This window comes from Dendrobates tinctorius, unplaced genomic scaffold (assembly GCF_039654945.1).
Source record: "Dendrobates tinctorius isolate UK_male_01 unplaced genomic scaffold, ASM3965494v1 ptg000422l, whole genome shotgun sequence".
NCBI classification, from domain to species: Eukaryota; Metazoa; Chordata; class Amphibia; order Anura; family Dendrobatidae; genus Dendrobates; species Dendrobates tinctorius.
The window spans coordinates 367,335-575,461 of record NW_027362086.1 but is presented as its reverse complement, the minus strand read 5'-3'; the positions used below and the strand labels follow the sequence as shown (position 1 = coordinate 575,461).

General features: G+C 44.7%; 4 protein-coding genes across 8 annotated transcripts; 2 read left to right on the top strand and 2 right to left on the bottom strand.

Moving 5' to 3' along the window:
• The first annotated feature begins 31,190 nt into the window (after nt 1-31,190).
• On the top strand, nt 31,191-96,089 carry ZNF593OS (ZNF593 opposite strand). 2 transcript variants are annotated; one of them, XM_073564025.1, is made up of 4 exons: nt 31,191-31,309; nt 42,124-42,211; nt 95,056-95,165; nt 95,310-96,089. In XM_073564025.1, the coding sequence occupies exons 3-4, from the start codon at nt 95,115-95,117 to the stop codon at nt 95,454-95,456; spliced, it is 198 nt and encodes a 65-aa protein (XP_073420126.1). In that variant the 5' UTR covers nt 31,191-31,309; nt 42,124-42,211; nt 95,056-95,114; the 3' UTR covers nt 95,457-96,089. The 2 variants fall into 2 exon arrangements, with proteins under 2 accessions (XP_073420126.1, XP_073420128.1); XM_073564027.1 differs by lacking the exons at nt 31,191-31,309; nt 42,124-42,211 and adding an exon at nt 94,635-94,735.
• A 437-nt stretch (nt 96,090-96,526) lies between these two features.
• Nucleotides 96,527-121,740, bottom strand: ZNF593 (zinc finger protein 593). Of its 3 annotated transcripts, none has more exons than XM_073564022.1 (4): nt 121,584-121,740; nt 106,593-106,798; nt 97,081-97,143; nt 96,527-96,915 (listed from the first exon to the last, which is right to left on the bottom strand). In XM_073564022.1, exons 2-4 carry the CDS (start codon nt 106,790-106,792, stop codon nt 96,795-96,797), a joined length of 384 nt encoding a protein of 127 aa, XP_073420123.1. In that variant the 5' UTR covers nt 106,793-106,798; nt 121,584-121,740; the 3' UTR covers nt 96,527-96,794. The 3 variants fall into 3 exon arrangements, with proteins under 3 accessions (XP_073420123.1, XP_073420125.1, XP_073420124.1); XM_073564024.1 differs by having other exon boundaries at nt 121,701-121,724; XM_073564023.1 differs by lacking the exon at nt 121,584-121,740 and adding an exon at nt 121,490-121,575.
• A 14,655-nt stretch (nt 121,741-136,395) lies between these two features.
• CUNH1orf232 (chromosome unknown C1orf232 homolog) lies at nt 136,396-184,484 on the top strand. 2 transcript variants are annotated; one of them, XM_073564008.1, is made up of 5 exons: nt 136,396-136,590; nt 159,466-159,560; nt 161,408-161,488; nt 183,687-183,790; nt 183,879-184,484. In XM_073564008.1, the coding sequence occupies exons 2-5, from the start codon at nt 159,477-159,479 to the stop codon at nt 184,105-184,107; spliced, it is 498 nt and encodes a 165-aa protein (XP_073420109.1). In that variant the 5' UTR covers nt 136,396-136,590; nt 159,466-159,476; the 3' UTR covers nt 184,108-184,484. The 2 variants fall into 2 exon arrangements, with proteins under 2 accessions (XP_073420109.1, XP_073420110.1); XM_073564009.1 differs by lacking the exon at nt 136,396-136,590 and having other exon boundaries at nt 159,058-159,560.
• A 141-nt stretch (nt 184,485-184,625) lies between these two features.
• On the bottom strand, nt 184,626-200,880 carry FAM110D (family with sequence similarity 110 member D). The gene is made up of 2 exons (XM_073564006.1): nt 200,679-200,880; nt 184,626-187,020 (listed from the first exon to the last, which is right to left on the bottom strand). Exon 2 carries the CDS (start codon nt 186,955-186,957, stop codon nt 185,824-185,826), a length of 1,134 nt encoding a protein of 377 aa, XP_073420107.1. The 5' UTR covers nt 186,958-187,020; nt 200,679-200,880; the 3' UTR covers nt 184,626-185,823.
• Between the last annotated feature and the right edge of the window lie 7,247 nt (nt 200,881-208,127).

Sequence of the window (208,127 nt, the reverse complement as noted above, 5' to 3'; positions counted from 1 at the left end):
GAACAGTCCTGATTTTGACACTCCCACCCGATATCCAGGCCGGGATTGCAGTTTTCCCGCACTGCGAATCAGCCACCACGCCCACCTGTCATTTCAGAAGGGGCTGTGTACCGATCGCCATACAATTCCCTCTATGCACAGCACACTCCAGAACAGAAGCCCTCCCCGGCTCATGTGACCAGTCACATGACTCTGACCTCATCTTATGTAACACCAGAGATAGCAGTAATAACTCTTGGAGAACAGATAATGTAGTAGATGTCACCTGCAGTCCTATGTAACACCACAGATAGTCTTACTCTGAAACGCTATGGCTATGTTCACATGCATTTTTTTCAGTAGCCAAAACCTGTTCAATTGGCAGTAAAAATGTTGCGTTCAAAACACCTGTTTTTCAGCTTGTTATCTGGTGTTCTTTACACTTTTTTCAGCTTTTTTTAAAGTGCGGATGTTTGCTTTGTCTACAGTATGTTTAAGGCCACGTTCACACGTTGAGTATTCGGTCAGTATTTCACATCAGTATGTGCAAGTCAAAACCAGGAGGGTGAGAAATCCATAAGTGGTGACGTGTTTCTGTTATACTTTTCCTCTGATTGTTCCACTGCTGTTTCTGCATTACAAATCCTGATGTGAAATACTGACCAAATACTATACATGTGAACGAGACTTAATAGTTTAATTCACCAAAACCATTTCAAAAATTGCAGCAAAAAATACCGATGCAATATCTGCAGCTTTCTTTTTTATTCTTTCATTGCTTTCTAAAGGTGAAAACACACTGAAAGAAGTGACACGTTGTAGATTTAAAAAGTGCTACAGTTCTGAAACTCAGTCTGAAAAAAATCAAGCGCATGCAGGAGATTTCGGAAATCTCATATGTTTTGCTGGCACTTTAAAAAGCCGCTCTTGGCCACGTTCATAGGGAGAATTTCTGCAGCTTTTTCTTCTGCAAATAAGAAGCTTACAGCATTTTACAGCACAAGCAAAGACTGAGATTTTCAGAGATCTCCTGCACACCCTTTTATTTTCTCCTGACTGAATTTCACAACTGCAGCGTTCTTTAAATCTGCAGCGTCACTTCTTTCAGCAATTTTTTGCACCCGTAGAAAGCAATGAAAAAGTTTTAGAAAATCTCACCCCTACCATGTACTGGACGCAGTGATTTCGCACGGTTCAGTGACCACATGTGGAATCACCTGCGTTCAAAAGATGGCAGCAGTTTAGATGGAGCATAAGTCCGCTACGTTCAAAGTGCTGCCATTTCCGGATCGTCTGCACATACCCTAAAAAATGGGCATTTTGAAAGCAGTGTTTTTACTGCCAAGAGAGCCAGCTTTAACATAGTAACATAGTTTTGAAGGCTGAAGGAAGACCTTATGTCCATCTAGTTCAGCCTATTTTTAGTGCAGCTGTTCTGCATTATTGATCCTGGGGAAGGCAAAAAACCCACAGAGTAGAAGCCAATTTTCTCCATAGGGAAAAAAATTCCTACCTATAATATTCTGTTATTCGTAACCTTCTATACTGTTACTCACAAGAAAAGCATTCATTCCTTTCTTAAATTCATTCAGTGAGTTGGCCATCTCCACTTCCTCAGGAAGAGAATTCCAGAGCCTCACTGCTCTTACCATGAAGAACCCTCTTCTATGCTGGTGCAGAAATTGTCTTTCCTCCAAACGAAGAGAATGCCCCCTTGTTCTTGTCACAGTCCTTGGTACAAACAGTTCATTGGAGAGATCTCTGTATTGCCTCTGATATACTTGTACATATATATTAAGTCTCCCCTAAGTCTTCTCTTTTATAGAGTAATTAGACCTAATTTTGATAACCTTTCTGGGTATTGTAGTAAACCAACTCCATTTATCATTTTAGTAGCCCGCCTTTGAACCCTTTCAAGTTCAGTAATGTCTTTCTTGAGCACCAGCGTCCAAAATTGCACACAATACTCCAAGTGTGGTCTGACGAGTGATTTGTACAGAGGGAGAATTATATTTTCATCTCGTGTCCCCAGACCTCTTCTAATGCATCCCATGACCCTATTTGCTTTGGTGGCAGCTGCCTGACACTGGGCACTCAAATTTAGCTTCTTATTGACTAAGATGCCTAAGTTTTCCATGTCTGATTTCCCCTGCAGTTTCCCATTTAGTAAGTAATTGTAGCATCTGTTTCTCCTTCCCATGTGCATAACCTTACACTTATCTGTGTTAAACCTCATTTGCCATTTTTCAGCCCAATTCTCCAATTTACTCAAATCTGTCTGTAGTTGCAAACTGTCCTCCTTTGTGTTAACTACCTTACATAGTTTTGCATCATCTGCAAATACTGATATTTTACTGTGTAAGCCATCCACTAGATCATTAATAATTTTTTGGCTGCAAAAAAAAAAGGCACCAAAAACGCTGATTCCTATGCAAACCTGTACTAGTACTATATATATGTATGGTTTACCCTTGTTATTTCACATGGGAAGTCATTTATTTCTATATCATAAATCCCCTGATTCAGCAGACAATATCCTTGTCATGTCATCCAGACAGTAGTGACAGGAGGTCGCCCTGTCACATTACAAGCAGTGATAAGTGACTGTGGTCAGAGCTGATGCTGATCGCTGCTGTATGTGGCTGTGAATCCTGATCCTACAGCAATCAGCACAGAGCTCTGGGACCACAGTGAGTAAATCACTGCACTTTGACCTGATATTGCTGCTCTTACCAGGTTCTGTGGCTTCACTTAGGCATATCCATTCTCAGGTCAGTGCTAGGAGCAGCCATGACACAGGAGGAGACATACGGCCCTTTTACATTTAGCGATGCACCAGCGATCCGACCAGCGATCCCACCCGGTCAGGATCGCTGGTGCATCGATAAATGATCGCTAGTGAGCTTTCATACAGAAAGACCTCACAGCGATTCAGCAGCGACGCAGCGCACGATACTTACCATTCATACACAGAGATCCTGACGTCCTCCCGCCCGCCTCCACGCGTCGCTCGTCGTCACAGCAGGAAGCCCAGCAGGAAGCAGACGACGAGAAATGGAGCCGCCCAATCTTGCGCGATCAGCGATGGACAGCGGGGGAGCCTGTCGCTGGTAAGTATCACACATAGCGATATCGCTAGCAATATCGCTATAACGTCACAAAACCAGTGACGTTTTAGCGATATTGCTAGCGATATCGCTTAGTGTAAAACCCCCTATAGAGCTGCAGTCATCTGCTGTGCTGTAATCGGACCCTCCCCCTCACTCTCAACTTTTAACCTAACTGCAGGGAGAGACAGGGGGGCTCAAGGGGCTTTGCGAGAGACACTCCAAGACTTCAGAGCAATGCACAGCGTTATTCACTGCTGTACACCCTCTGGGCACTTCATAAATGGACTGCAGATGCAGGGGGCCCCCTTTGTAGGTGGGGGCCCCAGGCATCTGCCTGGTCTGCCTGGTCCAAACGCCGGCCCTGTGTGGCTGGCATGGTTATGGGGCCACTGTGCGGTTGGCACAGTTATGAGGGCGCAGTTATGGGAACACGGTAACTGGCTCAGATGTGGGAGCACTAAGTGGCTGGCACAAATATTGAGGCACTGAGTGGCTGGCACAGATATGTGGACACTGTGCGACTGACAGATGTGGGGGCACTGTGTGGCTGGCACAGTTATGAGGGCGCAGTTATGGGAACACGGTAACTGGCTCAGATGTGGGAGCACTAAGTGGCTGGCACAAATATTGAGGCACTGAGTGGCTGGCACAGATATGTGGACACTGTGCGACTGACAGATGTGGGGGCACTGTGTGGCTGGCACAAGTATGGAGACACTGACTGACGGTAATGGGGCATTATGTGGCTGGCATGGTTATGGGGGCACTGTGCGGCTGGCACAGCTATGGGGACACTGTGCGACTGACAGATGTGGGGGCACTGTGTGGTTGGCACAAGTATGGGGACACTGACTGACGGTAATGGGGCATTATGTGGCTGGCATGGTTATGGGGGCACTGTGCGACTGACAGATGTGGGGGCACTGTGTGGCTGGCACAAGTATGGGGACACTGACTGACGGTTATGGGGCATTGTGTGGCTGGCGCAGTTATGGGGACACTGTGTGCGTGGCATAGATATGGAAGCAATGTGGCTAGAACAGGTATGGGGGCACCGTGTGGCTGTCATGATTATGGGGCACTGTGTGGTTGGAACAGTTATGGGACACTGTGTGGTTGGCATGGTTATGGGGCCCTGTGTGGTTGCAACCGTTATGGGGGAAAGTGTGGCTGGCATAGATATGGGGCACTGCATGGCTGGCATGGATATGGGGGCACTGCATGGCTGGCCATGGTTATGGGGCACTGTGTGGCTGGCACAGATATGGAGGAACTGTTTGGTTTGCATGGTTATGGGTCACTGTGTGACTTGAATGGTTATGAGGGCACTGTGTGGATGGCATGGTTATGGGACACTGTATGGCTGGCACAGATATGGGGGCACTGTTATGAATGGGTCACCGCGGAGGAGGGCAGGAACAGGCTAAGCCACCAGGAAACCAGAGAGGTTGGTAACTCAGCGGATTGCAGACCCCTGATTCTAACAACACAACTAGCAGTTGCCGTGGAGAGTTCCTACGTTGCCCTAGATGCCTCGGCACAGCCGGAGGGCTAACTAGGCCTAAAGCCAGAAAGGTGAAATCTAAACTGCCCCAGAGCAGATCCCCAAAGGAATAGACAGCCCCCAAACATACCGTATATTGTCGGTGAGAAAAGATGAGACACAAACATAGACAGAAAATAGACTGAGCAAATGATGGGGCCCAAACTGTCTAGATAGGACAGGACAAAAAAGATACTGTCTGCAATCAAGCAAAAACCCTAACAACACATCTGATATACAAAAAACCTGAGGCCACATGACCTCACCCCCGCTAGATCAGCACTCTGGTGTGAACTGGAAGCAAAGCAAGAGATACTAATATAACAGGGGACTGAACAAACTGGCACAAGCTGTAACATATGGATCGGGGCCCAGCGCTGCCCCCAGCAGGGAGTACGCTGAACCCTCGCAACCAAGCAGAAAGCAAAAAAAAGCACCACCAGATTAGATGCAAAGGATTAGCAAAAGAATCACTTAACTGAACCATGTAGATCAGGCAGGAGACTGAAGAGCTCAAAATGCACAAGGAGGAAATTACCAGCAACCACTAAGGGAAGCCTGCTCACTTATATGCTCCACGCCAGTAATTCCAGATTCCCAATCATCATTGTCAGGTGGCAAACTTCCATCAGACTGGCCAGCTCCACTACTCCCAGTAACCACCAGAGGGAGCTCCAGCTCAGAAGTCCGAGCAAGGGAATTCACAACAGTACCCTCCTCTTGACGAGGGGTCAACGAACCCTCATCCACGCCACCAGGCCGATCAGGATGGGCCCGGTGAAAAGCACAAATCAATCTCTTGGCATGAACGTCAGAAGTAGAAACCCAAGAATTATCCTCCTGACCAAAACCTTTCCACTTGACCAAGTACTGAAGTCTCCGTCTAGCCAGACGAGAATCCAATATCTTCTCTACCTCATACTCCAAATTACCCTTAACCAGTAAAGGGTCAGGGGGCACCGCCATGGGAACTACTGGCTCCACAAACCTTTTCAACAAAGATTTATGAAAAACGTTATGGATCTAAAACGTAACTGGAAGAGTCAAACGGAAAGAAACGGGGTTAAGGACTTCCAAAATCTTATAAGGGCCAATAAACCTTGGCTTGAATTTTGGAGATGCAACCTTCATGGGAATATTTTTTGAGGACAACCAAACCATATCACCCACTTTAAACCGGGGACCAATGGTCCTATGCCGGTTGGAAAACCATTGGGCCTTTTCCTGAGAGTGGAACAACGTATCCACTACTTGGTCCCAAATCTGCTGCATTCTCTCTACTACAGAATCCACACTTGGGCAGGCAGAAGCTTCCACCTGCCCCGAAGAAAATCGAGGATGAAACCCAAAGTTACAGAAGAAAGGAGACATCAAAGTGGCAGAAGTAGCCCTATTGCTTAGCGCGAATTTGGCCAAGGGCAAGAATGAGACCCAATCATCCTGATCAGCAGATGTTAAACATCTCAAATAGCACTCCAAAGTCTGGTTTGTTCTCTCAGTCTGCCCACTGGTCTGAGGATGAAATGCAGAGGAGAAAGACAACTGAATTCCCAGTTTGGAACGGAAAGCTCTCCAAAATCTGGAAACAAACTGGACTCCTCTGTCCGACACAATGTTCTCAGGAATCCCATGCAAACGAACCACTTGTTGTAAAAACAAGGGTACCAACTCAGAAGAAGATGGCAACGTTGGGAGTGGTACAAGATGGACCATCTTAGAAAATCTATCACAGATCACCCAAATAACAGTCATTCTCTGAGAGACAGGGAGATCAGAAATAAAATCCATTGAGATATGGGTCCATGGCCTTCTGGGTACTGGCAGGGGCATCAACAAACCACTAGCATGAGAACAGGGCTTGAACCGAGAACAAGTCCCACAGGACTGCACAAAATTCCTGACATCATGAGATAAGGCAGGCCACCAAAAAGACCGAGTCACAAAATCTCTGGAACCAAACATACCTGGATGACCAGTCAACGCGGAGCAATGAATTTCAGACATTACTCTTCTCCTCCACTGGTCAGGGATATACAATTTCCCCATAGGGCATCGTTCAGGTTTATCCTCCTGAAATTTCTCCAGGGCACATCTCAAATCGGGAGAGATGGCGGAAAGAACTACACCCTCATTTAGAATGGTAGTAGGCTCGGTCACATCAAGAGAATCCGAAAAGAAACTCCTAGAAAGGGCGTCCGCCTTAACATTCTTATTGCCCGGAAGAAAGGAGACCACAAAATTAAAACGCGGGAAAAAAAGGCCCACCTAGCCTGTCTATGAATCAAGCGCTTGGCTGATTCAAGATAAATCAAATTCTTGTGATCGGTGAGGACCACAACTTGATGTCTAGCTCCCTCCAACCAATGTTTCCACTCCTCAAATGCCCACTTCATGGCCAACAATTCCCGATTCCCCACGTCATAGTTACGGTCAGATGGAGAAAATTTTCGAGAAAAGGCACAGGGATTCATCTTAGAGGTTACTGGATCTCTTTGAGACAAAATGGCTCCTGCACCAATCTCAGAAGCATCTGTCTCCAACTGAAATGGGAGTGAAACATCAGGTTATGGTAGAACCGGAGCAGAAGTGAATCTCTGCTTAAGCTCCTGAAATGCCGAGACTGCCTCTGGAGACCAATTCACCACATCAGTGCCCTTTTTGGTCAAATCCGTCAGAGGTTTAACAATACTAGAAAAATTACTTATAAATTTACGGTAGAAATTAGTAAAACCCAAAAACTTCTGAAGAGCCTTCAGAGAAGTGGGCTGAACCAATCATAAATGGCCTGTACCTTGGCCGGGTCCATTTCAATAGCAGACGGGGACAAAATAAATCCCAAAAACGAAATCCTCTGTATACCAAAAAAGACATTTCAATCCCTTAACATGCAGAGTATTTTCCCTCAAAATCCGGAGCACAGTCCGGACATGTTCCACATGAGAATCCCCAATCACTGGAAAAAATCAAAATATCATCCAGATAAATGATCAAAAACTTATTCACAAGGTCCCGGAAAATATCGTTCATAAAAGATTGGAAGACGGAAGGGGCATTAGTGAGCCCAAAAGGCATCACCAGGTACTCAAAATGTCCCTCCGGAGTATTAAACGCCTTCTTCCATTCATCCCCGTGCTTGATGTGAATAAGATTATACGCCCCCCTGAGGTCAAGTTTGGTAAACCAACAAGCACTTTTAACTCTGGAAAATAAATCAGAAATCAGGGGTAACAGGTACTGATATTTAACAGTGATTTTGTTAAGGGAACGATAGTTAATACATGGCCTTAATGAGCCATCTTTTTGGCCACAAAAAAAAAACAGCACCCAAAAGTGAAGAGGATGGTCTGATATGGCTCTTCGCCAATGATTCCTTGATATAAGATCGCATAGCATCATGTTCAGGTACTGATAAGATGAAAAGCCGACCCTTGGGAAATTTACAACCAGGCATTAACTCAATTGCGCAGTCATAACTCCTGTGAGGAGGCAAAGACGCGGACTTAGGCCGGAGTCACACTGGCGAGGAATACGGGCGAGTGAGAGGCGCTAAAAGCACACATTAGACATGGACAAATGATTTTCTATGGGGTCACTCGCACCAGGCGTATATTTCTCATCCGTATCCTACGCTCCGTGCCAATCGCAGCATGCTGCGATTGTCAGCGTACTACGCCCGTAGTACGCCAATGCAAGTCAATGGGTGCGCAAAAAATACGGATTACACACGGAACACACGTATAACCTGCGAGCAATACGCAGGTCTTTTGGCTGGTGACAGGAAATGGGCCAATCCATCATCAGGAAGCCTAGACATGCAAATGAGCTCAAAAACCGCTAGAGACATCCAGGAAGTACGCCTCCACGGAGTACAGCAGCAGCATGGCGTCCACATACATTAATGTTGAGATGCTAATTGTGCTGGTGCAGGAGCGTCCCGAAATATGGGACCCACGCGATGCAAATTATGCGAACCGGACAAGAAAGGAGGCGTCATGGAGGTGCATCTGTCGCCAGATGTACCATGACTTTGGTGACAGACCACGTGATGAGCAGCATAAAATTCGTAAGTGCAACCATAAAAACATCATTAACCTTAGCGCGCGCTAAAAAATGAATCTACAATCAGCACCCCCCTTCCTGTGCATGTACTTTTATTAGCCTCATGAGGCCGTTACATTTGGATGTGACACGTGGCTTCACACAGCCATAATTAGGGGTTAGGCCACAAGCTCCTCATCCTCCTAGCCAATAAAATTAGTTTAAGTGTAGCTAATGAGACCCTGTGTATCGGCCCAATTACATATGCCACCATGGGTAGACCGCACACCCCAGAAGGCCCCATGCCTAGACTACTGTTAGAAAATGTGACCTCTCAAATATGTGATTTTGACAATCTTTCCTGTCACATTGCAGTGGAAGATGTGATGAAACGCTGGCGAAGCATCCGGGACCAGTTCCGCCGGGAACGCCAGCAGCGGTCCAGGAGTGGGGATGCTGGACATGTGAAAAGAAAATATATATACTATGACCGGCTGAACTTCCTGGCCCCAATTCTGGATCTGAGACCGTAAGTACATACCTCACACCACATTACACAAATACATTACACAAATACTTTACAGGGACAAAAATATTGATGTATTTTTGCCTCTGTTCTATTTCATAACAGAACTCAATCCAACCTTACGGATCGAGGAACGGCCTCAGAGGCAGAGCCCATTATAGATCCTGTAGGGGATGAGGTGGCTGGCCCATCTTCTCCCCCTACAAGAAGGATAGCTGAAGATAAGGCATCACAAGACCACACAATGGCTGGCCTACACACAACACCACCAGGACGGTCTGCTGCTGCCACCTCACCCATCCTGGAAGAGCCGGGCAACTTGAGCAGCAGCCCAACTGCCCAGATCAGGTCCTCCCCACAGGCTGCTCTAGCATCACGGCGAACAAGAAGAAGGTGCCAGGTCACTATTCAAGAGAGCAGGACCAATGTGGACACAGGGGTGCTCATTTATTTGTCGAGAGTAACTACACATGATGGGGACGAGGCCTATGCACGTAGCTTCACCCTTTATCTCCGTGCCCTTACCCGTGAGGTCCGGCTCCGTATTAGGGGATGTATTCAGATCCTGCTTGATGCAAGCACCCCCCCAATACCCCATATGAGGTTTTTGAATTTCTGGAGAGGTGGCAGCTCTCACCACGAAATTTAATGCGCATGAGACCATCCACACAGATGCTTGCTCAAGCAGGGTCTGAACAGCCCCTAATACGTGGGCCAACACCTCAACCCCTTCCTCCCCCTACCCAACCTTCTATTCCGCAGCCCCAAATGTCTTCCTCAAGCCAACCCCACCAATATGGCCACTTGTACCCACCCAGTGTTGGAGGCTGGTCCCAACTTGGTTGGGGACGATCTGGCTATCTTGGTGGGTATGAACCACGGGCCTACCAGAGCCAACAAGAAGCCCCTCACCATCATCATTACTCTGGCCAGTATCCCCAACAGTCCCAGGAGGCTGGACAATTCCAGCATCATGGGCAACAGTATGGCCCCACACAGGGCGATGTTGGCCACAATGTCCAGCAGCACCCACAGGCTGTTCTTCCACGTTCCCCTTCTCCAACCTATGAGGATTTATGATTCTGATGGGTGGAGATGTCCAGTGAGATGTAACTGGTGCTCCTAATATAAATGAAAAAACAGGTGTTCTCCTTCACCAACATTTAGAACATAATTTAACATTCACATTTTTAAACAATGTTTTCCAAACATATGAAACAATCCATCATGACAGGCAACGCTACCTCACGCCTTTCAGGCAGATATTACATGTGTGTCGAAAAGAGAATATTTAAATGCGCTATACTGTAAAATGAAAGGATGAAAATACACTACTCACTTGCTAACGCCTAGGAAAGGCGTGCTCGCCTTAGTTAAGTAGTCACCTTTTTTGTTAGCAATCTCTAGAAAAAAAAAAAAACGGCGACCAGCATTCAGAATATCACGCTCTCTCTATGTCTTAACAAGTGAGTTTTGTATTTTCATCCTTTCCAGTATAGCATGCTTAAATATTGTCTGTTCTACAGACAGGTAATATCTGTGTGAAAGCTGTGAGGTAGCCTTGCCTGTCATGGTGGAATCTTTCTATGATTGGATAACATTATGAGGAAATGTGAGTGTTATCTTGTTGCCTTTATTTTGGTGATGGAGCTCACCTTTTGTTGGCAAATCTAGTTTAATCTAGTCATGCAGCAATGTTGTTATTGCCTAATGTTTGTTGCTGTTTTGTTATGTAATGTTAATTTTACAACAAGTTAAAGAAGGCACAAAGGGTCATTTTGGCCATTGCCAAATTTGTCTAATGGCAATATTATGTTTGCCTTTAAGCAAAACAAAAAAAAAAAAGGCAAAACTAAAAATTTGTCTACTCTAGTTAACACGTCTGTGTGATTTTTCACAATCCCTCACAACATACTAACAGACACCAACCAATGCAATGAAACACTCATAGAATCATAAAGGCTTGAGTAATATATATTTAGACACACTTAAAGAAACAAATTATAACATAGACACAGCATGCTCTTGTCAAGAAGTTGCCCCCTCAGGTGAGATAAATTAGTGAAAATATCACGCACTTTTAGGCCAGACAGCGGTCTACGTTGAGGGTTCATAGGTGGTCTCACCCTGCGCACATTGTCCGGCCTACGCACAACACCATCAGAGGAGGAACAATCATGTATCCTGGTGAAGTTATGCAGAACAACACAGGCTTTCACAACTTCATTCACATTTTTCTCACTCAACTGAATGGCAGACTGGAGTACCCGCCATTTGGCACAAAGAATCCCAAAGGAACACTCCACCAGTCGCCTAGCACGTGATAGGCGCAAGTTAAAAATTCTGCGCCTGTGGTCAAGGTTGCGCCGGGGATATGGCCTCATGACATTGCGCGATAACTGAAAGGCCTCATCTGCCACAAGGACATAAGGGACTGATTGTTCGGGGGAGCCTGGTAGCTGGCGTGGTGGTGGTAGATCCAACTGGTTGGTGCGTAGCCGGCGAGACATTATGGAAGTATTGAAGTCTCTAGAGTCTCCCGTCCTTCCATAGGCCCCAATGTCAACAATTATAAACTTGTATTGACGGTCTACCAGAGCCAACAATACAACAGAAAAGTATTGTTTATAATTGAAGAATTGGGAGCCTGAGTTCGGCGGCTTACGCACCCTGATATGTTTGCCATCCAGGGCCCCAATACAATTAGGAAACTGGCAGTCCTCCTCAAAGTCCCTTGATATCCTTAACCAGTCTTCCATCCTGGGCTCGGGCATGACCACTTGATGGAGTCTTGTCCAGATTTGTGCACATGTAGACCTCACTATGCCTGAAATGGTTGACTTTCCAATGAGAAACTCATGGTGGAGGGCGGCATAAGACAGGCTAGTGGACAGGAAGCTGTAGAACAACAGAAATAGTAAAGTTTAGAATGGCTAAAGTAAAAAAATATCAGTTACATGCCGACCAAACTTGGTAGGAAATGAGAGAGAAGAACACACACATATTTGGTGGCACAATGACTAAGTGATATGCAGGACATATTAGATGTAACATTCTGCTGTGTCAGGTGAAACATATTTGGAGTAAGATGAGGACATTAAACTTTGTCCAAGAAGGCCAAAAAACATAATTTAGCACACACATTAGGAACATAGAGAATGTGGTTGTGTACTACATACCGTATTGTGAGTAGAAGTCGCTCCTCCGCAGATATGGCTTTGCGCATCCTTGTGTCCTGAAAGGTTATCCCAGGGCGCACTGTCTCCAAGAGTCGATCAAATGTGGAATTGCTCATGCGACAGTACTGGTAAAATTTATCCGGATGCTCCCGCAGAGAAGAATAGAGGCGGTGAAAATGACCTCTTGTGAGTCGTTGCCTCAAAAGTGGATGGACCTACATGCGTCTCCTCCTCCACGGATCCACTGTCACAGGATATGGTTGCCCAAAGCGCCGTGACAAAAGCCAGGTAAAGAGAACCTGCTCTGTTGTATTGAATCGCAGACCCTCTGCCATGCTGCACAAAGAACACCAACACACCTCGTGAAAGCAAAGTGACAAATGTACAGAATGTAGGCATCCACCTGTTTCTGAGTGTCTAAATAGGGTGCAGGCTAATGATTTAAATTGTTTGCAGGCCTCAAAACCGTTAAATGTCCATTTTGCAAGGCTGCGAGAAAATCTCGCCATACGGATTGCATACGGATGCCACACGGATTACATACGGATGCAGACATGCGCAAAATACGCGACCTCACCTTGCTTACGGATGACCTACAGAGCACTATTTAGTGGTCATTCATCCGTATTACGCAAGTAAACTACGGACCGTATTTTGCGCAGGTTAGTGTGACTCCGGCCTTACTCTCACTAAATACATCAGAAAAATCAGCCAAATAGTCAGGAATATCATGAGACTGGGGAGAGGTGGAGAAAACAGGAGTGTCACTAAGAGCATGCTGACAACCCCAACTCATCACAGACACAGATTTCCAATCCAAAACAGGATTATGGGTTTGCAACCAAGGAAAACCCAGTACAATAATATCATGTAAATTGTGCAACACCAAAAATTTACAATTCTCTTGATGGTCCGAGGTGACCCACATTATCACCTGGGTCCAAAACTGGGGTTTATTCTCCGCCAAAGGGGTAGCATCAATCCCCCTCAAGGGAATAGGGGTCCCCAGGGGCACCATGGGGAAACCATAACGTTTGGCAAAGTCAAGATCCATCAGATTCAAAGATGCTCCTGAATCAACAAAGGCCTTAGCAGAAAATGTAGACAAGGAGCAGATAAAGGTAACCGCCAACAGGAACTTAGGCTGTACACTGCCCTCAGCAAATGAGTGAGCAAAACGTTTTTCTCATTTATGGCAGACAGAAATAACATGAGAGGCATCCCCACAAAAGAAGCATAACTTATTACGCCATCTAAACTCTTGACGTTGCGCCCTAGACAAAACCCTATCACATTGCATGGGTTCAGAAGTTTGTTCACAAGGCAGCACCGCCTCTTGCGTACTTTTACGTTCACGTAAACGTCGATCAATTTGAATTGCTAATGACATGGAGTCATTAAGACTAGAGGGGACAGGAAATCCCACCATAACATCTTTTACGGTTTCGGCCAGACCTTTCTGAAAGAGAGTTGCTAGGGCATCATCATTCCATTTAGTAAGGACCGCACATTTTCGGAACTTCTGGCAATATAACTCCGTAGCATCCTGACCCTGGTTCGATGCCAATAAGGTTTTCTCAGCTTGATCAATAGCATTAGGTTCATCATACAACATCCCCAGGGCCTGAAAAAACGCATCTAAATTAGCCAGAATAGAATCTCCAGGTGTCGGAGAAAAAGCCCAATCCTGGGAGTAGGGATCTTTGGTTCTACAGCAGATGATTGAGCGAGACAGGCAGAAATTCCCCGCACTTCAGCAGCGAGCTGCTCAACACGATCGGACAATTGTTTAGTCTCCATTAAGGAAAAAATCCTCCTACGGCCCCAGAGAAAAAGAGGAAAAAATATATAAAAAATGCTGACACTTTTTTTATTTGAATGCAGTTCCAAGGCTTTACTCCCAGTTCTGGTGCGCACATGTGGCGCCCCCAGGAGTATGGTCGCCACAGTGGCTTTGTCTTCCTCCAGGGGAGGGTAATGCCAGGCTTGGAGGCAATGATGGGTCTCTCTCGCAGTCAATCTATACATGCAACACAGTTCCACTCCAGGCCAGCAGGGGGAACTCTGAACCGGGATTAAGGGGAGGAGTGCTCTCTGAGGGCCAAGAGGAAGGAGTTGTTAGTTAGTCTGCGGAGGGTGAAGTGTGCAGACGTGGAGAGAGAAGCTGGAGATTGAGCTAGGAAAGGAGAGCTCCCTCACAGTGAGCACATGAACTGGAGCCTGGTCTCCACGGTTGTACGGATACTAACGGTCCTACAACAGATACCAGAGGAGTAGGAGGCTGTAAATGCCCTATTCCCATCTAAGACTTGAGGGCACAATAGCAGCTTGGATAGAGAGCCGGGACTCAGGAGAAAGGAGCCCCCGAGATAGGCTACAGCTGTTTGCCGTGCAAGTGAGGTTCTCGAGAACATCTGACAGGAGGAACTTCAGTGTAATTCAGTACTAGGAGTACTTCATCCAACCAAGCGCTAGGAAGGAGACTGCACAGCCCATCTGCTGAGAGAGAATCCCTGAATTGCTTTCAGTCTAGCCTGCTCCGTTACCATCTGTAATCACGACCCTGGACTGCAGTTATCAAGTAAAGGTGCAGAAATTGCACCCCGCTGTGTTTTGTCTGCTTCCTACCCTTACGGCACTGCTACATCCCCGTGCAAACCACCTCTACACTGCCCTGGGACTATAGCTTCACCTGTGGGGAGCTTTTACATCCTTGCTGCACCCTACCATCAGTCCCAGCGGATCTGCATGCAGCGTCGGCTAGACACCTCCCTTGCCGAGCACCACAGGTGGCGTCATGAACTATTCCATTCCACTAACTACATTCCCCCATTACTTTGGCGCCCAGGGCCACGGACCAGGTCACCGCTGCTGTAACACATTCCCCTGACACCGGCCCGGTACCGAGTACCCCACAGCCCTGTGAGGGCGACCCACACACATGCCCGCTTAATGCTATGTCCTCCAGGTGAGGAATCCAGCCAACTTCCAGGCAGATAGAGAACACCTTTCCAGAACTCCCCGTCACTACATGCCTTCTCTGGCTGTCTCCTTGTGCTGATTTCTGCTCCTCTTCCTTCCCAGCACCTTCACAAACAGTGTCCCAAGCCAGCAGACTTGGATCATGGCGGGAATAACCTCTAGGTCCCTGGATTCTATGTGTCTGCCTTTTCAGCGATGTATTTGTGGATTTGGCTGCTGTACTTGCAATGCTCGGAGCCTCTGGTTTATCTAGCTGAGTCCATTGTCCACTCCACTAGTTTTAGGGCCAGTCCCTAAATTGCGACCTGAATTTCCCCCACCTGATGTGCGTCAGCGTGGAACGAGCCCCATGGACAGTATGGTCGCTTTACCGTGCCTCCAGGAATCCCTTTCCCACTTCATGGAGCTTCCTTCAGTCCTTCAGTCTGTACTAGCAGCCCCCAGACCAGGGGTCTGCTATGCAATTCTATCTCTTCCCTCCTTCCCCTATGGGAAGGGTGCCTATGCACGTCTTTCCCCTTTTTCCCCTATGGGAAGACTGAACTTGACTTCCCTTCTATTCTCCCGCTCTAACCCTCTAACTCTGCCCACCTTCTAACACCCTTTCCTAGCCAGCAGGGACGTAGAAACACCTACTGCTATGGTGTGTGGTCGATTCAGGTGTTGTGTCAGAGCTAGGTCAGGTGTCTCCGGCGCAAAGAGTATATACCGTACAGTTGCTAAGGTGGGGCCCTGACATGGGATACTCACCACACACAGGGATATGAACACACACACAAAATGCGCCACACACTACCACGTGCTTCACCACATATACCACCCTCAGCACACATTTCACCACACATACACCAACCTCGCCACATAAAAGTCGAAACACAAAAGTCGCCACTCAAAACTCGCCACGCTGTCCCACAGCTGTTTGAAAGATGAAAAATGAGCTGTAATTGGTTGCTATCAGCAACAGTTTTCTTTGTAGACAGTTGTGGTAACTGAGGCCTATTATTCTTATCATTTCTATGGTGTTATCGTCCTGTAAAGCTGGAAATAACACCATTTATTACCGTGCCAACACAGACCACCCTCTGACACAGACTGCAGGGGGAGCCCAGTATCACACAGGATAGGATTAGATACACGGCTCAGCAGTCAGTATCACACAGGATAGGATTAGATATACAGCTCAGCAGTCAGTATCACACAGGATAGGATTAGATACACAGCTCCGCAGTCAGTATCACATAGGATAGGAATAGATACACGGCTCAGCAGACAGTATCACACAGGATAGGATTAGATATGCAGCTCAGTACACATTATCACACAGAATAGTATTAGATACACGGCTCAGCAGACAGTATCACACAGAATAGGATTGGATACAAGGCTCAGCAGTCAGTATCACACAGGATAGGATTAGATGCACGGTTTCCATGTGCAATATAATCATTATAATTTGTTATAACTAACCACAGTTGGTTACTATGCCCAGGCAGCGCTGGGCTCTTCAGATAGTATGTATATATATATATGAGGCATGAGCCTCAGTTTTGTGTTCCGAGCCTTTCCCTTCACGCTCGCATGGCGCACACGCCTGAACCCCAGTCACATAGGCATTTCTGCGCAAGTGCCGCAACCCCAGCGTCTCAAACCTCGTTTTGACTGCTTTACTACGCACGGTCGCACTCCCTCCCCCTCATATCCGGCGCATAGCTTCATATGGTATTTAAAGCACACAGCCACCAATGATTAGACATGGCAACACAGAAGGCGTAGGACATGCATGTGCACTACTGCTTTTTGGCTTTGCCGGCAGTTGGGCAAAGCATACTGCGCACACGCAAGATACCATTTCAATGCGCACGCGCAAAATCTGTGCGCGATCTCTGATATTCACGGCAAAGAATGCATACAGCAAGCCGAAGAGGGCTGGAGTGAGGGAACAGAGGCAATGCCCATCGGACTGAACCAAACAGATTACCATACAGCACGGGAGCAATATTAAAGGTTTTTATGGGTGATACATGGGAAGTCAGGGGGTTTCAGAAGTAGTTGTGGAATGCATAGCTGACACCGAATTAACTGATGTTTTTAACTGGTAGGTAAAAAAAGTGGTGACAGGTTCCCTTTAAACATAATAAGCGATAATAAAGTTTTCCTCCACCTGTTCCTAAATCCTTTATAAATCCCCCTTCCTCCCTTTCCAATTCCCCACACCCCTCATTGTCCTCCTCCCCTCGCATCCCATTATTGTCCTCTCCCCCACCCCATCATTGCCTTCTCCCCCAGCACCCCCATCATTGCCCTCTCCACCACATCTATCATTGCCTTCTCCCCCACCACCCCTTCATTGCCCATTCCATCACCTCCATCATTTCCACCTCCCCTATCACCCCCATCATTGCCCTTTCCACCATCATTGTCCTTTCAACTACCACCATCATTGCCTTTTCCCACCACCCCCATCATTGCCCATTCCACAACCTCCGTCATTTCCTCCTCCCCATCACCCCATTACACTGTGTTCCAAATTATTATGCAAATTATATTTTTCTATGATTTTCCTAAATAGTCGGTACAAATGACAGTCAGTCTAATAAAAGTCATCACCTGTTAGAGTATACTTCAAATTTTATTGAAGAAACCTCCCAATGATAACAGTATAATCTCCAAAATGAATAAAAACTCAAATTGCACTGTTCCAAATTATTAGGCACAGTAGAATTTCTAAACATTTGATATGTTTTAAAGAACTGAAAATGCTCATTTGTGGAATTTGCAGCATTAGGAGGTCACATTCACTGAACAAAAAAGCTACTTAACTCCAAAACATCCTAACAGGCCAAGTTATATGTTAACATAGGAACCCTTCTTTGATATCACCTTCACAATTCTTGCATCCATTGAACTTGGAAGTTTTTGGAGAGTTTCTGCTTGTATTTCTTTGCATGAAGTCAGAATAGCCTCCCAGAGCTGCTGTTTTGATGTGAACTGCCTCCCACCCTCATAGATCTTTTGCTTGATGATACTCCAAAGGTTCTCTATAGGGTTGAGGTCAGGGGAAGATGGTGGCCACACCATGAGTTTATCTCCTTTTATGCCTATAGCAGTCAATGACTCAGAGGTATTCTTTGCAGCATGAGATGGTGCATTGTCATGCATTAAAATGATTTTGCTCCTGAAGGCATGTTTCTGCTTCTTATACCATGGAAGACAGCTGTCAGTCAGAAACTCGATATACTTTGCAGAGGTCATTTTCACACCTTCAGGAACCTTAAAGAGCCCTACCAGCTATTTCCCCATGATTCCGGCCCAAAACATGACTCTTCCACCTCCTTGCTGATGTCGCAGCCTTGTTGGGACATAGTGGCCATCCACCAACCATCCACTACTCCATCCATCTGGACCATCCAGGGTTGCTCGACCCTCATCAGTAAACAAGACTGTATGAAAATTAGTCTTCATGTATGTCTGGGCCCACTGCTACCATTTCTGCTTGTGAACACTGTTTAGGGGTGGCTGAATAGTAGGTTTATGCACCACAGCAAGCCTTTGAAAGATCCTACACCTTGAGGTTCGAGGGACTCCAGAGGCACCAGCAGCTTTAAATATCTGTTTGCTGGTTTGAAATGGCGTTTTAGCAGCCGCTCTCTTAATCCGATGAACTTGCCTGGCAGAAACCTTCCTCATTCTGCTTTTATCAGCACAAACATGTCTGTGCTCAGAATCAACCACAAATCTCTTAACAGTACGATGATCACGTTTAAAGTTTTGGGAAATATCTAATGTTTTCATCTCTTGACCAAGGCATTGCACTATTTGATGCTTTTCAGCAGCAGAGAGATCCTTTTTCTTTCCTAAATTCCTTGAAACCTGTGCCCTGCTTCATAATGTGGAACATCATTCTTAAGTAGTTTTCCTTTAATTGGGCTCACCTGGTAAACTAATTATAACAGGCATTTGAGATTGATTTCAGTGATCCAAAGAGCCCTGATACACAATACCATCTATGAGTTTATTTGAAAAACAAAAAATTACATCTTTATGACACTTAAATCCAATTTGCATAATAATTTGGAACACAGTGTATTACCCTTTACACCATGACCATCATCAACCTTTCCACCACCCCATCATTGCCCATTCCACCACCTCCATCATTGCTGTGTCCCCCACCACCCCATCATTGCCCATTCCACCACTTCCATCATTTCCTCCTTCCCACCACCCCATTGTTGCCTCCACACACACACACACACTCACTCACCTCACCGCACGCTCTCCCGCAGCATCACCTTCGCCTGCAGCTTCCTCTCTCTGACACAGCCGTCAGCCGCGGTGCTGGATGACATCATCCAACCGCGCCGCTCACTGCTGTGCCAGAGACAGGAAGCGCGGCCAGGCAGGGAGCAGGACGGATCGCTGCAGCTCCGCTGTGATTTTCTCTTGTAGGCAGCGGAGCAGCAGGGATCTCTCCCTGCCCGCCGCACATGAGGGCAAGCTGGCCAGGGGCCCCCCAGAGCCTCGGGCCGGATTAACAGGCCAGATTGCCCTCATTATTAGCCACCTTGCAGGGACCCCCTGAAGCCTCTGGGCCCCTGTGCAGCCGCATCATCTGCAAATGCGGTGTGTCCGCCCATGTGTTCTTTTCCCAATCCTTATCCTACCTTCTCTCTTATCTTCCTCTAATCATCCTGTGGCACCTCTTGCTAATTGACATTTTCTTGTTTTCTTTTAGCACCCTATTCAATTTGATCCCTATGCACCCCATACACCAATGTTTCATTTTTTTTTTTCTTCGTTTTTTGATCAATCACTGTATCATATGTTGTTCTCATACATTTTTTTCTCATTTCTATAATTTCACAATCTTATTTTTCGCTACTGCACCTATTAGTATTTCCTATATCTCTTTCAATTTTTTGTGTGGACCCCTAAATGGGCGGTCCACATGTCTCTTGGCACCCATTTCAGCCTCCAGTGTTCACTCTGTGGCCATTTAACAGACAAAACCCAAGAAAAAAACAAAATGAGCATATACCCTGTAGAAAATAAATAAGTACCGTATTTTTCGGATTATAAGACATACTTTTTTCCCCAAAATTTGGGGGGAAAATGGGGGTCTTATAATGCGGATATACCGTACCGGTTCCATTGCTGCAGGCTGCAGGCTGGGATAAGGGGTGTCCAGCGGTGGTGCGGGTGCCTGGCAGTGCTACAGGGGTGTCCAACGCTGCGCGGGTGTCCGGTGCTATTACAGGTGTCTCCGGTGCTCCAGGGGGCTCTGTCGACATTTTGGGAAAGGCCAGAGCCCCAGCAGTTCCATGGTTTCCTGTGCGGTGGACTCCGGAAAAATGGCCTCCGGGGTGACACATATGCAGATGGAGATCTCGGCACCAAGATCTCGGGAGGCTCTGGCCTGACTTTTTACAAAATGTCGGCAGAGCCCCCGCAGCAGTGGAGACACGCAGCGCAGCACCGTTGGACTCCCCTGCAGTGCCAGACAGCGAACACAGCACCGGACACCCGCAGCAGCACTGGAGACACCCGCAGCAGCACTGGGCAGCACCGCCGGACACCCCCGCAGCACCGGACACCCCCGCAGCTCTGGACACCCGCAGCAGCGCACCGGACATCGGAACACCCTCTCATCGCAGCCTGCAGCATCACCCACTCCTTTCTCCTCCAGCAGAAACCCTGGGATCCTACTTCACCGCAACCACCACCCCCGGTAAACAATAAGATGCATGGATTATAAGAAGCATCATTTTATTAAAAAAAAAATCCTATTTTTCTCTTCAAAATTTGAGGTGCGTCTTATAATCCGGAGCGCAGAGGCGTAGCTAGGGTTTTGGTTCAGCGGGGGCGAAACTTCTGAGTGGGCCCCTAAACAGAGAACCTCAGCAGATGACCGTGCTGTTGCCAAAAATAATAATACTAATCTTTATTTTTATATAGCGCTAACATATTCCGCAGCGCTTTACAGTTTGCACACATTATCATCACTGTCCCTGATGGGGCTCACAATCTAAATTCCCTATTAGTATGTCTTTGGAATGAGGGAGGAAACCCACGCAAACACGGGGAGAACATACAAACTCCTTGCAGATGCTATCCACTGAGCCACCGTGCTGCCCATATATAATCTTTATATATATATATATATTCCATTATTGCGGCGTCAGCGCGACCCCCCAGTGCGAGCCGGAATAATGCAAGAGAGAGCATCACATGACGCTCCCTCTCCCATCATTACCCTCTTCCTCTGACACACAGCGGATGCGTGATGACGTCACTTTATCGCATCCCCCGCTGTGTGCCGATCTGACTGCAGTACAGCTCCTGACATTAGAGCAGAGACGCCGCTGAAATCAGTGTGGGAGCGAGAAGAGGCGAGTATAGTTTTTTTTTAATTTATATAGTGAGTCCTGGCTGCATGGTTATGATACCTCATATGGGGGGGCAGCAGCATGATACCCGTATGAGGGGGCATCATGATATACCCCGCATGAGGAGGGGACAGCATGATACCCTGTATGATGGGGGCAGCATTATACCCCGTATGAGGGGGGTAGTATGATACCCTGTATGAGGGGGGGCAGCATTATACCCTGTATGAGGGGGGGCAGCATGATACCCCGTATGATGGGGGCAGCATTATACCCCGTATGAGGGGGGTAGTATGATACCCTGTATGAGGGGGGGCAGCATTATACCCTGTATGAGGGGGGGCAGCATGATACCCCGTATGATGGGGGCAGCATTATACCCCGTATGAGGGGGGTAGTATGATACCCTGTATGAGGGGGGGCAGCATTATACCCTGTATGGGGGGGGCAGCATGATACCCCGTATGATGGGGGCAGCATTATACCCCGTATGAGGGGGGTAGTATGATACCCTGTATGAGGGGGGGCAGCATTATACCCTGTATGAGGGGGGGCAGCATGATACCCCGTATGATGGGGGCAGCATTATACCCCGTATGAGGGGGGTAGTATGATACCCTGTATGAGGGGGGGCAGCATTATACCCTGTATGGGGGGGGCAGCATGATACCCCGTATGATGGGGGCAGCATTATACCCCATATGAGGGGGGTAGTATGATACCCTGTATGAGGGGGGGCAGCATTATACCCTGTATGAGGGGGGGCAGCATGATACCCCGTATGATGGGGGCAGCATGATACCCCGTATGATGGGGAGTAGTATGATACCCCTCATGAGGGGGGGCAGCATGATACCCCGTATAAGGGAGGGCAGCATGATACCCCATGAGGGGGGCAGCATGATACCCTATGAGGAGGGCTGCATTATATTCTGAAGGGGCTACATTATATTCTTTGGGGGGCTGTATTATACCATATGAAGGGGGCTACATTATAGAGAAAGAAAGAATAGAGATAGAGAAAAAACAGAGAGAAAGAAAGAACAGAGAGAGAGAAATAGAGGAAAGAAAGAACAGAGAGAGAGAGAAAGAAAGAACAGAGAGTGAGAAAGGGGGAGCATGATACCCCATATAAGGGAGGGCAGCATGATACCCCATGAAGGGGGCAGCATGATACCCTATGAGGAGGGCTGCATTATATTCTGAAGGGGCTACATTATATTCTTTGGGGGGCTGTATTATACCATATGAAGGGGGCTACATTATAGAGAAAGAAAGAACAGAGAGAGAGAAAAAACAGAGAGAAAGAAAGAACAGAGAGAGAAAGAGAGGAAAGAAAGAACACAGAGAAAGAAAGAACAGAACGTGAGAAAGAAATAACAGAGAGAAAGAAAGAAAGATTAGAGAGAGAAAGTGTCATGCCCGCTATGTCTGCTAGATCACTGAAGCAGTTTGCACGCGCACCTCATGTCTGCTATGCTGCAAGATCCCCGGAGCAGTGTGCACACGCGCCTCATGACTGCTGTGCTGCTTGACTCTTGGAGCAGTGTGTAGGCGCACGCATACCTCATGGCTGCACGCCATTGCTGTGTGCTCGCCCGTCTCTGCTGTGCCTGCTGTGGTTGTCTCTGTGGTCCTGCCCCTGATCCTGTGACCTTTCCTATGTTCCAGCACTGTCTGACCCAGCTAACCTCTCAGTGTTTCTGGAGCCCCTGATCATGTGACCTTCTCTATGGTCCAGCCCAGTCTGATCTAGCAATGCTCTCTATGATCCTGGAGGATCTGAACCAGAAGTCCTTCCCTGGTCCTAACCCGGAAGTGCAGGTGCTATGGTGCTATATCAGACTGCCCCTTCCTATGGTCGGGCCTGAGTATTGTGTTGCTTCCCTGCATGGCTGCTTGGTTTGCTCGGTCGCTCTCTGTATTCTGCGCCCCTGCACTCTGCCCTGTTGTGCGTCTCTGCACACGCTCTGTGCTTGTATTCTGCCTCTTGTCTCGTGCCATGTCTTATGTTGTCTTTTGTGCCATGTTTTGTCTGTGCTATTCTTTGACTTGTAGTACTTCCTCTGTTCTCTGCCTTTGCCTGTTTTCGCCATGTCTCGTCCTTGCTATGCTTTGCCTTGTAGTACTTCCTATGTTCTCTGCCTTGCCTGTTTCGCTGTGTCTGGCCTTTTGCTATTCTGAGCCTTGTAGTACTTCCACGTTCTCTGTCTCTGTCTGGTTTTCCTTACTCTGTCTTATGGTGCTCTGTTGTGCCTCCTGGCACAGGCACCATTCCTCCTCTCTTACCTATGGTGCTCTGTTGTGCCTCCTGGCACACACACCATTCCTCTGCTCTCTGACCTGGGGTGCTCTGTTGTGCCTCCTGGCACACACACCATTCCTCCTCTCTTACCTATGGTGCTCTGTTGTGCTTCCTGGCACACGCACCATTCCTCTGATCTATGGTGCTTCTTAAGCACATTTCCAGGCTAGTCTCAAGGTTCTTCCTTGACACGGCTCTGGGCTTCGGCCTAGGCTCCGCTGCTAGCCCTGTTCTCTGCCTGGTGCTCTGTTGTGCCTCCTGGCACACGCACCATCTTTGCTCTCTGATCTATGGTGCTCTCTTGCACATTTCCAGGCTAGTCTCAAGGCTCTGCCTTGACCCGGCTCTGGGCTTCGGCCTACGATCCGCTGCTAGCTCTATGTCTCTGTACCCAGTTCTGGGCTCTAGCATACGCTCCGCTTCTCTTCTCTTGTACCCGGCTCTGTGCTACTGCCTATGTTCCGTTCCTTGCTCTGTACCTTGCCTCGCCTTGCCTTGTTTCTTCGCATGCCCTTTGCACGCGCCTGGCCTTCCTAGCCTCCTGTCTATGCCTCAGCCATGCCCGCCCTAGCCGTGCCCACCTGCTTGTGCCTCAGCTGTGCTCGTTGGCCAGTGACAGCTGTGTCGCCTGTTATGCCTCAGCCGGGTTCGCCTCAGTCTTGCCCGTCTGTCTGTGCCTCAGCCCAACCAGCTAGCCAGTGCCCCAGCCGTGCTCTCTGTGCTTCCTTGCACCCACGCTGTCTCTGCCCTGTGCTTTGCACGTGCAGTCCCTAGCCTGCTCCTTGGCATACCTCCCCGTGCTTCTGTAAAAGTATGCGCAGGTCTTGCCATGTACCCTGTCGTGCCCTAGCCTGAACCCTGGCGTGTCTCCTCGCATGCGCAGGCCCCTGACTTGAACCTGACCCTGGCCTGCCTCTTTGCACGTGCAGGACTATGCCTTGTACCCTGACCCTGGCGTGTCCCTCGACACACGCAGAACCTTGCCTTGGATCTTGAACCCTGGCGTGTCCCTACACACGCACCATGTCTCGTACTTTGAACCCTGGCGTGTCCCCTACACACGCACCGTGTCTCGTACTTTGAACCCTGGCGTGTCCCCTACACACGCACCTTGCCTTGCACCTTGCCCTGGACCCTGGTGTGCCCCTAGCACGCACACTGCCTGGAACTTTGCCTTGGACCTTGGCGTGTTCCCTAACACGCACCATGTCTGGAGATCTGTCGTGCCTCCTTGCCTGAACCTGATTTGCCTGCCGGATGCCTGGAACCTGCCGATCGCTGCCAGAGATCGTAAGCCTGACGACTGCGGCCAGATGTTCGGAGCTGATGTCCGCAGCCTGATGCCCTGATCATGACGATCGTTGCCAGCTGTCTGGAGTCCGATGTCATTGAGCCCTTGCCTGTACCCAGGCGTGCCACCTGGCACGTACCATGCCATGGATCTTAGCGTGCCCTCGCACGCACCTTGCTGTGTTTTCCCTGTTATCACGTCTTGCACCTGATGTAACCCTGAGTTTGCTTTAATGAAGATACCTTGAATTCACGTCTTGTCTTGTTTCCTGCATGTCCTTTGTCGTCAGAAACTCGTGTCTTCCTTGAGCCGGCCATCTGGTTCCAGCAGTCGTGGTGGCTCACCCCCTTGGTCTTGCCTCTGACACTCCCTGTATAGGGGGGTGGTTCCTCACAAGGTTAGCTACCCTAGGTGGGTGGGTGCCACGACCCAGAGGGTCCACTCTAAAGAAAACGACTCAGCATAAGCTGACTCCGTCATAGAAAGAAAGATTAGAGAGAAAGAAAGAGGGGAAAGAAAGAAAGAACAGAGTGAAAGAAAGAAAGAAAGAAAGAAAGAAGAGAGAGAGAAAGAAAGAACAGAGCGAGAGAAAGAAAAAAAGATTAGAGAGAGGAAGAAAGAACAGAGCGAGAGAAAGAAAAAAAGATTAGAGAGAGGAAGAAAGAACAGAGATAGAGAGAGAAAGAAAAAAAGAAAGAAAGGACAGAGAGAGAAGGAAAGAACAGAGAGAAACAGGGAGAGAAAGAAAGATTCTATAAAGATACTATAGCAGCCCGGCTCCCACTGTAGTGCCCACCTGAGCCTCCCGGAGCAGGACATATCATGATCCGCTCACATGGCCGACATCCCCGAGTCCAAGGCGATCCCGCTGTCTGCGCTGTCGGAGGAGACGGTGATGGATCTGAAGCATTCCTTGAAGTGCCTCCATGGTTCCGTCACAATCTCCTCCCGAAATTACCTCATTTCCGGTGAGCTTCCAGCATGTCACTTCCGGTGGAACATCACGTGTGAATTTTAAAGTGCTCCTCGGGGCTTTGACGTGTACTTCTGTGTCCGCGGGAAAAGTAAGCTCCCAACCGGGGCAGACTCTCTCAAAATCGAGCCGGTTGGGAGGTATGAATGCTCCCCACCATGCACCTTGTACACGCATAGCTCCGCACACTTCATACACACGGTTCCGCTTTCTATGCCTCGTACACACATGACTCTGCTCCGAACACCTCTAACACACATGGCTCCACTCAGTACACACATGGCTTCACTCCGTAGACCTCGTACACATGCGGCTCTGCTCCGTACACCTTGTACACACGCAGCCACGCTCTGTACACCGTGTACACACATGGCTCCACTCCGTAAACCTTCTACACATACGGCTTTGCTCCATATAACTCGTACACACACAGTTCCGCTCTTTACACCTCGTACACACGCGGCTCCGCTCTGTACACCTGCAACTCCACTCTGTACACCTCATACACCTCGTATACACTCAGCTCCGGTCCGTACACCTCGTACACACGCGGCTCCGCTCCGTACACCTTGTACACACATGGCTCCGCTCTGTAAACCTCGTACACATGCGGCTCTGCTCCGTACACCTCGTACACGCGCGGCTCGTACACCTCCTACACACGCAGCTCCGCTGCGTACACCTCGTACACACACGGCTCCACTCCGTACACCTCGTACACACACGGCTCCGTACACCTCGTACACACGCGGCTCGTGCACACGCGGCTCCGCTCCATACACTTCGTACACACGCGGCTCCGTTCCGTACATCTCGTACACACGCAGCTTCACTCCGTACACACACGGCTCAGCTCCATCCACCTCGTACACACGCGGCTCCACTCCGTACACCTCGTACCCACACGACTCCGCTTTGTACACCTCGTACACACATGACTCTGCTACATGCATCCTGTAAACCCCTCCTTACTCCACACATAAACTTCTTCTCATCCAGCGCACCATGTCAACCAGCACACTAGCACAGCAGTCCTGCATAGTGCATACAGTCAGTGAGGCCCCTGATCATGTGACCTCGATTCCTCCCCTCCTGTGACCTCATCACAGGTCCTGTGGCCGAGAAGAGAACATAGCGGCAGAAAGCAGGGAGATGATCGATTCTCCTTGCTCTGCCGCAGATACAGTTTACAGTAGCGTAGATCCGGGTGGGCCCCCTCAGAGCGCAGGGCCCGGGGCCACCGCCCCCTCTGCCCCCCCTGGTAGCTACGCTACTGCCGGAGTGTCTTATAATCCGAAAAATATGGCAAGTAGTAATAGATAATGTACATAAAAGTACTCAGTTAACAGTATTTTGATCAAAAGAGCGCAAAAGCCATCCCACCACTACAAGGTGAACCCAATCAAGACAGTCCTAACTCTAATATTAAAATATCACCTTGTGTCAGCCGACATCAATATAGATGGAGGCAGAGCAGGATACAAGCCCGACTGTTCAGACACCTTCCTATGGGAAGATATATAGATGAAATGCATAGCTCAAAAAGGGGGAGTCATTCCCCTATTTGGATATATAACAAGAAACTACAGCAAAACCAAAGAAATGAGCTGGAACATGAAACTCAAGAAAAAATCAAAATGAGCATATACCGTGTAGTAAGTAGACTGTAATAGTATATGTACTCTAAGTTACATAGGGTACTTAGTGAACACTATTTTGACCAAAAAAGCGTGAAAGTCATCCCACCGCAACAAGGTGTACCCAATCGAGACAGTCCTATCTATAATATTAAAATCTCACCTTGTGTCAACTGACCTCAATATTATAGATGGGGCAGAGCATAACAAAGGCCCCACTGTTCAGACACCTGCCCATGGGAAGCTATATACAGTAGTTGAAAAGTATAGCTCAAAAAGGGGGAGTCATGCCCCTGTTTGTATACAGTACAAGAAACTACAAAAAAAACAAACAAAAATGAGACAGGCGTTGGTACACATGCAGTGTGTAAGAGCACGTTTACATTGTGGCCATTTAACCAACAAAACCCAAGAAAAAAACAAATTAGTATATGTAACAAGGTGGCACAGGGTGGGGGTGATAGTTGTGGGCGAGTCTATTTAGCAGTGAACACCCCGACACCTTACACATGGAGAGATGGGTACTCACTGTGTCTGCTGGAACTTTTGTCCCATGAAGCACCACAGGAGTCACAGTTCTTTTCCCACAGTTGAACTTTTCTAAACAGCAAGGCTTCCATCACATCAGCAGCACAGTTCACACAGGGCAACGTTTCCTGTACTTTCCCTGCCTTACGTGCAGACTCTATACTTTCTGCACTTTCCTTTCCTCTGCCATCCGGGCAGTCCCACTGGACAGTTCGTGTCCCATCTGTACCTACAGCATCACCAGCTCCCTGTCAGCCCCTTGTCCTTCCTGGGGATGATTCTGTCGAGCTGCTGCCTGACTGCACTATTCTTCAGCCTGGGGTCCCTTACTGCCGTGTGCAGCTTTAGTCCCATGGCCTGTAACTGTTTTCTGAACTGCATACATCCTGCCCTTGGGCATGCTGCCCCGGAGTCTGACACAAATCAGGAACTACCTGTCTTATACCTCCCTGCTCTGTGCTGCTCTGCTCTAACTCCTCCTCTCTAAATAACCCCTTGCTGCCTGTGCCTAAACTAACACTATTATCTATCCTATTCTCTATCTCTAATGTGCCCCCCTCTATTCTAACCCTGCTATTACTCTATGCTAACTTCTATCCCTAATCCTAAACATATACACAGTACATGGCAGATACAAAACATCACAGTACATAAACATTACACTACACATTAATAACAATGAGGTGCTGCAGATAACCATGTGAACAGTGTTCAAGGGAGAGGAGGCACATGGGGGTCCCTGCCACCTCCTTATACATATACCATGCAGAAGGTAGATTATATCAGTACATGTACTATAAGGTACATAGGGTAATTAGTTAGCACTATTTTGATCAAAAAGGTGTAAAAGTCATCCCACCGCAACAAGGTGTACTCAATCGGGACGGTCCTCCCTCTAAAACCTCACCTTGTGTCAGCTGACCTTAACCCCTTTATGACAGCTGACGTACTATATCGTCCATGTGACCAGGCACAATTTGACCATGGACGGTATAGTACGTCATAGCGAGAGGCCGTGCCCACAGCTGACACCCGTCACTAAGTGCCAGGAGCTCCCGGCACTTTAACCCCCGAAATGCAGCGTTCCGGGAGCAGGCTGACAGCCCTTTTGCCTTTGGATCTAAATTGCTGCCATGGTAACACGATGTCGTCATGGCGATATCCAGGTTACCAGAGCTGAGAAACTTCCTGTCATGCACAGTGCATGTCAAGATGTCTCCTCAGGTCAGTGTACAGTAAGTGCAGTGCTGACAGCTTCTATATCATGCAGATGCTGCGTCATGTGCATGCTATAGAAGCGATCAGCCTGCAAAAAATTGATTATCCTATAATGTAAAACTTAGAGTAAAGCAACAAAATAAATAATTGTAAAAATATTTAAAAATAAATAAATAATAATAATAATAATATAAATAAATATTTATTCTATCACTAAATAAATATTTGAATAAAAAAAATCTAAACAACAAAATACACATATTTGGTATCGCCGTGTCCGTAGTGACTTGTCCTATAAAACTGTCCCACTAGTTAACCCCTTTAGTGAAAACCATAAAAACAAGCCAAAAAACAATGTTTTATCTACATACTGACTAACAAAAAGTGAAATAACAAGCGATCAAAAAGACGGATATAAATAAACATGGTACCGCTGAAAACATCATCTTGCCCTGCAAAAAAGAGCCACCATAGAGTGTAATCAGCAAAAAAATAAAAACGTTATAGCTCTCAGAATAAAGTGATGCAAAAACAATTATTTTTTTCTATAAAATAGTTTTTATTGTATAAAAGCACCAAAACATAAAAAAAGATATAAATGAGGTATCACTGTGATTGTACTGACCCGAAGAATAAAACTGCCTTATCGATTTTACCACACACAGAATGATATAAACGCCCCCCCCCCAAAGAAATTTATGAATTGCTGGTTTTTGCTCATGACTCTATGGGCCAAAATATGGAAAAGTTATAGCTCTCAAAATATGGTGATGCAAAAACTATTTTTTGCAATAAAAAGTGTCTTTTAGCATGTGACAGCTGCCAAACATAAAAAGCCACTATAAGGCCTGTAACGATAATGTAAAATATGATGTAAGATTTCCCTGATGATCACAATTTCTGGAACAGTCAAGACTCTTCTATTCACACACTGAATTCTGCTATGTCCAGCTGTGAGGGTCTGACCCCCCTTCCTTTCCTTTGCCTGCCACAGCTGCGGACCTGAAGGATTCCTCCTGAACGGTGTGAAATAACTAGATCAAGTTTGGTTTGGTTTGGATCACAGTGATCAAAATATAAAAAAAAGTAACTCAAACCCCCCTTTATCACTCCCTCAGCTAGGGACAGGGCCGCCATCAGGGGATGACAGGCATTACACCTGTATGGGGACCGGTGATTAGAGGGGCCCGCCCGGGCACGGCGGCGGCGCCTGAGCAAGCTGGGCGCTACAGCCTGGTCCGCGCTCGCCGCTCGGGTCTCGGCCGAGCCCCCCTACAATTTTTTCAGCGGTTTGGGGCCCCCCGTCCTCACCATCAGCCTGCTCTGCCTGTGGTGTTTCATTCACTCACTGTGACAGACAGCAGGGAAGGTCCGGCCAGCGCTTGGCTCCTCCTCCTCCTCTTCTCTCCCCCACCCCCAGTGCTCCATGATCCACTCCAGCACCGCCCCCGGCTCACGTCACATGCTGCTCTTCACTTCCTCATTCCTGAGCAAGCAGAAGAGCAGTGTGCACATGACGTCGGCGTGGGACTGGGAGGCGAGCAGCTGCAGCAGAGCAGAAGACAACGGTCCCTGGGCGACAGTCTGATGGTGCGGTGGACGGTGAGCGAGCAGGTAAGTGAATATTCTTTTCATGTCTGTCTGTGTCGGGGGCCCTGGCTGTGCTGATCATGAGGAGTCTGGGGGCCCAGAGCCGGTTGTTGTGATCATGGGGGGGAGTCTGGGGGCCCCGGCAAGGCCGGACAGTTGCTGTCTGATCATGAGGGACATTGGGGTCCTGTGGGGGACCCAGGTGGCTGATGGTGGGGGACCCAGGGGCCCGGGCGGCTGATGGTGGGGCGTGGGGGACCCAGGGGCCCAGGTGGCTGATGGTGGGGGACCCAGGGGCCCATGTGGCTGATGGTGGGGGACCCAGGGGCCCGGGTGGCTGATGGTGGGGGACCGGTGGCCCGCCTGGCTGTTCATGGGGGACCCGGGGGCCTGCCCGGCTGTTCGTGGGGGACCCTGGGGCCCACCCGGCTGTTCGTGGGGGACCCGGAGGCCCGCCCGGCTGTTTGTGGGGATCCTGTGGGGTCCTGGGGAGCCAGGGGGTCCTGTGGGGATCCTGTGGAGTCCTGGGGAGTCAGGGGGTCCTGTGGGGATCCTGTGGGGTCCTGGGGAGCCAGGGGGTCCTATGGGGATCCTGTGGGGTCCTGGGGAGCCAGGGGGTCCTGTGGGGACCCAGGGGCCCGGCTGTTCATGGGGGGGTAGCCAGGAGGCCCGACTGATGATGGAGTGAGCCAGGGGGCTGATGGGGTGAGCCAGGGCCCAGGGGGACAAATCTCCAGTGTCCATGATTAGTAGGCACATTGTTGACTGTCTCCACCTGCAGCTCAGCCCGTAGTCCTATCCTTTTCGGCAGCACAGACTGTGTGGCACATGCACAGTACCAGCATGTTGACTGTCTACACCTGCAGCTCAGCCTGTAGTCCTATGCTTTTAGTCAGCACACACTGTGCTGAGACCAGTACCAACATCATGTTGACTGTCTCCACCTGCAGCTCAGCCTGTAGTCCTATCCTTTCAGTCAGTATAGACTGTGCTGACTAGTACCAGCATGTTGACTGTCTCCACCTGCAGCTCAGCCCATAGTCCTATCCTTTTAGTTATCACAGACTGTGCTGACCAGTACCAGCATGTTGACTGTCTCCACCTACAGCTCAGCCCGTAGTCCTATATGGGGTATCAGCCTGCTCAGGACAAATTGCACAACTACTGTTAGGGTCCAATTTCTTATGTTACACTTGGAAAAAACAAACTTTGGGTGTGAAAAGATCATTTTTGTGAAAATAAAATTAGATTTTTGATTTTTATGACTCTACATTATAAACTGTCAAGCACTTATGGGTTCAAAGTGCTCACCACACATCTAGATAAGTTCCTTAAGGGGTCTACTTTACCATATCGTTTACTGATCGTGGGAACATACCCTAAAGAGTTTTTGAATTATAACTGTATAAAAGTTAACACCAAGTTTCATACCTATAATGATCATCACACTAGATACAAAGAACATATATATGTATATATATATATATATATATATATATATATATATATATATAGTCAGGCACACAGCCCCCCGAGGAAGCCTCTGGGGAAACACGTCGGGGTTTTGCCAGTGCCGCTCGACCTGTCCACATGGGTAAGAGACATTGTTCCTGTGCATTTTTTCTGTAAATTCCTTCGGGCATGATGCAGATTGCAGGGTGTATAGGTGTTTATTTAGTTTTGTTACCTGAGAGGTGCTATTAGCATAGTAAGGGAATATTGTCCCACTTGCCTCCACACTTGAGGATGTTTACTTTGATCTCTGTATGAGATAAGAGCAAATTTATGCACAGGCACAGGCATCATTATTAATAACCTATTATACTTATACCCTGCACTAGACGTTATTTAATGGTTTACATCTTGTGCACATTGTGTCGAGTGGTTTGTTGTTTCCACCTTATAAATACTCATTGGATTTGTGATTACATGTATTTTATCTAATAAAATTGATTGTATATTTTTGCACAAAAACAATGGTTTTGTGTGATTTCTCGTTAGAGTCAATACTAGAGTTGAGTGACTTTTGGTTTTTTAGGGTCGAGTTTCGTTTCGTGAAACCCGACTTTTCCAAAAGTCGGGTCGAGCAAGATCGGCCGATTATAGGGAAAAGTCGGGGTCGTCCCGAAACACGAAACCCAATGTAAGTCAATGGGGAATAAAAGTCGGCAGTGAGAGGAGGACAGGAAACACACCTACAGTGCCCATTTGAATGCCAAAAGCATCAATTCTTCTTACTTAAGCTTGTCAACCTTAATTAACTTCATAATACAAGTTACGCACTGAAAAATGGGGGTTATTTGGCTAAAGTTGTGGGGGGGTAGGGCTGGCTCCAGGTTTTCATGTGCCCTGGGCGAAAGAGCGCCCCTTTAACACATACCACAACTCATCATGCTCCGATACGGCAGAGAAATAGCGGTATAGTACAATGAAAAATACTTCACTTTTTACATCTCATGACGAGGCCCATCTATTTCTCCATACAGAATCATTGGTCCCATATAATGTTTGAAACAGTATATGATGAGCTCCACATAATGCTACAGTATATGTTGGTCCCCATGGATGAAGCTCCACTGTCTTATGGGCCCAAATAATGCTCCAAACATAATGGGCCCCATTTCTAATGCTCTAGTGTATAATGGGCCCTGTAAATGCTGCTCCAGTGTCTGATGTCCACCTTTGGAATGTTCCAGTGTATGGTGGGCCCCATCTATCATTCTCCAGAGTATAGTGCTCCCCAAAAATTGCTGTCCCAACATTGAAAACAATCAAATAAGTCTCCTCGCTAGGGAATCCCTGTACTAGTCTGGACTCCTCGTCGTCCCCATCTTCCATCTCACTGCACAGTATTTCAACCTTGCAAGTGCTGTGATTCTGAGCAAGCAGGGGGGGCCCACTCGTTGGCGACGGCACTGGCACAGGGCCCCTGATAGTACGCTGGTGTGTCTGATGGCGGGTGGGCCGAACCTGCACTTTCATCTGCAGCTTCCTCTTTGTCACCGTGTAAGATGGAACTGTATATGCTAAGGGTAACCTGAGTTTCATCAGGGTCAGATTCAGGCCGTGTAGCGTGCGAGGGGAATGTAGTGGTCTGGGTCAATGTACCAGCAGATTCATCGAGCAGTGGCTGGGCATCAGTGCACTTGTGTCGCCCCCAGGAGTACGGTCGCCACAGTGGCATTACCTTCCTCCTAGGGAGTGTGATGTCATGCTTGGGAGCAACGAAGGATCTCTCTAGCAGGTTAACTGATTGGGCGGCGTTATTCCCACGAGTCATGACCCTCCAAACAGCGTTCATGAAGGCAAAGTGTTTGTTTTACGTGAGCAGTATGGTTGCAAAGCTGAACCTTAAAGGAATGTCCAGAAGGGCACCACCAGGAGTGGAGCCTACGGTTAAATTTGACTCCACCTGGGAAACCTCAACCATGCCAGCTACAGAAAAGATGCACACATTGCAAGCTTAATTCCGTTAACGAACGAGACTCCGTCATGCCCCGCGGTCCGAGTCCGGCTTACTAGAGGGACACGTGAGGCTCTGGCACATGAGATTGGCCAATAACTGGTGTGTCATGCCCTTACATGTCCGTGGCTGCATGTGCGCTACACTGAAAAGGCCAGCGTTTGTCGCTTACAGGTGCAGATAACCCGCTGAACAACGTTAGTGATGGGGATCACTGATTACAATTATTACCCGCGAACGATGATTTCCCAGTAAGTGCAGGTCAACCGCAGTTCCGGAATTAGGCCTAACCGTCATTCCTGAAAAAATGAAAAACTTACGTGTGCAAACCACAGGTGCTGTAGCTTGCTTAACAGCTCGCCACCCGTTCTCACGCCCAGTATGGATTACACGTGATTGCACAAAGGTGAGAAAGGGTACCGTATCCCCGGATAACATGTATGGATAGCGTACACATTCAAAATATATGTCAATACATCAGGAGGCAGGCTCAGACGGTGTTAGGCCCAGTATGGCTTGCATGTGATTGCACAAAGGTGAGAAAGGGTACCGTATCCCCGGATAACATGTATGGATAGCGTACACATTCAAAATATATGTCTATACATCAGGAGGCAGGCTCAGACGGTGTTAGGCCCATTATGGCTTGCACGTGATTGCACAAAGGTGAGAAAGGGTACCGTATCCCCGGATAACATGTATGGATAGCGTACACATTCAAAATATATGTCTATACATCAGGAGGCAGGCTCAGACGGTGTTAGGCCCAGTATGGATTGCACGTGATTGCACAAAGGTGAGAAAGGGTACCGTATCCCCGGATAACATGTATGGATAGCGTACACATTCAAAATATATGTCTATACATCAGGAGGCAGGCTCAGATGGTGTCAGGCACAGTATGGATTTGACGGCCCAGACTACACAGCGGAGGAGCTGGGAGTGGTAAAGATTGCAAATGCTGGGGCCCTGCCCAAGCAAGGGGGGCCCACTCGTGGGCGTCGGTACTGGCACTGGGCCCCTCATAGTACGGCGGTGTGTCTGACGGCGGGTGTGCACCACCACCGTCAGAGACACTTGATTGCACTATGAGGGACCCTGTGCCAGTGCCCGCGTCCAAGAGTCGGCCTACCCACCTGTCCAGGGCAACGGCACTCGCACGGTGTCGTGCGCTAGGTGGTGACCCCGGCCATGGGGGGGGAGGCAGCACAGTTAGGGAGTTTTAGAAAGTGGCATATGTTGATGTTGGACATTCGGCTGATGCAAAAGGCGAAATAGGTCAAGTCCCAGGAAGAGGTGGACCAAAGCAAGCCATTTTTCTGTCACCCTATGTGTCATCAGGGGAAGGTGGGACAAAATCCTTGGAAACCCATGCATGGTTCATTTTAATGAAGGTTAGATCACCCACATTTTGGGTTGACAGACGGGTCCTTTTTTCTGTCAGGATTGATCCAGCTGCACTGAAGACTCTTTCCGATAGCACACTTGCAGCTGGGCAAGCGAGCTCCTGTAAGGCATATTGTGCCAATTCAGGCCAGGTGTCCAGTTTAGCGGCCCAATAGTCAAAGGGGAATGACCTGTGTGGGAGAACATCGATATGGGAGGAAAAGTAGTTTGTAACCATAGTTGACAACTGCTGTCTCCTGTCACTTTCCATCGATGCAGTATTACCAGTTGTGTGAGCGGTACTTGAAAAATCAGTCCACAACATTGTCATGAAACCCCTGTCTCCAACGCCACTTCTGCTGTGTGCACCATGAACACCTCTGCCAAGCTGCCCCTGGCCCGTACGGCTCGTGTGAGAACCATCACCGCTGCTGTGTGCTGGGAATGCCTCAAGCAACCGATTTACCAGAGTTGCTTGTTTATTAGCCAATATTAGGTCAAGGTTCTCCTGTGGCATGATGTTTTGTAATTTGCCTTTATAGCGTGGATCCAGGATGCTGGCCAACCAGTAGTCGTCATCGTTCATCATTTTGGCAATGCGGGGGTCCCTTTTTAGGATCTGCATGGCATAATCTGACATGTGGGCCAATGTTCCCGGTGTCAATGATGCACTGCGAGTGCTGGTTGGAGGAGCACTTTCAGGCAAATCCACATCCCTCCAGTCACGCACAAACCCTGTACCAGACCTTGCCACGCCAACATTTTCACTTGCCCCACGAGATGCATCCTCCCCTACATAATCATCCCCATCATCATCCTCCTCCTCCTCTTCTTCCTCCACCTCGTCCAGGAGAGGTCCCTGAGCAGACAATGGCTGAATGTCATCAAGGATTCCCTCCTCCTCTTCCTCCTCATCAACATTGGCTGCAGACGCCTGCTCCTTAAGGTGCGTCAAAGTTTGCATGAGCAGACGCATAAGTGGGATGCTCATGCTTAGGATGGCGTCGTCTGCGCTTACCAGCCGTGTGCATTCCTCAAAACACTGAAGGACTTTACAGAGGTCTTTCAGCTTCGACCACTGCACACCTGTCAACTCCATGTCTGCTCTCAAAGTGCCTGGCCGTGTATCCTCCCACAAATGCATTATGGCCTGCCTCTGCTCGCACAGCCGCTCCACCATGTGCAGGGTGGAGTTCCACCTTGTTGCAATGTCGATAATGAGGCGGTGGTTGGGAAGGTGGAGCAATCGCTGCAGCTTCTGCATACGAACGGAGTGTACAGGCGACCGGCGGATGTGCGCGCACAGTCTTCGCACCTTCTGGAGCAGGGCTGTTAACTCCGGATAATTTTTGAGGATGCACTGCACCACCAGGTTCAAGGTGTGAGCCAAGCAAGGTATGTGGCTGAGTTTTGAAAGGGCTATGGCTGCCACAAAATTACGGCCGTTATCACTAACTACCTTGCCTGCCTCAAGATGTACACTGCCCAGCCATGACTCAGTTTGTCGCTTCAAGTACTCAGCCAGCACCTCGGCGGTGTGTCTGTCGCCCAAACACATCATCTGCAACACAGCCTGCTGACGCTTTCCACTAGCTGCTCGATAGGGGGACACCTCGTGTGCAACAGTGGCAGCTGCAGATGGAGTGCTCGTACGACTGCGCTCTGTGGACGAGCTTTCGCTTCTGGAGGAGGAGGAGGAGGAGGAGGGTCGAACGCCTACAGCCAACTGTTTCCTATACCGTGGGCTAGGCAGCACTGTCCCACCACCGCTGTCCCCTGTGGACCCTGCATCCACCACATTAACCCAGTGCGCAGTGATGGACACGTAACGGCCCTGGCCATGCCGACTGGACCATGCATCAGTTGTGAGGTGCACCTTTCCACTCACTGACTGCTTGAGTGCATGGACAATGCGGTCTTTTACATGATGGTGGAGGGCTGGGATGGCTTTGCGAGAGAATAAGTGGCGACTGGGTAGGTCATAGCGTGGTACTGCATAGGCCATGAGTTCGCGGAAAGCTGCGCTTTCCACCAACCGATAGGGCATCATCTCAAACGAGATTAGTTTGGCAATGTGGGCGTTCAAACCCAGTGTACGCGGATGAGAGACTGAGTACTTTCTTGACCTACTCATAGTGTCTGGGAGGGTGAGCTGGACTTGAGAGCTGCATATGGTGGAAGCAGCGGTGGACAGGGCGGACTGAGAGAGGGTTGATGATTGTACTGGAGTTGGTGTTCTTTCTGATGGCCTAGATTCAGTATTTCGTTGATATAACAGTGGGATTCCCTGACTGCTGTGGCCTTGCAACGACACCTCAACATTTGCTGATGTGCTAACCGGTGGGCTTACAGTGGGGGAAACAATGTAGCGTTGCTGAATACCTTCTTTGTGATCAGTTGCACATGTGGCACTTGAGGTTTGGTGTTGTGTCCACGCTTGCAAGTGCATGGTGGTTAAATGTCTAAGCATGCAACTGGTATTCAAATTTTTCAGATTTTTCCCTCGGCTAAAGGTCTTTGCGCACTTCTTACAGATAACCTTGGCCTGATCATGAGGATTTTGTTCAAAAAAGTGCCACACTGCACTCTTCCTACTTTGGCAGACATTTTGCGGTCTAGCACGCTGTGATCTTTTGACTCTCAGGACAAGCTGTCCAGCAACTCTTTTGATTTTTGGAACCTGTCTTTGGAGTGCTCCGGGCCTGCCAGATAACAGCTGTTCCGATGTCGATGTCTGCTGTGGATGCTCCTCATCTGAGCTATTGGAAGCAGCACCCTCTTCCCCCAATGGATGCCAATCTGGGTCAACAACTGGGTCATCCATCACCTCCTCTTCAATGTCATGTGCACCTTCCTCTGTGTCACCATGTATGGTGGTATAGTGTGCGGGAAGGGGCACCTGAGTCTCATCAGGGTCAGAATCTGGCTCTGTACACTGCGAGGACAATGTAGTGCTCTGAGTGAATGTACCAGCAGAATCATCTATCAGCGGCTGTGCATCAGTGCACTCCATGTCAGATTCATCTTGGCCTGGGTAATTCACCATTTCACTTGATAATCCAGGCATGGTATGTGAAAACAGCTCCATGGAGTAATCAGTAGTATGGCCTGCGTCATCCTTCAATCTTGGTTGGGGTGAAGGACACAAGCAAAGGTGTGGTTCATGAACATGAGCCTCCAATGACGACTCAGTGCTTTTACTTTTTACAACTTCAGAAGAGGAGGCGATAGAGCTGGAGGCTGAGTCAGCAATGTAAGACAAAACTTTTTCCTGATGCTCTGGATTTAAAAGCGGTTTGCCAACTCCTAGAAAACTAAGCCTTCGAAGCCTTATGGAGCCAGACGATGACGCAGGCTCAACACCTCCTGCATTCGGTCCTATTTTGCTCTTGCCACTACCATCAGATCCACCATTAACACCATCATTACCAGCTGCCAACCCCCGCCCAATTCCACGGCCTCTTCCACCAGCCTTCCTCATTTTTTGTAGAAATGTAGACAAAATCCAACAAACTATATAGTAATGTAAAACAAGGTACAAGGTGTCTATAGGACAGGGGAGATTTTGAATTTCTGCACACACTTGTGGACACTGGACACTTATGGATTGTGTGAGGCCCACTGAATATCACAGCGCTATGTCACAGGCTTGATGGCACAGGTGTGAAAAAAGTGACTACAGGATAAGGGAGATTTTGAATTTCTGCACACACTAGTGGACACTGGACACTTTTGGATTGTGTGAGGCCCACTGAATATCAGAGCGCTATGTCACAGGCTCGATGGCACAGGTGTGAAAAAAGTGACTACAGGATAAGGGAGATTTTGAATTTCTGCACACACTAGTGGACACTGGACACTTTTGGATTGTGTGAGGCCCACTGAATATCAGAGCGCTATGTCACAGGCTCGATGCCACAGGTGTGAAAAAAGTGACTACAGGATAAGGGAGATTTTGAATTTCTGCACACACTAGTGGACACTGGACACTTTTGGATTGTGTGAGGCCCACTGAATATCAGAGCGCTATGTCACAGGCTCGATGGCACAGGTGTGAAAAAAGTGACTACTGGATAAGGGAGATTTTGAATTTCTGCACACACTAGTGGACACTGGACACTTTTGGATTGTGTGAGGCCCACTGAATATCAGAGCGCTATGTCACAGGCTCGATGGCACAGGTGTGAAAAAAGTGACTACAGGATCACAGAGATTTTGAATTTCTGCACACACTAGTGGACACTGGACACTTTTGGATTGTGTGAGGCCCACTGAATATCAGAGCGCTATGTCACAGGCTCGATGGCACAGGTGTGAAAAAAGTGACTACAGGATCACAGAGATTTTGAATTTCTGCACACACTAGTGGACACTGGACACTTTTGGATTGTGTGAGGCCCACTGAATATCAGAGCGCTATGTCACAGGCTCGATGGCACAGGTGTGAAAAAAGTGACTACAGGATAAGGGAGATTTTGAATTTCTGCACACACTAGTGGACACTGGACACTTTTGGATTGTTTGAGGCCCACTGAATATCAGAGCGCTATGTCACAGGCTCGATGGCACAGGTGTGAAAAAAGTGACTACAGGATCACAGAGATTTTGAATTTCTGCACACACTAGTGGACACTGGACACTTTTGGATTGTGTGAGGCCCACTGAATATCAGAGCGCTATGTCACAGGCAGAAATTGGCTAGTGTATCACAAACTACAAGGTGTATGTAGAACTGGGCAGAATAGGAATCTCCCTAGAGTGTAGGTCTGTAAGAACGGAACAAGTCCTCCACTTATCCTTCCACAGTGACACACAGATAGCTTCACTGTGGCCGTGATAACAGCCGTTACACGGTACTGAGAGGAGCGTGCACGTACACGGCTGTCCGGTGTACGTAAAATTGTCAAGCTCCGTATTTTTTAAGTATACGGACTGACATACGCTGTCTCTCTATAGTTTTGAATGTGATCAAACAGCAAATATATTTAACTGTTTGAAAGCTAGACAAAACTAGTAGGTGCAGGTCTGTAAGAACGGAACATGTCCTCGACTTATTCTCACAGAGTGACACACAGATAGCTTCACTGTGGCTGTGATAACAGCTGTTATACGGTACTGTGTGAGGAGCGTACACCACTGTATGGTGTGAAAAAATGCACGCTCAGTACCTCAGCAGGACAAAAAAAAAATTGGGATTGCTTTTAAAAAAGAAGTTTGCAGAGCAGTGGGTAAACAGCAATGCATCTGTCAGGAAGCCTTAGAAGGCAGCCTAACAACCAACACCGCTGATCCACCACAATATAGCCTCCCCTTGCACTGCACACACAGTGACTGGTGTGTTGTACAGGCAAAATCGCTAGCAGCAGAAGCAGTTTTTTTTTCTTCTTCCCTGCCTAACGCTCTCCCTACAGAATCAGCAGCAGCAACCTCTCCCTATGCTAAGATCGTCAGAAGTAAGATGGCGGTCGGCGTGCACGCCCTTTTATAACCCCTGTGACGCCCACCAAAGCAAGCCAATCACTTGCATGCCCTTCTGAAAGATGGTGGTGACCCCTGCCTATGTCATCATGTTGCCCACAGTGTCCGTGGATCCTGATTGGCTGAAAAAGAGCGCAAAACAAACTTTTGAAACGCGACTTTGGCGCGTAAGTCGCCGACCTCGTGGCCGACCTCATCCTAGGGTCGGGTTTCGTTTCATGAAACCCGACTTTGCCAAAAGTCGTCGACTTTTGAAATTTTTCGCCCCGTTTCGCTCAACTCTAGTCCTGTATAAAAGTTAGTAAACTAAAAGGGGTGAACAGCCCTTTACTCTTGACTCCTATTTTATTTTTTATTTTTTTACATAATCACTTACAGTTACGTTTTGAGGTGTATTTACGTTCTATAATTTATCGGTTTTTAATAATTACCAATAAAGATTTTTTTTTGTAGTGTATAATCAGTGATTATATATACAATAATATACACTTTCCATTCATTTGGTGGGCAGGCTGAGGCGGCAGCGGTGAGCAGGCTGAGACGACCATTAGATTCTTCTTGACTGGGTGATGGGCTCGGCGGCAACAACGGCTGTGTGAGTAAGTGACAAGTCCATGTATTCGTTTGTCCACCATTTCAGTATGTGATTGTACTTACCGTACATATACATTGCTATTGGGGAGTCGAAGGTGGGGGGGGAAGGAATCATTGTATAATGATTCCTTCCCCCTCCCCCTTCAACTCCCCAGTAGCAATGTATATATAAGCTACTGGATGATCCTGACCTGCTGGAAAACCAAATGCCCAATGATAACATAAGGCAGCAGTGCTCAGGATAATCCAGTAGCTTAGAAGTGAAAGGTCGGAGGGATTTTGGAAGGTTTGCATGGTGGAGGAGGAGCTAGGGTGGAGGTGGAACTGGGGTGGAGCCTGGGCGGAGTCTCAAGAGGGGCCCCATATATTTTGCCAGTATGGGGCCCCAAAATTCCTAGTGGCAGCCCTGGTTAGGGAAAAATAATAAAATAAAAAATGTATTTATTTTCCTATTAGGGTTAGAGTTGGGCTAAATTTAGGGTTAGGGTTGGGGCTAAAGTTAGGGTTAGGGCTAAAGTAAGGGTTAGGGTTGGGGCTAAAGTTAAGGTTAGGATTGGGGCTAAAGTTAGGGCTAAAGTTAGCATTAGGGTTGGGGCTAAAGTTAGGGTTAGTGTTGGGGCTAAAGTTAGGCTTAGGGTTGGGGCTAGAGTTAGGGTTATGGTTTGGATTACCGTTACGGTTGGGATTAGGTTTAGGATTGGGATTAGGGTTAGGGCTGTGTTAGGGTTATGTTTGTGGTTAGGGTTATGGTTAGGGTTGGGATTAGGGTTAGGGGTGTGTTGGGGTTAGGGTTGGAGTTAGAATTGAGGGATTTCCACTGTTTAGGCACATCAGGGGCTCTCCAAACTTGACATGGCATCCAATCTCAATTCCAGGGAATTCTGCGTTGAAAAAGTCAAACGGTGCTCCTTCCTTTCCGAGCTCTGCTATGCACACAAACAGTGATTTATCCCCACATATGTGGCATCGGCATACTCAGGACAAATTGAACAACAACTTTTGGGATCCAATTTCTCCTGTTACCTTTGTGAAAATAAAATATTACGGGCGAAAAATCATTTTTGTGAAAAAAATATGACTTTTTATTTTTATGGCTCTACGTTATAAACTTCTGTGAGGCTCTTGGGGATTTAAAGTGCTCACCACACATCAAGTTAAGTATCTTAGTGGGTTTAGTTTCCAAAATGTGATCATGTGTGCGGGTTTCCATTGTTTAGGCACATCAGGGGCTCTCCAAATGCAACATGGCGTCCGATCTCAATTCCAGCCAATTTTGCATTGAAAATTCAAACGGCGCTCCTTCCCTTCCGAGCTCTGCCATGCGCACAACCAGTGGTTTACCTGCATATATAGGGTATCAGCGTACTCAGCACAAATTATAAAACAAGTTTTGGGGTCCAATTTCTCCTGTTACCCTTGGGAAAATAACAAAAATTGGATCTGAAGTAAATGTTATGTGAAAACAAGTTAAATGTTCATTTTTTTTAAACATTCCAAAAATTCCTGTGAATCACCAGAAGGGTTAATAAACTTCTTGAATGTAGTTTTGAGCACCTTCAGGGGTGCAGTTTTTAGAATGTTGTCACTTTTGGGTATTTTCTATCATATAGACCCCTCAAAGTGACTTCAAATGTGATGTGGTCCCTAAAGAAATGTTGCAAAAATGAGAAATCGCTGTTTAACTTTTATATCTTCCTAACAAAAAAAATTTGGGTACCAAAATTTTGCTGATGTAAAGTAAACAAGTGGGATATATCATTATTAATATAATATATTCATAGTTAATATATTATTATTAACTATTTTATGTGACATATCTTTGTGATTTAAAGGCATGAAAAGTCAAAGTTGGAAAATTGCAAAATTTTCAAAATTTTCACCAAATTTCTTTTTTTTTCACAAATAAACGAAAGTCATATCAAAGAAATGTTACCACTAACATGAAGTACAATGTCACGAGAAAGCAATGTCAGAATCACCAGGATCTATGAAAGCGTTCCAGAGTTAATATCCCATAAAGGGACAGTGGTCAGAATTGTAAAAATTGGCCTGGTCATTAACATGCAAACCACCCTTGGGTGTAAAGGGGTAAATATAGATGGGGCAGAGCAGGACTGAGGCCTGACTGTTCTGCCACTTGCCCATTAGAACAAACAAGACAAAATATCTAGCTCATAAAGGGGAAACCACAACCCTGTTCATTCAAAGTACAAGAAGCTACAGCAAAAAAAAAAAAAGAACTTTAGAGTAATGTGATGAGTGCTCAGTCAGGAAAGGAGGCAGTGTTTTTTAACAGACATATTATTGGACTGCAAAGGGCCTACATTCTGTTCTTGCACAGGAGCCCTCTTGTGCCTGTTTCTGCCCCTGTCTACCTTCTTTTTGCCATCAGTAATTTGGGAAACTGCTCTATTACCAAGTGCCACTGTATTCTATATACTGTATGTCTAAGTGCCTAATGCAAAAGGTATGTAGAAGTTGAAGGTGGTTGTGGGACAATTAACAGCAGTGACGAACCCTGTGGTTTCTTGAAAGATAGCTCCAAGATTGAGACAGTAATTCCTCTTTCTGAATTAAGTTTGTGTTCAAGGGTTCAACTTGCACAGTAAACTGCAAGTCAAAGTTCACCTCTGTAAAGTTACATTTGCACTGCAGGCATACTGCTGTTATATAGTGGAGTCATACCTCCCAACCATCCCGGTTCTAGTGGAACAGGCCCAATTTTGACCCCCCCACCCCCACCCACTGTCCCGCCCAGGAGTCTATTTTTCCCGCACTGCGCTAAGATAAGCCGCATGCCCCCATGCACCCCTCCTCGCCCTCCTGGAGAGACCTACCGCAGCCCTCACAGCCAGCAATGATGTTGCTGGGCTGCTCTGTGCGGTCCTGTGAGGTCACAGGAGGGACGGAGTCAGGGGTCACATGATCAGGGGCATCAGTGTATGCAGGACTCCGCTGTGCTGGTTGTTATGGTGCTGGATGAGGGGAAGTTTATTTGTTGGGTTAGGAGGGGTTTACAGGGTGGATGTAGCAGAGCTGTGTGTGTACAAGGTGTATGGAACAGAGCGTGTGTGTACAAGGTGTACGGAGCAGAGCCGTGTGTGTACAAGGTGTAAGGAGTGGAGCCATGTGTGTAAGGGATGTGCGGAGCGGAGTCGCGTGTGTATGGGGTGTACGGAGCGGAGTCGTGCGTATGAGGTGTACAGAGCAGAGCCACATGTGTACGAGGTGTACGGAGTGGAGCCGCATGTCTACAAGGTGTACGGAGCAGAGATGTATACGAAGTGTACGGAGCGGAGATGTGTACGAGGTGTACGGAGCGGAGCTGTGTGTGTACGAGGTGTACGGAGTGGAGCCGTGTGTGTGAGGGGTGTGCGGAGCGGAGCCATGTGTGTACGGGGCGTACGAAACGGAGCCCTGTGTGTACAAAGTGTACTCAGCTGAGCCGTGTGTTTACGGAGCGGAGCAGAGCCGTGTGTGTACGGAGTGGAGCCGCGTGTGTATGGAGCGGAGCCACTTGTGTATGAGGTGTACGGAGCGGAACTGCGTGTGTATGAGGTGTATGGAGCAAAGCCGCATGTGTACAAGGTTTACGGAGTTGAGCCATGTGTGTACAAGGTGTAGAGCATGGCTGGGTGTTTAGAAGGTTACGGAGCAGAGCCACATATGTACGAGGTTTACGGAGTGGAGCCATGTGTGCGCGAGGTGTACGGAGTGGAGTCGTGTATGTAAGGGGCGTACAAAATGGAGCCCTGTGTGTAAAAAGTGTACGTTGCTGAGTCATGTGTACGGAGCGGAGCAGAGCCGTGTGTGTACAGGTGTACGGAGTGTAGTCGCGTGTGTATGAGGTATGCGGAGCGGAACCGCATGTGTATGAGGTGTATGGAGCAAAGCCGCAAGTGTACAAGAGTAGCGTGGCTGCATGTGTACGAGGTTTACGGAGTGGAGCCGTGTGTGTGCGAGGTGTAAGGAGCAGAGTCATTTGTGTACGAGGCACACAAAGCGGAACCGTGTGTGTATGAGGTGTGTGGAGTCATGCGTGTACAAGGTGTATGGTGGGGAGCATTCATACCTCCCAACCGACCCAGATCCAGCGGGAAAGTCCCGATTTTGAGAGAGAGTCTGCCCGCTGTCCCGGCCGGTAGCTTACTTTTCCCGCAGACACAGGAGTATACGGCGGAGCCCGAGGAGCACTTTAAAATTCACACGTGACGATCCACCAGAAGTGGTGTGCTAGAAGCTGACCGGAAATGAGGTAATTTCAGGAGGAGATTGTGATGGAACCATGGAGGCACTTCAGGGAATGCTTCAGATCCATCACCGTGTCCTCCTCCGACAGCACGGACAGCGGGATCGCCTTGGAATCTGGGATGCCGACCATGTGAGCGGATCATGATATGTCCTGCATTGGGAGGCTCAGGTGGAGATTACAATGTGAGCCGGGCTGCTCTAGTATCTTTATAGAATCTTTCTTTCTCTCTATGTTTCTTTCTCTCTCTGTTCTTTCTTTCTTTCTCTCTCTAATCTTTTTTTTTCTTTCTCTCTCTCCTTTCACTCTGTTCTTTCTTTCTCTGTTTCTTTCTCTCGCTCTGTTCTTCCTTTCTCTCTCTCTGTTCTTTCTCTCTCTGTTCTCTTTCTTTCCCCTCTTTCTTTCTGTTCTTTCTTTCTCTCTCTTTATCTGTCCTTTCTTTCCTCTCTTTCTTTCTCTCTCTTTATCTGTCCTTTCTTTCCTCTCTTTCTCTCTGCTCTTTCTCTCTCTGTGTTCTTTCTTTCTCTCTCTGTTATTTCTTTCTTTCCCATCTTTCTCTCTCCCTCTCTGTTCTTTCTTTCCCCTCTTTCTTTTTTTCTCTCTCTGATCTTTTTTCTGTCCACACTTTCTTTCTCTCTGTTCTTTTTCTCTCTGTTCTTTCTTTATTTCCTCTCTTTCTTTCTCTCTCCCTCCCTGTTCTTTCTTTCCCCTTTCTTTTTTTCTCTCTCTGTTCTTTTTTCTGTCCACTCTTTCTTTCTCGCTGTTCTTTCTTTATTTCCCCTCTTTCTTTCTCTCTCTGTTCTTTCTTTCCCCTCTTTCTTTCTCTCTGTTCTTTCTTTCCCCTTTCTTTCCTTCTCTCTGTTTTTTTCTCTCTCTCTCTGTTCTTCCTTTCTTTCTCTCTGTTCTTTCTCTCTCTGTTCTCTTTATTTCCCCTCTTTCTTTCTTTCTCTGTTCTTTCTTTCTCTCTCTGTTCTTTCTTTCTCTTCTTTCTTTCTCTCTGTTCTTTCTTTCCCCTCTTTGTTTTTCTCTCCCTCTCTGTTCTTTCTTTCTTTACCCTCTTTCTTTTTTCTCTCTCTGTTCTTTTTTTCTCTCTCTGTTCTTTTTTCTGTCCCCTCTTTCTCTGTTCTTTCTTTTTTTGTCTCTCTGTTTCTTTTTTTCATTCTCTCTATCGCTCAGTTCTTTCCCCTCTTTCTTTCTTTTTTCTCTCTCTGTTCTTTCTTACCCCTTTCTTTCTCTCTGTTCTTTCTTTCCCCTCTTTCTTTCTCTCTCCCTCTGTACTTTTTTCTGTCCCTCTCTCTTTCTCTCTCTCTGTTCTGTTCTCCTTCTCTGGCTGTTATTTCTTCCCCTTCTTTCTTTCTTTCCCCTCTTTCTTTCTCTCTGTTCTTTCTTTCTCTTGCTCTCTCCTTTCTTCCTCTCTGTTTTCATTTTTATCTCTCTCTGTTCTTTCTTTCTTTTCCTCAGTACCAGCCACTGTGCCCTCAGTACCAGTCAGTGTGATCAGCAGTGCTAAATGGGTGTGGTTGGGATGTGGACGTGTGACTAGTTGTAAAATGGGTGTGGCCAGGGGCGTTGCCCAAAATTTGCCGCTGCCCACACAGCAGCCTTCGTCTCTCTTTCCCTTCTTCCAAAGTTGGGAGGTATGGTGGAGTCCTTAGAGACATGACCTCTTGTAAGAAAGGACCGAGACTGTATTGGCACCTCTGTGGCTTAGGACCACACTCCTGTTGTGCAGAATATTGTTCACCATGCACTCTCACAGGTCTGTTTTTTTTTGTTTCAGTGAAAGGTAGGTGTACAAGCCACAAGGATCCATGGGATCACAAAACACCATTTGTCTATTGATGATTCAGGAATCTATAAAAAATCTTTTATCCAGTACTTTCCACTTATTGCCGTTTACTTCCTTGTATGCTGTCTACCCATATGACCACTGCAGCCAGTCACTAGCTTTAGCAGTTTCATGCAGACCACTTTAAGGCTAGTTTCACATTAGAGTATGGAGGAGCTGCGGAGGGATGCAGACTTCCTCCATGAAGCTCCGCCCACTGCTGCACCTCCTCTGGTCAGCTCCGCCTCCTTTCGCATGTGGCCTGCGTACCCTATCTTTAGCATTAGGTACGCAGGCCATGCCGATGTATGTGGATGCCTCCGCATACATCGTTTTGACGGTGCGGCGACCGCACCAAAATGCAACACATTGCGTTTGGCTGACCGGAGGAGGCATGGCAGTGGGCGGAGCTTCACGGAGGAAGTCCGTATCCCTCCGTTGCTCCTCCATACGCTAGTTTGAAACTAGCCTAACACCACCTCTTTGGTTCTTGACCACTTCAGAGACCGATGGGGAAGTGGCAACCTTAGAAAGACAGGAAATTTATCAGGTAGGTATTGGTTATTTCATTGTCTTATGCCATTTACTGCCATTGGCCAATTATTTGCCCCTCCTCCTTTTGTTTTTTTTCATTTTGATAATTATTTAGGTTCAGGCAAAACAAGTCATTTTTTTAAACTTGCATACCATACATTTTCCTTGCGTGAAAGCACCATGAATTTACAAAAACTAGGTAGTCCTCAACTTATGCCATACATGCCAGACCAGAAGTCATGATGACCTTGTGACAACACCTGTCCTCCTCACAGTATAGTGATAGGGCTATATATACACTTATATATGCACACATACTCCTCCCCTCACATACCAAGTTATATAAGAAGGATATGAAAAGAGCTGTCAAACCTTCTGACATGAACACATTATGCACAGTGACAAGTAACTTTGCAGAACTACTCAACCCCGAAGCCACAGAACTTCATTTACACCTAGCTTTTAATTGCTTCAGTGCTCTTTTTGTCCTTCAAGCGTCTGGTTGTGACTCTTCCTCTGGATCAGTGTGGTGAGTGTGTGCACCATTCACTCCCATTGTTACCATGCTAAATCAAGACTTCATGCACAATTTTTCAGGTTAATATAGTTGCATGCTGTACATTATGTGTCGTTGTTCTAACCTCTGTATCTAACTAATATATATCTGTCTCCATAATGTGCTATCAGTAACTTTATTATCGTGAAAAGCTGCTGTAAAGGTCTTGCCATCTGTTTGGATACTCCTATGGACCTCATCTTACAAAACTTTGCAGCCGAATATAGGTGCTGCAGAAGTTTAGGCTGGGAAGAAAATGGATTTTTACAGGTTTTTCTAGATTTTTATTAATTTCTAAGGAATTATTTAGGGTATTGCTTAAGAGTGGATTCACATGCAATCTTATTGCTAATAGTATGACAATATAAACTATTTGCCGCACTTTGTTCCAGTTTTTTTCTGCAAAATTCAATATTTACTAGGGTCATTTAGAGTTTTTTCCCCCATACATGATATGAAATTTACCAAAACATTTTCATCAGTTTTTGGTCTGCAAAATGTTTCAATAGTTTTGTCTTTTGCAAATTTACTCTGCTCTTTTAAAAAGTGGATATGGTTATGTGGCACCCCAGAGTCTGGTTGCCACAGTGACATTGCCTCCTTCTAAGGGGTGATGTCATGCCTGGAGGCAGGGGGGGTCCCCATGCCAGGTAACACAATGTACATGTCAGTTCCTCCTACAGGCCAGAAAGGTGAGCTTCCTTATAAATTCTGGCCAGCAGGTGGGGTTAGTGAGTCAGAAAGAAGGCAGCTGAGAGAGTAAACAGGGGAGTTGTCATGGAAACAGGAGCCAATTGGAGCTCGTGATAGGAAAGTGAGAGAGGAGAGTTAGCAGTTTGTCTATGGAGAGGGAAGGGACAGGAGCAGACAAGAGCTCTGGGGAATAAAAACTGCGTATAGCTGACCCCAGAGTGGAGCGCTGATAAAAAGGGATGCCAGAGTCCTTGGCTGGGCAGGTGCTGTACGCCCTGACAGCCGAATCTGGAGGGCAGGGGACTGCAAGCTCCCTGGCCACACTGAACACCTGAAGGCACAGCAGCAGACCAAGAGCCCGGGGCTGACAGTGAAAAGGACAGTGCCTGTGTTATAGGCTCACTCTGTCTGCCATACAGGTTAGAAACCACCACGCAGGAGAGGGCCGCAGGTTAGCTACAAGCAGCAGGGACCCAAAAAGAGAGCACAGAAGGAAGGTCCCCAACCCCATCTGGCAGGGTGGATCCCCTGGATGCCTCCAGGCAAGCCAGACTAAATTCGTCATCAGTAGTTGGTATCCCAGATTGCATCTACTTTCAAGTAAAAGGTAAAGAAAACTGCACCTCTCTGTGTCCTACACTTATTCTCTGCACCCTAATGTTCACCACCATCTGAACAATCAAATAGATTTTCCCTGGGGCCCCGCTCTACCCATGGGGTGCTGAACTATCTTTGTTGCGTCACCATCAGCCCCAGTGGACCAAAACTGCAGCGTCGGCCACCCATTGCCGAACACCACGGGTGGCGTCACGATTAAACACCACATAACTATTCTCTATTTTATGACGCAGCCAGGGTCACGGAAATGGATCACAGCCCTGTGACCTCCCACATAGAACTGTCCGGTCTGATTCCGGGTACCCCACGGCCCTGGCGGGCGCGTCACTTTGGCGTCACGAACAGAATTCGGAGCCCGGCAGAGCCGGGTATTGTGTGCCAGAGACTTTATTAAATTGTCAGAGACTTTAATGAGCTTTCAAATCACCGCGATAACTGCGTCACACAGTGCGAGCAAGCAGAGAGGGGCTTGCTGTCTGGGCGGAGCCAGAAAAAGAACACAAAATGAAGCCCTGCCCACGCTCTGACGTTATCAGGCGAAGTGAAGCTGGAGCTGCGATCAATTGTGAATGAAAAGCAGGAAGTCTCAACTTGGAAACCAGGATGACCTCAATCCAGCCCGTCGGAGAGCAGCTGCTGACAACGGTAGAGGTAAACGGAGCTTGGCTGACGTTCACTGAGGGGGGAAGAAAATGCCCAACTGGGGTGGAGATTCAGCGGCGGTCGCAGCCGCAGCCTCCTTAATGCCGCTATCAATGCATTATATACCAGGAACATCCTGGTTACCACAGTACTCAGAGGAGTCCCACACCCTGAGCGATTTTAAGGAAAGACTATGTAGTTTGTTCAAAGTGTACCCCTTGTCTGAAAGTCAAAAAGTCAGTATCCTCATTGGCCAGTTAACTGGTGCGGCCCAGAGGGAAGTAAAGTCCTGGCCGGACACTAATAAAGGAACTGTCAAAGAAATCTTGACCAGACTCAAGGACACTTTTGACATGCGCACTGCAGCAGAGATAAAAATGAAATTCTTTGGGTGCAAACAAAGGGTGCAGGACAGTATACGGGACTATGCCCTTAACCTTCAGGAGGCGCTACGGGCCGTAAAGCAGGTTGACCCTGACAGCGTGCAAGAAGACAGATTGCTAACGGAGCAGTTTATAGAGGGACTCCTGTCTAACAATCAAAGAACACAGCTGCGCATAATGTCCCTATGAAATCCTGACCTGGACTTTGCACACTTTAAGGATAGGGCCATCTGGGTGCTGCGTGAACCAAATCCTAGCAGCACAGAGCCCTCTAGGCGACTAGCAATTACATAACAGCAGGAGTCAGCATCCATTCCCCAGATCCCTATTGAGACCGACATGTCGACCTAAAATGATGACTCTGCTGCAGACCTACGTCTCCAGGTCAAGGAACTGACCAAAAGTGTGGCTGCACTCACGAAAACTGTGCAGTCCATACAAGTGACTCCAAAGAAGAAGATCCAGCTGGCCTCCAGTCCAGATGAGATCCCGTGGCAACAACAGGGGAGAATACCACCGACCAGAGGGAGAGATAGCGATCGCTACGACGAGGATGGACAGCCCATCTGTCGCCACTGCAATAAGGCGGGACACATAGCAAGATTCTGTTATTTAAACAAGCAACCCCTGGGGCAAAGGGCCAACCCACAGGAGTAAGACGTCCAGGCCCACCAAGTTGGCTAGACAAGTGCTTAGGAGGTCGGCCAGTCCTGTCCGTCGTGATTGATGGCTTCCCGATGACCGCTTTAATGGACACCGACTCCCAGGTGACAACGATGCCATATGTCCTCTTTAAGCGGTACTGGGCTGATTCAGACATTACTGTACTCACAGCCCAGATAAAGACCTTGCCATCCTTGCCAGCAATGGTCAGCCCTTCCCTCAGATGGGATAAAGAGGTGACCATCAAGATGGGCAGAGCAGAATTGCAATCGCAAGGTTTGATTATAGTTGATATTGACAAACAAGAATGCCATCCTTTGATCACTTTAGGCATTAATGTAATTGAAAATTGTCTTGGAGAAATTATTGTTTTGTTACAACAGGAAGCCGAGACCGCCACCTCCAGTCAGCAGTGGGTCCAGCAAAAGGAGATCAGAGCCCTGATGCAGAGACAACAGGTAGAGCTGTCTGGTGGAGAAGTCGACAGTGTCAGAGTAAGTGATCCTTTCCCCATTGCAGTACCTCCCAGAAGTGAAATGTTAATTTGGTGTCGGGCAGCAATAGGCCTCAGGGGTCAAGATTACCAAGCCCTGGTAGAACCCATGTACTCTGATAGTAGGCCCACTATCCTGACAGCCAGAGGGGTAGTTGATGTCCGCAAGGGGAGAGTACCAATACACGTCTTGAATTGTGGGGAGAGAGAGGTCCATTTACCCTGGTGTGCCACCCTTGCTAAGCTATTCACTGTCAGTAACAATGCAATAGAGGCAGCAGAGCCCTTGCTTCCATCCGACCAGGTGGAGGACACTGGCTCTGAGGGGCAGCTGGAGGATTTGTGTCAGCAGCTACACGTAGGTACTGACTCCACCCCTTCGCACCAAAAGCATGGGGCTTACCGTGTGGCTCGAGAATTTGAACGGGTCTTCAGCAAACATCCTCTAGACTTTAGGCACGCAAAAGGGGTCCAACACCATATCCCCACCGGAGATCATCCGCCCATTAAAGAAAGGTACCGGCCTGTACCTCCAGCCCACTATCAATGTGCCAAGAGCATGTTACAGGAGATGAAGGAGGCTGGGGTAATCAAAGATTGTTGTAGCCCCTGGGAAGCTCCATTAGTCCTCGTTAAAAATAAAGATGGTACTATGAGAATGTATGTAGACTACAGGTGGATTAACAGAATTACATATAAGGACGCTTACCCATTACCTAGAATTGAGGAATCCTTAGCTGAACTGAGAACCGCTAACTATTTCTCTACTTTAGATCTCACCAGTGGGTATTGGCAGGTTCCCGTGACAGAGGCAGACTAAGAGAAGACAGTGTTTATGGCACCAATGGGCCTCTGCAAGTTTAACTACATGCCGTTCGGGCTCAGCAATGCGCCGGGAACATTTCAGCGGTTAATGGAATGCTGCCTTGGACATAAACACTTTGAAACCGTTCTGCTGTACCTGGATGACATCATCGTCTTCTCCAAAACCTACGAAGACCACTTGGAGCACCTAGCCGAGGTATTCAAAGCCCTTTCCAACCTTGGCTTGAAAGTATAGCTGTCCAAATGTCACCTTTTGAAGCCCAAGGACAGTACCTAGGCCATATGGTAAGCGCGGAAGGTGTGGCACCAGACCCTGACAAAGTCACTGTTATCCGGGACTGGCAAGGACCCAGCACCATTCATGAAGTAAGGCAGTTTCTTTGGGTTGGTAGGCTACTACCGGAGATTCATCAAAGACTTCACCAAAATAGCTGCACCCCTGCAAGATCTTCTAGTGGGCCAATCCAAGAACACCACTTAGCTTTACTCTGTTGCACTTGCTCCTGGCAACAGAGTCCACTACCAGAATGCAGCTCTCCTCCTGAATCACTGCCACCAAGCTCTGTCAGAGCTACAAGGAAATCCCCTATGACTCCTTCCACACCAGGGCTAAGACAGTGCTGCAAGGATGGTTGAAATGAACACTATCACCAACACTGATTGCAACACCTGTGACTCTTTTATAGCAGAGCCATAGCAATCACACCTGCATTATAATCATGTGCACTTAACTAAAGAAACCAGAGTGCAATGACGCTCACCACCACCGGGGGCAAACTTAGAACAAACGACACCACAGTGCAATAATCCTAACGGCCACCGGGGGCAAAAAACAAACTTAAGCACAATGAAAAAAAAAGGTTACCTTTGCTTTTTATCAGTCCTGACCAAGCATGGATCATAACAGGTATGTGTAATAACTGCATAAAAATCTTTATAAATTGCAGGGGATGTAGACTGTGACTGGGCTAGCGGTTGAAAGGGGCCACATCGGGACCTGCGCTATTTTCAACTGAACGTGCACCCTTGGACACACATCCACTTGTAAACCATTGTGGAACAGAGAGCCATTGGCTTCCTGCCTCAGAGTTACTGTACAGCTACAGGCCTATCAGGTACCCACAATTGCAGAGCACTCTGGCGTGTCAATGTTGCATGGGCTTGCAATCTGACACTAGTGTGACTTCATTGCACTGGCATGCGACGTACCGCCGGCATGCTTTAGCAACTATGGGCCTTTAAGAGCAAGGCGAGGAGCCAGCCGGGAGAAGAAGGAAGAGTACTGTGCCTGTCTGGGTGCCAGGACAAGTGAGAAATTAGTTTTTTTTCTAATGAGTCACATACGGGGTGCAATAGTACTATATGGTGGCTAGAATTGAAGGTTATTAATTTATTGGGCCCACTGGAGGATATTATTAACATAAGGGGGCCAGAAGTAGAGTATATCGTTATATGAGGGCCAGAACTCAAGAACATTATTTACTACATGGGCACCAGAATTGGAGGACATTAACTTATGGGCGCCAGACTTGGAGAAAACTATAAATTTAAACCTAGACCAGAAATGAAGAACATTATTTGTATATGGGGCCAGAGTTGGAGGACATTATTACTATATAGGGGACATAATTGAGGAACATTATTATATCGGGGGCTTCGTAGAGGTACATTACTAATATATGGGGGCACATAGGGGACATTATAACAATATTGATTGCACACATAGGGGGACTTTCATACTGTATAGTAGTCATATAAGGAGATCTTATTAATATATGGGGCCACAAAGTAAAATATTACTACAACATCGGTGCCACAAAGATTGATATTACACCTTTATGGAGACATAACAGGTGAACAATACTTGTATGGTAGCCATGGTGAAGTAAATTTTGCTATATTTGGGCAAAGGGGAAATAACCATTAGTACTGCATGGTTGACACATAGGGAAACATCACTACTTTAATGTATTTTATTTCTATGAATACTGTGGGACAAAAGGGAAGCACTCTTACAATAGAATTAGTGGAAAAGGTGATCTAGAGCGATCAGTCATAGATCTGTGTTAAATTTTGCAGAGACGAGTCCTGACTGGAAAAGTAGTGTGACGGATAAAGAAAAGCAGAAATGAATTAATTCAAATGGAAAAGTCACTGGTGAGTTTCTGGAGTTACCTTTACTGTATATACTGATACATTTCACTATACAGTCATTGCATGGGGGTAATAGTAGTGGAATGGTATTATTTGGTCACTATGTGGTTGTAATATGTGGACTGGTCATGGTTTTTCGGTATTTATCCCTTGTATGTGATATTGTTGCTAATGTTGATCTTGGTATAGTGGGTTTTCTCAGTAATATGTTAGTGGTTATATTCAGATACTATGTTGGAATAATATATGGCCATGCAGGGCTGCCATCAGGGCATTACTGCCCTGACTGGCATATGGGGCCTGATCAGCAGATGGAACCCGCATTGGGCCCTGTCTCTTCTGCTCCGAGTCCCAGCAGCAGGATTGTACCGATGCAGGGAACCGCCTGGAGGGATCACCACCGCAGGAGCGCGGCCAGGTAAGGAGAACGTTTTTAAAAAATTATTTTTATTGAAAGTAGCAAGCCACAATATGTTTCACAGGCAGGATGGACCATGTGTCTTCATCCTGCCTGGGGCAGAATGGAGATATGGGGCAGAATGGAAACATGGGGGCAGAATGGGAGACACGAGGGCAGAATGGAGACAAGCGGCATAATAGAGACATGGGACAGAATGGAGACACGGGGGCAGGATGGGAGACACGGGGGAAGAATGGAGACACAGGGGCAGGATGGGAGACATGGGACAGGATGGGAGACATGGGGTCAGAATGGGAGGCAGGATGGAGACTCGGGGCAGGATGGAGACAAAGGGGGCAGGATGGAGACATGGTGCGGGATTGATACAGATGGGACAAGAATATGGGGCAGGATGGAAACAGATGGTGCAGGATCAAGGGGCAGGATGGAGACAGATGGGGCAGGATCATGGGGCAGGATGGAGAGACATGGTGCAGGATCATGGGGCAGGATGGAGACACATGGCACAGGATCATGGGGCAGGATGGAGACACATGACACAGGACCATGGGGCAGGATGGAGACAGATGTGCAGGATCATGGGGCAGGATGGATACGATGGAGACAGACTGGGCAGGATCATGGGACAGATGTGGCAGGATCATAGGACAGATGGGACAGGATGGGGAGATCATATGGGACAGGATGGGACATCACATGGGGCGGAATGGATACTCATGAGGGCAGGATGGGAGAACATATGGCTGCAGCCAGGAATGAGACAAGGGGGCCAGGATGGAATATATTAGCTGAAGAGCCTGGCGCTGCCCGGGCATAGTAACTAACTGTGGTTAGTTATAACAAATTATAATTATCCTCCATCCCATAGTCCCCTGCCCATATACCCATCACACATCCTCCATCCCATAGTCGAGTGCCCATACACCCATCATACATATCCTCCATACCATAGTCGAGTGCCCATATACCCATCACACATCCTCCATTCCATAGTCCCATGCCCATATACCCATCATACATATTCGCCATCCCATAGTCGAGTGCCCATATACCCATCATACATATCCTCCATCCCATAGTCCAGTGCCCATATACCCATCACACATCCTCCATCCCATAGTCCCGTGCCCATATACCGGTCATACATAGCGTCCATCCCATAGTCCCGTGCCCATATACCCGTCATACATATCCTCCATCCCATAGTCCAGTGCCCATATACCTGTCATACATATCCTCCATCCCATAGTCCAGTGCCCATATACCCATCACACATCCTCCATCCCATAGTCCCGTGCCCATATACCTGTCATACATATCCACCATCCCATAGTCCAGTGCCCATATACCCATCACACATCCTCCATTCCATAGTCAACCATTATGACATCATAATGAGGGGCGGGGCTTGCAACCTATGATGACATCAGCATCGCCATGGCAACCATTATGACATCATAATGAGGGGCGGGGCTTGACGCGCACACACTTTTTCCCCAGTATGTAGATATGGGCAAATTTGTTTGGTGAATTGGAACGCACAGGGTTAAAATTTCGCCTCACAACATAGCTTAGGATGCTCTCAGGGTCCAGACGTGTGACTGTGCCAAATTTTGCGGCTATAGCTGCGACGGTGCGGATGCCTATCCCGGACATACATACATACATACATACACACTTTGAGCTTTATATATTAGCTATATGGGATATTATTACTGCAGTGATGTATTTATTTTATTTTTTGAGGATACTGTTTTAAATGGGGGAGGTGGTCCTGTTACTGTGCAGAGCGTCACTGTCACCTTTATTTTTTCATCTGGTGTAGTTCAGAATTCAGGAAAAAATAAGTAATATGTTCTGCAAGCAGTGCTCTAGATAACTGTGTTATTTCCTGCAGAGACGAGACCTGGCTGGAAGAATTGATGGCGGTCTGTGCTGGATGAAGATGAAAATCAAAGATGAAGGACTTAACCTAGAGACGTCACTGGTGAGTCACTGTGTTACCTGTACACTGAAACTATACACTGTATACTATATACAGCGGCAGCGGTCCTGTGCAAAATGTCACCGGTGATCTCCATCCCATACACTGTATACAGCGTTCGTGTGTACAATGTCACTGGTGATCCCTGTATTACTTTTACACTACACACTATATACAGAGCTCCTGTGTATAATGTCACCGGTGATCACTGTATTACCTGTACACAGACACTGCATACTAAGTGTTAGGAACGGCGGAACGCACTAAATAAAAATAAATAATAAAGTGAGTTCCCCGTACGGGGTCCACCGTGCACTAGGTGTTACACCGCTGCTAGGTAATGACAGACGAGCAATATGGCAGTATAATGCGCATGGGTTCAACTTCACCTGAAGTGAGCAGAGCAGGCTCTGTTCACACACAGAGGCGCCACAACAAAAACATACAAAAACGCTGAGCCTGTTAGTGTCACAGGCCTCAAGTAAATGCACACACGATATCAGGTCACAGGAGCAGGACCGAAGACAGAGGAGCTGCGTCCGTCTAGACCTACCGTGTGTGCGGTGTCGCTACTGCGAGCGCCAAGAAGGGCTGCAACTGCAGCGCGGTGTAGGACACTGCCGCTGGACAACACAGCTACAAGCAGGCGCAATGTCGGACGCTAGCGCAGAGGTGTGTGCACAGTGGCCTAAGGCTTGCCACTGACTGGCGCTGACTGCTGAACTAATTCCCTATCCACATGCGTAATATCAGAGGGAAGGGGTCTCATAATAAGTCAGTCACCAGAACCATACATCCGTCACCATTCACACATAGCAAGTATAGTCTATACTAGCACTTGGCGGAAGGGCCAGGCGCGCTTTTTACAGCAGCCGGGACCTTACGGAAGCTTCCAGATCTCCGAGATGGACCAATGAGATCTGGAGCAGGACCTGAGCACATGATTCCCGATCTCCAATGGGAAACCGTCTCATGAGCATGCTCAGTAGGAGGACAGACGGACTGCGGTAGATAAAGAGCAAGAGACCACAGAATGTAAGGGTCTGGATTCCTGCAGAGCAGACACAGGAACCTGACTCCTAACACTAAGGACAGATCTCCTGTGTATAATGGCACTTATGGTGATATTAGTATTGTTTTATTATTACTTATCAGTATTGTAGTATTCAGTAACTATGTGGTGGTAATATGTTGTGCAGCCAGGGTGTGGTGGCAATTGTTCCTTGTATGTGGTATTATTGGTCACCATGTGATGGTAATATGTGGTCTGGTCATGGTGTGTTGATATTTGTCCCTTATATGTGATATTATTCCATCACTGTGTTGGTAATATTTGGTCTGGACATAGTGTGGTGGCATTTGTTCCTTGTATGTGGTATTATATGTTACTATGTGGTGGTAATATGGTGTCTGGTCTTGGTACGGTGGTATTTGTCCCCTGTATGTGATATTATTGGTAATTTTAAAAATTGAAAAATAAATAAAAATATAACTAAATTGTATTGGATAATTTAACAAATGTTTAATAGGTTAGAGTAGAGTAGGGCCCGGCCAAAAGAGTCTACCTTGTTGTGGTGCGGCGTAAAAAATCTTTTGGCCAAAACAAAAGCTGCTGGCTATATGTGTGATCTGGTGATGGGAACTGTTAATGTGTGATTGGTGAGAAGCGAGAGCAGTGGGACTGTGGACAGTTCGAGGGGTGGAAGCAGGGCTAGGGTGGCACCTAGGCGGAGTCTCAAGGGGGTCCTGAAAATGTTGCCAGTATGGGGCCCCGAAATTCCTAGTAATTGTTTCTTATATATGGCATTATTGGTTTTGGCATAGTGGACTTTGTTCAGTAATAATATGGGGATAATATTTAATTTATTTAATTTAATTTATTTAATAACGATTATTTAGATTTATTACTTAGAAAATACTTATTGCCATGCTTCTCTGTTGGATTTTTAAATGGTATTTGGATTATTATTTTTTATTTTTTTATCAGAGTGGCTAACACAGACTTTATCAATGCTACTGGGACCCACACATCTGAGCAACAGAGACATACTAGTGGGGGAATAGGATGTAGGCTCAGGGGGCAGAATCAAATTTTGTCCTGAGGCCCATAGGACTCTAGTTACACTACTGCTTGAAAGGTGTACCCTCCACCGAGAAAAACAAATATCAACAAATTCACAATCCATAAACTTCCCAAAGGACATATTGGTGATACAAATGAATGCATACCACCTGCCCTTCTTCTGGAAGATCTAGAAAATCATTACAATATCACATTGAATCCCCCTAGTATATTTTAACAATCAAAATAAAATCTCCTTGGAATAAATTAAATATATTGGACAGACTATATTGCACATACTTTTTAAGTATATACATGGTTAAGCACAGCACAATCATTCAAAGTGCTATCTTGAAAATCTATATGACCAACTACTAGTGCCCCAGGACTGTAGCTACATGAATGTGATATGTGCCATATGTATGTGTAGAAAAGTTTCATATTAGCACTTCACGTTTCCTAGTGCCCTCATTGTTCTCCATTCCTGCGGTCTGCTTATCAGACAGGAACCCTGTGAAAGGAGATGGAAATTTTGCCCTCGTTTTACCCCTTGAAGAACAAATGTATTGTTATTTTGTGTAATGTGAATCGTGCTATGCTTTAATGGTATTAATGATGTGTGATTTTTGACAGTAGAGAAGGTAAAAGTTAATGGTTGGGACTAGCCCAAAGTTGGAGGGGATACTCCGAAGGGACAAGAGTCAAATCCTGTCAGAACAAGGAGAAGAGACAGAGGCAGAGATCCTAGCGGAGAGTAAGGGGGAAGTGACCAAGAGAACAGAATGACCAATCGGAGATGGGTCCTGGGTCTGGACACCTAGAAGTACGGCCCAGAGTTCATAACTCACAGAGGTAATGGGCCTAAATGGGACAGAGTATCTAAGACAAAGAGAGTGCCCCTGGTGGGAGATCCTGAGCGACAGAGGAACTAAGTACTGGCAATATAGTTTCCTAGAGGGGAAAGAAGACATAGAATCACGGGTTGAGAATAGGATCCTTGCTAACTGGGCAGTAGTACTTAGCTAGGTTGTGGTGAAGTAGAAATGAATGTTGAAGATAGAGGATAAGTGAGTTAAGAGGATGGAATTAGACCTGTGTTTGGAAAATGCTTCATATTGTAAGGGAAACCTTCATCAAGTTGTCTGCCCACTATCTCCTGTATATAATTCACCCCAATTTATCATTGAGTAAAAAGTTTATTTTTGACTGGTGGTCTCCCTTATTGAATTGTCAAACACCTGGTCCTGGCCAACCAACGACATCAGCAACATAAAGTCTGCAAGGGCGTAGTGCCCCCACAGCACAAGTCTACACTCTCAACCAGGGACCCCACCTTCATGTAACGTGCCGGGGCACAAGACATGAGTGCCCCGTCCACAGCTATTGCCCGGCTCCACGTTACGTTATTGATTTAGGGGTTGTTAGAAAATACACAACATTATTTTGCATTAAATGTTTAGTGCTTTGATATGTATGACTTTTTATTATTAATAAGCTGTAGTTTATCTCTATTGATAAATCACATTCCAGAGTTACTTGGTTTTTTATCTTTAGAAATCAGCTTACCAACATGTTGCCTCATGGCCTGTGAATATCTTGAGGGGGATTCCTAAACATAACTCAAGTTCTACCGGTTTTACTATTTGTGTGCTGCGATAAGAAGCTATACCTTTCTTCCTGTTACCAAACTGTATGCCTTTTAGATATTATACGGAAAATTCTCTCGAGACAAGATCATTTTCTCTAGCGGTGTTAGCAGACAGGTCTGTACAACACTTGAGGCTATGTGCCCACGTAGCGATTTTTAAGCGTTTTTGCCGTGATTTTCGGCACGAAAACGCAGCGAAAACGTTTAAAAATCGTGTACAGAACGCCCCCCATGCATTCCTATGGCATTCCGCACATGCTGTGCTAATGCTGCGCTTTTTTCCGCGGCGGAATCGCATCGCGGAAAAAAATCGCAGCATGCTCATTCTTTTGTGCGGAATCGCAAAGAATTGCCGCGATTCCGCACCCATAGGAATGCATGAGAATCGCTTACTTCCCGCATGTGGCTATGCCCACCATGCAGGAAGTTAAGCGTCTCATGTGCGGTTGGTACCCACGGTGTGGAGGAGAGGAGACTGTCCTCCAGGCCCTGGGTACCATACCCCTGTGAAAAAAAGAATAAAAAATAAAAAATCGGGGTATATTTACCTTCCGGCGTCCCGCGCTGCATTCCCAGCCTAAGCGTTCCCAGTAATGCCTTGCGGCACGGTCCAGTGATGACGTAGTCTCGCGAGATCGCGATAGTAACGCGAGACTACGTCATCACAGGTCTCGCAAGGCATCGCTGGGAACGCTGAGGCCCGGGATGGCAGCGCGGGACGCCGGAAGGTAAATATACCCCGATTTTTTTATTTTTTTTTAGCATTTTAACATTCTATCTTTTACTATTGATGCCGCATAGGCGGCCTCAATAGTAAAAACCTGGTCACACTTGTCAAACACTATGTTTGACGAGTGTGACCAACCTGTCAATCACTTTCCAAGCGATGCTTCAAATCGCTTGGAAAGTGCTTGAATATCACACGCGAAAATCGCGGCAAAATCGCGGTGAAATCGCGTGATTTCTGGGAAGGAGTGCGGTTTTTAGTGAGCGTTTTAAAACGCTATGTGGGCCCACAGCCTGAATCTGATTTATACATTAAGTCAATATCTAGCAGTACTGTATATGAAATACTATTATAGGCAGCCTGTCAGTAGCTTTTTGGTATGTAATCAGAGTAGCAAGATATAGGAGCAGAGAACCTGATTCCAGCGATGTATCACTTAATTTGCTAGATGCAGCATTTGTGATAGAATTACAGTTTTCTCTGCTGCAGATCTAGCAGAGCTCAGAAAGTTGAGCCCTGTGCAAGAAACCCCACCCACACCACTGATTGGCAGTTTTCTGTGTACAATGTATAGAAAGCTGGGGGGGATTGGTTGGACAAGAGAAAAATAGTCTTGAAGAGATAATCTTCTGCTGAAAAAAAAGATTTTATTGACACAGCAAAACACAGCCTAGTAAGTGACACATTACTGGAATTAGCGTATCTGCCCCTACATCATGCTGCTGTCAGATTACATAGGAAAAACCTGCTGGGAGATCCACTCTTTTACCCCCAAGGGTGGTTTGCACGTTAATGACCGGGCCAATTTTTACAATTCTGACCACTGTCCCTTTATGAAGTAATAACTCTGGAACGCTTCCATGGATCTCGGTGATTCTGACAACGTTTTCTCGTGACATATTGTACTTCATGTTCGTGGTAAAAATTTCTTTGATATAACTTGTGTTTATTTGTGAAAAGAACGGAAATTTGGCAAAAATTTTGAACATTTTGCAATTTTCCAACTTTGAATTTTCATGCCCTTAAATCACAGAGATATGGCACACAAAAACTTAATAAGTAACATTACCCACATGTCTACTTTACATCAGCATAATTTTGGAACCAAAATTTTTTTTGTTAGGAAGTTATAAGGGTTAAAAGTTGACCAGCGATTTCTCATTTTTATAACACCATTTTATTTTTAAGGACCACATCACATTTGAAGTCACTTTGAGGGGTCTATATCAAAGAAAATACCCAAAAGTGACAATTCTAAAAATTGTACCCCTCAAGGTGCTCAAAACCACATTCAAGAAGTTTATTTACCCTTCAGGTGCTTCAAAGGAATTTTTTGAATGTTTAACCCCTTAAGCCCCAAGGGTGGTTTGCACGTTAATGACCGGGCCATTTTTTACAATTCTGACCACTGTCCCTTTCTGAGGTCATAACTCTGGAACGCTTCAACGGATCTAGGCGATTCTGAGAATGTTTCTTGTGACATATTGTACTTCATGTTAGTGGTAAAATTTCATTCATATAACTTGCGTTTAATTGCGAAAAAAATGGAAATATGGAAAAAATTTTGAAAATATTGCAATTTTCAAACTTTGAATTTTTATGCCCTTAAAATAGAGAAATATGTGACACAAAGTAATTACTAAATAACATTTCCCACATGTCTACTTTACATCAACACAATTTTGGAAACAATTTTTTTTTTTATTAGGAAGTTATAAGGGTTAAAAGTTGACCAGAAATTTCTCATTTTTACAACAAAATTTATAAAACCATTTTCTTTTTAGGGACCACCTCACATTCAAAGTCACTCTGAGGGGTCTATATGGCAGAAAATACCCAAAAGTGACACCATTCTAAAAACTGCACCCCTCAAGCTACTCAAAACTATATTCAAGAAAATTATTAACCCTTCAGGTGTTTCACACTGATACCCCATATGTGGGGAGGAACCACAGTTTCGGCACATGGCAGGGCTCAGAAGGGAAGGAGCGCCGTTTGACTTTTTCAACCTAAAATTGGCTGAAATTGAGATCGGACGCCATGTTCCATTTGCAGAGCCTATGATGTGCCTAAACAGTGGAAACCCCACACAAGTGACCCCATTTTGGAAACTAGACCCCCTAAGGAACTCATCTAGATGTGTGGTGAGCACTTTGAACCCCCAAGGGCTTCACAGGAGTTTATAAATCATATTTTTTCCACAAACATGATCGTTTAGTCCCCAATTTGTTATTTTCCCAAGGGTATCAGGAGAAATTGGACCCCAAAAGTTGTTGTCCAATTTGTCCTGAGTGCGCCGATACCCCATATGTGGGGGAGAAACACTGTTTGGGCACACAGCAGGGCTCGGAAGGGAAGTAATGACGTTTTGGAATGCAAACTTTGATGGAATGCCCTGTGGGCGTCATGTTCCGTTTGCAGAGCCCCTGATGTACCTAAACAGTGGAAACCCCCCTTAAGTGACCCCATTTTGGAAACTAGACCCCCTAAGGAACTTATCTAGATGTGTGGTGAGCACTTTGAACCCCCAAGTGTTTCGCTAAAGCTTATAATGCTCGGGCGTGAAAATATAAAATCCTATTTTGTTTCCACATAAATTATTTTTAGTCCCCAATTTTTAATTTTCCCAAGAGTAACAGGAGAAATTGGACCCCAAAAGACGTTGTCCAATTTGACCTGAGTACGCTGGTACCCCACATGTGGGAAAAAACTGTTTAGGCACATGTCAGGGCTCGAAAGGGAAGTAGTGACGTTTTGGAATGCAGACTTTGATGGGTCTGCTGGCGTCATGTTCCGTTTGCAGAGCCCCTGATGTGCCTAAACAGGAAAAAAAACCCACATGTGACATTTTGTATACTAGACCCCCAAAGAACAAATCTAGATGTGCCCCCAACTAAACTAATGTAAATTAGTAGTGCATGGAGGTGTGGTACAATTTGAAGCAATCCTTCATACACAGGCCAGGTTTTTCGGGGCAGGTGTCGCACTGGTAAATGGTGTCCTTGCGTATTCCCTTTTTGTAACACACTCGGCACCTTTTTTGCGGCTTACCTTTTCTACCAGTTGGTGGGACCAACCCCGGAAAATGCTGACCTGGTACGATACGAGCACCTTCAGTTCCGAAGTACTGGGACCCGCTCCTTCCTGAGCACCAAACATCAGGGCCTTAACCACTACCTCCTGGAAATGAAGGTACGACGTATCGGTGTGGCGTGCACATTGTGACAGCAGGAATGCGTTGAGCATTGCCATTTGTACGATGTGCACGGCCAGCTTTTTGTACCACGCCCTGGCCTTTCTGAGAGCATTGTACGGTTGGAGGTATTGATCGGAGAGATCAACGCCCCCCATGTTTTTGTTGTACCCCACTACACAGGTCGGTTTGCTGACCTGTGTGGAGGTACCCCGTACAGTGCAGAGGGTGCAGCCATCACAGTGTATGGTGGTCAAGAGATGGACATCCCTCTTGTCTGTGTACTTGACCACCAGTAGGTGGTCGCTACATTGGGCTCTGCTCTCACCTTTTCTGAGCATCTGCCCAAGTAGCGTCTTCGGAAGGCCTCTCTGATTTTTGCGGACAGTACCGCAGGCTGCGGTACCTCGCGCAGAGAGGGATTTGTAGACTGGGATGCTGGTATAAAAGTTATCAGTGTAGAGGTGATAACCTTTATCCAGCAGTGGGTGAACCAAATCCCACATAATTTTCCCACTCACTCCCAGGACAGGAGGGCACTCAGGGGGTTCAATCCTGGTGTCCTTTCCTTCGTAGACTCTAAACCTGTGTGTATACCATGAGGTACTCTCACAAAGTTTGTAGAGTTTGATTCCGTACCTGACCCTCTTACTGGGCAGGTATTGACGGAATCTAAGCCTTCCCTTGAAATGGACCAAGGACTCATCCACGCTGATCTCCCTTTGGGGCACGTACACTTCAGCAAACTTTTTGTTGAAGTGTTCGATGACCAGCCGAACTTTGAACAGACGGTCAAAGTTGGGGTCATCTCGTGCGGGACACTGTGCATTATCGGTATAATGCAGAAACTTGTGGATGGCCTCAAGACACGTCCGGACCATGACCATTCGGAACACTGGCGTGTTGTATAAAATATCAACACTCCAATATTGCCGAATTTCCGGCTTCTTCAGTATCCCCATGTGGAGGACCAGGCCCCAAAACTGCATCATTTCAACTGCGTCCACAGGAGACCAGTTGGAATATGATGAACGCGGGTTTCCCGCCAAAAACTGACGAGCGTACAAATTAGTTTGCTTCACCATGAGGTTAACAAAATCCTCAGAGAAAAAGACTTTGAAAAAGTTTATTTCTGTGAGGCCGGTGGTGTCAAACTTGATTCCTGATTCTGCCACAAAATCAGGAATCAGTGGCTCGTAATTTTCGGGGGGCGACGTCCATACAGGGTCTACTGAATCAGCTTGGGGCATTGTGGGCGCTGCCTAATCTTCTGTCCTGGAGCGTCTGCGTGGCGGTTCCGCAGGATCCGAGGAGGAAGATGAGGAGCGGGAAGAGGAAGAGGATGAAGAATCCAAAAAATAAAGAAAAGTCGGATCCTCGTCCTCGCTATCAGTGTCGGAGGCAAGGTAAGATTATGCCTCCTCCGTTGAATAGCGCTGTTGGGACGAACGCGATGGGCGGGACATTTTTTGTGAAAGTGGTGCTTGGGTGTACTTTATTTAGAACTATGTGTATGTGTGGGGGGCTAATGATTGGTGCATGCACACGATCCTGTAAAGAAAAAGCTAAAAGAAAAAAGGAAATGGGGAGAAAAATACCTGTGAAAAGAAAAGTCTAAAACAGCAGGCCCTAGCTCTGATAAGTGAACGGCGTCACTTATCAAAGTTCAGTGGCAGCTGCTGGGTGTGCGTACATGTGTGGTGCAAGGGGGGGGTGAAAAAAATGGAAATCAGCAGGCACAAGCTCTGATAAGTGAACTATATCACTTAACACAGTTTGGCAGCTGTGGGATGCGAATAAGGAGTTGGCGCTAAGGGGGCTGCTAAATGTGTGCACAGAGGCGGCGCAAAGGGGGATGGAGGGGGTAAAAAGAGGGTGAAGGGGGATGAAGAGAGATCGGACAGGGATCAGGGATTAGCACTTACGCTTGTAGTCAGGTGGTGCAAAGGGGGGGTGAAAGGAAATCAGCAGGCACAAGCTATGATAAGTGAACTATGTCACTTAATAAAGTGTGAGGTGCCAAGGGGAGAGGTACAAGAAAACAGGTATATTTCTCCCCGTTTCATTTCATATGTCTCCCTGTACTGATGATGAAGCCAATTTATTTCACTGTAATCCAGTTCTGGTTTCCTTAGTGATCCGCAGGGAAAGGACTGGTAGTTCCCCCTCCACTTATTCAATCCAGGTTTTGGGTTCCTGACTGGTCCAGCTGATATAATCAGGAGGAGCTGGGATCTCTCAGTCTCTCTCATCTGCTGAGCTGGGAGCTGACACAGTAAGATTACATGGACTTCTTTGCTGTTATATAGGTTTAATTTGTAGTTAGCCTGCTATTGTTAGTTAGTGGCCAGACGGCCTTAGATGTTTTATTTCATGTTTGGCATGTGTAACATTGAATAACAAGTGTGCACAATAAATATGCCGTGTCCATATCCATGTGGAACTTGCTAGTCTGCTGTAGTGACTCCATAGCCACACGCTTGTGCCAAAGCAAAGACCCCAGCTGAGCTATCTATTCCCACAAAAGTTTGGCGGCTGTAGGATGCGAATATGGAGATAGCGCAAAGGGGGCTTAGGGAAACAAAGCAAGCACGAGTGTTGATTGGTGAACTGTGTCACCAATCAACGCTCGGCAGCTGCTAAATGTGTGCACGGAGGTGGCGCAAAGGGGGGGTGGAGGGGGGTAAAAAGAGGGGGTAGGAGAAAGGGGGGATGAAGCTAGATTGGAGAGGGATCGGGGATCAGGCAATACTTACAATTGTAGGGGTTTTTTTCTTCTTTTTTAGCAGGTATTGTGATGCTACAAGCTGCTGTGGCACCACTATACCCAGCACACCAGGAGATCCAGACGCATGACCGCTGTTATGAATGAGTCACCGTAGGAAGCAAAAACAGAAATACTAGCTAAGTCCAGAAAACCGGAGAAGTTGGCAGCTATCGGATTACAGACCCCTGAACCTATCAATAAGAACTAGCAGTAGCCGTGGGGGGTTCCTACGGTGCCCTAGACCTCTCGATCACAGCCGGAGAACTACATAGCCTAAAGACAGAAAGGGAAATCTAAACTGCCCCAGAGCAGACCCCAAAGCAATAGGCAGCCCCCAACATATAATGACGGTGAAGCAAGATGAAAAAACACTCACACAGATAGAAACATAGGCTGAGCAAACGATGGGGCCCTAGCTAACTACATAGAACAGGATAGAAAAGCTGCTGTCTGTAATCCGCCAAAACCCTATCAAAACAAGAGCCAACAGCTGATAGGGAAAAAAGCCCTGAAGACGCTAGGCTTCAAAAAGACTATATCAGTACTCAGGTATTTTCTGAAGACAGAGCAAAAAGGAATTCAGCACACCCCAGCAGGGAATGGCAGAAATCCAGAAAAACAAGGAAAAACAAAACCAAAACAGAAATGCAACAAACAGAGCAGAAAACTTAGCTTTTGAGGAGCAGGAATCAGACTGGTCTCCTAGAATCCCTGAGAGATCACCAGCAAGGCAGAAGGGCGTCGGCTGCCTTATATCCAGTCAGCAATTCCCGTCACCCAATCATCATCATCCTGCCCAGATGCTTGGTAATCAGCCTCACTACCTTCCTTCCCCAGAAGAGGGAGTTCATCAGACCTCAATGGTAAAGGGGAAAATGAACTCATAACAGTACCTCTCCCTTGAGGAGGGGTCACCGAACCCTCATCCACGCCACCAGGGCGATCAGGGTGAGCCCGATGAAAGGCATGCACCAATCTTTTGGCATGAATATCAGAGGCAGAGACCCAGGAATTATCCTCCTGACCATAACCCTTCCACTTAACCAAATACTGGAGTCTCCCTCTAGCCAGACGGGAATCCAGTATCTTCTCTACCTCATATTCCATGTTACCTTCAACCAATACAGGGTCCGGAGGTGCCACCCCAGGAACTACTGGTTCAACAAACCTCTTCAACAAGGACTTATGAAACACATTATGGATTTTAAATGTAACAGGAAGAGCCAAACGAAAAGAGACTGGATTAATAATCTCCAAAATCATGTAAGGTCCAATAAATCTAGGCTTAAACTTAGGAGTAGCCACCTTCATAGCGATATTTTTTGATGATAACCAAACCATATCACCAACCTTAAACTGGGGACCAATGGTCCTATGTCGGTTGGAAAACCGCTGGGCCTTTTCCAGGGAGAGAGAACTTATCCACCACTTGGTCCCAGATCTGGTGCATTCTCTCCACCACAGTGTCAACACCTGGGCAGGCAGAAGGCTCCACCTGCCCTGAAGAAAATCGAGGATGAAACCCAAAGTTACAAAAAAAAGGTGACATCAAAGTGGCAGAACTAGTTCTATTATTTAAAGCAAATTCGGCCAAGGGCAAAAATGAAACCCAATCATCCTGATCAGCAGAAATAAAACATCTCAAATACGACTCCAAGGTCTGGTTTGTTCTCTCCGTCTGCCCATTGGTCTGAGGGTGAAAAGCAGAGGATAAGGACAACTGAATTCCCAGCTTGGAACAGAAAGTCCCCCAAAATCTAGACACAAACTGAACTCCTCTGTCAGATACAATGTTCTCACGAATCCTGTGCAAGCGAACCACCTGTTGCAAAAACAGGGGCACCAACTCAGAGGAAGATGGCAGCTTAGGGAGTGGTACAAGATGAACCATCTTAGAGAACTTATCACAAATCACCCAAATAACAGTCATTCTCTGAGAGACAGGCATATCAGAGACGAAATCCATTGAAATATGGGTCCATGGCCTCCTGGGGACCGGCAAAGGCATCAACAACCCACTAGAGCGAGAACAAGGTTTAGACCGGGAGCAAGTCCCACAGGACTGCACAAAATTCCTGACATCACGAGACAAGGCGGGCCACCAAAAAGACCGACTCACCAGATCTCTAGTACCAAAAATACCTGGATGACCAGCCAATGCAGAGCAATGAACTTCAGACATCACTCTCTTCTTCCACTGGTCAGGAACATACAACTACCCACTGGGACAACGCTCAGGTTTGTCCTCCTGGAACTCTTCCAGAGCACGTCTCAAATCGGGCGAGATGGCAGAAAGAACTACCCCCTCGCCTAAAATGGTAGCAGGCTTGGTCACCACAGGAGAATCAGCAAAGAAGCTCCTAGAGAGAGCATCAGCCTTGACATTCTTAGTTTCAGGAAGAAAAGAGACCACAAAATCAAAACGTGTAAAAAACAAGGCCCACCTAGCCTGTCTAGGATTCAAGCGTTTGGCCGAGTCCAGGTAAATCAAATTCTTGTGGTCGGATGTGGACCACGACTTGAGGTTTAGCTCCCTCCAACCAATGTCTCCACTCCTCAAATGCCCATTTCATGGCTAACAGTTCCCGATTCCCCACATCATAGTTACGTTCAGATGGAGAGAACTTTCGGGAAAAGAAAGCACAGGGATTCATTTTAGATGTTACAGGATCCTTTTGGGACAAAACAGCTCCTGCACCAATCTCAGAAGCGTCCACCTCTACCTGGAACGGGAGTGAGACATCAGGTTGCCGCAAAACCGGGACAGAAGTGAATCTTTGCTTCAGCTCCTGAAAGGAAGAAACAGCCTCCGGAGACCAATTCAACACATCAGCACCCTTCTTAGTCAGATCAGTCAATGGCTTGGCAATACTAGAAAATTTTGCTATAAATTTCTGATGAAAATTAGCAAAACCCAAAAACTTCTGGAGGGCCTTCAAAGAAGTGGGCTGGCGGGGCGTGGCCTGAGCTGTGATGGTGTGAGGAAGTGTCTGCTCAGGGCTCCTGTTCAACTACCTATATGAAGCGACAGGAATCCTCCAATCAAGAATTCATACTCACAACAAGAGTCTAGAAGTCGCCTGGAGCATTTTGATACCAAGAATGTGAAGATTGGACCAAAAATAACAGAACTACAGCTACTGAGGAGGAGCAGTGTTGTTTTCCTGTGCTGAGCAGAGGAGAGGGGCCTGTAGCTGACTCCTGCAGAAGAAGAAAGGAGGTGGAAGAGTTTCACATCTACCGAACAGCTATCCTGTTGTATCGGTGATCAGGAGGAGTGGAGGTGACCGGGCTGTTTGTGTGCAGAGACCGGAGGACTGGCGCTTGTCCGTGGGTCCTGTTCAGGCTCGCGTTCTACACTACCCGCTGTTGCCTGCCTGTTGGAGAAGGAAAAGGGCTTCAGGAGAGAAGCATACTGCTGAAAAGTGCAAGCGGCCGGTGTTTGGTAATATTCCTGGACTCTGAGGTGGCTACTGAAGACCAAGGAAGGAGAAGAGCAGGACTTGGAGTGTGACGTTAGCAGCCGCGGCATCCACAGACCCACCGCGATTTTCGGGGTGTTGTACCACGCCGGTGGACATGATCCCGGGGGATCCTGCTTAGTAGGATCCGGAGAGATATTCTGAGCAGATCAAGACCGGGCACAAAGAAATCTGCTGAAAATTGGAGGAGTTATTGGCTAAAATCCTTGGCAGGGCAGGAGAAGCAGGAGCAGGCAGATGATTGACAGCTGCTGCCGGTGCGCAGATTCAACGCGGTCTAAGGTTTGTTGTGAGCCCTTGCCGATCCGGATCTCCGAGTCCTTTCTTGAGTGGGCCCCTGGGGAGGAGAAGTGAGGGTACTGGCACTGGATTTGAGTGACTGCCATACTCCCAGATTTGCCGCGATCGCTGTGGTGTTGCATTCCTCTTGCTGGCTTGATCCGTGGGAAATCCCTTTCTTTGGCGCCAAGGAGACTTTAAGGAAGAAGACGGAGTCCTGATATATTGGAATACAAGGAGAACTTTGTAATCCCTGATAAGCAGATATTGGTGGGTCAGGAGAGTGTGGAAGTTGAGCTTTACTGAAAGCAGCTGTTTGATATTTGAGTGGAAGCTGAGCTTTACTGAAAGCGGCTGTTTGATACTTGAATGGAAGCTGAGCTTTACTGAAAGCGGCTGTTTGATATCTGAGTGGGGGCTGAGCTTTACTGAAAGCGGCTGTTTGATACTTAAGTGGAAGCTGAGCTTTAAATGATCACGGCTGTTTGATAGAGCTTTAAGTGTTCGCGGCTGTCTGATACTTAAAACCATTGAGGAAAAAGAGTGGAAGCTGAGCTTTAAAAATCCGCAGCTGTTTGATACCTAAAGTCAATGAAGATAGAGAGTGGAAGCTGAGTTTTAAACGATAGCGGCTGTTTGATACTTAAAACCACTGAGGATAGAGAGTAGAAGCTGAGCTCTAAACGATCGCGGCTGCTTGATATTTAAGGCCACTGAGGATAGAGAGTGGAAGCTGAATTTTAAATGATAGCGGCTGTTTGATACTTAAGACTGCTGTGGATAGAGAGTGAAGCTGAGCTTTAAAAGATCGCGGCTGTTTGATACTTAAAGCCACTGAGGATAGAGAGTGGAAGCTGAGCTTTAAATGATCGCGGCTGTCTGATACTTAAGGCTACTGAGGATAGAGAGTGGAAGCTGAGCTTTAGATGATCGCGGCTGTTTGATACTTAAAGCCACTGAGGATAGAGAGTGGAAGCTGAGCTTTAAATGATTGCGGCTGTTTGATACTTAAGGCTACTGAGGATAGAGAGTGGAAGCTGAGCTTTAGGTGATTGCGGCTGTTTGATATTTAAAGCTACGGAGCTCCTGAACATAACTTATATTTTATTACTTATAATTTGGTACCTGGATAGCAGTACAAATTATATACATTTTTACTATTATTCACCAGGCTCTAATAACCCAATCGACATTAGATATATATTATATGCTATTGTCAGATGCTTACTTGATTACTGTGGTTGTATATACTATATATTATTTCTATCCTCATAACTAATATTTCAAATCATATACAATAATCTTTTGGTTTAGCTGCTTATTAGCAGTATATCCTACACAACTCTATATATAGGCTTTTGTTCTCTTTTCTCTTTTTAAGAAAGATATAGGATATAGAGATCTATAGGAAATCTTTAGTACTATTGTTGATAGGCAACGATACATAAGTCAGGTATTATTCTAACTTAGGCCTTTTTGAGGTTCTAGAGTTTGTTTTTGTGACATCTCTAACTCCTAACTAATTTAATAGGATAATAATCCCTGTTGCCAATTGGGGTAGACCCTTGAGTGAATCCAGGATTCTAACTATCTGATTCATAGATACTATTAAGGTGATTATTCAATTACAAATAATCAGGAATTAATATTCTGTATATTAAACTGTCTTAATTCATAAGATGACCTCTTCAAACAGAAATCAAAAAGGAAAGCAACCTCCACATAGGTCTTATAATAAACCCAGGGAAGACTCCCCCAACATATTAAGTCCTATGAAATCAAGGTCTCCATTAAAAAGGGATCCACAGGCTAGTCAGGTACCTACAACAGCTCAGAGTAAACCACCAAAAAAGGATATAGAAGGTAAAGGACTAGAGCCTAATCATCCTATTCAGGTGCCCACAATTAAAGAGGTTAATTCTGACGCAATGGATACTTCCAAATCCACAAAAAGAAAAGAACTTGAAAGTTCAACACCAGCCGAATCTGGAAACAACTCAGAGTACTCTTCACCTGACGGTAGTCCAGCTAGACAACGTACTAAAAAAGATCGACCTTCATCTCCTCAACCTTTAAAACAAGGGCTAGCCTCTGAAAAGGTAGTGACAGAAGGCTCTATGGCTAGATTTTGTAAAATGCTTAGTGACTCTATGGCTTTGGGATTTGAAGCTCAGAATAAGAAAATGGATGAAGTAAGTGACAAAATCACTAAGAGAATAGAACAGAATGAAAACAGGATCTTAGTTGTTGAAAATAAAACGGATACTTTGCTTAAACAGAATTCTGAATTGAAAATGGAAATACAGACATTGAAAACTAAATTGATGGATGTGGAGGATAGGAGTAGGAGGAATAATCTTAAAATAAGAGGTATCCCTGAAAATCTCACAAGATGAGCTTTCCAACTACACGAAAACTATATTTAAAAAGGCTCTACCTGATCTTCCAGATTTTGAATTCAGGATTGACAGAATCCACCGTATTCCGCGTCCTAGAGGCTTGTCTGTCGATAAGCCGAGGGATACTATCCTCCATATGCATTATTTTGAAACAAAGGAAAAAATTTTACACTATATCAGAGACAAGGGAAACTTTCCAGATCCTTATACCAACATAAGAGTTTTTGGAGATTTCTCCAAGGCAACCATGGAGTTCAGAAAATCTTTTAGAGAAGTAAATACAAAAATAAAAGATCTTGGCATTTTATATAGATGGGGTTATCCTGCTAAACTTTTGGTGTGGTATAGGGGGAAGACAATCCCTTTTTTTACACCAGAAGAAGCAATGCTTTTCGTCCAATCATTCCAGGATGACATTGGCTGAACTTATTGTCAAGAAGTACCGGGTTTCACTTTCATTATTTGGAATGTTTATAATGCTTAAAAATTAGAAGGATTAATAGAAATATTAGGTGTAAGGGTAGGAGTTGAACCACTTTTTTTTTTCCATATAACCCCAAACTAGGTGAGAATCCTTCTAGGTTGGATTCCTCCAGGGGAACTCATTCGAGTTTACTTTTTGATTTTTGATTTTTCTTTTGTTTCTCTTTTTTTTTTTTTTATTGTTGTTTGTTACACAGACTTACTGAAGTCTTATTTCTATCACTTGGTATTTACAGTGCTGTAGTTAGGAGTCTTATTTGGATTTGTTCCACTTCCTACTTTATTTCACAGCGACATAAACATGAAGCTTAAAATTTTGTCTTTCAACGTTAGGTGCCTAAATATCCCTTATAAAAGGCATACACTTTGGAGGGAGATACAATGTCCGCTTTGCTATATTCTATGTCTACAAGAAGTCAAGTTTACTAGGGAAAGTCATCCGTTCTTTCAAAATAAGAAATTTCCACATATGTTTCAATCCCTGAAAGGGGAAAAGGCGGCCGGGGTCATTACACTTATAAAAAATAATATTCCATTTGAATTAATAGAAGAAATCACAGATCCACAAGGGAGATATCATATCCTCATATGTCAACTCAATCATAAACTTTGCACAATAATTAATGTATACGCTCCAAATAAAAAGACCATTTCATATCTAAATAGATTAATGGATAAGATCAATAAAGTTAAGAAAGGAATGCTTATGTTCGCAGGAGACTTTAATATAGTCCCTGATAGTACAATGGATTCTTCATCACCAGTACGCCATAAAGCACCTTCTCTTAGTAAATGGTTAATTTCTAATGAACTCTTTGACATTTATCGCTGTCTGAATACTTCTTCGTGTGAATACACCCACTATTCGGACACGCATAAAACATCATCGAGAATAGACCTAATATTGACAGATGTTTTTGCTATTTCTAAATTCAAAAAAATTAGTATCTTGGGCAAATCTATATCAGATCATGTCCCTGTGCTGGCGGAGTTTGAATTGGGATTCTATTCAGAAAACATGTTTCTCTGGAAAGCTAACTCCACTTTATTTAAAAATCCTGAATATAAGGAACTAATTTCAAATACAATCTCTAACTATTTTAAAGAAAATGACGTTGGTCATATAAATCCGTTCGTTCTTTGGAACGCTCACAAGGCGGTCCTGAAAGGCCATTTGATTCAACTTTCGTCCAAATCAAAAAGGATAAAAAGACAGACAATCACAAATTTACAGTCTCAGATAAAACTGAAAGAAGAGTTTCAAAACAGTTTGCCGGTTCCATCCTCGAGTGTTCACTCGGAAATACTGAAATTAAGGCAGGAATTAAGAACTGCAATCATTTCGGATTATGATGCAGTTATCAAAAATTTAAAATTTAAATTTTACTCATCTATTAACAAACCAACTGCATATATGATGAAAAGATTCAAACAAGAGAGAATTAATAAGAGAATAGTTAAAATCAAAGACAACAACGGAAATGTTAAGACTCATCCTCGGGATATTGCAAACGCCTTTGCAGAGTTTTTTCAAGGCTTATACAATTTAGCTTCGGACGCTGAAACAGCACAACCAGATGTTAAATTGATAGATACATTCTTAGACAAATTAGATCTCCCCCGAATTGATCCTTTAGAGATGGAACATATAAACAGACCCATATCAACAGAAGAAATATTTGATGCGATTAATAAACTTAAAGCCCAGAAATCACCGGGGCCTGACGGGATTACCAATGAATATTATAAGACCTTTCAAACTATCCTAGCTCCTTATCTGGAAAACATATTTAACTTGGCTACCTGTCAGGGCTCCTTTCCAAAGGAAATGTTAGAAGCTACGATTGTTATGATACCTAAGGAGAAGGGAGACCCTGACAAGGTTCACAGCTACAGACCAATTTCACTCATTAATGGGGATGCAAAGCTGTACTCAAAAATATGGGCTGAAAGACTTAAAAAGGTTCTACCTTTTTTAATAAAAGACGATCAAATTGGCTTTGTAGAAGGTCGTCAAGCTGCTGACGGGACTAGAAGGATCATGAATATAATTACCGCTACTAAATTTTCTACAGATCCTTCAGTTCTAGTTATGCTAGACGCTGAAAAAGCCTTTGATAGGCTAGATTGGGCGTATCTAAAGAAAGCATTATTGAAATTTGTATTTAATGATCACTTCATTTCTTCAGTTATGGCCTTGTATTCAGAGCCTTGTGCAAAAGTATACACGAATAATCATTTATCAAAGTCATTTCCTATTTCAAATGGTACAAGGCAGGGGTGGTCCCCTTTCTCCACTTTTATTTGTTTTGGCAATAGAACCCCTGGCAGAAAAAATCAGATCTAATCCTAACATCTTTGGCCTTGAAACTCTTTAACGCACATTTAAAATCAGTCTGTTTGCGGACGATATACTGCTGACACTCTTAAACCCAGAGATTTCTATCACAGCATTGTCATCAGATTTAAAGCTATTCTCAAATATATCTTATTTTAAAATAAATCATTCAAAATCAAAGATTTTACCCTTTAACTTAAATCCTCAAGAAGTGGAACGTTTAGGAACTCTCTCAAAATTTTCGTGCAAGGAGGAGGAAGTTGGATATTTGGGGATGAAGCTGACAAACAAATTACATTCAACTATCTCAATTAATCTTAACAACTTAATTCACAATGTCACCACAGATTTTGTAAATTTTAAACGTATTGGTTTATCCTTGTTCGGGAAAATATTGGCTGTCAAGTCATTTGTTTTACCTAAGATATTGTATTTGTTTAGGATCCTTCCAGTATACATTCCTTCAGCGCAATTGTCAAAAATTCAAAAATTAATAAACTCCTTTGTTTGGGATGGCAAAAAATCAAGAATTGCGTCGAACATCCTTTATAAAAGTAAAAAAAATGGAGGTCTGGGGCTACCGAATGTAACAGCTTATTACCAAGCCTTACTGATTAAAGCTAGCGTTTATTGGTTTAGTCGTAATACAACACCTGCGTGGATCGCCTTGGAAGAAAGTCAAAGTAATAATGACATATTCCACAATATTTTCTTTGCTAATGTATTGGGTTCCCGACCAAGTTTGCCTTCTCATCCCATATTCCAAGCCATACTCTTGGCTTGGAAAAATTTTATTAGACCAGGGAGAAATTGGAACAAAGTGAGACAAATGTGTAATTTTCCACTAAACTTAATATCTATCTTTTACAAGTGTACTATTCCAGAAATTTGGACTACATGTAATATTAAAAAAATAGGAGATATATACAATGGTACCTTCCTTTCCTTTAGTGAGATTAAAACAAAATTTAATCTTCCCTCCTCAGAATTTCTCTTTTTCACCATTCTAAAAAGCTACATTAAAAAATTCTCCCAAATTAAGCCACTAAATTTGGACATTATATCTTTATACTTGGGAAACATAGAGAAAAAGAACGTTTGGAGCTTAAAGAACATATATAACATTTTCAATAAAGACACGTTTATACTAAAGAGCGCATATATGAAACGATGGGAGTCAGAATTAAACATTACACCCACACTGGAACAATGGCAAGATGCCTTGAAGTTTTCTTACATAGCAACAATCTCAATGACACTACAAGAGTCTTACTACAAAATGTTTGTGAGATGGTATTATACCCCTTCGAGGCTGAATTTTATAAATCCAGGTAACTCCAACTTATGTTGGAGAGAGTGTGGAATGGTGGGAAACATATATCACATATTTTGGGAATGCCCTAATGTTAAGAGTCTATGGAAGGAAGTATCTGTTCATATAAACACCTTTTTGGGAAGGAAATTGGTTATTTCCCCTAGTATGGCTCTTCTTTTATTAGATCTAGAAAATTTAGACTTTTCAGATACATTAATGATAGTACATATTTTACTAGTAGTTAAAAACTCAATAGCAGCACACTGGAAAAAACCGATATACCAAAATTCGAAGATATTTTTCACAATCTTCTGAAACATAGCGCATTAGAAAGACGCTTTGCTCTACATAATAACTTCTTGGACGAATATAATAAAAAGTGGGAAGTATGGAATAAAACTTTTCTTACAAAAAACTAGTTTTGTTGTCACTGATGAATCCAGATAGGATCTTATTTTTCTTTTCTTCTGTTTATTTTAGATTTTAGACTTCAGATGTTAAGTTTTAGTTATATTCTTAGCTTTTAGCTTTAAGATGCTTATGGAGTAATGGCTATAAATGATCACTCATTGAGTTTCCTATTGTATTTTCTTTTCCCTTCCCTTTCCTTCTGTATCCCATTTCCCATACGCTTTTTTCCTATGTTTGTTAAATTTGAAATACCTTAATAAAAATTATTGGAAAACAAAGAAGTGGGCTGAACCCAATCATAAATGGCCTGTACCTTGGCCGGGTCCATTTCAATAGTTGACGGAGACAAAATAAATCCCAAAAAAGAAATCCTCTGTACCCCAAAAAGGCATTTCGATCCTTTGACATACAGGAAATTCTCCCTCAAGATCCGGAACACAGTCCGAACATGTTCCACATGAGAAACCCAATCCTTGGAGAAGATCAAAATATCATCCAGATAGATAATCAAAAATTTATCCACAAAGTCTCGGAAAATATCGTTCATGAAACACTGGAAGACAGAAGGGGCATTAGTGAGCCCAAAAGGCATCACCAGGTACTCAAAATGTCCCTCCGGAGTATTAAACGCCGTCTTCCATTCATCCCCATGCTTAATGCGGATAACATTATACGCCCCCCTGAGGTCAAGCTTGGTAAACCAGCAAGCACCTTTAACTCTGGAGAATAGATCTGAAATCAGGGGTAACAAATACTGATATTTAATAGTAATTTTGTTGAGGGCACGATAGTCAATACAAGGCCTTAAAGAATCATCCTTTTTGGCCACGAAAAAAAACCCAGCACCTAAGGGTGAAGAGGATGGTCTAATATGACCCTTCTCCAACGCCTCCTTAATATAGGATCGCATAGCCTCGTGCTCGGGTACAGATAAATTGAAGAGCCGACCCTTGGGAAATTTACACCCCGGGCTCAGTTCAATTGCAGTCATAACTCCTATGAGGAGGCAAAGACGCAGACTCATTCTCACTAAATACATCATAAAAATCCGCCAAATAGTCAGGAACATCATGCGACTGAGGTGAGGTGGAAAAAAACGGAGCCTCACTAAGGGCACACCGACAACCCCAACTCACCACAGACACAGATTTCCAATCCAAAACTGGATTATGAATTTGCAACCAGGGAAGCCCGAGAACAATGGTATCATGCAAATTATGCAACACCAAAAATCTGCAATTTTCTTGATGGTCTGGGGTGACCCGCATTACCACCTGGGTCCAAAACTGAGGTTTATTTTTCGCCAAAGGAGTAGCATCAATCCCCCTCAAAGGGCTAGGCGTCCGCAGAGGTGTCATCGGAAATCCACAACATTTAGCAAAATCCAAGTTCAAGTCCATTAGGTTCAGGGCTGCTCCCGAATCCACAAAAGCCTTGGCGGAAAATGTGGACAGGGAGCAGATCAGAGTAATTGCCAGAAGAAACTTAGGTTGAACACCACCCACAGAAAACGTGTGTGCAAAACGTTTCTCTCGTTTAGGAAAGAGAAATAATATGCGAGGCATCTCCACAAAAAAAAAAAACACAGCTTATTATGCCTTCTGAACTCCTGATGTTGCTCCCTGGACAAAACTCTATCACATTGCATAGGTTCAGACACTTGTTCAACAGGTGGCAACACCTCTCGTGCAGTCCTGCGTTCACGTAAACACCGATCAACCTGAATGGTTAATGACACAATCGTCAAGACCAGCGGGAACAGGAAAACCCACCATAGTATCTTTTATGGCTTCGAACAAACCCTTCCGAAAGAGAGCTGCCAAGGCATTATCATTCCAGGTAGTAAGGACCGCCCACTTTTGGAATTTTTGACAGTACAATTCTGCAGAATCTCGACCCTGGCTCAATGCCAACAGGGTCTTTTCAGCCTGATCAATAGCATTTGGTTCGTCATACAACAACCCCAAGGCTTGAAAAAATGCGTTGACATTAGTCAGAATAGGATCATCTGATTTCAAAGAAAACGCCCAATCCTGGGGATTGCCACGCAGCAAAGAGATGACAATTTTAACCTGCTGCGCGGAGCTCCCTGACGAGTTAGGCTTCAAGGCAAAAAATAATTTACAATTATTTTTGAAATTCAAAAATTTAGACCGATTCCCAAAAAACACATCAGGAGTAGGGATCTTTGGTTCAGCAGCATGTGAATGAGCAAGGTAGGCGGAAATTCCCCGCACTTCCGCAGCGAGCTGCTCCACGCGATCAGACAATTGCTTTATCTCCATTGAGAGAAAAAAAAAATTCCCCCTACGGCCTCAGAGATATAGAGGAAAAAATATACACACTTTTTTTTTTTTTTTTTTTTTTACAATTCTTTCCTGCTATTGAGTACCCTAGGATCTGCGGTATGGCTGGTGATTCTGTTATGAATGAGTCACAGTAGGAGGCAAAAACAGAAATACTAGCTAAGTCCAGAAAACCGGAGAAGTTGGCAGCTATCGGATTACAGACCCCTGAACCTATCAACAACAACTAGCAGTAGCCGTGGGGGGTTCCTACGGTGCCCTAGACCCCTCGATCACAGCCGGAGAACTACATAGCCTAAAGACAGAAAGGGAAATTTAAACTGCCCCAGAGCAGACCCCAAAGCAATAGGCAGCCCCCAACATATAATGACGGTGAAGCAAGATGAAAAAACACTCACACAGATAGAAACATAGGCTGAGCAAACGATGGGGCCCAAGCTAACTACATAGGACAGGATAGAAAAGCTGCTGTCTGTAATCCGCCAAAACCCTATCAAAACAAGAGCCAACAGCTGATTGGGAAAAAAGCCCTGAAGACGCTAGGCTTCAAAAAGACTATATCAGTACTCAGGTATTTTCTGAAGACAGAGCAAAAAGGAATTCAGCACACCCCAGCAGGGAATGGCAGAAATCCAGAAAAACAAGGAAAAACAAAACCAAAACACAAATGCAACAAACAGAGCAGAAAACTTAGCTTTTGAGGAGCAGGAATCAGACTGGTCTCCTAGAATCCCTCAGAGAGATCACCAGCAAGGCAGAAGGGCGTCGGCTGCCTTATATCCAGTCAGCAATTCCCGTCACCCAATCATCATCATCCTGCCCAGATGCTTGGTAATCAGCCTCACTACCTTCCTTCCCCAGAAGAGGGAGTTCATCAGACCTCAATGGTGAAGGGGAAAATGAACTCACAACAGACCGCTCTCTAGGGAATCCTCAGCTAGTGTGAGGACCCCCTGCAGAGCTGTCATACAGGTCACAGGCAGGTCAGGGACAGGTCACAGAGCGGTCACATCGCTGCTGTGACCTGTCATTGGGATCGAATGATAACATTGATCCACCAATCCCTGCACTGCCTGGTGACTATGGCAACCGCCTAGGATCGGTGAGCTCCGATTCAAAGGCAGGTCATGCCCAGGTCATCAGCAGGGCACAGAGCGGTCACAGAGTGACAGCAGCTGTGCCCTGGGGTTGGCGCGATCGCCGATCTAAATCGATCACGCCAACCAGTTCTGCAGGCCCTGCTGGGCCTGTATCAGGTCACTGCCTAGGATCGGTGCTAATACAGCACCGATCTGGACCGATACTGGCAGTGCAGAGCGGCGCTATAGCGCCGCTCTGCCCTGCAACTGGCACGATCGATGCGATTGCGCCAATCCGGGGGTGTTTTGCCGGTGCCTGGCATTGCCAGGCACCAGATCCAGGATCGAGTACATCGGTACTCGATCCTAGCCTAGGACATCATTGTTTCAGTCGCGCCGATTGGCTGAAACAATGAGAAGCGCTATGATTGGTTTCGAATTCAACAGCCAATCACAGCGCTCGGGAGGAAGGGACGGCGGCTACACACCCCAGGATGCCGAGGCCATCTACAATAAGGTATGATGGCGTCGGAATTTGAATGCGATCATCGCGACTTAAGTCGCGATGTCGCATTAAATGCCATGACGCACTATCCCGTCCCTGGAAATTAAGTCCCAGGGCACATGGACGGGATAGAACGTCTCATGGCAGAAAGGGGTTAAAAAAAATCAACATTTACCGTATATACTCGTGTATAAGCCGAGATTTTCAGCCCATTTTTTTAAGTCATATACCTGGGGGTCGGCGTGGGAGGGGGAGCAGGGGTGTCAGAGATCATACTGACCCCCCGATGCGTCTCTGCAGCCCCCCTCCGCTTCTCCTACGGTCTCCCTTCCTTCCGCGGTCACGTGGTACCACTCATTAAACTCATGAATATGCACATATTTATGAGTTTAATGAGTGGTACCACATGACCACTGAAGGAAGGAAGGGAGACCGTAGGAGAAGCCGAGCTGCAAAGACGCGCCAGGGGGAGGTAATATATCCAATATTCACCTGTCCCGGGTCCATCGCTGCTCACCGCTGTCTGCTGCATCCTGTGTCAGTGACATTTAGCAAGCAGAGGGCGCGATGACCTGATTAGTGCGGTCTGCACCCTCTGCTGGCTGAACAGTCACTGATACAGGACACAGCAGACAGCGGTGAGCAGCGATGGACCCAGGACAGGTGAATATCTCAGGTGCCGGGTCCTGAGCGAGGGGCGACACCGGCACCTAGCCCCCAGTGAGGAGAGGTGAGTATGGCATTTTTTTTTTGCAGCAGCATATAGGGCATAATATATGGAGCATCTTATGGGGGCAGCATATGGGGGCATATTCTATGGAACAGCATATGGAGGCATATTCTATGGGGCAGCATATGGGGGCATGTTCTATGGAGCAGCATATGGGGGCAGCATATGTTGGCATATTCTATGGAACAGCATATGGAGGCATATTCTATGGAGCAGAATATGGGGGCATATTCTATGGGGCAGCATATGTTGGCATATTCTATGGGGAAGCGTTTGGGGGCATATTCTATGGAGCAGCATATGGGGGCAGCATATGGCAGCATTGTCTATGGAGCAGCATTTGAGGCATTCTATGGAGCAGCATATGAGGGCATATTCTATGGGGCAGCATATAGGGGCATATTCTATGGAGCATCTTATGGGGCATAATCTATGGAGCATTTTATGGGGGAATAATCTATGGAGCACCTTATGGGGCATATTCTATAGAGCATCTTATGGGGCCATAACCTTTATGGAGCATTATATGGGGCATATTATTCTATGGAGCATTTTATGGGGCCATCATTAACCTTTGTGCAGCATTATATGGGTTGTATTTTGTATGGAGCATCTTATGGGGCCATCATGAACTGTATGGAGCATTATATGGGGCTCCTGATTCAATATGGATATTCAAAACATTTAACTTACTGATGTCTCAATTAATTTTTACTTTTATTGGCATCTATTTTTATTTTTGAAATCTACCAGTAGCTTCTGCATTTTCCACCCTAGGCTTATACACGAGTCAATACGTTTTCCCAGTTTTTTGTGGCAAAATTAGGGGGTTTTGGGGGGGTGGGGGGGGTCGGCTTATACAAGTGTATATACGGTAACTTTTTTTCACAAAAAATAACTTCAGGTCCAATTTTTTTAATTTTCCTAAGGGTAACAGGAGAAATTGGACCCCAAAAGTTATTGTGCAATTTGTCCTGAGTACGCTGACCCCTGATATGTGGGGGTAAACCACTGGGCGCATGGCAGAGCTCGGAAGGGAAGGCGCGCCGTTTGACTTTTTCAGCGCAAAATTGGCTGTAATTGAGATTGGATACCATGTCGCATTTGGAGAGCACCTGATATGCCTAAACAGTGGAAACCCCCCAGTTCTAACTCCAACCCTAACCCCAATACACCCTAATCCTAACCATAACCCTAACCACAAACCTAATCCTAACCCTCCCCTAACCCTAATCCCAACTCTAATCCTAACTTTAGCCCCAACCCTAACACTAGCCCCATCCCTAACCCTAATGGTAAAATGGAAATAAAATACATTTTTTTATTTTATTTTTTTTCCCCCTAACTAAGGAGGTGATAAAGGGGGGTTTGATTTACTATTTATAGCGGGTTTTTATGTTTGGCAGCTGTCACGCTAAAAGACGCTTTTTATTGCAAATAGTTTTTGCATCACCACATTTTGAGAGCTATAATGTTTCCATATTGTCCCACAGAGTCATTTGAGGTCTTATTTTTTGCGGGACGAGTTGACGTTTTTATTGGTATCATTTTCGGGCACACGACATTTTGTGATCGCTTTTTATTACGATTTTTGGGAAGCAGAATGAACAAAAACCAGCAATTCATGAATTTCTTTTTTTTTTGGGGGGGCGTTTATACCATTCCTTGTGTGGTAAAATTGATAAAGCAGTTTTATTCTTCAGGTCAGTACAATTACAGCGATACTTCATTTATATTTTATGTTTTGGCGCTTTTATACAATAAAAACAATTTTCTATAAGAAATAATTATTTTTCCATCGTTTTATTCTGTGAGCTATAACTTTTTTATTTTTTCGCTGATGATGCTGTATGGTGGCTCGCTTTTTGCGGGACAAGATGACATTTTCAGGAGTGCCATGTTTGTTTGTATCCATCTTTTTGATCACGTTATTCCACTTGTTGTTCGGCGGTATGATAAAGCATTTTTTTTTTAACAGGTTCACTAAAGGGGTTAACTAGTGAGACAGTTTTATAGGGCGGATCGATCGTTACCGATGCGGCGATACTACAGTAAATGTGTACTTTTATTGTTTTTTTTACTTACATAAAGAAAAGTATTTTTGGAACAATATTTATTTTCTTTATTTAGGAATTTTTTAAAAATATTTTTACACGGTAATTTTTTTTTTTTTTTTTCTTACTTTGTCCCAGGGTGGGACATCACTATATAGTGTCAGATTGCTGATCTGACACTTTGCAGAGCACTGTGTCAGATCAGCGATCAGACAGGCAGTGAAAGGAGTTAAGGGAGTTGTCTCAAGCAGCTTTGCTATTTACATCTTATTAAAAATCCTCTCTGTTCTCAAAAATTGTACCGCTCATTGTCCAAGCTACCTGCAGTCTATCAGAGGTGGCCAGTTTCCTGTGCTAAGAGTGTGAACTTGTAGGGTCTTTGCGCAGCAAATACAGTGAAGCTGCCCAGATAACTGGCAGGGAAGCAGTGAGCTCCTGAAAACAGGCAATGAGCAGATCCTTTAAGTAATTAAGGCTGGTTTCACATTAGCTGTTTTTCACGCAGCGCATCGTGCGCTATCGGTCGCATGCGCCCCTATGTTTAACATGGCGGGCGCATGGTCTAGCTCTTGCACGCGTTCATCTGCGATTTCATGCGCTTTTTCCAGGTGTGCCCCTAGACGCAACATGTTGCATTTTTTGTTCCGCCCAACCTCGTTAAAAAAACGCATGCGATCGCGTGCACACGGAATGCGCCAAAATAACACATTACAGTCTATGGGGTCGCATGCGTGCGAATGGACATGTGCACGCCTGCACTTTTGATCACATGCGATTTTTGAGTAAACATGTCTAGACACTGGTTTAAACCACCTCCTACACAAAGAAACATTGTTTGGGGGAAGTGTAGATAAAAGAAGGTGTTTGCACTGGCAGACCTCTACTCTACAGACAGCCTGGAAGTGACAATATCATTCAGAAATTTGGAGCAAAGCAGCACCTTCAAGAATGTGAGTATTCTAAACCTAATGTCTTCCTGTCCTTTTTTATATTATGTACTAATGTCTCTTTTTTTATAGCAGCATGTCTTCTGGGGAGGAATATACACCGTCCCGTGGTGAACTGGCCCAAGTAGAGCGTGAAGTGAGTACCTTCCTGCCCTACATTTTGGGTAAGTATTCGCTGCTGCACCTACAAATGTACCAAATTAATTTTTGTTCTTTCAGACCTCATCGGCCACGGTTTTGGAGGACGAACAGCAGGAACAGCCAATCCAAGTGCGGGCAGGGAGACGGCCTGTAAGTATAGACTGACTGTGAATGTCCTTTTTGTATTTTTTTTTCCTCTGCCTTTTTTCCATCTTCAATCTTGCTTATTTTCTGTATCTTTTTCTATCTTCTTCATTTCCAAATCTTTCCAAGATTATGTTTTTCTTTTTTTTCTATGCTCCACAACGGGACGAAGAAATGGCCCTGGACAACGACACCCTAATCAACTTGGTCCAGGAGCGAGTCCCGTTGTGGGACAGCCGTGATCCGCAGCACGCGGACCATGTGGTGGACCCAGCGGCAGTGGAATGAGGTGGCCACAGCACTGATGGATGACTGGGACAACGCCTCTCCCCGGGTCTGCAAGGATTTTCGGTAAGTATTTCAATGCTGTGTGAAGCAGCAGTCACCTTGGCCGTGATAACACAAGTGTGTGTGATGCTAGGAACAGGAGTTTCTAGCATCACACACATTTGTGTTATCCTGGCTAACAGTGCATTTTCTTTTGTATTGCTGTGTGATGCGGCAGTCACCTTGGCCGTGATAACACAAGTGTGTGTGATGCTAGGAACAGGCGTTTGTGTCTAGGGTTTTTTAAAACAATAAAATAAAAAAATATTAGTACCTGGCAAAACAATAATTCTGCAGGCTTTTGTTTACTACATGGCAGAACAATAATTCTGCAGGCTTTGGAATAGTACATGCCAGAACAAAAAAAATTATGCAGGTAAATATTACGAACCGTAATGTGACCAGGAGCCGTTCCTTAGGAGGAATCGCACAATGGAGCTGTGTGTCCTGTCTCCGGATGGCTTCTTGATCACGAACAAGCAAATCCATGAAGCTTTGAAGCTTTCTTGGGACATCCGGGTATAGTCACTAAATTTGGCCAAGTTTGCCTGGAGCTCGCTGTAGAGGGTGTGGTACGTTCCACGGCTCTCCCGGAGTTCAATAATCGGATGTATCCACAAACGTCGCTGCTGCTGTCTTCGCTGTCTCTCCCTCTCCCTTTGTTGCTAGCAAGCAAATGCTTGAGCCAGCGCGATGTCCAGATCCAAGTTGAAGCGAAAACTCTTCCAGCGCAGATCCATGTTCACAAAGGAAAAAGCAACAAAATCTGAAGAATTCAGCTGTAAACAGGGTCTATATAAAGAGTTCCCATGACACACGCCCACTGGTGTCCCATTGATGGAGTCTGTTTCAAGAATTTTTCAAGGATTTTTTTTCCTCCTGTGAAATGTAACACCTAGAGAACACATGTACCTAAAAAACGCAAACGCATGAAAACGCATTCAAACGCTGCATTTTTTTTGTCGTCATACGCACACTGATGAGTCAAAAAAAATCGGTGCGTTTACATGCATTTGCAAGCGTTTTTTTGCTTGTGTTTCATGCGCACACGAAACGCTGCGCAAAACGGCGCAAATGTAAAAGTAGCCTTAGTGCACAGCAAATTTGGGGAATAACGGCAATTATTAAATATTGAATCAGAGCAAAGTACATTATTTAACAGTATAAAAAACAACTATAAACAATTTGCCATATCTATGAGAGAGCTGCAATATCATTTTTCTTTTTACTATTTAAATATACTGTATATTAGCAACATAGCCTGCGAACATGAAGTGAATGGGGTCAGAGGGATTTCTCTTTATCCTGGGATAAACACCATAGACAAAATAAAGGTGTTTAGATCCAGACTACATTTTTTTTTTAAGGGAATCGGTCTCTGATGCATGGTCATGTGGGTAAGGTAGCACATTGCGTATTTGATGCGTGTTCACTGCATTTCTTTCTGCGCGTAAATGGTCCAAAAACACAATGGATTCCCTATGCAAGGTAATTCAATGACAATCCTGAAGTGTTATGCACATGATCAGTAAATTTCTGCACATATTTGCAGTGCATTTTTTTCTGCAGCATACAAATAACAGAAAACTAACTGGCACATGAAGAACTAGTCTGAACAGGTGCATACCAAAAACAGATACTTACATGTACAATATACGAAGATAGTTGCACTCAATCGTGCTAAAGCACGTCAATGTGAAGTATATGAAATGTGAATAGCAAAAATGGCTTTTGATTATTAGGAAAAATATAGGACGATTTGCACAATCGCGTGCTTAGTTACCCGCAGTTTACCTTGGACACCAGCTCCCAGCATGAGCACGCTGGTATACAGGGTAAACAGCAGATAACTAAGTGACGCTCGCGCTTAGTTACCCGCTATTTACCCTTGTTACCAGCGTCCTCGCTTGTCCTGATCGCTGGTGATTCTGCCTGTTTGAGAGCTCACCAGCGATCATGTAGCAACGCACCAGCGATCCCGACCAGGTCATAGCGTTGTCGGGATCGCTGGTGTGTCGTTTAGTGTAACGGGACCCTAAGAGCTCAGCGTTACTCTTGGGCAGATCTAAATCCCTAATAAGATTGTTCAGTTCACTTTGTGTAAGAGATGTGGTCCAGTTGAGGTTGCTGACAAAGTCTGGGTCGTGAGAGGTACATGTTTCATTACACAAAGTGCCCTCTTCTTCCTTACTTGACTCGACTGAAAACGTTTGATGCTTTTGGAACAGTTCCTCTGTATGTGGTACTGGGCATTTTGTAGATGAAATGTTTGGATACTATAAAGTCCACTTCAGTCCATGCAGAAATAGCAATTGGTAATGTGATTGGTTGGCTCTCTCCAGATTATTGCTTCTACAAAGGCATAGATTGCCTCTTCCCATGTAACCACTGGGTAAAGATGTCAGGCACATCTATTGCAGCATCTATAGATCACTCTTGTCCTGATCGCTTATTCTGTAGCCAAAATACAGGTTGGTTGTAGGCTCTCCTTACCATGGTAGTCAAGTTTTGCCTTTGGGTCGCAAAAATGATGTCTAGGCATATAAAGCTTTGGTAATGCATGAACAAGGCATACCTAAGAAAAAAAAAAAAAAAATAGAAACTTGTTACTCTGCTTAGAAATCCTAAAATGGTATACCTTACAGAGAGCATTTAGAAAAGCAGAAGATACAACCGTAATTAGGATTACGACAAGGCAGTTGACGTTCTCCGATTAGTGACCCTAAGATTATTGAATACTGAATGCTCAAGACTAAATAGATGATGTAATAGATGAGCTACTAACAATGCAATGAGGATGAAATCATAAAGGTGCAATTTTTCTATAAGCCTGCTTGAAAGGTGTCATAAGTAATTATAACCTCCTCTGGATCTTGAAAATTAGAGCCAATCGGCAAATTTAAGTATCATATTTGTTTTCATCACCACAAAATGAGACAAGCTTAACTGTTTTTCATCTCTGAACCAGAGCAGTGTGATTTCGAATGTTTTCATATTTTCAACTTTTTAACACGAAAAGAAAATGCCTAAAAAATGTTGAAGATTTTCAAGAAAATGCCATAGCTCTGAAAATTTGGTCTGTGGCACCATTTTCTAATAATGTAACAAAATTTATTTTCAAAGGTAATTTCTCGACCTCGAGGAACCCGTGTATCTAAAGCAAAAATCCAATATGCTTCTCTACTATGTAATGTGTTTAGATTCCCTTGAAGTGATACCGATGCCACTCTTTGAATGAGGGTATATAGGGTTCACCCCTATGGCAACTTATCTAACAAAACACAGCAGCAGATACACATACATCTTCATAATGGCGAGGCAGAGAACTTAGAGTGGACGGAGGAGAAATACCTGATATTTTATATGTTCATTAATATCTAAGGAATATGAAAATTTATATCAGCTGGATTTACATATTTAGATCAGTTTTTGTGGTGCATATTACTGCCTTTGTGACTTTCAGATGTTGTTACACATGGATTTCAACATCTTTTCTGATTGGAAATATTCTTTTATCCATGAAAGTAAGACGCTGTCCTGAAGGATGAGATGCTTCAGCAGGTACAGTTAGGTCCATATATGTTTGGACAGAGACAACATTTTTCTAATTTTGGTTCTAGACATTACCACAATGAATTTTAAACAAAACAATTCAGATGCAGTTGAAGTTCAGACTTTCAGCTTTCATTTGAGGGTATCCACATTAAAATTGGATGAAGGGTTTAGGAGTTTCAGCTCCTTAACATGTGCCACCCTGTTTTTAAAGGGACCAAAAGTAACTGGACAATTGACAGGTGTTGGCAATCCCTTCGTTATGTCATTCTCAATTAAGCAGATAAAAGGCCTGGAGTTGATTTGAGGTGTGGTTCTTGCATTTGGAAGGTTTTGCTGTGAAGGAAACATGCGGTCAAAGGAGCTCTCCATGCAGGTGAAACAAGCCATCCTTAAGCTGCAAAAACAGAAAAAAAAACATCCGAGAAATTGCTACAACATTAGGAGAGGCAAAATCTACAGTTTCGTACACCCTGAGAAAGAAAGGACTGGTGAACTCATCAATGCAAAAAGACCTGGGCGCCCACGGAAGACAATAGTGGTGGATGATCGCAGAATAATCTCCATGGTGAAGAGAAACCCCTTCACAACAGCCAACCAAGTGAACAACACTCTCCAGGAGGTAGGCGTATCAATATCCAAATCTACCATAAAGAGAAGACTGCATGAAAGTAAATACAATCCACTGCACGGTGAAAGCCACTCAGAAGCATCAATAATCAAAAGACTATACTGGACTTTGCTAAAAAAAACATCTAAAAAGGCCAGCACAGTTCTGGAAGAACATTCTTTGGACAGATGAAACCAAGATCAACCTCTACCAGAATGATGGAAAGAGAAAAGTATGGTGAAGGCGTGGTACAGCTCATGATCCGAAGCATACCACATCATCTGTAAAACACGGCGGAGGCAGTGTGATGGCTTGGGCATGCATGGCTGCCAGTGGCACTGGGTCACTTGTGTTTATTGATGATGTGACACAGGACAGAAGCAGCCGAATGAATTCTGAGGTATTCAGAGCCATACTGTGTGCGCAGATCCAGCCAAAGTGATTGGTCGTCGTTTCATACTACAGATGGACAAAGACCCAAAACATAAAGCCAAAGCAACCCAGGAGTTTATTAGAGCAAAGAAGTGGAATATTCTTGAATGGCCAAGTCAGTCACCTGATCTCAACCCAATTGAGCATGCATTTCACTTGTTAAAGACTAAACTTCAGACAGAAAGGCCCACAAACAAACAGCAACTGAAAATCACCACAGTGAAGGCCTGGCAGAGCATCAAAAAGGAGGAAACTCAGCGTCTGGTGATGTCCATGAGTTCAAGACTTCAGGCAGTCATTGCCAACAAAGGGTTTTCAACCAAGTACTAGAAATGAACATTTTATTTACAATTATTTAATCTGTCCAATTACTTTTGGTCCCTTTAAAAACAGGGTGGCACATGTTAAGGAGCTGAAACTCCTAAACCCTTCATCCAATTTTAATGTGGATACCCTCAAATGAAAGCTGAAAGTCTGAACTTCAACTGCATCTGAATTGTTTTGTTTAAAGTTCATTGTGGTAATGTCTAGAACCAAAATTAGAAAAATGTTGTCTGTCCAAATATATATGGACCTAACTGTATATGTCTCACGAGAGTAAAATATGCCACAAAAGTCGACAATACTGTAGCCTGATCTTTGCAGATGTCGAGGTATGTTTGTTGTGGATTTATGTTGCAGATTTTTGTGCAGAGTTTAAATTAACATTAATGTCCAAGAAGTAGTCTTACATCCGAAGTCTGCAGAAATATAGAGCATATAAGCCAAAGAAATTCCACAGTGGAAAAAAAAATGATGCACAGAAAATTAATTCACATTAATCGCAGAAATCTTTTTCCTTATTAATTTTAAGAGTAAGAAATAACTACTGCATGTACATAGGCAGCGACTGAGATGACAGAGCTCACATTATACTACGATCTTTGTCATCTTGGTCGCCATCTAAACACAGTGCAGAAGACAACTACTTACCTCCACTGTTGTGCTCTGTATAGCAGCGCCGGAAGGCAACTTGTGCAAGAATCAGTGCTCACCAGCCCCACTTCACAGGGTGATTTGTATGTTCTCCTCCAAGTACTCTGGTTCTCTCCCACATTCCGATAGGAAATTTAGATAGTGAGCCCCATTGGGGACAGTGATGATAATGTCGGTAAAGCTCTGAGGAATGTTATAGTGCTATACAAGTAAAATAATTGGGCAGTGGGTCAAAATTTAGTACTCTGAATGAATTTGGCAGCCGCAGCTAGCACTCCTGTCCCCTTCCCATACTAAGCCACTGGATAGTTGATAAATGTATTGAGTTGGACAAATAAAAGAACTTGCTTGAACAAACTATTTTGGGATAACTGTCTAATTTGTTTCCAAACCCGGGAAAATTACAACATATTTGCATAAGTTACTTCCTTTTTTTTGTCTTGTGGTTTTAGGTGCCAAACTCCTCAAAATAGTGTTTTTTTTTTAACTTTGTTCAACCCTTTTTTGGACGTTTTTGTCGGACAAGTTTCTGAAAATGTAGAATTTGCAGCAAGATGCCTGGGCACTCAAAAATACACAGGAGGGGTAAAACTACAGTAGAAGAGCACCAAATTTTTTTGACTTTTTAAAGAGTCACTATGGATAAATCAGATGAATTTTATTGATCTGAAATAAAACTCTGCCTACTAAGTGGAGAAACAAAACGTGAACAAAAAAAAAATCAGGCGACACGTCAAATAGACTTTAAAAAAAGGCAAAAATAATGAATTGGGTGAAAATAAAAAAAAAAAAAAGTACAAAACACATAAAACTAGACCAAAAAAAAATTGCAAAGGCAATAATGAATCAGGCCCGTAACTTCTTGGCATGTAATAGGTCTTCTCATGTTTTGCCATAAATGCGCTACTAGGACATCATTCCGATAAGAGGATGATGTGGGAGATTAGTGATAAAATGAAAGTGGAAAAGGTCGTATCCCTGATTACAGACTCCACTGTAAGAGGATTTGGCGATTCCTAATGATCATGTTCGTATATCACAGCACAGACCCAATTGTTTCGTCCTTTCACTAGAATAAATTACTTTTGGTATCGCGTTATGTGTTGTAACTCGCTACTGAAGTACGGTAACTTATCTATAATCTGTCGGTCATGTCCCATATAAATGAGTAGATGAAACCAGTGACTGGCATCGGTCTGCCCTAATGATGTCTTTCTGTGCCAGACACATAGGAATGCAAACATGGCTGTCAGTAACAGCGTTTAAATTCTTAGGTTACAATGAGATCTGGGAAAATACCCAGACGAGATCTGGCGACCATACTGTGTGTTTTCTCTCAGTTTGCTTAACCTACATTTTTTTCTCTGTCCTCATGCTCCCCTCTGGCCTTATTAGACATCCATGGGTCTGATCTCTTCTGACAGCTGTTCCTATTGGGAGGGGCTCTGCTGATGTTCTTATAATGAGGGGAGGGGTCTTCAACATCAGATAGACTGGAGAGCAGCCTCTCGTCATTTGTAGCCATCCAACAAACAGCACCACTCAGCGTGATCAAGGTGAAATGGACACCTGTTCTGTAGGTATGAATGCGACGACATAATCATGGCTATGGGGTGATGTGCGCAAATGGATTTTAAGAACAATATGAGATTTAACTGGGTTTAGTGTCACGCAGTAGCAGGATGGACTAAAGGAAGACATGTCGAGATGACACCGTGCGAGAACTGGCAGTCATTACAATATAAGCCAAGGACCTTATCAACCATTTCATTGTTTTCGTAGGTGCATCAATACTCTTACGAACTAAAACCCTTCTTTTGGTAGCAGGAAATTAATATGATGAACATTTCACTTTTTTTCTACTGTCCACGTGTTTATAATATGTAATATTATTCCACAGATTGATTTATCACAAACCCGACTGAGCTGGAAATACAGATTATCAGATTGAAAGGCAAAATGTTAATCCGCCTTGGACGGCTCACCCCTGGATACTTCCGACTGCTGCAGGTAACCTTAAAGCGTATGGTTTATTACCCACGCCGACATCATACATTGCATTGTTGATTTTTCACTAAGATTCAGAGCACTACACAGCAGCAATGTGCAAGTAACATGACTTCATCTAGTTAAGCCTAGTTTCTTCTATTTCAGATGCAGGTTTCTGGAGAACTGGCAGCGGAGCCCAAAGACAGACTAGTAAATCACTTGGCTTTCCTCTTTGCTCTAATGGGCCTTGGACTGTCCTATTACAGTGCCCGTCAGATGATGCAAGAGTCAAACCTTCCACCTTCACAATGAGGACCCTCAATAGAGGCTTGAAGGCTCATCTACATAAACTGCGTGTACATAGAAGATCACTATAGTCTTCACTTCAGTAATGATCTAAGAAAAATGGTAACTGGCAAGTGAATGGGGTGAGAAAGAATGTATTTTGAAGAATACAAACGTTCAAGAAATGGCAGCAGTCGTCCAGAATGCTGTTCATCCGAATGTGTCATTTGTGTCTAATAAGCTGAAGTTCTGGAAAGGCATCAGACTACAAGATCTCATCGGTGATATAGAAAATGCTCTACAGCTCCGGCACAGATAAAGCGACCATACGTTCAGCACATTACTTTGAGTATGTCCCTTTATGATTGGTGATCATGCTTTTTAAGCAATATACTATATAATACCAGTTTGTTGGCAGGCTAGAACTCTTTATTAGAACTTAACATTATATAATTACTGTGGTTGGGGGATCTCATGTAGACATGTGTCAGTCTTCACCATGATTCAGTGATGGTCTATTCTGCATTTACCAATTGTAGTGGTGAGGTTGTAAAAGCTGTGTACCCAAGTAGCCTGCTAGTCACAACTTTACAAAGGTGCAAATGCTTTATGTAAAATGAACATATTGTTCATCTTCAGTCAATAAATCTCGGTGACAGACAAAGCTTCTTGCACTTTCGTCATTTGAGATTTTTTATTTTGGTCAAATACTTTTATTTAAATGCTGAATCCTAAGTGTTTTCCTTCAATACAGAATGGGTGAATTCTCTTTTAAAAGATATAAACCCTACCTCTTTGAAAGTCTAACTGCTGGCTGGGGTTCAGTGTTCACAGCAATGCAGAGGTTAAACGCTATAGTGCCAATTGTGCATCCGTGCGAGATAAGTGAGCAGACGTGATTGGAAGTGACAAGCGGACGTGTTTATGGATGCCTGAGCAAGCCACACATTCATTCCCACCCTTAAAAAGAGGTCATCTTATTATGCAACACATGGATAAATATGATTCATAGCAGTGCAGTGACTTTTAGCAGTGCATATGTAAAGCAGCAGCTGAAAGGCAAAAGTCATGCAATCTACACAAAAAAAAAACAATAATTCAAATGTGAAAATAGTTTTTATCATCACATCACGTGTAGCCGAAGAACAGATGTTGGGGACAATATCCAGGTTCACAGTAAGTCATTACAGCCCCGCAATAATCTCCAACACCACACTTGTTCAGGTGATTGAGGTCACGGCATCCTCCGCACGACAGTTGCTGTTAGAGAGGTTGATCACAATAGTGGACATCGGTGGGATGTCACCTTACAGTTGCAGCAGGAATAAAGTCTCCACAAAGTCTGACAGCAAAATCCCAAATGTGCTATTCCATTGGCATCTCCTGTGTCTGGACTTCCATTTGCTTGGGTGGTTTGTATGAGCCCATCCCTGCTGCTCGCTCTGCCTCTTCCTGGGTGTACGGCTCCTCTTTCAGCTGCTTCAGCCTGTAACAGACAGATCACATCCACCGTGTCACCGTCACTTCTGAACCCTGTATGGTATTCCCACAACACTCCACACAACCATCCCAAATCAGAATGCACTCATCCGGACACGCTTACACATGTCACCATTCGCCTCTTCAGTAGAAATGGCAACATATCTTTTACCTGCGCTTGTGAACTTTGGTTTTAAAATGTTCCTTTAAAGTCTTCAGATCCACAAAGTATCTCCTTAAAAAAAATAAGAAAAACTTCAAGTGAGGACACACAACAAGCTTGGATGAATAGATTACATATCTGCACAATTTCCCATGTCTATTACATGGGGTCTACTGTTTGGACATGCTCCATTAGCACCCCCTGTCCCACCAGCATCTGTGCTGCCTATGTATTACCTACACATGTAGCTCGGATGTCTACTGCCTGGAGAGAGACGCAGCTATGCAGTGCACACATTCCATGCATGTCCATCTCCCACTCCCGATGACAAGAGGTGTGAATGTGGGCATTGCAGAGCTGCGTGTGCATGTAAGGCTGCTTTCACACTAATAAAGCTCAGGTGAGTAAAATAAGTAAATATGCATTTTCTGTGACCCGTAATGTTAGCAATTTTTGGTTGCTAGAGCTGTGGGGATTATTTTTTTGCGAGAATAGATGTAGTTGTTAATGGATAAAATTTTGGGATAGATGCAACGTTTTAAATCGCTTGTTACAACATTTCTGTGGTATTGCAGAGACTAAAAAAAAAAAAAAAAAAAAAAAAAAAAAAACTAAATTTGGTGTTCTTAATTTTTTTTTGTTTACCAATCGGGTTATTTTTAGATTTTGATATATTGGACTTTTCTGAACGCAGCAATACCAAATACATTTTTTTATCTTTGCTTTAGATGGGGGAAAAAAAAAGGATTTTCACTCTACAGTGTTCGGATTAGTCCTCTTAGGGGACTTAAAGCAGCATACAGTAAAAATCACAGTCTCCTTTGAATCTTAACCACAGGCAGGGTTTCAAAGGAGCTTCATAATGACAAGCAACCAATCAGTGACCTGTGATCACTCACGAGTGCTTGGAATGACGTGCCCCATGCAAGCTTGTGTGAAATGCCGTTGTCACAGTTTGGCAGTAGGCCTTACCACAGGTTAACAATTACTAGCTACACTCTGCTCCACCTGCCATTGTTAGAGGCAGGTCATGGCTGTAATACACAGCGATCACCTGCCGAGCGGTGGGCGACTCTTGCAAATCATGTTATCACACGTACAGGTGAGAGTCACAGGGAGACTGGGGAAAAATGCCACATGGACTGGTCACAAAATTAATCTGCATATTAAAACAGACTTTGGAAACACTGCCAGATTAAGAGAGGTTACCAAAAACTATGAAGGGACGGCAGCGGATTTATACAGGAATATACAAAGACTGGTGGTTGTGGAGATCTGTCGGGTTCCCTTTCAATCAAATGATTCAGCAATGTATAGAAAATCAACTTCCACAAATGAAAGAATATATGTGAATAGAGATGATGAGACGACAGGTGGTCAGGGATTGCTATATCTCCAAGATTCCTCCTGTATCCATAGTAGGCTAAAGGAAGTATTCCATCCAGGGCTATAGAGTAGATTTTTACATAAATACACATAATGTATATTATCTACACACAAATATACATAACACATAATATATATTATATACACACACAAGGCTCAGTAAATTATGTTTGGAGATTAAGTTATGGGAAAACCTGTCTCCTTAGAGCAGCACCTCTCACTTGTCAATGCAAAATTAAGAACTCCTTAAAAAGGTAGCCATCCTAAGAGATCAGACATGCATGTCTAACGACACTGTCTACCACATCCATGTAATGACCCTTTTGAACATGACGCATGGATGTTTAAAGCTGTGGTGGAGCATATTCTATCAGGGTGGTCTTTGCTGCCAGCAGGTAAGAATTTTGTTTTTGCCTTGGCAAGACATGTCATCGTTGTTAACTAAGTATGGCTCTCACCTACAGGAGTCAACCCTATGAAAGACATTACAGATAGCACCAGCTGGAACAATTTTTACTGCAGCGCAATCCATAAAAAGCAGCAATAATTAAAATTTAGCACGTTTATTTCTGAATGCCCAATTACAGTTATTCTTAAAGGAAATCTGTCAGCTGGATTTCATCCTTAACCCCTTCCTGACATCAGACGTACTATCCCGTCCATGGGACCCGGGCCCCTATGCCCATGGACGGGATAGTACGTCTACCGCGATAAACGGCGCCCACGTGGTGAGCGCCGCTGATCGCGGCCGGGTGTCAGCTGATTATCACAGCTGACACCCGGCACAATGTGTCAGGGGCGGTCACTGACCGCCCCCGACACGTTAACCCCTTGCACACCGCGATCAAACATGATCGCGGTGTACCGGGGGTTAAAGGGAAGCATCGGCAGGCAGGGGGCTCCCTCCGTGCTTCCCTGAGCCCCCCACAGCAGCGCAATGTGCAGCGCTGCTGCCGGGGGCTCCTTTCCTGCAGGCCCCCGAATCCAAGATGGCGACGGGGGCCTTCAGGAAGCTGGCTTCCTCAGTGCCTGCAAAGCGCAGGCATGAGGAAGCCTTGTGCACTGCCTGTGACAGATTGCTGATCTGTCACAGTGATCTGTGATGTGACAGATCAGCGATCTGTCACAGAACAGTGATGTCCCACCTGGGACTATTTAATAAAGTAAAAAAAAACAAAATAAAAAAAAAATTGTACAGTATTAGGTATCGCCGCGTCCGTAACGACCCGCCCTATAAAACTGTCCCATTAGTTAACCCCTTTAGAGAACCCCTTAAAAAATAAAAAACTAAGCAAAAAATAATGATTTATTATCATACCGCCAAACAAAAAGTGTAATAACGCGCAATCAAAAAGACGCATATAAATATCCATGGTACCGCTGAAAACGTCATCTTGTCCCGCAAAAAACGAGCCGCCACACAGCATCATCAGCGAAAAAATAAAAAAGTTATAGCTCGCAGAATAAAGCGATACAAAAATAATTTTTTATATAAAATAGTTTTCATTGCATAAAACCGACAAAACATAAAAAAACCGACCTAAATGAGGTATTGCTGTAACCGTACTAACCCGAAGAATAAAACCGCTTTATCAATTTTACCGCACGCGGAACGGTGTAAACGCACCCCCCCAAAAGAAATTCATGAAACGCTGGTTTTTGTTCATTCTGCGTCCCAAAAATCGGAATAAAAAGCGATCAAAAAGTGTCACGTGCCAGAAAATGGTACCAATAAAAACGTCAACTCGTCCCGCAAAAATAAGACCTCATATGACTCGGTGAGTCAAAATACGGAAAAATTATAGCTCTCAATATGTGGTGATGCAAAAACTATTTTTACAATAAAAAGCGTCTTTTAGCGTGCAACAGCCGCCAAACATAAAAACCGCCATAAATAGTATATCAAACCCCCCGTTATCACCCCCTTAGTTAGGGAAAATAAAATAAAAAAAAGGTATTTATTTCCATTTTTCCATTACGGTTAGGGTTAGGGCTAGGGTTAGGGCTGAGATTAGGGTTAGGGGTGTGTTGGGGTTCGGGTTGGAGTTAGAATTGGGGGTTTGCACTGTTTGGGCACATCAGGGGCTCTCCAAATGCAACATGGCGTCTGATTTCAATTACAGCCAATTCTGAGTTGAAAAAGTCAAATGGTGCTCCTTCCCTTCCAAGCTCTGACATGCGCCCAAACAGTGTTTTACCCCCACATGTAGGGTATCAGCCTACTCAGGACAAATTGCAAAACAATTTTTGGGGTCCAATTTCTCCTGTTACCCTTAGGAAAATAAAAAATTGGGGGCAAAAATATCATTTTTGTGGAAAAAAATGATTTTTTTATTTTCACGCCCGAGCGTTATAAACTTCTGTGAAGCACTTGGGGGTTCAAAGTGCTCACCACACATCTAGATAAGTTCCGTGGGGGGTCTAGTGTCCAAAATGGGGTCACTTGTGGGGAGTTTCAATAGTTTAGGTACATCAGGGGCTCTCCAAACGCACATGACACCCGCAGACCATTCCATCAAAGTCTGCATTCCAAAACGTCACTGCTTCCCTTCCGAGCGCCGACGTGTGTCCATACAGTAGTTTTCTCCCACATATGGGGTGTCAGCGAACTCAGGACAAATTGGACAACAACTTTTGGGGTCCAATTTCTCCTGTTACCCTTGGGAAAATGAAAAAATTGGGGACTAATTGATCATGTTTGTGGAAAAAAAATACGATTTTTTTTATTTTCATGCCCGGGTATTATAAACTTCTGTGAAGCCTTTGGGGGTTCAAAGTGCTCACCTCACATCTAGATAAGTTCCTTAGGGGGTCTAGTTTTCAAAATGGGGTCATTTGTAGGGGGTTTCCACTGTTTAGGTACATTAGGGGCTCTCCAAAGGCAACATGACACCCGCAGACCATTCCATCAAAGTCTGCATTCCAAAACATCACTACTTCCCTTCCGAGCCCTGACGTGTGCCCATACAGTAGTTTTCTACCACATATGGGGTATCAGCATACTCCGGACAAATTGGACAACAACTTTTGGGGTCCAATTTCTCCTGGTACCCTTGGGAAAATAAAAAAATGGTGACTAAAAGATCATGTTTGTGGAAAAAATACTAATTTTTTATTTTCACGCCCGGGCGTTATAAACTTCTGTGAAGCACTGGGGGGTTCAAAGTGCTCACCACACATCTAGATAAGTTCCTTGGGGGGTCTAGTTTACAAAATGGTGTCATTTGTGGGGGGTTTCCACTGCTTAGGTACATCAGAGGTTTTCCAATCGCGACATGGTGTCCGATCTCAATTCCAGCCAAAAACGTCAAATGGCGCTGCTTCCCTTCCGAGCTCTGCCATGCGCCCAAATAGTGGTTTACCCCCACACGTGGGGTATCAGCATACTCAGGACAAATTGCACAATAACTTTTAGGGTCCTGTTACCCTTGGGAAAATAAAAATTGGGGTGAAAAGATCATTTTTGTGGAAAAAATATGATTTTTAACTGTACCGCTGTACGTTATAAACTTCTGTAAAGCCGTTGTGGGTTCAAAGTTCTCACCACATATCTAGATAAGTTCCTTGGGGGGGCTAGTTTCCAAAATGGGGTCACCTGTAGGGGGTTTCCACGGTTTAGGTACATCAGGGACTCTCCAAACGTGACATGGCGTCCGATCTGAATTCCAGACAATTTTGCATTGAAAAAGTCAAACGGCGCTCCTTCCATTCTGAGCTCTGCCATGCGCCGAAACAGTCGTTTCAATTACATATCAGGTATCAGCGTACTCAGGACAAATTGCACAATAACTTTTGCAGTCTAATTTCTCCTGTTACCCTTGGTAAAATAAAAAAAAATTGAACCTGAAGTATTTTTTTTGTGAAAAAAAGTTAGATGTTCATTTTTTTTTAAATATTCAAAAAAATTCCTGTGACGCACCTAAAGGGTTAATAAACTTCTTGAATGTGGTTTTGAGCACCTTAAGGGGTGCAGTTTTTAGAATGGTGTCACTTTTGGGTATTTTCTATCATATAGACCCCTCAAAGTGGCTTCAAATGTGATGTGGTCCGTAAAAATAAAATGGTGTTGTAAAAATGAGAAATCGCTGGTCAACTTTTAACCCTTATAACTTCCTAACAAAAAAAATTTTGGTTCCAAAATTGTGCTGATGTAAAGTAAACATGTAGGAAATGTTAGTTATCAAGTTTTTTGGGTGCCATATCTGTGATTTAAGGGCATAAAAATTCAAAGTTGGAAAATTGCGAAATTTTCGCCAAATTTCCGTTTTTCTCACAAATAAACGCAAGTTATTTGAATGAAATTTTACCACTAACATGAAGTACAATATGTCACGAGAAAATGTCAGAATCACCGGGATCCATGGAAGCGTTCCAGAGTTATGACCTCATAAAGGTACAGTGGTCAGAATTGTAAAAATTGGCCCGGTCATGAAAGTGCAAACCACCCTTGGGGGTGAAGGGGTTAAACTACAAAGGCAAGGACAGGGGGAAACTATATGCAGATGGGTAAGGAATTGGCTAAATGACATGAAACAAAGTTGTCATAAATGGTACGTTCTCTAAATGGGATATAGACAGCAGTGGGGACCGCAGGGATTCTTTTTAACCTCTTTATTAATGACCTTGTGGATGGGATTGAGAGTAAAGTGTCAGTCTTATTCTTTGCTGACCACACCAAACTATGTGGGATACTAAAATCTGACTTTGACATTACAATATTGCAAAACAATCTGAGTAAGGGGTACTTCACACTAAGCGAGATCGCTAGCAAGATCGCTAATGCATCACCAATTTTGTGACGCGCCAGCGATCTCGCTGTGTGTGGCACGCATCAGCAACCGGCTCCCCCCGCTGGGTATCGCTGATCGTGCAGGAATGTGCTGGGTCATTTTTTGATCGTTGGTCTCCCGATGGCCAGCATGCATCGCTGTGTGTGGCAGTGGGAAACCAATGATCAGCGAGCTCCCAGCGCTATAAGCAGACGCTGGGAGCTGGTATCCAAGGTAAATAGCAGGTAACTAAGCGCGCGCGTCGCTTTGTTACCCGCTGTGTACGCTAGATACCAGCGTGCTCACACTGGTAGCTGGTGTCCAAGGTAAACAGCGGGTAACTAAGCGACGCACACACTTAGTTACCCGCTATTTACCCTGGATACCAGCGTCCTCGCTGGTCCTGATAACTGGTGAGTCTGCCTGTTTGAGAGCTCACCAGCGATCATGTAGTGACGCACCAGCTATCCTGACCATCAGGGCTGTGGAGTCGGTAAGCCAAACCTGCGACTCCGACTCCTCAATTTCCCTTACACCGACTCCGACTCCAACTCCGACTCCACGACTCCGACTCCCACACATATTGCTTATATTTAAGTGAAAAATTTATTGTAGTACAATGTGAACCTCAGACATTTAATCATTTTTATGATCCAATAATCAAGATATTTATATAGAACAGAATATATATTGGTGTACTACCCGGTTTTCATTCTTTTTGGTACAGATACGATATGGATAGACAGATATGGATAAATGGATAGATAGAGCAGATTTCTAATCTGCTTTTGCTATTGAAAACATTATCTATGAGCTCAAAAACCTTTCAGGTGATGCAGTTTTTTAAAAAGATGATCAGCTTTTGCAGCTGAAAAACGTATCCTCAAAAAACACAGGAAAAACGCTGTGTGTGAATGTAGCCTTAGATCAGGAATATAACAGCCATTTATAGGACATTTCATAACTTTCCCAAACTCCTATGAAAAAATATTCAGCACATCCTGCATTGAATTACTGTACCCAATTTATTATATATTTTAGGAGTCGGTCCATTTTATACCGACTCCAACTCCGACTCCACCAAAATGAGCACCGACTCCGACTCCACGACTCCGACTCCACAGCCCTGCTGACCATGTCGTATCATTGTCGGGATCGCTGGTGCATCCTTTAGTGTAACGGGACCCTAAGAGGACTGAATGGCCAAACACTTAGCAACTGAGATTTAATGTAGATAAATTTAGAGAGTCCTACACCTAGGATGGTGAAATCCTATTGCTGCATATACATTAAATGGGACCATACTCTGGACTACAGAAAAGGAGAAGGACTTGGGTATTCTGGTTACAAGGAAGCTGAGCAGGAGTACTCAATGTCAAGCAACAGCCGCAAAAGCAAGCAAGATTTTAGGGTGTATAAAAAATAAAAAAAGAGAATCACACTATCCCAACATATTGTTACCCCTTTATAAATCACTGGTCAGGCCACATGGAGAATATGGTATCCAGTTTTGGGCTCCACATTTAAAAAAGGCTATCCAAAAGTTTAAGTCAGCTCAAAGACGGGCAACTAGATTATTACAAGGGATGGAAGGCCTCTCATATGATGAGAGGTTGGAAAAGTTGGGCTTATTTAGCTTATAAAAAAAGACTCCTCAGAGGACATCTCATTTATATGTATAAATATATTTGTGGTCATACAGAGGACTGTCGCATGACTTATTCCTTCCAAAGAAAATACAAAGGACCAGGGGCCTTTCATTACGGGTGGAAGAAAGACGATTCTGACAGCTAAATAGGAAAGCGTTCTTTACAGTTAGAGCAGTCAGACTGTGGAATGCCCGACCATAAGAGTAGTAATAGCAGACACTATTACAGCTTTTAAAAAAAGAGAGCTGGAAGATTTCCTCAATACACAACATTGGGGGTTATGGGTAATGAAAAAAAAAAAAAAAAAAAAAAAAACAATTGGTGAAGAAAGGTTGAACTAAATGGACCTAGAACTTTTTTCAACCTATGTAACTATTTACCGTATATATAGCTCTTAAGCCCCCGTCACACTAAGCGAGATCGCTAGTGAGATCGCTGCTGAGTCACAAGTTTTGTGATGCAACAGCGACCTCAGCAGCAATCTGGGCCTTTTTTTGATCGTTGGTCTCCCACTGACTAGCACGCATCGCTGCGCGTGGCAGCGGGAGACCATCGATCAGCGTGCTCCCAGCACTGTGAGCAGATGTAGGGAGCTGGTATCCAAGGAAAACAGTGGGTAACTAAGCGCGCGCGTCGCTTAGTTACCCGCTGTGTACCCTGGAATACCAGCATGCTCGCGCTGGGAGCTGGTAACCAAGGTAAACAGCGGGTAACTAAGCGCGCTGCGCTTAGTTACCCGCCTCCTCGCTGGTCCTGATCTCTGGTGAGTCTGCTTGTTTGACAGCTCACCAGTGATCATGTAACGACACACCAGCGATCCTGACCAGGTCATATGGCTGTCAGGATCGCTGGTGCGTCACTATGTGTGACGAGACTCTTAGAAAGACAAGTCCAACAATATCCTCACAATGGCCAGTCCATTCCTATGTTACTAAGATATCCATGCTTGAAATTATATGCAAATGAGGCTGAAGAGCTACTATTTGAGGCATTTATCACTCCCGCTCTATTCACCGCCTCCTCCTGCTTGACTGAAAGTCTCTGTGCTAGGTGACTTCAGAGCTGCATGTCAGTTGCGCTGTGCAGGAAATCGAGCCGGAGTGACAGAGGTTTCAGGTTTTCCATAGTTCTTTGGCCTCATTTGCATATCAATTCAAATACTGCTTTCTCAGTAATGGAGCAATGGAACTGGCTATACAGAAGTAATGCTGGACTTGTTTGGGAAAGAGCTGCTTGCACATATAAATCAGTGTGGGGGTGACAGCGTTTCCTCTTAAAGATTCCCTTCAGGACAACATTAGAGAATCATGACAATACTAGCCTGTTGTAAGGCGGCTTTTAAGCTGCACTGGTCACCAGATGTATTTCTGCTGTGTACACTACTATACACTGTAGTTTTTAGATTTTTCAGCAAATATTTACTTGTGTAGAATAATAGAAATCTAACGCTATAAATTACTTCTACACTATTGCACCCCGGGCTGCATATGAAGAAATTCTTTCCTTTCAGACCAACACGTAACACTAAACGTTGCGGTACGCTTCTTTGGTTCTGCTCCATTTATGTTCTGCTTTTCACTTCTGGGCCCAGGTCCTCGGGGTCACGCAATAACCAAGGTAGGGACACCTCACACTAATGTGTATATTCTGTAATCACCTTCCCGCTGCACAAAACCTGCACATCATACGTAGCAAGATACAGAACACCATTACTCACGCGCAGTGTATGCAGTAATGTTGGGCATTGCCGGGAAGACTGTAGTCTATCTCCTGCTTTAGTAAACGAGGAGCATTTTCAGGTCGGAGATCTTCATGAATCTGGTCTATGTCTTTTACTCTCCTTTTGGTTTTCCAGAGTTTGGAAATATTTTTCTTTTTGTCATTTTTGTGATTTCCAATCTGCTTTGAGCGAGTCATCGTGGTCTAAAAAGAAAACATCAAGTAATAGGCTAGTATCAAAATAATAAAGAGAATCTGTCAATATATTTTTTGCTGTGTTGGTGAGGCCATCATCTTCCTCATTGTATGTACAATGAGGCCTGTAATAATATTGATATTTGCCATCTGCCCATTTATATATCCATGTGGGTTTATATATGAATCACAATCATTATTTACGGTCACGAATAGCTGCTGCTATACGTATTTTGGATTATTAAACGTCCCATTCTTTGAGTTACCTCGCTGAATTAGGTTTATATTTCATGTTGGTTTAATATTAAGTCTTTTTAACTAATTCTTTGTCTCACTCACATAACCTGGGTTTGATGACCCAGGACTTTCATTGATATTATGGTATCAGATTAGGCAGCAAAAACCTGGTGACAGATTCCCTTTAAATGGAATCTGTCAGTAGGATCGCCCCTCCTAAGCCGGCTATCTGGGCATGTAGGTCATAGGAAGCTGAATAAAATACCTTGATTTCTGCGATCCAATGTCTTTTTCCAGAGGTATCCATGTTTTTCTTATATGTAAATTAGATGTTTCGGGCTATGAGAAGGACACTGATCTGCATCAGGGATTATTTTAAATAAAAGGAGGAGTTAAAGGTGTAATGGTAGCAACGGAGATCCGAAGTCGGGAGTGCGAAAAGGAAAGACGGAGACTCCTATCCCACATCCTCCACTGCGCCACCATCAAAGAATATCATCAGGTCAACAGGATTCCGATTCCTAATGGTCGGAGGTATAATCTATATCCAACCCTCTTCATCAATAATCAAAACTACTGTGACTTCTATCAATGTACATTCTCAATAAATGCTCCCTCGACCGTATCATTCTCACCACAGATTTCCTACAGAAATCCATTACAGAATGACAAGATAAGACCTAAAACATCGAACAACTAGCATCTTCTCTCAATTTTAAAAGACTGGGCGAATCTCAAAATCAAGATGGATAAAATTATTGCAGGCCACTAAAAAACAGCACAGCAACGCAAGAGGAAGAAATTCCGGACAGATGCAAACAACTACGGTATAACATCAAATAAAGTTTGCAAGTGTCATGAAGCCTCCACTTCCTTTAACAATTATCAATGACAAAACCAACGTATTCAGAATTCTGCAAGATCAGGGAGCGACATTTCTACAGGACAACGGGCCATTTTTTTTTATGCAACTGACGAACATACAGAAATTCACGAGGAGATCAAATAAAGGACACGGATGGTGGAATGATGACTAGGTCACAGGTGAGACATTAAACTTGGTGGTCAATATTTCCTCACACACTCTTACCTTGGCTGAAAGGAGGGTCCTCCAGAAGGGCCTCTATTATGAATGGGTCACCGAGGAGGATAGCAGGCCAGGCTAAGGCACAGAAAACCAGAGAGGTTGGTAACTAAGTGGCTGCAGACCCCTGATCCTGTCCACACAACTAGCAATAGCCGTTGAGCGTACCTACGATGATCCTAGACGCCTCGGCACAGCCGGAGAGCTAACTAAGCCTAAAGCAAGAAAGGGGAAATCTAAACTGCCCCGGAGCAGACCCCAAAGGAATAGATAGCCCCCAAACATATATTGTCGGTGAGACAAGATGAAAACATAAACGCAGGCAGAAAAATAGACTGAGCAAACGATGGGGCCCACACTGACTAGACAGGAAAGGAAAGATACTGTCTGCAATCACGCAAAAAACCCTGCAAAAAGTCCAACACGTCTGATGCACAAAAACATCTGACGCCCCCACTAAATCAGCACTCTGGTATATTCTGAAAGCAAAGCAAAAAGAGACCAATATAAAAGGGGACAAAACAAACTGGCACATGCAGTAACATATGGGTGGTGATTCAGCACAGCCCCAGCCGGAGCTCGCTGACCCGCACAAAGTAGAGATAAACAAAAACCAGATCAAATGCAAAGAGAATAGCAAATGAACCACTTAGCTGACATGCACGGATAGAGCAGGAGACATCAGACCTCAGTAGGCACTGGGAGAAAATCACCAGCTGTCTTAAATCCCAATCAGAAACCCCAGATCTCCAATCGTCTTCCTCATCATCAGGTGGCAAGCCTCTGTCAAACAGATCAGCTCCACTACCTCCAGTAACCACCAGAGGGAGCCCAGAAAGAGAACTCTCAATCTGACCATCTCCACCAGAGGGAAGCCAGAGAGAGAATTCACAACAGGCCTCTCCTTTTGTCCTACCACATCATATAACTTTTGGGACAGGACTTAAAGCACATTTTGGGTTAAATTAATCTTGAGTACAATGTCCACCGAGGGCGACCTTTCCATGGCAGAAATATCCATCACATACTTAGGCCTCCATAAACCCTAACTTCATCACTACTCCATACATACCATGCCACTGAGACTATGATAGATCTCATCAAATGGCAACACTAATCATATCTTGAACCAACAGCGCCTGGGATTTCAACCTTCACATCACAACCTCACACCTGAAGAAGAATCAGCCATTATCGCGTTACAGTCCAGTACAATCACAACATCATAATCAAAACAGCAGTTAAGGGGGCACCACTGTGGTTATGAACGGTTGTGAATACCTAGATGAAATAAATAATCAATTATCAGACAAACACATACGGAATCATTACATATGATACCACAGCAGACATCAGGGCAAAAATTGAACCCATTATCCACGTTCAACTCAGTAAAGGTACCATAGGCAAAAAAAAAGCTGCCTCTTTACTTTCAAACCAACATCCCATCAGCCCTGTTTTGTATATCCTACAAAAAATCCTCAAACAATCAGAGGATGCCCAATAATGGCATCCATTGACCATCTTATCTCCTCTATTTTCCTTGAAAAAAATCCTTCACGACTAACCAAACAAACTAAAGCTTCCCTTCTAGATACTGGACATCATTAACCATCTGATCACAACCCATACCAACAGAACACTGGTTACCCTTGATGGCAGTAGCCCATATACATCCATCATAATGAAGGCTATCAGGCAGTCCACGATCTCCTTCAGACAGAAGAATATTCTCACAATACCATTTACTTCTCCTAGACTTATTACACTTGATTTTACATGAAAATATCTCTCTTTTTGGAAACACCTACTACATGCAGACATGTGGCACAGCTATAGGCTCTAATGTAACGCCCCATTACACCAAAAGCCATAGGAAACATTGTCTACACTAACCGTTAACAACATGCCATCCCTTAGACAAATGCATTTTGGACAGTCCAGTTGATTCTCTGTTATCTTTTACATTCTCCTTTAACCAAATCAGTGCCAACTCACAATTTGGTCTTAACTACAATTCCTGAAGCCATAGGGTACCGTTACACCTAGCGATGCACCAGCGATCCCGACTAGCGATATGACGCGGTCAGGATCGCTGGTGCATCGCTAGGTGGTCGCTAGTGAGCTGCCACTCAGGCAGATCTCACCAGTGACATCGCTGGGGACGGGGATCGCTACTTACATGTCAGACGAGGCGATCCTGCGTCCTCCCGCCCGGCTCCACGCGTCGCTCGTCGTCACAGCAGGAAGCGCCGCAGGAAGTGACCGACGAGAAATGATCCAGCAGCTTCTCGCGCGATCAGCGATAACCAGCAGGGGAGCCGGTCGGAGGTAAGTATCACATGCAGCGATATCGCTAGTAATATCGCTGCAACGTCACAAAATCGGTGACTTTGCAGCGATATTGCTAGCGATATCGCAGTGTGTAACGGGGGCTTTAGTTTCCTTGACACCCTGGTCATCAAGCTTGAACAGGGAATCCTTAACACTGACGTCTATTCCAAATCCACCAACAGGAACAGCTACTTTACTTCAACTGTCATCCTAAAACGATGAAAGACTCCTGCCCTTGTTCACAATTCAAAAGGGTTAATAGAATTGTCTCAGATGAACCCCTTAGGCCTGTTTCACACTTCCGTTTTTTCAAATCCGTCAAAATCCGTTGTTTTCCGTAAAAAAACGGATCCGCCTTTTTTTTCAGGATCCGTTTTTTTTGTCCCATAGACTTCCATTACGGTTACCGCGGATCCGTCAAAAAAACGGATCCGTTTTTAAAAAAACGGATCCGTTTGCATCAGTTTCCGTCAAAAAAACGGAAACGGATCCGTTTGGCGGACACAAAAACGGAAGTGTGAAACAGGCCTTAGACACACTAGATTGTCATCTCACTCAAATTTCAGACAGGAGGTTATCCATCAACAATATTGGACAAATGCCAAAGTAATCTCGACACCCATAGATCATCACCTAACAATCAAACCAGAATACCCTTTGTATATTCATACCACCCAATTACACCATCCATTCAGTATGCCATACAGAAAACACTGGCCTCTATTGAGTAGAGCATACCCCAAAAACCTGAAGTTCAAACCACAAACCTCTGTGACCATCTTGTCAAGGCCGACATTGGTAGTCTAACATGTGAGTGTACCCAACAGTTCCTAAAAAGTCAGACGACAGGTTATTTTCCCTGCCATCACAGCGCCTTGAGTTGCTCTCATGTGATCAACTCTGAATATTTCACACACCTCCATAAAAAGATATGGCGTATCAAATTAAAGGATTCTTCGCCTATGAGTCAAATTTTGTATTTTATCTGATCAAATATCCCTGCTGCCTATCAAACATAGGCGAGACCACATAGCACAGATGAAATTGGTAGCCACACAACCACCATATGCTTATTACATATGAGCTCTGGAGGCAGATTATCATGCTGATCAGAGCTCTGGAGGCAGATTATCATGCTGATCAGTGTCCGGCCCATAACCCTGAACAGCTAGTTTACACATAAGAGGACTATGGATATCTCTGGAATAAGGATCACATAAGGATCATTGGATCACAGACCCCCAAGGTGTCATTTTATTCATCCTCCTATGACCCACATGCCCAAATAGACAATTATAAGGGCTGATCCTACTTACAGATTCCCTTTAACAAGTTATCAAACTGCACATTTATCAGTAAATGACAGCACAGCTCATACCACTGTTTCATTGCGCACTGAATCTCCCATAAAAAGAACCCGTTGACAAAGCTGCAATCAGCTGCTCATTTTCCCTGGCCGAAAAAAAAAAAAAAAAAAAAAAAAAAAAAAAAAAAAAATCGGTGATCACAAGGCCAAAAATTGTTTAGAAAAAATGCATAATTTTCTTTACATTATCAATTAGTAAAATCCGATCGACAGGTTAATTAGGGGAAAGGCATAGAAAAAACACACAAATATGGTGGTACACATGCACATACAAAGGGACGTACTCATCCAAGTAATATATACTGACAGTGTATCAGAATTATATATCAAAAATAATTTTAATTAGTGTGGATCTTTAGGCCCCTTGAAGAAGGAGGACCAAAACGCGTGTCGGGGCGGACACGCTCATCCTGGTGTATGACACGTCCCCTGCTGCTGATATTTTTGTTAATTAACTACTTATGTGTCTTGGCACTGTCCTGACTACGATAATATTGTGAATCATGGGAGGTTGTGAGCAGCTAGCGGGGTGGGATCATTGTGGATGCATCAATAGGGATTAATTGCGGTAGATACTCCAGTTGACTGCATGTTCATGATTTTCCATTAGTGTCCATATATACTATGTGTAAACTTTATCCACACGAATTAAAATTATTACACTGTCAGTATATATTACTTGGATGAGTACGTCCCTTTGTATGCGCTTGTGTACCACCATATTTGTGTGTTTTTTTTCTATGCCTTTCCCCTAATTAACCTGATCGGATTTTACTAATTGGTTATGTAAATAAAATTATGCATTTTTTCTAAACAATTTTTGGCCTTGTGATCACCGTTTTTTTGGTATGGTCTATATGTTGCTGGTGAGAGGCAGCTACAATCCACATCACTTATATATGGTAGAGGTATTATCCGATATACCATGTGTGTAAGTTTGACCTGCTGGTGTCGTTTTCCCTGGCGCAATCACCATAGATGCAATGCATTTCCTGGAATGAATCAGTGGAGCCAAGTGAGGGATCCCAGTCCGACATTCCCAAGAGTGTCATGTAAGTGGGTTGGCAAAATGCAATAGCACTTTATTAAAAGGTGCTATCACAACTTGTCTAAAATACCAATGACAGCATACCCTCTAGAATTGCAAATCGATTGGCAAGACCCATTCCATCTGCCAGGACAGTAATCTGTGGCCATAGGACGGCACTCCCGAGACCCGCCACCTACCTGATGGCACCCACAGCTCTTTTGATTACCAGCACAACGTAAACAATGTGACATGACACACGTGACATTGCATCAAGACGAATATTTAAAAAAAAAAAAAAACCACAGATGCCGTCAGGTAAGAATTGGTTCTTTGTGCTTCCGTCCAGGGGCCACACATTATGGTCATGGTGGATAGAACGGGTCATGGGCAGGGAGTCACACCAACTGTAATAGCAACATACTGATTCCATGCTGCCCATTACATAGTACTGCCCAGTACTGTCATACTGCCCAGGTCCCTCCCAATCTCTTCTGAGGGGTCGGGTAAGTGACTACTTTGGTCACTCACTGGCCAAAGAGCAGTTACTAACAAGGGTGTTGGCAAATTGCAACTTAGGGACGATTCAGGCCTGCAAACATCCAGTACAGGTACAGGTGAGGTTTGGGTAAACTCTGCTCCTTATTGGCCTGGGACACTAAAAATTTGCCGGGACTGTTTCTGAAAACAGCCGCTCTCCGCATCCCCCCGCCACTTCCACACGGCCGCTCTCCGCATCCCCCCGCCACTACCGCACGGCCCCTCTCCGCATCCCCCCGCCACTACCGCACGGCCCCTCTCCGCATCCCCCCGCCACTACCGCACGGCCCCTCTCCGCATCCCCCCGCCACTACCGCACGGCCCCTCTCCGCATCCCCCCGCCACTACCGCACGGCCCCTCTCCGCATCCCCCCGCCACTACCGCACGGCCCCTCTCCGCATCCCCCCGCCACTACCGCACGGCCCCTCTCCGCATCCCCCCGCCACTACCGCACGGCCCCTCTCCGCATCCCCCCGCCACTACCGCACGGCCCCTCTCCGCATCCCCCCGCCACTACCGCACGGCCCCTCTCCGCATCCCCCCGCCACTACCGCACGGCCCCTCTCCGCATCCCCCCGCCACTACCGCACGGCCCCTCTCCGCATCCCCCCGCCACTACCGCACGGCCCCTCTCCGCATCCCCCCGCCACTACCGCACGGCCCCTCTCCGCATCCCCCCGCCACTACCGCACGGCCCCTCTCCGCATCCCCCCGCCACTACCGCACGGCCGCTCTCCGCATCCCCCCGCCACTACCGCACGGCCGCTCTCCGCATCCCCCCGCCACTACCGCACGGCCGCTCTCCGCATCCCCCCGCCACTACCGCACGGCCGCTCTCCGCATCCCCCCGCCACTACCGCACAGCTGCTCTCTATGCCATACCTATACAGCCACTCTCTCTACAACCTCCCTATACCTTCCCAGCAGTCACACTACACCCTACCTATACAGTTGCTCCCTATACAGCCGCTCTCGCTACACACCCTCCGTATACAGCCGCCCTCTCTACAGCCTCGCTATACAGCCGCCCTCTCTACAGCCTCGCTATACAGCCGCCCTCTCTACAGCCTCGCTATACAGCCGCCCTCTCTACAGCCTCGCTATACAGCCGCCCTCTCTACAGCCTCGCTATACAGCCGCCCTCTCTACAGCCTCGCTATACAGCCGCCCTCTCTACAGCCTCGCTATACAGCCGCCCTCTCTACAGCCTCGCTATACAGCCGCCCTCTCTACAGCCTCGCTATACAGCCGCCCTCTCTACAGCCTCGCTATACAGCCGCCCTCTCTACACAGCCGCCCTCTCTACAGCCTCGCTATACAGCCGCCCTCTCTACACAGCCGCCCTCTCTACAGCCTCGCTATACAGCCGCCCTCTCTACAGCCTCCCTATACAGCCGCCCTCTCTACAGCCTCCATATACAGCCGCCCTCTCTACAGCCTCCATATACAGCCGCCCTCTCTATAGCCTCCATATACAGCCGCCCTCTCTATAGCCTCCATATACAGCCGCCCTCTCTATAGCCTCCATATACAGCCGCCCTCTCTATAGCCTCCATATACAGCCGCCCTCTCTATAGCCTCCATATACAGCCGCCCTCTCTATAGCCTCCATATACAGCCGCTCGCGCTATACCCTCCATATACAGCTGCTCTCTATACCCTTGCTATACAGCCGCTCTCGCTATACAGCCTCCATATACAGCCGCTCTCTATATCCTCGCTATACAGCTGCTCTCGCTATACACTGTTATGATGAGTCACCGAAGGAGGAAAAAACAAAATACCAGCTAAGTCCAGAAAAACCAGAGAGGTTGGCAGCTATTGGATTGCAGACCCCTGGACCTATCCACAACAACTAGCAGTAGCCGTGGGGCGTTCCTACGGAGCCCTAGACCCCTCGATCACAGCCGGAGAACTACATAGCCTAAAGACAGAAAGGGGAAAAACTAAACTGCCCCAGAGCAGACCCCAAAGCAATAGGCAGCCCCCAACATATAATGACGGTGAAGCAAGATGAAAACACTAACACAGATAGAAAGATAGGTTGAGCAAATGATGGGGCCCAAGCTAACTACATAGGACAGGATAGGAAAGCTGCTGTCTGCCATCCGCAAAAACCCTATCAAAATGAGCCAACCGACTGATAGGAAAAACAGGCCCTGAAGTCGCTAGGCTTCAAAAGACTATATCAGCACTCAGGTATATTCTGAAGACAGAGCAAAAGATCAACAGATCAGAGACAAAAATGGAATTCAGCTCACCCCCGGCCGGGGATGGCAGACTCCCAAAAAACAAGGCAAAACAAAAACAAAACTGAAGAGTACAAAGCAGAGCAGAAAAACTTAGCTTTGAGATGCAGGAATCAGACTGGTCTCCAAGAATCCAGCAAGAAAATCACCAGCCAGGAAGAAGGGCGTCGGCAGCCTTATATCCAGTCCTCAATTCCAGCCACCCAATCATCATCTAGCTGCCCAGGTGTTTGGTAATCAGCCTCACTACCTTCCTTCACCAGAGGAGGGAGTTCATCAGACCTCAATGGTGAAGGGAAAAATGAACTCACAACAATACACCCTCCATATACAGCCACTCTCTATAGTCTCCCTATACAGCCGCTCTCTATACCCTTGCTATACACCCTTCATATACAGCCGCTTCTCTATAGCCTCCCTATACAGCCACTCTCGCTATACACCCTCCATATACAGCCGCTCTCTATACCATCGATATACAGCCACTCTCTCTATACCCTCGCTATACAGCCACTCTCACTATACACCCTTCATATACAGCCACTTCTCTATAGCCTCCCTATACACCCTCCATATACAGCCGCTCTCTATAGTCTCCCTATACAGCCTCCCTATACAGCCGCTCTCTATACCATCGATATACAGCCACTCTCGCTATACAGCCGCTCTCACTATACACCCACTTCTCTATAGCCTCCCTATACAGCCACTCTCGCTATACACCCTCCGAATACAGCCGCTCTCTCTATACCCTCGCTATACAGCCTCCCTATGCAGCCGCTTTCTCTATACCCTCGCTATACAGCGGCTCTCTCTATAGCCTCCCTATGCAGCCGCTTTCTCCATACTCTGTATACAGCCGCTCTCGCTATACACCCGCCGTGTACAGCCGCTCTCTCTATAGCCTCGCTATACACCCTCTGTATACAGCCGCTCTCTCTATAGCCTCCCTATGCAGCCGCTTTCTCCATACCCTCTGTATACAGCGGCTCTCGCTATACACCCTCTGTATACAGCCGCTCTCTCTATAGCCTCCCTATGCAGCTGCTTTCTCTATACCCTCGCTATACACCCTCTGTATACAGCGGCTCTCGCTATACACCCTCTGTATACAGCCTCTCTCTCTATAGCCTCCCTATGCAGCCGCTTTCTCTATACCCTCGCTATACACCCTCTGTATACAGCCGCTCTCTCTATAGCCTCCCTATGCAGCCGCTTTCTCTATACCCTCGCTATACACCCTCTGTATACAGCCGCTCTCTCTATAGCCTCCCTATGCAGCCGCTTTCTCTATACCCTCGCTATACACCCTCTGTATACAGCCGCTCTCGTTATACACCCTCTGTATACAGCCGCTCTCTCTATAGCCTCCCTATGCAGCCGTTCTCTCCATACCCTCTGTATACAGCCGCTCTGTCTATAGCCTCCCTATGCAGCCGCTCTCTCTATACCATCGCTATACACCCTCTGTATACAGCCGCTCTCTCTATAGCCTCCCTATGCAGCCGCTCTCTCTATACCATCGCTATACACCCTCTGTATACAGCCGCTCTGTCTATAGCCTCCCTATGCAGCCGCTCTCTCTATACCATCGCTATACACCCTCTGTATACAGCCGCTCTCTCTATAGCCTCCCTATGCAGCCGCTTTCTCTATAGCCTCCCTATACACCCTCTGTATACAGCCGCTCTCTATAGCCTCCCTATACACCCTCTGTATACAGCCGCTCTCTACAGCCTCCCTATGCAGCCGCTCTCTCTATACCATCGCTATACACCCTCTGTATACAGCCGCTCTCTCTATAGCCTCCCTATGCAGCCGCTCTCTCTATACCATCGCTATACACCCTCTGTATACAGCCGCTCTCTCTATAGCCTCCGTATGCAGCCGCTTTCTCTATAGCCTCCCTATACACCCTCTGTATACAGCCGCTCTCTATAGCCTCCCTATGCAGCCGCTCTCTCTATAGCCTCCCTATACACCCTCTGTATACAGCCGCTCTCTCTATAGCCTCCCTATGCAGCCGCTCTCTCTATACCATCGCTATACACCCTCTGTATACAGCCGCTCTCTCTATAGCCTCCCTATGCAGCAGCTTTCTCTATAGCCTCCCTATACACCCTCTGTATACAGCCGCGCTCTCTATAGCCTCCCTATACACCCTCTGTATACAGCCGCTCTCGCTATACACCCTCTGTATACAGCCGCTCTCTCTATAGCCTCCCTATGCAGCCGCTCTCTATACCATCGCTATACACCCTCTGTATACAGCCGCTCTCTCTATAGCCTCCCTATGCAGCCGCTTTCTCCATACCCTCGCTATACACCCTCTGTATACAGCCGCTCTCTCTATAGCCTCCCTATGCAGCCGCTCTCTCTATACCATCGCTATACACCCTCTGTATACAGCCGCTCTCTCTATAGCCTCCCTATGCAGCCGCTTTCTCTATAGCCTCCCTATACACCCTCTGTATACAGCCGCTCTCTCTATAGCCTCCCTATGCAGCCGCTCTCTCTATAGCCTCCCTATACACCCTCTGTATACAGCCGCTCTCTCTATAGCCTCCCTATGAAGCCGCTCTCTCTATACCATCGCTATACACCCTCTGTATATAGCCGCTCTCTCTATAGCCTCCCTATGCAGCCGCTTTCTCTATAGCCTCCCTATACACCCTCTGTATACAGCCGCGCTCTCTATAGCCTCCCTATACACCCTCTGTATACAGCCGCTCTCTCTATAGCCTCCCTATGCAGCCGCTTTCTCTATAGCCTCCCTATACACCCTCTGTATACAGCCGCTCTCTCTATAGCCTCCCTATGCAGCCGCTCTCTCTATAGCCTCCCTATACACCCTCTGTATACAGCCGCTCTCTCTATAGCCTCCCTATGCAGCCGCTCTCTCTATACCATCGCTATACACCCTCTGTATACAGCCGCTCTCTCTATAGCCTCCCTATGCAGCCGCTTTCTCTATAGCCTCCCTATACACCCTCTGTATACAGCCGCGCTCTCTATAGCCTCCCTATACACCCTCTGTATACAGCCGCGCTCTCTATAGCCTCCCTATGCAGCCGCTCTCTCTATACCATCGCTATACACCCTCTGTATACAGCCGCTCTCTCTATAGCCTCCCTATGCAGCCGCTTTCTCTATAGCCTCTCTATACACCCTCTGTATACAGCCGCGCTCTCTATAGCCTCCCTATGCAGCCGCTCTCTCTATACCATCGCTATACACCCTCTGTATACAGCCGCTCTCTCTATAGCCTCCCTATGCAGCCGCTCTCTCTATACCATCGCTATACACCCTCTGTATACAGCCGCTCTCTCTATAGCCTCCCTATGCAGCCGCTTTCTCTATAGCCTCCCTATACACCCTCTGTATACAGCCGCTCTCTATAGCCTCCCTATGCAGCCGCTCTCTCTATAGCCTCCCTATACACCCTCTGTATACAGCCGCTCTCTCTATAGCCTCCCTATGCAGCCGCTCTCTCTATACCATCGCTATACACCCTCTGTATACAGCCGCTCTCTCTATAGCCTCCCTATGCAGCCGCTTTCTCTATAGCCTCCCTATACACCCTCTGTATACAGCCGCGCTCTCTATAGCCTCCCTATACACCCTCTGTATACAGCCGCGCTCTCTATAGCCTCCCTATACACCCTCTGTATACAGCCGCGCTCTCTATAGCCTCCCTATACACCCTCTGTATACAGCCGCTCTCGCTATACACCCTCTGTATACAGCCGCTCTCTCTATACCATCGCTATACACCCTCTGTATACAGCCGCTCTCTCTATAGCCTCCCTATGCAGCCGCTTTCTCCATACCCTCGCTATACACCCTCTGTATACAGCCGCTCTCTCTATAGCCTCCCTATGCAGCCGCTCTCTCTATACCATCGCTATACACCCTCTGTATACAGCCGCTCTCTATAGCCTCCCTATGCAGCCGCTTTCTCTATAACCTCCCTATACACCCTATGTATACAGCCGCTCTCTCTATAGCCTCCCTATGCAGCCTCTCTCTCTATAGCCTCCCTATACACCCTCTGTATACAGCCGCTCTCTCTATAGCCTCCCTATGCAGCCGTTCTCTCTATACCATCGCTATACACCCTCTGTATACAGCCGCTCTCTCTATAGCCTCCCTATGCAGCCGCTTTCTCTATAGCCTCCCTATACACCCTCTGTATACAGCCGCGCTCTCTATAGCCTCCCTATACACCCTCTGTATACAGCCGCTCTCTCTATAGCCTCCCTATGCAGCCGCTCTCTCTATACCATCGCTATACACCCTCTGTATACAGCCGCTCTCTCTATAGCCTCCCTATGCAGCCGCTCTCTCTATAGCCTCCCTATACAACCTCTGTATACAGCCGCTCTCTCTATAGCCTCCCTATACAGCCGCTTTCTCTATAGCCTCCCTATACACCCTCTGTATACAGCCGCTCTCTCTATAGCCTCCCTATGCAGCCGCTCTCTCTATACCATCGCTATACACCCTCTGTATACAGCCGCTCTCTCTATAGCCTCCCTATGCAGCCGCTTTCTCTATAGCCTCCCTATACACCCTCTGTATACAGCAGCGCTCTCTATAGCCTCCCTATACACCCTCTGTATACAGCCGCGCTCTCTATAGCCTCCCTATGCAGCCGCTCTCTCTATACCATCGCTATACACCCTCTGTATACAGCCGCTCTCTATAGCCTCCCTATGCAGCCGCTCTCTCTATAGCCTCCCTATACACCCTCTGTATACAGCCGCTCTCTCTATAGCCTCCCTATGCAGCCGCTCTCTATACCATCGCTATACACCCTCTGTATACAGCCGCTCTCTCTATAGCCTCCCTATGCAGCCGCTTTCTCTATAGCCTCCCTATACACCCTCTGTATACAGCCGCGCTCTCTATAGCCTCCCTATACACCCTCTGTATACAGCCGCTCTCGCTATACACCCTCTGTATACAGCCGCTCTCTCTATAGCCTTCCTATGCAGCCGCTCTCTCTATACCATCGCTATACACCCTCTGTATACAGCCGCTCTCTCTATAGCCTCCCTATGCAGCCGCTTTCTCTATAGCCTCCCTATACACCCTCTGTATACAGCAGCGCTCTCTATAGCCTCCCTATACACCCTCTGTATACAGCCGCGCTCTCTATAGCCTCCCTATGCAGCCGCTCTCTCTATACCATCGCTATACACCCTCTGTATACAGCCGCTCTCTCTATAGCCTCCCTATGCAGCCGCTTTCTCTATAGCCTCCCTATACACCCTCTGTATACAGCCGCTCTCTATAGCCTCCCTATACACCCTCTGTATACAGCCGCGCTCTCTATAGCCTCCCTATACACCCTCTGTATACAGCCGCTCTCTATAGCCTCCCTATACACCCTCTGTATACAGCCGCGCTCTCTATAGCCTCCCTATACACCCTCTGTATACAGCCGCGCTCTCTATAGCCTCCCTATACACCCTCTGTATACAGCCGCTCTCTATAGCCTCCCTATACACCCTCTGTATACAGCCGCGCTCTCTATAGCCTCCCTATACACCCTCTGTATACAGCCGCGCTCTCTATAGCCTCCCTATACACCCTCTGTATACAGCCGCTCTCTATAGCCTCCCTATACACCCTCTGTATACAGCCACGCTCTCTATAGCCTCCCTATACACCCTCTGTATACAGCCGCGCTCTCTATAGCCTCCCTATACACCCTCTGTATACAGCCGCTCTCTATAGCCTCCCTATACAACCACTCACTAATGAACATTTGTCACTTTGATTCTATCAGTGATACGTTATTACAAGTTGAGCAATTCTCGAGTGTTCCTCTCTTCACCATATCAGTCAGGCACTCACGATTTACGAAGCGAATGTCTAAGCCGAGGAACAAACTAAGAACAGGCGGCGGGAGAGATCCTGAGCGACAATTCTGCGAACAGCTTTCACCTACCGTACAATCAGGTCTGCTGCGCTACCATGCCGCACAGAATAAGAGCTTTACCACAAGAGAACGAGCTGCAAATTGTCTCCTGTGGGTTAAAACGGTATTGCTTAGCGGCCATTTTACCGTAGTCTGTGTGCCATGCGATACATTGTTTCACTGCAACAAAATGGCTTCCTCCATAGAGGACGGAAACGGCTCTCAGCAGAGTGTGGCCCAAACTGGCGTCATACAGAGTCGGAAAGACGGGTCGCCAAGCCGAGTATTGCAGCAGGCCTGTACTCATTCTTTACAGCGACCTCACAAGGCTGCTCTGTGGAATTGCATCTGAGCGCCGTCCCAGCTGTTACTGAGCTACAAGCTGCTGCGTGTGCGGGGCAGTGGCCTTGTGTGGAGACGTGAGGAGCTGCAGCACGCTGCCCACTGGCTGGACGCCCCCAGGAAGCCGCCTCATTACAAGCCCATGATAGTTTTGAGCAGAGGCCGCTTCTCACATAGATTTTTTTATCAACCAAGAATACATTTACAGAGTCCTGGAGTTCGAGGCGCCAGCCCTAGTTTTTACTAGGGATTCCCATGATAGCGGTGTATTTGCCAGGGCTGGTGAATTACGCTGGCTGACAGGAGGCCTGTGCAGTGATGGTGCCTGACACGGCCGACTAGAGGACACAGGCGCTGTGTGTGTGTGTGGGGAGGGGGGGCAGTAAAACACACCCTCATAGTATAATGCAGCCCCAGAGTATAATGCAGCCCCAGAGTATAATGCAGCCCCAGAGTATAATGCAGCCCCAGAGTATAATGCAGCCCCATAAAATAATGCACCCCATAGTATAATGCAGCCCCATAGTATATAATGCAGCCCCAGAGTATAATGCAGCCCCAGAGTATAATGCACCCCCATAGTATAATGCAGCCCCAGAGTATAATGCAGCCCCGGAGTATAATGCACCCCCATAGTATAATGCAGCCCCAGAGTATAATGCAGCCCCAGAGTATAATGCAGCCCCATAGTATAATGCAGCCCCAGAGTATAATGCAGCCCCATAGTATAATGCAGCCCCATAGTATAATGCAGCCCATAGTATAATGCAGCCCCAGAGTATAATGCAGCCCCATAGTATAATGCACCCCATAGTATAATGCAGCCCCAGAGTATAATGCAGCCCCATAGTATAATGCACCCCGTAGTATAATGCAGCCCCAGAGTATAATGCAGCCCCAGAGTATAATGCAGCCCCAGAGTATAATGCAGCCCATAGTATAATGCAGCCCCAGAGTAGAATGCAGCCCCGGAGTATAATGCAGCCCCATAGTATAATGCAGCCCCATAGTATAATGCACCCCATAGTATAATGCAGCCCCAGAGTATAATGCAGCCCCATAGTATAATGCAGCCCCATAGTATAATGCACCCCATAGTATAATGCAGCCCCATAGTATAATGCAGTCCCAGAGTATAATGCAGCCCCATAGTATAATGCAGCCCCAGAGTATAATGCAGCCCCAGAGTATAATGCAGCCCCGGAGTATAATGCAGCCCCATAGTATAATGCAGCCCCAGAGTATAATGCAGCCCCAGAGTATAATGCAGCCCCATAGTATAATGCAGCCCCAGAGTATAATGCAGCCCCATAGTATAATGCAGCCCCATAGTATAATGCAGCCCCAGAGTGTAATGCAGCCCCATAGTATAATGCAGCCCCAGAGTATAATGCAGCCCCATAGTATAATGCACCCCATAGTATAATGCAGCCCCATAGTATAATGCAGCCCCAGAGTATAATGCAGCCCCATAGTATAATGCACCCCATAGTATAATGCAGCCCCATAGTATAATGCAGCCCCAGAGTATAATGCAGCCCCAGAGTATAATGCAGCCCCATAGTATAATGCAGCCCCAGAGTATAATGCAGCCCCATAGTATATAATGCAGCCCCATAGTATAATGCAGCCCATAGTATAATGCAGCCCCAGAGTATAATGCAGCCCCATAGTATAATGCAGCCCCATAGTATAATGCAGCCCCAGAGTATAATGCAGCCCCATAGTATAATGCACACCCTGTTTTTTGCTAACAAATGATGGCAGGACCATTGTAAAGATTGATCACTTTTACCTCTTGTGTCTGTTCTTGTGAGCAGGACCCTTACACCTCTCGTGACACAAGTGGGACATTTTTTATTAAATTGCATGTATTTTGGGCTACAACTCATTTTTGCAGTTGATTTCACTAAACATGTGGCACCATTGTCCTTCTATAGCATCTGTGTTGCACTGGTCATTGCTGGCTGTAGAATAAAAAATATTCCTATATTAGTAATTGTAGGGCATTCGTAAAAATAAGAGGCAAGATGGAGGGAGTTTCATTTTTACCATTTCATGTTTATCGTCCTGTTACCTGACACCGCTGCAGTCTAGTGGCTGCACAGGCGCAGGGTTTACAAGCTCTTTTCAGTAGGGCACTGCAAGCACTGATGTAAAGCCAGATCATTGGGGCGCACGAGCCAACTTTAGTGTCTCTGCTTCTCCAATGCTGCTGCAGCTTTGGGGTATGCACAGATTGGATCATTGGCACATCTATGCCTGTGTCAGTGTTCCTGAACATGGCATGTGAGCAGCCCATTCATTTAGAGCACGTGACCTCAGTAATGTATATCCATTTTCTTTACTTTTACAAACATTTTATTATTATATTATAATAATGACAACATAGTAGACTCATTGTCTGCATAATGTGGGAGAGGGGTGGGGGGGGGAAGGGAAGGGGAAACAAATCAGAGAACTTTGGTTCATGGTCAATACCATGTTCAAAGAATAACATAAGAACAATAATACAAACAATTAGTTCAAGTGAGTAATTGGCACATTATATGATATACAATACACAATACCAAAATCTGGCTTTTAATTAAAGGGAAGTTTCCTATGTAATGGGTGTAGGAAAGATGTGATCCCACTTAGACCATTTGGTATAAAACTTTGAAAAATGATCATTAGCCAGAGCAAATTTAAGTTCGTATGCTCTGTGTTGAGCCATGATATCTATGATGTGTTGAAGACTAGGAAGTGTATAACTCTTCCAATGATACGTAATAGTGTTTTTTACAACTAAACATAAATGTACAATTAATGTTTTGACATCTAAGTCCAGACTATCCAGCTCTAGAGAGTAGTGCCGACTGTGGAGAGAGAACGAAGGTTTTACCATATATTTTGTGTATAACAGAGGAGACCTGCGACCACAGGGATTGGGTCACAGGGCAACTCCAGAACATGTGTAACAAGTCACCTCTTTTACCGCAGTTTCTCCAGCAAAGTGGTGACCTGTTGGGATCAAAATGAGCCAAACGAATCGGCGTAAAGTACCATCTGGAGAGCACCTTAAAATAGGTTTCCTGTAAAGTCATGGATAGGGTCGAGGCATAAGATAAGGACAATGCATCTTCCCAACTTTCTGCTGAAAAGGATGCCTTGACGTCTTTCTCCCATGTTAGCATATATGAATCTTTTTTGAGAGAGGAGTCCTGGTTAAAACTGTCATATATGAACTTGTGGCTCCAGAATATTGTGTTGCCTACATTACTTAGGATTTTAACAGAAGGTTCCGAAAACATCGGTCTTTTCTGTAAGAAATCTAAGATAGTGTCCTTTAATATTTGATATTCCATAAACATAGACCAAGGTACTTTGTATTTGGATTTTACGTCACTAAAGGGTGACATTTTTCCCCCCGTCGGAGATGTCCCCCAGTTTTTTAATTCCAAATTCAGACCACCTTACAGGGAGATCTAGTTTCATTATTGAGTATACTAGTGTAAGAGGTAAGGTTTTCAGGATTATCTTTTTAGCGGTTCCTCTCTTTGGAGTGGAGAGTTTCTTCCAAGGCAAAGAGCCTGAAAGATTGGATGTGCTTTACAGTCAAATGTACAGTTAAATATGGTATTTGAGATAATGACCCTTGGATGCTTGTTATTATTAATCTCAATCTCTAAATGCAACCATGCTGGTGGATTTTCTTGATTGAACCATTGAGAACTTTGTTTTAATAGTGTTGTATGGTAGTGAGCCGAAATACTCGGTATTCCCATTCCTCCATTCAATTTCTTTTTATACAAGGCTTTATTAGATGTCCTTGGTTTTTTGTTTAGCCAAGTAAAATTATTTAGTATAGTTTGGAGATTTGTCAATTGAATAGTTGGAAACGGGAGGGGTAAGCACCTCAGGACGTACAGTACCTTCGGGAGTATAAATATTTTGACTGTGAAATTCCTACCCCACCATGATAGGTCCATGTCTCTAAAAATAGAGCAGTCTTTTTCAATGACTTCCGTTAATATTTTTATATTGTCTTGTACTGTATCACGTAGGTTTTTATTTAAAATTATTCTGAGGTATTCAATATTTTTAGTTTGCCAATTGAGGGATGAGATATATTTAATTGAATTTATTTGTTGGTTGCTAAGGTTAAGGGGGAGAATGTTGGATTTGCTTTCGTTAATTTTGAAATTGGAGCAGGCCGAAAATTTTTTCAATTCCTCTAAGGCTTCTGGAATAGAATTATCAGGGTCCATGAGGGTCAGAATAACGTTGTCAGCAAATAAATTTAGTTTGTGCTGATGATTTTTTGTTATCAGCCCTTTTATCTTATCGTTTTGCCTGATGTGTTCAGCCATTGGCTCCATCGCTAAAATAAACAAAAGGGGGGATAATGGGCAGCCTTGTCTGGTGCCATTCGTGATTGGAAAGACATCAGAAGCGTAGTTGCTGGAAACAATCTTAGCTATTGGGTTTGAGTACAAGGCCATTATTGAGGTAATTAAATTATTGTTAAAACCGAATTTACGTAAGGTTTGTTCAAGGAAGACCCATCCCAGGCAGTCAAAGGCCTTTTCTGCATCCAAAGAAATAAAGGCCGTAGGAGTTTTTGTAAGAGCAACCATTCTCAATGAATTGATGACCCTTCTCGTAGCATCTGGTGGTTGTCTTCGCCTAACAAACCCCATCTGATCATTTCCAATTAGGGAGGGCAAAATTGTACTCAGTATGCTAGCAATTATTTTCGAATATATTTTTAGGGCCGTATTTATTAAAGAAATGGGCCTATAACTACCTACTTTTTCCGGATCTCCTTTTGGCTTTGGAATGAGTGTTATTGACGCTTCCAGCATTTCTGTTGGAAATGAACCATGTTTTGCTGCCCAATTGAAGGTATCTGCTAGATGAGGGGAGAGTATTGTTAAATGCTTTGCAATAAGCATTCCCAAAGCCATCAGGACCCGGTGATTTTAGTAGAGGAAGTCGTTTTATGGTGTCTTCAATCTCATTTTTAGAGAATGGGGAAGTTAGGAAATTGAGGTCATCTGGCGAAAGAGTTGGGAGGTTGATTGATGCTAAATATGACTCAATATCCGTCTTTGATGGTTGGGGATGTTGTGGGATTAATTTTAGATTATATAACTTTTGATAATATTTAGAAAATTCTTGGACTATATCCTGAGGGTGAGAAAGAATGGAGTTGTTATCGGTAATTATCCTGTTATGAATTCGCTTCTTTTTTATGCGATTTGTCATGTACCTTGTTGCTTTATTGAGGGAAGTATAGTATTTATAACGTTAAGATTTGATGGCAGCATCATATGAAGAGAAGAGTAGATTTCTAAGACGTTGTCGGAGGTTTAGTAGCTCTGTTTGTATGAAGGTAGAGGGTGATAGGAGTTTTAATTGAGCTTTTTCCTTGTCTCTAATTATGTCCTGTATTTCTTTAACCTTGGTTCTATTTTCTTTTTTTACTTTGGATGATATGCCGATAATCACTCCTCTGAGGACTGCCTTATGGGCACACCATCTTGTGAATGGGGTGGTGGAGTCAGGGCCATTTTCCTTAAAATAATTCTTTATGGACTTTTCGATTGAATTTTTATGGATAGGATCGTGAATTAAATTGGAATTGCATTTCCATAATTGTCTATTGTTCAGTAGGGGACCTAACGTTAGTTCTCCTGTGACTGGACCATGGTCGGATATTGATCTAACTCCTATAGTTACCTTGTTAAACTTTTGAAGAGACTAAATGTCAGCGATTATCAGATCTATCCTTGAGGCAGTCTGGTGGACATCTGAAAAATAACTGAACTCTATTGACGAGGTGTTTATGCACCTGAATACGTCATAGAGTTCATTTCTGAAAAGCCAGTCATTCAAGTTACAGGCTTCAGTTCTTGTTTGCGAGGAGGAGTCCACCAGCCTGTCGGGAACCACATTGAAGTCTCCTAGCATCAGTAGCACACCTTTTCTCACCAAAGACAGTTTTCTCTGCAACTTATTGAGGAACCTAATTTGTTGACGGTTCGGGGCGTAAATATTTACTATTGTGGATAACTGGTCATTTATATTACATATCAGGATGTGATATCTGCCCATGTCATCTTTATACTCCTCTAGGAATTCAAATGGGACCGAATTTTTAATAATTGTAAGGACTCCTGCCTTCTTCTTGTTATTAGATTCATATATATGGGGGAACCCATTGTAGTGAAAATATGGATAGTTACCGTCCAGAAACTTCGTCTCCTGGACGCAAATAATGTCAGCCTTTGACTTCTTAAGCTCTCTCCAGAGTTGGAACCTCTTATGGGGGCTATTTAGCCCTCTTACATTGTACGTGATAAGTTTGATACTCATTTATACAGCTATCATAAGTATGTGAGAAAGATATCAGCCAGATAGCTGAGTTTCAAAGTGTCAATATGACCAATCACTCAAGAACTTGTCCTGTAGGAAATTTAATAACCTTAATAAACAACAACCAACTTCAAGCACGGAGTGCACCAAACAGTATACTTATAGCATAAACAGTGAATTTAGGTGCCTACAGTACTGTAGTCTCGAACCAGAAGAACTGTGTAAAGCTCTCCAATAGGTGCCTTGCTCAAAAGAAAGGTACTTCTAACCTAATGGGGGTATAATACGTGGTTGGGAATTTTTGGGTAGAACCTCAGTGTTGAGGTAAAGCAAGCCAGGTGTGCTTGATGTAAGCAAAACCTATGTAAGTGAGTAAACTATTCATCTATTGTCCCTGGAGTGGGAAGGCTCAGCCAGAGATCTCAGGAAGTTTGCCCCTTCTTCCGGGGAGAATATTGGTATAGTTTTACCCCTGAAGTGGATTAGTAACTTAATGGGAAAACCCCATGTGTAATCGATCTCTTTATCCCTAAGGGCTGCAGTGATTTTGTGGAAGGACCTCCGTAGATCCAATGTTTCCTGGGATAAATCTGCAAAAGTCTTTAGACCTTTAAAGGGTTCCGGGAAGGTCTTCTCTAACTTTAGGTATTGCTGAATTTTCTCTTTTGTTTTAAAGAAATGAATCCGAAGGATTGTATCCCTAGGAGATTCAATTGGGATCCCTGATGGACATGGCAGCCTATGGATCCTATCTATTATCAATTCAGATTCCGTGAGTGATGGTATAGCTTTTTGAAAAATGGATTTTACATGGGCAGCTAGATTTTCTTGTGCAATGTCCTCAGGTATGCCACGTATTTTAAGATTATTGCAGCGAATTCTGTCCTCTAAGTCCGCCAGTTTCGTTCTAAGTTTTTGCATTTCTGAGGACAGGTATTCAATATCAACTGTAGAGTCTGTGGCTTTGTGTTATAGTCTTACAATTCGTATTTCTTGTTCTGCAAGTGTCATTTCGAATTTGGCCAATGCTCTATCCATTTTGTTTTCGTGTCTATTAAAACGAAGCTCAAATTTCTTATCAATATTATCCATTAGTTTATTTAGGAGATGTTCAATGTTATCAATAGAGAGGGTTTGACCAGCTTTGGACGCAGAGAGAGGAGGGAAATTAGAGTTAGTCTTGTTGGGGAGCGTCCAGTCTAGGCTTATTTTTAGCTGGACTAACATTAGGGGAGTAATCGATTGAATCCTCATCCTCTTCTGAGGCTTCTCGAGATAAGGCAGAGTGTTTCTCTCCCCAAGACCCTGGGGTCTCTTTTGGAATTGAGTGATAAGTCCATCTCATCGGATAGGAGATTCTTTTTAGAGTGGGTGGTTTCAGGCCTATTTTGACTCCGGAGTTTAGATCCCAAAAGAATCTCGTCTCTTTTTAGCGGAGACCTAGATGTGAGTGGACTAAGGACCTTAGCTTGGTCATTTGAATGGTAATTTTTTCTACATGGTTTGTGGAAGATGAGGTATTAGACTTTACGAGTGACCTGGAATTTTTCATTGTGTGTATGTTAAGTAAAATTTGTGTACTCCCCTCTAAATTATAACAAAATTACCTCTTTGTCTTGGGTTACTCGTCTTGGCTGGATTGATGGCAGAACAAGAAGAGAAGTGATTCCTGCAGTACAATTCTACAGAGTGATAACAATATGAGGAAATATACTAGAGTAAAATTCGGGTTAGAAAACACTAGAATCACTAAAAGTTACCAGAATTATTCACATCATATACGGATGTAGCAGTTACTAGAATCAATCACGGAATATACTAGAATTAAGGTAAATTCCACAAGAAAGTCAATATTGATCCACAAAGTAGCAGAGTTGACCCAAGAGATATATAAACAAAACTTTCAGTATAATAGTTCAGGTTACTAGGTGCAACAACTTAAGTGCTTTAATCTCAGAGACACTAGGATTAGGTCCAGAAGGGATGCCAATGCAGAATTTGGGGTCTCTTCTAAGGTTGTAGTAGGTTCTTTAATTATCGTTGAGATCGCAGCTGCAAACTAAAATAGGATCCCAAAGGATGTCGCAACAGAGATCACCAGACGCTGTTAGGCTAATGTAAGTAGGTCCTTATCACAGTTGGACCTAGCGTCGCATGGAACAGTGAGGTCCTAAGAACTAGTTGTGACCCAGAAGCAATCACCTGTGAATCAATTTACTGTTAAAGTATATGTAAACAGCTTAGGAGATGCAGAGGATGTAGGTGCTGTGATTGGAGGTCGCAACTTTGATGCAGAAAGAGATCCCTTATATGGGAGTGAAGACTGTAAATTGTATATACTCTGTGGGCCTCTCCACCACTGCTACAGGGGGATGGAGAAGTCCCCGCTGCTCCAAAAGGGATGAGTAGGCAGCGAGAGTTATAAGTACGCATCGGGGATCGCCGGGGAGAGCGGGAGTCGGCTACAGTGAAACCGAAAGCAAAAGTAGGAGTTTCCCCTGCGCTCCCGGAGACGCCGCAGCTGCGTCACGTTTTATAGGCAGAGATCGCAGCTTGCATGTAAAGGAAGTTCTCCCCTCAAAGCTGAAGACAGTTGCCTGTAATCAGCTAGTGAGCCTCTCCGCTGCTGCGGCAGGGAGGTGGAGATGTCCCTGCAGCTCCAGAAGGGACGAGCAGACTGCGTGAGTTATAGAGACGCAGCGGGGTCGCTGGGGAGAACAAGGGCCGGCTGCAGTAGAGGTGGGAGGGGTTTATCTCGCACTGGAGACGCCGCAGCTGCGACCAGAGAGCCCCGCACGGCAAAGCTTCGGGAGCTGATGGAGGTAGTCAAACCACTGGAGAAGTCGCCCAAGGGGGTGGCAAGGGGTGAAGTCGGTGAGCGCTATACTCACAATCGCACCCCGTTCTCTCAAAGGATCCACAGTCTGAGTCGCCATCCCAGTACCTGAGAAGGGGTCACAGCTGAGATGTCACTCGTCCTCTTCACCACTGAATCGTTGTAGAACCGCTGTGAGGGTCTGTTATCCCGGTCTTCTGACGCAGGGTCGCAGCTGCGATCTGCGGCTGGCGGCGGCCTAATTCTCGCTTTTTGTGGCTTTTTCCTTCTGTTGGAGCCCAGATGAAGATTAGGGGGTCCTGGGGGTTGCAGATGGGTGCCTCATCGGTGATGCCTTGCAGAATTTGAGGGGTCCTTAAGGTAGAAATCCTGTGGTGTAAGTACTGGCAGGCCCAGAAGTGAGATCTGGTGAGGATGTGGGCCTCAATACCTATCTTCTCTCAAAAGTTGATTTAGATGATATCTTTTGGAGCCCAAAGTATCCTCATAGTGCCAGAAGGACTCTGAGAGATATTTGGAGACAGGATGCCTAGCTGAAGTTGAGTTAAAAGTCGGATTTTGAGGTGTCCCTTCAGAGCTCCCAAGAAACCTGTCTCACATGTCTGTGAGCTAGGCCTCGCCCCCCATGTATATCCATTTTCAACCAGCATGGCCAACTTGACTGTCGCAACATTTGGATATATGTTGTTACAAGATAATGTGGTTTGCTTAAAGGGGTTATCCAAGATATTGAAAATCCTTCACAGAGGCAACAATATATGTAAAATCCCGGAATTACATATATGCTCAGCCTTTTATTCCCAATGCCATGTCACTGATGCTTTTGTTTACTTTGGCTTCAATTATCACAGTAGAATGTGGCTCAAGAGAGACCACTGAGGCCAGTGATTGGCTGTAGACACCATTTGGGGCATACAACCTAAGACAACTGTAGCCATTGTAAAGAGAAGCATCGTGGAAGCATTGCTGGAACTGCCATGAGTAAAAGGTTCTGCACATATTATGTCATTATTTTATGTGTATTGCTGCTCGTGTAAAGGGAATTTGTCACCAGGTTTTTGCCACCCATCTGAGAGCAGCATAATGTAGGGGTTTATTATTATTTATCATTATTAACAGCCTTCAGCTCAATTTTGAGCTATATCAGCTAGATCAATGAATGATCTGTAAGAAGAGCAATCTTGTGAAAGCCTATACAGGTCCACCAGGGTCTTCTCTGCCGTTATCTTGATAGTTTCAAGCCATTAGGTTGCTGTTCTTCTGCTTTACCTTCTGTCTTCTATACTTCCAACCATGATGTCCTTCTCCAGTGATTGCTCTCTTCGTTTGGGTCCAAAGTAAGCAAGTCGTAGCTTGGTGAGACTTGCTTCGAGTGACATGCCTACCTTGATTTGTTGTAAAATTGATTTGTTTTTTCTTCTTGCCATCCATGCTATTGGTAACATCCTTCTCCAGCACCACATTTCAAAGACATTGATTCTTCTTTTGTCTTGTTTATTGTCCAGGATTCACATCCATATGTTATTACAGGAAAGACTAAACTAAAGTATGTATGAGCTGTGTCTTTGTCACCAGTGAAATGTTCATCAACTTGAAGACTTGGTCCAGTGACTTCGGTGTTGATTTGCCCATAGTTATTCTCCTATTCACTTCCGGTGTCATCGCTGCTTCTTGAGATCATCGATCCAAACAGGTTGAAGTCCTTTACAACTTCTAGTTCATCGCCGTCCATCTCAATTGTGTCACAGTCATACCTGGAAGTAGTCAATATCTTCATCTTCTTTGTGTTGAGTAGGCATCCCATGTTCAAGCTTTCCATCTTGACACTCCATAATGAGTTCTTCATTCCATCTAATCTTGTAGCTATCAATGTTGTATCATCTGCGTATATAAGATTGTTGATGATTCGTCCAGCAATTTTGATTCCTTCTTCTTTTTTGGCAAATCTAGCCTACCTGAAAATAGCTTTTGCATGTAAATTGAAAAGAAATGGTGACAGGATGCAGTCTTGTCTGACACTCGCTCTACTATGAGCCATGTCGAATCATCGTGTTCCTCCCTGGAATAACAGTACAGAGACCATTATTCCAGTGATATGTGTGGCGTGGCTAAGGGTTGTATAATCGATGGGAGATATGTGTCTCAGAGATGGCTTGTCTCCGTAATGTAAGGCATAATAGATATTGCTGTATTACTGTTTTGCAAGGACCTGTGGTGAGGTCACAGTCACGTGACCTACAGCTGCTGGGTTCATGGGTGTGGCTACACCCTTATAATGTAGCCTGCTCCTGAACCAGGGAGCTGTAGGTGGGGAGGACTAAGCCTCCCGTGTGTACTGAAGCTCCAGGTCTGAGCCTGAGTTAACGGACATTTCTGTTTGCTTTTGCCTAAGCTAAAGGCTATTTTCGTTGTTACATGCTTCTTGATGGGTTTATGATGCAATAAACCGCATGAACTTTAAAGGATCCGGCCTCCTGATTATCTCCCGCTGCACCTGAGCGAGTAGAATCCCTACATGTGTCACAGTTTTAGTCTGCAGATCTGTAATGCTGAGTTCTGTACAACCCGACCCACACCACTAATTTACAGCTTTCTGTGTACATCGGGTCATTCAAAGCTTATGAATATGGAGGACTACCAGGCAACAGGTTTACTAGTCCTCTAGTAATAATCTCCTGTTGATAAAACAGTGACCTTATCAAAACTACAGCAAATAGCCCCGTAAATGACACATCTCTGGAATCAGGGTTTCTGTCTGTACATTATGCTGCTCTCAAATGAGGTAGCAAAACCCTGTTGATGGTCTCTTTAACCCCTTTACCCCCAAGGGTGGTTTGCACGTTCATGACCGGGCCAATTTTTACAATTTTGACCACTGTCCATTTATGAGGTAATAACTCTGGAACGCTTCCATAGATCCCGGTGATTCTGACATTGTTTTCTCGTGACATATTGTACTTCATGTTAGTGGTAAAATTTCATTCAATTAACTTGCGTTTATTTGTGAAAAAAATGGAAATTTGGCGAAAATTTCGCAATTTTCCAACTTTGAATTTTTATGCCCTTAAGTCACAGAGATATGGCACACAAAAAATTTAATAAGTAACATTTCCAACAAGTTTACTTTACATCAGCACAATTTTGGAAACAATTTTTTTTTGTTAGGAAGTTATAAGGGTTAAAAGTTGAACAGCGATTTCTCATTTTTACAGCACCATTTTATTTTTACGGACCACATCACATTTGAAGTCACTTTGAGGGGTCTATATGATAGAAAATACCCAAAAGTGACACCATTCTAAAAACTGCACCCCTCAAGGTGCTCAAAACCACATTCAAGAAGTTTATTAACCCTTCAGGTGCTTCACAGGAATTTTTTGAATGTTTAAAAAAAATGAACATTTAACTTTTTTTTACAAAAATATTACTTCAGGTCCAATTTTTTTTATTTTACCAAGGGTAACAGGAGAAATTGGACTGGAAAAGTTATTGTGCAATTTGTCCTGAGTACGCCAATATCTGATATGTGGGGGGAACCACTGTTTCAGCACATGGCAGAGCTCAGAAAGGAAAGAGCGCCGTTTGACTTTTTCAATGCAAAATTGGCTGGAATTCAGATCGGACAACATGTCACGTTTGGACAGCCCCTGATGTGTCTAAACAGTGGAAACCCCCAACAAGTGACCCCATTTTGGAAACTAGACCCCTTAAGCCAGGAACTCATCTAGATGTGTGGTGAGAACTTTGAACTCCCAAGGGCTTCACAGAAGTTTATAACGTACAGCAGTACAATTAAAAAATCATATTTTTTCCACAAAAATGATCTTTTCACTCCCAATTTTTATTTTCCCAAGGGTAACAGGACCCTAAAAGTTATTGTGCAATTTGTCCTGAGTACGCTGATACCCCATATGTGGGTGTAAATGACTATTTGAACTAGAAGTGGCCGCGCTTAAACGCTGTGTGATGGATTAATGAAACAAACTGAAAGTGAAACTAAACAGTACTCACTATTGTGAAGACCGGCTGAAGCTAATCGTATTGTTCTTTGAATCAGGAAAAAAAACTGTAGACTCAAGCAGAACCAAGGAGCGTCCTCCCGTTTGTAAAAAGACACAGCTCCCCGCAAAGGAGCACGTCCCCCTGAGCGGCAGACAGCCACGGCCGATGGCGCCGCCGGACAGTAGCGTGGTGAGCAAGGGGCGTGGCCGGCGAGGGGCGTGAATAGTGGGTGGTGACGTCACCAGTCCGTACAAGACGGACATGTGCAAGGGCCAATCCTGACGCGTTTCGGGGGAGCCGTCCCCCTTCCTCAAAGGTATGGATCTTGCACTAACGCCCACACTTTAAATACCCCTGCCTCCACCTAAAAAATGACGCAAGCATATCCCTTTATGTGGCAAAATGCCCTCAAAATGAATATTAATAATAAACAACAATAAATAAACTTTATTCAAATAGAGTAATTTAAAACCCAAATGCAAACTGCTTAAAATCAGTTCAATACCGAATTATGCAAACCCCATACCCCCAAAAAAATAAATATATAGGTTTATAATTAAAATTCCAGCAATGATTAGTATCTGAATGGGTCACAACGCATATAATTCAATTTCATGATTAAGCCCATTTGGCACCAAACTATCCAGTGTGAAAATCCACCTAGACTCAACCCTCGACATACTCTTAATATAATCCCCACCCCTCGGATTTTTTCGAACCTTTTGAATACCAAAAAAGGTGGACCCCAAACTTGTCCCGCCATGTTTCTCCACAAAATGGCGGGACAGCGGGTGTCCTAAAAATCCCTTGGAAATATTGTCCAGATGTTCTTTTATTCTCTGTTTGAGTTTTCTTTTTGTACGACCAACATAAAACTTATTGCAGGGACATTTTACTATATCCCTGCAATAAGTTTTATGTCGAGGGTTGAGTCTAGGTGGATTTTATTTATTTATATTTATATTTATTTTTTTGGGGGTATGGGGTTTGCATAATTCGGTATTGAACTGATTTTAAGCAGTTTGCATTTGGGTTTTAAATTACTCTATTTGAATAAAGTTTATTTATTGTTGTTTATTATTAATATTCATTTTGAGGGCATTTTGCCACATAAAGGGATATGCTTGCGTCATTTTTTAGGTGGAGGCAGGGGTATTTAAAGTGTGGGCGGTAGTGCAAGATCCATACCTTTGAGGAAGGGGGACGGCTCCCCTGAAACGCGTCAGGATTGGCCCTTGCACATGTCCGTCTTGTACGGACTGGTGACGTCACCACCCACTATTCACTCCCCTCGCCGGCCACGCCCCTTGCTCACCACGCTACTGTCCGGCGGCGCCATCGGCCGTGGCTGTCTGCCGCTCAGGGGGACGTGCTCCTTTGCGGGGAGCTGTGTCTTTTTACAAACGGGAGGACGCTCCTTGGTTCTGCTTGAGTCTACAGTTTTTTTTTTCCTGATTCAAAGAACAATACGATTAGCTTCAGCCAGTCTTCACAATAGTGAGTACTGTTTAGTTTCACTTTCAGTTTGTTTCATTAATCCATCACACAGCGTTTAAGCGCGGCCACTTCTAGTTCAGTTGTTTTGTTTTCTCAGTGGCAGACAGCACACCTTTTCTGCCTGGTGTGCCAGCAGCTTATTCATTTGCCTGTGTGTTTGTAGCGCCAGTGTGTCTTTTTCTTTGCAAATGACTATTTGGGCGCATGGCAGAGCTCGGAAGGGTAGCAGCACCATTTGACTTTTTTGGCTGGAATTGAGATCGGACACCATGTCGCGTTTGGAAAGCCCCTGATGTGCCTAAACAGTGGAAACCCCCCACAAATGACACCATATTGGAAACTAGACCCCCCAAGGAACTTATCTAGATGTGTGGTGAGCACTTTGAACCCCCAAGGGCTTCACAGAAGTTTATAACACCCGGGCTTGAAAATAAAAAAAATCATATTTTTTCCACAAACATGATCTTTTAGTCCCCATTTTTTTATTTTCCCAAGGGTAACAGGAGAAATTGGACCCCAAAAGTTGTTGTCTAATTTGTCCTGAGTATGCTGATACCCCATATGTGGGAGAAAACTACTGTATGGGCACACGTCGGGGCTCGGAAGGGAAGTAGTGACGTTTTGTAATGCAGTCTTTGATGGAATGGTCTGTGGGTGTCATGTTGCCTTTGGAGAGCCCCTGATGTACCTAAACAGTGGAAACCCCCCACAAGTGACCCCATTTTGGAAACTAGACCCCTTAAGGAACTCATCTACAGTTGTGGCCAAAAGTATTGACACCCCTGCAATTCTGTCAGATAATACTCAGTTTCTTCCTGAAAATGATTGCAAACACAAATTCTTTGGTATTATTATCTTCATTTAATTTGTCTTACATGAAAAAACACAAAAACAATTGTCCTAAAGCCAAATTGGATATAATTCCACACCAAACATAAAAAAGAGGGTGGACAAAAGTATTGGCACTGTTCGAAAAATCATGTGATGCTTCTCTAATTTGTGTAATTAACAGCACCTGTAACTTACCTGTGGCACCTAACAGGTGCTGGCAATAACTAAATCACACTTGCAGCCAGTTGACATGGACTAAAGTTGACATGGATTAAAGTTGACTCAACCTCTGTCCTGTGTCCTTTTGTGTACCACATTGAGCATGGAGAAAAGAAAGAAGACCAAAGAACTGTCTGAGGACTTGAGAAACCAAATTGTGAGGAAGCATGAGCAATCTCAAGGCTACAAGTCCATCTCCAAAGACCTGAATGTTCCTGTGTCTACCGTGCGCAGTTTTGGAAGAATGTTCTCTGGTCAGATGAGACAAAAGTAGAGCTTTTTGGGCAAAGGCATCAACATAGAGTTTACAGGAGAAAAAAGAGGCATTCAAAGAAAAAAACACGGTCCCTACAGTCAAACAAGGCGGAGGTTCCCTGATGTTTTGGGGTTGCTTTGCTGCCTCTGTCACTGGACTGCTTGACCGTGTGCATGGCATTATGAAGTCTGAAGACTACCAACAAATTTTGCAGCATAATGTAGGGCCCAGTGTGAGAAAGCTGGGTCTCCCTCAGAGGTCATGGGTCTTCCAGCAGGACAATGACCCAAAACACACTTCAAAAAGCACTAGAAAATGGATTGAGAGAAAGCACTGGAGACTTCTAAGGTGGCCAGCATTGAGTCCAGACCTGAATCCCATAGAACACCTGTGGGGAGATCTAAAAATGGCAGTTTGGAGAAGGCACCCTTCAAATATCAGGGACCTGGAGCAGTTTGCCAAAGAAGAATGGTCTAAAATTCCAGCAGAGCATTGTAAGAAACTCATTGATGGTTACCGGAAGCGGTTGGTCACAGTTATTTTGGCTAAAGGTTGTGCAACAAAGTATTAGGCTGAGGGTGCCAATACTTTTGTCTGGCCCATTTTTGGAGTTTTGTGTGAAATGATCAATGTTTTGCTTTTTGCTTCATTCTCTTTTGTGTTTTTTCATTTAAGACAAATTAAATGAAGACAATAATACCAAAGAATTTGTGTTTGCAGTCATTTTCAGGAAGAAACTGAGTACTATCTGACAGAATTGCAGGGGTGTCAATGCTTTTGGCCACAACTGTAGATGTGTGGTGAGCACTTTGAACCCCCCAGTGCTTCACAGAAGTTTATAACGCCCGGGCGTGAAAATAAAAAAATCATATTTTTTCCACAAACATGATCTTTTAGTCCCCAATTTTTTATTTTCCTAAGGGAAACAGGAGAAATTGGACCCCAAAAGTTGTTTTGCAATTTGTCCTGAGTAGGCTGATACCCCATATGTGGGGGTAAAACACTGTTTGGGCGCATGGCAGAGCTTGGAAGGGAAGGAGCACCGTTTGACTTTTTCAACGCAGAATTGGCTGGAATTGAGATCAGACGCCATGTTGCGTTTGGAGAGCACCTGATGTGCCCAAACAGTGGAAACCCCCAATTCTAACTCCAACCCTAACCCCAACACACCCCTAACCCTAATCTCAGCCCTAACCCTAGCCCTAACCCTAACGGGAAAATGGAAATACATTTTTTTAATTTTATTATTTTTCCCTAACTAAGGGGGTGGTAAAGGGGGGTTTGAGTTACTATTTATAGCGGGTTTTTATGTTTGGCAGCTGTCACACGCTAAAGCTGTGTGCCCACGTTGTGTTTTTTAAGCGTTTCCACAGCGCTTTTAGACAAGCGTTTCTGCTGCTGAAACGCTTTAGAAAAGCATCCAATGTAATCATAATAGAATCCGCACATGTCCTATTGGTGCGTTTTTTTCCGCTGCGGAAACGCTTAGCAGAGAAAAACGCAGCATGTTCCCTTAATTTTGCGGAAACGCATGCGTTTCTGCATACATTCAATTGTATTGCAAAAACGCATGCAAAAACGCTTAACAAAAGCATCAAAAACGCTTACAAAAGCGCTTGATAAAACGCATGCGTTTTCCCGGGAAGAGGGTGTGCATTTCCGCTCAGGAATATTCTGCATGAAAAACGCTACGTGGGCACATAGCCTAAAAGACACATTTTATTGTAAAAATAGTTTTTGCATCACCACATTTTGAGAGCTATAATTTTTCCATATTTTGACCCACCGAGTCATGTGAGGTCTTATTTTTTGCGGGACAAGTTGACGTTTTTATTGGTACTATTTTCGGGCACATGACGTTTTTTGATCGCTTTTTATTCTAATTTTTGGGACGCAGAATGAACAAAAACCAGCATTTTATGAATTTCTTTTGGGGGGTGCGTTTACACCGTTCCGCGAGCGGTAAAATTGATAAGGCGGTTTTATTCTTCGGGTCAGTACGTTTACAGCGATACCTCATTTATGTCTTTTTTTATGTTTTGGCGCTTTTATGCAATGAAAACAATTTTATATAAAAAATTATTTTTGCATCGCTTTATTCTGCGAGCTATAACTTTTTTATTTTTTCACTGATGACGCTGTAAGGTGGCTCGTTTTTTGCGGGACAAGAAGACGTTTTCAGTGGTACCATGGTTATTTATATCCGTCTTTTTGATCGCGTGTTATTGCACTTTTTGTTCAGCGGTATGATAATAAAGCACTATTTTTTGCTTTGTTTTTATTTTTATTTTTTAAGGGGTGCGCTAAAGGGGTTAACTAATGGGACAGTTTTATAGGGCGGGTCCTTACAGACGCGGTGATACTAAATATGTATACTTTTATTGTTTTGTTTTTTATTTCCAAAAAATGAATTTATTAGGGAATATTTTTTATTTTAATTCATTTAGCGATTTTTTAATAAATTATTTTTACACTTTTTTTTTAACTTTATTATAGTGTCCCAGGGGGGACATAACTGTCATGTGACAGATCGCTGATCTGTCACATCACAAATCGCTGTGACAGATCAGCGATCTGTCACAGGCAGTGCTGGAGGCTTCCTCATGCTTGCGCTCTGCAGGCAGTGAGGAAGCCGGCTCCCTGCAGGCCCCCGAAGGTCCCCGCTGCCATTTTGGATCCGGGGACCTGCAGGGCAGGAGACCCCCGCAGCAGCGCTGCACATCGCGCTGCTGTTGGGATCGCAGGGAAGCACGGAGGAAGCCCCCTCCATGCCGATGCTTCCCTAAACCCCCGCGGGGTACACTGTGATCGTGTTTGATCGCAGTGTGCCAGGGGTTAACGTGTCGGGGGCGGTCCGTGACCGCCCCTGACACATAGTGCCGGGTGTCAGCTGTGATAATCAGCTGACACCCGGGCGCGATCAGCGGCGCTCACGTAGTGAGCGCCACTTCTCGCTATGACGTACTATCCCATCCATGGGCATAGGGGCCCGGGTCTCATGGATGGGATAGTACGTCAGATGTCAGGAAGGGGTTAAAGGGGTATTTTCATCTCCAAGATCCTGTCCCACTATGTACTAGTTGTAATAATAATATCAGCAAATACCTTCAAATAGAAATGTAGTATAGTTCTTCTGATAAGCTATGTCACTTACCCCATGTGCAGAACATTGCTGTAGCGTAGTCAGCCATGGTTGCAGCAACTCATATAGTAACAATTAGTTGTTAGTGGTCAGAACCATGGATATCTAAGCTACTGCATTGCCCTGCACATCGGGTAAGTGACAAAGCGAATCAGAATAACTATGCTACATTTATAATTGTAGCTATTTTATTATATAATAATTGTTACACCTACGACATATTAGGATAGCATCTTGGATATGGGAATACCTCCTTTAAGGTATCATTGCAGATGGCAACAGAATAAGTAATATTCATTTCCATAGTGATACACAATGGAGTCACAAGGCTCTTATTGTACTGGGGTAAGCTGATCAGCCTCACCCATTCTGAAGAACCTTATGAAAAAGTAATACTCCATAGGATACCTAGAACTGGAGCAATCCTGTGCTATACCTTGAAGACTTTAAATAATAAAAAAATAAAATTGTTTGCTTATTATTGTGGAGCTCCAGCTGGGAGGCAAACATTCTAACAGAAAAAAAATGGAAACATTCTTTTTATTCACCCATTGCAAATTTCTCTATCTTTAAAGGTGTTCTCCAGGATTTATTTATGTACCATACTTTTTCTACTCCCTGGCTTGCCCACCGCAAAAGTGACAAAATGGGTATTACTTATTCACCTTAGCTCCAAGCTGCTTCTCCACCGTTGCCGCCAATCTTTATTGACAATCTGTACATTCTAGAATGGTTGACGTATGAGAAAAATGGATCAAGTTTCATCAGTGATTTTCATCAGAACGTTATTAGATTTTCATCTTTGGTCAGTTTTTTCCACTGATGAGAAAAAAAAGTTTCTCCACCTTCTCCGATCTGTCAGTGAAATCCGAATAGCACATAGATGAGATCCAAATGCTGTCAGATCTTTTCACAGGCCCACAAACTTTCATTGCCGTGTTTGATCCGACACTCGTATCAATATCGGTCATGTCTCCATGATTTCTCATGGACCACTTGATCCTCAAAAAAATGACTGACATATTAACAGCCCCATAGACGCAGGTATGAGTGCTATTCATGAAAAACACAGCACTCATATGTAAAAAAAAAACAACTAACACTTGAATGAACCATAAGGGTAATTGGGTAAAGTGTATAGGAACTGAAAAAACTTGTAATAGGGTTATGCATCTGGGCTCGAGCTCATTAGCCTGTGCTTTGTGGTCGGCTTCTGTGTCTCAGCCACAGCAGATACACACCCTACTGGGGGACAGCAAGCACAAAGAGGTTAAAAAGCCCCTCCCACCTCCTACTCGGCCAGTGTCTTCCCTGTCCCCCATGGGGCATGGAGAGGTTACCACGTATGCTGTGGGGCCGTTGACTACAGCATACCTCCTATCAGCCTGGCAGTGGTGGTCTTGGGTTCAGCCCTACTTGTAACGTCCGTCTGCGGTTCTGGGCTGCAGCCAGGCAACACCCCGAGAAACACTGATACCCTTTACCCCTATACAGGGATCTGGATTTACAACAGAGCCCAGGAGGTAGCTGTCTGAATATGAGCAGCGGCCAGAGCAAGACGGTCGTCAGAGGGAAGTAGGAAAAACGGCAGGCAATAGAAGAGTCAAATTCAGGCCAAGGTCAGAGTCAAAAACCAGGAGGGCGGCAGAGGTACAGAATCGTTAGGAAGTAGCAGAGTCAGAATATCCAAGCCAAGGTCACAAACCAGGAGAGTAGCAGAAGTACAAAGTCGTCAGGCAATAGAAGGGTCAGAAATCCAGGCTGAGGTCAGAGTCAAACAGACGTCAATCACTAAGTAGCACACAGGGGAACCAAGAATATATCCGGCGGCTTGCAAGCCCAGTCCCAAGGTATTTGAGGGATCAGGTCATCCCTCACAGGCTCCCGGGCTGATGATGTCATCAGGACCGCCCCCACGACCAGACCTGATGACGATGCACCAACCCCTTCATGACAGAGGAGCGGAGTCTGCGTCCACTAGATGTCTGCGCAGAAGCCCTTTCACTGTTGCCGCCATCACTCAGGCGCGAGCCACGGTGCCTCCTAGTAGCTGAGGGCGGAACAGCAGGCCCCGAGTTCGACGGCGACATGTCAGTCCGGCGCCTCCTCATGGCCGAGGCCTGGAGAGCAGGCCCCGAGCCCGAGGGCGGCGTGACAGTCCGTCGCCTCCTAGTGGCTGAGGGCGGAACAGCAGGCCCCGAGTTCGACGGCGACATGTCAGTCCGGCGCCTCCTGGTGGCCGAGGCCCGAATAGCAGGCCCCGAGCCCGAGGGCGGCGTGACAGTCCGTCGCCTCCTAGTGGCTGAGGGCAGAACAGCAGGCCCCGAGTCTGACGGCGACGTGACACTACTCCTCCGTTTCTGCTCCTGTCACCCACATTTGGCCTCGGGACCTTTCCCGGTTCACCTTCTTCCCCACATGGGGGGTAAAGTGTGCCGGTCATTTTTGTGCTGTTCAGTGTCCCGGAAGTGACGTCATTAAATGGCGCCTGTCACTTCCGGGCCTTGCGTTCCACGCTGGAATGCATACTTCCAGTTCGGCCTCCTGTGGCCCCCGGACTACCAAACGGTGTGCTGAGCACGCAGAACTATGCGGAAGCCTGCTCTTGGACCCGGGGAGGAGGAGGGAAATATTCAATCGCGCTGAGGGCAGGGTCTATGGCTATATAAACCTGCCTGAAGACATCTCCAGGTAAGACTGATTCCCTCAGTATGGATGGTGCTTCCTTCCCTGCGCCTGCAGAGCCCAGCGCTGCCCCTTCTCCAGTAAGTCAGATGTGGGGTGGGTCCTAGGCTAGGGTCCCGGGCAGTGTAGATGGTCCCTCTACTTACACTACTCTCCCTCTTTTTTAGGGAGACAAGTCTGCCCATAAAGCCCCTGCCAGAAAGCCTCCCAAATGTGCTATCTGCAATAGGAAGCTTCCCTCGCTATGGGAAAAGATTTGTCAAGCATGCACGGACAAGGTGGTCAGAGCAGAGCAGCCCTCTCTCATCAAGGAAATCCATACCCTGGTTAAGCAGGAGGTTCAATCCTCCTCCGCCACCATCTTTTCCAGGGCCATCTCCTTCTAAAAAAATGAAAATTCAGATGGTGGACTCTGAGTCTGAACACTCTTATACTTTCCTTCTCAGAAAAATGGGGAGAATCTACATCCCTTTGAACTTTTCAGAGTGTATAGGAGAGCTGGTGAGCGCAGTACGTAGTACTATGGGGTTGGAGGAGGAGTCCGTCCCTCAGTCCATTCAGGACGAAATGTTTGGGAGCTTAAAAACAGGTAGACAGATTGACTTTCCAGTACATAAAACATCCTGGATCTGATATCTCAGGAATTGGAGCTTCCAGAAAAACTCCTTACCACCCCCTCAGAATTGAAGCATAGGTTTCCCTTGGAGAGTGATTCCCCTACTTGGGATGTTTCTAAGATGGACATTCAGGTGGTGAGGTGAGAGTAGCGAAGAAAGCCACACTCCCCTTTAAGGATTCTTCACAGCTAAAAGATCCAATGGATAGAAAGCTAGAAAGTCTGCTGAAGAAATCCTGGGAAATGTCCACTTCTGCGTTAAAATCTAATATAGCTTCCACCTGTGTGGCCAGAGCCCTCTTCCAATGGCTGGAAGAGTTGGAACAGGGTACCTCAAGGGGGAAGTTATTGGACTCTCTACCTATTCTCCAAAGGGCCATCGGTTTTCTAGCTGACACATCTATGGAGTCAATTAGGATTGCTGCTAGATCACTGGTTCAATCTTACTCTGCCAGAAGAGCTCTCTGGTTCAGGATGTGGAGCGGGGATGTCATATCAAAAGTCAAGTTATGCTCAATCCCCTTTAAAGGCGAATACGTTTTTGGCCCTGCTCTTGATTAAATTTTAGAGAAGGTCACTGATAGGAAAAAGGCCCTTCCTGAGCAAAAACCTCCCAGGAAGTGTTTTTTCGTGCCTCTCAGTCTCAGACCCCCAGACAAAGGAAAAAGGTAAAACTGAGAGATGAAGTTATGCTAAGGGAAAGGGGAAGAACAACTTCAATCCCCAGCAGCAGCACCAGCAGAATAAACAATGACTCCGACCCAGTGGGGGGGAGGCTCGCAAATTTTTTCCACCATTGGCGGGCCATTTCCAATTCCTGGTGGGTCCTCAATATCATCAAGGAGGGCCTCCTGATAGAGTAGTTTGAGTCCTTCCCCCCTCGGGGCCTGAGAGTCACCTCCCTTCCATCTCAGGGAGCCCAGACAATGCTGATGACAGGCCTCCAGGATGTCTTAAAGTCAATCGCAATCTCCCCAGTGTCTCCGGAGCAATGGGGAACAGGCCACTACTTCCAACTTTTTTTAGTGAAGAATCTTCCGGAGAGGCAAGCATTATCATAAACCTCAAAAATCTCAATCAGCACATCTATCGCAGATTCAAGATGGAATCAGTGAAATCGGTCATTCCCCTGATAGGCCCATACTTCTTCATGGCAACCATAGACCTCAAAGATGCCTACTTCCATGTGCCAATCCATCCTCAGCACAGGAAATACGTGAGGTTTGCAGTACAGCAGAACCAGCAAGTGAAGCACTACCCTTTCAACGTGCTCCCCTTCGGCATCTCTTCGGCGCCAAGAGTCTTTTCCACGAGAATGGCAGAAGCTGTTTCATATATTCGGAGACAGGGAGTCTGTGGCGTACCTTATCAGGACAACTTGCTAGTTTTAGGTTCCTCTGCTCAGATTCTCAGGAGCCATGTATCAAGAACTCTCGATATTCTGCGATCTCTAGGGTGGCTGCTAAATCTGAAGAAGTCTCAATTTCAGCCCTCCAAAACAAGAAGGCTTCTGGGGGTCCTGTTAGACTTTGGGAAGCAGATGTCCTTTCTCCCGGAGGATCATCGCCTAACTATGACGGCAAAGATCGCAAACTTTTTTTTGTCGGGTGAGGGTCGGGGGTAAGATGGGAGGGATTTTTGTGGGGTTCTATTGTGTTTATGTAATACACTATTTGGGAACTACCCTGTATGTGATTACCTGTTTTTTTCAGTTTTTGAAAATGTTTAATAAAACATTACCTGATAAAAAAAAAAAAAAAGATCGCAAACTTCAGAAACCCCTACCCTTCAGGAAGGCATGTCAATACTAGGCTCCATGACGGCCTGCATTCAATCAGTGTCCTGGGTGCAGGCCCACTCCAGAGTTCTTCAAGCCCACATCCTCAAGAATTGGAACGGGAATCCCAGCTCTCTGTACAGGAGAGTACACACTCCAGGACGCGTAAGGGCCTCCCTAGCGTGGTGGTTGAACCCCAGAAATCTTCGCAGAGGCATGAGTTGGTCACAAACTCCCCTGGTTATGATAACAACTGATGCCAGCAAACGAGGCTGGGGAGCTATAGTATCTTGTACTCCTTTCCAGGGTTCTGGGGTCAGAGGATAAGCACCAGGTCCTCCAACTTCAGAGAGCTGAAGACAGAGGAGGAACTCTTCTGACTGCAAGCAATCTAATCTCCGGATGTCATGTCAGAATTTATTGGGACAACATCACTGCAGTTGCCCACCTCAAACATCAGGGGAGCACAAGGTTCAACAGCTTAAGAGGCATTTCAGGCCGAATATTCTGCTGGGCCGAAAAACAGCTTCTCTCCCTGACAGCTGTCCATATAAAGGGATCTTCCAACTTTCAGGCAGATTTCCTGAGTCACCAGAACATACAGCCGGGGAAATGGAGACTGAGCAGAAGAGTCTTCAAGATGCTGGTAGACAGATGGGGCCTACCAGAAATCGATTTGCTTGCTTCAGGTCAAAACACGCAGGTCAAAGCCTTTTTTCCCTAAATCCCAGGGACAACTCCAGGGGAGTGGAAGCCTTTGCTCAAAAATGGAGCTTTCAGTTGGACTACGCCTTTCCACCAATTCCAATGTTGGCGTAAACTCTTTCGAAAATCCAGGAGTATCATTTCCCAACTATCCTGGTGGCTCCAGTGTGGCTGAAGCTGGTTCAACCTCATCGTCGAGCTCCAGATAGACAGTCCAGTTCGTTTACCGGTGGAAGCCGACCTTCTTTCACAAGGACCCCTTCATCATCCAGAACCTCAAATATTGAATCTAGCTGCCTGGTTACTGATGCCCAGGTACTAAGTGCTAGAGGACTTTCGGACACAGAAATTGCTGCTTTACAGAGATCCAGAAAGCCAGTTACCAATGCTATATATAATAAAGTGTGGAAGAAGTTTTCATCCTTCTGCCTCCCTAATCTGCCTGATCCATTCCACCCAAATATTTCACAAATATTGGACTTCCTACAGAAAGGGCTAGAAGTAGGCCTTAAACCTAGTACTCTGAAGGTTCAGGTCTCCGCCCTAAGTTCCATGTTCGATCAGGACTTACTTGGTCAACCACCATTGGATTAAGAGATTTATGATATCGGCTCTCAGATCGCATCCCAGAAAACAGAGTGTTGTCCCTTTTTGGGACCTAAATCTAGTCCTCAAAGGGTTCACATGCCCACCGTTCAAACCCCTGTCTTCTTGTACTCCTCAATGCCTCGTATACAAAGCTGCTTTCCTTGTCGCTATAACCACAGAAAGGCGTGTAGGAGAAATACAAGCTTTATCAATAAGAGAACCTTATTTAATAATTAGAGATGACTCTATAGTCCTCTATCTTGATCCATCCTTTCTTCCTAAAGTTGTCTGATTTCCACCAGTCTCAGAAGATCGTCCTCCCTTCCTTTTGCCAGAATCCAGCCAATCGAAAAGAGGAAGAATTCCATACTCTCGATGTTCGGTGTACCATCTTATACTACCTAGAACAAACCAGTTCCTGGAGAATTGACCAAAATTTGTTCATCCATCGGGTCGAATAAAGGGAAGAAAGTGGCAAAACCCACCATCTCGAATTGGATCAAGAAGGCCATATCTGAAGCGTATCTGGCTCAGGACATGACACCCCTGGCTGGGGTCAAGGCTTATTCTACGAGATCCACATCCGTCTCCTGGGCAGGAAAAGAAGATGCATCCACCAAGCAGATCTGCAGGGCCACAACATGGTCTTCGCTTCATACCTTCACAAAATGCTATAGATTGGACTTATTGTCCAGTAGGGATCTAGTCTTTGGTCGGAAAGTACTCCAGGCTGTGGTCCCACCCTAGTGCTGTATTAAATAGTATTCCTCCTATGATGTCGGGGAAGGTGACTAGAGAAAATAGAATTAAACTTACCGGTAATTTGGTTTCTAGGAACCTTCCACGACAGCACTAATTCCCTCCCTATGTTCTTTGGATTGTTCCTGGGAGCTTAAAGGTAACCGGTGCTATGGTGCTCATTATAAGTCCCTTGCAAGTAGGAGGTGGGAGGGGCTTTTTAACCTCTTTGTGCTTTCTGTCCCCCATTAGGGTGTGGAGACAACCTCCTATGCTGTCGTGGAAGGTTCCTAGAAAGCAAATTACTGGTAAGTCTAATTCTATTTTCTCCGGGTGTTTAGTTTCTGATATCTTTGCTTCAGTTTTTTTTAGGGTAACAGGTATTTCATTTACTCATTTGTCTGGCCTATCACCTGTGTAGCTTTATTTACTTTCCCCTTGGTGGTATTTCTTGCCGGTTATAGTATCATTTGGATGTCCAGTCATACTGCTGTAGATTGTCAGTCAGTGAAAGACCAGCTAGGGTTTATCTATCATCAGTTTATGCTCTTTTAAACCCTTCACCTATCTTCTGTTTATTTTTTGTAAGTAGGCAGCATATTCTCTAAATACTGTACATATTTAATCCTTTATTTTGTATGTCATGTTTTGTTTTATTCACTCTGCTATCTATTTATATTAATTCCCATTTGCATTCTGCTCTGCCTTGCTGTTCTTTAGGAGTAATGTGAAGCACTTGACGGCCTTTCAGGCAGCATAGGTCCAAATTGCCATTGTCTAGTCTTATGGTTAGGGCTATCGTAGCTCACGGAGGAACCACTAGTGACTGACTGCAGGGTCAGGATCTCTAGTCTGTACAGGAATCGGCAGGGTGAGTTGCAGTTTTTAGGGTATGTGCACACGCTGCAGATTCTACTGCGGATCCGCAGCAGTTTCGCAGACATTGTACAGTACAATGTTAGCCAATGTGATTTCAAATCCGCAGTGCACATGCTGCGGATTTTTCCGTGCGGATTTGCTGCGGTTTTAAATCCGTAGCATGTCAATTCTTTGGATTCCGCTGCAGTTTGACACCTGTTCCATTGTCCAGGTGTCAATCCGCAGTGGAAAACCGCTGGTAAATCCGCAGGAAAACCGCAGGTCACTTTACCTGCGGTTTTACCTGCAAATCCGCAGGTGAATCCGCACTGTGTACACTCACTCTTAATGTTTTACCAATTTTCCTGAGTGAGTTGATACACTCCCATAACAAACAGTAGAGATTGTAATTCTTGACATTGGTTTTGTATGTAATATAAAAAAAGGAACAAATTTGTATAGCTTGATGTTCAAGTAAGGTACCACTCTTTATTTGTTATTCATGTGTCTGTATTGCAGTTGGAGGATCAATCAGACTGCAGAGAAATACGTTTGCGTGGAGATACCTTTACCAGATGTGGTGGTGTCTTGTTCCAGTATTGCCAATTTAGATAGAGTGTCACCAGAGGAATGGGAGACTCAGAATGGTTATAGCTTGGACGTTGTAGGAATGCTGTGTCAGGATGATGGTGTTTGACAATTTCTTCAGCTATACTACATAGGCCTGTTTCACACACCAGTTTTTTCTTCAGTCAAAATCCGTTAAAATGGCGGATAGCGGATCCGTTCCTGTACTGACCACAACGTTTGCCACCGGACCGTTATTTTAACGGATCCGTCAAAGGAAGAATTTTAAAGGAACCGCTGCCTGGGGAAGGAGAGAGAGAGAGAGAGAGGATTTTTCAGCCACCAGAACAGAGTTTAGGGTTAAATTTCCGGCTGAGTGAAGTCTTTCAGGCATGCGCAGTGAGAAGTGCGGATCCTGCCGCCCGAAAAAACATTGCATGGTCCGTTCGGGCATGTCGGCGGACGTCAAAATTTTGGCGGATCCGCAAAAAAACGGATCCAACGGATGGCCATCCGTCAAGATCCGCCGGTAATGCAACTCAATGGGGAAAAAAACGGATCCACCAAGAAAAATGGCGGATCCGTTTTTTTTGCAAAACGGCGGATTTAGACTGATGGACACAAACGGATGTGTGAAACAGGCCATAGTCATTTATCCATAACATTGGATCAGAACATAGCACATGATAAAATTTTAAACAGAGGTATATTACTGATAGATCTTTTTTTAATAAGACTATAAGCCTTTATGTACAGTACATGGATGAAACTGGCTTTAAAGGGAGCCTGACACTAGATTCATGCAGTAAGAATCACAAGCTGATCAGAAACTGGCTGCACGTTTTCAGTTGGGTTTATTTTGCTCTGAAAATCTGGAGTATTTCCAAGAAAACATTTGAAAAGCCATCCAGGGACCATAGGAGAAACCTGAATAGTCTGAAGCGGGACATGGTTGCCAACGTTCTTGAAATTCCAGGACAGACGGTAAAAATACAGCACTTTTTTGCCTGTATGTAAAAAAAATTTAAGTCGTTCATGAATTTTTTGGTTTTCAATCATTTTTACTGTTTTTTTTTTAAAGCCGTATACCCATGATCTATGTATATTTTTTATTGCATTACTGTAAAAGTATGTTACATATTTCCTGAAACTATTATACTTCTATAACAGATGATAATGTTATGTTTATGTCTGATTGTATAAATCTGAGTTTTCTCTTTGTTCCTTTCACTTTCATTTTCTACCTTGTTCATGAATTTTTTGAAGTCGCATAAACTTGTACAGATTATTTTGACTCTAATTACAGTTTACAGTGAATGCAAGTAATAAGAGATGAGCGACTTTGCCTTTTTTAGGGTCAAGTCGGGTTTCGTGAAACCCGACTTTCTCAAAAGTCGAGTCGAACGAAATCGGCCGACTATAGTGAAAAGTCGTGAAACATGAAACCCAATGCAAGTCAATGGGGAGAAAAGTCGGCAGTGAGTGGAGGACTGTAAACACACCTGGCATTAATTTTAACCCTAGAGGCGGCAAAGTCTCTCTCCTCTCTCTCTCTCCCTCTCCCTCTCTCTCTCCCGCTACGCTATGCTACGCTTCTCTCATTGGCTGAAAAAAGTCACGTGCAAGCATTCGGCGAAAACCCGACTTTGGCGCTCGGGTCGCCGACCGCATGGCCGACTTCACACTGTGGTCCGGTTTCGTTTCATGAAACCCGACTTTGGTGAAAGTCGGCGACTTTTGAATCTGACCGACCTGTTTCACTCAACTCTACAAGTAATGTCTTCATATCAAAATGATGACATGTGCACATGTATCACTTATAATCATAATATTTTTTATGGTTTTCCATGTATCCTTAAAAAATATTGTCTGTCCGTGAATTTTTTATAAGCTGACTAGAAAAAAGAAAAAGGCAAAGTTGGCGACCCAGCGGCACAGCCCTCGGTCAGCTTCTCCCTTTTCCACCAGTGATTGACTTGTCTCTTCCATGTGTGCACATACCTGTCTACAACCATGAAGCCAGATTCGGGCAACCTGAATCTTATAACAGGCCCTCTTTAAGGTTTTTTTCTCATTAGCCTCATGATTCCTTCAATTACAGATGTAAGTTTTAAAAGATCCTAACAAATTTGATGCACATATTAACTTAATGTCATAAACTTCAGAGCTGATCATTTGTCTCATACGTTGCAAGGCAAACCGGGATTAAAAGCAGCGATTATGTCCAAAGAAGAATCCGTTTTACCAGTTATTTGGATAGCTCTTCGTTATGTTCTAACCTCGAATTTCACTTGACCATTCTTCTGGGTTAATCTCCTTCAACTTTGGTTTGCCTTTCTGGCTCTGACTAGTGTAGCTTTGTGCTTCCCTTTGCTAATTCCACTGGTCACTGGCTGCTCCGCTGACACAACCTGTAGGGCCTTTGTGGCAAAGGCCAGATTCTTTTATAGGGTTTAAAGGGTGAAAACCAGGGAGTTAAAAGATCTTAGAGAAATGGAGCAGAAATCTGTTTGAAGTTTAACAGTATTTACTTCACTATTTCTTCATATTTCTTCGTGTGGTACAAACACGTGGTCACTGAACATGATGGTTGAGTGCACTGTGTTTTTGCTGTATGTATATATTTCCTGGATAACTATAGGAGGCAGTTCAGCTTTAGGGAGATGTGACAAATTATTTATTTGCTGATACTATTTCCACACACAGAGTGAGCTCCTATTCATGTGTATCAGTTACAGATGAAACCAGAACTCCTACAAGAAGGCAGTGAGAGAGGGTGTTGCATTCAGAGATACCACAGAGATAACCAGAAAACAAGGTCCAGATCTTGTAGCATAAGGAGTTCAATGCATCATTACAAAGGAAAAACATGAGAAGTGGTGTCATTACCGGAACCACCCTGACCAATAATAAAACTGGACCCAAGCGAAAAGGATGTGCGAAAAAAGATTTCCTGGGTGTTATACAGCGTTGTTACATAAAGCTTTCTGGCTAGGTGAGGTGGATCCTCTACACTCAAGGTCCTTGTGGGCACATGGGTGTCAATGCAGTAGGCAGGTGTTGCATAAGGGAAACAGGTAGCAGAGTTGCTGGAAGTCGGAGGTAGACATGAGAAGTTCGGGAGACCACTGACAGGTAGCAGAGGTACTGGAAGCCGCAGGTGGACATATAACGGAGTCAAAGTAAAAGTCTCAATGATGTCCCTGAAGGTGAAATCCTGGAGACCATTGACAGCAGGATTACTGAAAGCCATAGACAAACAGGTAGCAGGGTTACTGGAAGCCACATAAAAACAGGTGAAGTCCTGTAGACTACTTACAGCAGGGTTACTGGTAGCTGTAGACAAACAGGTGAAGTCCTGAAGACCACTAACCATTACCAGAATAGCTAGAATCCAAAAACAAGTAACACCAGGGACTGGAAACCACAATCAGGAAACATCCTGCAGCCTTTAGACAGGACGTTTGCACAGATCAGCTAAAAGAGTTACTAGGAAGTCTTAATAAAAAATGCAGGTGTGTCTCTGCGAGCTTTATATACAGTAGGCCTTGAAAGTCCAACACATGAGAACGCTGGGCCACTTGAAAAAGCCTGACGTGGAGCACAAAAAGTCTAATGGACTGAGGTGAGGGAAATAAAGTACAGATCTGGGCAGGTGCAAAACATTACACCGATCAAAGTGCCCTTCCCCCCAAAAAGTCTGTAACCCACGGCAACAATGTTGCTGCTGCTCCTTTAGATACCATGGTCTAAGTATTTTCTTACATAAAGTGGGCTCACTGGGTGAGGTGGATCCTCTAAGCCTTAGGTCTGTGTGGGTCATGGGCATCAGTGCAACAGGCGGGTGTTGCACATGGTAAATATGTAATCGGCAGGCAGACCGGAGACATCTGGGAGACCACAGGCAAGTAGCAGAGTACCTGAAAACTACAGGCAGACTGGAGACATCAGGGAGACCACAGACGGCTAGCAGAGTTACTGGAAGCCACACTAGGACCCAAAGCAGAGACAAACAAAAAATCTTGATGAGGTCCTGGAATCCACAAGTGGACAGGAGACATCCTGGAAACTGCTGCTAGACATGTAGAAAAGGCAAACTAAAAGTCTTAAAGGGGTTTTCCAATGAACTGGGAAAATCTTATAAATGTGCCCCTGTTGTGTACTGTGTAATGGCTGTGTCTGACTATACAGGGACATGGTCTGATCATACCATAGCTCCTGAGCATGGGAGGAAGCAAATGAGTATACAGACATTACAGCACTGGATCACAACTGATTCTTTCTTTCAGGTAAAACATTGCTTAAAAACAAGCAGTGAAATGTTTTACTTCACTCAAAGAATCAGCTGTAACCCCGTTCTGTAATGCCAGTATATTAGTTTATTCTTTTGCTTCTTACCTTGCATGGGAGATGTGATACATTCAGGTGAGACTCAGACATTACATAATATGTAGAAAGGGCACATTTATAAGATAATTAAGATGTACTTTGTTGATGGGAAATCCCTTTTAAAGAGGTCGTGGAAACATAAACGGACAGGAGACATTCAGGAAACCATAGGTGGACACATAGCAAAGACAAGCTAAAAATGTTGATAAGGTCCTTGAAGCCGCAAGTGGACAGAAGTCTTGTAAGCCGCAGGCAGACATGCAGTCACACAACTGATGCCCTGCAGAATACTGCCAGGTAGCAGAATTACTGGAAGCCGCAGACAAACAGGTGAAGTCCTGGAGTCCACTGACAGATAGCAAGATTACTGTAAGCCGCAGATAAACTGGTGAAGTCCTGGAGACCAAGGAAGCCGCAGACAAATTGCTGAAGTCCTGGATACTGCTGTTGCTGGAAGCCACAGACAAATTGGTGGAGTCCTGGAGACCACTGATAGGTAGCAAGGTTACTGCAAGTCACAACCAGGTGAAGTCCTGGAGACTGCTGACAGGCTGCAAAGTTACAGAAAACTGCAAACAGGTGAAGTCCTGGAGACCATTGACCAGTAGCAGAATTACTGGAAGACACAGAAATACCTCAGGGACTGGAAATCACAGGCAGCCAGGAGACATCCTGAAGCCGGTAGACAGGAACTATGGACAGACCAAATTAAAGAGGTACTAGGAAGTCTTTATATAATCCCAAGACACAGGTGTGTCTTGTATAGTCTTTGAAAGTTTAACATGTGAGCACGCCGGACCACTTGCAAAGCCTGACGTTGAGCACAAGAAAGTTTAACGGACCGAGATGAGGGAAGCAAAGCATGGATACTGGACAGCTGCGTAACAAATATTTGTTATTGTGAAATGAAATGATCTCTAAAAGGCCTAAATTTAAAGATAACATTTCATTTGTATTTTAGGCAAATATATTCATCTTTTACATTTTATAAATTACAAAAAGGAAGGTGAGCCGATGCAAAAGTTTAGACACCCTTGGAGATTTGTGTGCTCAGATAACTTTGTCCAATGTTTCAGACCTTAATTAGTTTGCTATGGTTATGGTTTATTCACTATCATCGTTAGGAATGGCCAGGTGATGCAGAGGTTCCAGATTAATAAAAACCCAGCCTCCTCTAACCTTGTGCCAAAAAACAGCAGCCATGGGTTCTTCTAAGCAGCTGCCTAGTACTTTGAAAATGAAAATGGTGGAGACCCACAAAGCAGGAAAAGGCAATTAGAATATAGTAAAGGATATTTAAGTTGTCCTAAATTTACTCCGTTCAAAATGTCATTATGAAATGGCAGTTAACATGAACAGTGGAGGTCAAGATAAGGTCTGGAAGACCAAGCAAAATTTCAATGAGAGCTGCTTGTAGGGTTGCTTTAGAAGCAAATCAGAACCCCCGCTTGAATGAAAAAGACCTTCAAAAAGATTTAGCAGACTCTGGAGTTGTGGTACATCATTCAGCTGTTCAGAGACACCTGCAAAATATGGCTTCAATGGAAAAATCATCAGAAGAAAAGTTCTGCTTCGCCTCACCATAAAATTCCGCGTCAGAAGTATGCAAAAGAACATGTAAACAAGACTGATGCATTTTGGAAACAAGTCTTGTGGACCGATGAGGTTAAAATAGAACTCTTTAGCCACAATAAATAAAGGTATGTGTGTAGATAAAAGGGCACAGAATTTCAGGAAAGGAACATCTCGCCATCCACCATGCTTTGGGGTTGTGTTGCAGCCAATAGCACGGGGAACATTTCACGGATAGAGGAATGCATGGATTCAATGAAATTTCAACAAATTCTTGATGCAAACATTCATTACACCATATGTAAAAAAGCTGAAGTTGCAAAGAGGAAGGCTCCTGCAAATGGATAATGATCCTAAACACATGTCAAAATCCACAATAGACTACTTCAACAGGCGCAAGCTGAAGGTTTTACAATGGCCCTCACAGTCTTCTGATCTGAACATCATTGAAAGTCTGTGGCTAGACCTCAAAATAGTAGTGCATGCAAGATGACCGAGGAATCTCACAGAACTGGAAGAATTTTCCAAGGATGAATGGATGAAAATCCCTCAAACAAGAATTGAAAGACTTTTGGCTGGCTTCAAAAACCGTTTACAAACTGTGAAACTTTCAAAAAGGGGTGTTACTAGGTAATAACCATTGCAGGGTGGTCAAACTTTTGTATCAGCCTTTTTTTTCTTTTTAGAATTTTTAAATTGTAAAACAAGCAAATATATATTTTGCCTAAAATACAAAGGACATGTGTCATATTTAACTTTAGGCCTTTTAGAGATTACTTCATCGTCAACTTGCTTAATTTTTCACAATAGCAGTAATTTTGACAAGAGGTGGCCAAACTTTTACATGCCACTGTATGTTGCAATTAGAACAATTACAAGTCATAGGTAAAACTGTACAAAGCACTTGTAGTTACTTAACTAAAACCTGAGGCTTCTGAGCCTCAACTACATTTCTAGCATCAGAAACCCCTGTAGAAGTACTTATAGGGCAAATTAAAAAATGGCAACTTCACTTGGCAATGTTTGCAGAATCCAAAATGATGCAAGAAGAGAAATCTACCAACTATAGTTATTTGAACAATAAATGTATACAATACTTAAAGAATTTGTCTTCTACTTGGATAACTTTTTGTCATATCCCACAGTTAGTTGGCCCCGATAAAATAAAAAAGCCTATACCCACCTCCTGTGCCAGTGCGGTTCCTGTTTGTCGACACTCGCTCTCCCGGGGCTTCCGTGCGGTTGTTGTGACACGTGAGCACGGCGCCCGATCAGTGCTGGCATCACTGTCCCTGCCTTCTGTTGAATTGAACATGAAGAAGAAGTCAGGAATCAGTTGCAGCCCGGACTTCCTCTTCATGTACAATTCGTACAAAGGCAGGAACAGTGGTGCGATACCAGATTAGGCACTGGGCTCACATGTCATAATAACTGCACTCGAGCCCTGGGACCACTAGTGTCGACACTGTGGGAACGGCGTCGGCACGGCAGGTGAGTATAGGCTTTTTATTTTATCGGGGCCAAACATTTGGATCAAAAAGGGGTTGTCCTAGTAGAGAACAACCCCTCTAAGGACTGTTGTCTTCTTCTGTTTGCTGCTCCATTTTGATCTTCTTCTATACCACATAACCATGTTTTATGAGCCAGGTCGCACAGCATCTTCTGTGCGGAACTCACTTTCTCAGTGCAAGTCTACAATTCATATCATGGCTCTCCTAGACTTACTCAGAATGGCATGACTAAGGGGATAGCAAATTGAAAAAAACAAAATACCAAAGTGCTACTTTTATAAAGGTGACCATTGCCAGAAGAATTGCAGTGTATTGTTCTAGAGATTGAAGGAGCACATGCTGAAGTTCCATAGTGAACCTAAAAAATGTAAAAGAAGTTATAGCATTGCTGTTTTTTTGGTTACTTCCCATCAAAAAGCTGTACAGTTGTGCTCAAAAGTTTACATACCCCTGCAAAAAAAATTTGGCCTTTTTTCAGAGTATGAATGATAACACCAAAACTTTTTCTGAACTTATGGTTAGTGGTTGGGTGGAACCATTTATTGTCAAAGTACTGTGTTTTCTCTTTTTTAATCATAATGACAACCCAAAACATTCAAATGACCCTGATCAAAAGTTTACATACATATATCTATGTTGACAGAAAAAAAATAAATGAATGAAAAATGGCTGCGGTGGGAAGGGGTTAACACGAAATTGACTTGGTATGGGGGTTTTACATTTGTACATGACCATAGCATTTTTCAATACATTTAAACTTTAAAGGGAACCTGACAACCGTTCCATGCTGTCCGAAATAGGACAGCATGAAATCTACATGGCCTCATTAATTACAGAAATCTATGTTTTTATGCAGAAATGCTGCAGTGTAAACATAGCATTTTGCAATGAGCTAGCCAGTCTGTATTTCATGCTACCCATGGCGAGAGAAACATCCAAAGCCGGCATTACCACCCGGCGCACCCGGGCAAGTAACGGGACCCTAGATGAACAGGGGTGCCCACTTGGCGTCGGGAACACCAGCACTCTATGGGGCCCCAGAGTCAGGGTAGCCCATTGCCTGTGCTGGCACAGGACCCTCCCTCAAATACTCACCCTTTCTCATTCCACGCAGCTTCAGTGTCTTCAGCGTTGCCATCTTATGTCTGACATCTCGGGGCAGAGGGCGCGATTACGTCACTACAGCGCACCCTCTGCCAAGCAGTGCAGAGAGTCAGAAGACACTGAGGAGACCAGACCTACAGGGAATGGGAAAGGTGAGTATTTTTTTTATGTATGGAGTATTATATGGGGCCCATTATTCTGTAAAGCATATGGGGCCCATTATACTGTATGAAGCTTTATATGGGGCCATTATGCTCTATGGAGCAATATATGGGGCCATTATGCTCTATGGAGCAATATATGGGGCCATTATACTGTATGGAGCAATGTATGGGGCCATTATGTACTGTATGGCACTATACATTTTGACATTATACTGTATGGAGCAATATATGGGGCCCATAATACTGTATGGAGCACCATGTGGTGCCCATAACTCTACATGGATGTCTATACTGTCCGGTCTAAAATAAGTCTGTAGTTACTGTGTGCTGTGTGCTGTGCGCTGCAAGGATTTGCCGGTTCTTAGCTACTGTAAAATTTGCAATAGATATCACTAATGTAATGTAAGAAGTAAGTGAAATCCTTGGCATTGCACTATCCGTATATTTCTTACCTGTGCATCATAAATCGTGGTATGTTAAAGGGGCCTACTGAGACTTATTCGCCTGGGGGCCACGAAAACCTGCACCCGGCTCTGGCAACATAAAATGTCTGACATATACCCTTTAAAGGCCCAAGAACATGAATAAATTAATTAAATTAATCCCATAATATTTGAGGGAACAGTGCAAAGTAGTATTTACAGGCAAGTATATAATGTACTCATACACAAATTAGACACATGTGAGGCTCCTTGACATAAAATGTCAGAGCTAATCGTTTTCCTTTTGTCTGTTACTGCATTAGTTCAGCCTTTCACATGTCACCTATTAAATTTCCCCGTATGAAGAACTTCCTGCAACTTTAATGAGGTCACAAAACTCCAGTGCGTCTGAGCCAATGAAGCCAAAGAGCGGTGCACCTGAGATGTTTTGCATATTGTGAGATGCCACGCATACCCAAATTAAATTTGCAGACTGTTAGATACTCAGCTGACCTAGCAAGAGACACTACGTGTTGGAAGACTTGATGTATAAGTGAAGACCAGTTGTCATCAAGTGTGCAAACCTGGATGAAAGTCAAACCTGGATCTATTCCACGTATTGCCAACAATCTTTACTGGGAAGCAGAGTTGACCGATCATAGAAAGGTTGTATGCACAAGACTACGCTACCAGATATTTCAAACAGTCATTCTCTTCTACATCTTCCACAGCATTTTCTACAATGAGCCAAAACTTTTGGAAAGTTTATAAGGCAAAAGTTCTGCAGACATTCAATGCAGACGATGATGAAGAAACGCTGGAAGAGGTAAGCACTGAAGGGTTCAATACAATAGATATCTAAGAAAAATGAAGAAACAGATGATATGTTAGTGCTTAAAATTACATAATGATGCACAAGTTTTATTTTTTTGGGTTCCAATCATAGTTGAATTACCTTTCGCTAAACTGGTGTGTTCAGTATCTGACAAAATAGTGGGCCACCAAAGGTCTTGTGGAAGTCAACCATATTTGCTACTTTTGAAGATCTGCCACTGCAACCAAAATATGCACCCGTAGATGTGTACATTTCTTATATGTAGCATAGTAGATGGATCATACACCCCCGGAATCATTTCCTCTGGTGAGCCCTAGAAACCCCAGTTAAATGATGGATTTAAGGCACTGAGATGTGGTTTCTAACATTTCCAATGTAGCCCTGCATCTCTGCCTGTCACAATGTGACTTGGCCCTGTGTGACGTGACCCGACAATCGGTCGGTCACCAAACAACAAGACAAAACAAGGGGACACCGTAGACACAATTACAATGGTGGGCCCTTCAATAGGGAGCGGGGAAGTGGACACCTCCTGCACTCTCCTAAGGAAGAGCCCTGAACTCTCCTCATGTTCCCTATACAGGTTCTTTCAACCTGTCGCTGACCAGGATACCTAGTTCCGTCACTTACCCTGCACCTATCCCTCAGTAGGAAATTGGTAAGTGCGGACACTGGTCCCACCGCTGCCATAATACAAGGGTAAATAACGGACAGGGAAAAACAAACAACTTAGCTTTCTCTGCTGCCAATGCTCAGAGGCAGCAGAGTAAGGCACCCAAACTCCGCTTTCAACAGATACACCACTGCTCCAGATAAGCTGCCAAAAGCACTGCTCCTGAGAGCTCCTCTCTTCTCAAAGGTTGGTTTGCAAAGGACCTGCTTTTGGGCCATGGCTCACCAGAAAAAAAAAAGTGTGGGTTGGTAATAATGTCATGATGTGTCTGGCCCTGCGGGACGCAACCAGACGATCGGTCGGTCACAAAGACAACCAAGACAGACAAGGGGACACCGGGAAAACAATTACAACGGTGGTCCCTACAATAGGGAGCGGGGAAGTGGGCACCTCCTGCACTCCTAACAAAGAGCCCTGAACTCTCCTCACGTTCCCTATACAGGTTCTTTCAACCTGTCGCCGACCAGGATACCTAGGCCCCTCACTTGCCCTGCACCTATCCCTTACTAGGGAACTGGCAAGTGCGGACGCTGGTCATTTGGAAGCCAACCGTGCTGAAGAGAGAAGCTATCTTGAGCAGTGCTGCTTGCAGCTGATCTGGAGCAGTGGTTATCCTGCTGGAAGCGATGTTCGGGTGCCTTACTCTGCGGTCCGGTGCATGACTGCAGAGGAGGCTAAGTGTTGTTGTTTTTCCCTGTCTGTTATTTTCCCTGGTGTCTTATTAGTACAGCGGTGGAACCAGTGTCCGCACTTGCCAGTTCACTAGTAAGGGATAGGTGCAGGGCAAGTGAGGGACCTAGGTATCTTGGTCGGCGACAGGTTGAAAGAACCTGTATAGGGAACGTGAGGAGAGTTCAGGACTCTTTGTTAGGAGAGTGCAGGAGGTGCCCACTTCCCCGTTCCATATTGTAGGGCCCACCGTTGTTATTTTTTCCCCAGTGTCCCCTTGTCTGTCTTGGTTGTTTTTGTGACTGACCGATCGTCGGGTCGCGTCACGCAGGGCCAGACACATCGTGACACTGCCATTATGCTATATAGAAGAAGTTGGTAATTACTATTTTAGGAGTGACTTTGAAAAATATTCAGATATTAATAAATTAGGTGATATTGTGATTCTAACATAAGAATACACCAGAGTTAACGCAATGGGAATAATGTATTTCAGAGAGACAGCACAGAGATTATTGGGCCTGAAAACCCAGAAAATGGAGATGAAGGGTTAAACATGTCCCACTTTGCAAAAAAGGTAAGTGGAATAAGATTTCTGTATATAGAGAAGTACAGTCTTCATCCACATCAGTGAAAATTCGGGAACATACCACGTAAATCCTAATTACTTTTGAGTGAATGTCGGGGTTATCAAAACACAGAACTCTAATGATCCGAGTGGAATTAAGGTAACAAAAATTATATCTTATTTTTTGCAAATGTTGAACTTGCGTTAGGAAAACGAATATTCTCAACACAACCATTCATGTAATATTAAAAAGTATAACTAAAGATAAGTGTAAAGTATCTGAACAATAACACATTGACTTTGTAGTTATTTGTTACAATGTGCCATTTACTTTTTTGTAAGCTTAGCAATAATGATTTACATTTCCCTTCTTTGACAGAAAATCCTCCAGCAGGTGTTTCTTATAGTTGTCTGTCAGTCTTTGACGTCAACTTTGAGGATATTTGAGGATTTTTGCATGCACAGCCCTCATGGCAACTTGATGGCTTTTCGAATAATGCTTTGACTTGAAATTAGAGCTCATTCTCACCTATTCCTTGGTGGATTCATTAGTATGTTTAAATGCTTAGAGTAAATGTCCTGCTGCAAGGTCTATTCTCAGTTTTCTGATGGATGGCCTCACATTATACTTTTAACAATCCCTGGTACAATTAAAAATTCATAGTACTTTCTATTATTGCGACAGGCCCAAGGCCTGAAGACGCCCAAAGTCATATACTTTACAGCTGGTTTCAGGTTTACTCTTCCATTGGCTTCATGGTCTAGAACAAGGGTATGTGTTTGCAACCTTGATACCCGCCTGAAAAGGCGCTAAAAATGACAAAAAGAATGAGCATATGCAGAGTAATGTCAAAATGACTTGCAGCAGAGTATTCAGTTGTGCTCAAAAGTTTACATACCCCAGCAGAATTTTTGCTGTCTTGGCCTTTTTTTAGAGAATATGAATAATAACACCAAAACTTTTTCTCCACTCATGGTTAGTCGTTGGGTGAAGCCATTTATTGTCAAAGTACTGTGCTTTCTCTGTTTAAATCATAATGACAACCCAAAACATCCAAATTACCCTGATCAAAGTTTACATACACTGGTGATTTTGGCCTGATATCATGCACAGAAGACACAAATGGGTTTGACTGGCTACTAAAGGTAACATCCTCACCTGTGACCTGTTTGCTTGTAATCAGTGTGTGTGCATAAAAGCTGAGTGAGTTTCTGGGATCCAGACAGAGTCTTGCATCTTTCATCCAGCCACTGACGTTTCTGGATTGTGAGTCATGGGGAAAGCAAAAGAATTGTCAACGGATCTATGGGAAAAGGTGGTTGAACTGTATAAAACAGGAAAGGGATATAAAAAGATATCCAAGGAATTGATAATGCAAGTCAGCAGCATTCAAACTGTGATTAACAAATGGAAAATCATGCACTCTGTAATAACAAAACCACATTCAGGTAGACCAACAAAAATTTCGTCCACAACTGCCAGGAAAATTGTTCAGGATGCAAAGATTAACCCACAAATAACATCAGCTGAAATACTGAACTCTCTCAAAACTAGTGGTGTGGCTGCTTCAAGATGCATAATAAGAAGGCACTTGAAGAAAAATGGGCTGCATGTTCATGTCGCCAGAAGAAAGCCATTACTGCGCAAATGCCACAAAGTATCTCGCCTACAATATACAAAACAGCACAGAGACAACCCTTAAAACTTCTGGAACAAGGTAATGTGGAGTGATGAGTCCAAAATTGAACTTTTTGGTCACAACCATAAATGTTACATTTGGAGAGAAGTCAACAAGGCCTATGATGAAAGGAATACCATTCCTACTGTAAAGCACGGAGGTGGATCGCTGATGTTTTGGGGATGTGTGAGCTACGAAGGCACAGGAAACTTGGTCAAGGTTGAAGGAAAGATGAATGCAGCACATTATCATGAAATACTGGAGGCACAATTGTAATCATCAGCCCGGAAGCTGCGCATGGGACGTACTTGGACATTCCAACATGACAACGATCCAAAACACAAGGCCAAGTCATCCTGTCATTGGCTACAGCAGAACAAAGTGAAAGTTCTGGAGTGGCTATCTCAGTCTCCTGACCTCAATATCATTGAGCCTCTCTGGGGAGATCTCAAGCGTACAGTTCATGCTAGACAGCCCAGGAGTTTACAGGAACTGGAGGCTTTTTGCCAAGAAGAGTGGGCAGCTTTAACATCTGAGAAAATAAAGAACCTCATCCACAACTACCACAAAAGACTTCAAGCTGTCATTGATGTTAGAGAGGGCGATACACGGTATTAAGAAATGGGGTATGTAAACTTATGATCAGGTTCATTTGGATGTTTTGGGTTGTCATTATGATTTAACCCCTTTCTGACATCTGACGTACTATCCCGTCCACGGTACCCGGGCCTCTATGGCTGGGGACAGGATAGTACGTTATCACGATCAGTGGCGCCCCCGGGGGGAGCGCCGCTGATCACAGCTGGGTGTCAGCTGATTATCACAGTTGACACCCGGCACTATGTGTCAGGGACGGTCACGGACCGCCCCGGGCACGTTAGCCCCTGGCACACTGCGATCAAACATGCCTAAACTGTGGAAACCCCCATAAGTGACCCCATTTTGGAAATGAGACACCCCAAGGAACTTATCTAGATGTGTGGTGAGCACTTTGAATCTCCAAGTGCTTCACAGAAGTTTATAACGTAGAGCCATAAAAATAAAAAAATCATATTTTTTTCCACAAAAATGATATTTTTGCCCCCAATTTTTAATTTTCCCAAGGGTAACAGGAGAAATTGGACCCCAAAAGTTGTTGTCCAATTTGTCCCAAGTAGGATGATACCCCATATGTGGGGGTAAACCACTGTTTGGTCCATGGCAGAGCTTGGAAGGGAAGGAGCACCGTTTGACTTTTTCAATGCAGAATTGGCTGGAATTGTGATCAGAAGCCATGTTGCGTTTGGAGAGCCCCTGATGTGCCCAAACAGTGGAAACCCCCCAATTCTAACTCCAACCCTAACCCCAACACACCCCTAACCCTAATCTCAGCCCTAACCCTAGCCGTAACCCTAGCCCTAACCCTAGCCCTAACCATAATGGGAAAATGGAAATAAATATATGTATTTTTTAATTTTATTATTTTTCCCTAACTAAGGGGGTGATAAAAGGGGGTTTGATTTACTATTTATAGCGGGTTTTTATATTTGGGAGCTGTCATATGCTAAAAGACGCTTTTTAACCCCTTTACTCCCAAGGGTGGTTTGCATGTTAATGCCCGGGCCAATTTGTACAATTCTGACCACTGTCCCTTTATGAGGTAATAATTCTAGAACGCTTCCATGGATCCTTCCCTTCCGAGCCCCGATGTGTGCCCATACAGTAGTTTTCTCCCACATATGGGATATCAGCGTACTCAGGACAAATTGTACAAAAACTTTTGGGGTCCAATTTCTCCTTTTACCCTTAGGAAAATGAAAAAATTGGGGACTAAAAGATCATGTTTGTGGAAAAAATATAATTTTTTTTATTTTCACGTCCGGGCGTTATAAACTTCTGTTCCGTGGGGGTTCAAAGTGCTCACCACACATCTAGATAAGTTCCTTGGGGGGTCTAGTTTCCAAAATGTTGTCATTTTTGGGGGGTTTCCACTGTTTAGGCACATCAGGGGCTTTCCAAACGCGGCATGGCATCCAATCTCAATTCCAGCCACAAAAAGTCAAATGGCGCTGCTTCCCTTCCGAGCTCTGCCATGCGCCCAAATAGTGGTTTAGCCCCACATGTGGGGTATCGGCATACTCAGGACAAATTGCACAATAACTTTTGGGGTCCTGTTACCCTTGGGACTTGTGGTGCTCTGATTGGCTATTCATCTGTATGGCTTCTAACAGGTCACTAATCCCTCACTGACCTGCCCCCCATTTTACATACTGAATATTATATACTGTATATTTAAAAAAAAGAAGAAATCTCATTCTGCAGGCAGATGTCGGTGCCTGCGTTGCACCATGATTGCATCTGTAAAGTGCATTTAATTTTTTTTTTTATGGTGTCCATAAATTTGTAGAAAAATAAATCAGTTTGAAAATGGCGCCAGCCGCACCATCTTGCTACAGGAAAAAAAAACTTGTCTCCACTAAGATGGCGCCGGTTCAAAACTGAAAATAAAAATTAATTGATGGATTTCATCAACTAAGGTATCATTTTAATCAGTGTAACGGTGCCGACCTGACACAGTCTGTAGGTTACTGTGCACAATCCTGATGACAGGTTCTCTTTAAATTAAATCCCAGCTTCCAAGGCCAGAATATGGACATTCAGATCTGCTCTTCTGTACCCACAAAATTCACCATCTGGAGACATGCTCTTCGTAGTTGCTTGCTAGACCTGGTGCTAATGCACCAAGCTGGCAGGCAATCGTGAGCCAAACATCATGGGCCCGTGAGCCACAGGTTTAGGACCCCTAGCCTAAAGATTTCTGCTTGGCTTACCTGCTCTAATTTGTGGAACCTTGTTGTGAAGGCCCTAGCAGTTTGCCATTTATTCCTCTTGTACATGATCTCCAAAAGTAGAATGATTCATACCCAATTGTTTGGTGATCTTTGGAAATCATTTTTAAGGCTCACATACATCCATAACTTCATTGGCCTGGTGCATGGTATTTCCATACATTTTAACAGCAGAGCAAACCAAACTAGGAGTCTATTTTTATATTTTGTCACATTATTTGCCACAAGTGTGGTCGCTGCATCAAAATAACAGTAAAAAATGTGCAAAAATCATCTAATTTAAATACCGTAGTCAAATGGGAAATTCATCAAGACTGGTGTTCACTATGCATCCTGATCAAAAGTTTGCTGGTACGATATGCCAAATTCATTAAAGAGTAACTAAACTTTTTTGCATAATCGATTTCCAAATGAAATATTAAGAGATTATCCAAGAGTTAAAATGCCATGCTGTGGTGCAGGTTTATTCAGTGGTTTTCATCTTCTTAAATTCTCACTCAGACATTTATGGCATGCACGTGCACATCGGTGATCGCGCTATTTAAATGCCACTGTCAGTGATTGAACGTGTCAGTTAAAGGGTTTAACAGCAGTGATTGAAACAACAGTTACAGGAAGATGTCCACTGTGTAGCACAGCCACCATCTCCCAGGTACGTTGTGGGCACAGATATTGAGCCCTCTCCTTACTGCGGAACCTGACGTGTCATTACTATTACGTCACACATCAGCAAGTGGTTAAGAAAAGTTTTTATTTCTAATTATAAAATTAAAAGGAGTCATTGAACAGTCAACATATCTTATACTGTTAAAACAGAGAACTGCTCTTCCTGAGTAGTCCAGGTTCACAAATTATCTTTAAGATACAGTTGCTTCTCACAAAATTAGAATATCATCAAAAAGTTAATTTATTTCAGTTCTTCAAAACAAAAAGTGAAACTCATGTATTATATAGAGTCATTACAAACAGAGTGATCTATTTCGTGTTTATTTCTGTTAATGTTGATGATTATGGCTTACAGCCAATGAAAACACAAAAGTCATTATTTCAGTAAATTAGAATACTTTATAACACCATCTTGAAAAACTGATTTTAAAATCTGAAATGTTGCCCTACAGAAATCTATGTTCAGTAAATGCACTCAATACTTCGGGGCTCCTTTTGCATCAATTACTGCATCAGTTTGGCGTGGCATGGAGGCGATCAGCCTGTAACACTGCTGAGGTGTTATGGAAGCCCAGGTTGCTTTGATAGCAGTCATCAGCTCATCTGCATTGTTGGTTGTGGTATCTCTCATCTTCCTCTTGACAGTACCCCATAGATTCTCTATGAGGTTAAGGTCAGGCGAGTTTGCTGGCCAATCAAGCACAGTGATACTGTTGTTTTTAAACCAGGCATAGGTAATTTTGGCAGTGTGGACAGGTGCCAAGTCCTGCTGGAGAATGAAATTTCCAACTACAAAAATCTTGTCGGCAGAGGGAAGCATGAAGTGCTCTAAAATTTCCTGATAGTTAAGGTGTTATTGGACCCCCCCATCATCTGTGCATATTTCTTTCTTATACAGTGTCTTGCTAGTACTGAAGCAGCCTAAGCATAAGCTAGGGGCAATAAGGAGGCAAAGGTTGAGGTCATGTCCAATGATCAATGGGAGTTGGCTTTGGAGATTCCCATACTTACTTCCTTCAGTTATTTTGAGATGGCAACACAGTTATATATCTTACATCAGACATACGGTACAGAACAGCTACATTGCACTGGCATGAGGGCATGGGAACCTTTTCTACTCTCATAGGGCTGCTAAGACCGTTACACAGGGCCCAGGTATTCAAATTCCGGCACATTTACTACAGAAGACTCTCCAGTCCTGCTTTATTTATCTGACTTACATCATATTTCGCAACACTTTACAGACTTCATCATCACCACATTGGGGCTCACAATCTAAATTCTCTATCAGTATGTCTTTGGAGAAAACTAGAGAAAACCCACAGAAACACAGGGAGAACATACAAACTTCTTTATGATGTTACCCTTTGTGGGATTTGACCCCAGCATTGCAACGCCATAGTGCTAACCACTAAGCCACCATGTATGGCCCAAAACAGTGCTCAGTTACTGCAGATAGAAACAGTATTTTACAAAGTCCTTGCTTATTACTCTGAAATGTGTGGCTAGCTAATGTCCCAAACAGTCTTCATACAATTTTGGGTTGGAAATCAGCAGTGAATCACTCTCTCTAATTTAAAAAAGATATTTGTACACCCTGACGTTCATAAGTTTTCTAAAATCTGAGTTAGGTGACTAGTTTCCATATAACCTCAAGCACTGAACGTTTGCCTCCATAAGGCCCCTCATAAACCTTAGATGACTGTCAGTCAAATGATGGTCTGACTGATCATTTGGCTGGCATCTCTCTCGCCCAACTCTCCCATACACAGGAGCATTCAGCTGGCAAACGTGTGTTCTCTATGAGAGTCACTGACAGACATCTCTGGTGACGGCTTATCATAGGGAGAACAAAAGGGTCAGCAATCCAAAATAGGACATGCAGGATCCCTATCCCCCTGCCATCATTTGTCAGGGGCCACCATATACAGTACATTAGACTGTTGGCTGAATGTTTTTTTTGCCAACAGCTATACAGCCCAACCCTCCATTACACATGTATGCTTTATCAGCTGTGAGTGCATGTGTAATTTTTAATTTAGAAATCATTAGTCCACATGAAAATAAGAAAATTTAATTAAATCCATCTTTCTTCTCTTGTATTGTTTATTGGATTGTTTCTTAATTCACAGGTAAAATCTGTATTCAGGGAAGACAGACTTTTCCATTACTGACATAGGAGATGGCAGTTGGTGCTTATAGGATTCTATAGAAAGGAAAAGGGGGAGTAGAAGTGAGGAGCTAGAGGAAACAAAGTCATTCAGAAATGGCAGTTACACATTAAATGTATAGTAACAAAATGAAGTGTGTCAGGAAACAACTTGCCTCTTGCTCCTTGCTCCTCCACCCTCCCCTCTTCTTAGAATCTTATGAATAACTACTGCCACCTCCTATCTCAGTAATGGGAAAATCACTGAATACAGATTTTACAGCTTTTCCCATAAATGGAGAGCAAAAGATCAATTTAGGAGGAGAAAGAAGCAGATGTCTCTGATAAAATATATTACAATATTGCTTATTTCTTGTGTACTATTGATTTATAAAATACAAATTAAAATGCTGGTTGCTGTCAAGCAGTTAGGAAGGGGTGGGGTGTCACCTTTAGGTGGTGCGGTCGGCGCAGGCCCCACATTGCCCGTGTACTCCATTCCAAGTGATCGGTCACAGGACATGGTGTAATTGGGAGGCTTCCAGTGCTGACTCTATTCAGGGGTCCCAGGAGATATGGGACGCTGTGTCTCCTGGTACAGGTATGTGATGTGAGGTTCCTTTCTCTCTGCCCTCCTCGCCCTTCCTCTGTCTCTCTGTGCAGAGGGTGGAGATCAAGCGTTGCCTCAGCGGTGTCAGGTGATCCATGAGAGGGATGTTTAAAACCGCCATATCCTCTTTCTCACTGCTGATTATGCAGTTGCACTTCAGTGTTGCGGTTGGTAGTTCTTCGGAGTGTGTCTTTGGTTTGTCTCTACCTCTGGTGTATTGTGCCTTCTGGTTCCTAAATCCCTGTTAACAATTCCTGACCTTCCATGTTTGGTTTGCTAGGTTCGTCTCTGCTGATGTAGTTTATTAGTGTGTTTGACCCAACTGTGGTCCAGCTAACTTGTTATTGACAAACAGAACCATGTGCAAAATATCTTCATAGAAGTGGTGTTTCTACCTGGGAGAAGTTGTGTAATTGCACTAGGCACGGCTTTCTCCCTATATACATAATTACTTAAATATCTACCATATGACATGATAACCATGGGATTGAGTTATACTTTTATTTTTAAAGGGAATCTGTCAGATAATGTTTGCTATTTAATCTTAGAGCAGCATAATGTAGAGACAGAGACCCTGATTCCTGTAGTATGTCACTTACTAGGCTGCTTGTTGTTTCAATAGAATCTGTGTGGATTATCACTAGAGGACTAGTTATCTCGCACCAAGTAGTTCTCCTGTTCTGTATAACGCCACCCCCACCACTGATTAGCAGCTTTCTGCTAAACTACAGTGTACACAGAAAGCTGTCACTCAGTGGTATTGGAGGGGGTTACACACAGCTCAGCATATAGAGAATTGGTAGATCTGCAGTAGGGAAAACTATGATTCCATGTTTCAGTGGAATTAATGAAATAAAAACCAGCATAGAAATAAATAAAAATAATGACAAATAGGTGGTAAGGGGATCCATGATTGTTGTCACCACATGATAACTTTACACTACTACTATGTGGTCAGTACTTGGCTGTCCAGCACTGTATAACTACATAGAACTTACCGTACTTTTTTTTCCTGAACGGATGCTGATCTGGAATACTTACCTTATTTTTCGGTTTATAAGATACACTATTTTCTCCCAATTTTTTTGGGAAAATGGGAGTGCATCTTATAATCCTAATGTTGCTTAACGTGGAGGGGGGCCGCTGCGGTGGAGCGGAGTCCCCGAAGGAAGGGTCACGGCTAGCGGCGGCGACTGCAGGAGTGGGGCAATGCTGCGAACCCGGGCCTGGGAGGAGGAGGTGTTCGGCAGATTCCCAGAAAGGGCTTAACTTGGATAAGGGAATAAAGATTATCAGAATACAATGAAAACAAAGTAAATCAGCTTTGTGATATAGATGTAACATATTATTATCCGTTTGTTAAATGCAAGGTGTTTATGTATCTTGCCTGCCCAAGTCTCTGTCAGCTCATCGACACGCTGCATCCGATATGTGTCAAACCTGGAGACTTTGTTCAGCTTCCGATAATCTAATATATAATTGGCAATCGGCTAAGTCACAACTTCCGGCGATTGTGTCGCTATCCCACAATCCACCGCAGCCAGAAGCTGTAACAAAAACTTCACCGCCACATTGAAACACCCAAGTTATTGGTATTCTGATATGGCGTCTGGGATTCAATGAGTGGCGCGGGATTCAAATTCCCCTCCCCACCGACTGAGCCAGTGTGCGTTGCCGCACGGGATTTGAATCCCCCCGCCAAGCCACGCGGCTCTGCTCATTGGCTGAGCCTCCTGCCGGCTGAGGCTTGGCAGGGGGTTCAAATCCCAAGCGGCACCGCTCATTGGCTCAGCCGGTGGGGCGGGGGATTACATACTTACCTGACCGGGAGGAGCGCTGTCGCGGCGCTTCTCTTCTCACCGGAGAACGGGGCAGGAGTGCGGTGTCGGAATCGCGCATGCGCATAGTGCTATCCGGCGCCATTTAACTGAAGACACATTTGCAGTGTGCTTTCAGCAAAATGGCGCCGGACAGCGCGGTATGGGCATGCGCGTATTCCGACGCCACCCTCCTCCCCCACACTCCGGAAGAATGTGACAGCACTGGAGCACAGGGAAGAAAGGTGAGAATAAATGTTTTGTTATTTTTGTATGTGTGCAGTTTAATAGGGGTGAGAGAACCATACATATCAGGATAGGGGGGTGAGAGGTAGCTTGCATACTAGGATAGGGGGGTGAGAGGGCCATGCATTCCAGGATTGGGGGGGTGAGAGAACCATGCATATCAGGAAAGGGGGGTGAGAGGACCATGCATATCAGGATTGGGGTGTGAGAGGACCATGCATATCAGGATTGGGGGTGAGAGGACCATGCATACCAGGATAGGGGGTGAGGGGACCATGCATATCAGGATAGGGGGGGTGAGAGGACCATGCATACCAGGATAGGGTGGTTCAGGGACCATGCATATCAGGACTGGGGGTGAGAGGACCATGCATACCAGGATAGGGGGTGAGAGGACCATGCATACCAGGATAGGGGGGTGAGAGGACCATGCATACCAGGATAGGGGGTGAGGGGACCATGCATACCAGGATAGGGGGGTGAGAGGACCATGCACACCAGGATTGGGGGTGAGGGGACCATGCATACCAGGATAGGGATGAGGGGCGACCATGCATATCAGGATTGGGGGGGTGAGGGGAACATGCATACCAGGATAGGTAGGTGAGAGGACCATGCATACCAGTATAGGGGGGTGAGAGGGCCATGCATGCATTCAAATCCCACGCGGCACCGCTCATTGGCTGAGCCCCCCCGGCGGATGTTAATTTCACCGCACTCCCGATGCAATAGTATCGGGCTTATTTCTAGTCATTACATAATCTCCATTCTTCATCGGGTTTTGGAACAAGGACAATGAGACTAGATCACCCGCTCTTAGATTCCTCACTGACTCTTAGATTCAGTATGAGCTTCACTTTCTTGGAGAGTTTTTGGCAGGCCTTGGGAAATTAGTGAAGCTTCAAGTTCACCCGCACAAGAGTTTCCATCAGAACATCGTGTTCTATGACATCTGTATACCCCAGTAAATCTGAGAACGGGTCCTGGTTCTGCTGCAGCAATTCCTGATGCTGCTGTTTTTCTACAGCTACAATATCCAATTCTAGATCTAGATTTTCTACCACCTCATAGGGCCCTTGCCATTTGGCCAAAAATGCACTGTCTACTATAGGACTGAACTATCTCACCCTGGCTGATAGGTTGTAGACCCAAGATTGAGCCTCTTGGGTCTGGAGTAGATGTTCCTTTACAATGGGCATTACTTTTGCAACCCTCTCCTGCATCTGAGTGACGTGCTTCATGATGCTTTGATGGGGCTTGATGTCGGCTTCCCAGGTTTTCTTTGCTATATCAAGGAGACCCTTCGGATGTTGGCCAAACAGGAGTACAAACAGAGAGAATCCGGTAGAAGTCCAACCTGTAATTGGCATTCCAATTATCTCCCTGGGCAACTGAATTTTGCTTCGACCTCGGAAGTGAGAGCAAAAACCAATCCATTGCAACTCACTCCACTATCTGCACTGGGGTAGAGGACTCCGGCTGCAACCACTTTTGGTTGAAGGGCAACAGATCAAACATTTGGAAGCGAGGGGATTTTTCCATGGTGATATGCCCAGCAGTAGACCCGTTGTGCCCAAACAGTCATTGGCACCCCCAATCACGCCAAAAATTCTGCTTCCAATTTTGCATATTCTTTGGTATCCTGTAAGGCTAAATCATAGTAGGCCTTTTGAAGTACCTCCATTAAGTATGGCTTCAAGACTTCCTCCCACTGCTTTGGCAGGAGTTTCTCCATATCGGCAATTCGTTCAAACATTGTTGAAAAGGCCTTTCTGTTGTTACCCTGGTTCATTTTCTGCAAGGCTCTCCTCACCACCTTCTGAACAGAGAAATCATCAGTTGACCTTGGAGTTGGAGCTAGTGTCATGCCACAAAGCTCTGTGAGTAATTCAATCTGCTACTGTTGTCGGTGCTGGTTTAGTTGCTGCTGCAGCTGTTGCTGCCGTTGTTAGAGCTGTTGCTGGTGGTGCTGCTGGAAGTGTTGCGTATTTTTCTCCTGTTGTGCCAGGTGTTGCTGGTGGTGCTGCTGGAACTGTTGCGTATTTTTCTCCTGTTGTGCCAGGTGTTGCTGTTGCTGGGCTTGCACCAGGTGTTTAATCAGATCCTCTATGCTGTCTGAGGTTTCGCCCTGGCTTATAGCCACCTTCAACCAAGAAATGCAGTACTTTTGAGACAATCACACGTGTTCCCTGGGAACGCTGCCTGCATTCTCCACCAAATGTAACAATGCTATGCACTTGGGAGCAATCTGAGGTATCATATGAACCATTTCTATTTTAAGTCCAGATGGTATATTTCAGTCCTCATAAACCACATCATAGGAGAGCTCAAATACAACCTTTGTTAGCCACAAAGTGAAACATAAAGTAAACAGTCCAAACAATAGTGCCAGTTCACTCACTTGGCTTAGAGTCCAGCTTCTTAGTCCTTTTTCAGAACCACACCATCCAGGAGATCTACCCACCTCTATACATAGAACCATGTGTCAGATAAGCAGGTCCCATTTTAGAATGTGAACCACACCTAAGGGTGGAGATGAGGTAGGCAGCCTACCCGCCCTAACGCTTCAGCTGCTCACAATTAGGGCTGGCCCTAACATGGCCAATTAATCCCTCTTAGTACTATGTGCACTAGAGCATTACTCCAGGTTGATATCATAGAGAACATGTATCTCTGTGATACATATCTTCCATCCACTATGTGTCCAGACACGACCTTACAGCTCTATTAACACTAGACATCATGACTGCTATTTATAATGAAAGCCGTGATGTTGTGATTGAACTCAAAAGGACTTCATTAAGTTGGTTATATATTGGTTATTTTCATCTTAAATGGAATTCGTCAAATTGGTCATGTAGTGTAAATGTAAGGGAGGGACAGGACTGTAGTCGTGACCTGCGATGCTGTAATATCGATGTCCAGTCCTTCCCCTACAGAAAACTGTGTTCTTCTCTTCAGCATACCTGCATCTCCAAATCAAGATTTCCCTGGGCACTTCCCAGGCGACGATGGTCCCTCCTTCAGGCGACCCCCAATAACGGAGACACAGTCCAGGTTAACTTGAACATTCTCTTTACTTAATGCTTCACACGTTACATCCACAGTTGGCACATCATGATATTCACTTGGTTCCTCACGTTTCCCGGTCTTGGCTGTAACTTCTGTGCAGTACATGCCCGGACCGGACCGTCCTAGACTGCTCCCCAGTTCCTTCCTGGCCTGACCTCTCCATGATGACAATTCCTTCTGCCTGTTTCGCCCCGGACTCAAAATAATCAGTCACCAGGTTTGGTTGCCTCTGGTAAAGCATCCAGTGATCCAAAGAGGTTAAGTGCTCATGTAAAGCATGGCATATTGCTTTTTGTCTGAGGAGGTCACAACAGCATATTGTGTGGGGAAAAGCCATGGTGCAGAGGGGGCCACAAGCCTCCCATGTGGCAGCCCCACCCCCCTAAGCCAGGCCTTTCATCTGACTGTTTACTGACTCTTATTCTGCATACCTTGTTCTACCACTATTGTATTTGCATATATGACCATTGAATATGTATAACCATCATGTATATAGTGTATTGTCTAGTGTGCTCTTAAAGGGAATAGGTGAATCTCACAGATGCGGTTGTTTTTCCATGCTTGCGTTTGAAGAGGTTTCAGGCACTGTGAGCAAAGCATATAATCGGTACTGCGCATGCGCCGGTATTTTTCAGCGCGGTCTATGCCCCGGAAGTTTTCACATGCAGGACACTCTTCCTGGACTCCGGATGCATGCTGAAAAATACCGGCGCATGCGCAGTGCCGTTTATATGCTTTGCCCACAGTTTGGCAAAGCATACTGTGCAAGCGCCGGAGGCCTTTTCAATGCGCAAGCACGGAAACACTACGTGAACGCAGGAAGAAGAACGAAGAAATATGTAGAGCAAGACAGGGAGGGGGGAGGAGAAGGCAAATAAGCCCCGCCCATGGGACCGGACCGCGGCGATTTACATACATCTCAACCGAGATAAAAAAGGCATTTATGCATCAAAGGTACGGGGTCAGGGGGGATCAAAAGTCCTAATAGAATCCTTTTGTGACACACAATTGAATGATATCTTTACATGATATCCCTAAAAATGGGTGAAAGATATCCCTAAAAATGGGTGAAAGATTCCCTTTAAGGCGATTAACCAGTTGTCCTGTGAGCCGGCATGCTGGTACCAGTTGTCCTATGAGGTTGTCAAGGAAGGACCAGACAGGGGACAGACAGCTGCATAGGGGGAGCATGTAACTGAGGGTAGGACTATCCCAGGAGAGTTATAGCTCCCAGGTAAAACCTTATTGCAGGGTTCCTGCACAACTGGGATGTCAGAGGGCCAGGTTAGTCAGTCTGGACTAATGACTTGGTCGGAAGGAGAGGAGAAGTGGGCACTAACTGTGGTTGCAGCGGCCTTGGCCGCTGTCACACGCAGTGGTAGCGCCAGACCCCCTTGGGCCACTCGGGGGTTTGACAGCTTTCCGCCTTCAGACCAAGTGGCTGCCAGGTCAAACGGAAGCGAGGAGACAGGTCCCTCTTGTCTATTCTGGCCATGTCCAGTCAGGGGTTTCAGGTGGCATTGGAAATTGATAACAGCCTGAAAGCTCTCAAGGAGCAGGCAGCACAGCCTCTCTCGGACTCAGACCTCGGGTGGTCTGGGACCAAGGACGGCTTTATGGAATAATGGTCCAACAGAGTTCTCCAGAAGTGAGACCCGGGGGGGCTGTGGATTTGGTGGGCTCGATGGCGACGTCCAGCAGCTCTGGAAAAAGCTTCGTACTGACGATAGTAGACTATGCCATCCGGTACCCGGAAGAGGTAGCCTTGTCGGCCATTCTGGCCGAAAAGGTGGCCACTGCCTTGCTAGAGATTTTATCCCAAGTGGGTTTTCTCCAGGAAATGTTCAATGACCAGGGGACCTAGTTCAAGTCGCAGTTGATGGAGTCCCTCTGTAAGCAAACACAGGTACAACATCTGGTGACCAGCCCTTACCACCCACAAACCAATGGCCTGTGCGAATGGTTCAGTGGCTCCCTGAAGCACATTCTTAAGATGTTGGCTGATTCCCGCGGGAGTGCCCGGGAGCGGTACCTCCCACACTTGCTATTTCCTACCTGGAGGTTCCACAGGCCTCAGTAGTGTTTTTCCCATATGAACTTCTGTATGGGTGATGTGTGGGGGCACCTGGCTCTGGTGAAAGAGAACTGGGAAGGAGACTTGGCCACTCCCGGAGCGGCGGTCATCGAGATACAGACAATGGTGCAGTTGGTGCACAATAATATGATGCAAGCCCAGGCCAACCAGAAGCAGTGGTACGATCAGAATGCTTGTGAGAGAACCTACTAGGTGGGTCAAAAGGTATGGGTACTGGTTCCCATACCTCAGAATAAGCTTCAGGCGGCCTGGGATGACCCATACCTCGTGCACCAGCAGCTAAATGCAACGTACCTGGCCACCCTAGACCATGCCAGGGGAAGGCGGAAGGCCTTACACATGAACATCATGAATGCACATCATGAGTGGGAAGCCTGCACCCTCCCCGTATGCAATCTACCGGAAGAGGGAGAGGCGGAGACCTTCCCAGGTATACTCACCCAGGCTCGGGCGGGTGGGACTATCAAGGATGTCAAAGTTTGCAACCAGCTCTTGTCAAACCAACGGTCCCAACTGTGGTCAACCCTACATCCCTTCAGGATTTGTTCAGCAACAAGCCCAGAAGGATAAAGTCAGCCACCCATCGCATGAACACCTAGGATCATCCCCAAATCCGGCGTTCAGCATATCAGGTCTCTCTGGAACTACAGCAGCAAATGCGGGGTCACTGGTGGACGGACTTCCGGCCCGATGGCGGGAAGCGCGAGTTAAATGCCACCGGCAGCGTTTGACAGCGGCATCTAACGGGTTAATAGCCGGGCACATGTCAGCTGTTCAAAACAGCTGACGTGTCCTGGGAAAGATGTGGGCTCACTGCCGGATCCCACATCAAAGGGAGGGAGTCCGACGTTGGCGCAAATTTACGTCCAGTGTTGGAAAGGGGTTAAACAACCACAGGACAGATTTCATCAACAAAGGTATCATTTTAATCAGTATAATGGCACAAACCTGACAGTGTGTGTAGGTTACTGTGCACAATCCTGCTAACAGGTTCCCTTTAACGCGCTTGCAATATATCTTCTCCATTGCCTAAAAAAGTGTAAAAAATAAAAATATAGTTCCAAAAAATAAAGATCAAATCCCCCTCCCCCCCCCTCAAAAAAAAAATAGCAAATAGACATATTTGGCATACCCATATTTGTAAAAGTTACATCTTTCAAAATGTTAAATTATTCAACACATATAATAAATGCTGTTAAGGATAAAAACTAAACCACAGAATTATTTTTTTTTTCTGTCACCTAAGCTAACAAAAATGGAGCAAAGAGCAATCAAAAAGTCATATTCACCCAAAGTAGTACTAATAAAAATGACTGTTCAACTCGCAAAAAACACAAGTTCTTAAATAGCTCCATTGATGAAAAGATATAAAAGTTATGGATCTTAGAAAATAGTGACTCTAACCAAGTTTTTGAAAACTTATACAATTTTAGCTGAGCACCACAAAGAAAAACATAATAATAATAATAATAATAAATTTTCTTTCTATAGCGCCGACATATTCCGCAGCACTTTACATTTCAGAGGGGACCTGTACAGACAATAGACATTACAGCATAACAATAATCACATAGATCATAACAGATAGCAAGAGGAATGAGGGCCCTGCTCGCAAGCTTACAATCTTTGAGGAAAAAGGGGAGACATGACAGGTGGGTGGTAACAATTGCCCTGATTGTATGGACCAGCCATAATGTTAAGTGTGTAACAGTACAGACACAGAGGGCTAATGGATGCAAAAAAAATACAAAACCGTGCCATATTTGCTTGTTAGTTATCATTATTATTAATCCATTTTCTGTAATTACACTGTAAAGTGAATTGACCTAGCCAAAACTATACTCATACTGCAAAAATAAGGCTGGTTTCACATTTGCATTGGACAGAGCTGCGGAGGGCTGCGTAAGTCCTACATTAAGCCCCGCCCACTGCCGCACCTCTTCCATTCATCTCCACCCATGTCTGCATGCATCATGCGTACCTATCTTTAACATTGGGTACGCATGACGCATGCAGACGTAGGCAGAGCTGAATGGAAGAGGTGCAGCAGTGGCGGGGCTTAACGGAGGAAGTACGCAGCCCTCCGCAGCTCTGTCCAATGCAAATGTGAAACCAGCCTAAGTGGTTCAGAAATTGGTTAGTGGGCTGACTTCTCTGTTAGATCTGGATCACACATGCGAGAAACTCGGACGAGTCTCGCATGTTAATACCCGGCACTGCCACCGGCACTCAGGAGCGGAGCGTGTGGCTGCATGTATTGGTATGTGGCCGCACGCTCCAATCCGAGTGCCATCGGCAGTGCCGGGTATTAACATGCGAGACTCATCCGAGTTTCTTGCATGTGTGATCCCGGCCTTACTTACAGGCTCCAGCCTAGAGATGGGCTGCACCTCAACGGGGAGGGTGCAGCTGTGCTGGGGGAAAGTAGGGCTAGAACATTGGAAGAATATTTAAACTGGGGACTGGGGAAGGGCAATTACTGTATAGCTGAGGAGGATAGTTTAGATAATGACCTGGGCCTAAATAATGAAAGTAGAAGATGGCTGTCATGGGATCCTTCTCTGATACCACACAATCAACAGAGCGAGAGAAGTGTGAATAATCCCAAGACCTTTATTATAGGCAAAACTAAAAGGTCCATGAACAATCCACCACACTGAGTATACAATAGTCCAGAACACGAATGTAGTTCAGTAACAGGATGAATGTCCAAGGAGATGAGAGTCCAATAATCCAGCAGACAGAGGATAAAATGGGTCCATATGCTTCTCCTTCTCTCTGACGTGCTGTCTTCACACGATCATCATCACACAGGGTCTGACTTGAACAGCTCCTGTCCTCCCCAGCCCCCTCCTTATGTCCAGGGGTAGTCAGACAGGTTGGGGCGGTTTTCAGGCCTCCCAAACCTGACAAAGGTGCCTTGGGGATTAAGGCACTACAGGGGGTGGTTCATCAAGAGGCATAGATACAGTCAGGCTGCAGACAGTAAATGAGCTAATTCAATTATCAGACTTTTGGAAGGTAATTGAGGCTTTAGACAATATGGGGAATACACGGAATGATACAGGGCAACCAGAGAACACTATGGAAATCCGTAAAATATAAATAGACACAAAATGATACCCACATAACATATCACACCATCACAGTGGCAATGGAAGAAAATGATGATATCGTGGATAACAGAGACATGGTTGAACAACAGCTATGTATAGCCTGTTCAGGAATGAATATAGAAATAAGGGGGAGGGGTTTTCTTATGTGTAAAATCTTCACTATTACTCCTCCAGTGTGATAGTGTGAGGAACATGAAAATGTTGAATCCATATGGGTGGAGATAAGATAAATAAAAAAAGAATAATAAAATATTGATGGGGTTTGTTATAAGTCTGCAACTAAAATGGAAGCAGCCAAAAATATCCTCATAAAGCAAAGCGATGAGGCAGTGAATCAGGAAGAAGTAATTATTAAGAATAATCCAAAAATATTCTTCAACTTGCAGGAATGTCAGGTAGGCTAGGGTTAAATCCTAGCTCTGCAGGCTTTGCGTAGTGCACTTGGTTAGCTCTGCATATAAACAGGCTAGGTGTTGATCAAAGTCAGTCAGCTCAGGGAAGCTGACCAGTCTGGATGTGTCTTGGAGCGAGACAGCACAATTCCTCTCTGAGAAGAGTCTGCACAGGTCGTGTGCACAGAACCACAAACATCAGTGGTTGCTATGGACAATAGCTGTATTGTTCGGCTGAGCTGGGAATAGCTCACCCGTGGTGGAGTAGCCAGAGTTTGTTCTGTTTAGTTAGTACCTGGGCAAGGCTAGGGATTTATCTTTATGAGTTTATTTTTGATGCTGTGCAATCTGTGGAAAGCAATAAAAACTTCACGTGTTTGGCACTAAGCTGTATTGCCTATGTGAACGCTACCTAAGGGCTCATGCCTATCAGAAAGAGTGAATCTCTACAAGCTATAGCAATATGATTAGACTCAAAAATGATAGTGTTGGCTCCCATAAAAATAATCTAGGTGAAATAGTACAAAAGGATGAGGGAAATGCCAATCTACTAAACACCTTCTTCTCTACTTTATTTATACAAGAAATCCCATGACAGACGACATGTAAATTTTCCATTAAATGTTACCTGCTTAACCCAGCAGATGCCGCCTCAAAACCACTAAAATAGATAAATCACCAGCCCTGGATGGCATACACCCCCAAGTACTGCAGGAATGAAGTACTGTGATATACACAGACCATTATTTCTAATATTCAAGGATTTCATAATAAGAGGTTCTGTACCATAGGACTGGCAAATAGCAATTGTGGTGCAATATTCAAATTGGGTTTAAAAACTGAGCCTGGAAATTATAGATAAGCTTGTAAGTTTAACCTCTACTGCTTCCAAAAGATGCTATTCCTGAGGTATGACAATAAGAATTATGCCCAACATCAACATGGGTTTATGACAGATTGGTCCTATCAGACCAGACTAATCTGATCAACTTCTATGAGGAGGTATGTTCTAGAAAGGACCAGGGTAGGCCATGCATGTTGTGTATCTGGACTTACCAAAGACATTTGATACAGTGTAGTAAAAATGTTGGTACATAAAATTAGTGCAATGAAATTAGGAGAAAATTTGTATAATTTGATTAACAACTAGGTCAGTTATAGAAAACAATAAATGGCGCACATTCTGATTGGGTCACCATTAACAGTGGTGTAACACAAGGGTCAGCATTGGGTCCTCTCCTTTTTAATATCTTCATTAATGACCTTGCAGAGGACATAAAGAGTAGAATTTCAATATTTGCAGATGATACTAAATTCTGCAAGGTAATCAACAGAGAGGAGGATAATTTAATACTACAGAGGGATTTATATAAGCTGGAGGCTTGGGGAGAGAAATAGCAATTGAAATTTAATGTAGATAAATGTAAGGTCCTACACTTAGGCCAAGATCTTTCTTATGATCTTTTTACAACTAGGTTAACATCGATGACAAAGGTTGGTCTTCTATGTCTAACATTAAGAAAGTTTAAAGGGGTTGTCCAATCTAAAATGACAAGTCTGCAGTCATTCTGTGTGACTGCAGACTTGTGAATGCTTCCAGCGTGCGCTGTGAGGATTTGCTGGTGTCTGCATCGGGAATGGCTGTCAAGTATGTAATATGCATATTTACGGCCAGTGGGCGCAGACCAGCTCCTTACACTTGTCAGAGAGGCTGCAGACTTGTCATTCTAGTCCGGACAACCCCTTTAATCATAAATCACATATGGTGATTCTTACTAAAGAAGTTCAAGGAGGGTCTGGATGCCTTACTTGAAAGCAATAAAATTATAGTCATGGTACTAGATTCTCTGATGGGACGCTGATCCAGGGAATTAGCCTGATTACTGGATGTAGAGCAGGAAATTAATTTTTCCGCTAATATGGGGTAGTTAGCATCTGCCTTGTGGGTTTTTTGCCTTATTATGAATCAACATTTTAGGGTACAAGTTGTGCTCAATTAAATTTTTGTTTTCTTTCAATCATGAAACTATGAACTCATTTGACTTTTTTGGCAAAACAAAAATTGGCCTATTATGGAAGAGGTTAAAAATAAATGGTCTATAGCAGGGTTCCCCAACTCCAGTCCTCAAGGCCCACCAACAGGTCATGTTTTCAGGATTTCCTTTGTATTGCACAGGTGAAGCAATTATCACCTGAGTAGTACTAAGGAAATCCTGAAAACATGATCTGTTGGTGGGCCTTGAGGACTGGAGTTGGGGAACCCTGGTCTATAGCTCTCTATCCAGTGACTTAAACATTAGGCCCCACTCAGAGATTTCTATATGCTGGATTTATTTGGCACCAAATTATATGAAAAGTACCTTTGATTTGAATGACCTTTGTTTAGAATGTAGAGTCATAGATTTCCTGTGATTGAAATCTGCAGGCACAGCTTAATAGATATTGCTGCTCCATATTTTAGGTAATCAGTGTATACTTAAATTAACACATTGTTGTAAACTTCTAACAAACTCTAATACATCTTAGATAGAGTTTCACCTTGAGCAAACCCTCCTGTGTTCTCTATAACAGAGCCACTGGCAGACTCTTCTAGGGCAAGCTTACCTAAAAGGACAGAGGTCCCATCCTTTCTGAGAGCCACATTCAGCTCTAAGAGAGGGTCTCAAGCCAGATCCAGCTCGTGCCCCACTCACAGTAGTGACACCCAGAGCCCCCTATTACCAGTATAATGACAGCCCAAGCTTTTCCATTGAAATCACACCAAGGCAGTATGCCAAGCTCCAGGGTTTCCTATCCTACCTCCATTCAGATCTGCTCTTCTGTGGAGGGCTACACACAAAAGGCACCATTTAGAGATCTACTCGTAATTGCGGTTTGCTACACCTCGTGCTAATGTACCAAGCTGGCAGACCGTTGTGTGTCACACATCACAGGCCCACGAGCCACGTGTGTCTTGAGCTACAGGTTGGGGAACCTTGTTCTAGGAGAAAAAAAAATCAGCAATTGAAAATCTCTACCATGACAATATCTGCTGAGAGAGAGCTGGGAGGGCCCTATAACACATCAGATTGTCAGACGATAGAATGAGAGGCACCATATATAGACTGTCAGCCTATCCAACTAGTAACGGTGGCTTTGGCCAACATTAGTCTAATGTGTATGGCGGCCTTGACATGTCTGAATAGCACAGCAGACTATAACTTGAAGGTGTTATAATCCAATGACTACATTTAGAGCTGAATTGTGATCTTTTGTACTGGAATAACCATTTACATATTATACATTTACAGCTCAGCATGAGGAAGTGTTAATTCTTATTCTACTTTTTAATTTCAGTCTCCAATTAAACTTTATAGACAATTTTATCTGTGAAAAAGCGTACAGTTTGTACATAGAGAAGAATATAACAGAACAAAAAGGATAGAGAGATAAGGAGTTATTTTAACATTTAATCAGAAATGTTGGTATTGATGTTTAGTGTGACGTCTATATATTATATATTGATGAATATTTCAGTACTGTACATATTGTTTCCAGGTTCAAGGAACATTTGGTTGGAAAACTGTAACTTCGTTGTTCAGTAAAGAAGAACAAGGAACAGATGGGAGAGTTGAACAAGAACCGGAGGTTACAACTGAAGAGTAATTATCAACTTGTGTGGAGATGATTAAGGTAAATCATTGTTGGTAATAGTTGGGACCACTGACAAGGTTTACTGCTTTTCTGCAGGACCCTATCTTCAAAACCTTCAGACAACCATCCACAGAAAAGTTCCTCAGCACTCTGGAATGTATTCACTAGCAGGTGGCAACAGAGTACTGTTCAACGCTCAGAAGCAAGAGGAGTACTGGCAGAGCCTCCAGAAGAACGCAATGAAGCCCAGCATGTAGAGGAGACACCGTTTAAGTGGAGTTTCCTCACTAAAAAACTAGAGGAATTAAGAAGCAAGAATGAGTAAGAACTAGAACCTAAAGGAAAATATAGAAATGCTTCCTTGAGGAACTCCGTATCTTAGCATCTTGTACCCAAGCTGAACAGATTTTGCTCTAACAGAACTGTGTGATATAATCAGGGTTGGAATTGCACCTGTCTCCATTTTTTGTAGCTTCTAAAGGCGACTATTTTTTTCAACTAAAGGCAAGAACATTTTTTTACAAAGGCCTCAGATTGGTTAAAAAAAAGAAAACTATAAAAAGACGATGCTCATCCTCACAGATTCCCTGCTGCTTCAGCTGTAGTTTTCTCTGGTCTCTACGTTTTCATTCTGTCTCAACATGCAAGAAATCCCAGGATAAGTGTCAGAATGGGTGTAGCAGGGATTGGTGAGAGTGAGTATTGTTTATTTTATTTCTTAAGCCACTCTGAGCCCCTTATAAAAAAAAATCCAGCTGGCAAACAGTATCACATTTTTGACCATAGATTCTTTCTACTATCTATAACATACTGTATATGTGTAACTATAAAATGGACATAAAAATGAATCGTTCCAGATTTTATTATCAATATCTTCAATTATTCAAATAATTTTATTGATGTTTTATAAAGCAAAACACTCGGTGATCATGGCCATGAAAGAAACCCACACATGAGGTTTTGTTGGTATGTACTGTTGGCGAAAATACAAAATCTAATAAATTAAAAAATAAGACATGGTAATATGGCTGTGTCATTCAATGCACAATTCATTTTAGGTAGATAAACATTATCTGAAAAAGTGCCACCTAAAAAGGTATTTGGTGTTTATCAGATATGGGTAAATTAATTATTGGTAGAGGTTTAGAGGCAGAGGTTGAGAGCACAGTGGTCAGGTCAGTAAGGTAGAATTAGGTGTACCATAGGAGACACAGGGCATCAAAAGAATCTCTAGTGTCAAGCTGGGTAACCAGTTTTTACAGTAGCAGTATAAACAGAAGAAATTTTCCATCTCAATGTAATTTATTTTAGATGCTATGGCTTTAATTTGTATAGGTTTATGTGTTTAAAAGTTTCTTTTTATCCATCATCACTGTGATCTTCAAAGCAACAAAGAAAACTTCAAATTTAAAAATGTTCCAAAAAATAAATAGCCAGATTAATTAAAATAGATTTTTTTTGCATATTCTAAGAACATAGACAATTCTGTAATAAAATTATTTGATTTATTAGCCTATTTTGATTTCCCTAATGCTTTAATATTGCCAGCAGCCATGGTAAAAGTTACACAATAAGAAGTAGGTGGCATGGAGGCATGATGTGATGTAAAATAAAAAAAGTTGTCCATAAATTTTAATTAGGCAGTTAGGAAAATGCTTTATTCATATCCATATTTTTCACCTAGGGTTTCCTAAAACAATAGGGGTAACATGAATTTTATATGGAAGGCAAACCTATCTCAGCTTGTTCAAAGAAGCTTCCCAAAGCAATAAACATATGTGAGCAAACTTATAACAAGTGACCATAATTACATCAGCCACCTACACCAAATTTCTTTGAGTCAGAAAATGGCATTGGGGGTAGTAATAAAGTTGAGAATCACTAGCATAAAGGAATATAAGTAACATTCATCTTTAGAACTATTTCATAAGATTTGAAAGCATAATTTAGGATGTAAAAAGGTACTGTTTCTTTTTAGCCCTGGAAATGTTAGTGAGTCATCGACGGCTTGTAGTAGCTTTCAGTTGGGTCATGAACCATGTCAAACTGTAGATTCCCTTGTCAGCTGCTTATTTCTTTGCCCTTCAATGTTACGTGCTTGATGACAGCTGTATATCCACTTTATCACACGGGCATTTCGCTCAATAACAGATACAGGAGCTTTATCTTCTTTCTCTTCCTCTGCAACACCAAGAGCACAGCTCACTCTATCCATGGATTCCAGGCTGCCCATTGGTGTATTTTCTCCCTTTTGGTAGCTATTAAGCAAGTTCAACAAACTACCTTCTAGCCCACAGCTCTCAAAAAAATGTTGAGCTTCCAAATCAGTAAACGTCAACTGCTCTGCTAATTGGATCTCCTTAACATTAGAGGATGGGGGGCTAGGAGTTGGGCAAACAATAGTTTTACCTTTTCCTCTTTGCAACGGAGGTGATAATGGTTCCTCTTGATTGCTGGTTCGGGCTGGATTTTGTGATAATCGAGAGCTTCTTCTTAAGAGTGGTGTCCCCTGGAGAAGGCGAATGACCAGTCCTGCCTCCTCATTGTTGTTTTCCTTGCTAGATGATGCCACATCACGCTTTTGTCTATAAATAATAAGGGAGTCTGGTCGGTTCATTCTTTTACCACTCAATCTCCTTAAACAGTGAGATTTGTCTGTTGGAGACCCAAGAGCTTTTTGTGGGTTATTTCCATGATTGGATGTCAAAGAACTCTGGGATAAAGGATATTTGCCACATGGACTACTTATTTGTTCTCTCTGAAGCTCAAAATTAAGATTTACTTGCTTTTTCAGCATACTTGGAGAGAGGCTACTGCAATGAGTTTCTGGTTTACACCTTTGTTCAGGTGAGGAAGGCTTTGATACAGCAGAAATTTGAAACAAATCATTACACTTGTTAAAATCCGAGTAACTTTCCTTAGGGGATTCTTGTTGTGCAATTGTGCTGAGGAGATTCTTAAAACTGTGTTCATTTTGCAATTGTAAACTACAAGGTAATGCTTTTGATTTCCTTGACAGCACAGGGGTGAAGTTGGTGTTGATGGCAGGATTTTGCCTGCGATGTATTACTTGTGGAGATTTCACATACTTGGCTTTATCTGCCTCAAGACGGTCAGATGCAGTCACCCTCCCACTGGATCCACTGAGCGGTACAAGATGCACCACTGGTGTCATGGTAACATTTGATCAGTCATGGATTGCCAAAGAATAATGCCAGAACTTCAGGGAAAACAGCAGCTGTAAAATATAGAAGATATACAGTTATACCAAAGGTGATTTGTGGTCATACAACAATATAAATATTTTAGAAGAAGTTATATGTAGAGAAAATGATACCAAACACCACAAATAATAGAAATAGAAGGGAAATAATAATATTGGTAAAATTATTGAATAATATAACTAATAAAACAAACACAGGTATCACCAGACAAAAGTGCATAAAATTATTGCGTTCACTGAAAGGAATCTTTCTTGCAAAACATTTAAACATGCTTAACCCCTTAGGCTGTATGCCCACGTTGCGTTTTTTTATGCGTTTCCTCAGCGGCAAGGCCGGCACGCAAACGCTTAAAAACGCTAGTTAAAATGCATCCTATGTAATACTATGGGATTCCGCAGTTGCTGTGCCCATGCTGCGGATTTTTACGTTGAGGAATCGCATTGTGGAAAAATCCGCAGCATGTCCATTAATTTTGCGGAATCGCAGCAATTCCGCTGCCATAGGATTACATTAAAACGCTCACTTTACGCATGTGGCCATGCCCACCAGGCGTAAAGTGAGCGCTTCATGTGCGGATGGTACCCAGGGTCTAGAGGAGAGGAGACTCTCCTCCAGGCCCTGGGTACCATATCCCTGTTAAAAATAGAATTAAAATAAAAAATAGGGATATACTCACCCTCTGTCAGCGCCCGGAGTTCTCCCGGTCCTCAGCTTCCGTTCCCAGGGTTACATTGCAAGAATCTCTCCAGATAACGTCACGGTCGTGTGACCGCTACGTCATCAGAGGTCATTCGAGCAATACATCCCTGGGAATGGAACTTGCCGGCAGCGTCGCTGAAGACCAGGAGAACTTCGGGGGCCGACAGAGGGTAAGTATATCCCTATTTTTTATTTTTATATTATTTTTAACATTCTATCTTTTACTATTGATACTGCATAGGCAGCAACTTTAGTAAAAAGTTGGTCACACTTGTGAAGCACTATTCTCGACAAATGTGACCAACCTGTCAATCACTTTTCCAAGCAATGCTTCAAATCGCTTGGAAAAGCGCTTGAATTCAGCAAGCTAAAAACGCTTGCAAAACGCTTGTGATTTGCGGGAAAACGCAAGATGGAGACTCCAGTATTTGGTTAAGTGGAAGGGTTATGGTCAGGAGGATAATTCCTGGGTCTCTGCCTCTGATATTCATGCCGAAAGATTGGTGCGTGCCTTTCATCGGGCTCACCCGGATCGCCCTGGTGGCATGGATGAGGGTTCGGTGACCCCTCCTCAAGGGGGAGGTACTGTTGTGAGTTCATTTTTCCCTTCACCATTGAGGTCTGATGAACTCCCTCCTCTGGTGAAGGAAGGTAGTGAGACTGATTACCAAACACCTGGGCAGCTAGATGATAACTGGGTGGCTGGAATTGAGGACTGGATATAAGGCTGCCGATGCCCTTCTTCCTGGCTGGTGATTTTCCTGCTGGATTCTTGGAGGCCAGTCTGATTCCTGCGTCTCAAAGCTAAGTTTTTCTGCTCTGCTTTGTACTCTTCAGTTTTGTTTTGCCTTGTTTTTTGGGAGTTCTGCCATCCCCGGCCGGGGGTGAGCTGAATTCCATTTTTGTCTCTGATCTGTTGATCTTTTGCTCTGTCTTCAGAATATACCTGAGTGCTGATATAGTCTTTTGAAGCCTAGCGACTTCAGGGCCTGTTTTTCCTATCAGTCGGTTGGCTCATTTTGATAGGGTTTTTGCGGATGGCAGACAGCAGCTTTCCTATCCTGTCCTATGTAGTTAGCTTGGGCCCCATCATTTGCTCAACCTATCTTTCTATCTGTGTTAGTGTTTTCATCTTGCTTCACCGTCATTATATGTTGGGGGCTGCCTATTGCTTTGGGGTCTGCTCTGGGGCAGATTAGGTTTTCCCCTTTCTGTCTTTAGGCTATGTAGCTCTCCGGCTGTGATCGAGGGGTCTAGGGCACCGTAGGAACCCCCCACGGCTACTGCTAGTTGTTGTGGATAGATTCAGGGGTCTGCAATCTGATAGCTGCCAACCCCTCTGGTTCTTCTGGACTTAGCTGGTATTTTGTTTTTTCCTCCTTCGGTGACTCATCATAACAGAATCACCAGCCATACCGCAGATCCTAGGGTACTCAATAGCAGGAGAGAATTGTAAAAAAAAAAAAAAAGGAAAAAAAGTGTCAGAATTTTTTTTTTTTGTGTGCATATTTTTTCCTCTATATCTCTGAGGCCGTAGGGGGAATTTTTCTCTCAATGGAGATGAAGCAATTGTCTGATCGTGTGGAGCAGCTCGCTGCTGAAGTGCGGGGAATTTCCGCCTATCTTGCTCATTCACATGCTGCTGAACCAAAGATTCCTACTCCTGATGTGTTTTTTGGGGATCGGTCTAAATTCTTGAATTTCAAGAATAATTGTAAATTATTTTTTGCCTTGAAGCCTAACTCGTCGGGGAACTCCGCGCAGCAGGTTAAAATTTTCATCTCTTTGCTGCGCGGCGATCCCCAGGATTGGGCGTTTTCTTTGAAACCTGATGATCCTATTCTGAATAATGTGAACGCATTTTTTCAAGCCTTGGGGTTGTTGTATGATGAACCTAATGCTATTGATCAGGCTGAAAAGACCCTGTTGGCATTAAGCCAGGGTCGGGATTCGGCAGAGTTGTACTGTCAAAAATTCCGAAAGTGGGCGGTCCTTACTACCTGGAATGATGGTGCCTTGGCAGCCCTCTTTCGGAAGGGTTTGTCAGAAACTGTAAAAGATACTATGGTGGGATTTCCTGTTCCCTCTGGTCTTGACGATTCTATGTCATTAGCCATTCAGGTGGATCGGCGTTTACGTGAACGCAAAACTACACTAGAGATGTTGCTACCTGTTGAACAAATGTCTGAACCTATGCAATGTGATAGCGTTTTGTCTAGGGTGCAACGTCAGGAGTTCAGAAGGTGTAATAAGCTATGTTTTTTTTGTGGAGATGCCTCGCATATTATTTCTGTCTGCCCTAAATGAAAGAAACGTTGTGCACACATGTTTTCTGTGGGTGGTGTTCAACCTAAGTTTCTTCTGGCAATTACTCTGATCTGCTCCCTGTCCACATTTTCTGCCAAGGCTTTTGTGGATTCAGGAGCAGCTCTGAACCTGATGGACTTGGATTTTGCTAAACGTTGTGGATTTCCTATGACACCTCTGCGGACGCCTATCCCTTTGAGGGGTATTGATGCTACTCCTTTGGCGAAGAATAAACCTCAGTTTTTCACCCAGGTGGTAATGCGGGTCACCCCAGACCATCAAGAAAATTGCAGATTTTTGGTGTTGCATAATTTGCATGATACCATTGTTCTGGGGTTTCCCTGGTTGCAAATCCATAATCCAGTTCTGGATTGGAAATCTTTGTCTGTGGTGAGTTGGGGTTTTCGGTGTGCCCTTAGTGATGCTCCTGTTTTCTCCACCTCTCCCCAGTCGCATGATGTTCCTGACTATTTGGCTGACTTTTATGATGTATTTAGTGAGAATGAGTCTGCGTCTTTGCCTCCTCATAGGAGTTATGACTGTGCAATTGAGCTGAACCCGCGGTGTAAATTCCCCAAGGGTCGGCTTTTCAATTTATCTGTACCCGAGCACGAGGCTATGCGATCCTATATTAAGGAGGCATTGGAGAAGGGTCATATTAGACCATCCTCTTCACCCTTAGGTGCTGTTTTTTTTTTCGTGGCTAAAAAGGATGGTTCATTAAGGCCTTGTATTGACTATCGTGCCCTCAACAAAATTACTGTTAAATATCAGTATCCGTTACCCCTGATTTCTGATTTATTCTCCAGAGTTAAAGGTGCTTGCTGGTTTACCAAGCTTGACCTCATGGGGGCGTATAATCTTATTCGCATTAAGCATGGGGATGAATGGAAGACGGCGTTTAATACTCCGGAGGGACATTTTGAGTACCTGGTGATGCCTTTTGGGCTCACTAATGCCCCTTCTGTCTTCCAGTGCTTCATGAACGATATATTCCGAGACTTTGTGGATAAATTTTTGATTATCTATCTGGATGATATTTTGATCTTCTCCAAGAATTGGGACTCTCATGTGGAACATGTTCGGACTGTGTTCCGGATTTTGAGGGAGAATTCCCTGTATGTCAAGGGATCGAAATGCCTTTTTGGGGTACAGAGGGTTTCATTTTTGGGATTTATTTTGTCTCCGTCAACTATTGAAATGGACCCGGCCAAGGTACAGGCCATTTATGATTGGGTTCAGCCCACTTCTTTGAAGGCCCTCCAGAAGTTTTTGGGTTTTGCTAATTTTTATCGGAAATTTATAGCTAATTTTTCTGGTATTGCCAAGCCATTGACGGATTTGACTAGGAAGGGTGCTGATGTGCTGAATTGGTCTCCGGAGGCTGTTTCTTCCTTTCAGGAGCTGAAGCGAAGAATCACTTCTGCTCCAGTTTTGCGGCAACCTGATGTCTCACTCCCGTTTCAGGTGGAGGTGGACGCTTCTGAGATTGGTGCAGGAGCGGTGTTGTCCCAAAAAGATCCTGTGACATCTAAAATGAATCCTTGTGCTTTCTTTTCCCGAAAGTTCTCCCCATCCGAACGTAACTATGATGTGGGGAATCGGGAACTGTTGGCCATGAAATGGGCATTTGAGGAGTGGAGACATTGGTTGGAGGGAGCCAAACACCAAGTCGTGGTCCTTACTGACCACAAGACTTTGATTTACCTGGAGTCGGCCAAGCACTTGAATCCTAGACAGGCTAGGTGGGCCTTGTTTTTCACACCTTTTGATTTTGTGGTCTCTTTTCTTCCGGGCACTAAAAATGTCAAGGCAGACGCCCTCTCTAGGAGTTTCCTTGCTGATTCTCCTGTTGTGACTAAGCCTGCTACCATCTTAGGCGAGGGGGTAGTTCTTTCTGCCATCTCGCCCGACTTGAGACGTGCTCTGGAAGAGTTTCAGGAGGACAAACCTGAGCGTTGTCCCAGTGGAAAGTTGTATGTTCCCGACCAGTGGAGGAAGAGAATGATGTCTGAAGTTCATTGCTCTGCATTGGCTGGTCATCCAGGTATTTTTGGTACTAGAGATCTGGTGAGTCGGTCTTTTTGGTGGCCCGCCTTGTCTCGTGATGTCAGGAATTTTGTGCAGTCCTGTGGGACTTGCTCCCGGTCTAAACCTTGTTCTCGCTCTAGTGGCTTGTTGATGTCTTTGCCGGTGCCCAGGAGGCCATGGACCCATATTTCAATGGATTTTATCTCTGATATGCCTGTCTCTCAGAGAATGACTGTTATTTGGGTGATTTGTGATAGATTCTCTAAGATGGTCCATCTTGTACCACTCCCTAAGTTGCCATCTTCCTCTGAGTTGGTGCCCTTGTTTTTGCAACAGGTGGTTCGCTTGCACGGGATTCCTGAGAACACTGTGTCTGACAGAGGAGTTCAGTTTGTGTCTAGATTTTGGAGGACTTTCTGTTCCAAGCTGGGAATTCAGTTGTCCTTCTCCTCTGCGTTTCACCCTCAGACCAATGTGCAGACGGAGAGAAAAAAACAGACTTTGGAGTCGTATTTGAGATGTTTTATTTCTGCCGATCAGGATGATTGGGTTTCATTTTTGCCCTTGGCCGAATTTGCTTTAAATAATAGAGCTAGTTCTGCCACTTTGATGTCACTTTTTTTTGTAACTTTGGTTTTCACCCTCGATTTTCTTCAGGTCAGGTGGAGCTTCTGCCTGCCCAGGTGTTGACACTGTGGTGGAGAGAATGCACCAGATCTGGGACCAAGTAGTGGATAAGTTGTCTCTCTCCCAGGTAAAGGCCCAGCGGTTTTCCAACCGGCATAGGACCGTTGGTCCCCAGTTTAAGGTGGGTGATATGGTTTGGTTGTCATCAAAAAATATCGCTATGAAGGTGGCTTCTCCTAAGTTTAAGCCTAGATTTATTGGACCTTACAAGATTTTGGAGATTATTAATCCGGTCTCTTTTCGGTTGGCTCTTCCTGTCACATTTAAAATTCATAATGTGTTTCATAAGTCCTTGTTGAAGAGGTTTGTTGAACCAGTAGTTCCTGTGGTGGCACCTCCTGACCCTATATTGGTTGAAGGTAACATGGAATATGAGGTAGAGAAGATACTGGATTCCCGTCTGGCTAGACGGAGACTCCAGTATTTGGTTAAGTGGAAGGGTTATGGTCAGGAGGATAATTCCTGGGTCTCTGCCTCTGATATTCATGCCGAAAGATTGGTGCGTGCCTTTCATCGGGCTCACCCGGATCGCCCTGGTGGCATGGATGAGGGTTCGGTGACCCCTCCTCAAGGGGGAGGTACTGTTGTGAGTTCATTTTTCCCTTCACCATTGAGGTCTGATGAACTCCCTCCTCTGGTGAAGGAAGGTAGTGAGACTGATTACCAAACACCTGGGCAGCTAGATGATAACTGGGTGGCTGGAATTGAGGACTGGATATAAGGCTGCCGACGCCCTTCTTCCTGGCTGGTGATTTTCCTGCTGGATTCTGGGAGACCAGTCTGATTCCTGCGTCTCAAAGCTAAGTTTTTCTGCTCTGCTTTGTACTCTTCAGTTTTGTTTTGCCTTGTTTTTTGGGAGTTCTGCCATCCCCGGCCGGGGGTGAGCTGAATTCCATTTTTGTCTCTGATCTGTTGATCTTTTGCTCTGTCTTCAGAATATACCTGAGTGCTGATATAGTCTTTTGAAGCCTAGCGACTTCAGGGCCTGTTTTTCCTATCAGTCGGTTGGCTCATTTTGATAGGGTTTTTGCGGATGGCAGACAGCAGCTTTCTTATCCTGTCCTATGTAGTTAGCTTGGGCCCCATCATTTGCTCAACCTATCTTTCTATCTGTGTTAGTGTTTTCATCTTGCTTCACCGTCATTATATGTTGGGGGCTGCCTATTGCTTTCGGATCTGCTCTGAGGCAATTTAGTTTTTCCCCTTTCTGTCTTTAGGCTATGTAGCTCTCCGGCTGTGATCGAGGGGTCTAGGGCACCGTAGGAACCCCCCACGGCTACTGCTAGTTGTTGTGGATAGGTTCAGGGGTCTGCAATCCGATAGCTGCCAACCCCTCTGGTTTTTCTGGACTTAGCTGGTATTTTGTTTTTTCCTCCTTCGGTGACTCATCATAACACATGTGTTTTACCCATGGCGGGGAGTTGCGGAAATGCTGCGGACAATTCCACAGCATTTCTGCAATGTGGGCACATAGCCTTAGTGAAAGAGCCAATTTTGTACTTAATGTTTTTTGTGACATATTGTACTTCATGTTAGTGGTAAAATTTCTTCGATATGACTTGTGTTTATTAACGAAAAAAATGGAAATAAGGCAAAATTTTTGAAAATTTTGAAATTTTCAAACTTTTAATTTGTGCGCCCTTAAATCAGAGTCATATCGCACAAAATAGTTAATAAATGATATTTCCCACATGTCTACTTTACATCATCACAATTTTGGAAACAATTTTTTTTGTTAGGACATTATAAGGGTTAAAAGTTAACCAGAAATTTCTCATTTTTTCAACAATATTTACAAAAACTTTTCTTTAGGGACCACCTCACATTTGAAGTGAGTTTGGGGGGGGGGGTCAATATGACAGAGAATACCCAAATGTGACACCATTCTAAAAACTGCACTCCTCAAGGTACTCAAAACCACATTCAAGAAGTTTATTAATCCTTCAGGTGCTTCATGAGAACTAAAGCAAAGTGGAAGGAAAAAATGAACATTTTACTTTTTTCACAAAAATTTACTTTAGACACAAACTGTTTTTTATTTTCACAAGGGTAACAAAAGAAGATGGATCACAAAATTTGTTGAGCAATTTCTCCTGAGTACACCGATACCCTGTATTTGGGGGAAAGCCATTGTTTGGGTGCATGGCAGGGCTCAGAAGGGAGGGAGCACCGTTTGACTTTTTGAACCCAAAATTGGCTATAATCAATGGCGGGCGCCATGTCGTGTTTGGAGACCCCCTGATCTATCTAAACAGTGTAAACACCCCAATTTTAACTCCAACCCTAACACACAGCCCTACCCCTGACCCAAACACCCCAACCGTAACCCCAACACAACCCTATCCCCAACACTACAACTGTAACCCCCACAATACCAACTATAACCCCAACACCACAACCGTAACCCTAGCCCCAACCCTAAACCCAACAATAACCCAAAACAAACTGCTAAAGCAACCCAGGAGTTTTTTAAGGCAAAGGATATGTGCCAACGATCAGTAATAGCAGTGTTTTGGACGCAGCTCACCTGCGCTGCGTCCAAAATGCTGCGTTCTGCATTAGAAGCACAGTGGATGGGATTTATAAAAAATACCATGCCCACTGTGCTTCTATTTAACCCCTTCATGACCCAGCCTATTTTGACCTTAATGACCTGGCCATTTTTTGCAATTCTGACCAGTGTCCCTTTATGAGGTAATAACTCAGTAACGCTTCAATGGATCCTGGCGATTCTGAGATTGTTTTTTCGTGACATAATGGGCTTCATATATTAGTGGTAAATTTAGGTCGATAATTTTTGCGTTTATTTGTGAAAAAAACCCAGAAATTTGGCTAAAATTTCGCAATTTTCACATTTTGAATTTTTACTCTGTTAAACCAGAGTTATGGAACACAAAATAGTTAGTAAATAACATTTCCCACATGTCTACTTTACATCAGCACAATTTTGGAAATAATTTTTTTGTTTGTTAGGAAGTTATAAGGGTTAAAAGTTGACCAGCGATTTCTCATTTTTACAACAAAATTTACAAAACCATTTTTTTTAGGGATTACCTCACATTTGAAGTCACTTTGAGGGGTCTATATGGCAGAAAATACCCCAAAGTGACACCATTCTAAAAACTGCACCCCTCAAGCTACTCAAAACTACATTCAGGAAGATTATTAACCCTACAGGTGCTTCACAGGAACTAAAGCAACGTGGAAGGAAAAAATGGACATTTTAATTTTTCCTATAAAACTTTTCTTTTAGCGTTAATTTTTTCATTTTCACATGGACAACAGGATAAAATGGATCATAAAATTTGTTGGACAATTTCTCCTGAGTACACCGAAATATCATATGTGGTCATAAACCACTGTTTGGGCGCACGGCAGGGCTCAGAAGGGAAGGAGCGCCAATTGACTTTTTGAATGGAAAATATGCTGGAATATTTAGCGGTTGCCATGTCGCGTTTGGAGAGTCCCTGTGTGCCTAAACATTGGAGCTCCCCCACAACTTTTCTTTTAGCCTCAGTTTTTCATTTTCGCATGGGCAACAGGATAAAATGGATCCTAAAATTTGTTGGGCAATTTCTCCTGAGTACACTGATACCTAATATGTGGTCATAAACCACTGTTTGGGCGCACGGCAGGGCCCCGAAGGGAAAGAGTGCCATTTGGCTTTTTGAATGGAAAATTTGCTCCAATCATTAGCGGACACCATGTTGCATTTGGAGAGCCCCTGTGTGCCTAAACATTGGAGCACCCTCACAAGTGACACCATTTTGGAAACTAGACCCCTTAAGGAACTTATCTAGATGTGTGGTGAGCACTTTGAACCCCCAAGTGCTTCACAGAAGTTTATAACGCAGAGCAATGAAAATAAAAAATCATTTTTTTCCTTAAAAATGATTTTTTAGCCCGCTATTTTTTATTTTCACAAGGCTAACAGGAGAAATTAGACCCCCAAAGTTGTTGTGAAATTGTTCCTGAGTACACCGATACCCCATATGTGGGGGGAACCACTGTTTGGGCACATGGGAGAGCTCAGAAAGGAAGGAGCACCATTTTGGAATGCAGACTTTGATGGAATGTTCTGCGGGTGTCATGTTGCGTTTGCAGAGCCCCTGATGTGCCTAAACAGTAGAAACCCCCCCACAAATGACCCCATTTTGGAAACTAGAAACCCAAGGAGCTTATCTAGATGTGTAGTGAGCACTTTGAACCCCCAAGTGCTTCACAGAAGTTTATAAACGCAGAGCCATGAAAATAAAAAATCATTTTTTTCCCTCAAAAATGATTTTTTAGCCCACAATTTTTTATTTTCCCAAGGGTAACAGGATAAATTGGACCCCAAAAATTGTTTTCCAGTTTGTCTTGAGTACGAAGTTATCCCATATGTGGGGGAATGACTGTTTGGGCGCACGGAAGCGTTCAGAAGGGAAGGAGCGCCATTTAACTTTTTGAATGGAAAATTAGCTCAAATCGTTAGCGGACACCATGTCGTGTTTGGAGAGCCCCTGTGTGCCTAAACTTTGGAGCTCCCCCACAAATGACCCCATTTTGGAAACTAGGCCCCCTAAGGAACTTATCTAGATGCATAGTGAGCACTTTGAACCCCCAGGTGCTTCACAGAAGTTTATAATGCAGAGTAGTGAAAATAAAAAATCATTTTTTTCCCTCAAAAATGATTTTTTTAGCCCGCAATTTTTTATTTTCACAAGGGTAACAAGAGAAATTGTACCCCAAAAGTTGTTGTCCAGTTTGTCCTGAGTGCGCTGGTACCCCAAATGTGGGGGGGACCACTGTTTGGGCACACGTCGGGGCTCGGAAGGGATGTAGTGACGTTTTGAAATGCCAACTTGATGGAATGGTCTGCGGGCATCATGTTACGTTTGCAGAGCCCCTGATGTACCTAAACAGTAGAAACCCCCCACAATGACCCCATTTTGGAAACTAGACCTCCCAAGGAACTTATCTAGATGTCTGGTGAGCACTTTGAACCTCCAAGTGCTTCACAGAAGTTTATAATGCAGAGCCGTGAAAATAAAAAATCATTTTTTTTTCCACAAAAATAATTTTTTAGCCCCCAATATTTTATTTTCCCAAGGGTAACAGGAGAAATGAGACCCCCAAAGTTGTTGTGCAATTTTTCCTGAGTACGCTGATACCCCATATTTTGGGGTAAACCACTGTTTAGGCACACGTCCTGGCTTGGAAGGGAGGGAGCACCGTTTGACTTTTTGAACGCAAAATTGGCTGGAATCAATGGTGGTGCCATGTCACGTTTGGAGACCCCCTGATGTACCTAAACAGTGGAAACCCCTCAATTCTAACTCCAACCCTAACCCCACCACACCTCTAACCACATCCCTAACCCCAACACACCCTTACCCTAATTACAACCGTAACCATAACCCTAACCCCAACACACACCTAACCCTAATCCCAACCCTAACCATAACCCTAACCACAAGCCTAACCCTAACCCCAACACACCCCTAACCCTAATCTTAACCCCAATTCCAACCCTAACCCCAATTCCAACCCTATCCCTAATTCCAACCCTTAGCCTAATTCTAACCCTAACTCTAATTCTAACCCTAACTCTAATAGAAAAATAAAAATATTTTATTATTTGTCCCTACCTATAGGGGTGATAAGGGGGGTGATTTACTATTTTTTTTAATTTTGATCACTGTGATAGGATCTATCACAGTGATCAAAATGAATGAATGAAATCTTTGGCAGATTCGACGGGCGCACTGCGCATGCGCCCGCCATTTTGGAAGATGGCGGCGGGACACCAGGAGCCACAGCAGGACTCAGAGGGTACTGGGGGAGATGATCAGAAGGCGGGGGGAACGGAGCGAAGGGGAGGGGGGGAGCAGATGATGACTGTGATGGCAGATCGCCGCTGTCATTCGGTGGTGGGGGCCGATTGCCCCGTCAGTTGTGGGGGGGTCGGATCGGTGTCTCCAGCCATGCCCGGTGTTATTTCAGCATCGTCCATGGTTGGATTGTAAAATTTCATCAAATTTCGTTGATGAAATATTACTATTACTCTGATTGGCTGTTTCACTTTCAACAGCCAATCAGAGCGATCACAGCCACGAGGGGGCAAAGCTACCCCCCTGGGGTGAAACACAAAGGGTCCTGTATCTGCGGGTTGGGTGACCTTTCAATGACCCGCAGGAATGCTATTTATACCATGACGCCAATGTAGGCGTCATGGGTCGTATTGGCACAGATTCTCATGACGCCTACGTTGGCGTCATGGGTCGGGAAGGGGTTAACTCTGCGTAAACTCACCCACGGTGTGGGTTTATGAGCTGCAGCATGTCAGTTATCCGCAGCGGAGACTAGCCTCTCCACTGCATAGTTTCACCCATAGCCATTTATTGGATTTGGTAAATCCACATGGTTCACTGAACACATGCGGATTTAACTCCGTGATTCGAGTGCAACATTTTGGACGCAGCAAAAATACATTGTATCTAAATAGCTGCCATTTCCTGACAGTGGGCACATAGCCAAAGACGTGGAATATTCTGCAATGGTGGAGTCAATCACTAGATCTCAACCCCATCGAGCATGCATTTCACCTGCTTAATAAAAAACGTAAGGCAGAAAGACCAACAAACAAGCAACAACTGAAGCCAGCTTCAGTAAAGGCCTGGCAAAGCTTCACCAAGGAGAAAACCCAGCGTTTGATGATGTCCATGGCTTCCTGTCTTCAGGCAGTCATTGCCTACAAAGGATTCTCTACAAAGTATTAATACTGAATTTTATTAATGGAAAAGTTAATTTGTCCAATTACTTTTGAGCACCTAAAATAAAGAGGCTTTGTAGAAAAATAATTGCAATTTCTAAATGTTTTTCAGGATATTTTTGTTCAATCCCTTTAATAAAAAGTCTACACTTCAATTGTATCTCAGTTGTTTAATTTTATATAAAAAATAGAGGCCGCGCACTGTCCAAATATTTCTTGACCTAAATGTATATATGCCATTATCTATCTATAATATATTATATATATACACATGTATACACATATATACACACAGTACATTATATATATATATATATATTATATAAATTATTTAATTTATTAGCATATTTTGATTTTGTCAATGCTTTAATATTGCCAGCTGTGACAATAAAACTTTCACACAATAAGAAGTAGATGGTATGCAGACATGATGTTATGTAAAACAGAATAGCTGTCCGTACATTTTAATTAATAGCCAGGAAAATGCTTTTGTCTAAATGCATGTTATTCAAATAGGGTTTCCTAAATCCATGGGGTTGCTTGAACAGATTCAAACCTATTTCAGCCTGTTGAAAGATGCTTTCCAAAGCATCTTTCGGCCACCTTCACCCAGTTATATACCGTATATACAGTATGTATATATCATATCTAATCACATGTATATTTAGATATATGAGTATAGTTATATACTGTATATGAGTATGCAGATATATATGCACTCGCGCATACATAACACGTTGACCGCATCCTTACCCAACCAACAATTCAGAGATCTAAAATTACAGACATGTGAGACAGCCAGAAATAGATAGAAATCTCCAGGAGATGCCAGGCCACAACCAGCTCAATGGTAGCTGAGCACTGGATGCATTTAGCTACACTGTGTGATTTGGAGGAAAATAAGAAGAAATACATCATACAGGGAGACAATGGAGGAGACCTGCAGCATAGGAAACTAATGACTAAACAAGCACTTACATTTTCTTACTTAAGCCACAATGGACAAAATCAAATTTGAAATACTTGAGTAATTCATCAAATATAAAACTGTATATTCCAATGATATAATCCACATTTTAGAATAAGCTAAGACAGCACATGTACACACCTGAAAGCAGACAGTATAAGGCGCTCGCCTTGGCTGTACATTAGGTCATACATATAGGAGAAATCACTCTGAGACATACTCCTCACCTCAAACAGCTGTTGCAGAAAGTGTCCTCAATCGTCTATGAATCACATCTTTTACCTCTCAGAATAGATGTGGGATAGACCCAAAGTCTGTATTTTTGTGGGGGTTGAAAAAAATGCTTGAAAGTAGAGTGTGGGTGCGTGAGAGAGTGCAATAAGGCAATAAGTTACCTACTGTGTCATAGTGCAGTGTAAAGTGTGAGTGTGTGCGCTTGTCACACAAGGAAATCTCCACCCTTTCCAGACATAGTCTCCTTTCTCATCCGTTTGTTGACTGCTATGGACGTTAACTCCTCATTCACCCTATAAACTTTCCTCTTTAACCATTACACTGACTCTTGGGTCTTGCATTTTACACTATGGGAGATGTTCCACTATAACTATTTTACAGAAAGTTCACATTATGGGTTTTGTTTTTAATGAAGGAGTTTGTTTTCGCTTTCTGCCATTATTACACCTAATTTCTGTAGTTTATAATTTCATATTCTTCTTCTGCCATTTGTAGCTGTGTAATATAATTTTGTTTTAAATGGTCAATTTAGATGTGTATTGTAGAACCCAAACATCAACCAAAAAATGACACGTTTATGAAGGATAATGTTCATATCAGGAAGTTGTCAATGAAAGAAAGGGCAATGTTTCAGCCATGGCATTGTAGCTGGGTGAGGAGTTAACACTGATTGCCCTGCCAGATGATTCATTATATCTCACCCTAAATGCAGATACCAGATGGCAAAGTCTGAGGGTAGGGCAAACAGATGAATAAACATTCTGTGATTGTGTCCAAGGAAGGATTGTACAGTTTATTACAGACCTTGGGGATTTTATAGCACATTCTTGTCTTCAAAGCCTTCATTTAAACAAAAGTAACAGGGTTAATTTCTTGCAAACAATAAAAAGTTTAATAAAGACGTATAAATCATGGAATTTAGATTTTTTTTTCTCTGCATGTCATTATTTTTACTTTGTAAAATATCAAGAAAGGATTTAAACATTGGAGACTAATATAGTTTTCTGACAATGCACTTCAAGTTAAGAGAATCCTCTGTCATCCTCAGTATATTTGAGCTCCTCCGAAACAACTGTGTAAACAGAGTCCATGAGGCCAAGAATATTTCAGAATAAATTAGAGCTGTTTGGGTAACAATAAAAATGTCACTGTCCCATAACTGCCCCAGACAGCATCAGCTGTTTTTCATTCTCTTCAATACCATGTTAAATCAGATACCACTGACTAAGTGCTGCCCTGTATGCCTGCCACTCCATGTCTTGTAACATTTTTTTGCATGCTCACTGTAAGACAGCTCTGCAAAATAGTGCTGCCATTTTAAAAAAAAAATACTTTCATCTAAATTTCTAAATTCAGATTCACATATAAGTTGATACGAGGAGGGTGGAGCAGATTTTAGTTTTGTACGTTCCTATACAGACCAAGCAGTTGTAAGAAAATAGCTTTCTCTGATGCCACCAAAGCTGCTCTGACCAAGCAAGGCATGGACTCCATAATACCTTGAGAAGGTGTCCTGTGGCTTCTGGCACTAAAGGCCCCGTTACACATAACAATGTCCCAGCGATCCCACCAACGATCAGACATGATGGGATCGCTGGGACATCGTTAGGCTGATCGCTGGTGAGCTGTCACATAGCCGCGCTGCTTAGAAACCTGATGTTTACGTTGGATACCAGAGTGCAGTGTCGCTGATCGCTGGCTCCCGCTGCCACATGCAGCGATGCGTGCTGGCCAGCTGGAGACCAGCGATGAATAAACGGCTCAGGACGATCCAGCACGATCAGCGATACCCGGCAGGGGGGCGGTCGCTGCTGGATGTCACACACAGCGATATCGCTGGAGAGATCGCTGATGTGTCACAAAATCAGTGATCTCGCCAGCGACATCGCTGTCTGTAATGGGGCCTTTAGACATTCGCAGTTTGTATTGTTTAAGTCAAGTGTAAGAAGTGTGGACAATGACTGTTGCACTCCTATCCCTGGAGACACCAATTACGTTATATGAGCAGTATTATCTTACTATATAATTGCCTTAAATTGCCCGTCATCCACTTCCGTCTGGATGTCCTCGAATCCCATAATTCACCGCGCAGACCGGCAGTACGCCAACCGCCTTTCCGCAGTACCACCAGTGGGACACCGTCAGGACACCCACACCGGACCCCCCCGCCGCCGGACTCCAGCCAGGACCCGCTGCCAGACCCTCACCAGGACCCACCGTCAGACCCTCGCCACCTGACTACATGCGCCGGATCCCGCCGCTGCCTGCCCACCCATCTCCATGCAGTCACAGCTGGCAGGAGAGACCGCGGCTTGCGGCCTGTGCTGGAGATGGGATGCAGGCACCCTCTGGTGGCGCCGCACCCCATCTCCAGCACAGGCCACAAACCACCGTCTTTCCTGCTGGATGTGACTGCACGGAGGTGGGTGGGCAGGCAGCGATGGGACACCCCCTACACACAGGCACACCTCTAGTAGGTAATAATGATAATGTATAATGCCCAGCAACAGACTGCAGGGTCAGAGAGAGTTAATGTTGGGACTAGCTCACAGGGGGAGGACTTAGTATTAGGGCAAGTTGAGAGCTTCCTGATAGAGACAAATTCAAGTAGTAGTAGGAGGTGTCTGTCTGTGAGCAGTGCTGCTGTATAGATGAAGTACAGTAAAGGATGCAAAGGGATAAGGAGGTAGGGTGACTTGGAACTGACATAAGAGACAGAGTGGCCTTCCACCTTAAAGGGGTCCTTAGATAGGATGACGCGTTACGAAAAACCCAGAGTTGACTGAGTTCCTGGGGATTAGTGAGTGGTCCAGGATGTCCAAAGCGATAAAATGCGGAACCGCTGAGTAGGTAGAGAGACCTGCTGATCAGAATTGTGGCAATAAGCTAGACTGTGACTGAGTAGGGCAAAGCAGTGTGCTTCACTGGTCCAGTAGTAGAGTCCAGTGGATACTGTGTCTGTGTGAAGATGCATTACACTGTGAAAGAAACGTCCATAAGACTTTGTACCCACTATCCCTTGTACATAATCCTTATCAATTTCAGTAAAGACCCCATGTTTGAACGGAAGTCTCCTTTATTAATCTGTGGAGCTCATGGTCCTGGCCTGTCAATACCATCAGCTACCGGTGCACTTCATGTACACAAGACCCTCACAACACTGACACTAAGCTAGGACCCACAATTTTCTGTAAAGCGCCAGGGTGTGATGAAGCAGCAGCTCAGTCATGGCTACTGCCCACGGCACAGTGACTCGCCTGCACAGAAGATCGATGAAGACTCTGCCCATAGAAAGGCAGATAAAGTTCACATAACCATGTGAGTGGATGGAGTATGCACGGGCTTACAGCACTGCAACTGTACGTCACAGGTCATGGGAGGGCAGGGGGTGCTATTGTACTGAAGAGAGGATGCAGGGATTTCTTCTAGGCACCGCACATCCTGGAGCCTGGAAAAAATCGTTAATGTAAAACAATAAAACTGCTTTTCTCAACATCTAGACTGCAGCTGTGAGGCATACCGGTAAGACTCGTTTAACCATTCTGCTACCTGTATGCCCATTGTAATAGTTTAAATTCATCCAGGGGGTGACAGATTCCCTTTAAGGATTAGGTAGATAGGGAAAAGTGTTGAGTATTGTGCAATAAGGCAAAATACAAAAGTAGTTAGGGTGTAATGATAGATATGTACATTTTAGCTGTCAGACTATCCCTTTAAGTAGTAGCAGTCTGAATGTGTGGCTTGAAGGACAGGGTGGGGTGAAATTTTATTCCAAGACATCACCTTTGAGAAAGTGGGGATATTGTGTTGCTATTAACAGGTGGGAACATTAGCAAGGTAGTAAAATGAATTAAGTTTCCATAACCCCTTTTACCTTAGACGTATCATTACAACTAAGGGTGGCTTGCTCCGTTTACAGCGGGCTCTGACGCGGAGTCCACAACTTTTTCAGCACGTGTCAGCTGTCACCCTAACAGCAGCGGGTGGAATCACCCATGGCTGTTAACATGTTAAATGCCGCTGTCAATCTCTGACAGCGGCATTTAACATGCTTGCGCCAGAAACGCCTCACTACTAATCCCATCCATTGGCACGTCACTAATCCTGCGGGTCGCCAATAGGTTGGCATGACAACTCGGGGTCTGCAGGAGACTCCTGTGGTTATCATTGCTGGATAGCTATGAGCGCCACCCAGAAGTTGGGTCTCATAGCAAGTGAGCATGTCTGCTTGGATGATCGTAGCTTCCAGTCACAGATGGAAGACCATGGAAGCAAGTGTAAAGTAAAAAAAATGATTTTAAAATATAAAAAAATATATAAAAGTTTAAATTCACAATAAAACAATAATAGAAAAATACACATATTTTGTATCACCGTGTTCAGAATCGCCCGATCTATCAGTATATAAAAAGAATTAATCTGATCTGCAAACGGCGTAACGAGGAAAAGAAATCAAAACACTAGAATTACTTTTTTTTGGTCACTGCAACATTGCATTAAAATGCATTAAGGCTGGTTTCACATTTGAGTTTTTTTGCGCTGGAAAAAAACGCATACGTGCGCATGCGTTTTTTCCCCTATATTTAACATGGGTGCGCATACCTGCGCGCTGGCATGCGCACGTATGCGATTTTCATGCGCTGCGTTTTTTTGGGGTGTGCGTTTGTATTTTCCAGACGCAGCATGTTGCATTTTTTGGCCCTGCAAAAAAGCGCATGCGCACGTATGCGCACGTTTTGCGTTAAAAATGGCCATTATAGCCTATGGATGCGCATATGTGCGCACTGGCATGCGCATGTAAGCGTTTTTTTAGCGGTGTCCACTTGTTGTACTAGTTATAATCTTCTAAAGTAAAAAAAAAAAGGCTATATAAAGGAGGTGCCTGCCAAAACTCTGCCACTACTACACTGACAGATTGGATAGCAGACAGTCAACAAGGAACCCATCTTCTATCAGCGAAGAATGTGAGTATATTACATTATATGCCTGTCCTTTTAAATTATGTATGTACTAATGATTTTTATTATTTTTACATGCAGTATGTCTTCAGAATCCGAGTATTCCCCATCGCGGCAGGAATTGGCGCAAGCAGACCGTGAGGTGATTATTTTCGTGCATCTGGTAAGTATATCTGCAGCTTCTCCAAATCTCTTACGTTTTTTTCAACTTTTTTAAGACATCGTCATCATCATCTTCTGCGGACGGGACTAATGAGGGCGAAGAGCAGGAGCAGCGAAGCCAAGTCCCGGTGGTGATACGGAATGTATGTATCAAATGATTTGTAATGTTCTTTATTTTTTATCTTCTATTTTTACTCTTTTTTATGTTTCTTTTTTTGTAACTTTTTATTCAATTTAAATTTGATTATTCTAATGAATGTGTTTTGTCTAGGTTCCACAACGGGATGAAGACGTCTACCTGGATAATGAGCAGCTCATCAGCCTGGTCCAGGAGCGTTCGCCGTTGTGGGACAGCCGTGACCGGCTGCACAAGGACATTGTGGTGACCCGGCGGCTATGGAATGAGGTGGCCGCAGCGTTGATGGATGGCTGGGACAGCGCCACAGCATCCTCCAAAAAGGCGTTTAGTGAGTATTTCCCTGCTCTGTATTGTGCCGCAGTGACTGTTGTCCTTGACGGCACTGTTGGGTTTCGTGCTAGGCATATTCTAGCAGGAAACCCAACAGTGTCATCGGGGTCTACAGTGACTGCTTTGAGTATTGTATTGCTACATTGTGCCGCAGTGACTGTTGTCCTTGACGGCACTGTTGGGTTTCGTGCTAGGTGTATTCTAGCAGGAAACCCAACAGTGTCATCGGGGTCTACAGTGACTGCTTTGAGTATTGTATTGGTACATTGTGCCGCAGTGACTGTTGTCCTTGACGGCACTGTTGGGTTTCGTGCTAGGTGTATTCTAGCAGGAAACCCAACAGTGTCATCGGGGTCTACAGTGACTGCTTTGAGTATTGTATTGCTACATTGTGCCGCAGTGACTGTTGTCCTTGACGGCACTGTTGGGTTTCGTGCTAGGTGTATTCTAGCAGGAAACCCAAGTGTCATCGGGGTCTACAGTGACTGCTTTGAGTATTGTATTGCTACATTGTGCCGCAGTGACTGTTGTCCTTGACGGCACTGTTGGGTTTCGTGCTAGGTGTATTCTAGCATGAAACCCAACAGTGTCATCGGGGTCTACAGTGACTGCTTTGAGTATTGTATTGCTATATTGTGCCGCATTGACTGTTGTCCTTGACGGCACTGTTTTTTTTTAACAACAGTGGACAAAGTCCGAACACGTTGGCGTTCGATCAAGGACCGCTTCAACAGTGATGTTCGTGCTGAGGGCCAGGTTCGCAGTGGATCTGCGTCAAGGACCAGAACTAGATACCGTCACTATCACGCGTTGCAGTTCCTAAGACCGGTCCTTGCCACGAGATCGTAAGTATTATAAATTTTGGGTTTTTATTTTTATTAATCTGTGTTTTTCTAATCCACAGCTGATGCTTCTTGTAAAGGCATGGTAGTAATGATTTTCCTTTCTTCCACAGCACCTGGAGCAGCACCCTGCAACCTGGCCCTGGAGCGGTCCTTCCTCGGACGTCCTCTGACCCGTCCCAGCCATCCGACAGCCAGGAAGCACCTTGCAGGTCAACCACACACACAGCTGGTGACCAGGAAGCTGGGTCATCAGGTGTTCCCCTGTCCCAGGTCTCTGCCACTGGTTATGCGGGCACTACCCGCCAGCGGCAGAGGGCCTTGGACCGGAATGTCTTGCCCGAGTTTATGCATTTGAGCGAGGCCTTTAATTCCAGCCTCAAGTCACTGTCCGACAGAGTTGAAAGCGGTTTTGCACCCATGGAACGTGGTTTTAACCACTTTGAACACCGCTTCAATTCTGTAGAACAGCGCCTTGACCGTCTGGAGGCCGACCTCAACAGACCAGCACACCATTTTTTTAGTAAGATTGAAAAGGGCATGGCGGAACACCTTAGTCCTGAGCAACAGCTGAATGTGCTGCAGGCCTGCAACAATGCTTTCTTGCAGGCTATGCAGCATAATCGGTACGGTCAGCAGTCAGTGGTGTCATTTCCACCTGTGCCACCATTGACTCGCTTCACCTCACTACCGACTTGTGCTGCATACCACTGCACGGACACCTCTATTCAAAGCCAGGACACCCACCGTTACACCACCACAAGTCTGAGTGCAGCTGGTCACTTCACCGACACCACCATGGCAAGCGCTGCTCCTGTCTGGAGCACCACCGCCACTCCCATGCATGCGTGGAGCTCAGCCACCACTAGGCAAACATGGAACAGCCCTGCCGCTACAACAACATGTAGTAGCCCTGCCACCACCACTCTGCAAACCTGGACCATCACTGCCGCCACCAGTCCTCCTGCAAGGACGAGCACTGCCAACGAAGAGCAGCAGCAGCCACCTCAG

Excerpts from the sequence above, each read along its gene's own strand:
- ZNF593 (XM_073564022.1), bottom strand. The coding sequence starts at position 106,792 with ATGACTCGCTCAAAGCAGATTGGAAATCACAAAAATGACAAAAAGAAA. Across the intron at positions 97,144-106,592 it reads CATTACTGCATACACTGCGC|GAGATACTTTGTGGATCTGA; the intron begins GTGAGTAATGGT and ends ATTTTTTTTAAG. Across the intron at positions 96,916-97,080 it reads ACCAAAGTTCACAAGCGCAG|GCTGAAGCAGCTGAAAGAGG; the intron begins GTAAAAGATATG and ends TGTCTGTTACAG.
- FAM110D (XM_073564006.1), bottom strand. The coding sequence starts at position 186,957 with ATGACACCAGTGGTGCATCTTGTACCGCTCAGTGGATCCAGTGGGAGG.
- CUNH1orf232 (XM_073564008.1), top strand. The coding sequence starts at position 159,477 with ATGAGCCAAAACTTTTGGAAAGTTTATAAGGCAAAAGTTCTGCAGACA. Across the intron at positions 159,561-161,407 it reads ATGAAGAAACGCTGGAAGAG|AGAGACAGCACAGAGATTAT; the intron begins GTAAGCACTGAA and ends AATGTATTTCAG. Across the intron at positions 183,791-183,878 it reads CCGGAGGTTACAACTGAAGA|GACCCTATCTTCAAAACCTT; the intron begins GTAATTATCAAC and ends GCTTTTCTGCAG.
- ZNF593OS (XM_073564025.1), top strand. The coding sequence starts at position 95,115 with ATGTTAATCCGCCTTGGACGGCTCACCCCTGGATACTTCCGACTGCTG. Across the intron at positions 95,166-95,309 it reads GATACTTCCGACTGCTGCAG|ATGCAGGTTTCTGGAGAACT; the intron begins GTAACCTTAAAG and ends CTTCTATTTCAG.